Raw genomic sequence first — 230,390 nt, forward strand, 5'->3', positions numbered from 1 at the left:
TAGGTCCAGTCGTGACCGACTCTGGGGTTGCGGCGCTCATCTCACTTTATTGGCCGAGGGAGCCGGCGTACAGCTTCTGGGTCATGTGGCCAGCATGACTAAGCCGCTTCTGGCGAACCAGAGCAGCGCACGGAAATGCCGTTTACCTTCCTGCCGGAGTGGTACCTATTTATCTACTTGCACTTTGACGTGCTTTCGAACTGCTAGGTTGGCAGGAGCCTGTAGCCAGTAGCTTAACCTAAAACTTTGCCCCACTAGTTGTCCAGCAGCTAGGCACTTGGAAGGAATTGTAATAATTGCTTGGTCTCTCTCTCTCTCTCTCTCTCTCTCTCTCTCTGTGTGTGTGTGTGTGTACAGTCAACTCATCTGGAGAAGGAGAAGCAAGCTTTCTCAAAATTACACAGGATCAGTTTACATGCATTTGTTTTGCTCTATGTGTCTGTTGGGGGAGTATGTAGAGTAAGGCTGGGCAATATCTGGTTTATCACCAGCTAACATTGCGATATATCACAATGTCTGAAATAAGGATGGAGCTCTGTAGAGGCATTGGCTGGCTGGCTTCATGATTTTCCCCCTCATTGTGATTTTTGCATAGCACACACACACACACACACACGCACACACGCACGCACGCACACACCATGATTTGCGATATATTGCCAGATCAGAAATTATGAAACCAATATCTCGATGTGGACTTCAAACCGGTTTTGGACGATATATCAATATATCACCCAGCCCTGGTGCAGAGAGAGCATATCCACTGTACGGTAGTGCAGAGCTTTCCAAACTGTGTGTCGGCTGCAGTGTGTAGGTGTGTGTTGTGCGAACACTCCCCTCACTCCTCCCAGGTCTGGAAAGGGGTTAGTTTAACCTCCGGTTTGCTAGGAAAACTGAATTACTGTGTTGCAAAATCATGCATGTCTAAAAAGTGTGTCACCAACATGAAAAGTTTGGAAAGCTCTGCGGTAGTGGAGCACAGCCTCGATAAAATTTATTATAAAGGATGACAAATGTAGAATTAGCAATCACAACAAGTCTAACAAAACAAGACCTTAACAAAATTGGCACCTCCTCAGTAATAACAGTATTAGTTCCCTCAAGAAGGTCTCTAAAGATTGACCTGGAAACAGTCTCAGGAGAGGTTAGATTATATGCTTTCTAAACCCCTGGTTAGAACTGCAGTAAAACAACACATGGTTGACCGTATCCACCTTGGTATTGTTATGGGATCATTTGTCTTTAAAAGGAACTCAAGCAAACGTAACATCCAAAAGCTTTGCAAGTAACATTTTTAAACAAAAATATAAGTCTGCTTTGGTTTAGGTATTGATCAATAAAAAAATTAATAGGGCACATAGCAAATTAAAAGTGCTTATTTCACAGCAAACCTGAATACACCCTTTCCTTGTTTTCTAAATGAGACAAACCAATTTATTCTGTTTGTAGCATCCTTTCACCCATGTAGGTTTGCCTGTGTATAAAACTAACTACTTCATTGCTTATGGCAAGGGACAGAAACAATGCTTACAACTACAGTAGTACCTTGGGTTAAGAACTTAATTCGTTCCGGAGGTCCGTTCTTAAACTGAAACTGTTCTTAACCTGAAGCACCACTTTAGCTAACCGGGCCTCCTGCTGCCACCGCGCTGCTGCTGCGTAATTTCTGTTCTCATCCTGAAGCAAAGTTCTTAACCCGAGGTACTATTTCTGGGTTACTGGAGTCTGTAACCTGAAACGTCTGTAACCTGAAGCATCTGTAACCCGAGGTACCACTGTATTTTCTGGCTTGAATCTGCCCCCCCCCCCCGCACGCGCAAGGCAGGTGCAATAATTGATCATTCATACTTGGTTGCAATCTACATTTCTAATATATTGTCCATAATACTTCAATCCTTGCTCTGACATAAAAAAAAATTGTCTTTATTGATTATAAAACAGAGACACCAGTTATACTGGCTGAGAGATGCAGCAACAATTTTCTTGCCTACCACCCTTTAAAACAGCTGTGAAGATTACATGTAATAACTAACACCATAACACACCATCTTCAAAGAGTTAGATTTACTATGTCTTTGATGATTTGAACTGTGTATGGGTTTGGTTTCAAGTTCAATGACTTTTGGAAGAGGAAGAAGTTCCAAGTGTGACTGACTTCCACAATGCCTGCTTTGGGAGGGACCAGGGATGCTGACCTCAATGGGGAAGAAGCCAAGCCTCTGTAAATAACCTTTCTTCTTTCTATCTGACAGGGGGCAGAGAGGAAGATCAGAGATGAGGAACGAAAACAAAGCAAAAGAAAAGGCAAGTGTACTGACCCCAGCTCCCAGCTGAATGCCTGTAAGTAGAAAATATTAAAGTGCCATTTAATTTAGTGGAAAATTTCAACTAAATCTGATTTGAAATGCAAGCAATGGTATAAAGGAAATATTAAAGTGCCATTTCACTTAATGGAAAATTTCAACTAAATCTAAATTTGAAATGCAAGCGATAGTATAAAGCCCAGGGTTGGTTTGTTTTTCTTAAAGGGGAGGTGTGCTGATGTGGGGCAGACAATAATGGTGTTGGTGGAATTGAACCTTTATTTAGCCCTTGCTAAATAGGTGTTCAGCTTGAGGAGAGGCAGTTGAGCAAGAAAATGCAACTTTAATGTAATTACACCAAGACATGAATGTAGGGCCACCTCACAAACTATATTATTAACAGGATTTTCTGAGGCAGAAGTAGAGATAAATGCATTTAAATACATTCATTTTTGGAAATGGTGTCTTGGTGGAATATCTGAATGCTCCTTGGGGCATCCAAAACTTGATGTTATAAATTTGAGGGTGTTAAACTGGGTGCCAAACCGCTCTGTGGGAAATCAAATCACTCCACTCTGGATCACAGCCAATTTGTTTTTGTTGGTGTTTTTGGGCTCAGTCAGCTCTTTCCATGTTCAGCACTTCCTAAGTGCTTTCATTTCCCCCCGCAGCTGTACTAGTAGCTATTTCCAGGGCTCTCCTGAATGGATTATTTCCTTTTTGATCCCTTGGATTTGCACAAAACCAGAAAGTTGCACAAGCAGATATAAACTGTGTGCTTTTGCCTACTACTTGGGTGGGGAATTCTTTTAGAAAAACAAGGTACGTGCGCAGCTATCTGCACCACAGATCCTGCCGGTACTTAATTGACAGAATCCACGGCGTAGAAGGCAGGGACGAATACAAAAGGGACCACCTCCTGGTATGAATGGGAAAGACCCGAGTTGCTCCTGATGTACAGATTCAAATACATGTGGATACAGACTACAGTACTTTGAATGGAGACAAAGCAGATTTGCAGCTAGCTCTAACACTCAAATGTGGACAAGCCCTAATAAATGGAGTCCAGGGCGGGGCTGCACAGATAGAGATGGGACTTCCCTGGGTCAGGTTAAGGATGAAAAAAGAGTCTTGCTGGGTCAGACCAAAGCCCATGTTCTCACCATGACCAATCAGATGTCTATGGGGAGCCTGCAAGCAAGACAGGAATGCGACAGGGTTCTCCCCACTTGTGGCCCTTTGTCTTTGAGCTCATAATATATCAGGCCTGTCATTTTTGCAGCAGAATGATAGTATAGGAAAGAGTTTCAAATCCACTCCCAGGATCTCCATTCTACTTTGTTCTACTTGGCAAGAAGTTGTAAAACAGGCTCTTCTTCAGAAAGCAGACACTAAGGGAGGTTGTTTGTGAGAGAGAAATGTATGATTTCCTTCTTCTTTCCAACAGTTTCCGACGTCAAAGTGCCGCTGCTTCCGTCCCACAAGCGTACAGATATCACTATCTTCAAGCCATTCATGGACCTTGATACTCAGCCAGTTCTCTTCATACCTGATGTTCACTATTCCAATCTTCAGCGGGGAGCTCATGTACGATTCCTCTTCTGCTTTATATCTGGGAGGGAGGGTGATAGTAAAGAAGTATGAAAGGTTATTTCTCAAAGCATAAGAAGTGTTTGTGGCAGGAGGAGACAAAGGGGGGAAAGTGAAAGAGGGCTGAGTAGCAAATATATGGGGGTGAACAGGAGAGCAAGAGTAGCTGAGAATTTTTGAAAAGCCAGGGTGGTAGGCATCCAGCAAGCACTTTGAAAGGACTGGGTTTGGAAGATGGAGAGAAGGTGAGGAAGGGAGCAGTGGGCAGGAGCCTCTCCAAGCTTAGGAGAACAGCGAGATGGGAGATACAGTGGTACCTCGGGTTGCATATGCTTCAGGTTACATACGCTTCAGGTTACGGACTCCGCTAACCCAGAAATAGTACCTCGGGTTAAGAACTTTGCTTCAGGATGAGAACAGAAATCGTGCTCTGGCGGCACAGAAGCAGCAGGAGGCCCCATTAGCTAAAGTGGTGCTTCAGGTTAAGAGCAGTTTCAGGTTAAGAACAGCTCTCCGGGACGAATTAAGAACTCAACCCAAGGTACCACTGTATATAGGTTGGTGATGGATCAAGGAAGAAAGCAAACCAGTAGCAGACAATGGCTAGTTCTGAATGGTTTCCACAGCACTTTTCTACCAGTTGTCAAGGTTGCTAGGTACATGCAACACAATTGTACTGATCCGTTATTAAGTTTTCTCCAGAACACGTAAAAATAACTGGACTCCCCCCCCCCCCGTTCCCTTTCTAGGTCTTTCCTGTTGCATCTGAAGAACTGGAGGGCGAAGGGTAAGATTTGTTACTACTTCCATACTCCAGAGCTGCTAAATATTTTTGAATGAGGAACACACTGTTTTGTTCTAGTTAACTCAGGGATGGAGAACTCAGGGCCCTCCAGGTGTTACTGAGTACAACCCCATCACCCCTGGTCATTGGCCAATGTCTGCTGGGGTGGATGGGAATTAAACAACATCTAAAGCAGGCATGGGGAATCTCTTTGCCTCCATGGGCCAAATCCTTATCAGGATCTGCCTCGTGGGCCAAATGTGACCAGTGAGTGGGTCCACCACTTGACAAGATCACTGGATTGGCAGGGTAGCGGGGACGCCCACCTGTCAAAATTCCTTGCCCTAAGTCTCTCTACACTTCCGCTTTAAGCCTCTGACAGTGGGGACTTAAAGGGGGAGGGGGAAGCCTTGCAAAAGCATTTAAAAGAGCCCCCCCCCCACATTCCCACATGCAGGAGACGTCTTAAATCCTTTGCAAAAGCTTGCACGCAAGCTGCTCCAAAGAGCACTTTTGCAGAGGACTTTTAATACAGTACCTGTTTTGCAGATGAGCAGGGATTAAAATTCCGCTTTCTTGTTTCCTGCTGGGAGCAGGACTGCACAGACATTGCACGATTAAACACTGCCCTTTTGCCCATTGGCTGATGCCACCAGTGAAGCCAGCTGATAGGTGTGGTTTGGGGCAAGTGGTCTTGCAAGCTTTTGGATTGAGTGATCTAATGGCCTGGCTGGTTTTCTTGTAGCTCTGCCATGAAGAGGGGGCCTTATATCAATGAAGATGATTTTGCTGCCACCCCGGTTAAGCTGTCTCGAATAGAAGAACCAAAGAGAGGTAAATAACGCCACTTACCAGGAGGAAAAGAAAACACTGTTTGGGTTGTACTTCATAATAGTCCAGTATGGATTCTAAAAGGCAGGCTTGTGTTAGTTAATTTTGCCTGTGGGCTAGATCCAAAAGTCCTCCCCCCACACCTGGCCACTTTGACTTGGGGGGGATCAAATACACAGTACAAAATATACCACATGAAGCAGCTCTAAACCCAGAGAAACATTCACTCAAATGAAAACTTTCCCCCCTCCGTTGTCATCTTCCACAACATGAATGAATAGCTTGCTTTTTGCATTATAGCAAGTAACTAAATAGGTCACTGGCTTGCATGGAGAACTTAAGGAAGCTGTGCATATTACAGTTCTAATCCACTTCATCCTTCCATTTTAGCTCTTCAATTCACGGAGGTTATTCACTCTGGCAGTGCTGCCCTAAATTCACCCCTATTGAATATAATATAAACTGAAACTGTAGGTGTGGTACTGTTATCGCCTATAGCAAATAGAACTTTGATAGCGTTCATTCACAGGGGTGAATTAAGGGCAGCCAATATACAGTGCTCAGTTTCCTTGCTTTGTGTGATCTTGAGCCTCAGCACAGCTTTCCTCAGTGGTGACACATCCCAAGCGCTTGAGGCTCCCTGTTGCAATGTGAAATGGTCTCCGATATCTTGATTTGAAGGCTCAAGGTCTTCATAGATGGGACAAAAATACCTAGCAAACAGAATTTCCTGATTGATTGATTGATTGATCAGTCTCCCATGCCACCAGAACATCACAAATCCAACTTGCTGAATAACAGAGTTCCTCACCCAGTCTAGGTACACCTGACCCTGGCCCAAGTCATTGTGCTATTTCTAGAATGTAGGAGTGAGGGAGGTTAGTTGCTTGAATTCACATCTGTACCTATAAGCAAACTTTACTATAATCGCTTGAAAGCTACTGCTTCGACGAAGGTCCATTCTGGGAACCACAGGTATGTTAAGGGTTCTGAGAGTTGTTTGGAGACAGAACTACAGTTTCCTGAGCGATTTGACAATCTCTATTCCCAAAGAACTCTGACTGCGACTGATTTCTCGTGAATCACTACATTTTGGGAGACCTGCTGTTAGTGCACTGAGTTGATGGGCCCAGTTTAATTTTGTTCATGTCGTTTAGAATATATGTGAACATTCTATGACATCACAGTAGTCCAGTCAACGTCCAGCCGAATGTCACCATATTTTGACTTTTGAAATTCTAAGAGTAGAAGAACCACCTCATTCTCAAGGTGGGGGATGGGTTGCTCTCAAAGAAACCATTTATTGTGACAAGTCCCTGGAGTGTCCATTTATGAGGAGTCAAGTGCAGAATTTTCTCCAGTCCTGTTTTCTCGTAGGCAAGCCCAAACTCTATCAAGCTTCTGCCTGGTTTGCAGAGAATGGATTTAAAGTACTGCTTCTGATTGTTCTGGCCTGAAATAGTTATGTGCCGCATTATAGCATCTCACTTATTGTTTGACTAATAAATGCCTAATGTTTGTTTTCAATCTGATTTTTTTCTAAATCCTCATTGACTTTGTCGTTGTTCCAGTGTTGCTGTATGTTCGAAAGGAATCGGAAGAAGTCTTTGATGCACTTATGCTCAAGAGTCCGTCTCTGAAGGGTCTAATGGAAGCTGTAAGTTGCAAGCTTCTCTAGCACCAAATTTTAGTAAAAGCTGGAGAAACAAGATGCCCAGCTTTCTGTACTTCAGGGAAATAACCTTGCTAATTGGTGTGGTTGTCCTATTGGTTTCAACAATAGAAATGCCTAGTGAATTGTTCTCCCTAAGCCTAAAATTGCAGCTGTGCTTGAATCACTGCACCAACTCTAGACCCTGTTGCATCCTGTGCAAATATTTTATTTGATGGAGGGGGGGGGGACATTAAAACCAATTTCACTACCAAAATGACCCTTTGGATGAAATAGAAAGAACATAGCGTAACATCAACATTAGATTTTCCACTGATATGTTTTATGAACTGAGAAGGCAAGAGCTTTGGTTACTTGTGTGTCCTCTTTGCATGCATCTCATGTACCGGTACTTTGCTAACAGGAAGGGGGAAGCTGAGAACAGAAAGGACAGCCACCAATCTCATAGTACAGAGGGGTAGAGCTAGGCAAAGGACCAGTAAAGCTATTGCCCAGGATGACTATGGGAGCTCTAGGAACCAGTCTAGCTTTCAGAAAACCCATAGATTTGCCCGGTTTGTGCTATCAAACCCTTAAATATGCCAGGATATGCATGATCTTCATGCCCTCGCACAAAACTTCTTTGGTCTTTCCATGGTTTAAAGCTGGCTCTCACATCCTGGCTTGTTTTGAAGCCATTCATCATAGTTCCAGGTTTGCATGCAACATGAGACCATTGGTGAACTGTGACTTCCTGGTTTGTTTCCCCACTTGTGTAAATGGCTGCATGTGGGTGCATGACGCTGATGCATATCCTGACTTATTAAATCAGGATTAGATCATGCAGACAAGCCACTTAGTGCACCCCTTTGTCCTCTGGAGAACAGCATGTGCCTTCGTTTTCTGTTGACACAGAAAATGATCCTTCTTTTGTGGCTGACCTCTTTAACTGCAAGTTCCTACAATCTGACTTTTTTCCCTATGCCAAAATTAGCATGTAATCTCTTGTAATGAGGCAGACAGTAGTGTTGATCTCATGTGAATGACCTTACTTGCTCAGGTCTTGCCAGTGTACCAGGTTCTTTAAAAATGCTTTGTCTGTCTCCCTCTCTTTCTCTCCCCACCCCCATGCTGCATAATGGATGAAGATATTCTTTGTGTATGCTTCTTCACACTCATAGGTATATATAAAAACATCTACTTCATTGCAAAGCTTAGCCAAGAAACTATCACGTCTAAAATATATTTTGAGAATGTGGGATGAAAACAGCCACATCTGAAGTCTTATTAGGGACATTTTCACAGGGCAATCCTATTTTTGTTTCAGGTAGAGGTGTTGAGCAGAAAACCACTCAGATCTGTGCTTTCTATGTGTGGAACATGCAGAATAACTATTATTATTATTATTATTATTATTATTATTATTAGCCACCCAATCTGACTGGGCTGCCCCTGCCACTCTGGGCATTTCCCAACAAAATATAAAAAATACAATAGTTTTGTTGACGAGTCCTAAGTTCTGTGGTAAGAATTTGGCTTCTACACCAAATTTGTTACCAACACGGAACCAAGAAAAGGAAGCGTCGTCAGATCCAGCTAGGGACCCGGTTTATTTACTTTTGCAACTGGACAATCTTGCCAACCAGAACCAGTTAGAAAAGACTGCCCAGACACAAATCGGAACGAAGCTTATACACAGTAGTTCAAACACAGCAAACAAAGAGTCATAAATCATCAACCATTCTTCTACATACATCAAGAAAGGTAACAGGTAAAAGGATATAAAGATACATGACTCCACACTGGTATCAAACTCCTCAGGGTCTTTCAAAACCTGTGGTCTCAGCTTTTAACAGATCGGGCAGTTGTCTAGGCAACCAGACCTTCAGTAAGGGTTGCTGACATTCCTTTCCCATATCTCTCCCTGGAACTTCTCAAGGAGATGCCAGTGCCAACTCACAGCAGACACAGAAAAACATCCTGCCATCTGTGCCACTTTCAGGGTCAGATAGGAGTGGTGGAACACAGCATAGGAGGGAGGCATGAGTCACAAAATGCAGGCACACAGGAACACATTCTAGCCCAAGGTTGAATGCAATTAATATTGAAACATTTTGCAAAATCAACAACCAGGGTCTCTAATTTTTATATCAGTTCCACTGCAGCTCATTTCACCCCCAGTCAATTTCCCAAAAGGAATCCAGCTCCAAAACAATTGCTATGGTGTTGCTAGGTGGCTTCAAAGCTTCAAAGCACCAGATTCCATGACATAAATTTGCACAAAACCTACAGATGCTAATTTGCAAACGTAGGTCTCCGAGTAAAATTACATTGGTGGGAGGCTGTGTGTGTGTGTTTCTCATTGACACTGCATTTTGTGGGATGCAGTGTGTCCAACAAGGAATTCTGAGGCCCGTCTCACACACACAAATGGGTTTTGGTCTCCCTGGGCCCACCCCGTAACAACATCTCTGCTATCCAGTAACCCTGATCACCCCCATTATTATATCCCCTGAATTCAGGTTTGCAACTGCGTTTTCCTCAGAGAAGATCCATTGACATGTATGAGCTAGACTATATTTAACTGGAATATCTCAACAATTGCCAACATGGTGTCTTCTGGATGTCTGCTGGATTGCAACTCACATCTGCCTAGTCAATGATCAGGGATGATGGGATTTGTAGCCCAAGACAGACTTCATGCTTAGAAGAATCTGCTTTGTTTCCTAATCTGAACACCTTGGCCTGGAACCAGATACAAAACAGTGGCTCACCAGAGGAGACGTAGTTAGAATGAAAGAACACAGCATCCCTGAATTAATGCTCAGCCTGGGAATTTGTTTTTAACCAGAACTGACCTCACAGCTCATACAGAAAACCCTACTCCTGGTTTTCCTTTATTTTTCCTTTTTTAAAAGAAGAAGAAGATGGGAATCAGAAACTCTTGCAGATCCCCACCCAGAGCCATACCCTCTGCCCATCCTCTGACTTAGGCTGTTTGCCTTTGCTTGTCTGCCTTATGTATTAAGCCAGCTAGGATTATGGAGTTGAACCAAGCCTTTGGAAAGGCTCAGAAGCTTTTGCCCTTGGGTTTCAGATTCCAGCCCCTGATCTCAGATTCCTTCACAGCAGCTTGAAATGTCTTGCGTGCAAGAGGTGCTCCGAACCTTGTGCCTTGTGTAAACTTGGCTGTTAAGGAGAAAGTGTGTGGGGTGGGGAGTGATTGACATAACTTGATGGCTGCAACATAAGCTCCCCTCAATTGGAAACCAAAGCACACGTATGGAGAAACTATGCTGCTACAAAATGCCATCAGCCATCTTATGAACATTAGCATTTGGTGCTGAGATTAGAACAAACCCAGAAATAATCCTCTAACCAGGGCTATTAATGTCTACTAGCCACAATGGCTATGCTTTGCCTACACAGTTTGGTGGCAGCAATGCTTCTGGAAACCACAGGAGGGAAGAGTGGTCTTGTGCTTGAATCTTGCTTGCTTGTTTTCCACAAGCACAGAATGCTGGACTAGGTGGGCCATTCACCTGATCCAGCAGACTCTTCTTTTGTGAACAGCTGTGTAGTTCCTTTCATGGCCTTGGGCCGCCATCTTGTATATTGGGGGGGGGGGAATCCTTTCTCCATTTCCCAGGGTCTTCAGGTATGTTCTCCTGTCACCATTGAGCACTCAGCTGGGTGAGACTGTAGATGTTCCGCAAGCCGCTCAGTCTGCTTTGTGACTCTGACTTTCTGAGGGGGTCTGTGGACAGGATGGCTAGAGCATACTACTCTCATTTTATGGCATTCCCAGTGTCTTTCTTGCTTGCTTGATTTTTGGTTTGCTTAGAACACAGCATGTAATTAAAATACGGAGCTCACTGTATTGATGGTCACCAACTTAGAAATAGGTTTAGGCAAAGAGTCCACTTCTGGCTTCCTATAGGCATCTAGCTGGCCTCTGTGAGAACAGGCTGTTGGTCTGGATGGAAGGTGTACATATGTTTTTACAACTATTTCAGATGTTTGTGGAGAGCCAGGTGGAGTCTCTAACATATACTGTTCTCTCACGAGCCTGCACACCCTCAGTTCTCACAGTAGGAATCTCTTGCTTAAAAACCACTATGAACTCTTGTGCTCTTTTGTAAAGCTTACCATCTTGAATAGAAGGTTTGGATACTATGAAAGCAAAAGGTGTTCATTATTGCCAATAGTTTAAATATTTGACCAATTTTTGGTTTCTGTAGGGCAGGAATGCTCAACCTGTGGATCTCCAGATTATTGTTGGACTGCACATCCCCTAATCTCTGACCACTGAATGTATAGCAAGCGAGCCAACCATAGTTGACCGAGCTATAGTTATAGGCATTCCTCTGCCATCAGAGGATGCTCTGCCATAGAATGAACTTATAAATCTGACAGGATAGACTGTGAGAGAAGACAAGCTGCTCTGCATCTTGGTTTCACTTCTGTGTGTTTGGAAGCTTAAACCATGGTTTCAGTCCTGAACCACGGTTAGCACATAGCGTGAATATTAGCGCAAACTCCAAATGCAATTTGTGAGGACTCTTTCACGTCTTATTACTTCATTTTTGCGATTGTTTTCCTTTCTGCTTTGTTTAGATATCTGACAAATACGATGTCCCTTTGGATAAAATTGGGAAAGTCTTCAAGAAATGTAAAAAAGGGTGAGTATGTTGAAAATAGTATCCCTGCAGCTTTGCAGGCAAGATATGGTGTCTTACATGTTGTTTTTCACACTCTCTGTACACAGATCTGCCTTCTCCCCACACTGAACCTGTTTTGAACAGGAGCAATACTGTTTCCCCAAGATATTGAGCTCTGAGAGTACAGCTGCCACACAGAATTAGAATGCAAAAGTGAGCTAATCCAAGTGAACGCAACCTCACTGCATGATTCCTCAGCTGCTGGAGAGAAAGAGAGAACAACACTGGGTTGTGTGCTAAGTCTTTACTCTTCACTAATAAATAGTTTTGCTAAGGGGAAAGAAATCACCACTTAGTTCTCAAGGCAGCAACAACACATCCCTTTCTTGTACTCATTGCATGTTGTCAGAATACCCAGAAACAATCTCTCAGCAAGATGAAGTGGTATCTCTAGGACAATGGTTCCCAATTAGCTACATACTGCGAACCCCCCGGTTTTTCAAAAGCCAAGCCTACTTTTTGACAAATTTTGATATCTCTGTGGTAGTTTTGTTATGTGAATTGTGCCACCGACACCCTGGGTGGGTTATGTGGATCCCCTGGGGTCTGAGGACCACCAATTGGGAACCGCTACTCTAGGTCATTGTCAATAGAGAATCTGAGGCCCACAGCACTGCTGTGAAAGGGAACAGCTTTTCTATATTGCATATGTTTGCAGTCCACCTCACTTGATAAATTTCAGCAGTGTCTTGCATGGTATCAAAATTTGGCACACACACATACACACATATAGAGCCTCTTGCATTCTGCTCAATTCACTATGTTGTGGTTGTGACACTCTATGGCGCTCCCTAGGCTCAGCACCCAGTGCGATGGAACCAGCCACGCTGCCATAAACCCGCCTCTGTTGTTATCACATGTTTGGTCCTTAAACTGTTTCTTTTGATAAACAAGTAAGCATAGATGTAACTGTAAATTTGAAATTATAGGTAGCTTTCCTCCTCATTGGGTAGCAAGGACCTAAGGGAATCGTGGCAACAAGCACTTTGAGTATGTTAGTGTTTGCCAGATTTTGTCTGGCAGGCTGAACGTCTAACTCAAGGTTTCCCTAACTTGGTTCTCTAGCGCTGTGTGTGTGTGTGTTTTGGACTACAGCTCCCATCATCCCTGACCACTGGTTCTGCTAGCTAGGGATGATGGGAGTTGTAGTCCAAAAACAGCTGGAGAGCCAAGTTTGGGAAATGCTGCTCTAACTGGTCTCAATCTGTTTTGTGGTTTGCTAGAAAGCAGCCCCTATTTGGAAAACAAAATCCATAAATTTCCCCAATACTCCCTCCATCAGTTGGCAAGAGAAAAAAAGGGAACCTTGAGACCTAATGTAACTTTCCCTGTGAGACCCGGATCCTATTTTGTTCATCACAGAAGTGTATTTTGTTAGGTCGACCTAGAAGATTATGATGATGATGCCCATAGGGTTGGCCTAGCTTTGTGCTGCCCCACTGGGTGTGTTTCCGCTAGGCTTTAAAGCGTCCCATTTTTAATACTCTCTTATTTCCTTAGCATCTTGGTGAATATGGACGATAACATTGTGAAGCACTATTCCAACGAGGATACTTTCCAGTTACAGATTGAAGAGGCGGCTGGATCTTACAAGCTCACTCTCACCGAGATCTAAAACCAAGCTCGTTGGGGCCTCTTGCGGGGCTTTTAAATGAAGGTGGTGAATGCAAAACCTCTCATTACTTTTGTCCTCAGGATTTAAATGTGTCTCTAGGGAAGAAGCCATTTGTTCTTCCAGGGAAGAGTATATTTTGGCTGTTGTTTAACAGCGCTTCCAACATTTCTGTCCTCTTGGGAGCAACGCTGCACTTGGAATAGATAAACAAAAGACAATGAATTGGAATTCCAAGTCCCCCACCCCTGGAGGGGGGGAACACACCCCAGAATATTTTTACTAAAGCACTATGCAGTTACTTGCATATCCCCTTTGCTTATTAAATGTGTATGTGTTTCTTCATCAGCTTAGAGTCTCTTACTAGGCTCCCCCCGCAAAAAAAAACAAACTCCAATTGATGCTTACAGGAGTTCCAGACAGGCTGGACTCGTATGATGTTTACGACCGAATAGGGCATATGGCTATCATTTACTTCTTCAACATCTTAGGGATGTGAAACTGCCTTGCTTTATGAAGAACTTCCTTTAAATTACTGTATGGATCCCCTTGGTGAGCTGTATTTGTATATAAATGCAGTGTATTTTGAAGGGTTGTAAATATGTACATATAAGTCATATAATATATATACATATATATATGTAAGACAAGATACATAAGATATCCGTGTGTGTGTGTGTGTGTGTGTGTGTGTGTGCAATATAGATTGAATAAATGTGGTGAAGCCCATTGGGAAGGACTGTATTTATATAAATAATACACTGAGAAAAGCAGCCTCGGTTCTAAATTAAATTTATGCTGCATGTGTTCAGTCTCCTGTAAGGGGGAATTGCGGGGGAGGGGGGAGGGGCGTGAGTTTTAGCATAGCATACTTAATATTTATCATCAAGTGATAAGGTGGGACTGTCTCCATGTAAATTAATAAAGTTCAAGGTTAGAAGTAGTGTATCAGTCCTGTAGTAAGCAATTGTAGGGATGAGTCTATATTTTCTCCAAAGGTGCAAATGTGAAGAGATATAGGCCACGTGTACCCTCCTTGAAGATAAGATTTGATGTCTTGAACCTCAGGACCATAAAAACCAGTTTACCTCTCACCAATTTTTTCCTCTGAACTTCACTATGGCCCACCTTGTGTTTGGCACAGTGTTTATTTGGGGAACTCAGGTCGGACCTACATTGACCTGCTAAGCATTTTTTTTTAAAAAAACAACACATTGTATAACACTGAATAGCAATTTTCCACAGTCGGTCACTCACTGCTCTGCAGTGCCATCTGATGTTGCATTTTAATAACACATTTTTAACATTGTAAACAACAAGTGTAGATCCATCCTCTAGTCTGCATAAGGGTGGCATATCTAGGCCTACAAGATACAAGCAAACCTCATGGCTGCTTCACACCTCCTTTCACATGAGTGAATGAACAAGTTAGGATGTATTTGGTCAACTACAGTTTCCCATTACGTCTGAATAAGGAAAGTGTGGTTAGCGGCTTCGGAACAAGCCATAATATGAAGCCATTGTTTAAAGTTTTGTGATGGCTTGTGCCAAGGAAGGAACAAAGTGGTTATGTGCAAGACCCATGAGGCTCATTCATACCATGACTTAAAAGAAAGAAGATAGTCTAAATGCATGCATTTGTTGCCTTTTATCACACAGTTTCATCATTTCAGTGATGCACCATTATGCATATGGGGCCTCATGTTAGCTTCACAGTTAGTTAATGGATATATGGTGCTGTTTGTGATTTACAGTGACCATGATCATGGATGGAAAGTGTTTTACTCATCTTGTTTTTGATGCCAAATGTTATTAAGCCATGTTTTCAAGAGAAGTCTTATTTACTAATAGAACTGCAGATATTGTTGAACTTGGATGTAAAGAATCCCAAGTGCCTGATTGAATATAGTAGTAGTAGTAGTAGTAGTAGTAATTTTATTATTTGTACCCCGCCCATTGTACTGGGTTACACCAGCCTCTCTGGGCGGCTTTGATATACTGGTAATCTTTGATATACTTCAGATATTTAAAAGAAGCAGCAAAGATGAGGCCCAAACAGGAAACTTTATGGGGGCCTAATTTGCCAGGTGTATCTTTCACCTTCCCACATGATTACATGTCTTAGTTTTGACGCCCACACCACAGAGGGCCTACGTAGATCTACCAAGCATGAAATGTCAAAATAGCTGCTGCCCTTTAATGGGGTTTTTCAGCAGCAGTAGTTAAAGCGCTCTTAAAATTATTGCTCTGTGAGAGGGAATAGGGGGTCACTTAACCACTCTCAGCATCCTTAGGAAACTACAGCTCCCATGAGTCTTGGGGGGGGGAGTCATGACTGTTTAAGGTGGTATGATCCTGCTTTAAATGCGTAGCACGGATGGGGCCTGTGATTTCTCAATGCTAGTACAGAGTTTTGACTGTAACACCGCACATTATGCTCTTTGCTATGTTGAACAGCACTCAGTTCAATGAACAGTAGATACCCTTCTCCCTTGTGACCTTTGTTTGTTCTGCATGTGAGTTGCCTAGCAGCGGAACCCTGAAGAAAGAAATGTGTAAAAATAAACTATATAGGTGGAAATGAACCCCAAAAAGCACCTTTCCTACAGGGAAAACTTACACAGGTTTTTGAACGGCCAAACAGCTATTGGTTAAAAAAAAAGAGAGAGCAAATCTTGTTATCAAAAACAGCAACCTTTGAATATGCTGCAGTTTACACTTCATGGTTAGATAAAAGGTACTTTGACAAGGTAATTTTTATACGCACACACACATTAAGTGCATAATTTTATGTCTGATGAAAACTGAAGTTTTCCTACATTAAGTGGAATGGACTGGGGGGTGGATCAGTCTTTTTTGTGTAAAAGGTTGAATTGATGCTTATTTATATACAATGCCTAAACTACTGATTGGTTTTCGGGGACATGGGGCTTAACTATAGCCATATTTGTAATGTTCTATGAAGTTGATTTTGGTCCTGTCTGCTATTTTTTGTCTGTCTAATTGAAAAATTACTGTAAAAGCAAGAACTATTAAATTTTATATGTCAGTTTGTAACCATTCTGTTACCTTTACCCAATGTTTATAATTATTACTTAAACGTTTCCCTGGAGGGTGGGAAGCCAATACAATGCCTGCAGATATCTCAAAATGTGTTACTGTTCACCTTCACAGTTTCAATCAATGTGGGAATTCCTTAACTAGCATTTATGATCTAGAATGGTGGAAACTAGGGATTGGTGAAGAGCACACAAAAAATGCTCTTTGTAGCTTTGTCCTAATACCCACCAATTATTTTGCATGTATTGATGTATGAAGAGACATTTCTAAAACTTGGCAAGCCACTATTTCCATTATTAGGATGATGAGATGGGGCTAATGGACGATTATCAGATGAAGGCAAAAAATATTTTGGTTGGTTGCCACCAGACTTTTTTTCAGCCAGAACTCAGTTCCTGCACCTCTCAGGTGGGTGCCATTGCCATTATAAGAGAACAAGGGAGGTGTTCATGGTGAGTTCCTTCCAGGTGCTATTTTTCCAGAAAAATAGCACTGGGAGGCACAATACTCCAGTTGGGGGGGGGGGTTCCAAGAGCCCTCTTGCCACCTTCCCCAAGTCTGCTCGGCTTCGGGAAGGAGGCAGGAAGCCTTCAGCGTCCTGTAAGAGGCTTGACGCCTCCTTCCCAAAGCATGGGAAGCTTATACCCAGCTTAGGGAGGGAAGTACGATGCTCACATGTATGACATCAGGACATAGTTACCCACCCACCCACCCACCCACCACCATATCGCCCTTGCAACCTCTGGCCCTAACTGTTCCCCTACAACAAAATTCACCATGCCATTGCTTGAAAACATTTGACTTTACTTATCTTAAGCCCTCCAGAAGCTGCTGGACTCCAACTCCCATCAGCCGCAGCCAGCATGACCAATGGTTGGATATGTGGGAAGGTGTCGTCTGATGGACTTAGAGGTTCCCTTCCCTGCTCTTAAGTCGTAGGCACCAGCAAGCGCTCAATTGTCAGAGCTCTGTCCCTTTATTATTAAGTGTACCCTTATAGAATATCTGCAGCTGTTCTTGTTCAGCAAAAGGCACAGTGTATTGTCCCTATGTGTTTTCAACAAATGCTTCTCATCTATAAATGAAAAATCATTGAAAAATCCAACCTTGCTAAGGAGCTAAGGGAGGCATATACAATATCACCTTCCCTTTCCAGAACGATCTTGTTTGCCTTTGAACACAGGCTGCAAATGAGCAGCCCATCATGCCATCTGCTTGTTTTGCAATGTATATAATGTACATAATTGCTCTGGCCTGCATGTACACATACCCTCAGAGAAAGCGATGAAGAGCAGTGCCAACTAGATTGACCTGGCTGCTCTTATCATTATCATTGGCCTGCTTGGGCAATTGCCTAAATAAATGCACATGCCTTGCTCTGGCCTGTAGGACAGTGCACTCAGCCTTTGGTGAAGCAAATAGAACGGGGGTGGACTTTGGTAATATGGCACCCTGAGTGAGAGCAAAATTTGATGCCCTCTTCCACTCTGCACTATGTCATAGTTTTGTGCCCCCTTGGCTAGGTGCCCTGTTGGGGGGTGAACTGACAATGCCCTAAATCCAGCACTGAGCACCTCCCCGTGTATGGTGTAGTGCAGAGACTAGGAAGGTGAGCTTGGCATCTTGGGATCAACTCTTTTCAACCTTTATATATATATTATTTATTCAGAATATTTATATTCCTCTTTATACTCCCAGTAGCCTTTCAAAGCAGCTTACGAGAGTTTCTCAAAATTCAACCACATAACTGGCAGATTCTGCACGCACAACTCCAGTTGCTTGACAAAAGCAGCTTCCCCAAAATATAGGACTTTCTATGATAAGGAAAGTGTGGGGTGACTTCTGCCATAACACAATATCATTTCACTGCTGCACAAACAAATCAAAGGATGAATGCCCAGTATGTTTAATAAGCAGTTAGTCTGGAAGCACCCCCTAGTAAAGCCATTTGAAATAAATGAACCTGCTTAAAATTGGAATGCCAGACTCAGCTTAGCTTTTCTTCATCACCCTTTATTGAGTACAACCTTTTTATCCACTATTTCATTCCTTTTAGAGAGGGTTTTATTCTCCTAGGAATCCTTTCAGATTGGATTTCGCCATCACCTTGTCTTTATCAGGAGTTTTCTCTGGGATGAAGCTGCCGTGTATTGTGGAGTTACAGAAACTTATATCCTGCATCTGTAACCGTTTACAATTTACAAAGACATGAAAATAATACAAATTGAAGCCAGCAAGAAACAGTCAATTAACCTCCGACTGAAGAGCTTATACTGTAGGTCAGAGATGGTTTGGGATAACAGCTGCCTTGTTGTTGAGTGCTTCAAAGCAGACATTGTGAGGTCAACATAACTTGTAGGAAAGGCCTAAACATGATTCAAGATAATAAGCTACGAAGAACACAACAATGTGGCTTCCCTTAGCGAGAGGCGCTGGTATCTTGTCTGGAGCGCAGAACAGCCAAAAGTCTCTTGCTGGTTTCTCACTACTGCCACCCTGGAAAGTTCCTAGAATAGCCAGACTATAAATAAAACAGTGAATAAACATGTTCTTGGTCCCATATTGCCCAATTCATTTGCTTAAAACACACACACACACACACGACCAAGTTCCAGTTTCCTGGGTTTCCAGGAAAACCCTCTGGCTTGCAACAGGACACAGATTTGTTGACTAAAGTTGAAACACAACAACATCCTAGAAGCATCCAAACCTGAAGCTTATGCCTGTTTACTTGGAAATCAGTGTCCCGCTTCTAAGTTCAATGGGACTCGGTCCCAAGGCAGTATCTGTAGGATTGCAGCCTTAGAAAGAAAAGTGAAACAACAGTCCATTAGGGCAAATGCGGCTGCTCCTATCTGCCCACTTTCTTTATACTGTATAATAATAATAAATGTATAACTTATACCCCACCCATCTGGCTGGGTTTCCCCAGCCACTCTGGGTGGCTTCCAACAGGGGATTAAAAATACATTAAAACATCAGTCATTAAAAAACTTCCCTAAACAATGCTTTCTTGCAGCTTCCTCCTCCTTAGTTGCCTGTGTAGAATTCAGCAAGCAGTAGGATGGTGATGGTGGCACTTTACTTTTGGTCCCCCTGCCTTCTGCCCCACAAGCCCCAATGGGCATCAGCCACCATGGCTGCAAGGCATCCTCCAAAGGCCACACCCCAGCAGGAGGCCCACGCCAACACCCTAGAGCCTCTTGACACATCTTCCTCCCCCCCCCCTTGCTTTTGCTGCCTTTTAACCTGTGCCCTCCAGTGACAGGCGCAGCAGCAACAGTTTCTGTTCACCTTGCCCTGGGCAGTGGTGCAAGAGGAACAGAGCAAGTGAAGTGGGTGGCAGCTATGGGGAGGAAGAAATGGGGCAGCTCAAGTGCAGAGCATTTTGCCCAAGGATCTCCCAAACCCTTGACCTGATGGTTGAGGTCGCTTCCAGAAGATATCTTTACTCATTTATTTGTACGAAGTTTGGAGGGAGGTAAGCGCCTAGGACTTGCCGATCGAAAGGTCGGCGGTTCGAATCCCTGCGGCAGGGTGCGCTCCCGCTGCTCGGTCCCAGCGCCTGCCAACCTAGCAGTTCGAAAGCACCTCCGGGTGCAAGTAGATAAATAGGGACCGCTTACCAGCGGGAAGGTAAACGGCGTTTCCGTGTGCGGCTCTGGCTCGCCAGAGCAGCCATGTCACGCTGGCCACGTGACCCGGAAGTGTCTCCAGACAGCGCTGGCCCCTGGCCTCTTGAGTGAGATGGGCGCACAACCCCAGAGTCTGTCAAGACTGGCCCGTACGGGCAGGGGTACCTTTACCTTTACTTTACCTTTAAGATGGTATGCGCTATCCAATGAGCCTTGATTCTGATTTGTTATAATGCAGAGCCAAGCAAGTGTTACCCTCCACTTTCCAATGCAGTTTCTCACCATTATCCTTATTGCAAAAAGCCTGATTTGGGGGGGGGGGTGTTGTTGCACAAGGGGGTTTTCCAAATCAACTTTATTTCTGCAACCTCAATTTGCTGGTATGCGATTAACCCTACCTGAACATAGTGACAGTCTGGAAGTGCCCTCAGTGGAACCAGGAGCGCCGTCCCAAATATTTTTGAGGAGGGAACCCAAATATTTTTGAGGAGGGGGCTGCCCCCCATGTTCAAAGTCCTGGCTCCTCCTGCTGCTGCTGCTGTGGAGGGGGAAGAGTGGTGGCAGAAGGAGGAGGGAACTGCCAGCCATTGAAGCTGCTCTGCCACCCCCTGGCTCCTCCATCATCCTTCAAACCCCAACCCCCAAATTCCCCATTGGAAGTTGGTGCCTCTGAGTAAAACAAAAAACCGTGCTTGAACATGTTTACACTATTTTTCCAGCCAGATGTTTTGTTCTATTTCATTAGTAATGATTTTTTTAAAGTGTCCTGAATTCACTGGCCTACCAAAATAATGAAGAAGTATCTCCTCTAATACCACACAGGAGAGAGTCTATTTGTTCTTTCCTTTCTTCAAAGCCCAATTCTTCGCCAAAGCTTTTCCTGAACCATTGTTAACTGATCTGCATTTTATCAGCCAACTCTACCCTTGCTAGTTTGTTTTTGTTTTTTAAAAAATAATAATCACAAGGCTTCTGCATTAGGCATAATTGGATAATCCAGTCATTGCCCATGATAAAGCAGAATTCACCATCCTTGCAAACGAAGCAGCCTGCCCTGTTGCAAGAGGACTCCAAGCCCCAGAGCAATGACTCATTACACAGAAATGCAAGGATAGGAATCCTTGGAGAACAGATAATGCTTCGTGATAATCATCAGTATTATTTTACTGAGGACGGATCATTCTTATTTTTTGAGGGGAGGGAATGGGCATCAGCTATGAGAAATTTGGGGCAAATTTTGTGTCAGAATGTTGAATTATTGGGACTGGGGGAGACCCAGATTCAAATCCTGATTCAACTGTGGTTCTCTACATCACACTAGACTAGGCCCTATAAAGTGTTTTGGGGGGTTTTTTTTGATAAAAATGTGTGTGTTTCCATAACACAGAATGTAATAGCTGGCTTAGCCCCAAATACTGAATAAGCTTTCCAGAATGATAAAGAGCAGAATGCATCTCACACATTTATGTATAAAACAAAAATCTAGCTTTTGGGGGGCAGGTGGAGGAAACAGCTCTAAAAAGGTGGGGGATCACTATGTTGCAGGGGTTGGGCAATGTTTTCAGCAGGGAGGCTGGTTGTTCCCACAACCTCTGTGGACCATTTGGATTAAGTAGGAATGGCTGCGGGACATGGGTGACGCTGTGGGTTAAACCACTGAGCCTAGGACTTGCCAATCAGAAGGTCGGTGGTTCGAATCCCCGCAACGGGGTGAGCTCCCGTTGCTCGGTCCCTGCTCCTGCCAACCTAGCAGTTCGAAAGCACGTCAAAGTGCAAGTAGATAAATAGGTACAGCTCCGGCGGGAAGGTAAACGGTGTTTCTGTGTGCTGCTCTGATTCACCAGAAGTGGCTTAGTCATGCTGGCCACATGACCCAGAATCTGTACGCCGGATCCCTCAGCCAATAAAGCGAGATGAGCGCCGCAACCACAGAGTCGGCCACGTCTGGACCTAATGATCAGGGGTCCCTTTACCTTTACCCTAGGAACAGCTGCATACCTGTTAGTCACCTGACATCTCCATAACATCAGTTGAAGGGTTTTCCTTTGCCCTGCCAGAACTAATGAGGTACACATGATGTAAGAGTTGGAGGCCCAGGGTGTAGATTTTATTAATTTTAAAAATGTTCCAACATTAAGTGTATTGAACCTTTCTAGCCTTGATTTTGTTTATGTGCCTGCCTATCATGACTCCAATGCTGCATTCCTTTCCTATCTAACCCTGAAAGTGGCACAAATGGTCATTTAAGGATGTTGTTCTAGTTAACACCAGAGTGAAAATCCAAACCTATCCTTGAAGTCTCCTGGGAAATAGATAGGAGAGGCAAGCGAAAGTGAGATAAAGAAAGGAATGTCAACAGCACCACGAAGGCTTGGTTGCCAGAGGAATGGTGATAGAGGTGCAACATTCGAGACCAATTGTTTGGGACACCCCAAGGAAGTTGATATCAGTATGAAGCCATGCCTATTTTACATCCCATGACCTGTAACCTTTCTTAATGTATGCAGAAGGGTGTTTAGAGATGTTTTGATGACTCTTTATGCACTGTGGTGTTAGCAGCCTATATACGGTAAGCTTTGTTCTGATGTATCTTGGGGCAGCCCTTCTAAGTAGCAGTTGATCAGCTGGTTGGCAAGGCTGTCCTATTGCAATAAACCAGGTTCCTACAGAACACAGAGATTGTTATTATTATTTGGTTCCATGTTTTATTTAAAGGTGCTCCCTCACCTGGGTAAGAACAAGGTGGTACAGAAGTAAATTCTTACCTCACACAGACCTGAGGTTCCCCACCACTATCTTCCAAATGTGCGATGAATACAATGAAATGGGTCTGTCGCTGATTGATTGATTGATTGATTGAATTTATATACCGCCCTATACGTGGAGGTCTCAGGGCAGTTCACAGAAAAGGTATCACTGTCATTGTATCTCACAGTATGCTGCTTTAGAAACAAGACGTGCTTCTCTTCCTCTGTTAAAACCTAGAGTAGCCTCTGCCTGTCATACTTTAAAAACATGTCCTCAATCTCTTTCTCTCTCTCTCCTTCTCTTTAAAAGAAATAGTGTTTTTTGGGGAAGTGAAGGGCCAGGCTGTTCTCTTACTCTCAGGTAGTGCTGAATCGGTGCCCTCCCCCCCCCCTCTCCGCACCGCCCAGGTCCCCAGGGGAAGAGTTCCTGCTATGTTTGGATTAGGTGCTCAAATGTAGTACAAGGCACCCTGACACAGATTTGACCCCTGGTTTCAGGACAACGCTGTGTGGAACGTGGCTCATGTCACTGCCAGCTCCCAAATGCCAAGCCTGGTGGGGGTTTTCTTTTTCACTTCCACAGCTTGCCAGCAACCATTCAAGAATCCTTCTCATTTGTAAAAGAGACAGCTGTCGCCCCATTCCCAGGTTCACTTCTATTTGCGGAGGCAAGCTGTTCCTCTCTGTGTTTTGACCTCTCCCCTAGTTTCGGGCTGCCAGGCTGGCATTACTGGCGTTTTCAGGACTTGCCTTGGCCTCTGACCCTCTTTCGCTTAGAGCAATGGTGGGGAGAAGTGGCTGAGGGGCAGGAGGAGTGATTTGGAACAAAAAATGACAGGCGGGGGAAAGCTGCACCCCTCCCCCTTGCACTTCATGACTTTGCAATTGCTCCTTTGCAGAACTGCTTCTTCCCTAGGAAAAATAGCAACAGCCATTGGGGGCCTTTGTTGCTTTGCAGATCTGTTTGTGTATACTGCATTGTGTCCCTCTGTATCTTGAAAGCTGCTCTTCTTCTTCTTCTTCAGAATTGAACTGAGCTTTTTCTAAATGCAGCTGGACTGGCTAACCACCTTTTGAAGGAAAATCTGTGGCCCTGATTCAGTTACCCAGCATGCTAGTGAAAGCCAGTGCAAGGGCTCCTGATAGCACAATGGAGCTCTCCTCCAAATCTGCTTGGGGGGGGGTGTGCCAGGAGAACCCCAGGAACAGGGAGGGAGGGGGGGAATTGTTGCACCAGGGAAGCAGAAAAGCATGATCAGAAGAGTATGGCATTGAATTCTTCCCCTAGAGTTGAAAGTGACTTAGGCCAACCCCTGCCAATGCAAGTAACACACCTTACCATCTAGAGAGGAGTCCTGAAAAATCACCAAGTCCAGAGTTTAACATTACCTAACTGCACCTGAACCTCCCTTCTCAAGCATACTCAGAGGATGGGATCCCCATCCTATTTTATCTGCCGTACCTGCCTTTGTTGTGTTTTTGCCTGATAGTACTGTGATCCTTGTGACTTTTAAGCACGGTAAGTTCATACCCTCCAACATTTATCTGAGGAAAATAGGGACATTGTAAGGAAAAGTGGGACATTCCAGGGTCAAAACAGAAACCAGGGTGGCTTCTGCAAATCTGGGTCTGTCTCTGGGAAATAGAGACACTTGGAGGCTGTGTAAGCAACCCAAATTAATACATGTAGCATTAGAAAGGCAGGGGGACCACAGATCTCTGCAACAGCGCTCCACACACAGAACTAGGATCTATTCCATCCACAATCATACTGACCCACTTATATCCTTTTAGCTAGGCTCTGGTTACTGCAGAAAAGTCAAGCAGGTGCAATTCCCTTCAAATCAGCTCCCATTTCTGCCAACCGTGCATACCATGTAGTCACAGGAGTATGATATAATCCTGGAATTGGGGAATTGGGAGCTTTGTATTACAGTGGTCCTGGCCCTACTTGCAGGACCAAGTCCAGAAAACAGCACTGGGAAAGTGCTTTTCAGCTCCCTGTCAGTTGTGTACTACTGGCTGCTCCCACTCTCTTTTCGGCACCTGCTAAAAACATTTCATTCATGCAAGCCTATCCCTCTAAAATCTGTGGCCTTTTAAACTGGGGGGGGGGGGGAGGAGAAGGTATTTGGTCTGTTCATTACAATGGCCATCTGTCATGGATGCTTTTAGTTGAGATCCCTGCATTATAGTTGACCCTTAGGACCCCTTCCAATTCTATAATTCTGTTATTTTTTGTTTTGTTTTTGTATTATAACCTGCCCTGCAGGGCAGTACAGTATAGAAATTTAATAAATAAGAATACTCCAGACATGCAGAAGTTGGCATCTCATTTGCTTTTAGCTTCAATTTTAATTATAATTTGAATTAAGGGGGTGGGGAGAAATGTTTCAAATTGGTCTTTTATTCTAATGTTTTATTTTTATGCACGCAAGCAGTATATATATATACACACACTGTATAAGTTTTGTCGAATATGTATGTTTTTTGTGTGTGGGTTATTTTCTTTTTTTAAAAAAAAAGATTAACCAATAAAAACGGAAAAGACGGGGACTATTCGAAAAGAAGGTGTCACGAGGCTTTTCCTCAGGGCAGGATGGTTCCGCAGAGGAGCCACGCCCTTTAACGGCCACTCTGCGTGGCCGAAACGCAACATCTGGCAATAATAGCGTGTGTGGCGAGAAAGGACACCGCGTCACGCTCGGCTGCACGATCTCGAGCCGCGGGCGGGGCTACCAGAAGCGCGCGGCGCTGTTGCTGGGGTGGGGGCGGCGACGTCGGCGACGCTCTCAGCCCGGTCTCTTTGCCGCGCGCGCGCGCCCTGCCTCGCAGCACGCCCCCTCGCTCTCGTCCCCGCCCCCGCCCCTTCCCGCTCTCACGTCCGGGCATTCCCTGGCTGGCTTGCCGCCTCCCCGCTTACTGACAGCCAGCCGGCCCCGCCCTTCCTCTGGCCCAGCCAGGCTCCTCCCTCCCTCCCGCCTTCTCCTCGCGCCGACCTTTCCCCTAGTTTCCAGAAGGTGGTTCGGCTACTCGGCTCGCCGCCGCGGAACGTGCCCACGAGGGGCCTTTCCTGCTATCAGCATAGCTGCACGAGGCAATCACGCCGCCCGGCGGAGCCCATTGGCCAGCCCGGAGGAAGCTCGTGCTGCGATTGGCGAGCAGCCTCTCCCTCCTCCCTCTTCCCCTTTCGTTCTCTCCTCCTACCTTCGCCCGCCTCCCAGCTGCTTTTGCTGTATGGAGTGTTTTGGTGTGTTTCCCTCTGTGTTTTGGCTGCTCGCCTCCCTCGGAGGAGGGAGGGCGGGAGGAGGAAGGTGGGAGGCAGGCAGGCAAGTAAGCAAGCAAGCAGGCGGAGGAGGAGGAGGCGGTTCTGGCTGCAGCTCTTGCTGGCTTTGTCACATCGCTGCTGCCTGCGGGAGCTTCCACCATGCATACCTCGCCCTGCGTCGAGGCGATGGGAGATGCCCCCGCGGTGAGTACCACTTGCTGCACAGGGCGACGCGCGGGTGGGGGGGCGCGGATGCAGGGCAAAAAGACCCAGCCTGCCTCGATTTTACTCCCCGCTTCTAATCCTCCTCGCTTTCCAAAAGGTGCAAACGACTTGAGGTGCATGCGGGGTGTGAGGGGGAGGCACTGAGGAGAACTGAGGAAGGAGAACAACTAGCCTTTCTTATTTATTGCTTTATTTCATCTCGTCACCGCAATCCATGGGTTGCCAAGACGCCAAGGTGATGGGAGCGAGAGATGCGCGTGGCGCTGGGGGGGGGGCAACCTTCCTCTCTTATTTTTATTTTATTTCTATGGACTAAACTTATATGCCGCTTTTCCCCGGGCGGTTCACTGCAAATCCGGGAGGGGTCGTGCCAACAAAGCCCATTAACGCTAGCCTTTCCTCCGGGCCAGGTCCTTGCTAACTTACCTGGACTTGGTGAAGGCTTATGATGGTGCATAATAGGTTAATGGTGCTCCTTCCCACCCTCCCTCGCTTCTGGTGACTGGGAGCTATGCAAGCATAAGCGTGTGGGATGCCCTGGACGTTTGTCCTTCTTGCGCCACCCCCGATCCTGCCCCAGGTTTATTGGGAAGGAAGTTCTGCTTAGTTTCCATGGAGCAGGCAGACTTGCCAGTCAGTCCAGCCTGCACGAAACTGCTGCTTTGCTGGATCTAGGGTGGTGGTGGTGATGTCTTACACTGACGCACATCGAATAATGTGCATCAGCATGAGTAATCCCAGTGATCCCGCAGTTGCCCGGTTGTTGCATGAGTATTACAGAGATTACAGTAAATGCAGGGAGGAGTGGTCTCGCGGCTTAGGGGAGGTGAGAACCTCAACCTTTGAGGAGGGTTTCTTTCTTTGTTAACTTGTGTCATTGCAAAAAGAGATAGAGATTCCTAGCCCCCCACCCCACCCCCGCAGACAGCCTTTACTTTTGGACCTTGTGGGCAGAGCTACCCCGCCTCACAGGGCTTCCCAGCAGTGGCTCAGCCAGAGACCACCACCCACTTGCTCACATGGCTATTTTGATGCATGACGTCGCCCCACTCCCCCCCCCCCACCCCTGAGCTATATTTGGAGTGGGTGGTTGCTCTGGATCCCATGAGGGGGGGGGGGAGAAAGCCTTCCGCCCCATTCCCTCCCTTTTGGAAGGTGGCGCTTCGCTGCCTTCCACCCTATCCACATGGACATCGTCATTTTGCTGATCTGCATGCTGTTTCCTCCCCCTCCCAGTTTTTTAAAAATACTGTTATTAAAGCAAAGACAGTGCGAGGAAGGGGGGGGAGGTCGGTTGGGCAATTGGACCTGCCGTTTGGTAGTGTTCCTTGGTACCGTGAATTGGTGGGGTATTTCCTGCCGTCTTTGTGATGGCTCTGGCTCTGCTTTTGCAGCCCGCTTCTGTTGTGCTGTGTGCCAGCTCATCCAGCTTGCCTCTGCAGTGTCTGGGTGAAAGGAGGTGATTTAAGGACAAGCCGCCAGGCTAAGTTATGGAGCCGCGCGAGCCTGCTTGGAAAGCAGACCAAGGCGCGTTGAACTTATTTCCTCCTTCCTTCCGAAGCTTATCAAGCGACTGTGGATTAATAATTGTCACGAACTGCAAGCGAACCTAAAATTCTTCTTCTTAAACGTTTCTCATCTTGGATTCTCTAGCCTTGGAATAGGCTGTCCCCCTCCCCCAAGTTCTTTTAAATCTTATTGATTTGACACAGATATCGTTTTAGCACCCAAGGAAAATAATGTTCATCAGTTGCAAGCAAATGGAGAATTCCTGCTGGTTTTTAAGCATTTCTCCTCATATTCTGGAATATTTTACCTCATTAAATGTATCAGTTTCAAGATTGCCCGTCTTACTTCTCTTTATCCCCAGTTTCTTTGAGTTCATTTGAGTTTCTTGTGAACTTGTGATACCAATCTGTTAGGTTAGCTTCACATTTCATATTAGCTTTACCATGTGAATAGGTGCTTTCTGTTGGGTTCATTCATTATTATTATTATTAGTAGTAGTAGTAGTAGTAAATATATGCACACGACAGCTCTGTGGCACCTAAGGGAGCATAATAATTGCCTGTAGGCACTACATGGCTTATTGTCCAGTTGGCAGATTCCACTTTCCTTTTTATTCTGGGCTTCTAATTGCCAGTTTTGAGTGTGAACTGAACAGGGAGTAGAATCCTGTGCACATGTGGGGTTCTAGATTGGTGAAAGGTATTTGCATTGCACTTACTTGCTATAGGGAGATGCTCATGACCAACAAAATATGGTGGCTTTGACCGATACATGAATCAACCATGCTGGGCATTTATTTCAGCGGCCTGTTGTGTTGCCTGTATTTATTACTCTTTCTAAGAAACCATCACTGAACAAACTGGAGATAAAACGATCCCCCGCCATGTCTCATCTTCCCTGCAGTTTTGGAATATTAACATTAAATACTGTGTCATTCTGGGAAGTCACTTTAGAAAGTTGAATCAATGCTGCAGATGTTACATCTTCTCGGACCTTTCCCAGCACATGCACACATGCGTGTGCTGACCCACCCACCCTCTCTCTCTGTTGTTGCCATGGTCGGGGACGCAGGTGGCGCTGTGGGTTAAAGCCTCAGCGCCTAGGACTTGCCGATCGAAAGGTCGGCAGTTCGAATCCCTGCGGCGGGGTGCGCTCCCGCTGCTCGGTCCCAGCGCCTGCCAACCTAGCAGTTCAAAAGCACCTCCGGGTGCAAGTAGATAAATAGGGACCGCTTACCAGCGGGAAGGTAAACGGCGTTTCCGTGTGCGGCTCTGGCTCGCCAGAGCAGCGATGTCACGCTGGCCACGTGACCCGGAAGTGTCTCCGGACAGCGCTGGCCCCTGGCCTCTTAAGTGAGATGGGCGCACAACCCCAGAGTCTGTCAAGACTGGCCCGTACGGGCAGGGGTACCTTTACCTTTACCTTTACCTGTTCTGTGCTAACTGAAGAAAGGAATAACTTTCCTGTGGAAGAGCGAAGTTGGCAGCCATATTTTGCTTTTTAAATCTCTCTGGGGCCCTGATCCAATTTGAGTTGCACATAAAAAAGGTATTATTGTGCAACTTGGTTGTTCCAGAAGGTGAACAGGATATGTATTTGAATACGCATCACATTCAAAGCAGTGCAGTGCAGGAAAGCAACTGAATGCACCTGTGAATTACCCAGCAATTGATATGCACGCATGCTGAGTCAGCTCATTGGTCAGGTCAGCCTAGTACTGCTTTCACTGACTGGCAGCAGCACTCCCTTGGCTGCCAGTCATTGCTACCTGTTATTTTAGCAGGTGATAGATAGAATGTGGAGCTCTGGATGCAGGGAATGTACTATACTAAGTATTAAACTATAGTCTTTCTTCTGCTCATGTGTGCCGACTTAGAAACTGGATTGGGACTCTGGCATGTATGATGCCTTTTTTAAAGCAGACAATGGTGCATATGCTTGTTTTCCGTGTGACTTACAAACAATGGCTCACTTATCTCTAGGTTGACATTGTGGACATCTATGAATCCATACGTGAACGGCAGCGTCATGACAGTGAAAGGTCTACTTGTAGCACCTTGGAACAGAACGACATAGAAGCAGTAGAGGCACTTGTTTGTATGAGCTCCTGGGGTCAAAGATCACAGAAAGGCGACCTGTTGAAGATAAGGCCTCTTACACCTGTCTCAGATTCAGGTGATTTCTCAATGCACACTGAACCCACATCTGAGTTGCCTAAGGATTATAACTTTTTATCCACACTGGTAAGGAAAAAACAAACAAACCCTGAAACAAAATGAATTTGCATGGAATCGATATGAATATTTTTAAGAGGAAAGACATGAATATGTCCCCCATTTAATCTGTTAGCAGTAATTTCTTGGTTTGGCTTGAGGGCATTTATTATGCAGTAAGCTCTAAGAGAACAGCATACATTTCCACTCACAAGTACAGTTGCTTCAGTTTAGTTAACGATGTGTTTGAGGTTATTTTGGAATAATGCAGTCTTCCCTATCCTGGGATCCTCCAGATGATGATGATGATTTTATATACACACACACACACACACACACACACACACACACACAACACACACCTCCCGTATGGCTGGGTATCCCCAGCTCCCAACAGAATATGATTGCAAACCTTTTTCAGACCATGGCCCCCTTCCAACCTTGTTTCCTTCCTGTGCCCCTCCCATGCGTGTAGCCGGGGGGGGGGCAGTTGCCCCCCCCCAAATAAGTAACAGTCAGTACAAATCTGAGATTCTGCTCCGCCAACAAAAGCCTGCCCCCCTAACAAAAATCCTGGCTATGCCCCTGCCTCTTCCCATCCTACTGGTAGAAAGATAGCCATTTAAATGTTTTGTTTTCAAATAGAACATGTTTTATAATTTTCATAATTTATCCAAAATGCAATTACACAAAATGATAGGAACATAGTGAAATATTGTTGAAGCCGAAAAACAGAACAATGGAGCTGGAAGGGACCCCAAGGGTCATATTTCTAGTGCAACCCCCTGCAACGTAGGAAACTCAGCTAAAGCATCCATGACTGATGGCTATCCAGCCTCTGCTTAGAGACCTCCAGGGAAGGAGAGTCCAGAACCTCCCGAGGGAGATCCATCTTCCATGTATTAAAAAGTAAACAACAATTATTTGACACAGAGGAGGAAACCTACAGATGCAGTCCAGAAGGCGCACAGGGAGTTTTGTATATATGGGAGAATTCTAAAAAGGAAGTGGTCCTCACTGACCTGGTGCAAAAGGATCTTGTCATCCAAAGGAGCCCTGGCTGCCTAGATAAAACACTATAGCCCCCCCCTTTACCTGGAAGTAAGGCCCACTGAACTCATTGGAGCTTTCTTCTGAGTAGACACTTGGTTATTTACTACATGCAAGTCAGCAGCACTAGATGACCCCACTCATTAAAGCACTGGAGTGGATTTCACCCCATGCCTTGTAGAGCCAGGCTGACATACTGTAAGATGAGCCCCTCCTAGCTAAACTAATCCTTAATAATCTCTCTGGGGAAAAACCAAACCAGGGTCTTTGAATACCATTATGGTTATCTAAAACTTTTGTGGGGGGAACTTTTGTGGGGGGAAAGTAATAATAATAATAATAATAATAATAATAATAATAATAATAATAAAGTATCTGACTTACACTTAAATGTTATAAATATAAAAGCTAGGAATGATCATACCTAAAGTAGTATTTTGGTATATGTATACTACCTCTGCTTCTTTCCCCCCTTTAAATATAGTGTATGACACCACCCTATAGTCCAGATTTTGTTGAGCCTTCCACAACAGCACCGCTTTTGTCCCAAGCTACTTACTCAAAACCGAGGACAATCAAGACGAACATGTCTGCCTGCCTGATCACTCCTCCAGGTTGTGCTCTTCCTGCACCCAAGCCAGCTGCCCTGAATTTGGGGAGGGAGTCCAGCCAGAAGCCAGCGAGAGCGGAGCAAGTTGCTCCTCAGCGTTGCAGAGCAAGGGCAACCAGCGTGATCCGTCACACTGGGGACAGTCCCGGTTACTCCCACCTTCCTCCTGTGCAAACAAAAGTGGAAGCTGCGTCGGGCGCCAGTGTTTCTGCAGACGGGCACGAGGCGCAAGATGAGAGACATCCTGCAGCCTTGCAAGACTGCGACATTGCGGACAGCATAGCTTGTGGCACTTCGCCAGGACATGAACCGTATTTGCACGGCTCAGGTTGTTCCAGAGCCGCCAGCAAAGGACATGAACCTGTGAGGCTTGCTTCGCAGCAGACCCCTTTCCCGAACGCTTGCGAAAGTGACCCACAGCAGAAGTCCCCCTCGCTGCTAGCCTCCCCTCTCTCTAACCCCCAAGTGATCTGCCAAATGATCCCCTTGGACGGACAAAGAGGTATGGTCCCAGGCTTCCTAAAGCCCTCTGCTCAGATGGCAGCGACGGTCAAACCCATCCTACCCCACACAGCCCCAGTTTCTCAGCCTGTGCTGATGGGGCCTTCCATGCCCCAGGGGACTGTTATGTTGGTTCTTCCGCAGGCTGCTGTTGCCCAGGCGCCTCCTTGCCAACAAACTGTGATGTCTGTTGGGAATACCAAGTTGTTGCCCCTGGCCCCTGCTCCGGTTTTCATTGCCTCTGGCCAAAGCAGCGCACCTCTAATTGACTTTTCCCGGAGGAGAAATTACGTCTGCAACTTCCCGGGCTGCAGGAAGACGTACTTCAAAAGCTCTCACCTGAAAGCCCACCTGCGTACTCATACCGGTATGTATAGAAGAGCTGTGGATGTGATCTGCCTCTTCTAATCCCTCTGTTGCAGATACTCAGGTGGGGATGTTGTTGCTTAAGTAGCCAGTAGGGCACTGCACAAACCCAAGAGGGGAAGAGCTGTAGCTCAGTGGGGTTGTATTCAGAAAGTTCCTGGTTTAATCCTTGTTTCTGCAAGTAGGGCTGGGGGAGACGCATGCCTGAAAGCTTTGAGCAGAACAGCCATACGGCCTAGATGAAACTGAGCCAGATCGACCCATGGTCTGAATTGGTATAATTCAGCTGTGAGCAGTGTTAGATGTATAAGCTAGGCACCAAATGGCTCCTTAAACCAGGGTTACAGTCGCCAAAACAGAATGTCTAGTTGCCATTTGGGGGCAAGGCACCTCTAAAGTCGTATTTTTCAATACAACTTTTGGTTCCTGAAATTTGTTCTGATTGTGCAGATAAAATATAACAGATAGAATTCTACAGGATCCTTCACTACTGTGTGAAAACAGGCAAGATCCAAGGATCTCCAGATGGTGGATACATCAGGCACCATCCTGGCGCCTTGGCATCGTCACAAGTGGCTGATAGCCAAGTGCAAAATGCACCAGGCTCCTGGTGGATTTCGAAGTTTGCAGAGTACAAAAAAGAGAGAATAGAAAGCCTATTGGGGTGGCAGTGAGGGTAGACTAAAAGCCCAGACTAAAAGCCCTAAATGTGCTCAGTGGTCCCAGATGGCTGACTATGGGAAGAGACTGAAAACTGCATGGGAGGAGTAAAATGAGTATGGCCTGAAGGGGACACTGAAGAGTCCCACTCGCATGTCTTTAGTGGTTGTCTAGCAACATGACTGAATATGGACATTTCAGGAGTGTGGAAATAGGAGACTTGATAGTAGAACATTTTTTGTTTAGTGGAGAGGGAAGACCAAAAGAGGAATGGGGAAACTGCAGCTATTCCAATGTTGCTGGACTACAGCTCCCATGATCTTGCCAGAATATTTACCATGCTGTTTGGGGCTGATGGAAGCTGGAGTCCAGTAACATATGAAAGGCCACTGGTTTTCCTCACCCCCATCACTGGTTTAGAGTTTCTAAGTTTCTTGCATCTGAATGTATAGGTGGAGACTAGGGAACTCCCCCCCCCCAAAAAAAACCCCACCCTCTGAATGTTCAGTAGAAGATCTGGAAAGAGCCACTACATGTGTACAGCTGTATGCATGTAGAGTCTTTCTTGTGGTCTGAAGCCCTCTTGGTTCAGGATACAGAAAGTCTGAAGAGAGCCCTAATTGCATTGAGTAGGTCTGAGCAGGTCTACAGGCTTAACTTCTAAGTAAGAACGATAACACTGTGCAGTAAATAGACTTAAGACCTGGTGTAACTTTAGGGAAATGAATTTAAAGAGAAGGGTTTATTCTTTTATCTTGGGGGTGAAAAATACTGACCTTTAGCATTTTAATTGTAAAGACTGTAATCCCTTGACGAAAGGGTATGTCCCGGGATGTGTTTGGAACAAAGGAAGTCTTTTTTTAATAAAACTTCTTGCTCTAGTTATTCTTTAGAGGAGAAGCCCCCTGACCTCTGTAGTACTTCTTAGTAAGTGCAGATTCAAGAGCCGTTCCTGCAGTTGAATGAATTGCCTCTTGTCTTGTCCTTTCTTCACATACTCTGCTAAAGAAAAAAAAGCCAGTGCTAAACTAGAGGTGGCTTGTATGGCAATGTATGACCTCTTTGGTAAAACCAGCTGTCTTGTTCTTGGGTTCCCTTTGATTCCCCCACCTACCTGCCCATGCTTCCTTCTTTCCAGGAGAGAAACCTTTCACCTGTAGCTGGGAAGGTTGTGACAAGAAGTTCGCCCGCTCCGATGAACTCTCTCGCCACCGCAGAACTCACACAGGGGAGAAGAAGTTTGCCTGTCCGGTCTGTGACCGCCGCTTCATGCGCAGTGATCACCTGACGAAACATGCTCGCCGCCACATGACGACAAAGAAAGTGCCCAGCTGGCAGACAGAAGTTGGCAAACTGAACAGAATTGCAACCATGGAGAAGCCTAAGAGTGAGACTCCTTTGAGCATGCTTCTGCCTATGCTGTCTTCTGGCTAGCAGGCCTGCTTTGGAAGATGAACATTTCAAGAGGAACTTGGGTGGTTTCCAAAAAACCAGCTCTGACTGTTGTTTTTTTTTGTTTTTTTTGTTTTTAAAGTATCCAAGAGTGGTTGCATTTATATTGTGGAGGAGGAGGAAAATCCTGTAAAGTCTTCTGCCCTCTCTTTTTCCTCCCCATCCCTTCGTATTAAGCCCTATTTAAATGTTAACGTTTTATTTCTGTTATCCTTTTGTTTCCTCCAATGCTTTTAGGGCATTCACCAGCACTTGGGGGGAGGAGGGAGAATATTTTTGGTGGAAATGTTGGCATATCTTTTCTGTTGAGTTAACAGTGGTTGATGAAAAGTGAAACAGGGTGGTCCCCCCCCCCCCCCCCCGGCATTTTAAACTAGTTTTTTTTCCCTATCTTACGAGTTCAGCTGTGGTCTGATCTTGCAAAATCACCCTGTGAGAAGAGTGAAAAGCAACATCAGAGGTACCACTTGGAAATTAATTTATTTTTTTCCTGAATGGAATCCAAACTAATTTGTAATTTCAGAGTGTCTGAACTCCAGTCTAGCAACTGAATCCACTTTAGGATTACCTGCCACATTTTAAAGCAGTGTCGTTCTTTCCCAAATGTCTGAATATTGAGGCCTAGGTATTGTTGATGCCTATAACTAGCTCAGGACCAATTTAGGTGCAGCACTGACCATGTGCATCCCTGCTGGGAAGTCCTAACCTGTGCAGTAATTCCACATGGTCAACTGCACGCTCAAAAGGTTTTAACCCTAGACACCATTCCATAATGCACACCCTCTGTTAGTCAGTTGTTGGTGTGTAAACACATATGGATTAGTGGATGTGGTACATTGGCTACTTGAAGCTCCAGTATGTGTACAATTGTACAGTGGCAGGGCTTCATATATTCACCACTGCATTCAGATTTGCTTGTGTGAACAAAATCCCACTTGTTTCTTCCCTGCTTGCAGTCTGCTGGTCTGACTTGAGTTGGGTAAGTTTGGTGGACCTTGTTCATGTGTATTTTGTGGCAAAGGAGTGACTTGCTAAAGTGCTCCCTACATTTATTAATTGCAACGTGAGAAGTGCCCTTTTGAGTGCTGGTAACATTTGGAAGGCTTGGGGGCAGCTTGTCTGTCCATTGGGACGGTCCTGCCAAACCGCAAGGACTTCTGTATATCCCGTCTTCAGAACGGAAGAACTTTCGGATCACATTCCCTTCAGAGTGAAAGTTAAGCATGTCCATCAATATATCCCTTATGACTTCAGTGGGAAAAATAAGTGCCTAGCTTTGGATTATGCCCTTGATCTGTTAATAATAATGAGTATAAGGACCCCTTAAGGGAAATACCCAAACCACATTGAGCTATTGTTTTGATCTAAATAAAGTCGGGGGAGGATTTATGATTTGAAGTAAAGGCTGAAAATGCAGTGCCTACATAACCATTTTTATAATCATCCAAGCAAACATTTGGAAATCTGATCAATGACACAACCACAACAGACAGCACCTTAAATAATTCTCACTTTAGTTAGGTAAAGAGAATAAACAAGGCAACAGAAGCAATTGGACATTCAGGGTTCAGTACTCAAATCGGCTCCTGTCTTGCCACTTTCAAAATGTGCTGGGTTTATAATGGGTAATTGCTGACTGGCAACGGATTGTTCCAGATCAACAATTCGTTTCTCACAAAAGTGACCCAAATATTCTTAGCTTTGGAGCAAAAGCGCTTTGTGGAGATGTTAACTGCTGTTGTTGTGGTCTCCTTTTCCACAGCACATTGGATGAGTGAGTGAAATGAAAGGACGGCTGATGGAAGAGAACTAAAATTAAGGGTGGACCATTCAGCTGCCATTTCACATGATTTGCTCGATTCTGTATACATAATATTTAATCAAGCTGAGATAATTGTTCTAATGATGACGAGAAAGCATGATCAGATGTGTATGTATATATGTGTGTGTGGAATAAGTAATATCTGACACTTCATTGGTATCTGAAACTAGGTAGACCTCTCGCAGTTGGAATCTCAACCTGATCTCTATTATTCAGCCAAGATTGCGGTGCATTTGCCAATTTATGTTGGAGCCATTGGAGAATATTTCCACAGATGGTGGGAGTTTACTTGGAAACACATCTGGAGTAAGTGGCTTGAAAAATGCAGTTCTAAAACACCTGCACCAGTGTACCCTCACTTTCAGCGCAATGCCTAGGGCAGGGATATGGTATGTGTGGCCCTCCTGCTGTTGCTCCCATCAGCCCCAACCAGCATGACCAATGGCCAGAGATTATAGGAGTTGCAGTCCAACAACATCGGCATGGCTGGCTTGGGCAGTACTGTTGAATAGGTTTGCCAGTATCTGCTTTTGTACCTCCGGCAGCAGCCTGATCTGCAGAAACTGAGAAAGTGAAACTCACCCTAGCACTTCATTCGCATGCTATGAAGAGCTTCAGCTGCTAAATTTTTGCAAGTCAGGGGCAGGATCTCTGCCAAGAAAAAAGACTGGTTGGCAACTCTACCAGCATCACGCCATATGTTGAGAGCCTGCAGAGCCACTGCAATCAGTTTGCCCATTTTAAGCATTTATCTACCTCCCTGTCCATTATTGACAACTAACGTTCATGAAGTTGACCATAACAGAAGCGCCCAATTCTTCTTCTTTTTTTAAAAAAAGTCATGGATATGGGAATTGCGCATTGAAAGATTCTCATCAATTTAAACTAATCTGGCTTATATTCCCAATTCAAGTATATTGGAAGCAGGAAGCAGGCAGACTTTGAAATTGATCTTAAACCAATGCTGCCGCATTGTGTGAGCTACCAAGCCTATTAAGCAGATGGAAAGGATAGGAAGTTTCCAGGAAGTTTTCCTAGGTGAGTGGACTGCATTTGATGGGTCACTAGTTCTGCACGCATTGAATGTTACCCATACTGCACCTTACTGTATTTGTGTGTTTGATTTACTATAAATAATAAACTTTATTTCACGAGCCAGCAGATCTGTGGCTCCTCTGAAACATGTTAGAAGGTGCAAGATGAGTATAAATAGGTTTTCCCCCCTTCACTTTATGGTCACCTAATTGAACAATAATGAATATTATACACGTTCAGTGTTAAAAAAAGGAGCTGGTGAGAAGACAAGCTACATGGCAGAAATGCAGTGTATATAAAACCAAAATGCAACAACTTGATTAGTCTGGAACCACTGTCTCTGCCCCTTTCTAACAATATGCAGACGTAATAGTCCATTTTTCTCTGGTTTAATTCCATTGAAGTTCATCAAAAGTTGCCAGAAGTCAAAAGATTTCCCTTGTGCAATTGCGAGGCTTTTCAAAAAGTTTCCTAATTCTCTCCCCCCTCTCCCATGCTGATTATTATCTGACTTAAGATTATGGGAATTTATGTTTGGTGTAGTAAAATATTGTGCCTAATATTTTATAAACCTTGTTTTGTCTTTCTGTTCATTTTATTGTGGGATTCCTGTATTTGTGTGTATATGCAAATATTGTTTGTATTCCTTCAAGGGCTGCATTATAATCCCTCTTCTAGTAAAGTGATTATTTGCATAGATGGTTTTGCCGTTTCTCCTCCCCTCTGACAGCTCTCCTTTTACCTCAAAACAATAGGAAAAGAAGAGAAAGCAACGTTTTTCTTGGCCGATACGAATGCTTTGCATTTACACCACACTTTGAAACACTCAAAAGTGCTTCGCATGCACAACATCTGCAGAATATTGCAGTCAACCCTGATGCAACCAAACCTTTGCATCAGCAAAGAGTATTGAAAACAAGAATTGGGCATGACCAGCCGATAGCATCTTGTGCACAAATTCTCACAAATGCACAATAGAAAGGGTGTCTGGAAGGGGGCCCTTTGAGAGATGAATGGGACCATTAAGATGATGAAAGGGTATATGTTTTGGCAAGGGAAGCTGGCTGCTATCTGGAACAAGTGGCTTTCATTCTAAAGGAAAAGGTTCCTGGGGAAATCCGCCAACCACTTGACTTGAGTGGGCATGTTTTCAAAGCAGCGTACGTGGTTCCATCAGCCTCAGCTGATTTTTGCAGGGAATTTCCTGCTTCAAAAAACAGACTGACAGAAGAATGGCATGTGCATCCCAGAAGGTTTCCATAGTGCGATGGACCTTGGTTTTAGGTACATCTGTATCTATTCCAAGTAATTTCCTGTAAAGCGCTGGCCAATTCTTGAATTGTTTCGCAGTCCTAAGCTGTCTCCATGAATGGCGCATAAACACCAAACACTTAATTGTAGAAAAATATCGAAGCTGCATGATGTGTACATATTTGTAAAAAAAAAGAGTACAGGAAGTACAGGTACCACCCAAAGTTAAAATTTAGCCTCTGGCATTTGCTGTATGAGCACTGGATTACATTATGAATACACATTTTGTTTAAGCTTTATGCCAACGTTTCATTAGCATTTGTGTTTTAAGCTTGCCTAATCCTGTAAGATTTTCTCCAGCACCTCTGCTGTTGAACCTCAAATAGAATTTTCTTTTAATTTGAACAAGAACAACCTACAAGAAGAACTATGTCCAGCATCAGCAAAAGGCAGAGGCAGGAGAAATCGGAAGCAGAGAGCATCTTATGGTGTCAGTTAAACTGCTCACAGAAAAGGGGAGGAAACAGTGCCTGCTTTAATATTGTTAAGAGCTAGCATTTTGCTTGGACGCATGGCTGATAAATTTCATTCCGATTCATTCCAGTGACCACGGAGAATCTTATAACTACAAGAGGCTGGTACAATTTGCTGGGAATATATGCTTTAATAATGTACAGGTTAGTGCTTGGGGTCTGACAGGATCAAAGCTGGCACACAGAAAAGGAAAAGTGCAGTCGAAAACAAGCATTCAAGTCCCTTGCTGCAAGTCTCCCAAGACTTTGAGGACGAAGGTGATGGTGCCTCCATAAGTCATAATTTTAAGATATCAGGAAAACTTGACAGTCCGTCTGTAGATGCGCCAGCTTTGGAGATGTATTTTCCCAAATGGATACAACAGAGTCCCTATAAGGCCACATCCTGACATAAGGGCAGAGAGAACTCTGCAGAAGCTTCTCCAGCCTGTTTGAGGATTCTACCAGCCTTCTTGGGTGGTGGCATGCCGCCTTCTCTGCTCTTGCTTCCCCACCCCTCCCCACCCCATCCCAGAGAAAACACCTTTCTGAGAAACACCACTGCAGCTTCAGCTATCTCGCCCCATAGTGAAGCCCACAACCGGCTTCAGCGACAGTATTCCTGCTCAATCGTTGCCATCAGCTCCTCTTCGGAGTAATCGTAGGATATCTTGGCCTGCCTCTCAAGCTTCTTGAGTGGCAGCCTGCAGAAATAATAATAATAATAATAATAATAATAATAATAATAATAATAAAAAATACAAACAAACAAACTATAGTCAATATGCAAAACTAAATGAAGGAGAGGCCCATTTTTTCTGCACCCCAGTAGCAAACTGTTATTTCTGCACAGAGCCCTTTTTTTTTTACTTTGAATATCTTTTGTCTCCTATCTACACACTTTTAAAAATAAGTATTTATCCAGAATATTTACACCCCACCTTGAAATGCTAAATAAAATTGAGCTCGGAACAAAAGCAGGAACTTTTTGAAAAGGAAATGTGTCTGTATGTGTGGAAGAGGTGGAAATATATCCTCTGGGATCTGGGCATATTTAATTTAACTGAGGGAGAAGTCATGCAAATTGTAAGGACAGCAGTACTAACAAGGGAAGGGAAAGAATTGTTCTGGAATAATAAATATCAAGCTAAAACAAAATTGTAGTAAAGGAACCTCTTCAATTAAACATCAGTAAGCCTATAAATATAATAATATAATATAATATAATGGGACATGGGTGGCGCTGTGAGTTAAACCAGAGCCTAGGGCTAACGGTTCAAATCCCCGTGATGGGGTGAGCTCCCGTTGCTCGGTCCCTGCTCCTGCCAACCTAGCAGTTCGAAAGCACGAAGTGCAAGTAGATAAATATGTACCGCTCTGGCAGGAAGGTAAACGGTGTTTCCGTGCGCTGCTCTGGTTCGCCAGAAGCGGCTTAGTCATGCTGGCCACATGACCCGGAAGCTGTACGCCGGCTCCCTCGGCCAATGAAGCGAGATGAGCCCGTAACCCCAGAGTCGTCTGCGACTGGACCTAATGGTCAGGGGTCCCTTTACCTTTACCTTTAAGCCTATAAATAAAAGACAGGTGCTTTCCTCCTTTAGCAAGAAGTGCAGAACTGTAGTGGGAATGCTTGTCAGGCAATTCTAGACCTTTCCCCGTCCTGTTCTGCATCACACAGCAGAGTGATTTTTTTTTAAGGCAAAGACATTGGATGCTATGAATAATTATATTCAAATTTCCCAACACGCTTCTTGAGGAAACAGCTGTCCCTACTTAGGGGAACTCACTCAACATCTAAATTAAGGCAACCAAATTCTGATGATGTTTGGTCTCCTCCAGTTTGCCTCAGGGTCAGTGGACTTCTCCACACTTACACAAGGATAAAAATAACAGCATTCCAATCGGGCTTCGTGGCCATCAAAAAGTGTTTCCTATGTGCCTGTAATACTCAGGTGTGTGTGTGTGTGTGTGTGTGTGTGTGTGTGTGTGTTGGTTCCCAGACTGTTAAGCAAGACATGAATTATATTAAGGTTACCAGATTTTTTTTAGTGAATCCAGGGACACTTTTCAACTTCAGTAGGAATGAAAGGACTTTATCAGGCGACTGATTTGTAAATCCGGGGACTGTCCCCAGGAAACGGGGACGTCTGGTAACCTTAAACTATATAGGTGGAAATGGTGCCCTTTTCTGCAAAGGAGAATAATGATGTTCTCGCCTCCATCATGGGCTGAAAGCCAATTCCTCACAGCAGGACTCCCTTGCCTCAGAGGTCCTCAGTGGGAGCTGTTGCCTGGCAACAAGGCTTGCCTTCATCAATGGGATGGAGCGAATTCCAGCTCCTCAGACCCACTCCCTTGCTCCAGAGGACCTCAGTGGGCAGAACCAGGAGAGACGAAAAATGAGCACACCGAAATGCCACCTGAGTAATCCTGCTGCCACCAGAGGGCCATTTCTGTTCCTGGTGCCAGATTCGAATGCCTTTTTTTTTATTATTGACAGAATCTTTTGTAAGCTGCTCTGATAACTTCCTGCGGCTCTGAGGTGGGATAGAAGTATTCTGTAAAAACAAAACAATGCCCATCCATGGCTGAAAGGATTGTCATTTGAATTCAGGCGACTTACTGGTTGGCAAAGTTGTTGCTCTCTAGGCCTGGAGTGGATCTTGCTGAAAAGACCTGGGAACAAATCAACAAGACATCGTGGGTGACACACAATGAAAAATCAAATTCGCTGAAGTTTGTGCTCCTTTGTGCACAGGGAAGGTGGGAGTGGTAATTTTCTGTGGTTTATCTCTGATCTCGTAACTGTGATTAAGTGAGAGCTGAGGAACTGTGTGGCACCTGTTTTGCATTCAGGAACAATAAATTAAGCGTGCATCTGCAGCATCCAGACCCCTCTCTTATGTCTGTTGACTTAGCAGATATCCTGCTGCAGGATTCTATTTTAGAGCCCTGCCAGGGAAAGATCCCTGTAACATTACCCAAACCTGAAAGGAGTTTCAATTACAACACAATCTCAACAGTGTGTCATTATTTTCCTGTAATACCTGTCCTCCTTTTTTCTGCCACTATGCACTCTTAAACATAGTGAAGAGACCCAACATTACATCCGTGACAGTCCCACCACCACCCCAAAAATTGCCAGTCATAGCACAGAGCCTATTAAGTACACTGATGTTGTTGCATAATTTCTATTCGTTTCAGCAGGTCTTGTGCAGGAGAGATCCCTGTGGCACCGTGCTTTAAAAAAGTTTTCATATGAAACCACAGAATGGCTGTGTTTGTCACACACCAAATCAGGGCACAGCCAGGAATGGTTAAGAAGGTAAGCCACAAGATGGCATTGTTTCACTTAACACTATAGCAAGCAAGGACAGGAAATTAGGATTTCAGAAGGAGAGGTCAAAGTTAGAAACAGAACTGCTAGAACCCAATACTAAGAATCTATCTAGAATGTATAACTTGCTGTTGAAATGGAATACACAGGAGGAAACGGTTAAATCAGCTATGATTAAATGGGCACAGGATATCGGTCATGACATTATGTTTGCTGACTGGGAACAGTTATGGACCACCGGCATTAAGTTTACGGCATGTAGTGCCTTAAAAGAGAACATAATGAAAATGATCTATAGGTGGTACATGACCCCAGTCAAGCTTGCAAAAATCTACCATTTGCCCAATAATAAATGTTGGAAATGTAATGAGTCTGAAGGTACCTTCTATCATCTTTGGTGGACCTGCCCAAAGATCAAAGCCTTTTGGGAAATGATCTATAATTAAATTTAAAAAGTCCTTAAGTGGACATTTATAAAGAAACCGGAGGCTTTTCTCTTGGGCATGGTCGGCCAGTTGGTGCCAAGGAAGGATAGGACTTTTTTTATGTATGCGACCACAGCAGCAAGGATCCTGTTGGCAAAGTATTGGAAGATGCAAGAACTACCTACTCTGGAAGAATGGCAGACAAAGGTGATTGACTTTATGGGACTGGCAGAGATGACCGGCAGAATCCGTGACCAGGGGAAAGAGACAGTGGAAGAGGACTGGAAGAAATTTAAAATATATCTTAAAAATTGTTGTAAAATTGAGGACTGACAAGATGTCTAGGGGTAAGAAATAGAGAATTACAGCTGTAAACATTAACATTAAGGAAATTTAAAGAAAACTACTAGAGAAATTGACTGAAGGGTTGCTAAAGAGTTGTAAAACAAGGATGCAGTGAAAGGGAGGTATGGGGAAGTCATGTTTTAAATGTTTTTATATGTTTTTGTTTTGTGTTTTGTTTGTCTTTTTGTTAAAAAACCAATAAAAATTATTATAAAAAAAAACACTATAGCAAGCAGAGTATTTTTTCATAAAACTAGAATTTAAAGGAGGGCTGAGGCTTTGTGCACATTATCAACACAAAACAGCTAGGTTCTTCTTTCTCAATTTGGATCAAAGCTGGTCAAAATGAACTACTTCGTTTAAAAATGACATAATAAACATGCATGCACTGTTGCCACCCTCCAGATGTCCCATGGAAGGGGCACACGGAGAAGGACCTCAGGTGACAGGCTCTGGGTCAGTTCATGTGGGATGAGATGGTTCTTACTAACTAGCTCATTCTTATGCATTTAGCTCTGTCATATTTTCGAACACAGGACCCATGTGGACCACAAATATGCCAATCCTTTGAGTTCAAGCCATGCAAAACGCCTTTCTGAAAGCAATTCCTAGATCACCTCCAGAGCCAGGCAGCCTACTTATTGAAAATTTAACCCAGAGTTTGCGGGAAAGTTCAACAATTTGAGTGTTTCTTCAGCATCTGTCCTTGTTTGTTTGAGGGGAAGGTATTATGATGGGGAATAGCTTTGTGACAGACCTGTTGGGCTCCCTTGGAAGGCGGTGCACTCGCCTTCCAGGGAGGTTCCAAAAGAGAGATTAGGTGCTTCAGCTGAGATTTCTGCTTTGCAGCAGGGGGCCAACTTGAATAAAATATTGAAGGGGGGGGAAGCCCCTTCCGCATAATCGATCACACAACGCAGAGCACATACACTATTTGAATGGCAATGCCTATCGAATTTGTCCGGCCCTCACAAATATTTTACTGGGGGGGGGGTCGAAGACCCCTCGGCAGTCAGGCGTTGGCTCTTGTGCTTGCAGGGGTTTGGACTAGATCACCGTCGGGCTCGCTCACAATTCTATGATTCCATGCGGCGTCGAATCATTTGTTATCCCGCTTTCCAGCACGCCAGGCCGCTTCAGAAAGCGCGCTGCGCAAGGGGCCCAAACCAACCGCAATCACGCGTCTCGGCTTTGCGCCTGCGGGACAGACTCCCACGTCCCACCCCCCAAAACACAGCTGCCTGGAAGCGCCCTTAAGACCGTGCACATGCCAATAAGGCGCGCGCTTTCTTCCAGGATCTTGCTCCCTCTCCCAGACCTTCCAAAAGTCCCTATTTTCCAAGGACAACCCCAGATTTACAGAAGCCAACCCGGTTCCTGATTTGATCCTGGGATGTCCGGCTTTTCTTTAGGATGTCCCTATTTCCACGGCAGAAATGCTGGAGGATATGGAGCCATACGACCCCCCCCCCCCAGCCAAGGAAAAAAACACCTTGGGAAGCCGCCCAGAGTGGCTTGGGGCAACCGCGTCATCATAAAACGATCATCATTACTATTGTGGAATAGGACGTCCCTATTTGCATCGGAGAAATGTTGTCCGCCCGTCTACTAGATGCTCAGCTCGCTTTTCCAAAAAAGGCGTGAATGGAAACCCTGGACGCGCCGTCTCGCCTCCCCACCGACCTGCAGCACCGCCTTACCTCCTCGCCGCTGCCCTCTGCCGGGCGGGAGCAGCCATCCCCGGCGGCCTCGAGGAGGGGGCGGCGGCGTCGCCGCCCCGTCGGCTGCCCGAGCCCTTCGTCGTTGCACTCCTCCAGCACCCGGTCTAGAAGCTCCGAGTCCGAGTCGGACTCGCCCGCCGACGGCGAGGTGGTGGCGCGCGCCGGCGTTTGGCTGTAGCACCTGGGCTCCGCGCCCTGCTCCTCCTCTGCTCGGCCCTGCCTGGCGGGGGCGCTGATGCTCCCGCTGCCCCTACCGGGGCCACGCCAGGGCTTCACCGAGCTGCGCCCTCTCCCCGCCCTGCTGCTGCCCGTGCCCATCGCCGACGCCCGGCTGTGTGGCTCGCGGCCGCCCCTGCCTAGCGCTGCTCCTCCCGCAGACCCATCGTTCGGGTTCCAGAGCTCAACTGTTGCTGGGGCTTGGCGGGCGGAGGCAGAGAGAGGGCGGGTGGGATCCTGGCTCCTCGCCTCGTCCTTGGAAATATATATATCTTTCCCTTGATCACAAAGTTAAGCGGTTTTGTTTCTAACTTAAGGACGAAAACGGTAGCAAGCAAAGGTAGCAGCTCCGGCTTAAAGCAAGAAAAGCGAAGTTGGAATTATTTTCAGTCCTCCCTTCCCTTCCTCCCTCCCCCCCTCTTTTTTTTTTTTTAATTCCAAGAATTTGGCCTTGAAAGAAACCAAATGGGTGTAACCTCCTTCCTTAGAATGAGGTTGGTTTCAAAAATAGTCTCTGGGCAAATATTCTTAAACGAGTATTTTTCGACACATGTGCTTATATGCGTATAGTCTTCATGATATATAGATGTACGGAAAGGCAACCCTCACAAATCACATATGCAGTGGATTCTTGGTGACTTGAAAACCGCTTCAAAATAAACAGATTCCTGGGATCTGGAGCAAATGCTGTGGAAAGTATTCAAAGGGTCCAAACCGCAGCTCAGCCTCTCCTTCTCTCTCTCTCTTGTATTCCCAAGTGCTCCAAAATACATTTCCTTTTAAAAGCAACATAGCAACTCAGCTGTTTAACATCTTTAAAATACTGCCAACCTATCTGTTAATCATATCTACTAGGGTGAATTGCAGAATTATTTGGTTAGACGTGCTGTTCCATTTGGACCACTGGAATGACGGCTCCCATCTCGATAAGACTGAAGCTCTAAGCCAAGATGGGGGACCTTCAAGGGGCAGGGGCCGCATCTGGCCCTTCAGACCTCTCTGTGTGGCCCTTGGGACAACAAAATCGCCTCCCCTGCCACACCCTGTCTCCCCAGGCCACATTCCTCAGCAACACTTCATTACACCTTCCTGAAGTGTTTTTCTCGGTTGATAACATCCTTGAACTCTGGCCGGCTAAACCGAGTGAGGGTCGCCAATGGGTCTCAAACCCTCACTGGGTTAGGGGCTTCCCCTGCATGCGAATACGAGCTCTAACAGATTGAGTGGACGAGACCAATAGTGGGTCCAATGGTCAAGAAGGCGGTTTCTGCATGTGCTGTAGAGGGAAGTGAGGGGCAGATGGGGCTTGCCAACCTGGGAAGGTAGCCCATCTAGGAGAAGGAAAACTCTAATCCTAAACTTCCACTGCCTTGCAGGATATCTTCCGGAGAAGAAAAGGTAAGGAGTAAGCCCTACACCAGGGGTCAGCAAACTTTTTCAGCAGGGGGCCGGTCCACTGTCCCTCAGGCCTTGTGGGGGGCCGGACTATATTTTGAAGGAAAAAAATGAACGAATTCCTATGCCCCACAAAGATGCATTTTAAATAAAAGCACACATTCTACTCGTGTAAAAACACGCTGATTCCTGGACCATCCGCGAGCTGTATTTGGAAGGTGACTGGGCCTTAGTTTGCCTACCCATGTCCTACACAAACCCAGAGAGGGGTCCCTAAGGCAGTTAGATGGCGGCTAGTAAGTCTCCTTCTGGGAATTCAGGCAGCCAAGCTGGTGCCAAACGTATTGCTTTGATTTCCTGGTCATCTGGGCAGTTCCGGGAGCAAGCAAATAGGAAATGCATCAAACCCCCCCCCCAAAAAAAAGAGGTCTAGGGAGAGATTTGCATAAAATTTGCACATGTACAGCTGCAACTTTAGAAATAATTGGTATAATTTAAACAAAAATGTGTTTTGCTATAGAAGGAAAGGCTATGACCATATGAACTGTGCGCCTGCCCAGCCCGCTGCTATGACAGGCAACTTCAACCATCGCGCTATGCCTCCATTATCATAATTCTTAATGTTGAAAATGGACCTGGGTAGAGCAGCCCTTCAAACAGAGGACTCCTTCAAATACAAGGCTGTTCTCTATAAAGCAGGGCACATGGCCACTCTAGAAGTAAACCTCACTTTCTCTTTAGTAACTGCTTCGGGTTCCAGCCATGTCTAATGGTGTGTTAGATTATGGCCAGGTCTGTTCATAACCCCATGCATGTTAGCGTTGTTGCTAGCTAAAATTGGTTTTATATGAGAGCTTTCCTTTTCTGAGTGATTTGAAGTATGTTAAGATATACGGTGGTACCTTGGGTTACAGACGCTTCAGACTACAGACGCTTCAGGTTACAGACTCTGCTAACCCAGAAATAGTACCTCGGGTTAAGAACTTTGCTTCAGGATGAGAACAGAAATTGTGCAGCAGCTAAAGTGGTACCTCAGGTTAAGAAAGTTTCAGGTTAAGAACGGACCTCCAGAATGAATTAAGTTCTTAACCCGAGGTACCACTGTACATAGAAAGAGGAGTTGCTGTTCTCTGGAAGTCTTGCTGCATTTACTTCATCCTTGGCAGGTAGAACAAGTTCTCCTGTACTGCTGCAGCGCCTTTTAGGGAAGTTTTTAATATTTAATGCTGTATTGTTTTTAACACTCAACTGGAAGCCGCCCAGAGTGGCTGGGGAAACTCAGCCAGATGGGCAGGGTATAAATAATAAATTATTATTGTTGTTTTATTTACTGCGCAGGGTTGATTGGCTAGCAACTGTGGCATCCCAAATGGAAGATTCGTGGCAATTTAAAAAGCTATTCTTTTGAAAATAATAAGAAGTAGGACGTAGAACAAAATGTTCCAGTATAACTTCCCCACTTCCTACCAGGAGCAGTCCAGGGCACTGGTGCACTCCTCCTGGATACTATGGCTATATATCAGGCCCGGTCCACTGATGAGACAAGGTGAGGTGCCTGCCTCAGGCAACAGAAGCCCAAGAAGCAATGCTTGCCTCATAAACCCACCCACCAACAGACAAGTGGGACCAGCAGCAGCATCTGTTCCCTGCAAAATCTCTTGGAAATCACACAAGATCTCGCTGACTGTGAGGTTTTTAAGCAGAGGGTGGGTGGCCACCTGTCATGGATACCTTATCTGAGACTCCTGCATTGCAGAGGGCTGGACTAGATGACCCTTGGAGTCCATTCCAACTCTACAATTCTGTGAAGATATGCCAGCCCTAGGAGAACACAACAGTTCAACTGTCAATTTGGCGAAACTATCCTGATTAAAATCTCCATAACCACCTCAGAATTTGACCCAAGGTCGGTGGAAGTTGCTGTGCATATTGTAAACTTGCCCCTATATAAATTGCCATCAATGTGTCCCGTCCCCCGCCCATTCAGCACACATGGATGTGTTTTTAGGGCCCCCATGTCCCCTTTCTGTGGTACAATGATCTCTCGATCTAAACAAAAACATTCCTTCCAGTAGCACCTTAAAGACCAACTAAGTCAGTTCTTGGTATGAGCTTTCGTGTGCATGCACACTTCTTCAGATACATGCACACGAAAGCTCATACCAAGAACTGACTTAGTTGGTCTTTAAGGTGCTACTGGAAGGAATTTTTTTGTTTTGACTATGGCAGACCAACACGGCTACCTATCTGTAACTCTCGATCTAATTTATTGTTGGCCTGTAAAACAAACTCTCCTGTTTCTTCCCCAATGCTATGGTTGCTTAGGCAACTCAGGGGCTTCCAATGGCAATTCCTTTTGTGCAGCACATTCCTCACCAAATAGCGCAGCCCCCACAGATTAGCAATTTCCCTGCCCTTTTAGCCATGAAGAACGAGCAAAGTCTGCCCCATCTTTTCTGTCAGCGGCATTGACCCTGTGCCAAGCTGAGGTTAATGTTTGCTGACTCTCTCCCGCTGGAATGTAAACAAGAAGGTAAAAAAACAGGATTTGACTAACCTCTCTCTTCTGAGATTGCCAGAGGTGGCAATGTTGCCTCCTAGAGTATTGGCAGAAACAAGAACAGGCCCTTCTAGTCATTCTTATTAGTTTTCAGAAAACAAAAGGAATTAAAATGCAACATAGAAGAGAGGCTTTCCTGGCCTCTTCCAAATACTTTCAGCCAGTGCTCCTCTGGAAATAACATCCCCCAATTCTGAGGCAAGCTTCCCAGTTCGGAAGGAAGCGTCCCAAACTCTGGTTTCTGAGACTCAGACGGAGGTGGCCTGTTTGAATTACTTCACATTTTGACACAAGGGAAACTTCTCTGATATAAAAGAACTTTTCAATCCTCTGCAGTTTTTCCTGCAAAATAAACGGCAGCTTCTGATACTGCCAAGTTTTGGACTATTACTGTAGCGTAGGCTGGTTCAGCAGCAAGAAAATCCTCCATGCAGTGTGAACCCCACGAATGCTGGAAAATGCTGGAAAAAGGACCATGAGTTTTTAGTTGCCCTCCACAGTGGCTATTCACGTGGGCACATTTTCTACAGTTGCCCTGCTCCTGTGAATTGGCACTGGAAAGTGTGTCTGAGGGCACTTCCAGACTGTCACTGTCCTTTCACACAGGATTCAGTCGCACAGCGGCAAATTCAGTTTGCACAATTTAAGTTGATTTGGATCTCGTGCACAACAAACCTGCTCCCTCCACCCAGACTTCTTGCAATGGGCACTGCGGAGGTAACGTTTGCTTGCTGCAACATTTTCTAACCTCTCCGCGAATGAATCAGGATGAAGGCCCAATAAACAGGTCATACGGAAAGCAATATTTGCCAGGAATTTTTCTCCCCTACATTCCTGACAGCTCACCATATGTAGGATTTTCTAGTCCGGTAAAACTGTTCTGCTAGCGGAAAGTTCTCTTTCAGCTCTCTTCTCAAATAACCTCTTAAGAATTATACATCTGAAGTTAGGAAAGGTTTGAGTATCACCATGACCAAGCCCTTCAACAACATTCTCAGGGCAGTTTGCAAAAATTAGTTTACCTAGGGCGTTTCCAGGCAATTGTTGCTGCTTTGGGGTGGGATTCAATCACATACCAGAAAATTAAGGTTGCACGATCATGGTTGAATGGGAGCTCTTGTGCAACAAGCTCCTTCCCTCCTCCGAAAAAAACCCCCACAACCAGACATTTTGCAATACTGAAAATGACAGGTAAATGAACTGAAAATTGTGGGAAAGCCCTTGCCTGGTGCAGCATTGTATAACCAAACAAATCTGAACGGATGCTCAATAAATAGCTGGCATGATCTAACCTTCCTGCACACTTTGTGCAAACAAGCCAGGATCAATGAGCAATAAGCAGACCACCTGGAAACAATCTTACTTACATAATTTGCATCCCACATCTTCAACATAAATCATTGGGTGGGCATATTTCACTGATATGTAGACGAGGAGGACCTTTTTCACAACAAAGGCCACACATGCCTCTCCCATCTATGCAAACAAGGGTCCTTATCAGTGCTCAATGACCTATTCCAGCCAGGCAAAAACACTCCAGGAGGATGTGAAGCAAGGCTGGCGAGAGGTGTGGGCTGGGAAAGAGGGTGGAGCTGGTGGTGAGGCCTGTGGGGAGTCCCAAGGTCAGAGATGCCTGAAGAGCTGGATACGTCCCCCAGGCCTTCTTCCCCACTTCCATTTTTCCTTTTGTGTCATATATTTTAGATTGTACTCCTGAGAGTGGCGACTGTCTTGCACTTATCTATCTGTAAGCTGCTCCGAGAGCCTCTGTAGCTGAAAACCTGGGTTTTAAAAAAACCCTTAAACGAAAATTCAACAAAACTCATGCACTGCATTTCGTATCTGCTTGGAAGCAAGTCCCACTGAGTTCAACAAAGGCTTATTCCCATGGAAGTGCAAACAGGACTGCAGCCTCAAGGGTTGAGCCCCTCTTCCTTGACTTCAACAATCTGCGGCTTGGTAGCATTTTGAACGTAAAAGAAGAAAACAGCCACACATTTGGCTTTTCAGACTGGTAACAAAACAGTGGATTAGCTAACAGAAGAACAGCTTTCCTGTTACTGAGTACCTTGAGCACTGTCATTCTTCACTGAACACAGTTTATTTATTAATCCACCCTCCTAACTTGTGTCTGCACAGGGAAAGCCACTTTTGCCATTATTTAAATTTGAGTGGAAAAACAAAAGGTGTCTGGCATTTGCAGCTGAATGGACTTCATCCAGATTTTTAGGGGCACACCATGCCTAAAAACCAATCAAACTCTTTCCAAAGATGATATTAACAAACACTGATTTACTTGATTGGGGAGGGCAGCTGCCCCCCGGCCCCTCCTTGGCTATGCCAGGGTCTCATTGACAATCACTCCCATATTTTGGAATTATTTGCCTTCTGAGTCTCTGTTGGTCCCCAGTCTTGCTGGGTTTCATTCTTCACTTATCTGCTGAACCAGCCCAATATATAATGCAGTGGTGGCTAACGCATGGCACATGGGCCGGATCCTGCATGCAAAGCCCAAGAAAGTACCTTCCAGGCCCCCAGGTTTCCCCCAGATTTATCTCCCAAGTGCTTTACCTGATCTTTAGCGATTGGTCTCCAAAGATCAGGCAGAGTGCTTTATCTCCTGATTTCAGATCCTCTCTCAAGAGTAACAGAAAGGCTATTTTATTTCAAAACTTATCACTAAGCACCACATTATAATGCAGGCATGCAAACCAATATGCCTTTAAAATAACTCTGAGGGTGTGTATCCATGTGTAAAAGAGGGGACAAACCTTTGAAAGGTTTTGTTTCTCTCCTGCTAGGGGGCAGCATTGTCATGAATACAGTAAATACTTAACTATTCCATGCTTTTATGCAGGTGGGTGGCAGTGGGAAGCTAAGTTAAATACATTTAATGTACTTAACACCTTCTTTACCATGACCAGGCAACACAAAGCCACTAAAACAAGTTCCTGTTTCTAATAATACCTCTACAAGTGAGAGGCAGTATGATCAGTTACAGAAGCAGAGAATCCTCAAGGTCATTCCTCTCTTTCCTGTTCAACAGTCTAGCAGCCTCCAGTTGCAGTTCTTACCCCACTCAACACTCTGAATTTCTTCTGCAAGTTCAGAACCACCTTCATCGTTTTCTTTGCAAAGCTTGATTATCCTCTTGCTAGATTGCCCATGCTATGTAAACAAGTGGGTCAGCTGGAGGCGTAGGCAGGTTTGATGCAGGGGGAAAAACCAATTACCCTTTCAACTTCTTTCTGTACAGCACTGGACATTTTTTTCTTTCCAGTGTGAAGTCAAATTACGAAGGAATGTGAAATGCTTAATGTGGTCGCTGAAGCACTACAGCATATATTACACGTTCTGGTCAACCAGAGGTTCAAGCAGGGAAACGCTTATCTGGCTTGTGAACTGCGTCTTGAATTACACGAACACGTGCAGCCATATATCTGTGCCCATTTTAAGACAAGAGCAAAGATTTATACATGTTCATACGTTATAATGTGAACATGTGGAGAGCATATGTGATGAATTAACATGGACCTCAAATGTAACTCCTTAATGCAGCTCTAATAAGGGATGGCATTTTGAATCTGGCTCAATATGGAACCCTTTTTAAAAGAGCAAAATGGTTGAAGTTAAAAGAATACAGTAAAAACAAAACACTTATTTCATTTCATTTTATTGTTATTGTTAGCTTTTCTCTTTTTCTGTATTCCCTGTTTTTGTTTAATAATTACACACCCACCATGCTATTGTTTTTAGGATTCGGTAAAGAGTATGTTTCTGTCATTGCAGTGAGATCATAAAGTTATGAGTTTACCTGAGCTAAGACATTTGTTTGAGAGTGCAAAACCCATCCACACATCCACACCAAACATTTAAAGCAGATAGCTTCCCCCTAAAATCCTGGGAACTGTAGTAGTTTACCCCTTACTGAGCTATGTTTCCCTTCACTTTTAACAAACTGCAGTTCTCATGATTCTTGTGGCAGGGGGAGAGGAGCCATATGCTTCAAATGCACGGTGTAGATGTGAAAATACATTATTAAACTATGATTCCCCCATAACCATATACTTCTTTGAAGTATCAGTCTTTTCCTAATCCTTGATTGATGAATAGAAGGCATCAAAACTGATCTTAACAACATGTACTAAGCAGTAATCCCCACGGAAAAGCAATGCTAACTTCTGAATAAACACACATAGAACTGTGCTGCAAATTACATTTGTGGCCTAAGGCTTGGGGCAGCAGGGGAGAGCTAGGTTCCAGATGTAAAACATTGGGAATGGGATAAGGCATCTCCATCCAAAGACTTTAGAAATGGGCTCTTTGCTGATCGCAATTAACCTTGCTTTGCAGTTGGATTCTTTCCAGCTCTGCCAAGGCAGCAGATGACAGCAAGAGAGGCCTTTCTGAAGCTGGAGTTTACTTTTAATCACAGCCTGCACATATGTTGAATGTTGGCAGGCTTCCTCATAGAGCAGCCTGCTTGTGACGGGCAAAGCTGAATAGCAGGAGGTGATCAGAACACACAAGAAGCTTCTTGTCTGTTCCCAGGAGACGCACAGAAATAGCTTCCTGTTAACTGAACCAAGGTATCACAGGTGGGGGCGAGTGCGGGTGGGGAAAGCCTATTAGAGGGATGTGCCAACATGCAGCACAGTCCTGGGCGATTGAGATATGCAATTCGTTGATCACTGTGTTGTACTACAGGCTCCAGGATTGTGGCAGACAATCTCAAGATTCTCCTGCTGAGCTCGAGGGTGGGGAAGCTGTGACCCTGCAGATGTTGTTGGACTACAACTCCCACCATCCCTGACCTTTGGCCATGCTGGCTGGGACTGATGGGAGCTGGGGACTGAGAACATGTAGAGAGGCAATGGCTCTGCACCCCCAGCTATAGGCAACATACAAAATGGAGGTGGGTTGAGCATGCCAGCCAAATTTGTGCTTGAAATATATATTGTTGAAGACAAGGGGAGAGAGACCCTTCTTGTTTTTCCCTTTAGGATACCTGGTTTTGCACCGGAACTAAGCCAACTGTGCAAGACCTATCTTCATTATGTCTCAAGGGCAGCGTTTGAAATTGACCAGGTGCATTTTGCACCTAGCTATTGGCCACACTAGCAGCACATCCAGTAGAATTTTATCCATGCTATTTTATCTGCACAATCAGAATGAATTTCAGGAACCAAAAAAGTTGTATTGGAAAACATGACTTTTAAGCCTTCTTGCCCCCAAATGGCAACTGGACATTCTGTTTTGGCGACTATAACCCTGGTTTAAGGAGCAATTTGGTGCCTAGCTTATATATCTGAGTTTCTAACACTGCCCAAAGGTGGGGAGAGATGTTGAGGTGCAGGGTCAACCAAAAGCATTTTGTTTTCCAATGTAATGGACCCTCCTACCATTCTTTGTGCAGAAGGCAACCAGAGTAGCTTCAGCTCTGGCAACAGGGCATCTTCTACTGCACCTGAGGACAGGAAGGGGGTGCAGGGCATGTTCATAGGTGGGGACCAATGGGGCACTGCTCTGGGCAAGCTCCCACCTTGCCTACCTTGCTTCATACAACCAGCCTGAGAGGTTGGCCTTGGCTGCCAGCTCCCTCAACGTTAGTCCAGGTTTTACCCTTCTAGAACTAGTGAGAGGATGGGGACAAAGCTAGAACGGGTTGGTTCCACCTGCCATTGTCTCTGGCTCCACCTACTGTTGGCCTCCATGCATTACATCCGCTGCCAGCCACGACTGTGTGGCACCAACCGCTCTGCCCTCCATCACCTTGCAGCCATTTCCCAACTCCCTCAAGCATTTACCCCCGAGGCAGGCACCTCCTTCTACCTCATGGGATTGCCAATCCCATAAAGCAAACGTTTCCTGGAGAAAAAGTCCTTTAATCCTGCCAAGCATGTGAGCAACAATTACTGATTTCTCACTTGCCAGAAACGGATCGTTTTGGAGAGGCCCCAAAGTGCCACCATTTCAAGGTTGAGGTTTCATGGAGGTTTTGAACTGACAGACAGCCCAGCACCAAACCAGAAGAGTGAAAAGCAGACGCCATCTCCCAATAGAAAGAAGCACTGGGTTGCACAGGGTTTTGTGCTACATTTTCGCTGACTGCAGTGCGCCATGTGCCAAAGGCAGAAGCCCATGATTCTTGGAGGCTAACTGTGGACAAATGGTGAATACATTGGCACAGAAAGCAAAATGAATTGCAGTGACTGAATATCCAAATTCCAAACAAAGCCTCATTAGGATGTGGATTTCAAGGTTGAGGTTTCATGGAGGTTTTGAACTGACAGACAGCCCAGCACCAAACCAGAAGAGTGAAAAGCAGACGCCATCTCCCAATAGAAAGAAGCACTAGGTTGCACAGGGTTTTGTGCTACATTTTCGCTGACTGCAGTGCGCCATGTGCCAAAGGCAGAAGCCCATGATTCTTGGAGGCTAACTGTGGACAAATGGTGAATACATTGGCACAGAAAGCAAAATGAATTGCAGTGACTGAATATCCAAATTCCAAACAAAGCCTCATTAGGATGTGGATAAACCTTTAGCTAAGCTGTTTGTCACTGATGTTAACTGAATGCGTGACCTAGAACTGGCTGAAGGTGATATTTTTAATGGCCCAGTGGGCAGAAGATGCATCCTCAAAACTCTGGCAACTTCTTCATACCTCCTGAGAACACTACAGTAGTAGATAATAAAACACCTGATCCAAGAGACATTTGTTACCTGTCACTGAGAAGCCAAGTATTATTTCTTCATGTGTTTTACCTTGCCCCCATCATATCTCATCTTGACCACTTCATTTATCAAAGAATCATAAAACTGTAGAGTCATCTAATCCAACCCCTTGCAATGCAGGAATCCTACCCACAGCCATCCCTGGGTGAGCTCAAACAATCAACCTTCTGGCTAACTGGCAGAAGCAATGGCCCCTTCTGGCCTTTTGCTGTTTCACCTTTGTCCATTCACATTCATCCAGCACTTTGAGTGCCCAAGCCATTCTTTTGTCATTCTGACAATGCGACTCTCTGCCTTAAATCTCTTTGCTAGTTTCCCATCCACTCCTGGATCCCACCCTAGTTTCTTGTCCTCCCCTTCGAAAGCTACCATGGCCTTGCTCCTGTTTATGTCTCAATACCTACTTAATAACAGCATAATCCATTCCTTTCTTCCAGAACTTAGTAAGAATAGGATACTGCAAAAACATGTTTTTTTAAAAAAAGCATTAGCTTTCCTAAATCTTTAACAAAATGCTGACTTAGAATATCCTTTTCTTTACAAACGTAGTGGAGTCCAATGAATGCTAAACATTATTTTCTGTTGCGTAAGCTGTAATTTAAGGTACACCGACACCATTGCTATGGAAGTTAAAACACCCACTCTCTCATTATTATATGATTTATACTCCAATTATTTATTTCATTCAGTTCTTAATAGCGGCATATCAAATTGATTTATTTATAACAAATATCCATATAGAGTAATCTGGACTTTTTTTTTTAGTTTTTAAGAAATTTATTCAGAAACTCAAGATCTACCTTCCAAACATACCTGCAAACACACTCTAAGAGCATTTACTCAAAGGTAATAACACTGAGTCACAGAACAGTAAGTATTTGAGAGGCTGCAGCTGGCAATTGGAAATAATAATAATAATAAACCAATAATGGTAAAGAAATAATATTATTATTATTAATAATAATAATAATAATAATACCGTAATAATAATAATAATAATAATAATAATAATAATAATAATAATAATAATTGTGCTTCCAATATTAGGATATCATCTACCAACGGAGACGAAAGAAGAGGAACAAAAAAAAGATAGAAAAGTGCCACGTGATCAGTTTTCTCTAACCAATTGGAAACGCCGCAGGTTGACAGGCAGTTCCAGCAGGGTCAGACGAGCAACGTTTTAAAGGGCGCGGCCCTTTCAGCCAATGAGAACAAAGAGGAGCAAAGGCGAATCGGAGGAAAAGGGGGGGGCGGAGGAAAAGGAGCGGCATCGCTACTGGTTCCCGCGTTCGGCAGCTCTTTGTTGCCGGAACGCTCAGCCAATGGAAGGGCAGAGTGGGCGGAACGTCGCCGCAGCTTCCCGCGGTTTCTTGGCCGCAGTTTAATTCGATGGCAGGCGCCGGGTGGAGGGTGGAGTGGGGGGAGAGGGTTCCGTCCTGTGATTGGGCGGCCGGGCGTTCTGGCGCCAAGTTCGAAGCGCATATAAAGCAGCAAGCGGGCCGGCGCCTCCTTCCCACTGCCATCCGCACTCAGCGTCGCGAAGGATTCCTGCCGCCGCCGCCTCGCTCTTCGCCTCGCTCGCTTTTCTCTCTCGCCCGCCACCGGCCATGATCTCCTCCGCCCGCAGCCCGCTCTCGGCTCGCAACGAGCAGCAGCGCCTCAATTCGCGACTGCCGCCGCTGAAGGATTTGGCGCTGAAGGACAAGGAGAACACGGTGGGTTGAGAAGGGGGAACGGGGAGCCCGTCGGCGGGCTGGGGAAGAAGGGCTTAATTTCCTTCCCGCGCAGTCCAAGCGCCTTCCCTTAACTTGATTAATGCGCCCAAGGCCTTTTTGGGGGGTGGGGTGGGGGAGGGGGAGTCGATCCCCCTCGTTATCCTTATGCCCCTTAATTAGTCCTCGGAGCTGCCTTGCAGCATAAAAGTCCATGGCGAGTCGTCAAAACCGAGCCCCCCCCCACTGAACCAGAATTGTAGAGTTGGAAGGGATCCCCCCCCCGGGTCATGTAGCCCAACCCCCTACTGTGCAGGAATCTCAACTAGATCACCCCTGACAGATGGCAGAAGACTTGGAGGTCTTCTTCGTTTTGGCGCTTCCTTTACTTCCTTAAAAAGGAAAAGCGACCTCCCTCTGTTCTGCCTTCGCACGCTAAAAAGCGCGCGGTTTTAATCGGTCTTTTGTGTCCCTCTTCTTGGGGTCCTGCAGCCTCCGTCGCTCAGCGCTACCCGGGTCCTGGCGTCCAAAACGGCGCGGAAGATATTTCAAGAACCCGGCCTTGAGGCGGTGAGTCCCATCTTGGGAGGAGGAAAGGGGACTTGGTGGGGGAGGGGGAGCCATTTATGGGGGGAGGTGTTAAAATGGGGGGCGCGCGCGCTTGATCTCGGGGGTCGTTTTGTGGCGAGGAGGCTTCTGTTCCTGCCGTCATACGAGTTGAAGGGGGCGCTGCTTAGCCTCCCCGGCTGAGCATTTGGCGCCAAATGCTCGGATTATACAAAGGAGCAGGAAGCCCCGACCGCCCCCAGGAAAGGGTGGGGCGGGGGTTGAAGCATTAGCCTCTGGGTTGCTATAACCGACATTTTCTCCTAGGTGAAGTCCTCTGCCCAGCTTTCAGCTTTAAGGCTTAGATTCTCTGTCTTTCTACTTTCTTGACATTATTAATTAGGTTTAACTGCTTGCCTTCTGTGACTGTTTCTAGTGGTTCATAAACGTAAAACGAATGCGTGATTAAAGCACACAGCAAAGAAAGCAATTCTGTCAGAAGCACTTCTGTATAAAACATTCACTAAAACAAGCCCGCTGTAAAGAATAATTGAAAAGGGAATTTTAAAGGTTGGATCAAGATCAAGTTTAGGGGAAAGCATGGCTGAATGAGCTTGGCTTTAAGCATGGACAGAATGCCAGTATGGGTGGGTATGTCCTTTAGGTTCTTAAGTCTCCAAGAGAGACTCACAATGTATAAGGGCATCCAAATTACGATTATATATTGGCTGCCCAATTAATTTTCACTCTTAAGTCTAGCCTGTTTTACCTCCATCCCATCTGCTTTGCCCATTCCTTTTGTTTCTAATTTTTTGTCAAAATTCTACCTGGGTTTAAGTCAAACGTCTCTTTCCTTGTGTCTCCCTCCTTGGTAATAATCCTGCCCATACTTGTGTTATACATTTTGCCTCATAACTAAAGTTCCTGATGTAATTCAAGTTCCACTCCATAGCTCCCTTGTCATAGTTTTAATTCAGTCTTATTTCCTTAATTCATTTTTAAGCCAATTGCCTGCTTATTATTATTATTATTATTATTATTTATTTGCATGCTGCCCATCTGACTGGGTTGCCCCAGCCACTCTGGACAGCTCCCAACAGAATATTAGAAGCATGATAAAACATTAAAAACTTCCCATTTAAAACAGGGCTGCCTCCAGATATCTTCTAAAAGCCAAATAGATGTTTATTTCCTTGACATCTGACAATGGTTTTAAGCTTTCCATCACTTACCCAGCCCATGTGCTAAGTCAGCATTTTTGTGTAGAACCCTACTCCTTTTTCATTTCCAGAAAAAAGAGATTTGGTGCTTGCGTTCATGTATTCGAGGAACGGGTTGATATATTACATTTGTGACTTTAGGATGCACCCAAAGGAGTGACACAGCTGCCTTCAAACAGTGTACAAGATGAACCTCTGCTTCGGGAGAATCCCAACCGGTTCGTCATCTTTCCCATTCAGTACCATGACATTTGGCAAATGTACAAGAAAGCAGAAGCATCCTTTTGGACGGCTGAAGAGGTGAGAGGCTTGTGTTCCTTCCTTCTTTCTAGGTTTGAGTGGATGCAGGCATGATAGCAGACAGAGGTGCATTGCAGCCATATAGGCATATTTCACATTCTCCCTTAACATTGCTGCATTTTCATTGGCTGCTTTGTACATTTAGGTGGACCTCTCCAAAGATCTCCGGCACTGGGAATCCTTGAAGCCTGAAGAGAAATATTTCATTTCACACATCTTGGCGTTCTTTGCTGCAAGTGATGGCATTGTCAATGAAAATTTGGTAAGTATGCAGAATAACTTCTGGGTTCCATAGTAACTTAAAAGTACCACCTTCATGTTTCCTCCTATCCAAGCTACCGTAGATTCCGGCGTATTAGGCGACTGGGCGTATTAGACAATCCCTCAAATTGGCAGCTGCAATTTGGGGATTTGTTTTATAAGCCCAGTTGCCTAATATGCCGGGCAGCTCCGTGCCGGGAGAAAGTTTAAAGATGTGAAAGCTTTTTGAGCTTCTCAAGTCTTCATTAGGCAAATGGAATATTCAGTTCATAAATGTGTATCCCATGGCTTTTCATATTCCATGTTTCAGAACTTGAGGGTGGCATGGCTATCGGGGTGAATCTACACACAGGAAAAACCCACTATAAATAAGTCAGAAATTAGATCGTTATAACAAAACCACTATGGAAAATTGTGTTGAAAAATTCTTTGCTCTCTGGAGCCATCTGGTGTTGCACATTTATAACGCATTCAAATCATTGTTTCTTTCACTAATGTAGCTGAGTCCCAGGTTTCCTCTTGCCCAAAGAGAAAGAGTTATGAAAAGAGTATTGAAAACCCAAGTCAAACAATAGGTTTTAGTGTCCTCCTTTTTTATTTTTCAACAAGGGTACAACAATTGCCTTTCAGTAGGTCAGAATTTGGGTGATATGAGTTTTTGCTGTTTTGAAAGCTTGGGTGAAAATAGTTTCCTGCTACTCCTAATACCTCAATTAGATCTTGAAAAATCTTAAGACAAGTTAACACCCTAAATTTCCATTCCAAAAAAAGTTAAATTACCTTATATCCTATCTGGGCGCTTCTCCCCCCCCCCCCCCCCACTGTAATATTCCACTTGCAGAGATGTTTTTGAATCATGCTATCTCATTACTTGACCAATATGCTGCTGCATAATCTGGCAGCTGTCAGATATACCTTGCCATTTTGCTGGTGAAGTTTTTGTTGTTGTTGTTTTGTTGGCTTTACTTTTCCAAAAGAAGTAACATTTATAACTTAAATGGTATGTTATGTCCTCTAGGTGGAGCGATTCAGCCAAGAAGTGCAGGTCACAGAAGCTCGCTGTTTCTACGGCTTCCAGATTGCCATGGAAAACATCCATTCAGAAATGTATAGTTTACTTATTGATACTTATATCAAAGACCCCAAAGAGAGGTTAGTGCTGTTTTGAGACAAATATTTTCTTATTCTATAGTGATTTTAAAATAAATAAATGAATATGCATAAATATTTTAAATACTGAAATGCTTCAAAGTCTAGGTCATTTTTTTTTAAATTTCATGCTTTTTTAACTTACTAGCATTGTAGAAGGACACTTGATTCTCTTACAAAACGTGCAAAAAAAAGTCCTACCTATTCAACGTTCTTGTATTTTTCACTGCAATAGAGACTGAAAGAGCATGAGCTTTAGCTGTATAATTTGTCTTGATTTCTTTTAGTTAGGCTGCTTTCTCTAATTCCTGGGTTCTAATCCTTGCTAATTTCTGGTCTCTTCATTTTTCAGCCTAAGGGAGGGTGGGATTCAAATCTCTCATTACAACAAATTGTACTCTTAGCTGTGTTATTGTATCATTTTAGGGAATTTCTGTTCAATGCAGTTGAAACCTTGCCTTGTGTTAAAAAGAAAGCCGATTGGGCCATGCGCTGGATTGGGGACAAACAGGCAGCATACGGTGAGTGTTGCACTTGGTTCTGCTTTTTGGCACATCTGTCCTTTTTCCAGCATTTGACAAGTCTCATCACCCAAATCAACAACGGGCTCTTCTCCCAACAGGAGAACGAGTTGTAGCCTTTGCTGCGGTGGAAGGCATATTCTTCTCTGGCTCTTTTGCATCTATATTTTGGCTGAAGAAAAGAGGGTTGATGCCTGGGCTCACTTTCTCTAATGAACTGATCAGCAGAGACGAGGTAAGGCTTCGCACTTCCCATTTAGCTAATCAAACTATTTTGTTCCTGCTCTGTCAGATGCTTAAAAGGCATAACACAAAAGGAAAAGGGATTGGGAGGGAGGAGGAAAACGAAAGCAAATGTGGCAACTAGTTATTAGTTTAAGAATTCTTAAATGTTTTCTGTATGGCAGGCAGAGAGGGAAGAAAGCTCCCTGCAGCTGCTCCTTCTTTGGCTGATGGACAGAACCGGGGGAGGGGGGGGTTCTCCCCCTTGCTAGGGTGTTCTTCCTGGGAGTCTTTCCAGTAGCCCTTGGACCCCTGGTATGGCAAAAGCTGGGATGTTAACCCTTCAACTCTATAGCCCCAGGGCACTGTTTACCTGTTCTTTCTGGAACCCCCCTCCCCAGGAAATTCATTTAAATGTTTCACAGTATCTAATTATTATTGATGACTTGAGCACATAACTTCCACCTAAAGGTTAATTCTGCTAGATGGAGGAATGTTTGAGAGGAAAGCTCATTGGGAATGAAAATGAATTGAATTTGCATTGCTGGCAGCCATGGAAAACTGAAGATCGCCCAAAGTATTGTTCATATGGAACCTATGCAGAAATCTTATTACTTGTTACAGCCACTCTACTGTTTCAGGCTTTTCAGGTTTGCTGATGATACAGAGGAAAACTGCATCCCCACCCCCACCCCCCAGCAGTTCTCTGAAATATCCCAATTATTTTTTTTCCCAGGGCTTGCACTGCGATTTTGCTTGCCTAATGTTCAAGCACTTGGTACACAAACCATCTGAGGAGAGAGTGAAAGAGATCATCACTAATGCTGTCAGGATAGAACAGGTAATTGGCAAGTCTTTCTGGTGGTGGCAAAAAGTGCCTGCAGAAAAAGGGTATGGAAAGCTTAAAAGTTAGCAGGGCGTTAAATTGTCTAGATGGTGTAGGATTTGCATACTTACATACTTGTTCACTTAAATGCAGGAATTCTTGACGGAAGCACTGCCTGTAAAGCTAATTGGCATGAATTGCACTTTAATGAAGCAGTATATTGAATTCGTAGCAGACAGACTGATACTGGAACTAGGTTTTAACAAGGTAAGTTCTGTGCTCTTTGCCTCTTAAGGGATGAACATTAAGCAACTGCTCTCTGGCTCGTTAGTGGAAATTTGTGATTAGGAAACAGACTAATTCAGAGGTGCAGTTTATTCAATTTATATTCTGCCAAAATGCACTCAAGGTGAACATGCATTATAATGCTTTTTTGTACATAAGTCGTTTTGATTATCATTTTCAAGGGATGTTCCCTTTTACATATAACTGAACCTTCCATCTGTGACTTGTGGATTTCATGTTCTTAATGCTAAATCTGCTGGGTTCTTTTTGCAGTGACTCACTGTTATGCTTGCATAGTCTTGCTTAATTTTTCTAGAGGCCCTTGGTCTATTGATTCTTTTTATATTTACAATGCAAGGGTTTATACTGGTAGAGAGGGTGTCCCTAAATGGTTAAGGCATAAATTTGCACTTGTTGAATCAAACAAAAACAAAACTCCACTTGGTCCAGAACTTCTTGCAGTGATTCCAGTAATCTGCAGGTCATAGGTGATCCACAAGACATTAGCCAGTTAAGCAATGGTGGACGATGGTCTTGCCTTGCTCTGCTCAGTAATTAATAGGCAGGTTATACATGAACATGTACCATTCAGGGTAAAGGGACCCCTGACCATTAGGTCCAGTCGTGACCGACGGGTTGCAGCGCTCATCTCACTTTACTGGCCGAGGGAGCCGGCGTACAGCTTTCAGGTCATGTGGCCAGCATGACTAAGCCGCTTCTGGCAAACCAGAGCAGCGCATGGAAACGCTGTTTACCTTCCCGCCAGAGCAGTACCTATTTATCTACTTGCACTTTGATGTGCTTTCAAGGTGGGTGGGCAGGAGCAGGGACCGAGCAACGGGAGTTCACCCCGTCGCGGGGATTCGAACCGCCGACCTTCTGATCGGCAAGTCCTAGGCTCTGTGCCACCTGCGGCACAGCACCACCCGCATCCCTTACCATTCAGGGTAAGATACAGGCAAATAAAAAATGGATACTTCCGTCAGGGAAAGCAGGAGAGAGAGAGCAGATGGGTCTCAAGAAATTTAATTTTATAGAACTGGAATTCAGGTGGGAGACTTACAGATACAAGCTGTGGGATCTAAAGATAGTACGGAATGAATAGAAACCAGGATGCTATGGACCAGGAGAAAAGAGGTGTAAAAGTACTGTATTTACTTGAGTCAAATGCACCATCAAACCAATGCACACCTCAATTTTCAGAACCTTGAAACAAACAAACAAAAAAGTATTTGCTGGCGAATGTAAATGTGCCATCAAGTCTAATGCGCACCTCAATTTTTGCAACGTAATTTGGCCAAAAAAAGATGAGCATTAGGTTCAAGTAAATATGGTAGGTTGTTTGGGACTAGATGTTAACAAGGTTACTTGTATGATGTTCAGCATTGCCTGTCAGATTGTGTATCCTAGATAAGACCCATAAGCTGTCAATTTTATTTGTCTTCAGATATTCCAAGCTGAGAATCCATTTGACTTCATGGAGAATATCTCACTGGAGGGTAAAACTAACTTCTTTGAAAAGCGTGTGGGAGAATATCAGAGGATGGGGGTGATGTCGAAACCTACAGACAACTCTTTCACTCTGGATGCAGACTTCTAAATTGAACCCAAGACTGTTTTGGGGTTTGCTTGAAATAGCTAGCAGTCTGTCCAGTTGTCCTCAAAATCCTTGCTCTTATAATGTGTGGTGGTACTTTAGAAAAGTTTGGGAATTTTGTTTGTTTCTGGTGCTGATAAATGTATTTGTACAATACATGGGTCGCTTGATTATCAGAAATATCGGTGCTTGCTAGTCTGTTCCGTTATCTGGTCATAGGTCACCAGTAGTTCCTCCACAGAAAAGCAAGTTATACGGGGTGCTGTATAGAAAATGGCAGTTTCATGGCCTCTTATGGGCTGTAGACAAGCTGCAGAAGCTACATAACCACATTGCCTCTTAGCAGGTTTTAAGTCTTTATTTACTATTTTAATAATTTGTACATAAATATGGCACTTTAATAATAAAGGTCTGTCCTACAATTCCTTGAAAAGGCTGTGGTAACATGGGAGTTTAGAATGAACTCTTTTTAGACTGCTTTTCATCTACATTTCTCTGATTTATTTGCATGTAAATTAAATACCCGAAGTGCTGAAATGAAAATCTCTTGGATGTGTATGGCTTCCGATAAAAGTAGACTTTGTATAGAAGTAAAAACTTGAATAAAGCTCCAGTTTTCAAACTACTGGATCAAATGCTGTTGAGTTGCCTTCTGAATGTGCACCTTTTTCTCTCTTCCACTCCCAGCTTTCCTTGCTGGCCTTTTAAAACCTGCTTGGTTGAGCCACAATTGCTTCTAGCCTTGTTCTGAATGACCAGTGTTTTGGGATATAACTAAAGGGCTACACTTCCTTACCATTTGTGTGTGTGTGTGTGTGTGTGTGTGAGGTATTTCTGGCAATGACCTGGATGTGTGTGAATGGCTGAATATGAACATATGAATATGAAAAGGCGGGGGGAAGAGTGGGCAGATAAGTAAATGGAGTTTGCTTTATTGAAGGGGAAAAGCTTTATTATACAGACTTATGCAGGTTGCTTCACAACATAAAGCCATCGAAGTGGTGTACAAGTCTAAAAGCGATGAAACACTAAAAACCTTATGAATCCAGTGAAATAAAAACAAACCATCTGTATGCACTAAGAACGGAACAATACAGTGGTACCTTGGGTTACATACGCTTCAGGTTACAGACTCTGCTAACCCAGAAATAGTGCTTCAGGTTAAGAACTTTGCTTCAGCATGAGAACAGAAATCTTGCTCCGGCGGCGTGGCAGCAGCAGGAGGCCCCATTAGCTACAGTGGTGCTTCAGGTTAAGAACAGATTCAGGTTAAGTACGGACCTCCGGAACGAATTAAGTACTTAACCCGAGGTACCACTGTATCCTCATATAAAGCTGATATTCCATAAATGTCTGGGTTATACCTCGGGGGAAGCCTTCCTAAACAACAAAAAATGACTTCAGTAGGTGTTTCAGATATTGTGGGAGGAGTAATACATTGGGCACAAAATGAAGACTGCCAATAAACTCCATGTGCTCTGCATGTATGTAGGGTCTCTGCACTAGTCTGATGGAGAGTAGCTATGGGGAGGAGCTTGCCCGTACTGTCACCAGGTGAGTGGGTCCTATGTGCATCAATCACTGCTGTTCACAGTGACTGCAGAAATACATGTTTAGCTGTAAGCCAGCTGGTTTTTCTACATGCTAATGTTAAGCCTTAACTCCTGAAAATGTGGGAAGAAGTATCACAAGATGGGAGAGATGTCAAAACCTACAGACAGGTCTTTGTCAGCCCGTTGACAAACATCTCTGCAACTTGGGAGATGAGAGCTTCTTAACGCATTTTCCTCAAACCGTAAGCATATAAATATTGTGAATAAAAAGTGCTCTTTATTATAAACTGCTGGCTTAATGGAACTCTTGCCACAAGTAGCAGCCAATGGAATACCAAAGGGGGCATTCGTATATTAGATTTCAGTGTGCCAGCACGGCCAATGGCCAGAGATTATGGGTGTGGCAGCCAACAACAACTGAAGTGCCATCGTCTTCCTATCCCTGGGTTAGATTATGGCCACCATAGTTGCACAGAATTGGGTATTCTAAATTTGCATGGCTACAAACAGAGGACACTGCCTACTGTCACTTTCTCTGAATCTAGAGCTAGGTCTTGCCATGCATCCTGCCAAGGCTAAAGCGAACTGGCTCTGATTTTAATTTAAAGCGGCAATCCAAATGCACTGAATTGGAAGCCCCTCTTATAACCAGAAGGGAATACTTTGGATTGTGACATTAAGCTGCCTTGTGTACATTCGAATGTTCTTTATGATTTACAAGTCCCATTGGAGTAAATTCTACTCTATCAATTAGACTCCTTGATATTTCTCCTTGCTATTTCTCTGCCCTTCAAAGTATTGGTAAGCCTGGGTGTCCTTTTACAGTGGTACCTCGGGTTACAGACGCTTCAGGTTACAGACTCCGCTAACCCAGAAAATACCGGTAGTACCTCGGGTTAAGAACTTTGCTTCAGGATGAGAACAGAAATGCAGCAGCGGCAGCAGGAGGCCCCATTAGCTAGAGTGGTGCTTCAGGTTAAGAACAGACCTCCAGAACGAATTAAGTTCTTAACCCGAGGTACCACTATACTTCCTAGGATCAGAATCAGTTCATTTTATTCTCCACATATTCATAATCATGGCTTGACTAAATGTCCTTGCAGTCTTTGCCAATTACTGGCTCTCATCTTCTATTGCATGTTGTACACGGTATAACTTTGTGCCAGAAGCAAAGAGGGCTTTTCATTTATTGAAAATCCTTAGAAGGTAGAGAAAATGCCAGCGAGATGGTTTTGGTATTAAGGTTTCTCTAGTGTTATGAGCTACTGTTGCCAGTCTGAAAGGGGGCAATTATGTCTTAACAGCAGGAACTACACTGAGGTGCTTGTTAGATACCCCCAGAGAAACAATACCTTTGGGGAAATTTTATTTAATCCTCTTAATCTCTTCTGGAGTAGCAGGCATGTAGCTGAGAACAAAGGAAGGTTCAGAAGTTTGTAGGTTTCTACATAAAGCATGCAGCCTGAACTATACCAGTTGCCTAAACTGGGCATCAAAAATGGAAACTTGTAACCAAATATATGGCCAAAATCTGACTGGCGCTCAGTTTTTTTCCTCGTAAATGCAAGTAGTTCCTGACCTTGCACACATATCTGGGTCCATGGGGCGAAACTTAGCTGGCAATTATTTTACATATTGCAGTGATTCCCCGTTGCTGTCGCTGAATGAGGCTGAGTGTGTGCTGCTGGCTTAACATTTCCTGATATGAGCTGTGTTCCTAGCAGGGAGACCAGATAAGATGGGAAAAGCAGAAGAGGGTCTACTTGCTGTTGAAGGACAAGCTTCATCTGCTGAAACATTGTCCCTCTTCTACAAAGTTATTGAAGTCAGTTATACTTTGCATCCAGTCTACCTAGCTAAGCTGAGCAGCACTATGGATGACACAGGCTGTTGGTAGGGAAGTAGTTCCTAGCCAGCCTTCCTCAGCCAGTAGACTTCTGGAACACGAGAGTGGGGGGCTAGGGCCGCCCCATAGCCTGGTGGAGGACCTACACAAACCTGGTGATGGTTGTCACCCTTGTTCCCATAGGACATCTACAGAGGTGGTCTGTGTATAAAGGAGAACGAGTGAGGCTTGAGAGAATCAGCTTCTAATTCACCACCAATATATTGAAAGCCACAAACTACATAGAAGATTAAACACTGGTTCAAAGGAATTCAGATTCAGTTCTTTATCAAGCCTTCAACTCCAGTTCTACAAATACTCCAGGCTTAAGAAGCTGATTGTACTGTAATAATACATCCTCTTAGCTCAGTTATGGCTAACATCTGGCTCCCCACATGTTGCTGGACTCAAAACTCTTGGTCATGGTGGCTTGGGCTGATTGGATTATCAAACTACAGTGGTACCTCGGGTTAAGAATTTACGTAATTTGTTCTGGCGGTCTGTTCTAAACTTGAAACAGTTCTTAACCTGAAGCACCACTTTAGCTAATGGGGCCCTCCCGCTGCTACCGCGCTGCTACTGCACAATTTCTGTTCTCATCCTGAAGCAAAGTTCTTAACCCGAGGTAATATTTCTGGGTTAGTGGAGTCTATAACCTGAAGCGTATATAACCCAAGGTACCACTGTATATCTCTCAACCACATCAGTAGGCAAGGCCTGATGAAGAATCTTACCCAAGTTTTTTTTTAAGGCTTGGGGTTATTTTTGTTGCCCATTCTTCCCGCATAGGGAGGGGTACATAAATGTGTAACTGTAGTATATTAAATTTGCCAACCAAGAGAGGATTCCTCCATGTAGGTGGCTGAGGAAATGCAATGCCAAAGATACCATCTAGAGTAGCCACTCTCAGAAATGTGCAATTTCTAAGAGATGGGTTTATGTTTGATCCCCCCCCACAACAATCAGATGGCAAAGAGTCAAATGGCAGAAATCTCCATTATGATACCCAGCAGACCTCTACTAAAAGGGGGGAAAGAACCGCGGCACATTGTGTGCATCAAGGAAAACCACAGGTTTATCTGAAATCTTAACAATTTCCCTGTTTGATTTGCACAGGGAAAAGCTTTCCTTCCTTATGCTGCTGCCGCAGCTGCTATAATCAGTGTAGACTTGTGTCAGAATTCCATTTGCACTAAATCACAGCTATGGGTACCTTTCCAAAACAGTAATGTTGTATAGCAGGTCACTGAGATTCTTTTTCGTGTACTAGTGGAGCTGGCAAGCATTGAAGCACCTGCCTAACAATATTTTTTTAAAAAATATAATCTTTATATAAATGCTTTCCCTTGTCAAAATGAAAACTTCTTGCATGATGCGTAGGCAAGTCGTGTTCCATTTCTAGGGTAGGTTTTTAATCTTTACACATTTTGTATCTGATTTAGATATGCATTAGATCAGGCTTCCTCTAACTTGGCCCTCCAGATGTTTTTGGCCTACAACTCCCATGATCCCTAGTTAGCAGGACCAGTGGTCAGGGATGATGGGAACTGTAGTATGGAGGGCCGGGTCTGAGGAAGTCTGCATTAGATTGACCTAGCTGTTCCAAACGCTGCATGGACTCCGCTATACAGCTGCAAATGAAACATTTTAAGTGTGTTGCAAAGTGCAATATACAAGTGTGACATTAGATGGCGACAGTGAGCTATGGCAACTTCAATGTATTTTTCAAAAAATATATATTTTTTTAAGCATTTTAACAAGTGTGTAGATACCATCCATGTATCTCCACAGTGATAGATTCTGTATAACTGTATATAGTACAGGCAAGATTCCTTCTATGCCAGCAGAGCATTGCCTAAGGCTATGTTTGCCATGGTACTACCTGTAAAAATGCATTGCGTTGGATCCAGACTTAGCCATGCAACAAATGAGGCGCAAACATGAGTAACCCAAGTCCCATTGATTTCAATGGGCCTACTCTAAGCAAATGGGCAAAGCAATCCTAGTTCTCTGCTGCCCCTGCTGGGGCTTTTTGGACTGGGTGGAGGTGGTCCCTTGGCCCACCTCTTCCAGCTAAACCTGCCCCCCAGCACCTCTGCAACCGGAGTAAAGCAAGTCTCACTTTGTAGGTGTGGCTTTCCCCTGCGCAGACAGTAGGAATACCCTTCATGGCATGCCCACCAAGAGTAGACACCGACATACAAACATTTACCAGTACAGTTGTACCTCGGAAGTCGAATGGAATCCGTTCCATTTGTTTGACTTCCAAAACATTCGTAAACCGAAGCGCGGCTTCCGATTGGCTGCAGGAAACTCTGTCGGATGTTCAGGTTCCAAAGAATGTTCGCAAGCTGGAACACTCAACTTCCAGGTTTGCGGCGTTCGGGAGCCAAAACGTCCGAATAGCAAGCCGTTTGGGGTCCAAGGTACGACTGTACAAACCAAACCTTGGCAATGCAATCATTTTAATACCAGCCACTTCTCTCAATCAGGAAAGCTTACAACCAGACTACCTGCTTAACTCTTCCCTCATGTTACATCACTTTTTTTTTTTGGTAGTGTCGCACCTGACGTGAGGGAGCGTTTCCACCCCCATCGTCCAGCTACAAGGGCCTTCTGGCGGTTCCCTCACTGAGAGAAGTGAGGTTACAGGGAACCAGGCAGAGGGCCTTCTCGGTAGTGGCGCCCATCCTGTGGGCACACCCTCCTGTCAGATGTCAAGGAAATAAACAACTATCTGACACCTGAATGCCTCTTGTGTTGACCTCAAAAGGCTTGCTGGTCTGGAAGCAGCATATTAATGTCAAGATCCCTGCCTAATTGGTAGCAGCTGTAGCGTTGAGTCCATGTGTTTCACGTGCTTTGATGTGTAGCTGAAGGGGGAGGTAATGGTTAATACCAGCCACCTGTGTTCCCTTGTGATGTAGCCTGCCTGGCCCTATAAAGCTTGTATGTATCTTTAGTTAGGTGTGAACAAGCTTTCTTCTTGCTGTGGAGTCTGTCTCATGGAATATTGTGAGCAGGAGTGAGCCAGGAGCCATTGGACCTTTGCTGTAAGTTTGTACCCTTCTTTAATAAATTGTTAAAGGTTTGGGAGGCTTTCTTTGGAGTTCCTGTGTATCCAAACTCTTGTGAGCTCTCCTCTGGTTCTGCAGCATGTTTCACCTGCATATGGAAGGGTGTTTTTGTTTTTAATTTATTTTTATTGGTTTACAAAAGTGCATACTTTGTCACAGATTTATAGAAACCGTCCCAGTTTTTTACTTGATTCTGGAATGTCCCGCTTTTCCTTAGGATGTCGCTATTTGCATCAGATAAATGATGGAGGGTATGGATTTATGCGAGCCCTGAGCTAAGGAGAGAAGTAACGATACAACCTTTAGAAGACACCCTGTATAGGGAAGTGTTTTCTTAATGTTCAATTTTTTACTATATTTTTATATACGTTGGAAGCTGCCTAGCACGGTTGAGGCTACCCAGTCAGATGGGTGGGATATAAATGATAAAATTATCGTTATCATTGTTATTACTATGGAGCAGATGTCCCTATTTTCATCAGAGAAATGTTGGAGGGTGTGGATAAAGTAGCATGAGCTATCTTATAATCTTGCAATGTGTTGTGTTGCAGAGGCTGCTGGGTTATTAGAAAGAATGTATTCTACACATTTAGAAAACAATGCCTATTTCCTTTGACAAAGGAGTAGGTGATCCTCCTGCTGAGGGAATGCATTTCTGGTTTCCACCCCCAGTGCTCATAATCTTGAATTATATACATAGTTGTCTGTGTTTTTTAAAGATGAATGTTGAATGGAAGACATGTTTTACAGTGCTACTGGCAGAGCACCTTGAAATCTGAAACCTCAAACGGCTTTAGTCTACCATGTATAGTGCAGGTTAGCTTCAGGGTCTCTGTTTTTAATTCATTCAACACACGCCATTACGTAGAATTGCAGGTCTTGAATTAAGATGTGTGGTGCAAGCATTTGTCACCAGAGGGCAGCATGGTGATCCTGATTATTTCTTTTACTCTGTTTGGGGAGTTATGCTTATGGTGATGTACTATATTTGTGTGCGTGTAGATATAGACATTTATAAATCATTTAATGCTTTTAAAAAATCTAACCGTATATGCATGTTCTCGTATTTGTGTGAATGTGCTCCTAGTAAAATTTACTTAAAGCTTTTAATAGCACAACTCCTCCCTCCCCCTGCTATGTTTTTTAAAAACCCCAAATGATAAGCTCATATCGTGTTAAGTTGTGGGTGAACATATCAGAGGACACAGCGATTCTTCAAACAGCTCTTGTTTATTCACAGGCCAGAACAGAACTGAACTGAAAGGTTCAGCCAGCCTGCTTATATAGAGCTCCACTACAACACAACAGTAGCAACTTTCTGTAGCTATGCAATCACTAAACGTCACTTTCAATCCCTTATTTGCATATGTGGACCTGAGTGAAAACTATCTACAATACCCCCTGCTGGCCCAGGGTGAGAACTTCAACACATAACATATAGTTTGTTTGTGTAAACAATGACACCAAACTTTAGTAACCCCCACCCTCCCTGGAAAGCAGGAAGCAACAGAGAGAAAGAGATACCAGGAAATGGAAGCGCCTCCCTGTCTTGCTTTTGAGGTCGATTTTGTCCTTTCCTATCTTTCCCAGAGCAGAGGGGCCACCCTGTGGTTGGACAACCACTGAGCTCAAAAGGATCTGCCTTTATGGCTTGCAGATATTCATGGGCAAAATGTGCAGCAACAAGCAAGCAAATGAAATAATATTTTATGCAGTCTTTTTTTTTTTTTAAGGGAAGCAATCCTTTTGGACAGGGTACCAGAGCCTGTCTGCAGTATAATTTTAATATCCTGTGTTGAATAATGATAGGCCATCTCTTGCAGTGCTGTATAATTGCATTCTAACACAAATACTGGGCCGCATTATACGACAGCCAGGATGAGGTCAAATTGAAACAGACTAAATTTTTAATGCTACAACTGGAATGAGATTTTGAGATTTACAAAAAAGTAAGCGTATTCTGAAAGTATTTCCATAAATCACATTTAAAACACAACACCACACAACACACACACACACACACACACACACACACACACACACCTACTTAAAGAGGTTTTGAAGCTGGTTATAAGCAGCAATTTCGGACATAATCCTATACTCAATATCTACTGACTGAGGGCCTTTTAGCAGAAGTGGGACAGTGGATCATATTGGAGGACCGGTTTGAGAAATGGCCAACCCTCTACGGGTCACTTTCATAGAATTGTAGATTTGGAAGGGACCACAAGGGTCATTTAGTTCAACCCCCTGCAATGCAGGAATCATGCTCACAGCCATCCCTGTGTGGGCTCGAACCACCAACCTTCTAGTTAACAGCAGACACAATGAACCACTGTGCCACTGTGGCCATCGTTTCCCTCTCCTGCACCTGATGTTATATGTCGGGATGGATGAGTGAATGCACCCAAACCACATAGTGGATCAAATGGGGAGATCTAGTGGACCTAGGTTGGCCTCCTACTGCAGGCCTATAAGATTAAGTAGGGACCCTGCTATGCCAGGGGAATACAAGATAGGCTACTTGTGAAAAATATGCCAGTGGAATATTATGTCGGCAGGGTTGTTCTGCCAGCAGAACAGCCGAAATGGGATGGAGATATGGGCAGATTATGGGGGAACAGTACACATTGATCCACCCTAAGAGAGAGACTTGTGTTAATCATGAAATGGGTCAGGTGAGTATTCCAGGCAGAATATGCTGATCACTGAAAAGGGGCGAACCCTATTCCCAGCAAAAAATGGGGAAAGCCAGGTCTGTGCACACTTGCATGTGAAGGAGCAACAGGTACACACAGGTTCCCCCTTGTGAGCTTTTAAATAAAATATCTGATGTGGATAAGAGCCTGGCTGGCTGGCTGGCTGGCTGGTGGGCACTAGAGTCCAAAAACATCTGAAGGACCATAAGTTTATGGTCCATCTGATTTATACGCTATGTGTTTCCTGAGTGGTCTGTAATAACAGTTTAAAGAACTTCTACATGCAAGAATATACAGGGCAGTTGAGTCCATTGTTCCAGGCAAATTGAAACAACAGTCTACTAGTCGCTTTTTGTCTTTCCATTAAATAATACTATTTATCCACAGAACAACCTTGTTATAATTGGCAATTCACATGAGGGACAATTAGTATTGACGTTGGGCCAATATAGAGTGTAAAACTAATAACAGCTACAGCGAAAGAGAGGTGTTGAACTTCACGGCCTATCTGGAAGCTGTGCCCTTGTAACTTGAAAATGCTTTCTTTGCAATTCCAGCTGTGTTTGGGTTCGTTGTTTACACAGCAATCCAAAAAAGAAAAAGAAAAGAAAAGGCTATTGTGTCTTGTCTTCTGCTGTTTATATGTGAACGTGCTACGAGCTGTGTTAATGGTAAATTAAAACATTCACGTGAAGTGTACTTCCAGTAACTTCAGCCCATTAGATCTTGTTCTGCCCCTCTAGGGCAGCAGCAAACTTGTCTCTGCCCTCTTTTATATGGCAGCCATTCTGCCATATCTGATGAGTTCTGTTGTGTTTTTTTGCTCCCTGCCTCTGAATTCATTCAACACAAATGGGATCTAGCTTAAATCCAGAGCTAGAATAATACAGCCTACAATGAAGAACCCTCTTCCGCACTTAAATATTTCTAGCACACTTCCTTCATGTGCATGGAAAGTATGCACAGTCATAATCTAAAGGTCCTTGAATTCAGAACTCCTGACTCCTACAAGTCCAATAGGGACTGTGCTGAAGTCTATGTACACCAAAGACTGGCTGAAGCAGTGAAGATTGCCAATTCCAAAAAGCAACTGCAAGAACCCTATAGGGTGTGGGACCAGGGTACCTTAAAATATAGCATCACCCCATCTATGCCTTCCTGAAGAGGTCATGCCATCAGGAGGTCTATTCCACACCATAGAGGAAACAAGCCTTTAGGTGGCTCCTAGCCTTTGGAACTCTTTCCTGTAGCATATCAGGCAGGTGATGCCTCTATCTTCCTTTTTTTCAGGAAGCCTTTTGTGTGGAGATATTTATGCAATAACAGCGTGGCGAGGTAGCAGTGCTCACCTAGCTGCCCAACAGCTGCTACCTTGGAAGAAAAGTAGGGAAATGGCAAGACTTTCCTGCCGCTTCACGCCCCCCAATAACCAGCAGCAACACAGCTGTCACTGAGGCCCAGTGAACGCAGCCGGTCCACCATGTTGTCCTCTGCTGTCTTTAACCCCATCGGCATCTGTACCAGATTTGAAATTGTTCTGATATATGGAACAACTTTTGCTTTTGCTGATCCTCCCCCGCAAAAAGCTCAACAACTCTGGTCAATCCAATCCCAATGGGTAGATCACTGCCAATTTTTTTTATAGTGGGAGTAGTCTATTGGAAGTTGGATGTGCCTGATATATGGAATGCAATGGAACAACAATAACAACAACAAACCTTACATTAGCTCATTGCCTTTCACTTCTTTCAATGCCTGTTCAACATCACTGAAGATGGGTGAGCTTTTTTTCTTCCCTGACCAAATTCCACTCTGGCTTTGAGCAGTCTGCCAGGTTACTGGCCACACAGCTTAAAACAGAGCCATAGGAAAAAGGTAAAAGGACGCCAATGGTTTCTCCAGATGCTGGCTTATAGAATCATAGTTGGCGGGGCTTTGCAGGAAATGGAACTAGGAACGTGTTCAACAGGTAGATGTCCAGTTGCTGTTTGAAGACCACTTAATTATTATTGTAGAATTATAAGACTACAGTATAATCTTAGAAGGGGTGTGGCTGTGTTGTGACTATCACAAGGGGACCCTGCACGTCTGAATTTGCCACTGTGTCGCTGCTAATCTCCCTCCAAGGAAATTGGGATGAATGCTCAATAAACAGGGTGTCTGGAAGTGCCCTAATTCTCTTATTAAACAATGATTAAATAATAAATAAATAAGGTGATGGACTACTAAATTGAAACAGTAGAGCTTAATAATGTGATAGTGCCTTCCCCTTCATGGAGCGTGGAGAACAAAGAGAGTCCATTCAACCATACAGCTGACTCAGAGCCGTCACCCACTGTTGCTCCTGGCTTTTGTCCCCTGGAAGCACAGATCTGAGCAAATGAAGGCTTAAAGCACAATAAAAAAATTGCATTATTGTGTCAAGAGCATTTAACTGCTTGGAGAAGCTATGTGCCCATCTTGTTTTGACGTGCGCTAAATGATGGCAGATATTCCAGCGGGACAAAAGCCTGATTAGGAAGTAAGATGCAAATGAGTAATTAACAGGAGCTTGTCAATATCTGCTCCTTATACAGTTCTGCACATGGGACAACAAATGGAAATTATCCTTACGCACATATTCAAAGTGATGTTGCTTTCTCTTGCTTGAGGAATAATCAGACCATAGCAACTCACATTTCAATTACTTTTATGAGATGCTTTACTACCCCATATTAGAGACACTCTAGAAGTTTTGATGAGACTGGGGGTGCTTCTGCACTGGTGGAATTAATGTGGAATAGCTATGTTTTATTTACTCTGCTTTTATGGGATATCTGGAGCCACCCTCTCGTTTTGAATAGAGTTGAATAGAGAAAACGCCACCCTCTCGTTTTCTCTATTCAACTTCCATTTCATTTTCAGAGCTCAGAAAATATGCATTCCCCCCCCCCCCCACAACTAAATGGAATAGCTGCACAGTTTCTCCGTGGTGTAAATGGATGCTATTCTGGTCATTAATGGCTCATATTGGAGCCATTTCTTTATTTCTGGTTTGTCAGCTCTGTCATTTTAACCATTCCCTTTCCAAATATCATTGATTTGATATCCATTTTTTCTTCTCCCTAGCTGTAAATTGCAGTGCACAGGGTGGGGAGGGATTTATGAGGGGATATTTTCTCACCCAATGAAAATTAGTGCACACGTCAACATTTAGAACTGGGGAATGGGGCCCTGTCCACTTGGTTAGAGTATTTGATGTCTGGTAGCAGAGCTGCTATTTCACTTCCAGCATAAAGCAGAACAGCAAGGATTGGGTACAGCTAAATTGCCAAATGGAGCACTCCATGTTTTCAAATTAATTTAGCTACTGTTAGTCTCTCCGCATTCCCACTTTCCCCCTTCTCACTGGAACATGGGTGGCAGATCTTGGGCTTTAAAAATCCAATGGCGCCCTGCACGACACCAAAATTTCCCCATCTTCCATTGTTTGTTATTGTTGCAGTGCCTCCTCCGGCACCCTCTCAGTGCCCAGCGTGGGCAAACAGGTCACACTCCCCTAAATCCGCCTCTGGGAAGTACAGAGAAAACCTGAACTTGTTCAAATTTTTGTATGTATGTGGGACAGATCTGAAAATCTGCCTCTGATTTTGAGTTCTTGGAGCCTTTGAAGATTTCACCCTAATCTAATAAGATTACAGATCTTGATACCATCCAGATGTTGTAGACTACAACTCCCATCACCCATGACCTTTGTGCTGATTAGGGCAGATGGGAGTTGTAGTCCAAAACCTATGGAAGGTACCAGGTTGAGAGGAGGGTTGATTTTAGATGTCCAGTTTCCTGGCATCTTTAACTAGTCGAACATTTATTCTGTGTTAATGTTACCTTTTTTAAAAAAAGGCAATCCCTTTATTAAAAAAATCTTAGAATACTGCTAGGCTGGGGAAAAGAGGAAGCAGCCGTTGTGACTGCCACAAGCATGAGTCTTGGATCAACTACAGGAAAAAGGGGGGCAGATTTGTAATTGATAAAAGGTTCAGTCAAACAGCACAGGTAACCTCTGATGGCAATGTAAACTATATAGCTCCTTAGTTCAAATGTCTAAGAAAGTTCATAATCTGACCAGGAATGGTTAAATGTAGATCCACCATGCAAACTCTGTATGCAGGTTGGGAATACCTTTGTGAAAACTGCAGCAAGTGTACAGGTTGAAAGATAAGGACAAGATATATATCTCAATATGTTTTATTTTACTGTCATGTTTCTTGTGTTTCTGTATAGAAAACTATGATACCTCTGTGGGTGGACATTTTGGGTTCACATGAGACTCATTTTTTAATAATGTTTCTTGATGCACACTGGTGGTTCTCTTGTAATACAAAGTTTGAGAATTGCTGGCTTAGTTGTTCAACTGATTGACTGATGAAAACTTGCAGCTCTGCTTACTACTACGTAAGTTATCCACCAAATCGGCTTTTCTCTAGAAGCCCATCAAAACAATTAAGCAGCGTCTGAAGCATCACTTATCCATCCAACAGGAGAATACAATAAGCAAAGATGAAGAGATTTTGAGTTTTAGGTCATCATCTGTCAATATATATTAATAAAATTCACAGAGAGGACATGACCTCAATTGAACAGCCTCTGAAATGATGCATGCTGCTAAGGTTTTGCAATGTGAACAAATCAAGCAGTTCAGACTAAGCCCAAACAACATCAGCTGGGAAATAAATAAATATAAAATCACCAGCAAGTGAAACCAGAATTGGATTTGAACTTGGAGACAGCAGCCTGATCTTTATTGATCATCTACTCATTTTTAATTCCATTACTCACAAGGGAGACTAGGGATCTAAATTTATGAGGTATTTATAGAATCCTATTCCTCCATCTCCAGACAGTCTCCCTTTCTTAAAAAAAAACAAAAGCCAGTCTCTTATTTTTAATTTGGGTGGCTGAGTTGATAGTTTCTTTGGAAAGTCTCACATGAGTTAAACTTTGAGAATATATGCCAAATATGTGAATCTTTACTGCAAATTATTGAAATATCTGCTATGCAGGAGAGTAGTAATATTAATCATGTTCTTCCTCAATAAAAGCATCCAAATGTCACAGACTATTATCTTTGTGTGAATGTTTTTTAATGCAGTTAATATTCCTACATAAATTTGTTCAGTGGGCAGAGGTCAGGAATTTCACTGAATACCAAATCTAGGCATTTAATAAAGCTGAAGGAAAGAGCTTAGCGGCAAGAATTTTCTCTGCCCAGCATCTACGGGGTTCTCATGGAAAAATATTATATTCCCACCATTCAGTCGCAAATGTCTTCACTGATTGATTTAAGACTAAAATTGGCATTTCACAGCCTGCTCTGATAGCTCCATTCTTGCTTCCTACCATTTTATCCTTTAATCCTGTCACAACAACTTCTCAAGGAGGCAGACTGATAGGTTCCTCCCTCCCCCTTAGAATAAATGCTTATGGGGGGGGGGGGAGAGCTTTCTCAAAGGGATCACTTTCTCAAGACAACAGTTCCCGGTATGGTGGCAAAAATACGCCTTAGTCCAGACCAAAGCAACTACCTAAGGTAGCAAGTGTTGGGAAGCAGTTGGGGTGTGCAACTAGCTCCTCCTCCTGTAGCCCCTGGCTGTACTGTTGGAGAACAAATCTGTATTTGCCCTTTCCACAGGGTCTGTATTCTGTAACTAGTCCTCTGGTGTGGCTGAGGACACTACACGGTTGCCAGTATAGTCGTACCTCAGAAGTCGAACAGAATCCGTTCCAGAAGTCCGTTCGACTTCCAGAATGTTTGGAAACCAAGGCCCGGCTTCCGATTGGTTGCAGGAACCTCCTGCAACCAATCTGAGGCCACAGAACCCGCAACAGACATTCAGGTTCCAAAAGAATGATTGCAAACTGGAACAGTCATTTCTGGGTTTGCGGTGTTCAGGAGCCAAAATGTTCACAAGGCATTTGACTTCCGAAGTACGAATGTACTGAAGTAAGATTCAGCTGCCAGACTAGTTGGTTTCTATAAGTGGAATGCACCATCTTGTCCTTTGTCTCAGCCACCCAATGGCTTTATTATACCTTTCCTAATCCCCTCCCTACCCCCCCATACAATTTGAAATCTTTGAAAATGGTTTAGGTTTGCTGAACGATCTGTTTCCCTTACTATAGAACTGGGAAATGTAGTTTTGTGGGTGGGTTGAGGGTTCTTTATTGCATCTTTTCCCAACTTTGGGTCCCCAGATGTTCTAGGACTACAATTCCCATCAACCCCAGCCAGCATGGCTCAATGGTCAGGGATGATGGGAATTGTAGTCAAACAACATCTGGGGGCTGAAGGTTGGGCAAGGCTGCTCTATTGGACCTCTTGCCTTTTTCCGAAAACTCTATCTAGAATACTACCCTCAGATGTCTGACTTGTTGCTGCAGGTAAAGGGTTTTGTTTTACCTGGGTGCTTCCAGACTGTTGCTACTTTAGAGTGGGGTTCAGCCGGCAAACCCCACCCCAGCGACCCCATGGACTTTTTGCGATAAGGAAAGTGATTGTGGAATATATGCTTGACACAATGTCATATAACCCTCCTGCAGGTGAATCAAAATGGATGCTCAATACAGAGCTGGCATTGTCTAACCTTCCCACAAAACTTTGTGCAAACAAATCAGGCCTGATTGCTCAATAAACATGTTATATGGAATTGATATGTCTTGTTCGCTACCAAAGCCCACACTGTGAAAATGTGAACAAAATGGAATATTTTATGCATATTTTGTGTATATAAGAACAGCTGCATTTATAAGGGTTTATACAACATTAGTATAAATGTGCTGGAGAGCCAGATGAGACTTTTCCATTGATTTCTAGTGGGTTACTAGTTGTGTAATTTCCAGCGGGTTACTAGTAGTTAATGAGATCTCAGCTGACGATTTCAGATTCCTCCCCCCCCTGTAAAAACAACACCACCCTCATAAATCTGCATAACACTATACTGTAGAAGGAAAGTTTGCTTAAAAATATATTGTACTAATATCCGGGAATAGGGGAGGATAATCTTGAATGATCTTGCAGAGTATGTACTACGAGTGGGAAAGGAAACAATTGTTATGAATTATGCAAATTTCAAAAAAGCACCCCAGGACAGGATTCTCTAAGAAAAACAAAATAGTGGGCTCTAAGTCGTCTGATCTAAAATCTTGCCAAAACAAAACACCCAATTTTGGGGTGGGTAAAATGGCCGAGAAACAGTTGTTATTAATTTGGTTCAGACCTAGATGAAATCCATGAGCCAAAGGCACTTTCTATTTCTATATTTTTAAACCTCATGTACACCAAATGGCATATATTTGCTCATTCAGAGACCATCTTCTTGCCTGTGAGTCCTGCAAGACCTTCTCATTTCTTCGCAGACTTTTCCAACCTAGCCTGGGAGGGCTGGGGCCTGACTGACTCCAGCTACAAGGGCTGAGGCTCCTAAGCAGGCCAGATATCATCTTGGCTGCTCCCTTGCTTGCAGGATGTTTCAACCTGGTCTGGAAGGGCAGGGCCATGACTGACTCCAGCTGCAAAAGCTGAGGCGGCTGAACATACCATTGGGATGAGGTATTGTTTAGGGTTTTTTGCGGGGGGCAGGGGTTCTGTTGCTGTTATTATTGCCCTGTTTACAAAGCTTTAAATTGTTTTAACTGCATTTTAACTTGTGTTTTTAAACTTGGGCTTTTTGCTGATGTTTTAAAAAATTAAGGGACATAGATATGTTCCTGGGAAGAGAGGAGCTGGGGAGAGCAGGGATGACCCCAAGGGGAGAGCTGGTGTGCAGGTGAGGCAGGCCAGGTAAGGGACACACGGCGCATACACCAGCCCCTCCTCAAAACTTGTTTGCAAAGCATTTTGACGATAAGATTGTTTGCATCCACAAGGAACTCCACTCAGCTGTTACAGCACTAGACTGTTCAGCGGTCAGATTTCCCCACTTGCCATTTTTGCAGACTTTCTGATGAACTGACAATTTTCTGACTTATAGTACATTAGTTGACAGGTTTTGTTCTATCAGAACACTGTTCTTGGACATTAGCAGTTCTTTAAATTCCTGGTTCGCTTTCAGAACCCGAAATCTGAAGCTGGTGTAGGGAGGAATGACGTATTCAATGCAATTCCATGATGTATGAAATGCAATCTAGATCTTCCCACGTTACCATGGCAACGTGGGGCTTAATGACTGGGGGAGCCATTTTTCAGGCATTTCTGTGCCACCCTAGCAATACGGAGACTGGGCCCTAAGAGAGTAGTTAATATATATTGTTACAAAATGCTGCCGTATTGGCTTGGAAATGTCCATTGTCCTAGGCCAGGGGTCTGCAACCCGTGGCTCCGCAGCCGCATGTGGCTCTTTTACACCTTTGCCGCGGCTCCGGGGCGGATACTAGCGAGGGGAGGAGGCGCATTGTGCGTCCCGACACTCCGCACTGTGGCGGGTGCTGTACTGGCTGTGACGCCGCATGGGGGCAGTGCGTGCGTTAGTCATGCACCGTCCTGACGTCACCTGCCCGCCCGCTCGCTACATTTTAAGGGGCATGTACGCTGGTCACTGCATTGAAAGGGGGCATGTACGCTGGTCACTGTTTTGAAGGGAAGTGAAGAACACACACACACACAAAAAGGTAACTTGTTAATTTAACGTTTATTTCTATGAGGAGGAGTAATTCTGAGGGGTCAAACAAAGAAATAATAAAAAAGTGACAAAAAAGTTATTTTTATAATGACGAGTTTTGCTGCTCCCAGTTTTTTTTTTCTTCGGATACGGGTCCACGTGGTTCTTTTTGTCTTAAAAGTTGCAGACCCCTGTACTAGGCAGTATTTGCAGAGGCTTTGCCTAGGGGGAAGCCACTAAGAGTTCAGATCAAATCCCTGGTGGAGTTAAAACTTAGAGCACCAATTCTCGATTTGGTTGCAGGAATGAGAGTTGCTTCTTGAAGGGGGACTGGATTCCCTGTGATGCTTTGTGTAATTCCTGAACAGACACAGAAGGAGCCATGGGGGAAGGCAGGCCCCAACCTGTCACTTGGAAATTGAGCCTTTTCTAGCATAGCTAGGCTGCTGCAGCATTTTAGGCTTCTTCTCAGCTGGCTGAGATGCTCAATTCATGAGTTAATATGGTGGTGTGGTTAGAGTGCATCATGCTAAGGCTAAAGCCAGACTTGGGCCTTAAATCCTCATTCAGCCATGAAGCATACTTCATCAACTCACTATCTTTCAGTTTGGGCCTGCTGTAAAGGTAAAATGGGCTGAGGAAAATCACCTATGCAGGGCGTTTTTTCCAGGCGGAACTCAGTTCCCACACCTCTCAGGTGGGTGCCATTGCCATTGTAAGGGAACAAGGGAGGCGTTCATTGTGACTTCTGGCACCACTTTTTCTAGAAAAATAGCACAGCAATATATGCCATGCTGAGTTGCTTGGAGGAAAGGAAGAATAAAATGGGGGGGGGGAGGGATCTGTGGGTTGTAGAGGGTTCCAGCCTGCCCTTAAAATGGCCTCCATAGTCATTTATCCAGGCAGAGCATGGGCAGGAAACATTTTTCTGAGGGCTGCATTCTCTCCTAGGCAACCTTCTAAGGGCCACACACCAATGGGGCCAGTGATAAGAGTAGACAGAGGAACAAATGCCACAGTAGGCTTGTTTCTACACACATTCACCCCACCTCTACCACTTAGGCTGGCGAGAAGCGTTTTCCGAGTTCAAGGACATGTTCCAGCCAGCAAAAGCTCTCAAGGAGTGTGTAAAGTAGGGCTAGTGAGAGGTTGTGGCCTGAGGAGCAGGCCTAAGGGCCTCACAGAGAGGCCTTAAAACAGGCACCCCCAAACTCGACCCTCCAGATGTTTTGGGACTGCAGTTCCCATCATCCCTGACCACTGGTTCTGTTAGCTAGGGATGATGGGAGTTGTAGTCCCAAAACATTTGGGGGTGCCTGCCTTAGAAGCTGCATTTGGTCTCTGGAGGGGAGGTTCCTATCCCTAGGGTAGATTAGTTGGCTTGGAAAAAGCCCCAGTTCTGCCATTCCAAGCAGCCTTCTGGAGCCGGTGGTTCTGAAAAAGCTGATGTGCTTATTAACAAATCGTTCTTAATACTGCATAGTCGGGTGTATGAGAATGCACACCCACAAAGAGCAGAAGTAAAATGTTCTGGTGGAAGAAGGAAGAGGTGGAAAGAGGAAAAAGAGGGCTCCCCCCCCCCAATTACTAGAAACCTCAAGACATATATGGGGAACCTTTGGCCCGCCCGATGTTGTTCAACTGCAGCTTCATTGATCCCTGACCACCAGTCATGCTGGGTAGGACTGATGGGACTTCAGGTTTCCAACCCTGGCTTTAAGGTGAAAGCGTGTCGCCAAACAGGGGACAAGGCTGCATGGCCTATACAGTCATATCTCGGGATAAATACGCTTCAGGATAAGTATTTTCGGGTTGCGCTCCATGGCGACCTGTAAGTAACGGAGCGCGTTACTTCTGGGTTTCGCCGCTCGCGCATGCGCAGACAGTCAAAATAACGTCACGCGCTTGCGTAGAAGCGGCGAAACGCAACCCGCGCAGACGCGTCTTACATTCTGTTCAGGATGCGATGCGAACGGGGCTCCAGAACGGATCCCGTTCGCATCCCAAGGTACCACTGTAGTACCAAGCCTTAGAGTATAGTACTTTGAGAGTGTTATGTACCGGTAAATGCTGAGCGTTTACTGAAAATACTGTACAGTGGTACCTCGGGTTAAGTACTTAATTCGTTCCAGAGGTCCGTTCTTAACCTGAAACTGTTCTTAACCGGAAGCACCACTTTAGCTAATGGGGCCTCCCGCTGCCGCCGCGCCGCCAGAGCCTGATTTCTGTTCTTATCCTGAAGCAAAGTTCTTAACCTGAAGCACTATTTCTGGGTTAGCAGAGTGTGTAACCTGAAGCGTATGTAACCTGAAGCGTATGTAACCCAAGGTACCACTGTATTTACTCAAATAAAATGCTCACTTTTTTTGCCAAATTACGTTGCGGAAATTATGTTGCGGATTAAATTTGACGGCACATTTACATTCGCCAGCAAATACTTTTTTGTTCGTTTCAAGGTTAGGAACGTTGAGGTGTGCATTAGACTTGATGGTGCCTTAGACTCTAGTAAATAAGGTGTGTCAAGCATGTCATAAACAATGTGTGTGCCAGCAACGAGTTACCGAGGAACCTCCTTTTTCATTCAGGGCAAGCATATAATCTCCAGCCTTTGATTAGTTCTTCACATCCTTCATGTGTCGTTCAGGGGGACCCACACAGTCAAATTCAAATTTCAAAAAACAGTTATCTTCCTATGGATCTGTTTGTTGGTCTGGGTCTTAAACAGTGACTCAGCAGGCCCACTCAGAAAACCACAGATTTCAACACCTTCATTATATCCACCAAACTTGACACATTCTATACAGTGAGATGCATTTTGCATTTGGATGGCATACAGAAAACTTGTCAGAAGTGGCTTAGTTAATTTGGCAGTTTTCCTTCAGTCAAACAAAACCTACAGTAATAACAGGTGTAGTTCTTTATGTGGCGATGTCTGCCCACACAAGTCTCTGAATCCAATAGATTTATAATTAATCTTTTATATAATTTTTTAAAGTTAATAACAAAAGATAAATCAATGCAACCCAATTTAATATTATGAAAAAAATCTTAATTCTTCATCTTAATTCTTTCCAGCCCGTTTTTGCTAAGCTACCAAATTTAAATCTACCTTGATATGATAATCACTTTTGTCGTAGATTAAAAATGAAGTTCAGTAAGTAAATGCAGAAGTAAAATGCTTGGGTGTGCCAGCAAGTGCCTTATTAGCTTCTGTGTAAAGTACAAATGGCATCTGCATTCTTGAGGATTAACATGGCCTATTTCCCCCCCTTAAATTTAATGCGAGAGCTTATCTGTGGCATGAACTTCCCACAGTTTGTACAACCACTGAATCACTGGTGACATTTTTATCATACTTTCTTTTCCATTTCCTCCCCCCCCCCCCAACTTCTATTTTTGCTGCTGTGAGAAGGAACGACAGTAAATCCCTGTATCTTGTGAGCATATTATGGTTGTTAATTCCATTAAGTCCTTCAAGCCGAACCAATGTCTCTCAAACACCAAGATATTAAACATATTTTCTCTTTTCTTGTTACTGCAATTGCTCTTTCAAGCACAATGCCGTTTACGGGACAATATTCCATAAAAATCACGGGCTGGTTTCCACCATATTATCTGAAAACAAAATGCAGATGAATGAAAGCATGCAACACTAATACAGTATAAAATCCAGTATAAAACAATTACTGGTAAAAGGCAGCAGATCAGAAAGACCTTAAGCACTTGTTGAAACCAAAATAAGTTAAATATTTCCAAAGGCAATGAAAGAACACATATGATCTAGTGAGCTGGCAGATGCTTAATAATGTTGTTGTCATCCAAGCCTCTAGGAGGCGTAAGTTCCAAGCCTGGGCACCACAATACAAAAGCCCTGTCATGGTCACCACAAAGTGTGCCAACTGGCATCAATACAGCAAGCAGCCACCTTCCTCCACCAATCCCAAGGCCTAGGCCATTCAATATAGGGAAAGGTGCTTTGACAGGTTACTAGGTCTCAAGTCGCTTGGGGCTTTGTAAACCCAAACTAACGCCTTGAATTGGGTTTGGTAACAGATGGGCAGCCGGTGCCCAGCTTGTAGAATAGATGTTACACAACTATGTGCAGAAGTAGCAGAATATCTTCAAGGGAAGGCCCACTAGAGTCCATTTGCAGTAATCAAGATGTGAGTTTAACAGAGAATGGAGTGCTGTGGCAAGGCTGTAGCTAGTGAACCAGCCCCCACTTCAAAAGCTGCTTGGGCCTCTGATTAAAATGATGGATCCAGGAGCACCTCAGACTACAAACCTGCACTGTTTAGAGCAGCTGTGCTATGAAACATATACTAGCAGTTGTTATAATGGTAGGCCAATCCATAGCCATGTTTTGGTCATAAGTTTCCAATATTTTTGTGACTATGATACTTTATCCATCATGGATAGTCTTATACTGCTAATATACATTTGGTAGCACAGCTCCTTACATTCATCTTAATGTACTGTTGGGGTCGCTTTGACACCTCCCTTGGTGCCTGTCAAGGTCCATTGGTGGGTGGATGGGTGTAGCTGTTTCGTCTGTTGTTTAGGGGACATTTCTCCCTGTGGCAGTTTCTTAAATTTCTAAATGTGTTCCCAGGGCCCCGCCCAAAAGGTTGTGAACTCTTGGTGTATGGTATGTTCAATTTGGGATGTGGGTGGGGCTGTGGGTTAAACCACTGAGCCTAGGGCTTGCCGATCAGAAGGTTGGCGGTTTGAATCCCTGCGATGGGGTGAGCTCCCGTTGCTCGGACCCTGCTCCTGCCAACCTAGCAGTTTGAAAGCACATTGAAGTGCAAGTAGATAAATAGGTACTGCTCTGGCGGGAAGGTAAATGGCGTTTCCGTGCGCTGCTGTGGTTCGCCAGAAGCGGCTTAGTCATGCTGGCCACATGACCCGGAAGCTGTACGCCGGCTCTCTTGGCCAATAAAGCGAGATGAGCGCCGGAACCCCAGAGTCAGTCATGACTGGACCTAATGGTCAGCGGTCTCTTTACCTTTATATGTTCAATTCAGTTCGTAATTTGCAGAGGGGTGAAGCCATGCCATGCAGTGAGCTGTGACCTTGAAGACCTGTTCTCCTATACTGGAGAATACAGATCTAGGATTTGTATAAGGATCTGAAAGTCATGGGAAACGCCAGTGATCACTTTGAGTACCGCATCATTATTTAAAGAAATAGAAAGCTTAGGCTGCAATCTCTACCCACTACCTGGCAGTAATCCCCTCCCCCCCCAAACTCAGTGGGATTTAACTTCTGAATACACATGCGTATGGTTACCCTACAAGTGATTAACACAACATGTATGCATGGGTGGTAAAGCAGAACATTCATCTGCAGGCTTCCACGGGAGAATGTGTCTATATCAGGCTCACCTCTGCCCTTACCCCACTGCAGATCTTGTTGTGGTCTAGAAATAGTAGCTGCGGCTGTATGCCTTCCATAAAATCATTGCCCCAAGGACACCGCCCCCCCCCCTTTTCTTTCTAAACTTCCTTTGGCTGCCTGCTCCTTACACTGTACTTTTAATGCTTGAAGCCAGCAGGTTGTTTTGATTATTTTTGTTTCTGTGTGGTTGTTTTCCCAAAACTTAGAGAGTGAAGCAAAATCTCAGTGACAAGGTTGTCATTCAATCTGAATGTTATTGGAAGTGTAAAAGGAGGATAATAAGAGGCTTTGGGCATGTTTGTGCAGGCACTAATGCGTCTAAAAATGCTAATGGATTGTGCACCATCCATTTGTAAGATTGTAGATGCTGCTGCCATGCTGAACAAAATGTGATAAGACAGATTTTAAGCAGCAGGGGGGGTCGGCTGGTATCATTCAATAAATACAATTAAACAAGGCGAATGATTGCTTGCCTGCAGTGTGAGAAATTGTGGCATTGCAGTATCAGATTTAACTGTATGGGGATGAGTGAAAAGGACAGCTCCAAGAAGCACTTGTTAAACGTCTCACTTAAAGTCCTCTAAGTCCTTGTCACTTGGAATCATAGGTTTGAATCCAATGTCTTCATCTCAAAGGCTATTATAAGGACGCTACCAAACAATTGCTTCCCCTTGGGATGGTAGCATGTGGGGAGGGAGTCAACCAGAGCTCCTGAGGTGATGCAGAGATGGGCGAATGGGGCACTGCCCCTTTCCCATGCAGCCTGGCCTCAAACACCACCACTTTTCACCTGCCTGCCTCCTTAGAACCAGTTCAGGTGGTGACACTGCTTGTGGCAGATTTCTCTTCTGTAATCTCAGTGTTGCCCTTGTAGGACTCCAAAAGGAGCAGCAAAATGGGGTTTAATCTAGCATTACAGTAGATGGCATTGCCTGTCATTGACTCTGGCTCTACTTACTGTTAGTCTCCCTGTGTTATGTACTGAGTTGAATAGGATCCAAAAGGCAGCAGTCTGATTGGTCCTAGAACAATAGGGTCCAGAATGCAGCAGTCTGATTGGTCCACAGGAGCCACCCAATCCAGCTCCAGGTGGAAGTGTATCTGCAACCTGATTGGCCTACAGGTGAATCCCGGAATTAGCCATTCACGTGGGGACCATTGTGTAAATACAGTGGTACCTCGGGTTACATACGCTTCAGGTTACAGACTCTGCTAACCCAGAAATAGTGCTTCAGGTTAAAAACTTTGCTTCAGGATGAGAATAGAAATCGTGCTCCGGCGGCACGACAGCAGCAGGAGGCCCCATTAGCTAAAGTAGTGCTTCAGGTTAAGAACAGTTTTAGGTTAAGAACAGACCTCTGGAACGAATTAAGTACTTAACCCAAGGTACCACTGTAATGTATATAAAGCAGACATTCTGGGGGAACTTTTATTCTTCCTCACTACTATGAGCTGAATAAAGAGCATGAAATCCACACTCGACTCCAAGTATATTTCACCCTGCCTCCGACCCTACCATTCCCCACCGCCATTTGCCACTAGAGAGAGGGATGATTCCAGGAAGGAGTGGAGAAAAGAATACAAAGCTTCATGCTAAGTATAGGGATGGGTGAATCTTTCATTGCTGGCTTCTTAGCTTCTAATTTTTCCAATCACATTTCTGCATCCATTTCCTTTAAAAAAATAATTCTAAAAGCATTTTAGTGTTCGGTTCTCCCAATAAACACATATTTGCAAGCAACCCCCTCCCCAATATAATGCATTTTACATGTTTTCACTTGTATTTCAATTTTTATGCACACCTGCCTCTAATATATGCATTCCGTAGACGTTCTAAGGGTCGAGAACTGCATTACAGAATTTGGAGAAGTGCTGGTTTCTAAAGAAAGTTGTGCTTTAGTTCACGTATTTGCTTGGGAAATGCAAATTCGGTAGGGTCACACTGAAATTACGGGTGCTACTGTTCATTTGTGTAGCCAAAGTTGCTACAAAAGCAAAATACATGAAACAGAATAAAATGCACAGAGATGAGAACCAGACCAAATTTGTCTCCCAACCCTAGTGAGTGGCACAACTGGCAATGTGCCTTGCCTTATCCCCAGCAAGACATAAGGGCAGAATTGATGAGGACTGGAACAAAGACCATTGCAATAGTATCTCAGCTGGGAAGCTAAGCTGAAACAGAAGCCAAATCTAGTTCTGTATATCCAAGGACCTTTGGGGAATGGAGAATACATGAGAGACAGATAGGCTGCATTATTTCCCTTTCATCTTTTGCCTTAGGAAGAAACCTCTGCTGGGCTGGAACCACAAACTTTGTCCTGAGCTTCACATCGCTGGATGCTATTAAAATGGAATGTTATGGTGTTGAGCTGCCCTTGCTAAGCTGCTGCACAAAACAGGAAATGGTAAGAAAACATACATCTCAGTAAAGCTACCAACTAGTGGCACAAGGTCATATTGTTCTGAATTTTATGTGCCTTTGTGTGTGTGGGCACTGCTGCTGTTGTATTGCATGCGCTGATAAAGGTAAAGGTAAAGGTACCCCTGCCCGTACGGGCCAGTCGTGTCCGACTCTAGGGTTGTGCGCCCATCTCACTCTAGAGGCCGGGGGCCAGCGCTGTCCAGAGACACTTCCGGGTCACGTGGCCAGCGTGACGAAGCTGCTCTGGCGAGCCGGCACCAGCGCAGCACACGGAAACGCCGTTTACCTTCCCGCTAGAAAGCGGTACCTATTTATCTACTTGCACTTTAGGGGTGCTTTCGAACTGCTAGGTGGGCAGGAGCTGGGACTGTTTGACGGGAGCTCACCCCGCTGCAGGGATTCGAACCGCCGACCATGCGATCGGCAAGCCCTAGGCGCTGAGGATTTACCCACAGCGCCACCCGTGTCCCTGCATGCGCTGATATTGCCAGTCTATTTGGAATATTCATATATTTATCTACATGTTTTTTAATAGCCCTCTTGTACAGACTCAATGGCACTTGCAATGCAAGGGTGATCCTTCTGAGGTAAACTGATACTGTATACCCCCTTTCTTCTTCTTCTTCTTCTTCTTCTTCTTCTTCTTCTTCTTCTTCCTCTTCCTTCTTCTTCTTCTTCTTCTCTTCCTCCTCCTTCTTCTTCCTCTTCCTCCTCCTCCTCCTTCTTCTTCTTCTTTTGTTGTCAGCTTAGGTTGCTTATGTCTATGCTACCTGGAGCATAGTGTGGTTTGTTGGAAATTAAAAAAGGGCATGAGAAACTCTGTCCTGTTAATAATGAAACACCCCCACCCAACATACGATGTGGTGGTGGTCACAGAGCGAAGATTTTGAATTGGGATTCGACAAATTTATGGAGGATATGGCTGTTGGCTATTTGCAGTATGGTAGCGCTGCAGCAAGCTTGCTGGGGAGACCATGCATTAAAAAGGGACTCAAAAATAACTTAAACAAGGTTTTAATTACAAAAACAAAAACTCCTAATACATTAAATACATCAACAACAAACCAGACCCAACCACCAACCCATCCCCCAGGGTAATGGGAGAGCTAGGTGCTTATATACTACATCCAATTGCTGACACATATTCAATACAACTCAGCAGCACCTGCTATGTTTCACAGCTGTAGAGCTGGGTCTCCTTATTTTGCTCTGGCCCTTGCTCTGGTCCCTTAAAGACATACACATCGGGTGGAGCAATGATGAACCTTTACATTTAAAGAAACCATTGAACAATGGCTAGCAGTGGCCAGTTGCTAGTTATGAGGGACATATCCTGCTATCAAGGACCAGTGGTAGCACATCTCTCTAAATATCGGTCACTGGGAATGAATACTGGAAATGAACTTGGCAGGTTGGAGAATTCTGACATAAACAAAAATGGGAACAGAAATTGCTAATGTTTGTTTGTCACGTTTGGAATGCAAATCAATCCAGCTTAGAATCCGTATTTGCTGTTGCTTTCAAGCCACAAATGATTACATACCTCCAGCACTTGTGATGTGTTTCCTTTGCACTGAACTGAATGGGGTGGGATAATATATGTTACATAATTTGCATCATTAATTGTGTTACATATTTTAAGTTACATAGTTTTGCCACGGTTGGCGGCAAGATGAATAACATAGCTTTTGGAAACAGATGAACTGCAGCAGAATGGAAATGGTGCCGCCTGCAACAAATAAACCACTTTGCAGATTTTTGGCTTTTTTACAATCAAGCAGCATATCTCATGTATAGTTGCACACATGTTTGTTTCCTCGGGATCTGGAACCCCAATCCTTCAAGGGTGGGGCTACCAGGAATGTCCCCCACATATTCCACATAAAAGATACTCCACATGCACGATGACAACATGTTGTGGTTGTATAAAACTGACACATTCGAAATCCAGCGTTTTATTTAAAAACACCAATGAAGTGTACATAAGGAGAGGTGATTGGTTTTAGCCACAAGTTTAAGCAAAATACTGTATTGGGGAAGAAAAGGGGTGTGAGAAAAGAGAGAGAAGAGAGAAGGGGGGAGGAAGGGGAAATGTATCATTGAAAGGGTTTTGCAGTCATCTACAATAATTAAAAGTCACATTTACAATGATAAGAGTAAATTCATACTTCCAGAACTGTTCAGTACTGGCTTGCATCAACTTTCTGTGAAACACACTGATAATATATGATGAGGCTTTAGCCGTCAGATAAATGTGTCCTCCTTCTAATGGATAAAAGATACAGCTGTATTGTTTATACTTTCCTGCCAATTAAACACTCAATCCCCCTGCTTTTTATCTTCTTTAAAGGAAATAGAGTCCATATAAATAAAATTATTGTTATTAAACCATCATAAAATCCCATCTTAGTCTTCTGTGGGGGTTTTTTTGAAGTCTGGAAAAACTTCTCCAATATGTCTCTGCTTAGCAAGCCATTGTTTGCACAGGGGGCACTGAGAGAACTTAGCAACCTTACAATTGCTTCCTTGGCTGCTGTCTGCATTTCTTTTAACCCCCAACACTTCCACAATACTTCCTGCCAACCTAGCATCCTGCCAACCTAGCAGTTCGAAAGCACGTCAAAGTGCAAGTAGATAAATAGGTACCGCTCCAGCGGGAAGGTAAACGGCGTTTCTGTGCGCTGCTCTGGTTCGCCAGAAGTGGCTTAGTCATGCTGGCCACATGACCCCCGGAAGCTGTACGCCGGCTCCCTCAGCCAATAAGGCAAGATGAGTGCCACAACCCCAGAGTCAGCCACGACCGGACCTAAAGGTCAGGGGTCCCTTTACCTTTACCTTACTTCCACATAACATTACCAAGCAACATAACTTGCAGAGGGTTTGTGATGTCCCACTTACTTTTCTTTTACTCACCCTCACCCCAGAGGAGCAATGACTGTAGTGTGGTGCACTCACTGTCACTTGTATTCATCTCTGGTCAGAAAGGTTTTGCAGGTTACTTCAACAAATGTGTGCCACCTGTTTGGACTAGAGCCGACAAAAGAAATATTGGCACAGAGACACAGTGCCTCTCAAAGCACTATCACCACTATGCAAAACTATTGTCTGCCTGGCTTCTACCGTAGGAGGATGTCGATTTTGAATGGAATTGGCGCTGTTGTTTGATCCCCATCTATGGCTAGATGAGAAGGTATAAGCATCAAAAAATAATGGATTCCTTGCGGCGGCACTCTTGACTTTGCAGCTCAATGTTCTCATGTCAGCAGGAAAATAAGAGCAAGACATTCTGGCCTTGAAAAGAGCTGCCGGAGGGAATGACACCCTTTTATGCAGGCTTTCAATCCTTAGAGATGTAGCACTGTGCAGGTTTGAGCTAATGAATGACACTTTCATGTCAAGCAGCTCCGAAAAGGCAAGAGTTACTGCTAACATTTCTGGTTCTCTCTTTGAAAAAAAGAGGGAAAAAAGAGCCACCTACATTTTTGACTTTCAAGTGTTCTCCTTATGACTTTGAAGGGCGTACCTTGCTCTGAATGTCGTTCGAGAAGTACAAAGTAGCGGAAGGGTTTCGGTATTGATTGTTTTAATACGTTCCATCGCAGTTTGTGTAAAATGCTGTACTGCATGTTTCTTCTCTTCGATATTTTTAAATTTTAACTTGGGGATTTATATTTTAAAAAGGTGAGAGCAGTATGCAAGTAAGGCACCTATCCCAGAATAACCCACACAAATGCCTATTAATATTCATAGTTTTTCTCCTGAATGCAACCCAACCTAAGCAAATGCAGACATGGCCATTTTTTTTTTAACGTATTTTTTTTATTAAAGATTTATAGATTTAGAAAAGTGTGTGCAATGTCTCTTTTTCCAAGTTACATTTTCTCCAGATCAGTTCCATTTGTTGAGACATTAGTGTTACATTAGGAAGAAAAGGAGGGAAGAGGTGGAGGGGGGCATGGTGGGTGGGGGTGGAGTCGGGTGGCGATGTTTCTATTTTACTTAATGTATGTGTGGGGTTTTGTGTCAGCGTTGCTTGTACGGGTTCTCTTTACTATTTGCTTGTGTTTTTGGTGGTGAGAGAGGCTGGGGTTGGCCTAGGGTGTGGTGGTTTGTTTGTGATTGGCTGTGGTGAACTTTTTCATGTGTGAGTGGGGTGTGGATGTGTGTGTTCTTGAATCAGGTTAGCCATATTGATTCATGTGCTGTTTGGATTCTTGTTGGGCTGTGTATGTGATAAAGGGGAGCCATACCGGGATGAAGGCATCTTCTTCCATTTATCCCCGTGTCAGTTTCAGTTTATTGGTTAGTTTTTCCAATAAGGCTGTTCCCCATACTATTTGGTACCATTGGTGCATGGCCATACTTGCCACCCATTTTGTATTTCTGGATTCATGTCTATTTTTTGCCCCTCCCTTCCCTTCAAGTTCCTGATTTTAAGTTCATACCCTCAGTCCCATAATTACAAAAGCCATCCCAGCTTCTGATTTGATCCAGGGACGCCCCTATTTTCCCCACCCAGTGCTTCTGTCACCCAGCTTGGGAAAGAGAGTGAGCCGGTGTTTGTCTTGAGATGCGGCAGGGGAGCACCCCATGGCCTATTCATGGCAGCTGCTGGCCTCCTTGGGCAGCTCGTAGCTGCTGCTGGAGAGCAGGCGAAGAGGAGGAGAGGCTGCTTCCATCAAGCCCACGTGACATGCAGGCTCTGAGGGACAGGCAGAGGGCAAGGCTGCCCTGGGCGGGAAGAAATGGGGAGCGGAGCAGTGCACAAGGAATCTCAATTTTTAAAAAATTAAAAATGCTTTGTGCATCCATGTCTAATCTTCCCCCTTTCTAAAATTGATTTACAGTGGTACCTTGGGTTACATACACTTCAGGTTACATACACTTCAGGTTACAGACTCCGCTAACCCAGAAATATTACCCCAGGTTAAGAACTTTGCTTCAGGATGAGAACAGAAATCGTGCTCTGGTGGCGTGGCAGTAGCGGGAGGCCCCATTACCTAAAGTGGTGCTTCAGGTTAAAAACAGTTTCAGGTTAAGTACGGACCTCCGGAACGAATTAAGTACTTAACCTGAGGTACCACTGTATTGGTGTGTGTTTTTCTTTTTGTACACACACACACACACACACACACACACACACTCTTACACAAGTACATGAAGGATAGCTGTCAGTATTTACTAGTCCAGGTAGCTAAGAGTGCAGCTTCTGTTTTCAGAAACAATAGATCTCTGATCACCAGATGCCAGTAAAAGAGGGATGTCGTCATCAACCCCTATCTCTCAAGTGCCATTTGGTACTTGTTCGGCCACGGCTGATAGCCAGGATGCTAAGATCGGCAAATTATTAGGTTCTAATTGTGCCACAAAATACATCATCATACTGGTGTGAATAGATGCTTGAGGCTGCACAGGGTTATTCTATAAAAAACATCCTTTTCAGGTGCTGCTTCTCCTGCATATGCACCAGTTTTTATAAAAATGACTCCTCCCTCATTGTTGTTGAAAAGTTAGCTATGTTCTTCCAATTTTTGAATTCTGTTTAGAATTTTTTTGTTTGTAAAGCTTCATCTTTGTACTTCCCTGGCATGATTTGCTTTGGCCTTTGATCTCTGCTTCCGTCATATTGTGACAATATGGATGATGCCGGCTTGTTTATTAGATTTGAAAGCGGAGTACCTGACCTTGGTTTGTGTTAGCTGACCTTCAGACATTTCCTGCCTTAACAGCTAGCAAAAGAGAACATCTGGCACTCTGTGGTGCAAAGCCCCCAAAACCTGGAATTCCATTTAAACAACTTTTCACAGTAGAGAAAAATCCCAAATTGCTCTTTCAACACAACTTTTGTTTGCTGGTTAAGCTTGCCTTTGTAGTAATTCATCAGGATTGAGGTACCTTTTCTTCATATGTTGCTGTGCCTTCACCGGGGGTTGGGTGGTGTGGTCCGGCTAAATATTCAAAAGTTATATGCTGAAGCTTTGTATTATATATACACCCCCACACCTCACACTTACTGTGTAGCTGGAGGAGTTAGTGAATTAAAATGATCAGTCAGCTGTTAGCAGTGGGTTCACCTGTCACCATGGCAATCGAATGCTGTACTTATTGGCTTCCTATTCCTCTTGCAATGATGTTTAGGATTACTTTTGCTTTAGAATATCAGGTTTTATCCTTGTCGAGTCCAGTCTAGTGTTTACATTTTAGCTGCTGTCTGCTCATTGCTTTGTTTGCTAGATTGCTCATTGTTAAGCCAAATGATCTACTGATTGGAGCTAATGGTGAGGAGAGAGTTGGAACTCTCTCTGTATTTAAATGAGACACTCTCATTTGTTCCCCTTCCCAGCTGTTGGGAAGAGGTGAATGTAAAGTGTGCATGAATGTGAATCAGCAGTCGCACACCTCAACATTCCATTTTTTTCTTGCGAGAGCATGGCAGCCAAGATGGCCGCCACAATCTCACATGATTTTGAGTTATAATCATGCCTCTCCCTGCACTATTTTGGGGCAACGATCTTGCATGGGTGATGTGGCTCATGTAGGTTCCGGTCCTGGAAGAGGGTATCCTGGTTTTGGATCACTTTGTATTGGAGGACACACTGTAGTTTGGGGAGGGAAAAATAGAATTGTTAATAGGGATGGGTGAATCTGTCAGTATCAGCCTCAGCTTCTCATTTTTGCAATTAAAGTTCACTTCACCACATTTTCACATTAGTTTGCAAGTTTTTTTTTTAAATGCCCTCTCAAAAATATGCCCACATTTTAGTGTACATACCTCCTAATATGTACTTTTTTTGCAAGCAATTTCCCCTTATTTAAGGCATTTCAAAAATTTTAGGTTCATGAGTATATGGATTTTTATGCACACTTCCCCGCAATGTAATAATTTTTGTACACATTTTAGTTGGAGAACTGCATTGCAAGATTCAGAGAAGTGTGAATTTCCAAATATTGCTATGTCCACTTATTATTTTGGGTAGAACAAATAAGGGAGGCTTGCGTTCAGATATGAACCAAACAGAATTTCTCCCCTTTTCTTAGCTGTTGACACTTTCTCTGTGGATCTGATGTAGGGTGTCAAATCTGTAACCCTCTAAGAATGCCTGCTATTCTTCCATTTAAGCTCTATTTCTATATTTATAAATAAAGGAAATATTACAAAACATTGTATGTCTCCTGCTCACTCATCTCCTGGAGACCAGCGCTGCTATGGAACATCTCATTGCTTGGGGGAAGTGAAGAACAAACAATATTCTCATCTTGACTCCTTTGATGAAAAGAAAGCAAAGTATGCTGTGTCAAGCTTGTTTTCAAGCTGCGATTGGTTAGAGTTGGTTGCAAAGAAGACAGTCATTCAATACAAATCTGAAGACTGGTTTCTATTTAACTTGGATTGATTCTTTGCAGGTAAATAATTGACTTACACAAACTAACACTGGAATCCTGTGTATGTTACGTAGAAGTCTGTTTCCCGTCCTAGTAGGTGTGCACAGGATTTCCAGCTGTAGAGGCTTTTGGACTTAGGTCACTTCCAGATGGCCTGTTTACTGAGCATTCATCCTGATTCCTTCGCAGTGAGGTTGTATCAGGCACTTTCCAGTACATTCCAGTCACATTTCTTATAGCAAAAAGACTGATTGTGTGCGTGTTCTACAAGAGTTCCAAATCAGTTTTAATTGGACCCACTGAATTGACCAGTATCTGATTGAATCTCACCTGAAAATAGCAATGATCTGGAAGGGACCTTAGACTTGCGCGAATGGTTACTGTGTCGTAGAACAAATCAACAGGTCTATCTACTTTCCAGCGCTAGTCCCAAAGCAACATTGATTAAGCCTTTCATAACTCCAGCCCCTTCTGACCACAACATTGCAGCAGTTTCTCCCACGCTCCTGCAGCAATTCTTTACCAGATCAATGCTTTCAGTTGGTACGCATAACTTCCAGATATGGTCCAAGTACACGCTTGAGACATTAATCCCCAGACCCATGGAATGCAAGTATTAACTGATTTCTTTGAGAAAAGTTACACAAGGCTAGAGTTACTTTTTTCTTTGTTCCCTTTTCTGTTCTTTCCGCCATCAAACAAAGGAAAGCAATATTAAGCCATGGTAGCTTGGGTAGAATTTATAACTTAGCAAGTGAAAGCAATATCTATAATCCTCTTTGGGCTATATCAGGTCCTTGCTCAATGACCTCCTTCCACAGTATGCATTTCTGTGAAGAGCTTTTTACTTGAACTTTGTGCACTGAGCACTCAGAGGCACAGACCATTGATTTCTATCTGCCAGACAATAAATAAAGGAGTTTGTGGAGTGGTGGGTTGATGATGCTGAGGTGATCCATTGTATGGAGCGAAAAGGGCAGATGCTCTGCTCCTGTAATCCTCAGTTGGGCTCGATACAAATTCAGATGTGCAAAATTTCCTTGGCTGCAAGTATATAGCAGAACAACAACAACAAAATCAATCCAGCAAGTGCAGAAGTAATTATTTCATTTGCTGATATACAAAGCATGTTAATCAGAATGTTCATACGGGGGTTGTGGCATAGCCTCCTCACTCTGCACTTCTCCTTTTTCTCTCAGAGTAGCGCCATAAGCCACTTCACCCTGAGAAAATGCTTGCGGTGAAAGACAGCTGCTGTGTTCTTCTGCAACCTCATATTCTCACCTTAGGGCACAGCTGTCAACCGTCCCTTATTTGGTGGGAAACTCCCTTATCCCAGTGCCTGTCCCGCTGCTGGCCTTTATTAATGATGTCCCTTAAATTTCCCGGGTTTCAAAGAAAGCAGCTCCTCTCCCTCCCTCCCTGCTGGCCAGGGAGGAGGGAGGCTTCAACTGTGTTGCTTGGCTGCGTTGCTCGCCCAATAAGGAGTCTAAGAACGACTGGGGGGTGGAGCTTGCATGCCTTGTGCCAATCAAATCGGCCGCGTTGCCTGGGGACTCGCCTTTGCTCAGCGCTTCCCAGCGGAGAACGTGACAGTGGTTTTCCTTGCTGTAATCCCCTTTGCCGGGTTGCTGCGCTGTGGGAACCACCGCTTGAGGCTTCGTTTGGCTGCTGGCTGGGCTTTCTGCCTTTGGCTCGGAGGGGCTCAGAAGTTGAACATACTTGTGTTTGGAAAATCCCATATTTTGGCTGCTGATCCCTTATTTTCAATTCTGTAAGTTGACAGCTATGCCTTGGGGCAGTAGCAACCCCAGGTTCTCCCTCAGATGCAACTTAGTTTAAAGGTCTGAAGGGTGTCATACAAACTCAAGAAGTTCCTGCTGGATCAGACCAGTGGCCCATTTAGGCCAACATCCTGTTCTCACAGTCACTAATCAGATGGGGGAAATAGCAAGGAGCATCACATGATCCTGTGGTTTCCAAGAACTGGTATTCAAAAGCATAGTGCCTAGGTTGGTGGATGGAGAGCATCCTGTTGCCTTCTTACAAAACCTCCCCATTTTCACACTCCCCATCATTGCTGCTATTTATTAGAGAACACTTTTGTCTCTGTCTCTGCCCACCACCAGCATTCAGCTCCCAACAGATCACCCTAGAGCAGGCATCCCCAAACTCAGCCCTCCAGATGTTTTGGAACTACAATTCCCATCATCCCTGACCACTGTTCCTGTTAGCTAAGGATGATGGGAATTGTAGTCCCAAAACATCTGGAGTTTGGGGATGCCTGCCCCAGAGGGAATGCGGCTCTGCTCAGAAACATGTTTCCTTAACCCCAGTTTAAGAACTGGGATTGGGGGCTGTAAAATATCTGTGTTTCCTGCATCAAAAGGTTTGCAAATGTGTATTGATGATCCATATTCCCTAGTCTAAAAACAAACAAACAAACAAAAACAAAACACCAATAGTTAGGCAAAGGTCCTACCTTTGAGAATAAAATCCCAGGGCAGGGCTCATCTAGCTTCTAGTTTTTCATTTTAGTTGATTACCAGTCAGTGGTCACAATACATAGAAGAGGCAGATGTTCTGAATACTATTTTGCATGCTGTTAACAGCTAAATTAATGGTAAATGGAAGTAGTAATTCCTGGTAAAATGTGAGCTGCTTTGAGTGAAAGTTTTGCCACAGGGCGTGAAATGATTTGAAGCCAGTGTGGTATTTGATATGATGTAATATGAACTTTTCAAATAGCGGGTGATTGATTGTTTGATTTAGATAGCTTTGTCATACTGCTTGGTTCAGTGTTTGTTGAGCAGAAATAACAAGATGTGTCAGGTGGCAGAGAAACCCAGTTTTAAGTATATATTAGGTGGGGAGTATTATCTTTCTCATTCACGAGAGTGCAGATTGCAATCTTCCCCAAACAAATGTTAACGATAATGGAAGTCTGAAATAGAAGGCCCATTAATAAAAGTGGTTTACTCTGTTCTGTTGGGATAGCCAGTCTTTCCACCCATCACGCATTTTCATTAGAGGACATTGTTAAACCCACTCCATTACAGTCTTCTGTCACGTTAGAAAATCTCTCTCCGTATTTGGTCTGTATACTCAGTAAGTTTTATTGAGAGAGTTGGGGCAGGGAACTACCATGAGCCATAAAGAACACTCCATTAAAAAGTATTGAAAAGGGGCTGTGGACCTTAGAAATATGAAAGCTTTTTCAAGAATTCCAGATGACTAAACTGCCGGCAACAGTGCTTTGTTGGTAAAATAAAATAAAATGAGGGGCCAGTACTCATATCTTGGTAAAAGTGTTGTGGACGCCAGCACAATATGCCTTCCATGGTCACTAAAAAGTAAATAAGTGATGTTGTCACACACAAAAAGCACCGGTTAAAAGGATCTGAATAATAATTTTTTTTAATTGTGCTGTGATGCAGCCAGACTTTCCCACCAACTTTGTTATAATTAGAAAGACATATGGTTGTGTTTTATAATTAATTCCCACAAATTAGATGCTTTTGGAGTTGACTGATTAGTCTTGTGCACATGGTTGCAATGTTTTCATTGTTTAAATCTGTGTTATCCTAACATAGGCAATGTGCACATCAAAAACATCTGCCAGACCTGAATCAATTAAATCATATTCATTCTCTCTCTCTCTTTTTTGGATAGGAGGGATTTGATTTCTGAATTCATGTAAACCAATGAACAAAATTCATTAAAATGAATACCACTGAGCTGTGTACACATATTTCAAATTGTTTTAAACTGGAAGCTTTTTGTACACAGAATCTAATATTTTCATAGTACACTTAAGGAAGGGGGGCTAGCTAAATTTGTGAAACCAAAAGATGAGAATAAGCCCTTTTTATTTTGTATTATATTATTATTTAAAAGTTTGTATACCACAATTTCATAACAAATATCAGAGCAGCTTATCACAATTGTAATGCAATAAAAACCACAGACACAAATAAAACAGATCACCAGCTGACTATTTTGGGAAACGGTTTTCTCAATTCTCTGCATTAGCCTGGCGGTTAACAAAAGTTTTCAGCAAATGTTTGAAAGTTAGTATAGAAGGGGCCTGCTAGATCCTGAATGAAAGAACATTCCACAGGAGTGAGCCAATAACACTGAAGGTTCAGTTTCGTGTTGATGTCAGATGAGCCTCACCAACACGGAGCACAACCACTGACACTCTTGCAGATGATGTCAGTGATGACACTGGGATATATTGTGCTGACTGACAGCCAAACCAGACGTGAAGGGAGAGATCTGTGATTGGGATGGTCTGTAGTTTTTGCTTTTAGTTGCTCTGAAACAAGTCCCATCAAAGTTGCAGAAAACCTGACATTTATTCCGATTCAGCTTTAAAGAGTGGGTTATTCCAATTCCAATTCAGCTTTAAAGAGTGGGTTTTTGCAGGGAAAGTTTGAGGCAAAACCAAACAAACCAACAAAACACTCAGACATGCAGCGTCTCCCCACACCCAACATAAAATAAAAATAAAAGGTATCATTGCAAGAGTTGACAATTACAATTCCAAGCACATATATGATATATAGGTATCATTATTCAAACACATGTTTATTTTTAACCTACTATATTTTGTATGAATGTGTTCCTAATGTCATGATACTTGTCCATGCAAACTCTGCGCCAATAAGTAACCTGTTCATAAGTTGCAAATGTAGTCATATCCTCAACCCGTTGATTATATGGAGCCATACACTTATATTTCCAGTGCATCCGTATCAGTATTTTGGCCATGGTAAGGGCATGAATAATCGTTTAACTTGTCCAGTTGTCAAATTTCATATAGTAGGCATGTACTTCAAAAGAATATTTTCCTCTGAATTTTTTAAACTTTTTCCGCATAGTCACGTTTTTATAATCCACTACTTTCTCCCAGAACTTCGTAAAAACGTGTGTTTTAAGATACATGTAAAAACAGGTCTTTTGAGGAAACATTATTCATACAACAACATGCTGTTTTAGACAGTCCTTTTCTGTACAAATGTAGTAGAGTTCCTATAACATGGGTAGGCAAACTAAGGCCAGGGGGCCAGATCCGGCCCAATCGCCTTCTAAATCTGGCCCGTGGATGGTCCGGGAATCAGTGTGTTTTTACATGAGTAGAATGTGTGCTTTTATTTAAAATGCATCTCTGGGTTATTTGTGGGGCATAGGAATTTGTTCATTCCCCCCCCCAATATAGTCTGGTCCCCCACAAGATCTGAGGGACAGTGGACCGGCCACCTGCTGAAAAAGTTTGCTGACCCCTGCCTATAAATTCAAAGACGTGGAGCGCTAAAGTGCAGACCTCTGCCTGGAAAGAGCGGAGTGAAAGATAAGTGTGGATAAGCCCTTAGTTTTCTTAAATATTTGCATTTGAAGTAAGCACAGAACAAGGCAGCCTTGAGAGCTGGAAGTTCAACTCATTCTCCTTGGTAAAGTCAAACTTTTAAGTTCAATATATTCAATTTCATGGTCAGTGTCCTTAGGAGACAAAGCCATATTCTACCAATATTTGAAAAGGCCCAAACAGGCAGATTCAGGACTCTCTCTTTAACCCTGATGTTTGTGTGCTTTGGTCATAAGCCTGTGTGTGTGTGTGTGTGTTAAATACAAATTTCAGATCCTCTTTCCAAGGCCATAATGCCACATCCATCTGGTGTTTTGTTTTTTAAAAAAGTAAAGGACCCCTGGATGGTTAAGTCCACTCAAAGTTGACTATGTGGTTGTGGCACTCATTTCGTTTTCAGGCCGAGGGAGCCGGTGTTTGTCCACAGCAGCTTTCCAGGTCATCTGGCCAGCATGACTAAACCGCTTCTGGTGCAACGGAGCAACGTGATGGCTCACGGAAACACCGTTTACCTGCCCACCACAGTGTTACCCATTTATCTACTTGCACTGGTGTGCTTTCAAACTGCTAGGTTGGCAGGAGCTGGGACAGAGCAGCAGGAGCTCACCCCATTGCGGGGATTCGAACCGCCGACCTTCCAATCGGCAAGCCCAAGAGGCTCAGTGGTTTAGACCACAGCACCACTCCTGCCCCTAACCAGATTTTTACCATATGGTGTTGTAGCTAATCCAAGGTATTGCTGTCACTGGCAAAGTATACTCCCTGCCCCCGTTGCACAGTAAGATTTTATGAAAGGTTTTCATACTACAATAAGACAACAGTGACAAAAATACTATATATATATATATATTGGCCCTTACCACCCATAAAAGTTAGTAGCCCCTCCCAGCTCTCACCTGGGATCTTTCCTTTCTCCTTCCAGCCTCTCACCCTGAGAGTGACATTTTCATCTGCCAGTTACATAAAAAGGGAGGGGGGAAAAGTATTGAAGACATTCAGTCCATTATAACATCCATCTTCTCCACTTTCTGTTAGGAAATATTTCATATACGAGTCAAAGTGTCTCTGAAGTATTATTTAAGATATCCACGTAATACCTCTGGAGATCCTGTGAATACCCAAGCAAAGGTTACCTTCTTATGAACTGCCCAAGCTCCTCTTTAGTGTTTCACAGCATCAAAGGAAAGCTGCTTTGTATCAAGTTTGACCATTGACCCATTTAGCTGAGTATTGTCTATGACCATTGGCCAGCTTGTGTCTTTCCCAGTCCTATATGGAGCTGCTGGGGTTTGAACCTGGGACCTTCTACATGCAAAACTGATTCTCTACCACTGAGCTACCTGTGATTCTTCTTTCCAGCTTATAGCACAAGTCTGTCCTTGAACTATGCCTGTTGGATGAGTATAAATGGCTACTAAGCCCCTTGCAGTGGTATAACTGTGGCTGCCGGTATAGCTGGGCTATAGGATAGGACAGCCCATTTTGAATCTCGAAGCCAATGGGATCAAGTAGTCTTAGTCAAGAGTTAGGTGGGGGTGACTGAAATCCTCAGTGCTAAAAACCAGTGAGAGCCAGTGTGGTGTAGTGGTTAATAGCGGTGGACTCGTAATCTGGTGAACCGGGTTCGCGTCTCCGCTCCTCCACATGCAGCTGCTGGGTGACCTTGGGCTAGTCACATTTCTCTGAAGTCTCTCAGCCCCACTCACCTCACAGAGTGTTTGTTGTGGGTGAGGAAGGGAAAGGAGAATGTTAGCCGCTTTGAGACTCCTTCAGGTAGTGATAAAGCGGGATATCAAATCCAAACTCCTCCTCCTCCCCCTCCCCCTTTTGAATTTGAAACATGCCATTTTATATATTTATTACATGCATAAGAACTTCAGCTCATGGGTGTGGCCAGAATTTTTTTTGGGGGGAGGCCTTTGTTAGGCGAGGCAAAACCAACATGATTGATCAGTTGGTCACTTAAATATTTCTATTTTCTTATTTGAACTGGAGGGAGGCCCCCCTTGGCTGCACCCATGTTTCTGCTTTCCATTTGAGTTGGAAGACCAAAAAACAAACAGACACACAAAAACAAACAAGCGAAAAAGCAAGCAGTCTAATGATAGTCCCAAAGGGGGTGGGAGTGTATGTGGACGATTAAACTGGGAGAGCCATTTGAGGCCCTTTTAAATAACAACTGTGCCTACCAAACAGATCTGCCTTCCTTTGCATATTCTGTGTTTTTAGAGCTCATCCTCTGTCACAACCAGGCTCTGCTGCAGGATGCCTCTGAATTGCAAGATGCTTGGGAACAGAAGCAGTGGCGGATTTAGGGGACTGCGAACCCTAAATCCAGGTGCTGGAATTTTTTTTTCACCATGGCCCAAACCCGTCCTTGGTGACCCTGTTTGTAGAAGTCTAGCCTGGAAAGTCCATGTAAATATCAGGTTCTGGTGTTAATTCCAGTTAATGGATGCAGGGGAAATACATATATATATTGTTTTTTCACTTCTTTAATTTGACCAGGAATAGATAAATTCTTCTAGCACATTTAGGATACTTAAGGTGGTGAATGAAGAAACTTTAACTCTGGTTAATACAGCTGGTTAATACAGCAGGAGGGACAGTTAGGTTTTGCTTATTAGGTAATGGACAGCTCTCACGAGTGGGACTGATGTTCTGGGCTCAGCAGGCCTGAAAATGGAATTTTGAACCTTTAAAATAGATGCAAGCAGTGTTAATATAGGGCAGGCTCATCACAGGCATACAGCTGTCATTTTATGTATTCAGCTTTCTTTCGTTTTTAATCACCTAATCCAAAGACCAGAAGACTGATTATACTGGAAATATGTAAAGAGCAATAGACATATGATGAGGGGAAATGATAGAGAAACTCAAACAAAAGGAAACATTATGAGCTGTAACAATGGAGTGCTGGCTCAGTCATATCCTGAGAGCACATTTGCCGTGTGATCCAGAGAGAGCTGCTGTTTATTGACAGTAGAAGGAGGTGGAAGAGAGGAGCTGACAGTCACAGTGAAGATGAGGGTGCATAAAAGATGTAAGAATTCAAATTGGCTTTGGAAAGGTCATTTTGTATGACTCATGGTAAATGTCAGAGACTCTTTTTTTAGGGTTTCTTGATAAGCCCATAGTCCTTTTGGTCTCTGTAACTAGTTAATCAGATGGACATCCCGCTTCCTGAACCTGCATAGATAAATTGAAATGGAACTTCATTTGCAAGTTCTCGTGCTTTAATATGAAAAAGTTGGTGTGTGCTGGGTGTGTTACCTGGAGAACAGCTTTATCCTGACTTGGGCACCTGTTTAGCATCTGATGCCAAGGAGGTGACGTAATTCTTGTCTAGACACCTCCTAATCTAGGTGTCTCTTGGGCACTGTTGCATTCTGCCTTCCTAACATTAAATCTATTGGTTCTAGCATAATCAATGCATTCAAACCCAAGCTGGAAGTGGAATGCTAAACAGGTTGGGGTACTGGGTGAGGAATGAAATGAATTGCGCAAAATACTTGCAACGCGTTTGGGTACAAATCACATGAAAAGTGGCTTGGCTAGCCAGACATAACCAGCAACATCTGCCACTCTGGGCAAAGTCAGAAAAGCCATTTCCTTCCAAATCACCTTCATTCTTATGAGGGCTAACCCTTTGATCCTGTTTCTGAAAGTTTGTCAATTTAACAATAGTTAGTGAACTTGAACCCTTGTCCAGGCTTACCTGTTAGTCCTCTTTGTAGGTGTCAGGAGTCCAGAGATAGCATAGACTAAAGTCACCATACTTTAAGAAAAAGGGGAACAAATCCAACTAGAGACGAGGGCAAAGTATCAACAAGGCAGCAGCAATAGCTTTGAGGAAGCAGGAGGGACGCTGACTAACAAGGTCACGGTGTTACACGCTTGGCTTCAGCAGTAATTTAGGACTGAGGTTTCTGCACTGTTCACGACAAAGCACTTAATCTGGAGCTTTTCCTTTGTGTCTTACTCATGTACCACCACCTTAGACTCCTATCATCTTATCACTTTAGGTCAAGGGTGATGTTGGGCGTCTTTCAGAGTAAGGTCCTTGAGGCATTAAATTTTACAGGAGACTTTTTGAGAGAGCCATCCTCGTTTCATCACTGTCCTGCTGGAAAGATGATTAAGAGCTCTGTTCTTGGCCAAAGTGCAGTGAATTAGCTTCCTGTCTAGCTCACTCGCTTTATTATTTATTAACTTGCTAGGCAGAGACTGTGTGGGCTGGCAGATGGATGGGGCCGATTAAAATTAAAAAACAACAACAACCTATTGCAGCTGACCTAACCCAGAAGTATCACTGCAGCTCAGTGCAACAAATGTTATTTTCCTTCACCTCTACGTGTATGGAGCAACACGTGTGCCAGGCCAAATCCCCAGTTTTTGAAGTGAACATGCACATTTAACATTTGCAGAAGTTTTGGACTGATAAGAGCCAGGAGAGGAAGGGCTTGCAGAGTTTGTTAGACTTCGTGAGATTGGAACTTCAGACTTGTATGTTCTGAGGTTGGCCGGGTTGGTACGCTTCATGCATTAATTCCTTTCTGGCCTACTTCAAAAGCAAAGCCAAAGATCCTCAATGAAGTATTTGTCTCTGCGGAGGATACTTGGCATGATTCAAGGGCTATATATTACGTTGAAACGGGGGATGTTTTCCTTGTGATTTCTTGGCTTGAGGAACAGAGAAATGCAAAATGAATGAAATAAAAAGTTGCTAAACAAAATGCAAGGTCAATTGTTGCTCTCTCGGAGGAAAACTGTAACTGTTAAAACCGTTACGGTTGTCATTTCAGGCCCATCTGTGGCCTCCCACAGAGCTTTTACATCCCCTTCTCTTGGATTCATTTTCTCATGGCCCAGCTTGTAACCTGAATGCTAAATGTGTAGGTGGCATAAATATATTATGCTTTGGTGGAGCTGTATCATTTATCATGCAAAGATGTTTTCTTCTCCAAGGAGATGAAGCTGCTTGATGAAAAATCAGAGCATTGCCTTTTTGTTAAATAATATAGCCTGCTCTATTTTAGGAGAAATGGATTAGTACGAGAGTTGCCAGGTCAGGAGCATACCAGATGCTGAGTTTTAAGGTTCCAAACCTGAGACTTGGGGCATTGCCTGGTGATGTCATGGAGGAGGTCCCAGGTGATTGGAAGAGGGGAGCAAAGGAGGGCAGACCTCCTAGAGTGTCTATGCTATAATTTGCAGCCAGCTCCTGCCGGGCTGGAGTTTCTTAATTGTTTTTTCTTCTTAGTATTATTATTAGAGGCGGTCTCGCCCACCTGGAGTTTCAAGTCCTGCACCTGCCACCTGGAGAGAACCAGGGAACCCTGGAGACTTCAAGTCAGACCTGGAGGTCTGGCAGCCCTCATTAGCACTAAAGACTGAAGTCTGGTGTCTGGTGTGATATGATAACTTTTCACAGATTGCCATTTTCCCCCCCATTTCAGCCAGTGCTGCAGTCAGAGAGACTCCCCTGCGGTTAGGGCTGTCAACTGATTAATGATTTTGGTTGATGAATCATCTACTTTTCAACTGATTGATCAGTGAATCATTAGAAAAACAACCTTTTTTTTTTTTTTTTTGCAAAACCTCAGTACAGGAGCTTTTCATGGATACGGAAACAGGAGTAGGGTAACATACAGATAAATAAGCAAAAGCCACTGTGCCTTATTAGGAGGAAACATTTTATTTTTCATGTCCAGTTACAATGGCTCAAAACCACTGTGGCCTCAAAGTGCAAACAAGTCTGTCATTAACTCAACACTCTGCAGCTAAAGATGGTCTCCACTGATTCATCAGTTAAAGCTTTGCTTTCTCCACCTGTGCACGGGAAAACCAAACCTGGTTGCCATGGTGACAACTAGGTCCATCCTGTCATGCAAGAGGCAGGGCAAAATGCCAAGGAAGCGCTGACAAATGATGGGACAGCATGGCCTGGAACAATTATTTCCCCATGCTACTTCAAGGCCATGGGGGGGCATCTAATGCATTCATTCTGTTAGGTCAAGGATTTCCATTGGCCTACTGGAATTTTACAGTCCTTGCACTTCTGGAGAATTGGGGGAATGCTTGGAACAGAGGAGAAGGGAGGGAAAGTTCCATTGCACAGCCAAAAGTCAGAACAGATGTGTTGGATACCTCCCATTCTTCCTTTCATAGGAAGTAGGCGGAGGTCAACCTTGGCCCACAAAGATTCAGGAGGGCAAGGCTGAGAAGAAGAACATGTCAACCAGCATGGGCTTTATGGTTAGGGGTGCTACCTGTCATCCCTCTGTCAGCTGTTGCATGCCAGGGGATAACATGGGATTGAGCCTTCTCTGTAAAGGTACTCTGACTGTGGGATTCTCTCTCCCTGGAGGCATGGAATAGTGTGGAGTTTGGAACAAGCAGGGTTAAAACTCCATGGTGTCCTGTATCTGGGTGGAGCTTGACGCAAAGGAGTGCGTCACAGCCTGTAGGCAGAGTTCCTTTCGATTCTGCCTGAGAGACACAGCTCAACGGAGAGGCTGTGAATCTGTGTGCTTTTGGAAGCACGGAGAGATGCCGGAATGGCGGAGGTTTCCGATGGAAAGAGACTGATTTATGGCTTGTAAATAAACACTTCTAGAGATAAGAACCGATCTGTCTTTGGACTTAATTTATCCCTTTCTCACATGGACTCAGGACCGCTGCATTTACTCTGCTGCTATCCGTCCAGTCACACTTCCTCTGGGCAGCTCTGCTTGGAAGCGCTGACCTGGCGATGGAAAGAGACTTGGTTGGCCAGTAAGAAATTAACTGGGGGAGAATACCTCCATTTTGACAGGAGATTGGTTCTAGAGACCCATGGGCAGGGCTGGATTTAGGTTTGATGGGGTCCTAAGCTACTGAAGGTAATGGGGCCCTTTTTATGTCCAGCTGTGCTTTGTCAACAACAAATTGTTGCTGTTTTTTGTTGTTGAATATATGTTATATGGTAATTTATGGACCTAATAGGTATGTAGGTTTTATTTTATTTGTTCTTTATCTTATATTTTGGAAATATACATCCAGGTTTTTTTACCTTTACATTTTTTGGGGGGCCCCAAGAGAGTGGGGCCCTAAGCTACAGCTTGTTTAGCTTATACATAAATCCGGCACTGTCCATGGGCTGCTTCCAGGATACAGTTGCATATGGGCTGTTGTGAGCAAAATTCAGGGAACCCTGCCTCCGCTAACAGCAAAAACAAAAGACCAAAGTCCCAATGAGCAAAGGAGCTGTAGATTCTGATGAATAAGGCTAAATGGAACTGAATGTTCCTCCTCATTAACTGTGTTCTAACTCTTCAATATCAAATAGTCTTTCAGCACCGAGTTGGTAAAATTTCAGCCCTTGCTTTTCAGCCAGTCATTTTATCAACCTTTCTTTTGGGAACACAATGTATGTTTCTAAGGAATCTGGGTCCATAAAAACATGTTTGCGTTTCCAGAGTGGCTGGTTCTACATTCAGAGCTGGTGATTTGCCAGATTGGCTTAACAAAATCATGAAGCGTAATATTTATCCCAGAGACAAGCATAATTATGCACAATTTTTAAAATACAAAAATTGTAATCATGGTGGTTGTGGTACCCTAACAGCCTGATCAAATGCATGTCTAATCAGAAGTGAATCTAGTTGAGGGCAATAAGCTCTGCTTCCAAGTAGGCATGCTTAGATACCTTTCCAGGGTTGATTTTATAATGGTTCCGAGAAGATTATTAATATATGATTTTACTGAGCTTACAGAATGCAGGTGAGATGCATTATAGGATTCTTCTATAATATTCTGCTAAGCATAACATTAAAATTCAGATGTCTGCCAAAGAACAATTTTTAGAAATTTCCATTTTTATTATTAGCTATATTCCCCAAATTGATTGTTCCTGGCAGACCAAACTATTCATCTGTCTTCCATCTGACAGAATCTATCCCACTCTAGCCAGTGAAGAGGGTCAGAAAGAGAAGGTAGACATAAAACATGAAACATTCTCCACAACGAATGGCTCAGCCGGTCAGTCAAACTGTACCAGGTATTGTGGGGCCAGACAACACTTATCTTGGATATAACACTTCGGTTTATGACCCTGGAGTTTGAGAAACCCTGACTATCACAAATCAGGAATGAGATTATCCCTAGAGACTCTGAGAATAAGACATGTCCGTCACATTTGTCTATACACTGCAGCATGTCATGTCTGGCCAAAAGTTTGTCTTAAGTTCTGTTTTGTGAGTCATTTGGGGACAAGCTTCACGTGTCATCAGATTATTTATGTTAAGTGATGGCTTGACAGCCTGCTGTGCCTGCCTCCCAGTCAAAACTTGGGGGTCTTTCCACACCCACGGTAGGGCAAGCTTGCTTAACGGCCCTTGGGATGGTTCAGCCCACGAAGGGCCTGGAATGTCATACTTTACTGCAGATGGATTGGTACACTGATTCCTCTCTGTATGCAAATCTTAACAGTGGAAGGTGACATTAGGCATAACAAATGCTCTATTGATACCATAATTTCTTGTTTGGTTAATAGCAACAGTGTTCTTTCAAGAGGCAATGGGCCGTACTTTGATTTGACTGCTGGGATTTACTCTGTTGTTTCGAATCAATGTGCACTTTATTCCAAGAATCTTTTAATTCTCCAGTCACCACATTATTTTAGCTTGAGAGAATGCAAAGACATATTTTTGGTTCTCCCCTTCTCCTGTTGCTCACACCATAGACTCTGACACACACAATTTATACTGAATTCCAGTAAGTTCCACAATGTTTATATTGCTGCCTATTTTAATAAGAACAAATGTTGCTTTGATAGGATTCTTAAATGTTAGAACCCCGTTCCATTTCATTTTGTGGCACTAAAACTCATTTGATTGAGTATTTAAAGCCATTTATTGACATGTCTGTCTCCTTCGGGTATCTGAAGAAGTGTGCATGTACACAAAAACTTGTACCAGAACAAACTTAGTTGGTCTATAAGGTGCTATTTAAATTTCCCCTAAGATAGAAAAAAGGGACATGGGTGGCGCTGTGGGTTAAACCACAGAGCCTAGGACTTGCCGATCAGAAGGTTGGTGGTTCGAATCCCCGTAACAGGGTGAGCTCCCGTTGCTCGATCCCTGCTCCTGCCAACCTAGCAGTTTGAAAGCACATCATCAAAGTGCAAGTAGATAAATAGGTACTGCTCCGACGGGAAGGTAAACGGCGTTTCCATGCGCTGCTCTGGTTGCGCCAGAAGTGGCTTAGTCATCATGCTGGCCACATGACCCGGAAGCTGTACGCTGGCTCCCTCAGCCATTCCCTCTTTGGAAGAGAAAATGGGTCTCAGTGAAAATTGATATAAACGTAATACATAAAATAAGTAAAATATAATAAAAAATAAACAAGGGGAAAGAGCTAGCCAACAGTAAAAACTTGCTGAAAAAAAGACTGTCTCTGTCACCAGTTCTCCAAATGCTTAATAGAGAAGGGTTAGATGGGGGTGACTATTTAGGCTATTCTATAGGGATGGTTAATCTAATTCTGTGCACTCATGTTTTGCTTTTAAAATGACATTTTAATGCATTTCTGCTGTGTTAACGCAACTCGGGCTGCAGTCTTGATCCCACTTATGTGGGAGTAAGCACTACTGAACTCAGTGGGACTTACATCCCAGTAGCAGAAATGGTGAGGATTGCACTGTTAATCCTTTTAAAAAGCACACACACTTCACCAAATTCCCCCCTCTAAGAATTTCCAAATAAATTGGACATAGTGTTGCTCTCAGCTACCTTTAATTTTTTGTTAATGTCTTCTAATTAGCTTTTCTTCAGTGATCCTGTCATGGTAACAGCTGCATCTGGAAGAACGTTCTGCAGCCAATAAACATCCTCTTGAAAATGCCACCCTGACAAAAGGAACAACACTTGTGCTAGCAGCATTAAGGATGTTTTGGTATATCCTGACCCACAACTCTAAATCAAGCTAGTTGCTGGCTAATCACCCCCTTGGAGTCCTGGTGTATCAGCTAAATGATGGTTGACAGAGTAACCTGGATTGCTCTTTGATGTATACTCCTGGCTTGCTAGTGAGGAACACAATTAGGAGACAATTTGGAGTTGAGCTACATTACGAATCTTGTGGTTCAGGTTGCCAGGGAATTGCTGCGAGATAATATATGGTTTTGTTCCTTACTTCAGCAGCACGATGCCAGGTTCACGGCAACAAAACTGCCACCTCATTAGTATCAAGCTAGTTGGTGAAACTTTGGGAAGACACTTGGTTGAAACTTCTCATTAGTGAAGGTATCTCTATGCATCCCAATGCAAATATGGGTGCTACCTGGAAGGTGGGACTTGGATTTCTGCACTAGTCAAAGGCAGCCACACCACCCTCCTTCCCGCCCTCCCTCCAGATAGAGTTCAGGCAACCCTCCTGAGGCCAGAAGATAAACCGCTTGCTCCACAGAGCTCATTCCTTGACTTGCCTGGAAGAAGCAATACAGTGGCAGTTACACTGTGCCAAACATGTCCTAGCCAAAAGGGTGATAGGCAAAGCCATTCTTTCACTCATATATGGGTGTGGCCCTGTATGAAATAGTAGAATGAAACGTATTTCTCTTAGTAATGGAGCATCTGAAGAAGCATCTCATGTAAACTGTACCAGCTGGCTCAGGTCAGCTGCAGAGTGACAGGCTGCCAGTTCCAGCTCTTTGCAGAGCATATATGTGCAATGGCATTATTTTGGAATAGTCATGCTTTGCATGTTCAGGTACACTCCCGGAACAGTGTGTGTGAAAGGCTCCTGCAGCAAATTCCATAGGCCACCTCTAGGTGGGATGGTGAATAACAGCCACAACTCAAAAGCGAATTATAATTTTCATTATTTACATAGGGATACCATGAAAACCTGCTGATCCATTGTCTAAAGACACATGTGCCGTCCAAAGAGCCCCTCCAAGAGCAGCATCTGGGAAAGTGCAACCTCTCTGTAAAGTGATGAGAGACTGCAAATTGAGTTTTCCTCTTCTGTTTATCTTTGTGGCACATTGCAGTTGGGGTTACGTCCAAGCACTGGGGAAATTGAAAAAGTCTGTGCCTTCCCTGAAGGTATAGTCTAAAAATAACATAAGGCAGATGCGTACATTTGCAAAACAGACCAGTTGACAAGCTTTCTTTGCTTACATCTCACGGACTACTTTGTTCCTACACCTCATAAATGTGCAGACCTGTCAAACAGTCAAATTTAATTGCCAGATGTTCCTGTAAGCTTATCGCTGGCAACTTCAGCTTCAGTGTGCTGACCTCTTACTCAAGTTTTCCTTCTTGGCTCCCACAATAATGCTTGCTGTTTGCCTTGGAGAAATAATATTCGTTCTTTTCAATAGCCAAAAACTTCATGCTAAACGCTGCTGTATTCTTGTCCTCTGTGTTGACTTGCAAAGGCCGTGGTGTTTGCATTTTTGTTTAAATAGGCCCCTGTGCTGGGAAAGAAGTCTTAAGTTTCAGCCTGGCTGAATAATCTTTCTTTTCTGTTTCACTGCACTGTGCTTCATGTGCTATGAACCCAACTCTGTGGCAATACCTACTTCCTAAGCGCAAGCAACTTAGATTGCCTAGCCAGAGAGATAACGAGAAAGCTATTTTTTTCTTAAGTGATGTTCATTGTCTTTGCTGCTAAATATGGGACTGCTGATTATACCCCATATAGTGCAGTCGTTCAAAACACATTACTCTTTTTCTTTTTAACAGAAGCAGGAAGTTTAATTATTCTGCCGCACAGCCACCAAGTCACTTTTCTTACAAAGAAAACAAGCTCCAAGAGGGTTGTTGGGAGAAAATGTGATGATTTTTTTTAACAGCTGGTTTCAGCATGCTTTGGGGTTGTCCATATAATGCAGCAACAGGGATCATTCAGTTTTAGCTTAAGGGATTAATTCTGTTCTCCGTGTTAGGGAATGTTCACACTTACATTTAATGTGCACGCCCTGAATTTCCATTGCTGTATTTTTTATCTTTGTCCATGCGGTGTTTTCAGAAACACGCGTACATTCTATTTTTTTATGAGAATGTTTTTTCCTCAGACTCGCTTCACAGTGATTGAAACCCACAATCCAATGCAATTCTGTCTTTACCTGTACATTAGTGTGGACACATTTTCCAAAGCTGCTTGTTTTTCTCTGGCATCATGGCTAGACAAAACGGTCTTTGTTGCTGAAAAGGCTAAGTTCACTGAAAATGCGTAACAATGTAAGAAATAGTTTTATCCATTTCTAAAAGTGCCTGCTAGTAATCTGACATAGTAGTCACATTTAAGAGAACTTTTAAAATGCATATCACTATACCAATGAGTCTGCAAATCTGCTGGGATCTGTTGTAGCTCCGGATTTTTAAATAACTGATGAACAACAACCAAGTGTTAACTTTTCAGCTTTTTCTGTTTGCTCAGAATAAATTGTGGTGTACTTCCCTCTGAGCTTTTTGAAGGGTTTCTCCTTACCTCTCTTTCTGTGTAGTTCAGAACAATTAGAAAGGCAATTTTATGCAATTAATTTCTGTTGTTAAATTGGTGGTGCTTTTTCATTTTTCTTTTTTTGCCTGATCAAACGGTTTGGGAGGAAGGAACACACACACACACACACACACACACACACACACACACACTTATCTGAGAACAGCTTGGTAGACTTCTACCATTTATATAAGAGAACGAGAGACAGGGGTCTCTTTTGACATTAAAGCAAAAAAGAAATCACTTGCTTTGCGGAACAGTTGCTGTGTTGGTCTGTTATACTACCAAAAGGTTCTGTGGATGACCTCCTTAGGAAGACCCATAGGGCAAACTTCTGGGCAGACCTGCAGATGTTTGGGGTTTGAGATGGGTGTTGTCAGCAGTGGCTGCTGCCCACAGGAACTGATGGAGCAGAAGGCTGGGAGGCCAACAATAATTGGTGGAGCTAGAGCCAATGACAGGCTCCGAGCTGGTTGTAAACAAGAAGGTAGACAGGTGAGGGCTGATTAAAGACAGATAAAGGTTGGTGGGGTGATGCCCTGTTCACCCTAATGGACTAGCCTCCAGTGCCATGGAACAATAACCAAGGAACTAAACTGGTTGTCTTAATTAAGGCCTACAGCAAAGATAGGAAGGAGATGAGAATGAAAACACGCTCCGTTTGAGAAATCTATATCCACTGGAAAGAAGAGTCATTCACCTCAGGCATAAGATGGTATTAATTCCAAGGATGTTCAGAAACTGTGTTGAGGCAAACACAGATAATGGTTGCTTTGTGATTTGTATTCTTTCACTTTTTTGGGCTAAAGAAAACTCCGTTTTGCCAAGAGCAATTTCTGCTTTTGGTGGCCTGTTTAAGACCTCCTGCTAGGGAACAGATATTCTGCTTGGGAACGGATTCAAAAGCCACCCTTGTCTCTATGTGGATAATGACAAATTTATAAGGCTGCAGTGTTCATCTGGGTGAACAACGATCAGGATGAACTTTGTTCTGACATTTAATCTATAACTGTGTTTACTCTGGCTCAGATGTCTAGACTAATAAAATTTGAGAATGCTGATAAAAATATACATTTAGTTGGCCCAACATGGTGAGAAAGTTTATAGGCATCTAAGCAAATCTGTAAACTACTTTTATGCAAACACTCACTCATGGAAAAATGTGCATTTATATGTGCATTATATGTATATGTGTTTTAATTTCTTTTACCATAAATTGTAATTATTTTAAAAATGTTTTTATATTTTTATTGGTAATATTAATATTTCTTGTAAACTTCTTAGGGGTTTTACTACTGACATATAAAGTTTGTTAACTAAATAGGTTGTACTGAACAACCCATGCAATGCTCCCCTCCAGGCAATGCCCCCTGCCAACACCTTCCTTTTTACTTTCATTTGAGGATTGTTCACTATTCAATTGGGAGTTCCCATTGTACATTTCCCCCCAGTTTGAATAATTCGCTCCACCTTCTATATGATCCCAGCCAATGGAGAACCGCATAGCCAATCTGACATCACATCATGTACACAATCAGAGTTACCTATGTGATGTCATGAAGCTAATTCCAAGTGAGGACAGGAAATAATTGTGTTTACTCAGAATAGGCAAACATTTTTGTCCCTAGTTTGTGGCCCTTCCAGAAATTGTTGAAAAGAGGCATCCTTTTCTGAGCTTGTTAATGGGACTGCAAAACGGGAGATGTGATAGTGTTTTGGCTCAGCTCTCCAGGTCAGCTGACTAGATGAAAACAGTTTGCAATGAACAGATTGCAGAAAGTATTTTTTCCTGTAAAAGACCCAGAAAGTCAACCACCTCTGATTTCACTGGGCCAGTGAGCCAGTGTGGTATAGTGGTTAAGAGCGGTAGACTCGTAATCTGGTGAACTGGGTTCATGTCTCCACTCCTCCGCATGCAGCTGCTGGGTGACCTTGGGCTAGTCACACTTTGAAGTCTCTCAGCCCCACTCACTTCACAGAGTGTTTGTTGTGGGGGAGGAAGGGAAAGGAGATTGTTAGTTGCTTTGAGACTCCTTAAGGGGAGTGAAAGGCAGGATATCAAGTCCAAACTCTTCTTCTTCTTTAGACTCAACTTTGCAGCAGACATTTGACCTAAAAATTACAAGATCCAGTTATTCACATTAAAAATGTTCAGGCAATTGCTTTCTCCTTTTCTTCAATAACTTGGTTCCAGGGCAGAGCAAATCAGAATCAATCAATCAATCAATCAATCAATCAATGCTTATTTCTGACCAGCTGAAATGAATACTTACCTATATTTACAGTGGTACCTTGGGTTAAGAACTTAATTCATTGTGGAGGTCTGTTCTTAACCTGAAACTGTTCTTAACCTGAGGTACCACTTTAGCTAATGGGGCCTCCTGCTACCGTCGCACTGCCACCGCACAATTTCTGTTCTCATCCTGAAGCAAAGTTCTTAACCCGAGGTACTATTTCTAGGTTAGTGGAGTCTGTAACCTGAAGCGTCTGTAACCCGAGGTACCACTGTATTACATTCATATCACTCAGCATTATCCAATACATTTCACTGGAGTATTCTATAATTGGAATTTTCATTTGAATGTACTGTACTGTATTTCAAATTCCTCATCTCTTATAGGGGTAGCTTTGTTAACATATGTTGCAGCAAAAATAAGAAAGTGCATTGTGTCCCCTAAAGGACTGATAAATTTAAATGTAACAAATTTATTATGGCATAAATCTTTGCTGGGTGTGGAGTCCATGAAAGCTTATGGCGTTATAACTTTGTTAGTCTTTAAAGGGACACAAGATTCTGTGTTGTTGATTTTCTCAGGCTAGTTTGTAAATTCTATTGATATCTATGCCTGCTGTCTAGTGTCTGATGTTGTTTTCAAACATAATGGGAAAACAGAGAACAAAGGGCCTCTTTTTGGATTGTCAGGTTCCTTTTATTTATTATTATTTATTTGATCTGTATCATGCATATTTCAGGCAAAAGACACTTGTGGGTATATAATCCACATATCAAGTCAGAGAATGTTCTCAACTATGAGGCTTCTATAGCTTTTTTGAGCTTCTCTTATGCTAATTGTGTGATCATCTGATCATAATGCGAGAAAGGGAGGAGAGAGGGTACTCATCATGTGAACAAACATGCTTACAAAAGTTATGCATTTACGGTACATTACAAACTGATTGAAGCAGGAACTGATTTCAGCCTCATGCTCAAACTTTCAAAGCAAATCTATACCAGCCTGGTACAGATTTGGGCTGCATTCACATGGTAGTTTATTCAGTTTTCATGACTTTCCCCTAACTGTTAAGTTCCATATTATAGTGTTATAGGTTTGAGGGTGCGACCTCCCTAAATCCTAGAAATTAATAAGTGTTAGGATTCTGCTTAGTTGAGATATTCCTCTGCTAGCTTATGCAAAATGGCTTGACCAAGCTAGGGCCATTAAGAAACAATACAGGGCCATTGGCAATGCAAGAAAACTTTCCTCCTCCTCTGCCCCACCCTGAGGGGGGGGGGTTGGAAGGTTACCAGGGAAACTGTGTTTGAGGTGACAGGAAAAAGGAGTTTGATAGCAAGGAATTCTGGGAAGGAGGAGGAGGAGGAAGGGCTGGAATCCATGTTGGGCAGGCTGGCTGAAGGCTGGCTGGAAGAGATGCCTTGGGCTCCATGGCTGCACTGCTGTGGGGGACAACACTCTCTTGATCTGGGCTCCCTCCATGCAGACTGAAGGTGTAAATAGGTGCGTAAACCATATTTCTTAAAGCTACAGCTGTCTCTGCTGTGTCTCAATTCTCCAAAGGAACACAGACCCTGGGTGAGTGCCTGGAACCCCATGGGCTCTTGCCAACACTCGGCAGACAGAGAGGGAGGAACCCAACTTTTGTAACAACATTTTAGTTTTCACATGACGTAAAAGCCACTTCTGGAACTGTAGTGGAACATCTTAAAAGTTCTGTGCTAAAATATATGTTCTTCAAATCAGTAAGCATAGTTCAAGAAAGCTCTGGGGCAACACAACTCCTTGTCCTGAATATAAAAAAGAGAGGCTAGTTTCACTAGAGTGCCACTGACGTTAATGGGATATACAGTGGTACCTCAGGTTAAGTACTTAATTCGTTCCGGAGATCCGTTCTTGACCTGAAACTGTCCTTAACCTGAAGCACCACATAATAATAATAATAATAATAATAATAATAATAATAATAATTATTATTATTATTATTTATTTGTACCCCACCCATCTGGCTGGGTTTCCCCAGCCACTCTGGGCGGCTTCCAAGAAAGATGGAAAATACACTAAAATGTCACATATTAAAAACTTCCCTGAACAGGGCTGCCTTCAGATGTCTTCTGAATGTCAGGTAGCTGTTTATCGCTTTGACATCTGATGGGAGGGCGTTCCACAGGGCGGGCGCCACTACCGAGAAGGCCCTCTGCCTGGTTCCCTGTAACTTGGCCTCTCACAGTGAGGGAACCACCAGAAGGCCCTCGGAGCTGGACCTCAGTGTCCGGGCAAAACAATGGGGGAGGAGACTTTAGCTAATGAGGGCCTCCCACTGCCGCCACACCATCAGAGCACGATTTCTGTTCTCATCCTGAAGCAAAGTTCTTAACTTGAGGTAATATTTCTGGATTAGGGGAGTCTGTAACCTGAAGCGTATGTAACCCAGGGTACCATTGTATATAAATCAGCTGCAACTAACTTCAGTCAGATTAAAGCATGACTAAGGCTGCTTACACACTAACTTGTAGTTTTTCTAAATCTGGAATTGTTCATGCTTGTCATCAACATGTTACTTTCAGTCTAGGTTGATTCTAGACCATGCCATCCACAAGGGGTGTGTGGGTGTGGGTGTGGTTGCTTGATACACATTTCAAAACCCACTCCTTGATTAGTTCATCCACACTTTTTCGTCCCTGCACATGCCCCAAGTGAATGAAGAAGGAAGTGGTGATTGAAATATTGGTATATATTCCCACCCACAACATCATTGGGCACATCACCCATTGTGAGCTACCCACATCTGATTTCAAATGGACACTCTGCAGGGTAATGGAGAATTAACCTGCAATGTGACTTTGTCTCTCTCTTTTTGACATAAAATGCTCTGTCTGGATCCTTTGAAAAGCTCCCCTGCTTGTCTCCCCTGTTTAATGTTGCTCTTTGTTAGATAATGTATGCTGTCTTGGCAGTGGGGGAACGGTGAGCACTTTACACAATTCCTTGACTCTTTGAAAGAACGCCACTTGGCATCAGGCACCATTTTGTTAACATTGTACAGTTCATTAAGCCTCTGCCATATCAAGAGAGGCTGCACCTGGCCACATAATAAAAAAGAATTAGAGGATTAGATACAAGTGCTTAATGCATAGCTTACTGTGGAAGCAGAGGTCAGCTCAGGATAAATGTACGATGGAGAGAGCATGATAGCCATGCATTAGCATATTATTATTGAATGCTTTTCAATTGGCTTTGTACATAGGAAAGAAAAATGCCCCATTTGTTGGGCAGTAAACAAAACTGAGAGATTGTTGCTTATGTAATGGATGAGTTCCAAGCTCTTGCTAATCTTAAAAGCTCCAGAAAATTCAGCCTCTCGCAATGAACTGAATCTTTAACTTAAAAAAGAAAATCAAAGCTTGGGAGAGGATGGGTTTAGCCACACATTCATTCTTTGGTTTGATCCTGTTCTTGGAGAGACTAGCTGGAGCTTGATATTAATTTTATTGTGTAGTAAATTTCCTTTATGAAAGAGGTTTGATTATATTAAAAAAACTGTGAATGTGACATGCTTTACTTGAATAGTGATGTATATTTCAAAATGACTTTCTCATCTTTGTGTACACCAACATCCCTTTATCATTTCATTTCATGACACTTTGATCAATCTTTATCTTGGAAAATATATATATATATTTAAAGGAATTTTGTAGTGGCATTTTTAAAAAATGGTTTGGTCTTTGTCTTCAATTGCATCTGGGGCTTCCATACTATTGCTATTTTTGGGTGGGATTCAGTCACATACCAGCAAATTCAGCCTGCACAACTAAAAGTCGACCAGGAACTCTTGTACAACATACCCACTTCTTTCTTAGATAGACTACGACAGTATACTCTAAGCGGAACTGCCCTTGAAGATGGCCTGGGAACTTCCGTTTACTGCAAAATGAGGATGCCTAACCCCTTATAAATATTGGGACATATGGCTCTGTCCAAGCTGTTCTTCATCATTTACACAGGCTGACACTGTGCTCCTGATCATACTTAAAGGTACAGCACATTTAAAGCACATCATGGCTTGGAATCCATATACGTTGCTGACAGCAGAAGATGCAGTGGTGAAGCAGTTACACGCTGGTTGGCTGCATTGCTGCGTAAGGCGAGGTAGAGCAAGGCAGTGGCAAGGTTGATGTGGTGCAAACCCAGTGAACGCTGCACCCAGATTGGCTGCGCTGGTGCACTGGGCTGATTTCGCCTTTGCCTCATGCCTCCCACTCTACCTCCTGAAGAAGAAGAAGAAGAAAGAGAGTTTGGATTTGATATCCCGCTTTATCACTACCCGAAGGAGTCTCAGAGCTGCTAACAATCTCCTTTTCCCTTCCTCCCCCACAGCAAACACTCTGTGAGGTGAGTGGGGCTGAGAGACTACATAGAAGTGTGACTAGCCCAAGGTCACCCAGCAGCTGCATGTGGGGGAGCGGAGACGCGAACCCGGTTCACCAGATTACGAGTCCACCGCTCTTAACCACTACACCACACTGGCTTTCTGGTAAGCAGCAGCAACATGACCAAGCAGAGGTCAAGTTAGTGGTGGTTTACAGACCACCACTCCCTAAATCAGCCCATAAGTCAACTGCATTCATCAAATAATGATGAAAGGCCCGCCTCTTTCCATATGAACGTACCCGAACCCTGAGATCATCTTTTGAGGCCCTCCTTCATGTGCCTCCTCCTCAAGAGGTCTGGAGGGCGGCAACATGAGAACGGGCCTTCTCTGCAGTGGCTCCCCCTCTGTGGAATGCTGTCCCCAGGGAAGTTCGCCTGGCACCACAGGCGGAGGAAGAGGGAAGAGGCATGTGGGGGGAGCGCACTGCCCCCGACAGCATGATCCTGGCGGGGTGCCATCGCGGCTGCCTGTCCGAGCTGGGCGCCACACCCCTATGGGTGGCACATGATGCCCCCGGGACGTGCGCCAGCCCCACCCCCACCTGCTCTCCGCCCCCCAGTGCTGGAGCATGAAGATCTGCCACAGCCTGGCACCTTCATTATACACCTTCAGGCACTGGGCAAAAACTTTCCTCTTTAACCAGGCCTTTGGTTGATCCGATTTATATACTATGCCCTTTTATATTGTTTTTTTTCGGGGGGGAGGGGCTACTATTTTGTAGTTTTATATCTTGATTTTATTCTGTGAACCGCCCTGAGACCCCTGGGTATATAAATTCATTTTTGTTAATAATAAAAAAGCCCTCTTCATATTTTATCAACGTGTGTGTGGCAGGGGGCAAGGGGTAAAAGAACCTAAATCACTAGAAGCAAGGTGACTGGAATAGCTTCTTCTTCCTATTATCTATCTATCTATCCAGTGCTTTTTTTCTGGGAGGCCACAGGGGGACGCATACCCCTAAACATTTTGTGAATCTAAGTTTGGCCTCATTGAGGGGCAGTATTTAAATATGAGTAGGAAAATGAGAGTACCCCTAAACATTTTTTTTTTTTAAAACCCACTGTGTCTGTCTGTCTGTCTGTCAAAAGGAAATGTATTTTAATATTGTAGCCACTTTGGTCTTCAGACTGCCATTTATACCCCCCTTTTAAAAAGTTTAAAAATTAATGACATAATTTGATGTCATATCCCAGTACTGTACCTCTCACATAGCATGAGCAACAAAAATGCTTTATGAATATGATCTTTAATCTTCCATACCAAAGCTGTCAGAAAAACAGAAGCTCTAAAATTCATTAAGTTGCAAGCTGGTAGACATCTAAGAAGAAACTGCTAAATGAGGCCACAAGTCATTGTCTGAGCAATGACATTCACCTCCTTGGATACACATTGGCCCCAAGCCCTAGGCCTTACTGTGGAATTGTCTTTTTGTAATTGTATCTCGGGGATGCTGTGGAATAAGAGGGTCGAGGGGCTTCAGCCAGTCTAGTTGGCACTCTGAAAATGGCAGGCTTTTAAATCAGGAAGCATTTGATTAATGTATCAACAGCTACACTCAATTTAATTACATTGACCAGATGAGTAACGTAACATTTAAAAGGTCATTTTCAACGCACTTTAGTTTTATTTCTGCTAGGCTTTCTTTAATGTTGTTGGATCCAATGCATTAAGAATGTCTAGTTTTCTGACACTACTTGACTTTCTCTGCAATTCAAGGTAGGGTTGTTTTTCTGGGTCCTTTTTCTGCATACGGAAAAGAGAGATGAATGGCAACTGTTCTTGCTCCAGTTTGTTGTGAAAATGAATTAGTATGCAAATTGAGATGCTTTGACAAGGAAAGCATTGAGATGTGCAGGAGGAAGAGGAATGTCACCCCCATTTTATTGCTAAACATCAACAGCCTATGCCAGGCATCACCAAACTCAGCCCTCCAGCTGTTTTGGGACTACAACTCCCATCATCCCTAGCTAACAGGACTAGTGGTCAGGAATGATGGGAATTGTAGTCCCAAAATATCTAGAGGGCCAAGTTTGGGAATGCCTGGCCTATGCAGAGGAAGGTTAGGGACTCCTAAGCACATTTAGGTGTTTGCGGCACTGAGATGGCTTTCATACCATGATCCAGGCTTTTCTTAATTTAGCTGATGAACCGGGATCAAGAAGTATCACAAATTCACCAGGTAGCCTCCTGCAAAGCACCATTCTTTCAGTCTAAGCAGCTGCAAAATAAAGGTAATAATGCAGATTGTGCTGAACACAGGGCTTTTGTGAGCATTATTAAGAGAGGCAGCATTATGGACCCTTGAAATATGCTATATAAAAGCTAAGGATTAAGTAAAGAAACAGATTCTTAGGGTGCCTCAAGACTGGTAGCACAACAATTCCACCTTTTTTAAAAATAGATGTTTTTGCAGTTTGGAAAGTGACAGGGAAATACATGTATAAACAAATGATTAAGAGGGAGGCATGTAAACACTCTGCAGGAAAAACAGGGTGAATGCAGGATAAATGCTAACTGTCCTTGAAACATTTTTGTTTAGGGAAGCTAAATGTTGACTTGTTTTTAGCTTATTGTTGATTTTAATTATTTTTGAACGTTTTAAATATTTTTTTACTGGTTTTTTTACTAGTAATGTCATTGTTATCTATTTAATTTTGTAAATTTATTTGAGTGCTTAAAATATTATTATTATTATTATTATTATTATTATTATTATTATTATTATTTATTATTATATTCTCTCTCTCTTACTCTCTCAAATGGTGTACTGCCTCTGTGGTCAGAGGCATCAATTCTTCTGAATACCAATTGCTGGAAACCATGGAAGGAGACATTGCTCTTGTGCTTGTGTCCTGCTTGCAGGTCTCCTAGAGACATTTGTGTGGCCACTGTGAGAACAAGATGCTGGACTGGATGGGCCATTGGCTTGATCCAGCAGGCTCCTTTTACTTTCTTAATTTTATGAAATCTATGGATGGATGGGGGACGCGGGTGGTACTGTGGGTTAAACCACAGAGCCTAGGGCTTGCTGATCAGAAGGTCGGAAGTTCGAATCCCCGTGAAGGGGTGAGCTCCCGTTGCTCGGTCCCTGCTCCTGCCAACCTAGCAGTTCGAAAGCACGGAGTGCAAGTAGATAAATAGGTACCACTCTGGCAGGAAGGTAAACAGCGTTTCCGTGCGCTGCTCTGGTTCGCCAGAAGTGGCTTAGTCATGCTGGCCACACGACCCGGAAGCTGTACGCTGGCTCCCTCGGCCAATAAAGCGAGATGTGCGCCACAACCCCAGAGTCGGACACGACGGACCTAACGGTCAGGAGTCCCTTTACCTTTACCTTTATGGATGGATGGATGGATGGATGGATGGATGGAATAGAATTGCCCTGTAAACAAATCAGAACCACAGCTCAATAAAGTCCTGATACAGCCTAAGTACCACGTAAGCCTGTGCAAGCAAATCAGGATGAATGCTCAATAAACGAGTCATCTGGAGAAGCCCTTAGGTAGCAGGAACATATGTTCAGTTGGGATCAGGCCAGGGAAACCTTTCCAGGTCTCCAGCTGTTCCTTTTGCTCTTCAGATGCATTCGCAGCCTCTTTAAATTGGCTGGCAAGCTTGCTCCTCACTGGAAGATGAACAATAAGCTGAATTGGCCATTGTCCATAATTCCGTTCCACGGGAGAACTTGCAACGAGAGAGAGGTTAAAAACAATGAAATACTCAATGGCCTTGTGCAAAGGACTGACGATAGGATACAATCAATGCATGGAGGGAGGGGGACAGCACCATACCTGTGGAGCACATCCTCCCTCTCTGAGCATTTATTTTGAATAAAGCAGGTGGCTGTGTGCATGTGGGCCTCTGCCACGTAGACTCCAATTTTAGAGGTTGTAGATTGCACAGACACTGCTGGCTCTGTGCACAAAGAACAACCTGTGTGTGGAGGTTGGTGGTGGTGCTGGAGCTGCTGTTTAATAATACCCTGATTACAGTTGCCTGCAGTGATCCCATTAACAAAAAGCATAGGTTGTGTCAGTGGTAACTTACGGTCAAATGTGATGCACTTAATATGTCTGGTCTTGGCTATTTAAAAGGCAACCTCAGGGCACAGGATCAAGACCATGGGATTTAAGACTTTTTGGCCACAGCAGGGTCCTATTAATAATAATAATAATAATAATAATAATAATAATAATAATAATAAACCCTGCCAGCTGCTATTTGTCCCAGAAGGCAACTTCCATTGGCATCAAGTTCATCCCTTAGTGCCAATGGAAGCTTCCCTCTTAGTGCTGGTGTTAATAGCAGCTGGAGGGGAGGCATTGATTTTCATCAGAACTGTGGAGCAGAGGAAATAATTAACCCTCTCACTGGTGCAGCCCCAGTCCTGAGACTGCAACCCCCACCAGTGATTGCTCTATAAATAACAAAAATCAGAAACATTAAATGCATACATGTGTCCACTCTGTCATTTATTTTGGCCCTTAAAGGTATCCACTTGCATAGTATTTCAACCAAAGGATTACCCCAATGCTTAGATTAACATCTCAAGTAATATTTTGAACAGTTCCTCCAGAGCTGCTAATATCACCCAGAGCTTCTTATCCTTGATGTTCGGTTGACTTAAACAGAGCTACCAAAAGAAGGAGATCAAATTGTGTTTGTTAGACTTGCAAATCGGGCACCATCTCCACTACCTTTATACGATATAGCAGAGCCTTGTGGAATTATGCTAAATTGTGGAGCTAATTTTAATTACTGACAATTGCAGGATGGGTTGTTGCTATGGAAACGTAAAAGGAATGTAGCTTCTGGCAATTTGAGTTGCATAGGTGATTGAAAAGCACAGAATGGTCTGGATTCATTTTGTTTACACCTGCAGCCAATTAGACGGCATTGTTTTTGCTCTTACTTCTGCTAGGATGCTGGCAGAAGGGAGGGCGAAATTCAAAGCATGCCATTTTATTTAATCATAAATCCTTAGCACCTTTGCTTTGGAATTATTTCTTAAAGGTCGCTTTACAGACGATAAAAGGGAAAAAGAGTAGAATCACAGGTATCATTGTGTGAAGAGTCTGTTGGGTCACTGAGCCCCTGTGCAGAGAACGTTTCTCGTACTTTTGTTCTGATTTTTGATAACACTTTAAATCAGATCATTTCCACTGACAACTTCTCTTTCTCTCCCCTCCCTCCCCCTTCCACATCTTCAGGGTTTACCTGAAAGCAAAACGTCAATTTGAATTTGAAACCTACAAAGAAATTGAATCAGGTTTCCATTTGGTTGCGTCATAAGGCCTCTCTCTTGATAAGATCTCATATACTTCATTAGCATATGGATGTAAAGTTATTACATCAGTTATTTGTATGTCACCTTTCCTCAAGTTGTGCTTGATCAGATTCCCAGGTGATCTTCCATTCCCAGAACTACTCCATTCCCAGAACTACCCAGACCATACCCAGAACTACTTCAACAAAGTTGTTACAACACACATCTTCAGATCATAGCTCTGGGCTGTGATGATGGATGTATCTGAAATGTAGGAAGAATAAGGTCCTACTTTACAAAGAGATGTCTGGTTGAAACAGAGCTGGCACTAGACTCAGTAGCCCTCTATTGTTTCTTAATGGCCCTACCTTGGCTAAGTCATTTTGCATAGGCTAGCCCAGGAAGCCCTCTGCAGTTTGTATCTCTCCCTTCATATCCCAAATCATCAAAATCCTACCATTTATTAATTTCTATGGGTAGGGGGGTCTTCCCCCAAACCTGTAACAATTCTATTATGTTGGATACTATAGAATTTGATGGTAAGATAACTAGTTCCTATGAACTAGCAGGAAGCAAACTGTGGTCTTTATTTTGTGATTTGATGCAGACTGACTGCTCTTAGTAGATTTTTTGATATATTAAAAAAGTTTAAAAAATCACCTGACATCTGAATGTAGGTGAAGAGTTGACTTTGGGCTGAAAGCTGGAGACATCAGTAGGTTTTAATCAGGCTATCTGAAATGGAGCTCAGTTACCCGTCTTTCTTCTTTTTCCTTCTTAATGACAAACACAGAAAACTTTCATCCAGAGATGGAGGTTTAAAGAGGAGGAAGTGGGGGAGAGGAGATAAAAAAAAATAAAATCAGTTGACTGTGCAGCTGCACCCAGAACTTTCCCCCAGCTTGTCACATTTGGCAGAAAGTTTAATAAAAATGAAAGCGCAGCCCTGACACATCTCTCTCGCTGTAACCAGAGAACCAATTCAGGGGAAAAGAGATTGTGTGTGGTAACCTTTGTCAAAAAAAGAAAACGGGGGAAAAAGAGCCTTTGAACAGTTGACATCTAGCATCTGAGATGATGAATGACTCAAAGGGAGCTTAGCCTTCATATACACTGTTAGCATTCTCCAGAAGAACTTATTTTGAAACGAATAGCTTTTGTAGCTGAGGCTTGGTGCTTTAGGTAGCTTTTTGACACAGGTTTACTCAGTATGATCCTCTGTGGAGAAAAATGTGGAAGGTACCACCATTCATAAAATATGCAGAACCAACACAAGCATGCATGCATAACTAAATAAATTTCTATCCCTCCTTTCCTCTGCCCCAGGGTTCCCCAAATTGTGGTCTGTGGTCTGCTGGTGGACTGTGAGCTTCATACCAGCGGTCCACAGGAAGTCTATAAAAATGCAATTAAAAAATTCATGGCACCCAGCCCACTGCATTATTCCATTTTGCTACAACAGATAGAAAAGACCCTCAGCAAATTTTAAGTGATGGTGATCGTGGTGGTGAGTTTGGGAACACTCTCTATCCCAAAGGAGCCAAGTGTGGCAAACGATCAAGTCAAAGAATATATAAGTGAGGGGGAGAAATGGAAAATCATTAAGAACATGGGAAAACATTCAGCCTGCATACCAGGGCCAGCCCACCCGTGAGGCAAGGTGAAGCGATTGCCTTAGGTGGCAGGATCCACAGAGGCGGTAGATCCCATGTCTTGGGCCAGCCCTGCTGCATACACACCATACATTTAAAGCACCTTCCTCAAATAATCATGGGGACTGTAGTTTACCCCCCCCCCAACCTGCAATCCCAGCACCCTTAACAAACACAGTTCCCAGGATTCTTTTTTTTGTGGCGGGGATGTGCTTCAAATGCATGGCATGTATACAGTCTTGAAAACTTCTTTAGAGTTGCTGCTGGCGTTGTGGGGTGACGGCGTCTAAGGTGCTGAAAGCTTTGATGCTCCTTACAAAATAGCTCAGCAACTTAGGGTTGTCCATCTCAGAAAGGTGAGAGTTCCTGCACCTCATTTTCTAGGAAAAAAAGCACTGCTGCTAGCCATGTTCTACATTCACTGTTGGAGGCAGCATGCTTCTAAATACCAGCTATGGAATAACCCCTGAGCATTACAGGTGGTAGAAGGAGTGCTGTTGCACTCAGTCCTGCCTGTGAGCTTCTTGTAGGCCTTACAGGTCTCCTGCACCATTCTTGCAATTGCAGAAATCGTCTCAGTTTTAGATGGGAACCTTAACTAATTTGTTTCTGTTAAGTTGTGGGAGAACATATCAGACGACACAGTGATTCTTCAAACAGCTCTTGTTTATTCACAGGCCAGAACAGAACTGAACTGAAGGGTTCAGCCAGCCTGCTTATATAGAGCTCCACTACAACGCAACAGTAACAACTTTCTGTAACTATCCAATCACTGAACGTCACTTTCAATTCCTTATTTGCATATGTGGACCCGAGTGAAAACTGTCTACAGTATCCCCCTGCTGGCCCAGGGTGAGAACTTCAGTACATAACAGTTTCAAGGAGTAAAATCTTTGGAGTATCCCAAATCTGTCCATTTGGTTGGCTGATGGCAATCTAATAGCAGTGGTCCCCAAGGGCAACCTCTGCTTCGAACTTTGTGGGTCTGAAAAGCAGATTGTGGGAGATGTTGTGTTGTAAAAGAACCTGCCCCTGCCCCCAGATTTGTTCATCAGCCTCTCGTTTATTATGCTTTTTGCATAAATAGGCTCAGTGTTCAGGTTCAGACAGAGTCGTAGGCATCGGTTGTTGCTAAGCTAACCTTGGTCAAAGTGCCTGACTCTAAAGCTGTGCATTTGTTAGAAATAATTACTAGTAACTATCCTTATCTAAAGCACTGGAGTGTTAGGGAAATGAACTCATTAACGGTTGTGAAGTGTTATGAAGATGCGAGATTAGCACTGTTAATTAAAAGAAGAAGAAGGCTGAATCACAACAATTTTATTAAATGTCATAAACGAAATTGGGGGAAAAATATAATGATTAACTATCTGCCATTTTAGACAATCAGGTTGCACAAATTAACAGCACCAGCAATGTTGCTTCTCTGTGAGTAAGAATGAATGCTTTGTAAATACAAAATAGATGAAGCTGGCTTTATCCCATTTCCTGCTTTTAAAAGAAAATTATGTATGAACTTTGAGGTGCCTTGCTTTATGCACAGAAATGATATGTGACGTACAGTTGCCTTATATTTCAAGTGACCTTTCATTTGGAGGGGTCACAATGTCACATAATAGAGTATGTGATGGCCACCTGCCAGCCACCCTTGGGTTGGGAGATGGAGCCACAACAAAGTGCACCCGTCTGTCTACACCCCCTTCCTCTCTGCTTAAGAACTTGCTGCCACCAGATAAGAGAGGATTTTATTACTATGCTGCCCTTTATCAACCAACCTGTACTGCTTTATGGCTTCAAGGCTACAGGGCATTTAAAAGAAGCTGAGACCACAAAGGTTTATGAACAAGGCTAAAGCTTCACCAAGGTGGGAAAATATATGAAGCGGGGTTCATAAAACGAGCCTCGTCAGCCCTGCACCAAGGTGCACCTGGGTTCCCTCACCCACTTCTGCCCACATATCCTGAAACTGGCTCGGGGGAAGTTGGGAGAACACCTAGAACAGCCAGGGGGGGAGAGAAGGGGGAGAATTGTCCCATCTGGGAAGCTGAAATGCTTGCTGGTGCAAATGGAACACTTGTCATAGTGTGATGTTGCATCCCACTATGAGCTAACTCCTCCAGGCTGGCTCCCTGTTGAAACTTTGTCTACCTGTCCATGGCTAATCACAAGCTCCACCCAGCTACAGGAAGTCATTTTAATACCCTTACTCAGTTCTTTGTAGGGACACTTAAAGATAAAAGGTAAAAGACCCTGGACGATTAACCAGAGCGCACGGAAACACCGTTTACCTTCCTGCCACAGCGGTACCTATTTATCTACTGGCACTGGTGTGCTTTTAAACTGCTAGGTTGGCAGGAGCTGGAACAGAGCAATGGGAGCTCAGGGATTCGAACTGCCAACTTTCTGATCGGCAAGCCCAAGTGGTTTAGACCACAGCGCCACCAGCACCATCTAAGGCCTAGCCAGGTCCATCAACAGTAGAGAGGGTGGATATGCCAAATTCCAGTCTATTGCGGTTTCATGTGTGTTCATTCCAAAATCCATTCCATGCTGTTTCTACTTCCAGTTTTATTTTTTTAGATGCATTATTTCTGAAATATTGTTTTCACAAAATATACATTTTTTGTATGCATTTCAAATCAAAATGCATGTTTTTATGTGTTTTTTGGACAGGCAACTGTGTCACAAAATTTTTTTAAGGGTTTTTTGGGGGGATTTTTCAGGGAGAGTAGGTTGCTGAACGCATATATATGAGCTACGGAAAAGGGGCCATGAATTTATACCATATGGCAAACAAAGATCCCTTGATGGTCAGTATTGAAACTGATCATCAGCTTGCAGGTGGTTTGCAAGTGTCAGTAAATGTGCCAGCTCTTGTTAGGAACAAGCCTTCAAACACATTTACGAAATGATGCTATTATGAAATATATCCCTGATGAGTCCTTTAAAAAATGTTCTGAGCATTGCAGCCTCCTATCTCCTGAGCAGAAATCAGCTTGCTTGTGTAGTGAGTATGCATGCAATCAACTTAGATCAAGCTTGTTCTCTCTTTTTTGGCGATAATATTTGAAGCACATCCACCCACACCAGAAGAGAGGCATCGAAATGCTACATAAGCTTCATCCATTTAAAGCACACCCTCTTTCCAAGAATCCTAGGAATCTGTCATGGAGCTACAATTCTCAGCACTCTTAAGAAACTATAGTTCACATAATTCCCTTTTTGGGGAGGGGGAATGTGCTTTAAATTTTTGGTGTGTACAGAGTCCAAAAAGAGGAAAAGTAGGCAAAAGTAGTTCTCAGAAGTGCCCAACCACTACCAATATTATTGTAACTCTACATATTTTGGAACGGAGGTCCCTTCTTCAGGAGCAAGATCAGACTTTCTGAAGCAACTCGCACAAATGCTGGTCTGTCTGAAATCAGGAGGAAGACTCAAGACTTCCCACTTCAGTTCCAAAATGCATTGAGCTACACTAAAAATCAGGAGCTGGCACTTTTGAGAACCAGTTTCTCCCTCTGGTATCTCTTCTTATAATATTTGCAGTACTGCCTCGTGCTTTGCTGCATTTTTATATTTTCTTCCCCTTTTTAATGTTAGCCTCAAGAGCAAATGAGCAGCATTTTCTGAAAATGAATGCTGTTAATGAATAATTTAAGTTCTCAGGGATGTCAAATGAGCTTTAACAAATATATATTTTACATTAGGCCTTCAGATAGGTTTACATATTTGGGGAGATATTTGTCTCAATTTGTGATGAATATTTTAAACCCAGACTCCATACAGAGAATGCCGTTGTGTGACACATGTGCCGTTAACAGCACTGGCAGTAGACATTCTAAATGAATTACGGTAATTTTCAACCAGAAACTGCTGTACTAAGACATTTTCGGAAACATGTCTTAGGCCGCAATCATAGGTTTGATGAAGGAAGGAGGTAAATTTATGGTCTTGTGTTAAGTAAGAAATCATTGTGTGATCATGGCTGGCAAGAATGTCTCAACCCCCCCTCAAAAAAACAAAACAAAACCAAAAAACACTTTAGTGATACTAAATTGAGCCTGGAAACTAATTGGTAGCCAGTGAGGTTGAGTCAGGATAGATGCTATATATGATATGTTCTCAAACCATCTTGTCCTGGTCAGCAATCTGGCTGCTGAGTTCTGCATCAGCTACACTTCCCAAACCTTCTTCAAAGGCAGCCCCACGTACAGTATAATAGGTTGCAGTAATCTAACCTAAAGGCTACTTTCTCAGGCTGAAGGAGAACTGGCTTTCGTGGTCATTTCTGGTGATGATGGCTCTGAAGAGATAAGGACTTCAAAGACCATTTCTAAAAGGAGCAGGAATCCGAGTGTTGGTTCATGACACATGCCTATTACATAAGCCTTTAACAGTCATTCAATGTATATGGCTAATACATTGATTAGAAATAATCACATGTGATCTGAATTTTAGGTTAGATTCAGCTTGATATAACCAACATGTTTTACTCTAATTAATGCACGAAGGGGTTAAGACTATAGAGTAAGCTGTCCTGCCAGGCTTAGCTAGGCTACACCCCCTCACCAGTGTGGTGTAGTGGTTAAAACCGATAGACTCGTGATCTGGTGATCCGGGTTCGTGTCTCTGCTCCTCCACATGCAACTGCTGGGTGACCTTGGGCTAGTCACACTTCTCTGAAGTCTCCCAGTCTCACTCACCTCACAGATACAGATAGGTAGCCGTGTTGGTCTGCCATAGTCAAAACAAAAAAAATTCCTTCCAGTAGCACCTTAAAGACCAACTAAGTTAGTTCTTGGTATGAGCTTTCGTGTGCATGCACACTTCTTCAGATATCTGAAGAAGTGTGCATGCACACGAAAGCTCATACCAAGAACTAACTTAGTTGGTCTTTAAGGTGCTACTGGAAGGAATTTTTTTTTGTTTTCACCTCACAGAGTGTTTGTTGTGGGGGAGGAAGGGAAAGGAGATTGTTAGCCGCTTTGAGACTCCTTAGGGTAGTGATAAAGCGGGATATCAAAGCCATACTCCTCCTCCTCCTTCAGAAGAAGGGTTACCAAACTCTTTGTTTTCTCTCTTTCCAACATGTAACCTTACCAAGAAGGAGGTCTGGGTCTGGTTACTCCAAGCCCAGACTGCATGGCTTTAGGAAGCCATCTTTGTGTTTCTGTACAAGTAGCATAGAAACACCTACCACTTTTTGTAAACTGCCTGTCTTTTCTTGCTTCTGTATAGAAAAGCACACAAATCTGACAATTGAATAGTTTGTAAGTAAACCAGTTTTAACTTACCAAATGTGTGGTCTCTTTCTATGCTAAGGGAAGTGGGTAACTTTGGAAGATACTTAGAAGGGGATATTTTAAAGGCCCAACACCCTGTATTTCCATGCTTTACTTTTGATGCACATTTTGTGATTTTAAATCTCTGCTGGGGCTCTCTCACCAAAGAGTACTTGCCCCAAACCTGGATCTAAGCGTCCAGGGAATTCTCCTTTTATTCTTTAATCAAATTACTAAAAACAAACATGAGGGGGGGGAATGCTATCCCCAAATGTCCTTTATTAACTGATAAAGGTAAAGGTAAAGGTACCCCTGCCCGTACGGGCCAGTCTTGACAGACTCTGGGGTTGTGCGCCCATCTCACTTAAGAGGCCAGGGGCCAGCGCTGTCCGGAGACACTTCCGGGTCACGTGGCCAGCGTGACATCGCTGCTCTGGCGAGCCAGAGCTGCACACGGAAACGCCGTTTACCTTCCCGCTAGTAAGCGGTCCCTATTTATCTACTTGCACCCGGGGGTGCTTTCGAACTGCTAGGTTGGCAGGCGCTGGGACCGAGCAACGGGAGCGCACCCCGCCGCGGGGATTCGAACCGCCGACCTTACGATCGGCAAGCCCTAGGCACTGAGGCTTTTACCCACAGCGCCACCCGCGTCCCTTATTAACTGATACTTCCTTGTAAATCTTCCTGGTAAATCTTTTAAGGACCAAACAGTTTTGGAATACATAGTCTTGCTCTTACCAGACTACAGTCTTCATTTTCATAAGAAGAGACAGAATTCATTAAAGCTGTAATCCTGAATATTCTTACTAAGGAGCAAATCCTACTGAGCGTGTCTTTGTCTCTGGACAACAAATGTGGGATCTTTTATCTGTATCTATTTGCCATTCAGTTTCTTGCTCTCTTCTTCTTTCCCTATATTCATCCCTTTCACCCTCTTTCCTATGCAATTCATTTTATAACAAATTGCCGATCTATATGAAAAAGGATACAAAATCTGGCAAGATGTCACATAGTACAACCATTGATGCACACAGCGAAAACATCCTGATTTAACTTTCCCCTTCTCCACACTGCTTTTATTTTGTACCTGCTTTCGGTTCTCCACAACTCGTTTCCCTGACAAAAGATTCTGTAGTTCTCTTGCTTAACCTCCTGAGAAGAAACAAGATGAAAATGCAGGAAATAACTAGCGTTTTAAAGTCCCTGTGAGGTACATCTGTTCTGGGCACGGAAGTGACAAATTGCATATTTATTATCTAGCATCACATTTACAGCAAAAGGGACTAGGTGTTGTACAATCCAATTATTAAGACACACCAAAGCCTTAATAGCTCATATGCTTCATGGCCTGGATCCAATATAGGAGTGGAGTGCACTTTAAAACCACTAACCTGATGTTATGATGCAAGTTAAACCTGTCATGAAGTTTGGCTTCTATCAGCCACCTTCAGGTGTTGCTGGATAAAACTCCCATCATCCCTGATCATTGGCCATGTTGGCTGGGGTTGATAGGAGTCATAGTCCAAAACATCTGGAGGGCATCAGTGTGACGTTAACATATGAGAGAGTGCTGGAGGTGAAATAGTTAAACAGGTTGCCCAGTCAGAACCCAGGGGGGTGGAGTCAGAGGGACTATAAAACCATCTCTGGGAGGGGCAAAGGGAGGAGTTCGTTGGGAGTTGGGTGGTTGGTTGGAGTGGGAGTGAATTGGGATAGAGTTTGTGGGTAGGTTGAGTTAGTGTAGCGAAATACGCTGAGTCAGGAACAGTTAGGGGCTAGGAAGACAAGTAAATATCTGAGAGGTGGTTTAGTGAGTGAGAGCAGGTAGCGGAAGTTATAGGTCTGGATAGGCACCCCATGATTGTAATTGACCAATGCCGTTTATGAAACCACACGCTTGTTAAACTGCAATAAATAAACAGACGTTTATGTCCCAATTTAACCCTGACTGGACTCACTTTGTACCAGGTAGGGCCGGGGTGGTGGCAGCGAGAAATAAAGTGGTGGCACAGGGATCAATAGACGGTGAAACGTCTGGGGACCCTGTGTGATCGCCACAATCAGGTTGGGGTTTATACAGATATGAAGCTGCCTGACGCTGAGTCAGATAGTTAGTCCATAGAGTCTAGACCAATATTGTCTTCTCTGACTGCCAGTGGATATCCAAGCTGTTAGGCAGATGTCTTCCCAGCCTGTACCTGAGCATTGTTATTGGTTTTTTAATGGAGATGCAAGGAATAGTGGTCAAATCCAAAGAATCCTGGGAACTTCAGTTTGTAACAGGTGTTGGGAACTGTAGTTCTGCGGGAGATAAACCGCAGTTCCCAGGATTCTTTGCGGGAAGTCATGTGCTTTAAATGTATGAAGTGGGTATGACACCTGGGACTTTTAGTAAACACAGCATGTGTTTTGTCACTAAGCAAAGTGACTTAGCCAAAGATGTGACACTGAATTTGAATGCATGCGCACATGCCCAGCACCAGGCTTAAGATTAGGGTTTGGGACCTTGTGTCCCTCCAGATGTTGCTCCCATCATCCCTGACCATTGGTCACGTTGGCTTGGGATGATGGGGGTGGAGTCCAACAGCATCTGGAGAGTTACAGGTTCCCCCATCCCTGGGTTAGATGTATTTGCGGATGGTGTTCTAGTTTGACTTGTTGGGAAAGAATGAGAGGCTTTATTTCACAGGTCAAAGGGCATGTCCACACTGGACTCCATCTCAGTGCTGTCCCAGTCCTTTCCACCTTCAATCCTGGCCATTTCCGGACTTTCCAAGGAATGAAAAAACGTCACGTTTAAGGGAGGGGGAGATCTGGGATAATACTGGGATGGGGAGGACATCATATGGATGTCCCTACATTAATGGGGAGACAGACTGGCTTGAATCCGCATTTTGCTATGGTGTGAAATCCAGAGACACATATACACACCAGTAAGCAGACAAAGAGCCCTTGAAAACTCCTCTCCTTTTAGCCAATTAACATAACATGTACATACAGTAAACACCCAGCAAACCCAGCCCACTCATTCATCCAAGGGTTGAGCTGTTTGAGAGGACAGCGAGATTTGGCAGCCAGTTGTAATGGTGAGGGCACAGCAAGCCCCCTTTTTCTTATTTTAATAGGAAAATCATAATCTCTGAAGCAGCCCTCTGGTATCAGAAGTCTCGCAAATTAGTACTAACTGCTCTTGTTAAATAATTTCCTGCGCTGTGATAGTAGGAATGAAGGCAGAGTAAGATACATGGTGCCTATTAATTTCTTCAGCCAGGCGTTTAAATCCAAGCAATCATCACATACCCAGCTCAGGATCTCCTGCAAGACATAAATTTGAATTTCTGCCTGGGCATTTGAGACTCACACTGTGGGAAAAATTGCAAAGATACTGGATGTAGGCAAGGAGTCTAGATGTAGCGTGCATCTTGCAGTAGGAAAGATCTCCCTGCTATTAGAGAAATGGCCCTCTTTTGCTGTTATCCCAGCTGCGTGTTGGACCACCTTGTACTATATGATCGGTCCAACTAATGTAATTGGTGCATTGGCAGTTGAAGACATCAGTGGTACACAGCACGGAACTGCAGCCATATACAAAGCCACAACTGTTCTAGAATAGTGAACCAAGTGGTTACTGTGGTACACTGGGTTGCAACCTCCAAGCTGCAATCTTAAAGTACACTTGTTAGGGAGCAAGCCCCATTGGATTTAAATAGGACTTTTTTCTGAACAAAGATACTTAAGATTATTTATTTTAGTTCATATTTGGCTGGGAACATTGCACTGCATGCTGGTTGTTCAGTCTGATTAATTAACGAAATCTCTCTCATATCCCCCTTTTAGGAGTTGGTACCTGTCATTTTCTTTCCTCAGCCCCAGGATTTGAGCAAGATGAAGGGGTTGCAGTTCCCTCAATTTTCCTTGGGAGTTAGCCTCATTGTTCTTAGTGGGGCTTTATTCCTCCAAACTTGGCCCTGAAAGCATACTCTTTTCTTTCAAAACGATTGGTTTTATGTCTATTCACATTTATGCAAATACAGTTGATTGACTGAAACTTATACAATTTTTTACCTCATTTTTCTTGAGCTGGGTGACAACTCTGATAATAATTCACATAAGCTGTTGAATGGATTGTGTCTGGCAGAAGTATACAGTATAGAAGCCATCTATTTAATCCAGTCTAGTCTGTATCTTATATAGTTTTGTGTCCTACAAAATGATATGTATGTTTGTTTTCAGAGTAACTATTTTTACAACATCTCTGAAAAACAAAACAAAACACTGTGATGAGTCAGAAAATTGCTTCCTTTTGTCTTTTTTTTATCGTTTGGAATGGCAGTAGATACGTTCAGTCTCTGCTCTCTTAAAAATTCATATTTGCTCTGGGAATTTCTGTAGCCTCAAGGCAGTACACTTACGAAAAGTATATTAAAAATCCTTAGTCACATTAACAATCATACAGGGATGTTTTTGGACTGGCTGAGTTTTAGAAGTTCTCTCTAAATCTGACATTTCATGTTCCATTTTGGTTTTCACTTCACAAGTTGTCAGACTGCATACATGCCTTCAAGGCACAAGACAATTGGCCTTGACAATTTCCTTTTCAGATTTGGCTACCAAGACATTTCAGTTGTTTAACTACCTCACACTTTAGTTACTTTTCTTTACTTACAATGCTTTGATGAAGCCAATCTTTTAACCTTTTCCCAAGCAAATTAAGACTTTATCTGGAAAGCACAATTAGTCCTGACAAACACCGGATCCAAAAAGAGGGACGTTAAGTAGGTTTGAAAAGACTTGTTATTAAAACATAGTTTGATTAACCTTTTAGATATGCCATGTAGATAAGAAAGGGCATGATTTTAAACTAGGCTGGCTGGAAGAGAAGGAGAAAGAAAAATTAGTAAAATTAAGGGTCTCATCAGGGGGGCAGGAATTAGACTTGGCCTACATATGCATCAGAATTAGGTGGCAAAAGACTTCATTTCAGACTGCAAGTGGGTGATCACATTTTTTTAAAAAAGTTACAGTGGTACCTCGGGTTACATACGCTTCAAGTTACATATGCTTCAGGTTACAGACTTCGCTAACCCAGAAATAGTGCTTCAGGTTAAGAACTTTGCTTCAGGATAAGAACAGAAATCGTGTTCCAGTGGTGCGGCAGCAGGAGGCCCCATTAGCTAAAGTGGTGCTTCAGGTTAAGAACAGTTTCAGGTTAAGAACGGACCTCTGGAACGAATTAAGTACTTAACCCGAGGTACCATTGTATCTTAAAAATGACCTGCAAATGGAAAATTATTCAAGAATTGGGCTAAAATATTTTTTCTAGGTCTACTAGTTGTACATTTTAAGGGTACTTATGTACATGAGAGGGACGCAGGTGGTGCTGTGGGTTAAAGCCTCAGCGCCTAGGACTTGCCGATCGAAAGGTCGGCGGTTCGAATCCCTGCGGCGGGGTGCGCTCCCGCTGCTCGGTCCCAGCGCCTGCCAACCTAGCAGTTCGAAAGCACCCCCGGGTGCAAGTAGATAAATAGGGACCGCTTACCAGCGGGAAGGTAAACGGCGTTTCCGTGTGCGGTTCTGGCTCGCCAAAGCAGCGATGTCACGCTGGCCACGTGACCCGGAAGTGTCTCCGGACAGCGCTGGCCCCTGGCCTCTTGAGTGAGATGGGCGCACAACCCCAGAGTCTGTCAAGACTGGCCCGTACGGGCAGGGGTACCTTTACCTTGTGTGTGTGTGTGTGTGTGTGAGAGAGAGAGAGAGAGAGAGAGAGAGAGAGAGAGAGAAGTCACGTATGTTTCCAGTAGGAGAGTGTGAGCTATCCCATGCAGGGCCACGTTATCCATTGCAGGAGTCAGGCTATTAGCCCATGTAGCACTCCTCTTGCATGGCTCAGGTGTTCCTGGATGAGGACACCCCATCCCATCTCAGGCTTCCTAGTATGAGATTGTACGTTGAATTCAAACCTGGGACCTCCTGCATGTGAAATGTAAGCTATTTTACACCACAAGGGCCACACGCTCCTATTATTAGGTTTGGTGTGGAAGCTGAAGGTAGACAAATATCTCATGGCATGCCTGATTCTTGTGGCTGAGTGAGTGCTTAGGGAACTGCTTTGTGTAGGTTTAAGTCCAGAGGCTCCTTCTTTTCTACCCCTGACATTTTTTTGATCAGGCATTCAAATGGTGCATGGGATCATGTTGCCCAATTCACCCTCCTGGGGCATAACTACACACCTCTTGCTTCCAAACTTCAAGTTCAAGACGAGGAACTTCACACCCAGCAACAAACCATAGCTTCAGATTGTAGTCTGCTGGCAGTAAAGAAACCATAGTTAAGCTTCTGAGCAGGGTTCTCACATAACGCTAAGCCATATGTGACCTCTTTCTGAGGGTCCCAAATGTTTTCAGAGCACCAGTGTCTCTTATTTCTCAGAGACAACTGGTAAGCTTATTATTCTGACAAGCCCAGGAGGCCTCTCATCCTCAGACATGCTTTATGAACATTTTGTTCAGTTTCAAGGTTCCTGTCACCCTGTTCCTCAAAATGCAGTCACGGTTCTGCTGTAATGATTCTATTTCTGCTGTTGCTCCTTTGGCCCTCCACTGGGAGAAAAGCTTTCTGCCTTCCTTCCCTACTGCTTCCCTTCCTAACCCTGCTGGCCAGAGCCTGTGAACCTACCACACTAGCAATGCCCTTAAAGGTTACACTTCCCTCACTGCAACCAGGGCTGACCCAAGACATTTTGGCACCTGAGGCAGATCCCAAAATGTCAGCCCACTCCCCACCAGGGAAAAGGAGGTGAGGGAAGATCTACATCAGGAAGAAGGGGAGGGGAAGAAAGATCTACGTCAGGATCTGTTGCCCCTGTGGATCTTGCTGCCTGAGGTAGTTGCCTCACCTTGCCTCATAGGTGGGCCGGCCCTGACTCTATCCCTTCTGTAGTCTCTCTGCTACTTCCCTCATTTCATTGCTTCTTCATCCCCTTCTCTCTCCTCCTTCCTCTCACAGTCACAACCCATTACCTCTGCATCAGCATGATTCACTCAATTCCTTCTATCGCTCTTTTCTGCTCCATTCACAAATACATACACCTTCCCTCATATTCTCGCGTCTGCTGTGAGGCTTTCTTTCCATTCCTCTCACACTTGTTCACTCTCACCCCACAAGATCTCACCCCAAGGAAAGTGTTATTTAGAGAGCAAGAGTGAGGTGTGGGTCACAGAACTTGCCCAGTAGCATAGCATCCTGGTTTTAGGTCTGAAACAGTTGGATGGTATGCATCTTCAGTTTAATTATTATTATGGGAAGCATCCAACTCAGTGGAATATGTGCCCAAGCCCAAGCCAAGCACAGCCAAGATGGATTCATTCTTGTCAAAGAGTTTCTGCCAGGCCCTTTGGACTTAGAGTGGTACAACAGAAATGTGCTTTAATTTTTGCCCTTTCTCTAAGAGCGCCACTGGCTGAACCTCTCATTTTCTCAGAAATCTCCTTTGACAGATCTCGCCATTCAAAAGTCAGCCTCAGTTAACTGAAATGAAAAAGAAAGAAATTGAACTTCAATGCAGCCAGAGAAATCACTTCTCTCATTTGCCAACCACACATTAGCTCTGGATCTCTGTGGAATAAAATAGATATGAAGTTATTGAGCTGATGTTTCAAGCACTCAAAGCAGTGTATCTGCCAATTATTACTGCTATTATTATTATTTTTGCAGAAGTTGGAATTAGGCTACTGGGGAAAGACATCTGGCCACAAAATTGGATTATGGATTACGTTAATTATCTACCAGGACAAAATGCTTCTTTGTATGTATATTAGAAAGTGGTGCGATGTCTCTGCTTGTTCTAGTCTTCTCTTAGTCTTGTCTGAATTTTCTACTTTTGAATTTTTTTTTGTTTTTTGTTAATTTCTACCTCTGTATTAAATTGTGGTTTGCTTAGCACAATCCCATCAGTGGTACATGGTCTTTGCATGCATGAACCTTAGTTTATCAAAATTATGCACACACAGAGGTGGGGAGCTTAATAATATTTAAAAAGTGTATATACCAGTTCTCTGAGTGCTCAGAACACTTCACATATGTTATCTGGTACATAACTCAATCTTTCTGGTGGTTGGAGCGCTTCCATACATGATTAGCACACGAGACCTAAGAAGGAATGACAAGCAGCCCACACAGCTGTCCATGTGGCTCTTTGGGAAGCAGTAGGAGAGTATTGGGTCTCCTGGGCCAATTAGGACCCACACAAAAATCTCAGCTGACAGAGGTTGTGGAGGAAGTTGCATTCAATTCTCACTGCTTTGTAAGCAGGCCAGTCTCAGACAGAATTGTGGAGCAAGAAGGTTGCTAATGTGCTATGCTAGTCATTTGTTTAGGAGGAAATAGATGTGTTTTATTCAGCGTAACAGGTTTAGGAAATACATCTTGGATACAAATTGTGGATTTATGACATTGCAATTTTAAATTTTACTGACAATTCTGTTGTGGGTTAGTAGTACAGTGTTATTCTGGCTTTGCTGGCGGTTCTGTTCCTGTTCTATATTTCTTGTATACAGTGGTACCTCGGGTTAAGTACTTAATTCATTCTGGAGGTCCATTCTTAACCTGAAACTGTTCTTAACCTGAAGCACCACTTTAGCTAATGGGGCCTCCTGCTGCCGCTGCGCCGCAGGAGCACAATTTCTGTTCTCATCTTAACCTGAAGCACTATTTCTGGGTTAGCAGAGTCTGTAACCTGAAGCGTATGTAACCCGAGGTACCGCTGTATTTATGCTGTTCAATTAAAACAATTTTTTTAAAAAAATTCCATGCTATACATAATTTTATACATTGTGTATCATGTCCCATTTTCTTTTGTTCCTTCTTCCAAAAAAACCCCCCTTTCATTTATAAGAAAGACACTCCCATGCTCCTGTTCATTTTAGTTGCCTGTTTGTGTGTCTTTCCTCTTTAGAGGATTAGGTGATCAGAGCTGTTTCCTGTTAATTCCAAACACAGAAGTTGTTTCCCCCCCTCTGCTGTGGTACACTGAGTTGACATTTTCAGAAACCTTCCTAGCATGACCTCAAGATCCCTTTCCTGAGTGGTTATAGCCAATTTAGACATTTTTCATCCCAGTATGCATCGCTTTGACCTTTCGTTGAGTTTCACCTGCCACTCTGTTGTCGACATAAGCAGTTTGGAGATACCCTTATGGAACAATTTATAATTTTTGTGAGGTGTTACCAGCTTGAAAAAGGTGGTGTCGTTTGAAAACTTGCCTATGTCAGTGAAAAGAATAGCAAGCTATTATTAAGGAGAAACACATGTTTAGAAATCATGTATCAAACACACACACACACACTTTTTTATCCTGATAACCTACTCTTTTCTGTCTTAGAATGGCAATTTCATTCCCTTTTACCAAAGTTTCAGCTATACCAGGGGTCTGCAACCTTTAAGACAAAAAGAGCCACTTGGACCCGTTTCCGAAGAAAGAAAGAAAAAACTCGTCATTATAAAAATAACTTTTATGTCACTTTTTTATTATTTATTTGTTTGACCCCTCAGAATTACTCCTCCTCATAGAAATAAACGTTAAATTAACAAGTTACCTTTTTGTGTGTGTGTCTTCTTCACTCCCCTTCAAAACAGTGACCAGCGTACATGCCTCCTTTCAATGTAGCAGGCGGGCGGGCGGGAAGGTGACGTTGGGACGGTGCATGACTAATGCACGCACCGCCCCCATGCGACGTCACAGCCAGTACAGCGCCCGCCACAGTGGGGAGTGTCGGGGCGCACAATGCGTCTCCCCCCCTCGCTAGTATCCGCCCCGGAGTCGCGGCAGAGGTGTAAAAGAGCCACATGCGGCTCCGGAGCCGCGGGTTGCAGACCCCTGAGCTATACCCTCAGGTAGAATTTGTTGTAGGGAAGGGTATTGCAGACTTTAATTTTGGGAAACTTTTAGGAGATTCTGTCAAACATTTCCTCAGTGGTTTAGGCTGAAATCCCATATTCACTTACCTGGGTGTAAATCCCATTTAACTCAGCAGGGCTTACTTCTAGATAAACTTGATTATAGATAAACTTTATTCACATTAGCCAACCGCCATAGCGACATAAAACAAGCAATATGTATAAATAAAAAGAGAGCAATGGCCCAAAAGGGCAGTCAGATGACCAAGATTATCGTTCAGACTAGACATATGAATTATTACACCACACAGCTCTCTGGTCATTTAAAAAGGATGCACATTGAATTAATTGGGCATTCTCATCCATTAGCAGTACAATTATACATGTAGAATCACAGATACAAGATCTATGCAGGAGCAAGGGCATTTACATCTTTATACCCAGCTAATCCACTCTTTCCAAACTTCTCAACCAATTTCTGCGGCTTCTAGAAATTCAAGATTTATATCAGTTGCACTTCAGTCTCTCTTGAACTCGGTACAGTGACAGAGAGATATGGTGGCATTATTCACCAATTAGGTGGAAGCTCTGTATTCATTTTTTCCCCCTGGGTTGTCACATCCACTTTCTTCCACTTAGAGGTGATATTCTGTATTTTTGATTTACTAAGAGCCAAGCAAAGCATGCCAATTAGTCTTGCTGCCCATTTCCCACATGGCCAAACATTTTCAAGTGCATTAAAATGATTCAAGTGATGGGAGCACCATTCATTCCTTTCAGAAACCATTATTTTTTTGCAGTGTAAGAGACCTCATTATGGGCAATTTCTCCTCGACTGTTTCACTTTTCATTTGCTGTCAGGCATAGAGTGATTCCTACTTTTGAAATGCAGTCTTAGGTCCTCCCTTCTCCACCTAGCACTAGAGAGCCCTTATAATGCCTCTCACCCAACTTTACACAGTGGGTCTTAACATCCCATAGGTATGAATCCTATAATCCTGTAAGTCCCAAGTGTTCTCAACTCACGCCAATTAGAGTAATCCCTCCAGTTCATTTATACTCTTTTGCTTTCCCTTTCAGGTTTCCCCTTTTGTGCTTCTGTGTTATTATTTGGAAATGAACCTGAAGGATCACAATAAAATTATGTATGATGTGGAGAATGTGGACAGAGAGAAGTTTTCCCCCCTCTCCCATTATACTAGAACCGTGAAAGCCCTCTTGCAAACAGCTCTTTCAACCTTTGAAAACTGGAGGTTTAAAGAACAGCATAGGCTGTTTGCAAAAGGGCTTTCAAACAGCCCCATACTGTTTGCCTGTCCCCAGCAGGGGAGCAGAAGTGCACAGCCAAACCGAGCAGGACTGAACCCTCTGCTAACCTGCTGGAAACATGCTGGTGAAGCAGTGCCTCGCAGGATCAAACCCTCCTTTCAACAAGTGATGAGTTGTGGGTTCAACCCTGCAGGGTTCAGGGGTCTGTTTCACCAACATGAAGAAAACACCCACAGGGAATCTGCTGGGGTGGAGATCTCAGCCGGAATGAATCTTGTGGAAAGAAGATCATCCTTCAGGCCAGAGGTTCCCCATTCCTGTGTTAGAGGGACTGAGTAGGACTTGGCCAAAGCCACTTGGTGAGATAAAGAGAGATGGTTGAAGAGAGATTTGAACACATGTTCCATTCAGTTCTCAGCTGCCATTAATTTCACTGGTGTTTGCCCAGGAGAACCTCTTGGTGGACTGGCTCATGTAAAGTCACTCTCAAGGAGGAGTTACAGAGTGTCAGTAAGGCATTGTGTTGGAAGAATGGCCAGGTAAATTGCCACAAAAAGAGTAATAGACACTGGTTAAGAAATCACTGTAAATGGTGTTGAGGAAACAAATGTTAATTTGATATTTTATTGCCTCTTGACGGTTGGGAAGAAAATGCCAGATAAATTTTTAATAAATAGAAAACTAAATAATACATTTGATAAATTATACATGGAAAAATATTGTCCAAAATATTAAATATTGATCCGGTATAAATACTTTAAAATACTGCTTATTAATAAACATTTTCATTTGCACAGCTACAATAGTTCTTTCTAAGGAATGCCCTCTTTAGATGGACCATGCTTTAGTTAGGGATTCTGAATTGATTATTTTTCTGCTCACATTTTAAAACAATTTAGCTTTGTTCACTGCCATTCCAACTCAAGCTGGGCTATGGAAAACAGCTGAGCTTCTGTCTCACCATGAATAACCATTAGTAATGAAGTCGTATTACATTCTCATTGATACTTGCCTTGCATCCTGCTTCTGCTCCTATTCTCATTTCACTAAAACGTTGACCTCCTTACAACCTTTTGTATATTTTGACTCTAAAAGTGTTGTAACTAGTATGGAGCATTGCACTGCTCCATCATGCATTCTAAGTACTTATGACAGAATAAGGGCTGATCTACACCATCAAAAGAATCATATGGTACAGCCCCCTTGAGACTGTACTGTGGGATAACCAGCCTCATATAACCAATATGCTTCAGTCTAATTAATGCATGAAGGGGTTAAGACCATAGAGTAAGCTGTCCTTCCAGGCTTAGCGCGCTCTCTCTCTCTCTCTCTCTCTCTTACACACACACATATGATTTCATCATTTACAAAAAATACATGCATTGTCTCTTTTTTCAAGTTGTGTTTTTTACAGATCAATTTCATTTGTTGTGAGACATTAGTGTTGCATGCAGTATTAAGTTAGGAAGGAAAGAGGGGAATGGTGAGTGGGGTCAGGTGGGGTGGTTATGCTTCTATTCTGCTTAGTATATGTTTGCGGTTTTGTGTCAGCGTCACTTGTATGGGTTCTCTTACTGTTCGCTTGTTGTATTTCCTTGGTGGTGAAAGAGGTTGGGGTGGCCTAGGGTGTGGTTGGTTGTCTTTGGTTGGCTGTAGTGAGATTTATTTTTGTGTGTGAGTGGGGGGGGGCGTGTCTGTGTATTTTTGGATCAGGTTAGCCAGATTGATTCGTATGCTGTCAGTGGATTCTTGTTGTTGTATTTTAGGGCTACATATGTGATAAAGGGGAACCATACTAGGGTGAAGGTGTCTATTTGTCCCCGTGTCAGTTTCAGCTTATCATTTAGTTTTTCTAACAAGGCTGTTACCCATACTATTTGATACCATTGGTCCATGCTTACTCCTGACAGGTCTCTCCAGTGTCTGGCTATGATGTTTCTGCTGAGAGTAGGTGGATTGTGAGCTCTTTATATTGTGCATCGGCATTATTATCTTGGGAGATGTTTAGTAGGGCCAGTGACTGCTAATACTTATTTACAGTGCTTTTTTCTGGGGGGTATGCAGACCCCTAAACATTTTGTGAACCTAATGAGAGAAGAAACTATTTTAAAAAAAAATAGTTTCTTCTCTAGCACAGTGAATTGTAAGTTCTGTTGAATAGCACGGTGAATTGTCCATTCTGTTGCTATCCCCAATGGCGGCCTCATTTCCTGTCACAGTGTTTCCTGATTCTCAGACAGAATGAGAGTACCCCTTAACATTTTATTTTTTAGAAAAAAACACACTGATTGTTCAGTTATTTTGCATATTTCTTGTAGAACTGATGTCCAGAAGAGTTGGATTTTGGGATACTCCCACCACATGTGGAGGTATGTCCCTGTGGAGGTGCATCCTTTACAGCATTTTGGTGAGCTTTGACATGACTACCTTAGTATCAGATCTGTTTCTGTTTGTGTATATGTCAGAGGGGTGTTGTGTTAGCTAAAGAAGGATTAGGAATGCTCTCTGGACTCCCATTGGTGTGAAGCTGGTTTGAGAAACACATCTAAAAGTAGTATTTTATATCAAAGTACAGGCTACATATGCATTCAGGATAATATTGTGTGGATGTGGATTAAAAGCCCATCAGTGGAAACCTAATGAGCACAGAGTAAACAGGAATGTGAAAACAGCCTAAGAGAAAGCTAGGCTTACTCTTTTTCTAAATCTTTAGTTTACATAAGATATACACAAAGTGCAGGACCCTCTGTAGAGGGTCCAAAATCAATAATCAAACAAAAAGAATGGATTCAGTCATATGTGAATCCTCTGCATCAGGAGTCTTTATTGTTTATTGTTGATTCTGAGGTTGTATAGTGGTAGCAGTGAAGGCACTATATAATCCAGGGGGAGAGCTGCAAAAATTAAAGCATTTCCATGGGAGAAAAGCTTAATTGCAAAATGGAGAGAGACATTTATTTTCTAGCCTGCACAGCAGCTGCAAATATTCTCAAGTGCAGACTTCAATAACAAGTTGGAAAGGGACAGGATAAAATGGATTCCAGATTAATCAGGCGACAGAGCTGCTCTTGTAAATGAGAACGAAGAAAGCAAATGCCAATGAAAGCCACTTCAACAGAAAGTGCTGGACACAGAGGGAGAAAACCCATTAAAGGGATATATTTCTGTATTTCCCAAGGCAAAATCTATTTTTCTCAAATATGTGCCTAAATCCTTTTCAACAAATGGGCAAAGGAGTTATCCCATTGACCGAAGCAATCATGATACTTCAAGAAGAAACAGAGAGACTTTGCGCCATTAACATTTCTCCAGTACTAAGTTTGCTTCATGAGATTAGAGTTTCTGGTTGCTATTTTTGACACCTAAATGAGAAAACTTGCACCTGCCATTCTCATAATACCACCTCCAAAGACCCGAGTTGCTCAAAGCCTGAGTTTGAAGACTTTCGTCTTATGCTAGTTATATGGAAGTTTGATGCTGGAAATCTTGGCACAGATTTGAACAATTGGGTGGTCAGCCCAAACAGCCGTCACATTCAATAGACGTAAACTATTGCTTGCAGCTTTGCCCAGAAGTATAATGTAGGCTTTGAACCCTGTTTGGAGGGATACTCCCTTGATTGGCCTACTTGTTGGGAGAGAGAAAGGGAGAACAACTCAATTGATTCTCCTGGACCTCTGAGTGACTTTTGATACCATCGGCCTTTGTATTCTTCTGGATTGCGTTTGGAATTTAGGGGTTGGGGTATGTCAGGAGTTAGTCAGCAATAAATCACACCGTGCAAGTTGGAGTTTAACTCTTTATTAGCAAAAACACGATCAACACAGGAATGTCAGGCCTAATGAGCACATCAACTCAGTTGCAAATCACCTTGCAATATTCTATGGATGCAAAGCAGTATAGAAAAAAAAATATGATAACTAAGTAAATCAGAGTAGAGGTATATGATTATTTTTGTTTTGGAGAACAGAAGGAGTTATGAAGCTAGGATCACTGCTTTCATATCTGATAAACAAGATTTGCAGGTTTTGTACCATTTTAAAAACCTGCAAAACCTGTTTGATCAGAGGCAATGTTGGTAGAAAAGTAATATGGGTGTATACCAGAGGAAATTAAATCTTTATCCATTTTCAGTGCTCTTAGAAATGACTCTGTTTTCGGACTCGTTGAAAGGAAAATAGTATATTATGCTATTCTATCCATTAGCAGGCAGGAAATTTGTGCTTTCAATTATGGATTTTTCATCATAATTTGGTTACTTAATTAACCAAATAGGCATGAGTTAGATTTTGTTCATTAGAGCTTAATGCCAGCTGGTTGTTAAACTCTGTTAGTTACAAAGGTGCCAGGCATCAGCTGAGAAACCTCATCAGAGGAACTGATAGCAAAAACATGGCAGCTCTTCTTAACTGTCAGGACAGGGTGTAGGTGAGAGGATGTTTGGGAATAATCACATTAATTAAGCAGCTTCTGATTATTTGTTTTTCTCCTTGTGGCACTTGCTTACATCCTGATCCATTGACATGCATGGAACTACTCCTCTCCACACACATGAGTTCAATATCCACACCATGTATCTAAATCATGTTAAAGGCAATTTAAAGGACACAGCTTCCTCCAAAGAACCCTGGGAACTATAGTTTGTTGGAAATTTTAGCTTCTGTGAGGGCGAAACTACAGTTCTCGGGATTTTTTGGCGGAAGTCGTGTGCTATAGATGTGCCTTTAATATGCTTTAAATGTACAGTGTGGATCTAGAAGCCTTCCCCCATTTAAAAACCCATATTTTTATTTCTGCAGTGGCTCCCCATTTGTGGAATGCTCTCCCCAGGGAGACCTGAGGGTATAGGGCGGCGTGTATGTACATGCCCTCCTGGGAATAACATTTGGGGGGGCATTAAATGTTACACATAAATGTGTGTAAGAAAACCTGAAAGAAACATATACTCCAACTGTTCTCTGATGAAAATAGGGACGTCCTATTCCATAACAACAACAACAACAACAACAACAACAACAACAACAACAACAACAACAACAATATTTATACCCCACCCATCTGACTGGGTTGCCCCAAAAACTCTGGGCAGCTTCCAACATATATAAAAACATAATAAAACATTAAACATTAAAAAACTTCCCTATAATATTCAGTTGGAAGCCACCCAGACTGGCTGGGGAAACCCAGCCAGATAGGCGGGGTATAAATAATAAATTATTATAATGTTATTATTATACAGAGCTGCCTTCAGATGGCTCAGGGGTCGTATAACTCCATATCCTCTAACAGTTCTCCAATGAAAATTGGGACACCCTACTAAACCCTCCAACATTTCTCCAATGAAATTGGGTTGTCCTGAGGAAAAGCGGGACATTCCAAAATCAAATCAGAAACCTGGATGGCTTCTGCAAATCCAGGACTGTTCCTGGAAAATAGGGACACTTGGAGGGTCTGAAGGAAGGGAAGCTTAAGGGGGGAGAAGTGGCAATGAAAGAAGACTCCTCCACTCCTTGCTTCTTTGCACTAAACTAACTTCAATCCATTTGCTCGCCCAGTCCACAAGCTAGTTATAGCAATAAGCAGTCCATGCCAGGTAGCCACTGTCTCCCCCTCATAGTAATAATAATAATAAGTATTATTATTATCATTATCATTAATTTTTTATACCCCGCTCATCTGGCTGGGTTTCCCCAGCCACTAATTTTCAGCTAGAAACTTCTAGGGATCAGCAAATCTTTCAATTTCAGGTTCACCTCACTTTCCCATCTCTCCAGTCTTAAACTAGGGATGCCATACGTTGTTATGGCTTGGGGAAAACTAAAAAAGCTAAACAAATTTGCCCTCCCAAAGGAACAACAACACACCTCAACAACTTTTCTGTCCGGATTTTCACTTTTTGAAATATTGCAACCCTACCTAAGCTTAGTTCTCTACATTTCCATATCAGTTTGCATATTGTTATTATTTTAAAAGTCTCTTATTCATCAGCATTCATAGTGTAAATTTCTCATGATATACATGTTTGTATGCAATTTTGCCTAATATGCACATTTTTGCATAGCATATTACCCCAGTATAATGCATTTTGGTATGTTATTTTCAACAACTTTTGCTTTTATAGACACACTCGCCTCTAATATATGCATTTTTGCATACATTATATGGTTGGAAAATTGTCCTGCAGAAGTCTGAGAATTTCCAACAAGGGCTGTGTTTCCATTCTTGTATTGTTTCAGAAAGTTGTGAATTAGGTAAGTTCACCTTTACATGAGAACTGAATCAAAATTCTTCCCATCCCTACACAGTATGTGAGAACATGGTTCCTCTAACAAAATATAATTTATCATTCACTTTGATATGTGAACAAAGCATTTGCAGTGCTAAAGATGGAGGTTGTGACACTCCCCCCCCCTTTAAAAGGAAACTGTTGAATAAAACTAAACCAATTGCTAAGGTATGGAATATAAATGGGTAGTGCCTCAGTTGAATTCCCAGTGAACACACATTGTCTCTTGTAGAGAGTGAAAGCAGAAATCCTCCCAGAGACGACTGAATTATTTATTGCACTGAGTCAGTAAATGAGGTTACAAAGTCACAAATGCTTTCATTCTTCCATGAGAAACACAGCCAACCATGATAATTATGCATTTAATCAATATTATTCAAGAGGGGGGGGGAAGGGAGACAGGTCAGTATCCTTTGCTAATTTCTGAAGTTTAATTTATGTTTCTTAAAGCAGTTGTCAGCTGAAGAGAGAAAAAGAAAAAGAAATGTAATTTCAAAGTTGCCTATCAGCCTAGCAACAGGAATTTCAAGAACCCCCCCCCCCGATTATAGCAATGAAGGAACATCTGAAAGATAACAAAAGTAATTCAGATTTCATGAAAAAATGTTTTGTTGTCTCAGCAATTCTGCCTTTTCTGATTCATCAAAATGTTTTCTCTGGGGGAGAGTGCTAATGACAAAACAATGTGGTTTTTTCCTGGCAAAGCCATGCCCAATTTTTGCTGCTTGCAAAATGGGTATTTTGAAATAAATTGTCAGTTTGGATTTGCCTCTACATCCACAGTAGAACAAGTACAAAATCCCTCCCGCCCCTCATTCCTTTATATGAATAATGAAAAAACAACAACAATGTTTTGGTTCATTTAAATTAAAGGACATTCAACTTACTTCAGTGTTTTATATTAATGGTTATTTATCTTGATATAAACACACAGCTTCCCATCTATTTACTATGCTGAACTAGGCTGGGGTTTTATGCCTACAATTTCAAAGGTAAAGCAGAACACTTTTTATTTTCCTGCACATTTTTGCAACTGAAGCGCAGCTTTCAGCTTAACAGCCAGTGGCATAGCTGCCCAGTGGGATGCAGTGAATTTGTGGCCTAGTCTGTTTTCTCATTTATATCCATCCAGCTGTCCAATTACAGAAATGTAATGTGGATGTGGGCTTAGAGCATTGATTTTCAAACTTCCAGGCTTCAGGAAACTCCTCTTGTCCATCACCACTGAAGATATGAGGGATGTTCACACAACCTCTGCCCCATTCATGAAGTGAGGAGGAAGATGAAGAGTGTTGCTGCTGACCTTTAAAGCCCCAAACAGCCTTGGTCCTGTATACCTGAAGGAGCATCTCCACCCCCATCGTCCAGCTCTGAGGGCCTTCTGGTGGTTCCCTCACTGTGAGAAGTGAGGTTACAGGGAACCAGGCAGAAAGGGCCTTCTTGGGAGTGGTGCCCGCCCTGTGGAACGCCCTCCCACCAGATGTCAAGGAAATAAACAACTATCTTACTTTTAAAAGACATCTGAAGGCAGCACTGTTTAGGGAGTTTTTAATTTTGTATTGTGTTTTTAATATTCAGTTGGTAGTTGCCCAGAGTGGCTGGGGAAACCCAGCCAGATGGGCGGGGTATAAATAATAAATTATTATTATAAGATTGCACCTTGCTGCCGGCATGCTCCCAGGTAATACCCCCTATTGATTCAGCATTTCTGTTCACATGAAGGAGCCTCTACACAGAATGAATGTTGAATGTATGGCTACCAGAGTGTGAGGCTGGCAGGTGCGATCCCACTCCTTCACATTGAAGATGAATGTGTGTTTGGGATGATGATGGTGGTGGTGTCATTTGAACACTCCCAGAAATTACGATAAGATCCAAAGAACCATGTAACCATGTAACTAGGGATGGGGCAGAAATCCTTACCAACCTAATTTGCACTTCCTGAAACGATACACAAACCTACATGCAGCTAGCCTTCGAAATTCGCAAACCAGAATTCAGTCACCCTTTGAAATTTTCCAATGAAGCTCTCTAACCAAATAGCATGTTCAAGCATGGAGCTATTAGGAGAAGGTGCCCAAAAAATGCCTATATGAGAGAATACAGCAAAAGTGCATTAAGGTAAGGGAAATGGCTTGCAAAAACAAGTATATTAGGAAAAATGCACACAAAATGCTGATGAATTTTCATGAGGACTTTTAAAAGTAGCAACCTGAGGTGGGTCAGCTTAGCCCCACCCCTCCTTGCCCTCAGAATGCTCTGTTTCAGGGATTTCTGCTGGGTTCCACTGTTGAGGTTAACACCAGCAGGCCTCCCAGCCACCCATTGAGCTGATGGGAGTGATGTTTGCACCACTTTGTCAATGGTGGCTAATGGGAAGTCAGCTGAGCAGATGAATGTTTCCATTCAATACAACTCCTTGCTCCCTCAGCCTGGAGTGGGCATGGATTGGATTGCTTTTTCGGCTACCATTAACAAGTTCATAATAAATCTCTTCTAGTATCTTCTGGGAGTCCTCATTAAATGAGGTGGTTGTTTTTCCTAAATGCGGTTCCTGTTTTAATGCTGATAACTTCAAAAAACATTCCTCGGTGTGTTCATGCCATTAATCATGTCCCTCCCAAAGTGCAGCAAATTTGCATTAACTAAAATTACATTTATAACATCCATATACATTTGGCGAAAACATTTTACTCAGTCTCTTGGGAATTAAAAATCACTGGTGGATCAGTTTAATCTGCACTTAAAGTCAACCGATTTGCCAACAGCATTATACGGTTCTCTCCCCCAGCTCTTTTGATATTAACAATCCTTCTCTATTTCATTTCAACTTAGACTCTACATCTGACCAGTTTAAGTCTAGCAACATGTCATACAGTTTTTATATTATTGTCTTCTTAGTTGCAGCAGTGATTTGCTTCAACCTGCATTCATTGTCAGAACTGTGCTGCACTTGGAAATATTGGAGAAGGGAAAGGTGATACAAAACCTATAATCTTCAGTCCATTTTCTACATACTGTATGAAACCAAAGGAGCCTTGTGCAAGGACAAAAGTACCTGTGCGTGTACAAGGTGCCCTGCACTCCAAATTCCTCTCTTTCCTGCTGCTGCTGCCTCTTATACTCCTTCCCATCCCATTCTGGAGCCATGGCCTGTGAAGTGATGCTTCACTGTCATCCTGCCTGCCGCTGGCTGAGGCTGGAACGGAGCAGTGTAGTGATGAGGGTGTAAGAAGCACCAGGTTGGCAGCAGTGGCAGGTGCAGAGGTATATGTGGCTGCACCTACCGCTGCTGCCACCCCATCCTGGTCCCAGCAAGCAGCAGTGCCATCACAGCCACGGTGGCGGCACAACAGCAGCACCCCAAGTCGCCCACTGACACCGATGGACGGTTTCCTGGACTTTAGCAGATTTCCAGAGAAGCTTCACTTGAAAGTACCAAATAGGCCTAGGATTAAATTAGGATATAATTAAATAAATGGGACTTAAATACTAAGAAAAGTGAATAAGTTGGATTATAACTGGAGATATTTTAGTTTAATAATGATATTGGAAAGCTGTTAACATTCATTTACAAGGAAACTCAGAAGGGAGGGACTGGAGGAAGTCAATTAAGATGTTTATAAGGTTGGATTTTTAAAGAATTAAGTTTGTTTTTATTGTTTATTTGTTTATTGTTTTCTCTTTGTATTTTTTTGTTTTGTTTTTCTTGGTCCCCCCCCCCCCCCGTGTTTTATTTTGTTACGTGATATTTGTTATAATTATGGAAAATCTAATAATTCTTTCAGGGAAAAAAAAGATTTCTAGGGAAGCTGCAGTAGGCGACAGGAGATGAAAGCCACTCTGTGTGCACATAGCTCTACTCGCGCTCCTCTGAATCAGTTATTCACTATTGGTTTCCCCTCTCACCGTTTATTTATTTTATTTTATTTTTTATTAAAAAATAAACAATTTCAGCATAACAAATTATCAATCCATTTAATCAATTACAATTACAAATTATCAATCCATTTAATCCTCTCACTGTTTAAATTGCTAAGTATCACATAGAGAAAGCAACAACCCATCAATGCTCTTCTGGTGCACCCATACATAATTTATTATTTTCTATCACATCTATAAATAATCCCCATCATTCAATGTTCTCCTGCTCTATATCAGGATAGGGAGCCTGTGATTCTCCAGATGCTGTTAGAGGCCAGTTCTCATCAGTCACAGGCAGCATGATTGGGGATGATGGCAGCTGTGGTCCAAAAACATCTGCAGAGCCATGAGCCTCCCACCCCTGCTCTAAATGAAATATGGTGTTGACTTACAATGGAAATCATCACCATCATTATTCTAGAAATTATATATCAGAATTAACACTCCTTTTATATTTATCAACATACATTTTCTATTACCAGGGAATGATCAGGAGCTCACCATGTTAGTGGCTAAATATTGCTATTTTTTGTCATCTTAATACACTGCAGACGTCTGATCTCCCTGGAGACCTAGAGATGTGACGATAGACTGCTCTGCCTCCTTTCTTTTAGCAAATGTTTTGTGCCACTGGGGAAGTGGTAATTCTGTATTGATTTGTTTTGGATGTTTGTATGTGATGCCAATAAAAGGTTTGATGATGACGACGATGATATTTATCAAAGTTTGATTTTGTATCACCTTTTCCCTCCCAGCCACTTTCAAAATCTACTTATCTGTCCATAACCAAGCATGGAAAGAAAAGGAAACATAAAGATGTTCTGGATCTTTGTCCACGTAAATCCACAAGGATATAAACGTTAATCCTACTGTCTCACAAACACAAAGTAATGTTTGGAACTGCTAATCCACCATTCTAAAAGTATTTAAAAGTATTACTTTTAAAGCATTCTAGATATCCCCATAAGCTCTGCCAGTTTCATAATACAAAATGTAGTAAAACGTATTGGAATGGCATTAAATGAAAATAACCAACTCCCCCCGCCCAAACTGTGATAATGTTAATTATCCCCAATTCTCTAGGCCTTTTTGAACCTTTACTATTTGGCTCATGCTTATTCACAAGCTGTGTCTTCAAATCCTCTGATAAATATATGCCAAGATTCACAGGTTGTATTTGGATGTAAAACTCAGAGGAATAAATTAGGCTTTGATTTTAGTGAAAAAGTGGAGGAGGAACTGAAAACTAGATATGGTTTGAAATGTTGTTGTGTGTCTTTTTTAAAAAAACCAACAGTTTCCCCAGTGGTGACACTGGACCCTTGTATCATTTGTGTAAAATATATTGACTACTTTATTACTTACTTTTATCTCCTCATTTTCTCAAATATTTCACTTGTACATAGCTAAAAGCTGTAAATAACCAAGGGAAATAACCAGTGGGAATGAGGATAACCTTGCCATGTATCTTTTCCAATTTTAAAGGCTCTGAGGAGAGATGGGGGAGAAATTCAATTCTGTTTGCATTTAAAGGCAAACCTACCTCATTCACACTAACCATGAATCAACAGCCAACCTTATAAATCCACACTTCTCTGAATTTCACAACGCAGTTGTCCAGCCAAGTAATGTGCACATGCAAAAATGCACATGCTATGGTTACATGGCACATGAAAATTCATGGATTGCTGACGACAACATACAAAAATGCATTTTGGAAACTGATTTGCAGAAAAAAAGTATATAAGGCAAAATTGCACATTAGGAGAAATTTGCACTAAAATGCAGATGATTTTTCATGAGGGCTTTAAAAAATTGCAAACTGATGTGGATATTTGGAGAACAGCAAAATGAAATGCAGAGAAACCGAAATCGACCGTTCGTAGTTGTGACAGTCACTCATCCACTACTATACCATCAGTGACAGCCAACTCTTCTAATTCACTCTTATCCAGCCCAGAATATATTTCTTCATGTTCCCTGACATGAGCATTTACTGTTTCTCAATCTGTTGCTGGTTGGGAGTTCTGTTGATCTGGATGCAAGTACACAACAGAGGGTAGCCAATGTGGTAGCCCCCTGGTTATGTAGACTACAAATCCCATCATCCCTGCCCATTGGCCATGCTAGCTTGGTTTGATGGACATTGCAGTATTGGGAGGGCACTGCATTGGCTAACCTTGGTATTCAGCCTGTTCTTTAGAGTCCTAAAGCTCCTGGGGCCAGGTGACCTTAAGAACACCTAAACCCTAGGGTCATGTTAGAGGGCCCTGCACTCTGGTCCATCTCTGCAGGAGATTCCATTGCAAATAAAGAATCCCCTTGCAGAGAGATTCATTTAGCATCCCTTCTAATGTGGTCCTCTTTCTCTGGAAGAGGTCCAAGCAGAATACCATACGTGTCTACCCAGCACCAAGTCCCACTGTGATCAGTAAGACTTCCTTCCAGGTAACTGTGTATAGGATGGCAACCTAAGCTTTCTATTTTTTAGATAATGAGGCAGTACTCAGAAACTGGTCCTTAATGTATGCTTGCAATGTTTCCCATACAAATCACCCATTAAATAATGGAGGGTGGGGTGGGGGGAACCTGTCATTTTGTGTCTTCTCTTTTATGCTGTCATCTCACAGAAGAAGTGGATGTAATTTCTGTGCAAAAGCAATCCTTATTTTGTATTTTCACCCACACTTTAATATATACCAAAGCACAGTCTGAAGTTAATAAGGTTATCAGTCATTTCATAGTACTTTATCTAATCTTGAGGGGGAAATAAATAAATAAATCTATTATTGAGTATGAGTAATGGCAAGCAGTGTAATCTTTCACATTCAAATGATAGAATCTCTGTATATCACCATCGCCAATCACTTTTTCATTTAGCTTTCTTTTAAATTAACTAAAGGATTCCAGCCACATTTTGTAAGTTTGTCCTCCTGTATCCATAATTGAACTTGGAACTGTATTACAGCCCCCTTTCATAGCCAAATCTTGTCTAATAAAATCATTCAACTTTCATATTAAATTTCTGAAAAACTGATTTCGATATGCACTGATTAGGAGCACATATAGATTCTATAGTAATCTTACTTCCTTTAAAACATTCCTCATCTTCATCTTTCAATTTATCTACCACTGCAAAATTCTTTAGAATGTAACATCACCATTCCTTCAATTTAAGTTTTGCAGAGGACATATATCTTTCTGCTGTAAATAAAATGTTTATTACACATTCATTCCCTTGATTCAGATGAGTTTTCTGTAACTATATTAAATCATCACTATCTGTTCTAACATATCTTTATTTGTTTTAACTGGATTATTCACGCTATCTACATGTGCAACTTTTAATTGTTCCATTACTCAGTGGAAAAAAAAATTCCATAACCATACCCCTCTATGTGATTGAACCATTTCCCCATTTATATAAACTAAATTCTGCTCAATTTCTAATCAGATATTTCAGTTCATCTGCAGATAATTCATATAATTAACACATATCCTTCATGATGAATACCTCCCAATTGTATCCAAATTCAATGAGCACAGTTCATTAAAGAACATTACAAACTTCATCTACTAATATTAGTGTTCATCAAGTGATATTAAAAAATGACTACATTCACTGTGAAATATTTATGTTCATCCATTTACAATTCAAATATCTAAATTAATTCCTTCATTATATTTTCCAAATATGAAAAGAAGTTGTCAGTTCCTTTTTAATGAAAAACATTAAATAAATAAAGTTTCTGAAAATATAATTCATCTTGTTAGATGTTTATGTGACTAAACAGTACCTACGCAATTGGCTCATGCACAATTTCAGTATGAAAATACCAGCCCATTATTAAGCAGTTTCTTGCTTCAATGATTATTTTGTTCCTTTTCAGTCTAGCTTCAGGACTGGTTTTGGAATGGAAACTGCATCGGTCAACTTGGTGGAGGAACTGTGCTGGAAAGTGGACTGGAAGAATTTAACCCTGCTGATTTTTCTTTTAATACTATCAACCAGGTGGGCTGTGGGATGTCTCACAGCCATGGTGGCCAATCTGTGGCCTTTAAGATGTTGCTGGGCTCTCACTCCCATACTCTGTGAACATGTACATGTTGGCTGGAGCAGATGGAGGTCCAAAGGTTAGTCACCTCTGCCTTACAGTGATGAGGTTAAAGGGCACTGTTATGCAGTAGTTCTGATCCTTTTTGAAAATAGTTGTCATGGGAGATGGCAGTTTTACCTCATGGTCTTTGGCCTTTGAGTTTCCACTAGGTTCTGTCTGTCTCCCGTGATCTTTGATATCTACATGAAACCACTGGGAGAGTCCTCTGGAGGTTTCAGCTGAAGTACCATCAAGTACTCTGATGGCTTGTAGCTATACTTTTCCTATCCATCCTCTGATCCCAAGAAGGAAGTAGAAGTGATAAATCAGTGCCTGAACCTCGTGTAAAGTATCACTATGGTAGTAAGAATGTAGATAAGGTCCATCTTTGAGACGATGCTTATCTGTCCTCTAGCCTTCACAAGTGACAGTGGCACAGAGGAATTCAGCAATGCACTGAGGTAAAGAAATTGAAACTGAACTCAAATATAATATGCAAGTACTGTTCTGCTGCTGTGGGGAACTGAGGGGTGATATTCAACTAGTTCTGGACAGGGTTGCACGCACTGTTCCTGAAGTAGTGACTAGGAGTACCTTTTACCAGTTTCATCTGATTTACCAGTTGCTGTTCTTCCTTGATCTGGCATCAATAATCCATGTTCTAGCTCCTTGCAGGCTAGATTCCTGCAATGTTCTCAATGCAGGGTTGCCAAACACTCTAGAAAATTCAGCTGGTGAGAAATACTGCTGCCGGATTATTGTCTAGTGCTTGAAGATGGGCACATAGACGGTGCATCATATTCAATCTGTAAAGGTAAAGGGACCCCTGGCCGAATCTGGGGTTGCGCTGCTCATCTCACTTTATTGGCTGAGGGAGCCGGCATACAGCTTCCGGGTCATGTGGCCAGCATGACTAAGCCGCTTCTGGCGAACCAGAGCAGCGCACAGAAACGCCGTTTACCTTCCCGCTGGAGCGGTACATATTTATCTACTTGCACTTTGATGTGCTTTCGAACTGCTAGGTTGGCAGGAGCAGGGACCAAGCAACGGGAGCTCACCCCATTGCAGGGATTTGAACCGCTGACCTTCTGATCGGCAAGTTGTAGGCTCTGTGGTTTAACCCACAGCGCAACCCTTTAAAACCATGAAAGGCTTAGGACTGGAATACCACAAAAACTTTTGTTCCTGTGTGAACCTGTCCAGCCTTGGAGGCCTTGCTCTCTGCCCTGCTCACCCACACATGGAATGTGGGCAGTTAGACAGGGCCTTCTTGATGTTGGTATCTCATCTGTTTGTGTGTGTGTGTGTGTGTGTGTGTGTGTGTGTGTGTGTTTGAATTATAGGTGTTGTATGATAATGTTAATGTCTTATATGAATATTTAATTGCATCATATATGGTATTTATATTTTGTGTATTTAAATGTAAGTTGCTTGAATATCTTAGTAACAAGTGACTAATAAATCTAATGAATAATAATACTCTGAGTGCGGAACTCTGTCTTGGTAGAGATTCACCAGCTTCCTTTCTGTCTTTTAATAGATGGCAAAGCCTTGCTAAAATTCAAGCTAGTTTTAATCTGTGATCTGCTGTTTTTATGATGTTGTTGGCAAAATTTTAACATTGCGTGTTTCATTGTTTATTGTTTTATGGGCATATTATGTTACTGTTTTGGTATATCATTGTTGTGTTTACTGAAAGCTGCCTCAGAGATTATTTTAATGGAAAAGCAAGAGGCAATCATTTGAAGAAACCAAAACTAAACTGTTTTCAATATTTCTGTTTACCAAATTCAGAAATGCTTAAATTCATTTTACCCAAAGTAGCAGTTCCTACTCATTGCTCTTCTTCCTTTATAGCAGTTGTTATTTAAGTGCCTCTTACCTTCCAACTTTCCCTCCCTGAGGGTCATTCCTAAAAGTCTCTGTGTAACGCTCTCTACTATCCTCTCACCAAATGTAATCACACTGCACAACCATCAAGTGGTTCATATTGGTTACACAAAAGCTTCTCAAGATGATATGATTCAACACATGTACCAGTATCCCAGCCCTTCTAGTTCTCAGTGGCAATGGACCTGAGGACTCTCCAGATCTGCAGATGGGAGGGGAGTTGAAGGAGGAAGCGGCTTGCTTCTCTTTCCCCGTCAGGGACCATTTCCACCAGCATATGTACCCCAGAGCTTACAGAGGATTCTGGTGGGGTATTCTTAGGGACTGTTCTCAGTTCAACCACGGTACTGATTAGGCTTTCTCTATCTCCTTGTGTGAAGCGCCAGCCTGCCCCAGATAACCAGCCAACATCCCCTGTAGCTGCACATTGGAGAAGATCAGTTTTTGTGGGCATGCTGACTTAAAGTGAAGCCTTTCTACTGTGATTGATCTTCTCATTAAAAAACCCCAGATAAGTTACCAAGAAATCCAGTAGTTTTTGTGTGTGTGTTCAGTTTGAAAACTGCTGTTTTGGAGGGTTGTTAGTGTCCTCGTTTTTCAGGCAATTAGCAGATACTTCCTCTGGCCTTGTAAGGTTGGCTTCTTTTCATGGCCAGTGATACTTATTCTTGCTGTGCTAATGGATCAAAATCCACACATGGCTTCCTTTTTCCATTTTCTTCCATCCCAGTGTGCTCTAGCACCATGATTCCCGACAATTGCTCCAAAGGAGGAGGGATCTATGCAAAAGTCCTTGAATGCTGATACTGAACAACAGCTTCCTCCCGCCTTCAGCAGATTACAAGATGTGTGGGAAGGTAAAGGTAAAGGTACCCCTGCCCGTACGGGCCAGTCTTGCCAGACTCTGGGGTTGTGCGCCCATCTCACTCAAGAGGCCAGGGGCCAGCGCTGTCCGAAGACACTTCCGGGTCACGTGGCCAGCGTGACATGGCTGCTCTGGTGAGCCAGAGCTGCACACGGAAACGCCGTTTACCTTCCCGCTAGAAAGCGGTCCCTATTTATCTACTTGCACCCGAGGGTGCTTTCGAACTGCTAGGTTGGCAGGCGCTGGGACCGAGCAACGGGAGCGCACCCCGCCGCGGGGATTCGAACCGCCGACCTTTCGATCGGCAAGCCCTAGGCGCTGAGGCTTTTACCCAATCTGGTATTACCATCTGAGGACACTAAATCCATTAGATAACACTGTTGCTACATGCAGCTCACTTCTGCATGCTTGTCAGGTGTGTGCTTTAAGCAGCTTTAGCATTTTTGCTGTGACTACAGTTTGTGGGTGTGAGCATTCCTTTTCTTTGGCAAATGCCTGTGTGAGTTGCTGATTGCATTATGTGGTTGATCCAGTCATGTAGCTATTAGCAACCGAGAGCATGACACTGTTGCTCTGTGAGCCTGACATTTGCTCCGAGACATCTGGGTTAATTTAGCAACCAGTCTAGTGTGTGTGCATGTGTGTGGGGTTAGCTAAGCCAAAAACTGTTTGGGTCTGCTTAAATATATATATATATTCTAAATTTGGTTGGCAATTTTTGAATTGTGGTACTGTATAGAAAGTCATAAATGCTGTCACTATCTGTTTAGAATGTGTGCTAAGTATTTAGAGAAAGCTTAACAGTACTGCCATGGAGAGCTGAATGACTTGGACTACATCCAATGCACTTGATTAATTAGAAGCTTAGATGAACAAGAGGCGAAGACAGATGAAGCATTGTTTCAGCAGCCACAGCAGGTTCATCACCCACATTGTGGTGGCACATACATGCTCACCAGTAAGTCAAACACTGGATTTCCAAGCGAGTTTTACCACATCCGTTGTGCATCAGACAGAGTCTGACCCTCACCCACCCCCATGAACACTGGGGTTGCCTGTAGTCTTGCCCCTGTTTCGTGCAAGGGATTCAGCTGCATATTGGAATGTTAGGTTTGCACAATTAAAATCATTAGAAGCTCTCTGGTGCAACAAATCAACTTCAAAACAAAATAAACGAGACTTTTTGCAGTTAAGGCAGTGACAGGGAAATGCACTAAAAAGCTTCAGTAACTATCCATTTGACAGGAACTTGAATAAGCTCTGCCCAAATCAGGGTGGATGCTCATTGTATAACCTCCCTGTGAACAAATCAGAACAAATGCACAATAAAGAGTGAGCATTGTACAACCTCCACCTAAGCTTTGTGCAAACAACGCTCAATGAGCAGGTTGTCTGGAGGAGCCTAAAGTGAGTTTTGCCTCTCCCCTTGTGCATCAGACTGACTCTCCTTTTTTTGTACATAGGCAACAATGCCTATGTGATTATCCTTCACTTTACACACACACACACACACACACACACACACACACACAAATTGCTCCAGGATGAGGTGTATCATCATCACAGCCATAGCACAAATGATGCTAAGAGGGGGGAAAACAGCTTTCCCCCTAGTCCATGCTGCAGAAATGGTTTGTCAGAGCTTCCAAAGAAAAATAAATGTGGGGGTTAAGGTTAGCTTTTGCTATCTCTGAGAACATTTTGTCTGTGGACGGAGTATTACATTGATTTGCGGAACTCAAAATGGTGCTTCTCCTGTTCATGCTACAGCTGGTTGTTGCTACAGTTTACATAGCCATGTGCTAAATTCTGTGTAAAATAGGAAGGGATGTGATCTCTGCTTACAATCAATGTTTGATGAACGAAAGTTCACATTTAGTAAAATGTTGTAGGCTGACAAATGAACAGAAGGAACGGTGTACAAAGTAGACTAACAAGTGGCAGCATAGATGAGGAACAAGCAAAATGGAGTTGTAGAAGGATGGAGCTCTGAGGAAGGAATTGAAAGAGAATTGGCTTCTTTAGAAGAGAGATGGGGAAGGAACATTCAGGGAGCAGTGCAGCAAGAAACATGGAAATGGAGAGTGGAATGCTAGCTGATGTAGCTTTAAAAAAGAACTTGGTGACTACTGTTGCTTCCGGATAACTTGCTTACTGAGCAATAAACCAGATTTGTTTGTATAAGGTTTGCAGGGAATTTATTTAGCAGTTCACTGTTTACTGAGCATCCATTATAATTTGTTTGTGGTGAGGTTATATGATACCATGTCAAACAATGGCTATCCCATACTTCTGAGTGCATTTTCTCATCACTTTCCTTACAAGAAAAAAACCCCTCCTGTTTTGGGGGAAGCAAGTTTGTTGTGCAAGAGTATCAAATCCATCTTAATTGTGCAGCCTTAATTTGCTGGTATGCAGTTGAATCCCACCCACAAAAGAGCAACCAAGCAAGTTTGCTGCTTAATATCAGATGCTGAGGATGAACAACGGAGGATGGCTTGTGAGCATCAATAAATGCCTAACTGGATGTTGCTGGAAATATTGTGTGGCGTTCAACCAACTTGTGCTCAAAGCAGACCCACTAAATTTAATGGACCTAAGTAAGACATGCTCATTAATTTAGTGGGTCCAGTCTGAATAAAATTAGTTGAATGCCACCCAGAATACTAAGCCCAATCAAACTGGGCAATTTTTAACAAAAAGGCCCAATAGCAGATGAGTTTTAATGGAGGGGAAGATCGGACCTTGAACACAATGATGAAATGGGAGGATTTATGTGAATAATATGATGAGTTCGTAACAATGGAAAGAGCAACTAATTTTCAGGATAAATTCTGACTGCTGGAGGGAAGAGATATAATTGCAGAAAATGTCAAATTTCCAAAGAGAATTAGAAAAAGTTGGGCTATTCAGTGTTCTTGATTGCATTTTAAATCATTTTTTTAAAAAAACACTACCTGTTTCAAAATAAGCTTGATTCCTCATTGAAAACCTGCTTGAGGTTCTCATGCAGCACTACAAAAAATGGTGGTCTGTTTGGTATTGCAGGCAGATACAACCAAGATATCAGCCATGGCTGCTGTACTGAAAGCATGCTCCTTGCAGGTGAAGCAATAATAGACAGAGCAGCTCTGACTGCTCATGGTGTGTTCCATACATTTCCAAGATTAAAAGACAGCACATCTCTCTCCTGCACACTTAGTTAAATTAGTCATTGCGTGTCGAGACCCCGCAGCAACCCCTTCGTTGGGAAATAACTCACACAAGGACACAGATATTAGGTTTATGTTATTGGGCAAATTTGGCCACAACTTTATTGAATTACAGAATGTGAGTGGTATTGGCTTAGGCATTGATTGGACCCAACTATATCTGACTCCTGCCCGCTGCGCAGGAAGTCCGGTAAGGGTAAACCACCGGTAGGGGGAGCCCTGTGGATGTGTACCAACTCAAGCTCCCCCTGGTGTTCCCGGTGGGGTTGTGTCATGGCCCTAGCCCGCGACTGGGCTTCAGACAAGATCAACACCCCTGGATTCCTTTAACGGAATACCCTTAAGCATGGAGGGGCAGGTGATGGCCACACCTCGGTCAAACAATGCCTAACCGCAACCCTAACAAAGTTGTGACGATTGCTATGAGGTAGGCGAAAACCAAGTGGCCAGAGCCAATTTGCCAAGTGGAAAAATTCCTACCAGGCCCCTCAGACAACCAAGGCGACCAACCAAAGTCCATAGCAAGGCCAGTGCCTAAACTGCAAATAGGGAGTGAGGGCAGGTATTTGTGGAAGCGAGTCAAAGAGGATGTCCTCCGGCTCACTCCTCGGTTTAAACTGTCCTGGCCATGCCCCCACCAGCCAGCGGATTGGCTGGCCAGGCTCTGACATGGCTGGGATCCCCGGGCAATGGGGGACAAAGTCCCCCGCCCCCAGTGGGGAGTGGGTGGCCACGCGGTCCACTGCAACTCCTCCCTACTGGGAAGTGGAGCGGATTTCTACAATGGCAAGATGTATTAAGATATAATGCAAAAATGTTTGAGGTTGGAGGTATTGGTCAAACCTTGCAAATGTTTGGCACAAAGCTACCAGAGTCTTTAACATGTGAAAATAAGAGGCGGGGGGGGGGGAGTACATTAGATAAGGTCTGTTGGTGGAAGAGGATCCAAGCTTTGTAGATCAGCAAGCCTTTCATCCAGCAAAAAAATGTCCCCTGACTCATAAGTTTATGTTGTATGAAGCATTATGGGCTGGAATCACTGCAATTAAACAAATGAAGAGCTTCCCAAATGTCTTCCCATGAATTCTGGCAGTGAAAAGCGTTCTCTTCCAAAATAATTAAGTATGACCATCTGTCTACAGAAAGATCTCTAGCTTCCATGCTTACCTGTAGTTTGAGCATGTTTGCTGAATAGGGATGATTTTCCATTAGGTCAATCTGTCATGGGAAAATGAATTTGAAGGCAACTTTTTCACATTAGAATGCCCATGGTCCAAACAGAACATTTCAGTACTTACACTTACAAGTGAAATTGAACAAACATGGGTGTTGCCTCATGACATTTCTCACAGCAAAGTTATTTACCATTAGCCAAGCATGGTGACTGATAACCTTGGTCTTCGTTTATCTGGTCCAATATTTTCAATGAGCATGTGGTTTTGTTCTTAATCCCACAGTACGCAGGAATCTTCCAACTGACAGAGCTAGTTCTCAAAAAAGTTCTTAACCCAAGGTACCACTGTAGTTGGTTTTTTTTAAGCCTATTTGTTGTTGACTGAGCAGTTTCTGTCAGTACTTCTGTGTCTTTTGTGACTGCGTATGAAAGGCAGTACAGCATATATTTTAATAAATAAAAATATTCATAGAATAATGTGTTACTGTTTCACTGTAGTGTGTAGTTTCCTTCATTCTCAGAACCTGTCATGTTGCAGCCTCAGTATTTCATATTTTGTGTTTCATTGCCTCTTAAGTATGGCTGCTAATGTTTTCCTACCTCCACGGTACAGTAATACATTGACTAACTCCATTTGTGTGTCTCAAAGGAAACTGGGGAAACTAACTGTGTATACAACTGAAGTTCGCTTATATTTTTCTAAACTATTGACAGTGATCATAGCTGACAGAATGAAACAGCAACAAATTCAGTGAGACGAGAAATGAAGTTAAAGGAAGAGGTCTGTAAATAGTCACTTTGCAATAGCCTGTGGAAAAAAAACATGCTTCTGAATTCAGTTAATATCTTTGGGTGGTTGGAATGAGATTATATAGAATCCCAGATTTGATATAAAGGCCTCAAGTTTTCGGCCATTAAACAGTACTTCAGGTAATAGGTAGATGCTAGGAACAGGGAGGCCCCATAGCTCAGTGGCAGAACATACATTTTGTATCTGGAAAGTCTCAGATTCAATTTCTGGAATCTCTAATTTAAAAAGACAGGTATCGGGTGAAGGGAGAGACCTCTGCATTAAATTCTGGGGAGCTGCTGCCAATCAGACGTGACAGTACTGGGCTGAAGTATTGTGACAAATGGTCATATCAACGCTTTGAATGTTTGTTTTCAAAAGAAATTCATTCTAGTTTAAATTTATGCTGTCTAAAAAGGAAATAGTTTCAGACTAAGCTTGTCCTTTTACAAAATGAACTAGTCAAGTTCATCCAAATGGTGAGATCCTCCACTCCCCCCCCCCCCCAGTATCCAAGCTGCTGTGCTGACCTATAAGGTCAAAAAGTAAACCAGGGGACACCAACAGGTAGCACCATGTCTGACAGTCACTATGTTGACAGGTTAAACTTTCCCCATAATTGTATTTCCATAATAGAAAAGGCTTGCCTTGTTTAATTTGTGCTAGCCACACAGCTGTTAAAGGCATAAGGCATCATTCACTTTGTTTCTTTACTTTCTTGCTGCAAGCTACTCCTGTTGTATATTTCTTCAGCAGGGGAGATACAGGAAATGCCTCACATTCATTCATTCTGATTGCTTAGCAACAATGATTATTTGACTAAGCATCCTTGGTCCAATAAGCCTAATGAACCTTAAAACATTGCCTCCACATTTTGCTTTCTCACTTTCTTTACAGATGTCTAATTGACTTGATTTAAAAAATAATAAAAATAATAACAAGGAAAACAGAGTCCAGGCCTGCTGGAGTGGTCATTGTTGGGATGAATGTGAAGATGAACTAGAAATTGTTCAAAGTTCTACCCCAAAATGAACTTAATTCACCTTTAGTTCACCCGGAAATTATGGGAAATACTTTCAGGTGTAGTTCAGAGATTTTTGAACTAACTTGCTGAACTTCATTCAACTGAACTGACATGAAGCAGTTTCCTGTGACCTAAGAAATAGATCATAACAAACATGACTGAATAGCATAAGAAACTAAAGTATAATAATTTCAAAAAATAATATTACGGAACAATATTTATGAGGAAACAATAGGGATGCAGAATCATATAAACAACATTGAAATATGTGTTACATAACAGCACTAAAATTTAAATGAGAACATAAAAAAAGGTAAAGGTACCCCTGCCCGTATGGGCCAGTCTTGCCAGACTCTAGGGTTGTGCGCTCATCTCACTCTATAGGCCAGGAGTCAGCGTTGTCCGCAGACACTTCCGGGTCACGTGGCCAGCGTGACAAGCTGCATCTGGTGAGCCAGCGCAGCACACGGAACGCCGTTTACCTTCCCGCTGGTAAGCGGTCCCTATTTATCTACTTGCACCCGGAGGTGCTTTCGAACTGCTAGGTTGGCAGGCGCTGGGACCGAACGACGGGAGCGCACCCCGCCGCGGGGATTCGAACCGCCGACCATACGATCGGCAAGTCCTAGGCGCTGAGGTTTTACCCACAGCGCCACCAGAGAACATAGAGGTAATATAAACAGAAGTGATCCCCCCCCAACAGAACAGTAAAAACAACTGAAACTCTTAGTTCAGCAAACTGGTCTGAGTTATTACCAAACACTCAGGCCATTTTAGGAGAGGAGAAAGCCCCACTTGCCCTCTGCTAGGAGAGGACTCTCTTATGTAGCTAAACCACTAATATTTCTCACAACTTATTGGTGCCTGTTTTTATTCTGCTTCATTATGTTCCCTGTCTCTGACTTTCTTCATCTTTTCCTATGAGCTTCCATCTTGTGTTCATGCCTAAATGAGAAAATAGCTGTTCAGTGCCAACTCCCAAAAGGGGCAGATGCAGAGATATAATTCATCTTCTGATAAATACAAGTTCGTTTGATCAAGTGGATAGGAAAAGATTCCAACATCCAAAATATTTTTTTAATTAATGAGCAAGTTGGATAAACAGCAGAGGATTATGGTTAAGTGGTTGTTTGGAAGAAACCTATTGAACTGGGTAGCTAGAAGACTCAGATAATTAAGTTCCAAGACTGTTATGCTGTTGTATATCGAGGGGTATCTTAGACTGCAGGCTTCAAGGAAGATATCTACTTTATGTAAGAGCTATAACAGAGCCCCATTTTTCTTTCATTTTGAACCTGCCTTTGGGTTGCCTGTCATCTTCTCTTGCATTGTAGTATGTGGACATTACATCAGCAAAGGGCTGTCAGACATTTTCTTTCTCTTTGACAACATCTACACATGCAGCAGAAAGAGCCATTAGATTCCTGGTGTGGTAGAGCAGACTGTTGCATTTCAGAACGCAGGTGAGGATGTCATTGTTGAATGCTTTCCCACATTAAAACAAGCTAATCTCCCTACAATTTTTTTTTAAAAAAATCAGCACCTGGTGAGAAAGATTCAAGCCCAGCCGGTTCCCTGCTGCACTAGGTCTACTTGCAGGGGTTTTTCTTCAGTCATCCACAGCATGAAGAGATACAGTCCATTCTACCATCTTTGAATTTTACCATCTCATTCTGTTGCCTGCAGATCAGGGTGATATTACTTCTGTTCAATATACATAGAAAACTGTAGCCCAGAATTTAGCGTCAAATGGCAAACTGACCTTTTTGATTTCTAATTAGTGCAGGTAGTGTATTGATAAGGGACGCGGGTGGCGCTGTGGGTTAAACCACAGAGCCTAGGACCTGCCGATCAGAAGGTCGGCGGTTCGAATCCCCACGACGGGGTGAGCTCCCGTTGCTCGGTCCCTGCTCCTGCCCACCTAGCAGTTCGAAAGCACGTCAAAGTGCAAGTAGATAAATAGGTACCGCTCCAGCGGGAAGGTAAACGGAATTTCCGTGCACTGCTCTGGTTTGCCAGAAGCAGCTTAGTCATGCTGGCCACATGACCCGGAAGCTGTACGCCGGCTCCCTCGGCCAATAAAGCGAGATGAGCGCCACAACTCCAGAGTCATCCGCAACTGGACCTAATGGTCAGGGGTCCCTTTACCTTTACCTTTACCTTAGTGTATTGATAATTGAGAGTTGAAAAGATATAAACTTGGTTTTTTGTGTTAGGTGATTTCTGTATTCCTGGTGTGTGTGTGTGGAAGCCAGCACCAGAGTGCTCTTTATCTTAAAGAGATCTGTACTGATTATTATCTTGTTCTTGAAGTTGGTACATCTTTTGCAATGCAGCCTTTCACGGATGTGAGATAGGATCACATCACACCCCAGCTTTTCCTCCTCTGGGATGCTATATAAGGTCTTGCATAGTTTGAATATACCCTCATTACCCTTGCTCCAGGCAAGGAGCAGGCCTTCCAGCTGCACTTAAGCCATGAAGCCCTGGTTCATATGAGCTAAAATATGTGGAGCAGTTTCACTGACAAGATTGGGACAATCTTAAATTCAGTTCTCCACATTTTCAGAACAATTTGCATTAAAAAAAAATCCTCCTGAAAATTTGTCAGTATTTTGGAGTGGATTATTTTCATGAAAACATGCATTTTATAAAATACACTTTTCTTTAATAACATTGGATGGTTGGAGAACTACATCACAAAATTCGAAGTGCAGATTTTGGAGAGCTGTTTTTGAGTTCACATGTTGGTTTTTGACAAGTGTGAATCAGGTAGTTTCTCACTGAAATGCAAGCAAAATCATTGCTATAGACCAGGGGTGGCCAACTTCCAAGAGACTGCGATCTACTCACAGAGTTAAAAACTGGCAGTGATCTGCCTGCTTTTGGGGGGTTTAGGTCAAAGTTGTTGAGGAAGGAGGAAGGCCCATTTTGGGGGTGTTTGGGTCAAAGTTGTTGAGTTTCTTCAGGGAAGAGGTAAAATGTTGAGCTTTTTTTTTAGGGGAGCCACAATTGTTCAGCTTCTTTGGGGGGAGCCAATGATCTACCAGTGATCTACCGCAGACGTCCAGTGATCTACTGGTAGATCACAATCTACCTGTTGGACACGCCTGCTATGGACAACAAATGGCGTCAGGAGGCAACCATGAACCAATAGTTTCACCCAGCTTCCTGGCAGTGATTGATGTGAGTATGGGTGATAATAAATGAGCTCACATTAGGAAGGTGCATATGCACATTGGCTCATATATTACTTCTGCTAGATGACCACAAGCCCATTCTCTTTGGCTCAGACATTCCTTGGCAGCGGATAGAACTGATGCATTTATCAAAAAGAAAAACACCCTAAACATCTGGTGTGTTGAGAAGTACATAATCTGGGCTATGAACCTGCTGTGGAAGCATGCATACTGTGTTTTGATCAGCTGTAATCATTTCTCCAAAGGATCGAATTGAGGGGAAACCCATCCTTCCCATTTGAAGCCCAAAGGGCTTTCCATGACCCTTATTAAGCTGGCTGTTGTGACAATCATACAACTGCCTCTCTCCCAACAGCCCTGCTCAGACGAGTTTGTTCTGTTTGTTAAAACTTATACGCACTCTTTGCAGTGAACAAGGTTTAATCAAATAAACATGGGAGGCACTTTATTTTCAGTTTTAAAGGCCTGAAACTGAAATGGAAGAAAGAGGGGCAAAGAGGAAGAGAAAATGAAAGCCGAACCCAGAACAAGTACATGTATAATTTGAGGGGCAAAGTTAGAGGAGAATGCTGGTATGCACCTTGAGGGTTTTCTCAGACAAGTTGTGGTTGCCCAAATCAACAGGATATCAGAAAGAGCTGTCCAAGTTCTCTCACAGAGCCTTCCATTATTCTGTCAGAACAAAATGAAGGAGAGCTCTGTTTCCAGGTTTGTCGATATTCAACACTTCGGCTTCAGTCACTCCTGATGATTAATTGTAGGCTATCTTCCACAAGGAATGTGGTGGTTTGACGTGACGTCATCAGGCCAATGGGAAACCGGTTTGGCCCAGGTTCATGGAGCAACTTCAATGGAAAGGCTTTCGGCAGCCAATACTGAAGCAAAACAAGGTTTTTTGAGGTCAGCATTAAATAATGAGCACTCTCGAGTCTTAGCCTGCTCCAACCTCAGTTTAAGCTCTTAGAACAATTCATTCTTCCACCTCCCATTCTTGTTTGAATGGGAATCCAGGAATGAGTAAGAAAATGAATAATGAATAATGAATAAAAGGAAGGAACTCATGTATCCTGCAAAAAGGAGGGAGAAGCCCACATCTCTGTATTGTGTCGAATAACAGAGATGCAAGATCCCACCTTTTCCACACACACTATGTGCTGGTTGTCCAAAGGCCTGATTTAAGATGTTGATACTTCTGCAGCCACTACAAAACTGCTCCTACATGGCTTGAGGCTTTGTTCTGCAACAATAACACACATATGTGGCAACTGCCTGGGCTGCTGAATCACATGGTTTAATCCCTTCAAGATGACCTCAGTGCCTGGAGACTGTCAGGTTGTGCATCCACAGCAGCGACCACTGGAATGATTGCTGTGAGGAGCGCAGAGAGAGGAAACATGATGGTTGCATCTGCAGCAGCACAACCTGACTCCTTCATCTGCCCCAGCTGCAACAAAACTCGTCTCTCCCACATTAGTCTCTACAGCCACAGCAGTAACCTTACAACAGTTTGACTTCATCCCCCCCAAAGGTGCATTCCTCCATTGTCTCCTGAGATGCCAACAATTCCTCCCACCTGAACCCTCTGATTACTGGTTTGGTAGGTGGCTACCTGAATCAAGTGATTCGTGAAGTTGCTGCTGTTAAAGTGCAGCTCTGTGAACATGAGAGAAGCTTTTCAGTGGTGGGCATCGTGACAGAGCACAGCAATAATGGATGAGTCGGGTGCAGTCTTTTGAGCAGAAGGTGGATCTCGCGGTGCAATCGCATCTTTCTATTTCACAACCTCATTAACCCCTTCCCCTTTGATCTATAGCGCATCGGTGCCTTCAGCAGCATTGTAAATGAATTTCAGATTCCTCTCCTCGCTGCCCACTCCCAGCCTAATTAAAAAGAACCATCAGTCTCTGCCTTTCTTTTGAGTTCTGAGGTAGAGATAAGAGAGAGAGCTAAGGTATTTGGTGAACAAAACAGAAGTGAAAAATATTCCGCTGTGGAGGTCCTTCCTAACCAGGATAAGTGGAGTTTTTCATCAACTCTACTATTCTATGATTACGTCAATTTTATAGGCGGTAATTCAAAAAGAGCTTTTTTTATGTGCTCCCAAGATCTTTGAATGTGCCACATCGGATTTTAAAAAATGTGTTGCCTTTCAGCTGCAGCCTCCGCCCTCTCACATCACAAATTAATACTGCACAACTCCCTTCATGTTATTTTATTTGTTATGAGAACTCTCTAGTATGCTTCAACTTTGTTATTATAATTTTTTTTGGGGGGAGGAGGTCCCAGATACAATGAGAAGAGTCATCCTAATTTTTTTTTTGGGGGGGGGGATAAAAGCAGCAGTTTAAAACATAAAGAATTTGGATCTGAAAGTCCTTTAAGGTGCAATTGTAAGGTGTCGGGGCGGGTGAGGCCCCAAGAGCCATAGGCTAGATCAGACACCCCACTTTAGTGCTGGAAACAGAGCTCTGACGTGGGAGGCAGAGCTGCCTCCCCACCTCCCCTCGCCACCACCCAATCCACACTGGAACTCCTGTCAGTGGAACCACAGGGGCAGGGAACCAGGGGCATGCCAAGGAGGACCAATCAAGAGCTTGGTTCCAAAGCTGCCCCAGTCTCCTGGCACACCCTGAAACCAGGGAGGGAAAAGCCAGGGAAAAAATAGGTTCCACCCAGACACTGAGGTCCAGTGCCGAGGGCCTTCTGGTGGTTCCCTCCCTGCGAGAAGCCAACTTACAGGGAACCAGGCAGAGGGCCTTCTCGGTAGTGGCAGCTGCCCTGTGGAACGCCCTCCCATCAGATGTCAAAGAGGAAAACAACCACCAGACCTTTAGAAGGCATCTGAGGGCAGCCCTGTTTAGGGAAGCTTTTAACGTTTAATAGACTATTGCATTTTAATATTCTGTTGGAAGCTGCCCAGAGTGGCTGGGGAAACCCAGCCAGATGGGTGGGGTATAAATAATAAATTATAATTATTATAATAATTATAAAAAAGACACAGGAATGCCAGACCATTCCTCCCTCTTCACTTTTTTTTTTTTGCTGTCAGCTCGATAGAGCAGCTGAACTGCCTTCAGACTCCGCTCCCCTGCCTCCTTCACCATAAAATGCTTTTATAAACTGTTTTCCTGAAGCTGAAAAGATAGCAGCATAAGCACCTAGCAAGCCTTCCTGTAAACCTACCTTGTAAAGGCTGGTCCATTCTGGCAAATGGAGCGCTGACCTACCATCCTCAGCCTGGTCTCAGCCGGCTGCCTGCCTTCGTAGTTACAATCTGCCCAGGGGTTGTCCCTGGCTGTCAACTCCCCCCTTCCCCTTACTCTCAACATTTACACTGTACAGCTCAGCAGGGAGGAGGATGGGGACAACACTAGTTGGCTCCCCCTGTCATTGGCTCTGAGCTCTGCCTACTGTTGGTCTCTCTGCCTTCTGCCCTCCCAGCCCCAATGGGCACCAGGCACCACTGGAAATGCCCTCCTGGTTTCCACCTGCCTTATTTCAGATGGCGGAGACACCTGGAAGAAAACGTCATCAGCTGACTGCAACATCTATGCAGCATTGGGCCTAGGAGGGAATTGCTATTGCAGAAACTAAGCATCAAAACTGTCTTGTAGGCAGGTGCAAAACTAGTTGTGGGGTTCTTTAGATGCTGCCCATGGAGCAGGGAATCTGTGGTCTTCCAGATGTTGTTGGGCTCCACCTCCCAACATCCCAGACCATTGACTGTACTGGCTGGGGCTGATAGGAGTTGGAGTCCAACAACAAATGGAGGGCCACAGACTTCCTGCCCCAGACCAGAAGTTTGTAAATCCCTAAGAAAAATGTTTTCAGTATGATGGTCAAGTTCAAGGCATCTGCCAATTGGAACATCCCCCTGTTTCTTGGTAAACTCATAAAAATCATTTCTTGGATAGGATGCTTCTTTTCGTAGTAAAAATAACTTTATCAATAATCTACAAAACTGAACACTTCATTGGCATGGAATTTTATTCTGTAGCATATTGTCTATAGTCTTGCTCCATTATTTTTATAGCCAGTCAGCTGTGCTAGTTATCCTGAGGCATTTGCTAAGTGGGTTGAGAAACTCGAAAATGATTTTTTGGAAGGAAAAAAAACAACCCCACTTTTTTTGGCTAGCAACAGTATTGCCTTGGGCATAGCAAAGAAAAACCTTCTGTTATAAAGAGTTACACTTTCAAAACTCTTTAAATATATGAAAAATTCCTGCAGATGGAACATTGCCCTCAGCACAGCACTCCCGTTTCAGTAACAGTTGAGTCAGTTTGGTTTGCTTGAGCATAAGCTTGCGGTAATGCCAAAATTAATTTAAATATCTACTTATTTGGTCTTCACCAGTAAATGGTTTCATGGGGTAGCATTCAACTAAGCTTTACTCAGAGTAAACCCATGGAAATTAATGAACAAGACTAAGTTGTGTCCATTAATTGCAACAGAACTACTCTGAGTAAAACTTAGTTAAATTCCACACTTGGTTTTCCACACAAAATGAGGTGTAGATTTCTGAGGGTTTCTGCAGAGCCTGTCTGCTCCCAGTGTATGGAGGTTGATATTAATTTATCACTGAGGACTAATCTACATTGGTTGGTTATAACATTAGAAATGCGTTATAAAAATCTGGCACCAGAGGGTGCTGCAGAGCTGCGAGTCCCCAGCAATGGTAAAATGCATTGAGCAGTATATAACAATATACATTATTTTCAAAAACGTTTTTACAGATCAAGTGTAGATCCAGCCTTAAGTAAAAGAACTATTCATGAAAAGAGAAATTACACACAATCCCTAAAGGTTTCTGCACTTCATAATTGATTATGAATAAGATCCTCAGTTCCCTGCTTTTCAAAGGGACAAAAGGTGCTTGCTTCAGTTGATACCATCTGCCCAAACAATAATTATGTTAATCCTGCATTCTGAGCCTATAAAAATGACTCAGTTTGAAGAAAACAGTTGTCTGAAATAGAGATCAAATCAGAAGATCACGAGGTAAAGAGATAGGGTCCAGAAAAATTGGGTTATATAATCATCTGATTGCTGTGTCTCCTGGCTCATCTTTTACCTTATTAGAAAATTATTGGAAAAAGGATGTTGAGGGCATTATTGCATGGTCATATCTTCAGGGAACCTCTATGTTTAAATGTACCACAATAAGCTTAATAAGTAAAGGGACAGCACATCTTTTAGAAGGGAAGTTTGCTTTGCATTGTTCGTGGAACAAATCATTATAGTCATGATGAAGACTGAGCCTAAGAGGAGCAAAGATCAGTGGTCACCTGGGATAATCCTCATCCCATTTTTGCTATGAGGTTTACTTAAACAAACAGGCAAAACACGTTATGGGCTGGCAGAGGGAAGGAAGCATTTGGTAGCCTTACTTTCAAGGCCAAAGTACACTAAATCAGAAGGGAAGAAATGAATAATAGGGGACATTTCTCCCTCATAACCCAATAATAATAATAATAATAATAATAATAATAATAATAATAATAATAATAATTTATTTGTACCCCACCCATCTGGCTGGGTTTCCCCAGCCGCTCTGGGCAGCTTCCAACAGAAAATTAAAATACAATAGTCTATTAAACATTAAAAGCTTCCCTAAACAGGGCTGCCTTCAGATGTCTTCTAAAAGTCTGGTAGGTTTTTTCCTCTTTGACATCTGATGGGAGGGCGTTCCACAGGGCGGGTGCCACTAGCGAGAAAGGCCCTCTGCCTGGTTCCCTGTAACCTCACTTCTCACAGTGAGAGAAGCACCAGAAGGCCCTCGGCACTGGACCTCAGTGTCCAGGCAGAACAATGGGGGTGGAGACACTCCTTCAGGTATACTGGACCAAGGCCCAATGGCTGGACTGATTAGATAATAAGGATAGGTGTCATGTGAGTGGGTTCCCTTAATTAGTTGCATTCTTCCTTCTTCTGCCTTCTTCTTTCCCTACTTTCTTCTATACCTTTGATTCTAAGACTGCAGTCAGGGCCCACTCATGTCCCGCTCTATCGAGTAGGGATAATGTGCTTCCCCTTTGCCTTGGCTTGGGCTCATGATGCAGAGACAAGCATGAGTCCAAGCCAAGGAAAAGGCGAACCACAATATCATGATCATCGTGATCATCATCATTGTCCTGGCTCCCAGTTGTGGACATGGTACCTGGAATCTTGGCTCAGTTATTACCAAAGGTCTTATTCCAAAAATAACTACACAGCCTAAACATAGATTGGGTTACAGGTTACATGGTTCTGTGTTTTAAAGCAAAGTTCCAGGGTACATGGCTGGGCATATGCTAAGATTTTGTCTCAGCACCTGAAACAATCCTTTGCTTTCCATTGGAAGAGCAGGGCAGGCACAGTCATTCGTACATTTTGGGTCCCGAGTGACAGGACTAGGCAAGTGAGTAGGTACTCCTGTGAGTTGGTTGGATCTGCTTGCGACAATATGTCTGACCATGCACCCTTGGAGATGAGGTGGGTAGGGTCTGCCCGTTCATTATCCATTCCAGGCTCAGGCATCTCCCTGGTTGCTGTGGACATCAAACTAGTAGGAGATGGGGCAGGGCCTGGTTCAGTTGGTTCTCCCTCCTCTGCTGTGATGTCTGGCACTATCTGGGCGGCGACATATTCTGTCAGACTGCTTTGCTCCTCCGTGGTGTCAACCTCAACACTCTGCATTACTCAGTTTCTCCCTGGCTCCCTAGCTCCACACTCTTACTGCATTCCTCCTTCCCCGCTCACTAGTTCTGCCAAGAGGTCATGACAATAATCATCATTACCACTACCAATGTGAACTTGTGATTTATATGAAGTCACCAGGCAGGGCACGCATTCTGCCAGTGACTTAGAATTCCCCCATTCTTGCCTTCTCCCCCATTGCTAGCAGCCCCTTCAGCAAGACTGAATACTGGGGGGGAGACTACAGGAGGAGAAAAGAGGCGAAAGCTGAAGCAAAGCACCCAGGTGGTGATTAGAGCTCTGTTTTCAACCTTTAAAGATGCCGTCAATTGATTAATGGCAGAAATTAATCCATTAATGGCTTCTGTTTATAACAGTCCGACTGACAGAGGGCTTGCAGTTGCTGTTGTACATTAAGTAAAAGGGTAGGTTGCCTGCCCTCTATTGGACTGCCATGTTCCCAGTAGATATGAGCAGTCATTGCAGAGGTTACGAAGTCAGGGTGTCTTTTCAGTTTTTAATTTACCTCACATTGTAATGACATGAGTTTTTACTTCTTCTTGTCTCAGTTTTGATCTCTGGTGCCTCAGCCAAGATGGTGGCTGTCATATCATGCTATCATTTTTCATCTCAATGTGTCACTAAGCCTGCAGTTTATTCACATTGTGTTCTATTTTAATAATCCTCTTTCTCCAGGATCTTGTGATTTGACAACAGCAGAGTTTATCCTGTTAGGTCTCTCCCCACCCTCCCGCCCGCCCTGTCTCAACACAGCACAAGGATTTTCTTGTCATTCTCCACAGGAAAGCCTAGCCAAGGGAACTAATCTCCATAAATATGAATGTGTCAAGAGACTGAAAAACAAAAGTGGTAATATATCAGCTCAAAAAGGGCTGGGCGAGGGGGCGTTATTTTTAGTTCAGCAACCACACACATAATATTTGTGAAATGCACTCCGGCGGGGAAAACAGTTGTAAGATCAATTTAAATGTGTCTTTAGTTAGGTAAATGAATGTCTTGTGCAGGAAATAAGCCTGCAAAAACTGGATGGGTAGGAAATAGTAAAAGTGGAAGGGAAGTTGCTTTTCAGGGAACAAGATCTGTGTTACAAGCACAAAGAGGTAGGGGCATAAGTAGGGCTCTGTGTATAAGCTGTGCATACAAAACCAAATTACTTGCGTCCTGCGGTCCCAGAGTAACTTTAGTACCTTCTCCCACATGGTACCTTCCAAATCAAGGCCCACCAGAAAGGGCCTGTGGACCTTCCATCTGCCATCCACGAGTACATCTTGCAAGGCTTTTGGAGGAGTAGTGATAGAGGGTGGTCTGACCACTCTACCAGAGGATAGGTATATCTGAGCTAATTGTTCTCAAGTCGGTGTTCTGCTTATGCTTACTTTGGGTGTTGTCATTGTTGTTTTCGCATGGTTTATTATCTATTATATGTCTGATGAAATTGGCATTGTATAGGTGTCCACTGCGTCATGTTTAGAGAAGCTGTTTTAGCTGTCTTGGGGTTTTTGCAGAGGTGGATATGTAAACATCATGCATTCGTGTACACAAACACTGCTTTTTTTTTACTATGGATATGGGGTTGCTGCTGCAGGTAATTGCTAGAGGATGGGGGGGGGGGAGTCCATTGTTTACTGCAGAGTCTGCTTCCTTCATGCACAGCTGGATCTGGCCATTGGATCCAGTTGTGCATGGCCACTGTGAGAAGAGAACGATGGGCTTATTTAGCCCATCGTTCTCTTCTCACAGTGGCCCACCAGATGCCACGGGAAGCCCACAAGCAGGATATTAACCCAGTACACACCTCGCCACCTGTGAATTCCAGCAACTCAGAAGCATATTGCCTCTGACAGTGGAGGTGGAACATAGCCATTATGGCCAGTAGCCGTTGGTAATGAGACTGAATACATGGGGCAAAGACACCAAAATGCTAAAGGATTTGGACATAGCTTAAAGTGGACGCAGGTGGCGCTGTGGGTTAAAGCCTCAGCGCCTAGGACTTGCCGATCGAAAGGTCGGCGGTTCGAATCCCTGCGGCGGGGTGCGCTCCCGCTGCTCGGTCCCAGCGCCTGCCAACCTAGCAGTTCGAAAGCACCTCCGGGTGCAAGTAGATAAATAGGGACCGCTTACCAGCGGGAAGGTAAACGGCGTTTCCGTGTGCGGCTCTGGCTCGCCAGAGCAGCAATGTCACGCTGGCCACGTGACCCGGAAGTGTCTCCGGACAGCGCTGGCCCCTGGCCTCTTAAGTGAGATGGGCGCACAACCCCAGAGTCTGTCAAGACTGGCCCGTACGGGCAGGGGTACCTTTACCTTTACCTTTAAAGTGGAACAGGTTATGCCTTTATGATCTTTCGGGTACATTGGACACAATACGACTGCTCCAATGATGTCCATGTTTCAGCTGGCTTCTCTCAAGACCACCTGGTATGGGTTAGTTGTCTGTGCACAGGCATGCTTATGGTTAGAGAGGCACCTATGTGTGAATATATGGTGATAGCGCTTGGGAAGGAAAGTCAGTGTGAGTCAGCAAGGTATGTGCATATATGCATATACCGTAAACTGTCTTCTATCTCTTCGCTTTTCTCCACAATTCCTACGTAAGTGATCAAAGAGCCAGTGGGAGAAGGGTCAAGGTATCGGCACCTACTGTGGAAAATGCACATCTAACAATGGACTGGGACCTATCTCTCTCTCTGAGGAAGAATCGCTGGTGCCTGAGGACTAATTTGCATAGCATTGCAGCAGCATGCACTTGCCTGCCAATATTGAACTTTGAGTTGAAAGCACACAGCTCCTCATGTGTTCACTAAGGATTTGAGTTGGATGGTGAAGCAAAGGACCAACTGTGATGCACACTGGGTGACATTAGTCAGAGTAAAAAGCAACAACCCTTAAATCAATTGTACTTATGTCTATTGATTTCATTGGGGTCTGTTCTGTGTTCGACTTAGTTGGTTACTGCCCACTGAACAGCAACAACGGCCCAAGTTTACCACGCGGCCACTACATTGATCTCTTCTGCACCTTCTCTAGTTTGGAGATAAGATACCACCAATCTAGGTACTCTGAGTCACCAACGTATGGTAAAATGTGCTGTTTTGTATCAAACTATTTGGATTCTGTTTCTTTTGCGAAAACTCAAGTGGCTGCCTGTGATTCCTTAATCCCAGGAAAGAATAAATGCAACTTGGATAACGATAGTGATAATATTTTTAATATGTGTACTCGGCTTTTCTGCTGGAAGAAAAAAGTTGTGTGTGTGTGTGTGTGTGTGGAACATATCAGAGTTTGAATTGCTAAATGAGCACCTGCAGTATTTCTCAAGTGCTGAGAGTTAACAAGACAAGACCTTGTTTCTTGAGGTCAGAACCGAGACAAACAAGAGCCTGTAATGATCTTTGATGAGCTTCATATAGTGGCACATGCTGGCATAAATAAATGATCAGGCAAGTGGAGAGGCATATTAAGAGGTATTTGAAAAGCAGTCATTAAGGCAGAGGGGTTGGCCAGTGCCGGATTTACATATAAGCTAAACAAGCTATAGCTTAGGGTCCCACTCTCTTGGGGCTCCCAAAAAAATTTAAAGAAAAAAATCCTGGATGTACATTTCCAAAATATAAAATAAAAAACAAATAAAATAAAACCAATGTCATAAAATACATATTTTCTTTTGTGGAAATGGCTTTAGATACCTATTAGGTCCATAAATTACCATATAGCATATATTCAACCCAAAAAAACAGTGACAGTGACAGCTGGACATATAAAGGGCCCCATTACCTTCAGTAGCTTAGGGCCTCATCAAACCTAAATCTGGCCCTGGAGCTGGCATATGGAACTGGTGGTCTGCATTTACCAAATTCTTCAAATACTGTAGATTCCTTTAAACCTCAGCATTGCCTGTAACGATTAAACTGCTATCAAAAGTAACATCTACAAACCATATATTAGAACGGCGGAAAGTGTTGATGGAAGGCATTTGTTAAGAACGAAGTTTGCTGTCTGGTCTAGTTTATCCTAGTGTTGCAAAGCAATAATTCCTGCAGTTGATATTTTCAAGGATGACATCAACTAAGAATCTTTGTCTGTTTTATGCAAATACAGTCATACCTCATGTTATGTCTGCTTCATGTTACATTCTTTCAGGTTACGTCCCGCGGAGATCTAGAAGTACCGGAAAGGGTTACTTCTGGGTTTTGCCACTCTCGCATGCACAGAAGCGCAAAATAACGTCACACGCATGCACAGGAGCAGTGAATCACAACCCGTGCATGCTCAGATGCGCCGCTGCGGGTTGCACTCTTTTCATGTTGCGAACGGGCCTCCGGAACGGATCCCGTTCGCAACCAGAGGTATCACTGCAGTTCATAGGTGGCCTGAAAATTGTAAAGAGTAACACTAAGAATAAGAATATCATAACTGACCCAGGGTGGGGACCAAAGGTGGACAAACCACCTCAGAAGGTGCACGACGTGTCCCCCAGCAGAGGTACAAACCCTCCCCTAAAACTTCAACACCCCTTTGGTGGCCCCCTAGAAGCTTCAGCATGTGACAGAGGCTGCACCCGGAAAATGGCTTTGATGGGCCAGCTAAACCAGGTGAGGGTAGCTGATGCATACGGCGAGTTAGGGCCTCCTCCTGCATGTGAAGACAGGTTTCAATGGATTAAGCAAAATAAACCAATAGTGGATCCAAGCACAAGAGTACTCATTCCTCCTGTGGTTTGCAGGAACTTGTATTCAGGAACATTAAAAGGTAAAGGGACCCCTGAACATTAGGTCCAGTCATGGCCGACTCTGGGGTTGTGGCATTCATCTCGCTTTACTGACCAAGGGAGCCGGCGTACAGCTTCTGGGTCATGTGGCCAGCATGACTAAGCTGCTTCTGGCAAACCAGAGCAGCACATAGAAACGCTGTTTACCTTCCTGCAGGAGTGGTACCTATTTATCTACTTGCACTTTGTGCTTTTGAACTGCTAGGTTGGCAGGAGCTGGGACCGAGCAACGGGAGCTCACCCTGTCACGGGGATTCAAACCGCCGACCTTCTGATCAGCAAGCCCTAGGCTCTGTGCTTTAACCCACAGCGCCACCCGCATCCCATTATTCAGGAACATTACTGTTCCAATCAGGAACAGTTGTGAGGGTCAAGTTGGTTGGAAAGGGCTTTATCTTCCCAGGTAAGAGGTGGAGAGGAGATTCCTGGCATCTCTAAGTAGGACTGGGAAATCCCAGAAAGCCACTGTCAGTCCGTGTAGACCAGGGGTAGTCAACCTTTTTATACCTACCACCCACTAATGCATCTTTGTTGATGGTAAAATTTCCTTACCTCTCACCAGTGCTCAATGGAAGGGGGATTCAGTTTGTGCCGTAGAACCCCCTACCGCCCACCTAGAATCCTGAAACGCCCACTAGTGGGTGGTAGGGACCAGGTTGACAACCCCTGGTGTAGACAGTACTGAGTTAGATGGATCAAAGGCCTGGCTCTGTATAAGGCAGCTTCCTATGTTCCTGTGAAAGTAACCCAAGCTGCTAAGTGCCTGCAACACTTTATAATTTGTCCTTCTATCTATTATGACACATTGCTGTTCACCACTTAAGGCTTGACATCTGTGCATAAACTGCTCACACTGACCCCAGAAAGCATTCTCATTATCTTATATCTCACTGTGAAGCAGTTTGAGCTCTCCAAATAAAAGGTGCCGTATGAAAACACGGCATTGTATTGAGAGGAGGTAGATTGAAACAGTTCACCTGAGGGCATCATTTAGGGCACTACTTATGATGGTGAATATGCTCTGATTGCCTCCGGATCTGCCACTGTTGAGTTCCCTGAAGGGCTTTTTAGGAAGAGAGGAAGTGTGACCAAATCCAAAACGCATGAAATACCACATTTGGTATTATTAAATCCTTAAATTACCAGCCATAGACCTCAGAGGCTGCAAGCTGCCACCCCATTTTACCATTATAGATTCTGAGCAAACAGGGAACATTAAGTGTGTCTCCCAAAGATGCTCTAATGACCCAAAAAGATTTTAATAGAGCAAGACTGGAGATTTCCTTTATCTCAACCCCCCACTGATCTGCACTCACTATACATATGATATTAGAGAATGCATTCCAGTTAAGTAAACAAGTTTTTAATGAGCATCTTTCACGTATCTCATGATGCACATATGAGTAATGAGGAGTCTGCATTGCCTGGTGTGTGAGTGTGTGTTTTAATGCAGATTGATGCAACGCCGTGGTAGACGTTTCTTTTTTTTAAAGAAATCCCTGTAAACAGAAATTAAATGATTCAAGTGCTCTGTTGTGAATTTTTTTGCTGATTGGACAGAGAGAATTAATGTGGGCCCAAGTTACTGGTAATATTTCCTAATGGTCAGCAGGCCCATTGCCAGGCACATGTTTTGTTAGGGAAATTACACGTCAGTATCCCATGGTTACTAGGACATAGCTAGAGACATCTCTAACAGGTGGGAGACATTTTGGCAAAAGCATGTCTTCAGCTCCCCGCCCCCCACACCTATTCACACCTCAGTTAAGGATGATATACCGTAAGTAAGATTTGTGTCGGAGAAAAGTTGCAGTTTTGAGTACGTACTATAAAGGGTTTTTTGAAACACCCTGTCCTCATTTTGTGGGACCATCCTCTCATGTGAATGAGGGTGAAGTATGTGTGTGGATGTTCAATAACTTGGGGGGCAGGAAGTAAATTTATTTTAATTTTTTTTAAAAAAAAGAGAAAATCTATTTGAATACAACATGGCTGAGGGTTTTTTCATTCTTTTTTCCACTTTTATTTATTTATGAACATAATATGATTTATTTATGCATAAAACGTTGTTTGTTTGTTTTAAAAGTCCTTGTGATTACTTAACTTCTCAAAGCAGCCTGGCCCTGCTCTTTAACAGACATATGGGGCTAATTGGACATGTGGTCAGACCTTGTACAGTGGTACCTCGGGTTACATACGCTTCAGGTTACATACGCTTCAGGTTACAGACTCCGCTAACCCAGAAATATTACCTCAGGTTAAGAACTTTGCTTCAGGATGAGAACAGAAATCGTGCTCTGGCCGTGCGGTGGCAGCAGGAGGCCCCATTAGCTAAAGTAGTGCTTCAGGTTAAGAACAGTTTCAGGTTAAGAACAGACCTCCAGAACGAATTAAGTTCTTAACCTGAGGTACCACTGTATAGGGCAGTTTCCTATGTTGTTCCAGTCCTTTCCACTTTATACGTAGACATTCCCAGGATTCATATGGGTAGATGAGATAAACCAGCAAAACTACTTTAGTAATTGAAGCTGGCAAGCTGACAAACTAACATAGCGAGTCATTCTCCAGAAACACAGCATAGGGAGCCATCCTGCCTTCAGCTCCTTGGGGGAAAAGCTATAATTTCCCACCTGTCGTTTGAATAGCCACACTACGTGGCCATGGTTTACATATGAGATTATACCTGTCAAAAGTATAATTCCAAATGAACTCCGTAATGTCTCAAATCAGGCTTCTCCCGATTAGCCCATGATCAATTACCTCTTAACCAGGGTTTATTGACTGAGATGTTCAATTATTGTTGTGAACTGGGATTTGAAGGAGTTTTAACTCTACAAGAATGAAAGTCTCGAGATGAGGGTTCACGGCTGGAAATTTGACTCATCTGTCCATTTCAAAAACTTCCACAGTTTTGGGGCACAAATGATACTGTTGCATTATGGCTTCAGCTTCCTTGAAAGAGGAAATAACCTTTGGATAGCAAAACAATGCTTTTTGGTTTATTTTTTTATGGGTAAGGTGGGAGGAAGCAATGGAAGAAGATACAGTAGGTGTTGGGTTCTGACTCATTGGTCCCTGCAGATCAATTTCCTCCAGAATGACTCATCAGAACAGAACATAAATAATACGTGTCCTCTTATGAGTTGGCTTTTCCTAAGCAAGGTAGCGACTTCCCTTATTTTGTATGTGTATGTAAGATATTGTGTACACAACATTAATTAATTTTGTGAGTTATTTTTAAACACCTGCCTAGCATAAATAAAAAGAGGAGCCATAATGGTAATCTGGGGGAAAGGGTTCTTCTTTATGGTATCTGTACAGGGAACGGATAATGAGTTTTGTGCCTGTGTAAACATCGTTTTGAAACTTTTATGGATATGAGCCAGTGTTTGGGAAGACTGGCAACCCACGCACAATGCACATGCTCAACTTACTGGTGCTCTTGCCTCCTATTCGAGATCTTTACCGTGGGCAACATCATTCGGAACACTCTCCTGACTTGTAGCCAAATAATGTTTTAAATAAATACATTTACTCCTTTCTGCCTTCTTCCCTCCTTTCTTTTTGTGGTGTATGGAAACTTTCAACAACTAACATGCCCCTCTCTTTGTCTACTGTGCCAGAGAGAGAGATGCATTGTTGAGGTCTATGAGCCCTGCCAAAGTTTCCTTGACAGGCTCAGTGAAAGTAGTTTTCCAGACTTTGGGCTCCGCTTTGGGAACAAGCATTACAGGTAGCCAATACCGAATCCAATTCCTTGTCCACAGCCAGATCTTTTTGCCTTTGTTCCACCCTGGCACCAACTATTAAGCAAATGAGTGCACACAAAATGTGTATATTAGTGAAAATAATGTACAAGAATGCATTATATTTGGGGAAATTACTTGCAAAAATGCATATATTAGGAGAAATGCACACAAAAATGTGCATTTTCATGCAAACATTTTTTAAGAAGTTCACAGTCTGATGCAGAAATTTAAGACTGGAAAAATGAGAAATTGAGAGAAACCAAAATTCTTAGTTCATCTCCACCAGTTTTTCACCCTGAAGGTAAGAAAATACCTTTTGGGCTGCAACCCTGCCTGCACTTTGGCACCTTAAATCTCATTGAAGCCAATGGGATTCAAGAGACTTAGGATTGCGGTGGTGTTTTAATTGCGGGGGAATTAATTAGGAAGGAGCATCTTTCTAAAAGCCTATAAATAAAGATATGGTTATGATACTGTTTGACAGAGAGTAAAGTAAAGAAATTAGGTAGAAAAGTCTCCGCCAACCTGGTCGCTACAGTAATTAGAAGCTAAACTGAGGTTCATAAATAGCTCGTTGCATAATATGTGGTGAATACATTAAAGTGAAATGACATGCTCTTGTAGCAGCTGAGAGGAGAATGTCTAATGAGTTAAACCTTTAAATTATCTTGGACTTAGGGAGCATCTGGCTGAATTGTTATTATGGCACTGTGGAACTTCAGCAGTTTTAGGCAGGAGACTTTGCAAGTCAGCTAGCGTTCCACAAGGCTGTATTGGATAAAATTGTACAGGATACGAAAAAGTTCGGAATGGACAGAGTTTGGATTGTAAAATTAACAAATCAAACTAACAGCTTCATATTTAATTTAGTATTCTGTTCCACCCTGCAGGGCAGAATCCGACTGTAATGCAAAGCACTGGAATCTGCCTAGCATATTCATTCTGTGTGGTCATGCCAAGTGTTTTATTTTAAGGGGGGAGAGTTTGTGTGTTGTCCTTGGGGTATTTGATTAATAATTTACCATTTGGATGTTATATATATATTGTACAGACTGGCTGGAGGCCTTGGGGAACATGTGAGAAAGTCCCTTTTTTACTTTTCTTGTAACTACTCAGTTTATAAACACAGGCTATCAAGGGCTAAGAGGTAGCTAGTGTTCTTGGATGTGCAGCCATAGAGAAAAGCCTAAAAGTGAAAGCTCAAGGATGGAAAATTATTTTACTGTAGTTCCTAAGAAGGAAGATATCTGTTCAAGCACACCATGGAGCTATCTTGACTGCTATAAGCTATTGATTAACGACTTAGTGGCTGTACTCAGATGTAATTCTAAACTATGATCTGCCATTATAAGAATAAACCTCTATGCGCCTTGGGCTTTCATGCTCCCCGCTCCCTCTGGTGCAGCCACAAGGAGGAGATTGGAAGCTTCCACTTCAATTTTAGAATAACCATCATTTGGCGTACTGTCCAAACCCTAAAGTGTATGTAACTATTTTAGTTGTGGTTAGGAGAAACAAGCCAGCTTCATAGTTGAGATTAACCACAGTTTAGGGTTAAGATGCCTCTGTTATGAATTTGCGGGGTGGGGGTGGCGGGAGGCATAGGCTGAAATTCTTCTAACCGCTGGATCCAGAAAGTGTTAAAAAAATAAGCCAGGCTAGCTTCCTGATGAGGTGATCACCTGGGTGATGGACCTTTAAGGGGAACAAAGGAAAGGGGAAAGAGGCACTCTGTGAGACAGTAAATGGGTGGAGTCCCTCCCTCAACTCATGGGTAGTTAAAAAGACTAAGCCAGGGTTGATATCACAGAGTTACAAGTGATGTGAGCTAGAGGCAAAGCAGCAAGCAGGGGGAGAGAGAGACAGGACAATGTTTGATTGATGCTTGAATCCAAGGCTGTGGCTTGTTAGGTAATAACGCTGAGGCCTGGTGCTTCCCCCCAACTTCAGCGTCGCCCCGAATTCATTCCTCCCGTTATGCTGATGCGGCCCATATCCAGGGACATGAGCACACGACAAGCAGAGTTCAAAACAGAAGCTCAGCCTTGAGGAGTAACATCTTAGCCTAATTTATTGCAAATTAAATCAAACGTAACAGAACAAAGAAACATGGCTCCTCTCTCTGTCGTTCTTCCTTAGAGAGAGAGCTGCAAAAGCAAAAGCTATACAGAGCGGAAACAGCGTATCTCCCTTTCCACCTACAAGACTCCAATAATTAGTGCTGGAATGTAAACAGACATGTGACATGTAACAATCCCACACACATTTGCAGCACGGGAGGAATGGAATTCCCAACATGGCTATGGGAGGAGGAGGAGGAGTTGGAGTTTGGACTTGATACCCCACCTTTCACTCCCCTTAAGGAGTCTCAAAGCGGCTAACAATCTCCTTTCCCTTCCTTCCCCACAACTCTGTGAGGTGAGTGGGGCTGAGAGACTTCAGAGAAGTGTGACTAGCCCAAGGTCACCCAGCAGCTGCATGTGGAGGAGCGGGGAAGCGAACCCAGTTCACCAGATTACGAGTCCACCGCTTTTAACCACTATACTACACTGGCTCAAGAGCAAGGCCCTCTTGGGGTATTAATGCTGCAAGCCCCTCCATCGTAGACTCAAGTTGTATATATGTGTAAATAAACCACTTACCATAAAGACAACACAGTCACCTCAATTCAACAGGAAACATGAACCATGGGTAAGTGCCTGGAACCCCTAAAATCTTGTAGTGCTCAGAGACTGAGGTGACAAGCAACACCACGTTCAATTGTGATTAATCTAAAATGGAAGTTGACACTTCCAAACTCCTCCTTTAGGCTACACCATATTGGAGCAGGAAAGGGTAAGGCGTGAGCCAAAGGATCTGTGGGTTAGCATTGTGCCCCAAACAGTCCCTGGTTTGAGGTCTATTTTTCACCAAATACAGCAATTTGATCTCGTTTTGGACATCTACAAAGCAATGGATCCCTAACACATAATACATTTGAGGATTGTATCATACGGCAGCCCTCCATGACAGCCAGAAGCTCTGTGTGGAACTGGCCAGCATATGATAACCAAGTCTATTAGTATGGCTCTGAATTAGTGGTGGCCTTGTTCAGCATAAAGCAAAATAACAACATGCTTGACCCACAAAGGCAAGTAGAGTGTTTTAGCCAATGAGATTCTGCTTGCTTCAAACTAATTTCCATCCTCTGAACTGGCTGCCTGTTAGAGAAACTGCTCTAAAAGCGTTCACAGATTCTGAAGCTGAAACATTTGATTTGGCTGTGTTTTATTCTAGACAGCTATGACAGCATGCATTCAGACACCTCGAAATATCACCAGGGATATAAAGCCACATCTGCAAAAGTCGTATGCAGCTACAGCTCATTATGAAATGGCACCTTGTATTGATTTCCACAGCCTGACTACAAATTGGGCAAAAAAACTATATTCTTTTATTAATTTCAAGCTCACTACTTTTTTTATTTTAAACCTTCTCTTTTCCTGGCAGTAGGGGACAAGGAGAAAAGTAATTTCTAACCTGCATTCTTTTCTTTTCAAAATTCTTGTCCAGGCACACTACTTAATAACTATGGCAGTGATAACAGAAAAGGAGATGTGCTTGCATTGTAATAACAAGGCTGTAGACATTTATGAACGCAGAAGCTTCTATCTTGCTTATATTAAATAAAAGAGATTAGGTTTTCCAGAGCAAACTGCCATGTGTTTCTACAAGAAAAATAGTAACAAAAAATAAAAAAGATACCCACACCCTTTGGGTCACTTCCTCTTCAGTCAATCTATCACCATCCTTTGATGCAAGTATTTCTATAGACATTGATCAAGTAGCTAGTAAGATTCCAAGTGAATCTTTTCCATTTAAAAAAAAAAATGGGTTGTGTACCCAAAATACGCCTGCCAACCTAGCAGTTCGAAAGCACATCAAAAGTGCAAGTAGATAAATAGGTACCACTCCTGCAGGAAGGTAAATACGTTTCTGTGCGCTGCTCTGGTTCGCCAGAAGCGGCTTAGTCATGCTGGCCACATGACCCAGAAGCTGTATGCCGGCTCCCTTGGCCAATAAAGCGAGATGTGCGCCGCAATCCCAGAGTCAGTCACGACTGGACCTAATGGTCAGGGGTCCCTTTACCTTTACCTTTACCTTTACCCAATACTATTTACTCTGGCTCCAGTGCTCTCTCACTGATGTTTGAAGCCAAGTACACACAACTTTAGCTACAATCCATATATATCCTACAGTTTATTGAGAAATAATTTTGAAGGCCAAACCTGTAGTTAAGCTGAGGTGTGTACGTTTGAGACAGCCAATGAGCATGTGCAGATGACAGCTTCATTGAACAGGAGCTTGGCACAGGAAAACAAATCAGGTAATGTGCATCCCTGATACCTCTGTGAGATATAAAGCAATGCACGATAGTCATTTGGAACTCAAGGAGTGTGTGGGTGTGTGTGACCGTACAGTGTTTTAAGCTGCTCATGTGTAAATAGCATTATTTGTGTATAGATCACTGAAACAAAAGGTTTCCAAGCAGTGTGTACAGCACATAAAAAACTCAACTTAAGAACGAAATAGGAAGCTCACAGGGTGATCTAAGGCCAGTCACTGCCTCTCAACCTAACCTACCTCACAGGGTTGTTGTGAGGATCTAATGGGGGAGGGGAGAACCATGTACACCATCTCAGGTTCCTTGGAGGAAAAGGTACAGTAGTATATAAATGTAATAAATAAAATAAAATAAAATGCTTTCTGTGGACATCTACACATATGATCCTTTGGACTGCCTCAGATAATCAATATGTGTTCAGTACTGTGAGGTTACCACAATTTCTATGGCCATCAACCAGGTGTATGGCTGAATTACTGTTTGATGGGGAGACCAAGGACTTTGACCATAAAGTAGGGTTACCAGATGTCCCTGTTTCCTGGGGACAGTCCCCGGATTTGCAAATAAGTCCCCAGACAAATTCCATCCCCGGAATGTCCCCGGATTTCATCTAATGTCCCCAGGAAACACAGCAGCGGCAGTCTCAACAGCCCAGAGCAGTTGGCTCTGGCTGGCTTCAGGAGCTGCTCGGATGTCCCCATATGATGGTGGTGCAGGGGGCTCTAAGATGCAGCTTCTGGGCTGCCTCCACCTTCTCTGACCCAAGCAACTAAGCTGTGAAGGAAGGCTTCATGCTGCCTATCGGAGCAGCCTCCCAACTCCTACTTGCGTGCAAGCAGGAGTGGGGTGGGGATCTCTCAGGCAATGGAAACCTCCCTTCCCAGCTGAGGGATCCCTGGCCCCTCCTGCTTGCACGCAAGTAGGAGTTGGGATGGGGCTGCTCCGAAAGGCAGTGTGAAGCCTCGCTTCCCAGCTGAGGGTTCCCCGCCCCCTCCTGCTTGCACGCAAGTAGGAATGGGATTGGGGCTGCTCTGATAGGAAGGGTGGCACCGCGCTGCCCGAGCCTCACTGCTGCCGCTTTCGGCCCTCCTCCTCCTTCCATGCCTGACCCACCACACGCCGCTTCCCCACCACTACCACCACCGAAGAACCAACAACTCAGGGGCTGCCCAGGCTCATGGAGAAAGGAGATAGAAGCCTTGGAGGAAGGAGAAACGTGGCGGTTGTGGTCAAGGTGGCGGCCGCCCCTCTGCCACCGTCATCGCTGCAGCATCAATGTTCCAAACGTGTAGTATTTAATTAATTAAGTAAAGTGTCCCCAGATTCATTGAAAAAAAATCTGGTAACCTTACCATAAAGCTGTAGATCAAAAGCAGAGAACAATTTTTCTGTCCGAGGTCTGCCATGATACTACTTTTAATGGCCATGGCTTCTCTCCAGGAATTATGGGAGCTGTGGTTTGTTAAGGCTGCTGAGAGTTCTTAAGAGATCTCTCACAAAGCTTTGGTTGGTTCCCAGAGCAGTTGAACAGCCAAACCCTCTTCCCAGGGAACTCTGGGAATTGCAGCTTTGTGTGCAAAGGGGGCTGTGCAATAGGAGAGAGAAGATTAGGCATGGAAATGGGGGGGGGGGTGTGATCTCTGTGCAAGGAAGAGTTGAGTAAAGTAAGGGAGGAGGGAATGAAGGTGAACACAGGGTGCAAAAGGGGTTGCAACAAAGGAGGGAATAGGGGGTATGAAAATGGGGGTGAATATGAAAATGAGGTTATGAATAATAGGAGGGGATGGTGACTTCATAATTGGGCAGTCAATGAAGAGTGTAGTAATTGTACGGTGTGTGGGGAGGACAATACAGGAGGTTACTATGGGTATGGTTTGTGTGCAAGGGTGATGCACAGAAGGAAGAAGAGGAAGTATGGACCTGGGGTTGAAGGTCAAACAGGTACGAAGTGGGGCTGCAGGACTGAAGAGAGAAATGGGGTTGGGAAGATGAAAAGCAAGCCTAGTTGTTCTATGGGGTTGATGTGGGGGGTTGGCAGGGTGGTTGATAAGTGGAGCAAGCAATGACACAACCCTGGTACAAATATATATAGAGAGAGGAAAACAGGAACTAGGGAAAATGTAATGTTAGTTCATATATGTAGAACTTCTGTGTTTATCTAAAATAAAAATATTTGTTCAAAGGATCTGTATCTCAGTCAGGATAGCCAGCCATGAATCTGTTTACATGCAATTTACCAGCAGTTGTCGAGAAAAAGCTCCATGGCAACACCAGCGTTATAGGGCCTCGTATCCTTGTGTCCACTTTCAAGAAGAGGAGCAAACATGAAACATTTGGTACATTTAGTTTTTCAGCAGGGGCTAGGCATAAGGTTGGTCATTTTGGGGAGCAATAACAAATCTCAACCATCACTTTTTGCAGCAGGCGGGAATAAATGCCACATCCCCTTGGGGTGGGGAATGATTGTAATAATGCTCCCCCCTTCTTTCATTCTAATATAATAGGTCAAATTTAGCATAAGTATTGTTATCAGTTTGTGGGGGAACAAAGGTAAAGGGACCCCTGACCATTAGGTCCAGTGGTGACTGACTCTGTGGTTGCGGCACTCATCTTCCTTTATTGGCCAAGGGAGCTGGTCATGTGGCCAGTAGGACTAAGCCGCTTCTGGCGAACCAGAGCAGCACACGGAAACGCCGTTTACCTTTCCGCCAGAGTGGTACCTATTTATCTACTTGCACTTTGACGTGCTTTCAAACTGCTAGGTGGGCAGGAGCAGGGACCGAGCAATGGGAGCTCACCCCGTCGCAGGGATTTGAACTGCGGACCTTCTCATCGGCAAGCCCTAGGCTCTGTGGTTTAATCCACAGCGCCACCCGCGTCCCTTGTGTGGGGGAACTAGATCCCACTAAATGTTTTATGCTGTTCCTTCAATGTAATATACTGTTATATGCCACTATCTAAGAGCTGGAAAAGGGCCCCCACCAATTTGTTATCTTGCCCAGAGCCCCATCTCTTTTGTTTTCTTAATGGCCCATCACCCAGGCGATTACTTGAACACAGGAAGCTAGCCTGGCTTGATTGGTTCTTAACACTTGCTGGGTCCAGGGATTAAGTATCTGGCACCCAGTTTGAAATCTGAAGCCTTGATTAAATTCTAACACTTACTGGATCCAGGAGTTTAGAGGGGCCCGGCACCCCCAAACTCCATACAATACAACCAACTCAATGTCTTAGCACATAATGAAAAATATTTTCAGATTTTTCCCATGTATTCCCAGACATCAAAAGTTAGAGGCTTTCCTATATCTTGTTCCCAGCTTATATATAATTTTTAAATTATCCCTCTTCTTCACAATGAATGCCTTGCAGTTTAATACAACAGAGATTTCCCCCCTTTACCTGACAAATGCATAATTGCAAATGCACTACATCTTTGCAGCTGACAGCCACATGCTTTTATCTTCCTGTTATTTTCACATAATCATAGATATTCAAACCATGAAAGCTCATGGACATTCTTTAACTATCTTTCTTTGGCCAGAATGGGCTGCAATTTACTCCTTATACCTGTGCAGAACATATTATTATGTTCTTCAGAAGCATCTGTATTGGATTGTAACTAATCGATAACAGCCACAATGGAAGACTTAGCAGATCTCATTCTTTTCACAAATGTACCGGTATGTAAATTCTGGTTGGTTGTTTTTATTAGTTTTAGGAAGCAACATATTTTTGAAAAGCCTATCCCTTCCCAAAAATTATTTTGTGGGCTTTTCTCAGTGGCAGTATCTCGTAGAATCATAGAATCATAGTGCTAGAAGGGACCCAAGGGTAATCTAGTCCAATGCCCTGCAATGCAATGGTCTCAGAAGCAATGATCTCTTCCCAATGTTTGGAGGCTGTCTATATGTTGATCAAATCAGCCTAACCTTCTTGGAAGCTTTTTCTCCATTTCTTATTAATATACTTTGAAAATGCTAATTATCACATGATAAAAGGGATTCGTTATTTCAACTCTATAACTTTGAAAAACCTGTCATGTTGTTGTTGTTTTACAAAGGAGCTCCACTTCCGAAGCTGCAGCCCATTTTGGTTTCCACCCAGTATTACCCTTCTAAGCAAAATAAAATGATTAAAACAACATTTTAATAAACAAAGCTGGAACCTTTTTTGTAAAGCACCATTAGGATCATATACATGCTTGAATACCAATTTTCCAGTGCACTGGGATAATGAGTAATCTAAAAGCACGTATTTAAGTATAGATAATGACTCTATTTATTCTCATGTCATTAGCAGTACAAAGCAGCTGAAATAATCCCCATTGCTATTCATTCCATAATGCACCATCATCACCTTCATTTTTTAGAAAAGGTGAAGTGCCTGCACTATAATTACTGTGTAAAAAAAGGGGGGGCTCCTAGATATTGTTTCCAAGATATCAGGTGTAGCATCCTTACTGAAAAATGAGTTTGGAAAAAATAATGAGTTACGTATCAGCTAGTCAGGTTTATCCTTTGTCGAGCCATCTCAGGTTACAGCTAGAATGACAGTGACATTGAGTGACCTTATATTTCTGAGTTCATGAGCAGAAAGTTCAGCTTCTTAAAACTATGTTTTTGAGACGGAAACTTTACGCTTCTGGAAACGGAGAAGACAAGTGTACAGAGCAATCTTTCACTCGCCTTCTTTCCCTTAGTATTAACAATTTCATTTAAACGTGTTCACAGTTTGGGGGAGATGTTCAGGATTCCGCTAAACTTTCCGAAGGTGAATATTTATCTGGTATGGTATTGATATGGTGTAGTATTGTCAGCAGGAAAATATAGTCAACATAGAGGTTTGAAATGTTGTTTTTGTTTAAAATAATGATATTGGAAAGTTATTGAAGAAACATTCTTGTCATTTGCAGTGCTAAGTTATCGTATGTTGTGCACTGACTGGATGCAGAGGAATGCTTGGAGACACCAGCTGGCGAACCCACAAGAGACAGGGGATTGGTGGTGGGATGACAGTGAGTGGTCAGAGGGAGAAGAGGGAGCAGATTCGGAGGAGTCGGTGTTGGAAGCTGAAGAGGTAACAGGGTTTAGTGAGAAGGAAGAGTTTGTGGCAGAGAGCAGTCCAGAATCAGATGCAGAAGCAGAGGCTGGAGATGAGGGGGGCCAAGAGGGAGAGATCAGGCAGGCTGCTGAAGGAGGCCTCCTGCTAGTGGAACAGGACTGAAGCAGGGTTTTCCCTCCTCTCCTGCCCCCGCATGCCCCCCAATCTACCCCAGAGGGTCAGGAGATCCCCCATAACAGTGCGTGGGTGTGGGGAGATTGTTCTGTCTGGCAAACCTAAATGCTTGTGTTGATGGAACAATCTCCTTAGTGCGGCATTGAATTCCTTGAAAATGATCATCCTTGTTTGAAATTGGCAACTTTGGGAGAAAGGGTGGGATGAAAACATATAAATAAAATGCAATGAATACAGAACTTTCTATGCTATTCACTTGACAAGAAGAATCTGGTTCGACTGCCTGACTCCCCCGTATTTCTGCAAGAGACTTCTGTTTTGTTTAAATATCTGTGTTTAAATTTATTCTTTGTTTCCTGCAATATTTTCAATATAACGTGTTTTTAAAAAGCGAGCCATTTATTCAAATCATACGGCTCTTGCAGAATAGAGATGTCAGTCTGCCAAGCTATACTTTCCTCGGAAAGTGAATGGCATAGAAAGTATTATATTTAAAAGAAGGAAGATAATATTGTTTGACTTGTTCAAAGCCTGTCATGGTGAGGACCCAATGCCCTCCTCACCGCTAAATCAGTCAAACAGATTTGTCCAGATCACTTTCCAAAACAAACTTCACTTTTCCTCCTTGTCTAGGTCAGCTGAAAGCTCATGTTCCAAAAACATTTTCCCCCACCCCCGTTCCTCTCATTCGAGACAATGTCTGACTGAATAAATGAGACACAAAATGCTAGCTTATTCTTCCGTTTTTCTTCCTCACTTTTCATACTGTACAATTCTCCACTTTTTCCTGTATGGCACCTTTCATCTGAAGATCTCAGACCACATATAATAGACATGAATTATTCAGGGAGGTTGTGTCTCTCTGAGGCATAACGGGGAAAGTATAATTACTCCATTGGCAAAAGGGAAACCTGAAGCAAAGGGATGCTGAGTGACTTGCGCATGTGCATAGCTAAGGAGGGGGCAAATGCCTGGAACTGAGCTCTGATGCCAGTTTTTTTAAACAAAAAGCCACTGAAAGGGATGTCTTTATCCACCTGCCGCTTCATCACTTCAGATCACTGGGTGAACATGCTTTGAAATCCTGCAGTGAAAAAAAGTCCCTAAAGGGATTTAGAATGGAGGAATGAGAGGCGTCCTCAGATGAAGGGCGGTACATAAATTGAATTAACAATAGTTGGTTGTTGGTTGGCATCCGTCTGTCTCGAGAGACAATGGAGAAGTGTGCTTTTGGGGGTGAAGTCCAATGGCTGTAAGGTGAAAAAAAGTCCCTAAGGGGATTTAGAATGGAGGAATGAGAGGCGTCCCTCAGATGAAGGGCGGTACATAAATTGAATTAACAATAGTTGGTTGTTGGTTGGCATCCGTCTGTCTCGAGAGACAATGGAGAAGTGTGCTTTTGGGGGTGAAGTCCAATGGCTGTAAGGTTACAATGCCTGCTGTGGCTGTAGAGACCAATATGAGATGGCCATGTTGGTTGCAACTGGGGCCAATGAAGGCATTGTCAACATGCAGAGGGCAGGGAGGCCAGCTGGCTAGCCCCAGCTGGGTCGTCTCCTTCCAGTCTTCCTTCTGTGAAGACCATCGGACTCTGCTCCGATGTAAATCAGCGACCCGGGCTTCAAAGCCAGGGCACACTATCAGCAGAGCGAACTGCGCACACAGAATAGGTGTGAGGCTTGTGGAAGCATACCACAACTACAGATTTATTAATCATAAATCAGGACAAAGAAACATGTCGTCTCTCTCTCTCTCTTGTCGTCTCAGAGAGAAAGGGGAAAAGAGCAAAAGCTATACCACAACGGAAGTTCCCAGCAAGCTGTGATGGAATGTAAACAGACATGTGACATGCAAGAGTTCCACACGTCTGCTCCTTAAGGTGGAATGGAAATCTCATCAGGCGTTTGGTTGTGCTGATGCAGGTGTTCCAAGGTGTTTCTTCTCTCTATGCTCCTCCCCAGCCGTCATTTCTCCTCTGGTCACTACTATGGATGCATGACCTGTCTGTCTCCAGGCACTGTGACCACCTACCTGCAAGGCATTACCACACAGCAGGGTTGATGCTATCAGCCTTTATGCCACATTTGCAGACATCTTTGTAGCGCAGAGCTGGTCTGCCAATGGGCATCCCCTAGCACTTCTCTTTCTAAAAGACATGGAGTGCTCTCATATTCTACTAGCCTCATCTGTAAGCAAGACATCCATCCATGTGCGACTCCATTACTGTCATCCAATCCAGTCTGTCCTTTCCCTGAAACTATCAGTGCAGGCTGTTTTATTTATAGTTGATGATGGCCAAGCCGTCAAGTAAGTTTACATTTGCCTGTATTTAATTCGCAAGCCTCAGCTCATTTTCCTTCTAAACCCCAACCTCTCCTCATACAAGTTAATTGGGGCCTGTTGTGTGGATTTTTTTTTAAAAAAAGAAGAAGTTCCAGAGATGGCACTTATCAAAATTTGGCTTCTCTTTAGAGGAGAGATCACTGCATTTTTGCAATAATATTTTTCGTATTCCCCCCCCCCCCATTCGTAAACATACATTTACAAATTTGCATTTATAAAGGCAAGTAAACTCATTGCCCCACATAGGAACACTGGAAGCTGTCTTATACTGCGGCAGACTACTGGTGCATCTAGCACAGATGGCTGGTAGAGGCTCTGGAGCGGCTCTGAAATTCTGATTTCAGACAAGGGCTATTCCCAGGCAAAGGCACCAACTCTGTAGAGCTCTGAGGTGTCATCAGGCCCATAAAGTCTGTTGGGATGGGGCTGAGCACTTGACGGGGCAGAGGCGGCCTCCTTTGCTGGGAAAGGGGGCATACGGGTTCTACCACAGCCCTGCTGAAGAGAGTTAGCCGGGAGGATTGGGCTGTGCTGACGACTCGAACCGGCCTCTGGGACATTCATTGCGTCAGTACGGGGGCAAAAGAATGGATGCTTGGGGGTGAATGTGGCACACACAGAGCATGAAAAGAAATAGGGGGCTGGGGCCGACGCGGTGCAGCAGGGCAAGCCAATGGGGTTTCACTTTTTTTTTTAAGTACAAAGCCGAGCATGGAGCCCAGCCCCCTGCCTCCAAACTTGGCCTCCTCCCAATGCTTGTTGTGTGGTGTTCATGCTGTCCCACATGAGCTAATGCAGGTCCACCCCTACAAGTGAATTTTTATGCAAAAAGAGATTTTAAAACAGAATGAGTTCAGTGAGACTTAAAAGTCTTTAAATATCTGTTTGAAATCAGCGAGACTTTAAAAAAGCTTGATCCTGATATATATGATCAAAATGTTTTTAACACATTAAGAGCCCCAGTGCATAAGATAAAGCAAAACAGAAATATCTGGTGAACTATCTAATACGTACAGACAATGGCTTAGTCAGGCACAAGGACAACTTTTGTTTGATCGCTAGCTAACTCATACTCGAGAGTAGGTCTAATAATTTCAAGGGTCTTAAGTCCACTGATCTCAATGGGTCTATTCTGAGTACAACTATCACATACCCTCCAACATTTATCTGATGAAAATAGGGACATCCTAAGGAAAAGCAGGATATTTGAGGATCGAATCATAAACTGGGATTCTGGAAATCCAGGACTGTCCCTGGAAAATAGCAATACCTGGAGGGTTTGCTAACATTGGATATTAACCTAAATTTAAGCAACCTACGGTTGCCCAGAATTCTTTGAGGGAAGAATTGTGGTTTGAATGTGCTTTAAATGTACAGTGTGTAATTTGGCCTTTAGTGTGTCTGTTCTTCTTCTCCAATACAGATTACACCTCCTAAAGCTGTTTTACCTTGAATAAGCAGCCTTTGGGACTTTAACACCATTTAATATCCAGGTCAACCTATGCTGTATGCAATTACGGTGTATATTGAGGAGAGAGGATGTGTGCATTTTGTGTGCCTTAATATAATATCGCAGTATTATTGAGCCAACCAACACTCTCTTAAGTGTAAACAATATGCAGATGGGTTTTTATTCTACAACAACAGTGCCTCATTTGTTCATTGCAATATTATTACTGACACAATGATAGCTCACACAATGAAATCTTGGTTATGAAACAGAGATCCTGTTCCAACATAGGATGAAGATTTTGTCTCTGTCAGTCTTTATTGTTAATGAAATATTTGTTCGGTTGTACAAATGTCTATGGTGTATGAATGAAAGAGTAAATACATTGCCATTCAGTTTTAATTTTTTTAAAAGATTAGTTCAGAATTATTTTTAAAACATAATTATGTTGCGCTCCTGAAACAAACAAATAAACAAACAAACAAACCCACCAATGTGTATAACTGAGCACAAAATTAGTTTTGCAAAATTGATGCTGCAGTCCATTTTACTTTGGCAGTTTAGGGACAGATCCAAAACTCATTGAATGTTTACCATGGTGATACAGTATATGTCTCTAGGCAGGCATTTACAAAACAAGAGGGATCATTTTTCATTCCTCACTTTCTGTAAAAACTACAATCTAATACTTCCTGGATAAAAGCAAGGAATGGCAAACCTACAACACCCGGTGTCAACACAGGAATAGTGCCTATGTATTGGCAAACCTCTTGATTTCTGTCCCCACCTCCATTCTTAAAAATCTTACCATGTAATTCTGTATTTCTAGTTCCTTTTCCTGAAACAATTGGTGGGCTACAGTTCCTGTAGGACTTTTAATTACTATGAGTTACCCAGAAATCCTTTACAGAACTTCCTTTTGCCTGATATTCCTGTATCATTAAATCAGACACAACAGGGCAGGCTGCAGTGAAAAGGTAACTGTTAAGAGATAATGATTGATGATCTTAAAGATACTATCCCCGGAAAGATCAAGATGAGAAAACACAACAAAAGTAATTATTTTTCTGTCAAGCAGCAAAGGTCTTACGAAAGGGAAAACGAGTCCACCAAAATGAAAGCTTCAGTAGCTCCTACTCTCGGTTCTAGTTAAGTTGCAGTCACATTCCATTATTCCCTTTAAAGGTCAGATTCTGACAGATTCAAGTCCCTGGGTATGGTAGTAAATGAATTACTTCCTCTTGTGTGTGCGCACACACAAATGTTAGGCGAGATGAAGCATTGCAGTTACTTAAGAGACTAGAGGAGAAAGTTAAAATGTGTGGAGTGAAACAGACATGGCCATAGTATATTGCCACAAAATGGCCTCCCTGTGGGGAGTAAGCTCTGCCCAGCTTCACCTATCTTGTTGAGAGTACAGTGGTGCCCCGCAAGACGAACGCCTCGCAAGACGAAAAACCCGCTAGACGAAAGGGTTTTTCTGTTTTGGAGGCACTTCGCAAAACGAATTTCCCTATGGGGTTGCTTCACAAGACGAAAAAATCTTGCCCCCCGGCAGGTTTTTTTTTTGCTTTTTTTGCCCTTTTCCTAAGCCGCTAAGCCGCTTATCAGCTGTTCTGCTGATAAGCCGCTTAACAGCTGATCGCTGGAAGCCGCTTGACAGCTCTAGCACTAATCCGCTAAGTTGTCAATGGGCTTGCTTCGCAAGACGAAAAAACCGCTAGACGAAGAGAATCGCGGAACGGATTAATTTCGTCTAGCGAGGCACCACTGTAGCTTAAATCCAGTGCTCCCCCCAAAAAAAAAACAATGTTTGGGGGTAATTTGATTTTCCTACTCATATTGAAATACGGCCCCTCAATGACACCAAACTTAGATTCACAAAATGTGTAGAGGTATGCGTCCCGTCCCCCCCAGAAAAAAAGCACTGCCTAAATCTGTGTGTTTACTAGAGGAAGGACAAGTCTTGCTGTGAGCGGATGAATATCTAGCATGAGTATCTTACGGCCTCATTAAATGCCTAATCATATGGAGAGGATATTGAAATGTGCATTTTATGCCTTTCAAATTTAGGCACTCAAGTAGTGATTTTTGGTTTGCCACACTTCCAAGAGACACATATCAGGCTGAGGTTTATTCCAAATATGAATCCGAGTATGTGAAGCAATAAAAACCATTTGGGCTTGTGCTTCTGTATACACACTTAGTTCCAGGCCCGGCGGCTACCGCAGCTCAGTTCCCAGATGGAGATGTTATCTTACACAAGTGGGTCGCTGAAATCCAGTTTTTCTGTTTGTGCAATTGGCACATGACACTCCAATGTTTTTCAGCCATCATACTCATTATTCTGCTGCTTCCCATCTCATCAGTTGGGCAGCGCTTGATGGAATGTATCCAGGCTGTTTTTGGTCCCACCTCTCCATCACTTCTCCCTGGCAATTCATTACCCATTTTCCACCCTGGCAATGCATAGAGGTAGTTCTGCACCGATGCATGTGTACCTTTTTTTAATAAAAAAAAAGAATCCCAGTGCCAAATGAAACATTACCAGCCTTAGGTATCATAGTTCACAACAGGCAAAATGAAAGGTTGTACTTGTTGAGAATTCCATTCCACGTTAAGGAACAGGCATGGGATTGTTACATGTCACATGTCTGTTTACATTCCAGCACAATATGCTGGGAACTTCCACTTGTGTGTAGCATTTGCTTTCCCTGTTCTCTCTGAGACAACATGAGAGACAGACATGTTTCTTTGTCCTGATTTATGATTAATAAATCTGTAGTTGTAGTGTGACTTCACAAGCCTCACACCTATTCTGTGTGCGCAGTTCTATCTGCTGATAGTGTGCCCTGGCTTTTGAAGCCTGGGTCGCTAATTTACGTTGGAGCACAGGCCAATGGAAGGAGACGGCACAGCTGGGGCTTGCCATCTGGCCTCCCAGTCCTCTGCATGTTGACAGTACTTGTAAAATAAGATAAAAAAATATTCTAATGGAAAAAATTATTCTAATAGGCTTTCTAATAGGAAAGCCTTTTGGAACGCAGCCTTGGGTAATGCAGTTCTTACCACACCCATTTTTACACTTTGGTCACGCCCACATTGACATGTGCCACACCCCCAACAGTTGACCATGGATCAATGCTGCCCTCAATCCTCAAAAAGTTAGCCACCTCAGCACCTCAGCCTTAGAGGACAGGAGAACTTTAAACACTTGAAGGCTCATAAAACCAAACAGCAGGAAACAGTGGAGTAACAGCACAAAGTTTATGCGCTCCTGCAGGGCAATTCCATGAATGTTTCTTCCGGGCTTACTGATGTGATGTTGCATTAGTGCTTAATTCTGACACAAAAAGTCTTAGGATAATTCTGTCAAATTATTGCAGTAACAACCAAAAATTGCTCTTTATACCATTACTCTGCTTAGAAAACAACACATCAACACATTAGCAACTGAACTTGTAAATTAGCATTCATTTCAAAAAGCAGTAGTAATATCAGGGAGTGATAACATTTAAGCTAATGCTTTCAAAACAGGGAGGTTTTCCAGCAGTTTATTAATGTAGATTCTCTCACATATAAACAAAGAGCAGAATGAATTGTCTCAAGAATTATTGCTTGTGATTTCTCATCGCAATCATGGCTGTTGCCATTTGAAAAGTCAACATTTACCCAAAGCAGTATCTTAGTTACCCTGTCAGAAACAGATGAGGGACTCCCCCTCCCCCTTCCCTTTCTCTGAAAATGCTGTGAAACACTGGATCTTGACACAGCCTGGAGAACTGCAGGAAACTGTTTATAGTCTATATGCCATAAATCCCTCCTTTCCATGTCCTCTTTTTCTTCCTCCATTATATTGTTGGGCTCAAGTTTGTGTTCCATGCTCCTTTTGTCATTTTCTTGAGGGCTGCAACCTGTCATTCGTTCATCTGTGAGGACCGCTATCTAATCATGAGGACAAATTTTAATCAACGAGGCTCTGAGTCAAAGGCACACTTAAAAACAAAAATAGCACCCTCATCTCTCTCTCTCTTGTTGATTTGATGTGCAGCTGTCATAAGGAATGAAAAAGAAAATTGAGGGTGGCCTTTCCTTATTTTCATGTTTATTTGAATGTATGCAATGGTGGGCGCTGAGTTTAGCAGGGTTCAGAAAGCTAATTCTGAGACTCAACCCAACCCTGAACCTATTTCAAATCATGCCTAGACTCCTCTGAAGCTCAAGTCTGGCTCATAAAAATGATACCAACATGCAAACTGATTTAACTTACAGCATAGATGGTGAATCAACTAGAAGTTATTTTGCTGCTTGACAGCTCTAATCTTCGCACACTGCAGTCTTCTAGTAGTACCTCTCATGTTTAAGATTTCCCAACCAAGTCAACCTGCTTCTTTGCCATGAGATATAGGGTGCTGCATTTGTACTTCTGTATCCTTATTGTCCTGTTTTTGTCAAAGAGTGGCACTTTAATCACCTGTTGTTGCTGTTCCTGCTGTCTTACTTCAACTACCACCGACCTGCTATGGCAGCACCCCCAGCCTGGTTCTTGCCACAACGTTTTTGGACCACAGCGCCTATCATCCCCAACCATTGACCGTGCTGCCTGGAGCCGATCAGAGTTGTAGTCCAACAACATCTGGAGGGCACCAAGTTGGGGAGGGCTGCACTGTGGCATGTGGAAAATAAGGAATCTCTAAACTGGTTATCCTGATGCCTGATCTTAAGGATGTTTACTCTCATTTAATCCAGTGAGACTTGTATTATGCATGTTTAGAATTACAGTTCTCTGTTCTGGGGTTTGTTCCCCTCTGGGCAACTCAGATAGTAATGCTTCCACAACCTGCAGCCGGTATACTTTATTTTATTTTTGCATTTGCATTAATTGATTTCATTTCGAAATAGTACAGGAGGGGAAGAGCTCACCTACGTGTCCTCGTCTCTCTCTCCTTGATATATGGCCGATTGATATCTCTCCATTTCCTCAAAACATATTTGAGTCCATTCTCGAAGACTAAGGGTCAGATAAAGGGGGTTCTGCATTTAATTAATGTCTGCATTTAATTGTATTTAATTAAGGTCCACAATTTCCATAAAATGCATGACCCACAGAGCACATTAGCACTCCTTTTATCCTCCTTATTCAGCCAAACAGCAACTCAATTTGTTCTGTCCTGAGATTTTCACCACCACACCGAACAACAGGGAATAAATAAAGCATTATGATATCATCCATTATCCGTTACAGAACAAATTCGTCTTCTGCCTTACTGCAATAACTGCATTCAATAAAATGTCCTTAATGTTCCCATGGCCTCCTGGATTATGAAAAGATGTTTATCCTGCAGCATTGCCCTTGCTACCAAGCTACTTTGATATTTCACAAAATCTTAGAAGCAGTACAGACCAGATGGCAGGATTCTAATTGGTCCATCTATGGGTCCCTGATGACCTTAATGATTAAATCTACCTTTCTGTTTCATAGCATTTAGCAGGATTTTCAAACGCTACCTCTCAAAAGAATGAGGGTCAGTCCTTTGGCTGCATCCAGCAGGGGGATAATGGACTGAGCAAATCAGATCAATAGAAGGGATTTTGAAGAACTGTGGGATTGAATGTCATGACTCTTCATTATTTCCTGTCTATCCCTCCTGCAGCTTATGCCAAAACCTGATAAAAAATGAGCACAATATAGATCTTGGAAGTCAAACTAATCCTCTGAAATGTCTTTTAATGGGTATTTCCAAAGAACCATTTGCAATCATTATAATTCATGTTTATCACACTAAATTCAAAATTTTTGAATGTCTTCCAGAAAGGCTTAGGACAAGTATGATTTAATGTAAGACCCTCTTAAATTCAGCAATGGTGGGATTATCCGGGTGTTTGCGAGCATCCAAATCTTAAAACACTAACACTTGAATATAGAAAATGTGCACTCTTGGGGTAAACACAACACCCAGAAATTATGGAAATGGCTTGCTGGGCTGGGCTGTGGACTGAGTACAACAGTGAGGGGACACATCCTGAGGTGATCGGTGGAGCAAGAAGGAATCTGCTGTTTGCGACAAATTGAAAAACCAAGCTTTCATCTAGCTTTTTGCTACTGGTCTAACAGATTTTGCAGGTTTATGTATTGTTTCAAAAACCTGCATCTGTCTGACCAGGTGGATCCATGGGGTAAAAGAAAGAAATGTGTTTACAATGGGAAGTGAAGCATCTCACAAATCACTTATAATTCTCATAAAAAACGATTGACTGTGTATGTCAGATGAAATAAAAGAGGATAGCTCAAAGTGTACTGTTCAGTGTGGTGAAGGCAGCACTTTCTACATACATGAGCTCCCAAGTTGATATATCATCTTGTTGCTCTTGGCTGAATGGCTGGCTGCCCGTGCAGTCAATTCCTCTTTCTCCTGTATGGGAATAAGGCATCCCATTTCTGATTGCCTCTAATGAAAGAAGTTGGTGTCTCTTCCACTGAAGAAAGATGCACATATTTCCCTGTGCATTACTGGGCTAGGAAACTGACCCCAGGGTGAAATAGTGGGAATCTGCTTAAATGTATTTTGGTCCTTTTGGCATCTCACGTTTTAAAAGAGGCTCCTCTGGTAGCACACCTGGGAAAATCATCTCCTGGGATCTTGGAGAGTAGTTGGCTGTCAGAAAAGACAGTAGTACTAGAGGGACCGAGTCAGTAAAAGTGTGCTTTTCTATATCTTAATTAAAAAAAATAAAAATAAAAAATAAAAGCAGGCTTCAGAGAAACTCTTGGGATTAATTTAGAATAATTCATACTTACAAATGGATTGCCAGAAGGCAGATGTTTTCCATATCTGTCAAAACCTATAGCTTAATTTGTGAGAAGGAGGAGAAGAAGAAGATTCAAATGAAAACCTGGCAACATGGCAAGAAAGGGAAAAAAACATATTCTCTCCTTCCATGCAGAATATCTTTCTCTGCTATTCCTTCCTTAAAAGTTAGACCTAACTTTTCTCATTAGCACTAAGTAGATTGGGAATGGTGCAGGGAGAGAGAGTGAAAGAATAACACTTTTATACTAAAGCAATGTTGGCTCAGCAATGAAAGTTAAAGGCTGAATTCTTTTCCATTTCCCCCATCCCCCATCTGTGGCACTGAATGTTAAAGATACCTATTAAGTAAGTCATCTGGATGTCCCATGGCATCTCTGATGTAAAAGATGCTTGTGTTTTTATTTCTGTGCAGCATATGAGTAATGTACATTCCATACTCATGAGAGAGTTGCTTTAGGCACCCAAGAATTTTGTTTATAGGCAAGAAAAAGAAAAGTCTCTCTCTTCCTTGGTATTTTTAAATGCTTTGACTAAACAGTTGATTAGTCACAAAAATGTCTTCCAAAATCTTGTGTGTCATTAGCCTAGGTTGAACATTAGATGTTAATTAGATACCCATAATGAACTGATCTGGAAGAAAGTCCCTTTCAGATATATTGCAAGGAATAAATGCTGTGTGCAGGAATGTATCATGGGCTGGTTTCCCCCCAGTGTGACGGAGGCACTTAAGCTGTCTTTCACAATTGAATTGTTCTCTCCCTCTTTCTGTAATTCTTTGATTCACTTCCTGCCCCGTTCTAATCTCTTCCTCATGTAGCTCCTTCGTCCAATGTGCCCTTGATTACAGATTCCTGGGAATGAAAAGGGAAAGGACTGTTGTCCAGTGGCATAGCGTGGGTTGTCAGCACCCGGGGCAAGGTAAGTAATTTGTGCCCCCTAACCCATGGATTTGCGCCCCCTAACCCTAACCCCCAGATGTTGTGCCCGGTGTGGCCGGCCCCCCCTGCACCCCCCACGCTACGCCACTGCTGTTGTCTCATGCTCTTCCTGTGCGTGTCTGGGATCCCTCTGGCTACTGTGGGAAGGCACATCCTGAACTTTTAGTCTGACTCATCATTAGGACTCTTCTATTGTTATTATTGATATTAGAGCCAGTGGGATATACTGGCTAGAATATCAGGTGGCAACTTGGGGTAAGATCCAGGTTCTCATCCCTAGTTAACTTTGAATGTACCTAGTTGACACTCGGCCTGTCACAGTCTCTCAGACTAACCCACTATGTGTACCACCTCAAAGAGAGTTATAATAATAATAATAATAATAATAATAATAATAATAATAATATATTATTATTATTATTATTTATACCCCACCCATCTGGCTGGGTTTCCCCAGCCACTCTGGGCGTCTTCCAAGAGAATATTAAAATACAATAACCTGTTAAACATTAAAAGCTTCCCTAAACAGGGCTGCCTTCAGATGTCTTCTAAAAGTCTGGTAGTTGTTGTTCTCTTTGACATCTGGTGGGAGGGCGTTCCACAGGGCAGGCGCCACTACTAAGAAGGCCCTCTGCCTGGTTCCCTGTAATTTGGCTTCTCGCAGGGAGGGAACCTCCAGAAGGCCCTCGGAGCTGGACCTCAGTGTCCGGGCAGAATGATGGGGGTGGAGACGCTCCTTCAGGTATACAGGACTGAGGCTGTTTAGGACTTTAAAGGTCAGCATCATCACTTTGAATTGTGCTCAGAAACGTACTGGGAGCCAGTGTAGGTCTTTTAAGGGCTGTCTAGTCCATATTCCTCCAAGATACCTCCAAGAAAAGCATTGCATCAAGATGTAAGTACAGCAGTACTCCCCTCACTTGTGTTTTCCAGCACCCGGCATTCGCCTGCAATACTGAAAGCAGACACAGCCAGCTGTGACGTTAACATATGAGAGTGCTGGAGGTGAAATAGTTAAACAGGTTACCCAATCAGGACCCAGGGAGTGGAGTCAGAGGGACTATAAAACCAGCTCTGGCAGTGGCAAAGGCAAAGGGAGGAGTTAATTGGGAGTTGAGTGGTTGGTTGGAGTGGGAGTGAATTGGGATAGAGTTTGTGGGTAGGTTGAGTTAGTGTAGCGAAATAAGCTGAGTCAGGATCAGTTAGGGGCTAGGAAGACAAGTAAATATCTGAGAGGTGGTTTAGTGAGTGAGAGCAGGTAGCGAAAGTTATAGGTCTGGATAGGCACCCCATGAATGTAATTGACCAATACTGTTTATGAAACCACACACTTGTTAAACTGCAATAAATAAACAGAAGTTTATGTTCCAATTTAACCCTGACTGGACTCACTATTTTACCAGGTAGGTGGGTAGTGGCAGCGAGAAATAAAGTGGTGACACAGGGATCAATAGACGGTGAAACGTCCGGGGACCCTGTGTGATCACCACACCAGCATGACCAGTGGCCTCCATGAATTGGTCTAACCTCCTTTTGAAGCCATCCAAGTTGGGGGCCATCACCACATCTTGTGGTACAGTCAAACCTTGGTTGTCGAACATAATCCATTCCAGAAGCCTGTTCAGCTTCCAAAATGTTCGACAACCGAAGCGCAGCTTCTGATTGGTTGCAGGAACTTCCTGCACTCAAGCGGAAGCCGTGTCGGACGTTTGACTTCCGAAAAACGTTTGAAATCTGGAACAGTTACTTCTGGGTTTTTGGCATTCGGGAGCCGAAACGTTCCAAAACAGAGGCGTTTGGGAACCGAGGTTTGATTGTAGTAGAGTCCACCCACTGTGTGAATAAGTACCGTATTTTTCACTCTATAACACGCACCTGACCATAACACACATGTAGTTTTTAGAGGAGGAAAACAAGAAAAAAAATATTCTAAACAAAACAGTGGATGTATGATTTTTGTGGTTCATGCTGTGGCCACAGACATGTGATCTGACAGTGAGTTTGGAGTAGCCCACTGCAAAAATCCTGAGGATCCATGTGGATCCATGCTTTGTAACCATGTTTTTGCACCACTGTGGCCCCAGGCAACAGTGGGTGCGCGATTTTTTTGGTGCAAGATGTAGCCATGGACATGCTATGTGATCTGATGGTGAATTTGGGGTGACCCAGTGCAAAAATCCTGAGGATCCATGTGGATCCGTGCTTTGTAACCACGTTTTAAGTGGGGAGGGAAGGAAAAGCACTCAAGGGACAAGGAGCACGCATGGAGTGTGTGGAGAAGGATGCTGCTAATAATGCAGGAGAGGGGTTTAAGGGGAGAAGGAACACATGGGTGTGTGGAGAGGGATGCTGCTAATAATGCAGAAGAGGGGTATAAGAGGAGAAGGCTCCTCTCCTCTCCCACTTGGCTCCTTTAAAGAAGCAGGCTCTCTGTCCCTCTCTCCTCCCCACTCAGCGGCTTTCTCCCGCTTTGCTGTTTCAAAGCAAGCCACGGAGGAGGGAAGGAAGGGGAACCATGGATCCTCTGCTCACGACTTCAGCAGATCCCCCCCCCCCCGCCACCCGTAGGCATTCCCTCCATAACACGCACAGACATTTCCCCTTACTTTCTAGGAGGAAAAAAGTGAGTGTTATGGTGCAAAAAATACGGTACTTTTGTCCATCCAACTTCATTCAGTGGCCCCAGGTTGCAGTATTAAGAGAGAGCAGCTTTTAAACTGACTCCTGGGGGTAAGCTAACAGGAACTGATGAGCATCTGGATTGGGAAGAATCATCCCTAAGGGGTGAAAATGAAACTGTTTATGATTGTCAAAACGGGGGCTTTTTTATTTGACATGCCAACAGCCTGGTTGAAATGAAGCCGGCTCCTTTTGTACAGGCCTAGCCGTTCCTATAATATTCCTTAGGTTACTTGGCTAGCTTACAGTTCCTGTTTGCCCCATGCACCTTGCACCATATGCATGGGGCAAGCAGGATTGCAATCATGTTCTTGCTGCTGCTTGCTTGTTAGATTTAATTAATTCTTCACAGTTGCGAAATCGTACACATTCTTTTAGGAAATGTCATTTGTATTTATTTTTTAATCCACCCCACCTTTCCTGTATAGTAAATTAAATTTTAAAACTTAGCATGTGAAAGACGTGATGACATTGCTGGAGGAGAATTCCAGATTTGTATCAGCTCTGAAGCACTTTCTGCAACACACTTGTGCCTTCATAGTAGCTTATTATTTCTTTCCCATGCTTACTCTCTAACCTTTATCAAGATACAGATAATATTGTATCCATGAGCAGAATATTTAGAAAGCTTGCAGGAAAGCCATAGCAACTGGAAGAAAGCCAAGTAACCTTTACAAAAGGAAAATGAAAAGAATGAACATAACCACAAGCAAAGTCAGTTGGCAATATCAGAAACTAGTTGAGTATGCCCAAGAGATGATTTAAATGAGAATTGTGAAAAGAAACAGACACAAGGCTATTTATTATTAGGCTTTTGTGTGGCGAACACTGATTTCCACCTAGTTGTAGAAATCAGTAAATCTAATAAACACGGATCTGAGTCAGTTTAATATATTCATGATTTTATACTGGACTTCTTCGGCTTTTTCTTTCCATAGGTCTCTCATTAAACCCACAACCCAACTCAGTAAACAGTGATTTGGTATAAAGCACTTAGGAAGAATTAAAGCACATACATTAAGGGCTTATGCCAAGATGTAGCGCCTCTTATATTTTCCCATCCCTAAGATTCACTTATTTACAATATACTTTTGATTTTCCTTTGATATCCTGTGTAGGTTTATGCTTACAGCTCTCACAGATTAAAATGCCTTTATTGGTTTTCTGCCAATGGAGTTAAAATAATTTCCCCAAACTGACTTCACTGGGAGTAGCTTCTGGCCTTATCTGTTTAACACCTTCCTGCTCTCTGGGGCAAATTAAAGACAGCACTTTCAGATGGCACATCAGGGCCAGATATTTCTTTTATCTGTCATTGCTGGGGAGACATATGGGTGATAAGTGGCTCAGCAGCAGCAACCGTGCACCCGTCTGCTTAAGCCCTAACGCATTATACCTGTGGCATTTCCCTACCCAGAAAGTAAACTTTGTACATTGTTGTCTTGTCTCATCATGTGCCACATGCATGCACAAACTATGAACATTTTTGCAGTTCAAAGTTGTCAGAGTTGTAAGACTGGTGTAAAGGCAAGAGAAGCTTTGGAGGAGCTTCAGGGTTGTTTAGTGGCAGAGCATTGGGGGGTGATGCACGGAAGCGTGATGCACGGAAGATTTTCCTCCAAATCCCCAATCAGAGCCTTTTCATCTCTCTCAGGTCTCTTGTGTGTATCCCAAGCAAGGGAAGGCAACTGGGCTGCTTCTTGACTGCTGGAAGTCCTCAAAGAAATCACTGGTCTTGATTTTGAAGGAGCTGAACTTTCCCGTCTGATAAAAGCCAAATGGCACCAAAATAACTTTAATGGCATTGCATCACATTGTGATATTGATTTGAGGTAACAGTCGAAGTGTGGTGTAAATAATTGACCAATAGGACTGAATGCTGTATTTCTTAAGCTTTAAGTTCTGCATTGTCATCTTCTTTTTTTAAAAAAGTTTTTTTAAAAAATCAGCAGACAGAGAAGCGTCTGACTTAGAGAGCTATTTCCTGCCCAGCACTTCTCTCTTCAAAGGAGGACAAAAGAGGGGTGATATACAGGAATTGGAAGCTGCAAAATAATGGGTTAGTCTTCTGGTAAGAGCTAGTGCAGTATCTGAGCCAATTACAATTGATGAATGGTCTGTAAGAACCTGCTGCATAGTTGCAGAGGGAGTGGAAGAATAGCAGATTCAGTAGCCGGAACCTAAATGATGCAGTTACAGTGTGAGGGGTTTTTTTTATTATATATAAAAAAAGAGATCTTCTGTTAAGAACTGAGTTGTTCCTCAGAATGGGTTTTGCATCCCACTTGAACCTGCTAATTATAGATGTGCATGAATGACAAAAGTAGAGGCTGATTATTATTTTTCTCTCTTGTTCTTTCTTAGATATTTTCCCCCTTCCCGCCACAAAGTCTCTTTTAAAGCAAAAACCATTATCCCCCAGGTCTTTTTTTCAGCCGGAACTCACTGGAACTCAGTTCTGGCACCTCTCAAGTGGGTGCCATTGCCATTATAAGAGAACAAGTGAGGCGTTCCTGATGAGTTCAAACACTTCTTTTTCTAGTAAAATAGCACTAACTACCCCCATAAGTCACTTGCAACCAGCTGAAGTGTGGATCTTGCCAATGCAATGAACTTTGCTATGCAGGACTGCACACGACAAAGGGAAGTATCTTTTAAAGAACTTCTTTGTTTACTTTCTTATGCTCTTCTTAATTGCGGGATGAATTTAAAACACCAGCAAAGCAACGTAGAGTTCCACTTTCACAAAGAGAGTTGTGGTTTTTGAAATGCTTTATTCAGAATAAAAATGTGTTAAGCATAACGTAAGGAAGGGTTTTCTCAAAGCCACGTGCATGATACTGCCCCTCCCCCACCAAGTCATATTGTCTCAGTAACACTTTTGCACCACAACTGTATTGACTATCATCAACATTGTTTATTTATAAAAAACATTTTTAACCCAGTGTTCACTGAAAGGTCCAGCATGCATTACAAGTAAAAAGTAGCTAAAACGCACATCACAGACCCAGCTCATCCATGGCCACCTCATCTGCCTGCCTCCGTCACTGACAGAGAAGCGGCACTAGCATTGATCTGGATTTTCAGTGAGGTATTGCTAAAATCTTGTGAGATCTCACCCAAGTTCTGCGAGATCTCACAGAGTGTGTGAGCTCTTGCGAGATCTGGTGAGATCTCACTGGAAACTGGCTCTTCTGATTCTCTGCCACCGGCAGGGCAGCGTGGCACTTTCTGTTTCGCCTCAAGTGGCGAAGCGGGACACGCCAGCCCTGGCACATCATAGCACACCGACAACAAAATGAAACAGATCACAACTGAGGAAAAACACACAACCCTCCACATGGGTGCAGCCAAGGGGGGCAGGGAGGGGCAGCTGCCCCCCAGTCAATAAAAACCAATAAAAATACATAGCAAACTGAGTTCTTCCCCCTCCTCCGACAAAAGTCATGCCCCCCCCCCCGCAAAAATGCCCATGATCCTCCAGTCTGACATTAAACTCCTGGGCAAAAAAGCACTGGTCTTTAATAGGCGCTGGTAGTTCAGCAGCATCAGTACGGGTCATATCTCAGCGGGGTAGGAGTTCCAAAGCTCGGGTGCCACCACCCAAAAGGCTCTATTTTGCATTGTTTCCAGTTGAACTTTAGTAAAAGGTGGCACCTCAAAGGATGTTCCCCCTTGTGTGCTCTGAGCTTGTGTGACATGAGAACACAGAGAAATAGCCTCATGTTCTCCTAACAAACTAATAATAAAAAAAAGGTTCTCTCAGATAGTGTACTATTTTTGCCCCTTTAGGAACATACATGCAACAGAAGCAATTTGTATTCTAAAAATGGAAAATCACTCCAGACAGAAACATGTTTCCCAGAAATTAGGCCATTATCTTATTGTCTTGGAATGGAATGCAAATAATAATTATCATAATTATTGGTTGCAAAACCAGCTGCAGTATACAGAGGAAACACAACATTGTGTCTGCATTTTGCAGGGTGTTTGATGAAGTGCCAGTATCAAGCAGCAGGGATGATGAAAACTGAAGGCCTCCAGGTAAGCGTTGCCAAATCAAAGGAAAGATGCCTTTCTAAATGTGTGTGTGTATCCCTCCCATCAGAGTCTTACAGCTGGAGTCGTTCCATCTTTCTCAGCTACAGAAATCAGCTATGGTAAAGCTAAAAATAGAAAGACTTGTCTCCCTGTTCCAGGTGTAGAGAGGGAAATGACCAAAATGGACATTCTAATAGAAAGACTCATCTCCCTGTTCCAGGTGTAGAGAGGGAAATGACCAAAATGGACATTCTAAATCATAATTTTGAATAGTGATGGAGGGTTAACAAGGATTTAGGATCAGAACTGCACCTATACTGACCAGAATTTCCGGAGCAGAAGCCATGTTATTCTGTTTGCAGCAAATCCATCCCAGAGTCTTGTGGCACCTTAAATGTTTCAACAACCAAATGATGCCTACAGAAATGTATATAGTAGAAGAAATAGTGCATACAAATGCAGATATTAGTGACAATAACACAAAACATATTATATTAGGGATAACCGCTTGCAAAAATGTGCATGCCAGGCAAAATTGTATACAAAATTGCGCTGATGACCAAATGCAGGTTTTCTCTCTCATAAAACATTTTACCCAGAAACCACTCCATATTTGAGATGACTACAGTTGCCGAAATATGTGTCATGCATGGCGATGGGTCCACAAGGCTACATCTCTATGCAGCACAGCAATGCCTTTCCTCCATGTTCATCATGGACTCAAGGATCCATGACAACAAGGCCTAAGTTTAGTAAGTTAATTACCATATCAAGTATCACAGCTCATTTTAGCCTGCCATATATATATATATATATATATATATGCAGGTTTTGGTGTCCTCGGGTGTCTTCCCGTGTAAAAGTTGGGGTGTCTAGGCGACGTTTCGACGAGGTCTCACTCGTCATCTTCAGGCTGGTGCTTTCGGCTTCTTGTTACTGGAACAGAGCGGGATCTCAATGTTTGAGTTCAGCCAGATCTGTGTAGGGATTGCAGGGGGGTGCAGCATCCGGAGGTGCCACCATGGATTGGCTACTGGATGGTGTCAGTAATTCATCTGTGGAGAGGGTCTGGGTTTGGGTCTGGTGTGGTTGATTGGTGTTGGCGTTGACACAAGCCACAAAACCACAGCTCGCCCCTATACACAAAGCCAAGCCAAAGCACAACTAAGTGCAATACAGCCATCTTCTCAGGAAAACTCTTCACAAAGTTCAAGAGGTCAAGACACAAAGACTTTAGCAACTAATCCACACCTAATGACCCACCTAAGTGGTACTCAGGATATCACTCAAGAAATCACTCAAGGTATCTCTCAAGTAATTAAGGAACAAAAGAAGAAAAGGCACACTAGCCTGGGAACTTCCTCTCTGCCCAGAACATTGGAGGCTAGACACCACACCCCCTCTACAGTATTTATAGGAACTCAAACATTGAGATCCCGCTCTGTTCCAGTAACAAGAAGCCGAAAGCACCAGCCTGAAGATGACGAGTGAGACCTCGTCGAAACGTCGCCTAGACACCCCAACTTTTACACGGGAAGACACCCGAGGACACCAAAACCTGCATTCCTGTACCCGTGAAAATCTACGAAAGCATATATATATATATATATATATATATATATATATATTATATGGCATGTTATATATATATATATGGCATGTTATATATATATATATATAACACAACTTAATTGAGCGGTAGGTGAGGTATATTTATAGGCTGCATATCTAGATTCAGAATCCCCAGGAGTGACAGGGAGATTATATTGGTTATGATATCCTCATCAGCATAAGAGCTTACTTCGCCTCCTCAAGATGGCATATTATGAGCATGTTTTCAGATACCCTTTTTTGTCATTTTAGATCAACTACTTAACGGAGCATGTTGCTTTTTCATGAACAAGGGAAATATCCAGCTAATAGATGCATTATCATATTATAGGGTAGTCGTTAGCAAAGTTTTACTCTGAGTAGACCGATTGAAATAAATAAACATGGTTCATCTAGAACGCAGGTGGGGCTGTGGTCTAAACCACTGAGCCTCTTGGGCTTGCTGATCGGAAGGTTGGTGGTTCGAATCCCCGCGACGGGGTGAGCTCCTGTTGCTCTGTCCCAGCTCCTGCCAACCTAGCAGTTTGACTTAACTGTTCAGGGGTCCTTTACCTTCCCCGCCCTCACCTTTTTAGTAATCCTGTCTTAAGTTTAATTGAAAAATGCAGATGTATTTGTGCAGCCTTAGTTTAACCTATACACAGTTGCGGAGGAGGGGGGTGCGGGATGTGTGACGTACCCTGAGTATCATCACTGGGGTATGTGTTACAAAATGATAAAAATGTGTGTTTAAAACAGAAAAAGAAAAAAATGGGCTCACGAAACTTTAGTTCAGTCAACAAATGCAACCAAATGCGGCTGGTATTGGGCACAACTCAGGGGCCGGCACTTACCGTGGGGCCTGCAATGTGAGAGCCAGTGTGGTGTAGTGGTTAAGAGTGGTAGACTCATAATCTGGGGAACCAGGTTTGCGTCTCCGCTCCTCCACATGCAGCTGCTGGGTGACCTTGGGCCAGTCACACTTCTTTGAAGTCTCTCAGCCCCACTCACCTCACAGAGTGTTTATGGTGGGGGAGGAAGGGATAAGAGAATGTTAGCCGCTTTGAGACTCCTTTGGGTAGTGATAAAGCAAGATATCAAATCCAAACTCTTCTTCTCCTCCTGGGAGTGACATGGGCACTTGGGCGCCTGCAGGCTCAGCGCTGCCCCACCCCCGGTTGCAGGATGCGCGCGCCGCACCGGGCACCTGAGCAGCTAGCTACACCTCTGTCTATAGATATCATCAGGCTGATATGTAGAGTAGGGATGCCATATTTCAAAAAGTGAAGATCCTGACACAAAAGTTTTTTTTGCATGATTTTGAGCTATTTTTAAGGAAATACACCCACACCCACAAAATCAACGTTTCCAACATTGTGTACCATACAACCAGGTTCCCCTGGACATTACAACCGATTTTCAAAAATTCCTCCTGGACGCTATTTACGACAGATAAATCCTGGGTATGTCCAGGGAATCTTGGATGTATGGCAGCCCTAAGTAGAGAGCCCTTCTGTTGTAGTGGATAGAGTGTGGCCAATACTTAGACTGGGACATGGGTTCCAGTCCAGACTATTCATTAGGACTGATTTGATTCCCTTTACCACTCTCAGCAACCCAATCAGATCTTGAGGTGCTTCAAACTGAAGCTGAACATCAGTCGAAGACTGCTGGGAGCGAGGAATTATTATTTTAATTTACGCACCCCTGCCTCAAGGGTTTTCGTTTTGATTACACACCTTGGCACAAATCTGCTCATGCAAAGGGCAAAGGGAAGCACAGGGGTGTTGTAATATAGGCTCCCCCCCCCCCCGAAAAAAAAGCACTAAGACGCTTCCACACCGGCAGTGACTGCATATGTGTAACATCTTTACTTGATCGATTTTCCACAGTAATGGAAAATCTGAATTAAAGAGAGAAAAAGTCTAGCCTGCAATTTTGATTATGCTCTCATTATGTGGACGCTGTGGGTTTCTGAACATGAGCATCAGTGAGTCCATAATAAATTATGTGTCAAGGCACTCTATTTAAAAGAGAGAGAGAGAGAGCAGGGGAGAAAAGAAAATATTTCATATACAGGAGAAACATATCGCCTGTCTTCAATCTTTCATATTTGCATCTCTGATATGCTGACCAGTATAGACTGGAGAGCTACTTTCCTGCCTCCCTGGATGGAGAATGACATGTTAATGGCTCTCAATAACACACAGTGAGTCCTCCCTTTTATCTTGCAAGGTGCTAATATTGAAGACAATGCATCAAAACTCACACTGACCTTTTGTCTTTATTAAAAAGGCATCTTTCCAGATGCTGGGCCAGATTTCTCAGCTGGGGCAAATTGGCACAAGGGCTATGTTAAGTCTGCAGTTTTGCAGCAAAAGCAACCGAGAATCTACCCTACTGACTTCTCTCTCTCTCTTTAATAAATCTAAGCGAAACGGAAATTAATAACTATTCAAGTAGGTAATAGTCTTTTCCCTCCCAAGAGCTGTGAAATAGCTTTCCCACTTTTCCTTTTGATAAACTAAACAGGGTGGCCTTCTCAGACAAAGATTCAATTAAAATGCAAATACCTGATTTCAGAAGGGGGGGAGAGAATGTACTCACACTTCTGGTTCTTTGTGAATATCATTTGTAAAACACCACAAATTAAATGACTGGAGGTGGGGTTGAAAAGCAGGTAATTGTAATTGGTGAGCACCTCTGAAGCTAGGAGTTTGATTTTTTTTAATGATAATAATCAGGGCACATCCTAGGGTAGGTAGGGGCTTTTCTCATACTTAGCTGAGGAAACAAAAATCTCCTGCTTTTCTCACAGTGTAGCCTCCAGCAGAGTCACCTCTGTCTTTCAGCCTAACCTGTTCTGAGGATACAATAGCAGAAACTCTTGGATACTGCCCTGACTTCCTTAGAAGACTGGCAGATTCAAATGCGATAAGCATAATAAAACTAAGTGAATAAGCTATATGAACTCAACCCTACCTGCTGGATTTATTGAATAAAAGCTTTGAACATCTTCCCACTAGAGTTGCACTCCTCTCTTCCACTTACTTGGGAGCAAGCCCCATTGAAGTCAGTAGGACTCCCAGCATGTGTGCATAGAGTTGCATGCACATCTGTGTATTTCTCAGTAAGCAATGCTATGAAATTAATGTTACCTGGAAGTAAGCTTCAGAGAACTCAGTGGGACTTAGACGTGCCTTGGATTTCACCGTTAAAGAAAAGAAAAGAAAAGAAAAGTATATCTCGACTAATATCTCGACTGTATATCTCGACTGTCACAGATACAATGCTTTGCTTAAAGCAATCTAAAATACATCATTTGAGAAAAACCGTAGGTAATTGGTAGGCTTTTCTTGTTCTGTAATTTGTGCATTACATTTTCCTATCTGCGTTTCACTTTCTGGGATCTCTGTTTGCTTTACCTTTTATTCTACCCCAGCAGTACTCCCAATATTCCCCATACTCCACTTAAATTCTCAACCAAACTTACAAGCAGCTTTTTTTTCTTCTTCCTCCAGCTTTTGATTGGTTGGAAGTTGGAGAAGCGCATTCTCTAGTCCACCGTAAAATAAATTACTTTTCAACCGATTATGCTTGTTTCTCTGCAGAAATAGCAAGTCATGGGTAAAAAGCGCTGCAGGCAACATCCCCGGTCTTATTGCAAATTCAGAGAACTCTGCCTTCTGTTCTCTGAACTTCTGTATCTCTCAAACCTCAGTTGTAGCAAACTCATACATTCAGAATGTCCACATTACAGATATGGTAATAATGCTGGTTCCCTCGCTCCAGAAGCACTGTGATGATGCTTCCCTGGCTCCTGGTATCATCCTGGAGCTGTGATGCTTCCGCTGCAAACCCTGATGCCGATCTTTTCATTACATTCTTCTGCTTTTTGTTTACTATCATGCCTCCGTTCCTTCTGGTATTCGCAGTTGTTTTACCTGGCAGCCTCAAGTGGACTCTACAGATGTGTGTGAGGATCTTTGTTAACCAACGGCCACGATTCTCCCACAGCTCTCAATAAAACGAATCGTTTCTAGAAGAAATCCTGACAGGCATCCCACCCAAACTCTTGTTCATGTAGGGCTGGAAGCGCCTGTCCAGCTCCCTTAATAGAGTATCCGGTACCAGGCAGAGCTCAAAGTGCACAATGCCAGAGGTGTGATTGCACTGCAAAAAATTTATGTCAGCAGGCCTTTGCCATTTATGTCCACCAAGCCAAAGACAAAATGCCATATTCACAATACACAGTGTTTATCTATGTATTCTTGATCCTCCCACTGCTATCCAACTAAGATGGTATTTCCATGGGATGGCTGAGATTATATACAGTCGTATTTCTTTCAATCTAGGGGTTCCTTTCTCTAACTTAAGATCCCAGAAGTCTTATACAGTGGTACCTCTGGTTGCGAACGGAATCCGTTCCGGAGGCCCGTTCGCAACATGAGCAGAACACAACCCGTGTCTGCACATGCGCAGGTCACAATTCGCCGCTTCTGCGCATGCGCATGACGTCATTTTGCACATCTGCGCATGCACAAGCGGCGAAACCTGGAAGTAACCCTTTCCGGTACTTTCGGGTCACCGCAGGACACAACCTGAAAACGCTCAACTTGAAGCAAACGTAACATGCGGTATGACTGTATTGTAAAAGCTTTAGTCCTTTTGAATGAACATCAGATCAGACCCCTGATATTTACACCTTGTCTAGCTAATCCAGAAGCTTCATGCTTAGATTGTCGTATTGCCTAGTTTAGAGGTTTTCAACTTTTTGAGTCCATGGCTCACTTGACCAACAACATTCTTTCTGTGGCATTCCTGTGGAGCCCAGGAGCCCAGTTATGTCACCCCTTGCCTGCAGAGCTGGCAGCCTCTCACCCTTTTTCAAACACCATCCCTTGTGCCACCTCCCTCAGCCACCTCCCCTCTCCTACCTAGGGAGTCCCCTGGGCAGTTGCAGCTGCCCCCCTGGTCTCTGAGCTGCTCCCCCATCCCAAAGAGAGGTGCCCCCTCAAACAGGGCCTGGGAAGCACCCCCTGGCCAACCCCAAAGGCATCACTTGCCTGGGAAGCTTGTAGTCAGGGCTGCTGCAACGAACAGCTGTGCAAGCCTTTGGGAGGCAGAGACACAAGAGAGCATCAGAAGAGGGAGACAAGGAAAGGGGGCAGAGGCCAGTGTTGCCCGTGTTGAAAACCACTGGCCTAGTTGGCTGACTTTTGCCTGGACCACTAGTCATGCCACTCAGTATCAATTGGTTAATATGAATGCTGTTTAAAAAAAATATTTATTTATTAAGTTCCTGGTTAGATGAATTTGTCACTACCAACCTGCAAGGTCTGTCCTTAAGGTGGTATGCTGCACATACACTCTCCCCCTCTTTCTCTCTCCTCCATGTGTACACACACACATACCAATTATCCTTTTATGAAAGCAACATTTTAGGCACAGAGATCTAACCAATATAGAAATGTGGCATTAAGAAGCATTTGTTGCTGAGATTGAAGCTGTCTTTTGAGACAATAGACTTTCTTTTTTCAATGACATGCATATAAAAAGACGTATTCATGGATCTCTTCATAAATGCATCTCTCCCAATTATGCAATATTGATGCACTGAGAATATTGGGATAAGTTATAGGTTCTTTTAAGAAGTCTATGTCTTTTCATCAGATACTCTTCATAGCTTTATGGGAGGGGGAGCTTACAGCCTCCTAATTGCATCTATTTTTTATATTTTGAGATATCTCATTTCCCCAAGTGAGGCAGCAATATCAGACCTTATTGTCATTCTTATATGAAAAAAGGAAAAACAATTTTAAGAAATTTAATATTTGACAATAAAAGGGGCAGGCGGTGAAACCCATTTGAAATGGTGATGATACTCATCAATATGGGAGAAAAGTGAGTTAGCACAAACAATAGCTACATTGAATATAGCCTATCAAAATCCTGGGTCTTTGAAATTACTGAACAAAGGGAAAGTGAATCTCTGGGGAAAATTTCAGTATTGTCAACAGAAAATAATGCTAAGGCCAGAAGCTACGCTGGCATCAGAGTAGATACTAGTGTTTGGCTTCTATTCTTTATGATACAAACATATTGTTGTACGCCATCCTAATCTCTAAGTGGTGAGAGATTCCAGGAGTAACAGGTGCTTACCCGGGGTTCTGTTTCCTTGGAATGAGGGCCAGCAGAGGCTGTGCTGTCTCTATGATATATGGTTTATTTACAAATACATACAACCTGGTCAGTGGCATAGCGTGGGTTGTCAGCACCCGGGGCAAGGCAAGTAATTTTCTCTTTTCGCCCCCTAACCCGTGGATTTGCGCCCCCTAACCCTAACCCCCAGATGTTGCGCCCAGTGCGGCCGGCCCCCCCTGCACCCCCCACGCTACGCCACTGAACCTGGTATAGGCAAGCCTACAATGGAAGGGTTCGCAGCATTAACACCCCAAGAGGTAATGCTTCTCCTGTAGTCACAACCTTGGATCCAAGCAGAAATTGAGCATAGCTCTCTCACTTTCTGGCTTCTGCTAGCTTCTAGTCCAGCTGCATAGCCGGCTGGCCCATGAGGTGGGGTGAAGCAGATGCCTCAGACGGCACCCTGCGAGGAGTAGCATGTCTGTTCTGCTGTGCAGCTTTGCTGCCAGTCTCCCTGGCTTCTAATGGCAGAGAGGGACTGGCAGCAAAGCTCTGCAGAATGTCTCCCCTCCTGCTGAGCCAGAGAGGGGGAGGCATTCCACAACTCAGCTCTGCTGCTGGGCCAGGAAGAAGGCCTTTAAAGCCCTAAACGGCCTCGGTCCAGTATATCTGAAGGAGCATCTCTCTCCACCCCATCGTTCTACCCGGACACTGAGGTCCAGTGCCGAGGGCCTTCTGGTGGTTCCCTCCCTGCAAGAAGCCAAGTTACAGGGAACCAGGCAGAGGGCCTTCTTGGTAGTGGCACCCGCCCTGTGGAACGCCCTCCCACCAGATGTCAAAGAGAAAAACAACTACCAGACTTTTAGAAGACCTCTGAAGGCAGCCCTGTTTAGGGAAGCTTTTAATGTTTGATGTCTTATGGTATTTTAATATTTTGTTGGAAGCCGCCCAGAGCCGCCCAGATGGGTGGGGTATAAATATATTATTCTTATTCTTATTCTTATTCTTATTCTTATTCTTATTCTTATTCTTATTCTTATTCTTATTATCATCACCCCTGGCAGTGTGGTGGGGCTTTGCAACGGCTTCTCCCTTCCAAGGGGGGATTGCAGAATGGAGAATTGCAGGAGTGGCAGTGGGGTGTTTCACTTCAGGTGCCAAAATGTCCCAGGCCACCCCTGCCCATAAACTGGATTGATTTCTGTTCTGGATATTGGATCTGCCAACATTTCTGGTTCATGTGAACACAGAGCAGATCATAGAGGGCTATGATACTGCAAACTTCATTCCATTCAGTGTCACCTATTGTATCCTGGAAGTCCACATCCCAACATTCCTTCAATTCCTGTATCATGGGCTAGCAGACTTCCTCACAGTTTGGAAACCAGACCTCTTTTGAGCCAGTGTGGTGTAGTGGTTAAGAGCGATAGACTCATAATCTGGTGAACCGGGTTCGCGTCTCTGCTCCTCCACATGCAGCTGCTGGGTGACCTTGGGCCAGTCACACTTCTTTGAAGTCTCTCAGCCCCACTCACCTCACAGAGTGTTTGTTGTGGGGGAGGAAGGGAAAGGAGATTGTAAGCCGCTTTGAGACTCCTTAGGGTAGTGATAAAGCGGGATATCAAATCTAAACTCTTCTTCTTCTTCTTTTGTTCACATTCACCAAGAGAAAAAAAGTTTCTTAAATTCCATGAGAGCCCTGGTTGTCCTGCTGTGAAAGAGGTGACCTGTCCGAAGAGCAACTAATTACTCCCAAGAGTTAAATTCCATAGCATCAAGCTAAATCATAGGTTAAACTGAAATGTGGGTGAAGCAACAAGGTGCCATCTAGAATGCCAGAAAGCTATATAAAGAAGCAATTTTGAATTCATTATTATTTAGATATGTAGAAGTCAGTAATTACTCCCAGAAAAGGTGTTAGTTACTTGTTGTTGTGACTAGGACCTACATTCCTTTCCTCAGAGGTGCAGTGCCTATTTCCATTTCTGGTACGAATTTTGTTTCTATAAAATCCCCCCACAGTTACAAAGACAATACAGCGTTACTCACTCTCCATACTAAGTTGTTGCAGGAGGTCACTGTGTGCCACACAACAGATGCTGCTTTTCAGCAGCGTGCAAAGTTTTCCCTATAAATAGTTCGCAGGGAGCTCTGCGATCATTCAGAACAAAAAGCTCCTAAATATAACCATGCAAAGTAACAGTTTATACAGCATTTTTTATTTGCAGACCTCATATTCTTCAGTACACAAAATCATACTGAAGAATGCAAGTGTCATTCCATTTGCTTCCCCAAAAACCAAACTCTTTCAAGAGTTGCCATGAGGATGGATGATTACTATATTAATTTATATTTCCTGTTCGCACTACAACTTATATTTGTTTATATTCTGCAGTCAATTCCATTACAATATTATTGGGTGATCCTATGGTCCATCTATGCTAGGAGCAGATCTGTTTGCTATCAGCAAACCACAATCTGAAGCGATGTTTGCTTACAGATCTTGATTTGTTTTAACAATTACATGTGAACGCAAAAATTGAGTTATGGGGACCTTATCCTTACCAGTGACCCACTGCAAATGTCCAAAGCAGCTAGACAAGGGCTGGTCCTACCATTAGACAGAGTGATCACCTCGGGCAACCAATATGGGGTTTCATAAAAGAGCACCAAATTACTGTATTTTTACTCCTAGGAAGGGACACTGCCTCAGGTGCCAAAATAACTTGCCCAGCCATAGGCGCTGTGTGCCTTGACTTGATGACGGGGCCATGCTGTTCTGCCTCAGGCAGCAAAATATATTGGGTATATTTTGTTAAGCCTACTTAAATATATTGGGTATATTTTGTTAAGCCAAGTGTTAACTCTACTTAAACATGAAGGCAGCTGAGGAGAGTAACAAGCAGAGTAAGGCTCCCACTCTGGACATGGGTGGTGCTGTGGTTTAAACCACTGTCCCACTTGGACTTGCCGATCGGAAGGTCGGCAGTTCGAGGCCCTGCAACGGGGTGAGCTCCCTTTGTTCAGTCCCAGCTCCTGCCTACCTAGCAGTTCGAAAGCACGCAGTGCAAGTAGATAAATAGGTACCACTCCAGAGGGAAGGTAAACAGTGTTTCCGTGCACTGCTCTGGCTTTGCCAGAAGCGGCTTAGTCATGCTGGCCACATGACGCAGAAAAACTGTCTGAAGAAGCTGACAAACGTCAGCTCCCTCGGCCTGTAAAGCGAGATGAGTGCCGCAACCCCAGAGTCGTTCACGACTGGACTTAACTATCAGGGGTCCCTTTACTTTTACCTTTAAGGCTCCCACCCTATCTGCTAACCATCATGGGACCAACCAGGCACACTGCTGAAAGAGCCAAGGCTTCTCCTGACCCAAATCAGATGTGTGACAATCCTGTTTCTCCCTCCTCCCTCCAATCACTAGGTAGAAAAACTATCATGCCCTAGGATTCCTGTAGATAAATAAGTTGTGCCTCCCCTTCTAATTTTTTTTTTAAATAAAAAAATGAAGTTGGGAGACTGTTCCATACAGTTGTATTGTAACTTTTATCCTGGTCCTAAGGTAGGTCCTTATTTCCGAAAGAGGCATGTCTATTCCATTATGTTTTCTCTTTATGGGTAATATATCTTCCTTAGATCTGAGTGTTCTTCTGCCTCGTGCTATAATTATCCTAAATTATACTTTTCCCCCTAACTCCATCCTCCGATGGATAGGTTTTTTTAAAAATAGGTCTTTGAATAAATTATTCAGGCTGCTGAAGCTTGCTGCTGCTTTTTTTCCACTTGCTCTTATGGACTGCAGTGCTTTTAACTAATGTGAATTGATGTACGCTTGGCGCACGCTTGGATTTTCCACACGGTAGAAAGAGAGTGAGCTACCTTTTGTTTCCCTCATCGCCAGCACCTGCATGCTGCACTATTGTCTTTCGAGCCTCCTCACTCTCTAATGCTGGGAGCCGTTCCATTTTACTGTCCCAAGACCAAGAGATGTCCAAATTCTTTTTCTTTGCCCTTTTTGAAATCGTCTCATTCTTCTGGTGAGGTTTTGGGTATTAGTGAGAGGGAACAAGATGTATGGGGTGCTGTTAAGGAAGTACAATTCAGCCCGATCTAAAGACCCCCTTTTGCATATATTCAAGGTTCAACTATAAAAATTACAAAATGTTATAAAAAATATGTGTTGTGACTAGGAATGATGGAGAACGTCAATTAAGTTCACATTTAAAGCCAAATGTATCAAATTCACACATCCTGAAACAATATGAGAGCCTAAACACAGCCATCCTTTGAAATTTGCATGTCACCAAATTTTGAGATGCAATTCTCCAACCAATGAGTGTTTACAAAAATGCACATATTGCACACAGAAATGCATATGTTTCTGCAAATAACACAGAGAAATGCATTATATTAGGACAAATTGCTAGCGATTGTGTCCATTTGTCTAAACAACATACAAAATGAGTTTATTGGGAGAAATTCGCAGTAAAATGCTGAAGAATTTTCAGGAGGTGTTCTTTAAAAAAAAAATTGCAAATTGGTGCAGAAATGCAAAGAACTGAATTTAAGATTGAAAACATAAGAAACAGAGAGAACTGAATTGGCAGCTCCTTTCTTCCCTAGTTGTGATTAATATATGTGTCATAATCATCTGAACATTTATAGCATCTCTGCAGTATAAGATTGCTAGATATAATTACCTCACTGTCATTGATTTTTATGAAATCATCTTTCCAACTGAAGAACAACTCTAATAAAGTTTCTCAAGTCAATCTACTCTTTCTAGTCCAACCTATTCTGTTTGCAGCACCAAACGAAAACAGCTGCAGGAACACTTTTCATTGGAACTGTAGGTGGAAAGGTATGGTAGGCAAGGCCAAATCCATCTTCCAAGACAAGCTTATTTGGTCCCTAGGAACCCTACCATTTTGAATCAAAATAAGATATTTAAACCTATCCAACATCCCATGAACTACGGTTATGTTTAAGGGGGCATGCGCAGTGCAGGAGAGGCTGAGCCAGAGCAAACAGGAATAAAGCAGGAAGAGCAAACAGTCTCCCATGCATTTGCGGGGTAATTTACTGAGGTTTTGAGGTGTTATTTACTGAGGCCAAATCTTACCAGAAAATAGCAACAGCCTGAAAGCACCCAAAGTGGCTGAGTGTGACTTACAGAAGTGATTGAGAGCAGCGTAGAATGTAGCAGTGGAAAAAAAGAATGACCGCAGCTGAGATAATAAGACTGCAGCAATGATGTAAGATGGTTTCAGAACAGCTAAGTGGGTGGTCATGTGTATGACACAAACAGCAGTGGGACTTCTGTGCTATTTTGAGCACGGGATAAGCTTTAGAATTGGGCTGAGGGTGCAGTCCTGGTCAGGGCAAAATGGTGGGTGAATAGAGTGAGCGTTTGCTTTGGCACTAGTGGATTGTTCTCGCTCTCTCCCTCTCTCTGGTATTTGAGCTAGTAAACATTTTTATCCTATTTGCAAGGTTGAAGTATAAATGGCTACTTCATGCTTGCACAGTTATAAAAAAAAATGATGCAACATGAGAATCAGTCAGCCATAACACGATCTGTGTGAAAACAAGCAAAGGAACTCTTTCTGCCAAATGCTTTGATTCTTGGAATCTTATCGCTTCAGACTGTTTTTTCCCCCTTCCTCTTTTCTTTTCTTGTTTTGATAATAAATAGGAAATTAATCTTGCTATCGGGAAAGCAGTTTCAGGCCAAACAGAGCTCAAGTAAAAGTGGACTTGTGCCTGAGCATTATACGAGCCTACAAAGATCAGAATAACCTGGTCACACTAAATATTAAAGGAGCCAACAATTGCAAATGGAGCAGAGGAACTGGATGCACACTATACATTGAAAGCACATGGCTTCCCTCAAAGAATCCTGGGAACTGTGGTTTATTGACTACAGAGCTACCATTCCAGGCACTCTTAATAAACAGGATTCTTGATGAGGGGGAGGGGAGCCACATGCTATCAATCTATGATGTGTACACAGCCACATTCAACTTGAAGACAAAAGTGGTGTGTGGACAGAATGAACATCAGGCCAACTGAACTTGTTTATTATTTTTACAGTTCCTTTGATGAGAAGGGGATGCAGGTCACCCTGTCCTAGAAGTGGCCTTTGCAAAATTAGTTTCAGGTTATGGTCCTAGTGAATTACAGGCAGTCCAATTATATGCATGCCTACTCAGGAGGAAGCCCTTTTGAGTTCAGTGAGGCTTACTCCCAGAAAAGTAGATACAAGGATTACAGCCTGAAAGATTGCTATCCCATTTTTAGTGACACACCAGTTAAGTGAGCCGGTGGAAGTCATGCAGTAAGTCTTAGTTGGGAAGGCAAATTGGAACAATATCTATTTCACACCTCATATTTATTTTTCATTTCAAAGATAACACTATTTTCTATCGCGGTTGGTTTTTCTTTTTGCTGTCACTGTGGAATCTTTGCCGAATGCAAGCAAAATTGCATTCTGTGACGATACGCTTACATGGGAGAGATAACCAGAGTCTGCATTCTATTCAGATACTTTGGTGCCATGTTCATTAAATGGATACAAAACAGGTGTCACCCGGCACTTAATATGAAAGAGTAATGCAGCTAAGGATTTGGGAGATACCCATCTAGCAACTTTTTATTATTATTCTTTTCTTCCTGCCTGTCAGCCAACACAAACAGAGGGAAATCCATAGACGGTGCATAAAAGGCACTCGGCTATGTGAATATTATTTGATGTTAAATATGATACCTAGCATCACTCATGACACAATGGGATCTTTCAGCAGATTTGCATATAAGCTATGAGCTGGCCTGATGTTTTCTCATATTTGTGTGATACACGGTAAGGCAAGTCAACTGTGAATGAAACTGTTGTCTGTTGCCTGCCTGATCCTGTGTGGAAACCAGCTGAAACAGAGAACACTGCAACATGTTTTTGAGGTTTTGGCATGCTTTATTTTATTCGGGGTGTCCAAGGTTGCTCCGATTAAGTGATCCATAAACACAGCAATGCAACCAGTTTGGTTTGATTGTGGTGAAGTGGCTGATCTGGTGTGTATTATTGAGACCTGGGGTTTCTGACCTTCCCAGTTGAACCCACCTGAGTATTCAGTGCAGCAGCAGTCAAGGTCAGAAGGAGAGGGAAGGGGCGTAGCAGTGATCCATAAAATTTCCATCATTCTCACCAGGAGGCCAATCCATCAGGAAGCTGAATTCAAGAGTTTGTATTTGGTGTTGGGAAGCAAGGACAGAACCAATATCTTGTTGGTATACTGAGTCAGTCCCTGACTGACCTGGCAGAGGAGATCTCTGCTATGGTGTTGGAGAATCCCAGGACTGAATTTGAAGGG

The 230,390-nt window shown here is 43.3% G+C and overlaps 4 protein-coding genes and 1 long non-coding RNA gene across 8 annotated transcripts in view; 4 read left to right on the top strand and 1 right to left on the bottom strand.

Annotated features, from left to right (window-relative positions):
• GRHL1 (grainyhead like transcription factor 1) overlaps positions 1-16,549 on the top strand; it is a 58,052-nt gene extending 41,503 nt beyond the window's left edge. For all 3 annotated transcript variants that reach the window (XM_083733985.1, XM_083733983.1, XM_083733984.1), the window contains exons 10-16: positions 2,253-2,340; positions 3,751-3,890; positions 4,643-4,680; positions 5,423-5,511; positions 7,080-7,165; positions 11,777-11,841; positions 13,381-16,549. In XM_083733985.1, coding sequence (XP_083590111.1) covers positions 2,253-2,340; positions 3,751-3,890; positions 4,643-4,680; positions 5,423-5,511; positions 7,080-7,165; positions 11,777-11,841; positions 13,381-13,495 — 621 coding nt within the window. In that variant the 3' untranslated portion in view covers positions 13,496-16,549. The remainder of the gene's footprint in view (positions 1-2,252; positions 2,341-3,750; positions 3,891-4,642; positions 4,681-5,422; positions 5,512-7,079; positions 7,166-11,776; positions 11,842-13,380) is intronic.
• Positions 16,550-25,943: 9,394 nt separating this feature from the next.
• KLF11 (KLF transcription factor 11) lies at positions 25,944-38,342 on the top strand. Its single transcript, XM_083730466.1, has 4 exons — positions 25,944-26,406; positions 29,919-30,179; positions 31,684-32,677; positions 34,475-38,342. The coding sequence occupies exons 1-4, from the start codon at positions 26,362-26,364 to the stop codon at positions 34,768-34,770; spliced, it is 1,596 nt and encodes a 531-aa protein (XP_083586592.1). The 5' UTR covers positions 25,944-26,361; the 3' UTR covers positions 34,771-38,342.
• A 1,663-nt stretch (positions 38,343-40,005) lies between these two features.
• Positions 40,006-45,783, bottom strand: CYS1 (cystin 1). The gene is made up of 3 exons (XM_083730909.1): positions 45,216-45,783; positions 42,032-42,084; positions 40,006-40,112 (listed from the first exon to the last, which is right to left on the bottom strand). The coding sequence occupies exons 1-3, from the start codon at positions 45,552-45,554 to the stop codon at positions 40,016-40,018; spliced, it is 489 nt and encodes a 162-aa protein (XP_083587035.1). The 5' UTR covers positions 45,555-45,783; the 3' UTR covers positions 40,006-40,015.
• Positions 45,784-57,579: 11,796 nt separating this feature from the next.
• On the top strand, positions 57,580-65,422 carry RRM2 (ribonucleotide reductase regulatory subunit M2). The gene is made up of 10 exons (XM_083730659.1): positions 57,580-57,863; positions 58,353-58,430; positions 59,768-59,926; positions 60,072-60,188; positions 61,206-61,339; positions 61,763-61,857; positions 61,959-62,092; positions 62,816-62,920; positions 63,059-63,172; positions 64,638-65,422. Exons 1-10 carry the CDS (start codon positions 57,756-57,758, stop codon positions 64,788-64,790), a joined length of 1,197 nt encoding a protein of 398 aa, XP_083586785.1. The 5' UTR covers positions 57,580-57,755; the 3' UTR covers positions 64,791-65,422.
• A 15,981-nt stretch (positions 65,423-81,403) lies between these two features.
• On the top strand, positions 81,404-215,620 carry LOC310840805. 2 transcript variants are annotated; one of them, XR_014562154.1, is made up of 4 exons: positions 81,404-81,589; positions 90,321-90,445; positions 215,233-215,446; positions 215,509-215,620. It is a non-coding gene; the product is annotated as an uncharacterized lncRNA (long non-coding RNA). The 2 variants fall into 2 exon arrangements; XR_014562155.1 differs by lacking the exon at positions 81,404-81,589 and having other exon boundaries at positions 90,233-90,445.
• The last annotated feature ends 14,770 nt before the right edge of the window (positions 215,621-230,390 follow it).

The sequence above is a fragment of the Podarcis gaigeae genome (assembly GCF_964106915.1).
Source record: "Podarcis gaigeae genome assembly, chromosome: 3".
NCBI lineage: Eukaryota > Metazoa > Chordata > Lepidosauria > Squamata > Lacertidae > Podarcis > Podarcis gaigeae.

Bases quoted from the DNA above. Each gene is read 5' to 3' on its own strand.
- KLF11 (XM_083730466.1), top strand. From the start codon at position 26,362: ATGCATACCTCGCCCTGCGTCGAGGCGATGGGAGATGCCCCCGCG. The intron at 26,407-29,918 runs GTGAGTACCACT...ACTTATCTCTAG, and splicing joins CGATGGGAGATGCCCCCGCG to GTTGACATTGTGGACATCTA. The intron at 32,678-34,474 runs GTATGTATAGAA...CCTTCTTTCCAG, and splicing joins CCACCTGCGTACTCATACCG to GAGAGAAACCTTTCACCTGT.
- RRM2 (XM_083730659.1), top strand. From the start codon at position 57,756: ATGATCTCCTCCGCCCGCAGCCCGCTCTCGGCTCGCAACGAGCAGCAG. The intron at 60,189-61,205 runs GTAAGTATGCAG...TATGTCCTCTAG, and splicing joins GCATTGTCAATGAAAATTTG to GTGGAGCGATTCAGCCAAGA. The intron at 62,921-63,058 runs GTAATTGGCAAG...ACTTAAATGCAG, and splicing joins ATGCTGTCAGGATAGAACAG to GAATTCTTGACGGAAGCACT.
- CYS1 (XM_083730909.1), bottom strand. From the start codon at position 45,554: ATGGGCACGGGCAGCAGCAGGGCGGGGAGAGGGCGCAGCTCGGTGAAG. The intron at 42,085-45,215 runs GTAAGGCGGTGC...ATTTGTTCCCAG, and splicing joins CAGAGGGCAGCGGCGAGGAG to GTCTTTTCAGCAAGATCCAC. The intron at 40,113-42,031 runs GTAAGTCGCCTG...TTATTTCTGCAG, and splicing joins AGCAACAACTTTGCCAACCA to GCTGCCACTCAAGAAGCTTG.